The sequence below is a fragment of the Papio anubis genome, chromosome 11, assembly GCF_008728515.1.
Source record: "Papio anubis isolate 15944 chromosome 11, Panubis1.0, whole genome shotgun sequence".
NCBI classification, from domain to species: domain Eukaryota; kingdom Metazoa; phylum Chordata; class Mammalia; order Primates; family Cercopithecidae; genus Papio; species Papio anubis.
Genome location: NC_044986.1, coordinates 31,971,710 through 32,236,759, shown reverse-complemented (window position 1 = coordinate 32,236,759; position 265,050 = coordinate 31,971,710). Strand labels below are relative to the sequence as shown.

Here is a 265,050-nt window from a genome sequence, read left to right as displayed (position 1 = left end):
AGGCTTTCCGGGAGGGTGAGGAGCAGGGAGGCGACTCTGCTCCTTCCCTTCTCTCTCCCTCTTTCCTTAGGTACCAGGAGGGCTCTCTGCTAGGATTCCCACCAAGAATGCCAAAGCCAGAGGCTTAGGGACCAAAGGACCCAGAAGGGAGATCTGAAAAAATTCCTGCTTAGGGGCGGGTCCTGGAGGCTCTGATTTTTCTGAGTATTGAGGGACCTAAATTCAACCAGATTCCAAATGCCAGAAGATTGTGAGTAGATACAGCTGGTGAGAGGGTGCTCTGGAGACGCCTGCAGAAAAGAGAGGAAACTGGCCCAGCGTCCTAGGGACACTTCTGAGTACCGCTCGGTCCTGAGCCTGAGGGCAGTCCAGACTGGAACTGCCTTTGTCAGGACATGTAAAGGCCCGCAGATCCTTGATCAAGGTGTCAGCCACTTTGTTGGAGCTCCTGGAAAGGGCTTCTCTTTCCTTCATGGACATTCTCCAGGTTGGTAGTGGTGCTGGCGGGGGAATTTTCTGTGCCTTTGGTCATTCATGTATCTATGCCCCCTGAGTTTGTATGCCAGTTCTTTTAAACTAGCATTGGGATCGTGGACAGTGCTCTTAACTTCTCTAAGCCTCAGTGTCCTCTTCTATAAAACGGGCATAATAATATACCTACTGAACAAAATAATGTATGTCACAGTGCTCAGCACATTGTTAAATGTTCAATAACTGTTAGCAATTATTACTATCAGCAATTATTGAATAATCATCTGCTATGTCTGTGACACAGGGCACCATGGAGGTTAGGAGCCTGGGGTTTGGAGACAGATGATCTGAGTTTGAATCCTGCTTAGCGCTTATTAGCTTTGTGGTCTTGGAAAAGTCACAGCCTCTCTGAGACTCAGTTTCCTCATCTGTAACAGGAATAATAATAGTCCCTACTTCATAGGGTTGTTGTGAGGGTTACTCAGGCACATCTGATGCTTGGCACGGTGTTGATATGTGACACGAGCTCTCGAATATTTCCAATTAAGAGTCAGTCACTGTGGATCCAGCCATGAGTAAGGCCAACACTGTCCTGGCTGTCCTGGAGACCACACTCTCTCTGTGGGTTATAGTCTGGGCCCCTGGCATTTTCTAAGGCAAGTGTCCACTAATGGCCTTGTCTTTTCACTCCTGTGGAGGATGAGGACTTGCTTCAATTTCCCTGGCTATAAGAACTGCAACCTTTTCAGTTGCCCTCCTTTCTGAGGTTGGAGCTAGGACTCCTGCCCAGCCCCTTTCCTGGATGACGAGAGAAGGTGACCCTTGAATGTGCTCTCTTAGGCAGGGGAGACAAATTAGAATCACATCCTCATTCTGTCCATTTCTGTAGCTCTAAGTGTTTGGGGGTCAGTTTGCTTGCTTACTTTTAGTTTCTCTTGGTTTCTCTCTGAAGGCTCCTTTGGAGCCATTCCAAGCTCATTTCATGTGAAAGAAGAGAAAGAAGACTCTACTCACCTCAGCTGGGCCAGGAGGGGCCTCGGGAGTGTGGCAGTGAGAGCTCGCAGCTCTGGGGCCTAGAGAGCCAGTATCACTGAGGCGGACTCAGGGAGGAAGCTAGGGGTAGCATGGCTGGCAAGTGGCAGGTTTGGGTCTCTTCCCTAATACTTAGCCTCTCTCCCCTGGCTCCAGGAGGAAAGAAGCTACCCTTCAAAATCCAGAGCCATAAGCCAACATTTTTTTTTTTTTTTAAGACAGATTCTCGCTCTGTCACCCAGCCTGGAGTACAGTGGTACGATCTCAGCTCACTGCAACCTCCACCTCCCAGGTTCAAGTGATTCTCCTGCCTCAGCTACACGAGGGACTACAGGCTTGTGCCACTATGTCCAGCTAATTTTTGTATTTTTAGTAGAGACCATGTTTCGCCATGTTGGCCGGGCTGGTCTCAAACTCCTGACCTCAGGTGATCCACCCGCCTGGGCCCCCAAAAATGCTGGGATTACAGGCATAAGCCACCGTACCCAGCCAACCAACACATTATTAACCAAGTGCTATAGCTAAGGGAACTGAATCGCCTGTAAACTCATGACAGAATGCGGAGTCTGGTCTCCTCCCTATGCCTAACTCCACTGCTCACAGACAGGGTCCATGCCTTCCAGGTGATCATTGCCCAATATTGGGGGACAGGCATGAGAACATGGAAGTGAAGCAGAGTGAGAGACACTTATAGAGGTAACTACAGGCTGCAGCAGCGCAGAAAAAGAGTGGTCATTTCAGTCTGAAGAGCCAGGTGACACTTCATAGAGGAGATGGCGCTCCAGTTAACATAAATATGGGCAAAATGGGATGGGCAAAGAAAAGGAAAGGCATTCAAGCAGGGGGAATAGCATGTTCAAAAGCCTTGAGGTGTGGAACAGCCTGGCACATCTGGAGAACTCCACTGAAGTACAGAGGAGGGCATAGGGAGGGTACATTGGGAGAGAGGCCAGCAGAAGGAGAAAGAGAGTAAAGGGCTGTGCCAAGGAGTTAGGCTGTCACCCTGTGAGCTGGGGGCCACTGAAGGGCTTTCACATGGAGTGAGCTGCATTTCAGAAAAATAGCTCTGAGGATGATACAGAGAATGGGGGAAGGGTGCAACCGGAAACATTGGAGACCAGGAGACCAGGGAGGAGGTTTTTTTTTCCCCAGGCTGGAGTGCAATGGTAGGATCTCAGCTCACTGCAACTTCCGCCTCCTGGATTCAAGATATTCTCCTCTCTCAGCCTCCTGAGTAGCTGGAATTACAGGCGTCCACCACCAGGCCTGGCTAATTTTTTGTATTTTTGGTAGAAACAGGGTTTCACCATGTTGGCCAGGCTGGTCTTGAACTCCTGACCTCAGATGATCCACCTGCCTCAGCCTCCCAGAGTGCTGGGATTACAGATGTAAGCCACTGTGCCTGACCTTTTTTTTTTTTTTTGATGTGGAGTCTTGCTCTTTGGCCCAGGCTGGAGTGCAATGACACGATCTTGGCTCACTGCAACCTCTGCCTCCTAGGTTCAAGCGATTCTCCTGCCTCAGCCTCCTGAGTAGCTGGGATTACAGGCATGCACCACCATGCCTGGCTAATTTTTGTATTTTTAGTAGAGACAGGGTTTCACCATGTTGGCCAGACTGGTCTCAAACTTCTGACCTCAGGTGATCCACCCCCCTTAGCCTCCCAAAGTGTTGGAATTACAGGTATAAGTCACCACACCCAGCCAAGGGAGACGGTTCTTACAACTGTGCAGGCAAGAGACATGGAGGACCCGAGTTATGGCAATGGTGGTGGGAACACCGAGGAGTGACAGACTAGATAAGGCCTCTGAAAGAATGGACAGGATTTTGTGCTTGATTGGATGTGGGAGCTGACTGAGGAGAAGACTCCTGGATGGCCACCAGGTTCTTGCCTTGGACGAACGGTGAGATGATGACAGAGATGGAGAATAGAAGTGGTGGAATAGATTTGGGGAGAGTGCAGAAATACTAAGATCTGATTGAGACACGTACTTTAAGAGTCTGGGGTATATCTCAATAAAGATATCCAGGAGATTAAGAGAATTGAAGAACTTTATCTCCGTACACCTGAAGTCTGGTAGGGAGTTGGAAATACATGTGTGGCCTTCAAAAGAGTTTTGGGCTGGGTGCAGTGGCTCATGCCTGTAATCCCAACACTTTGGGAGACCAAGGCGAGTGGATCACTTGAAGTCAGGAGCTCGAGACTAGCCTGGCCAACATAGTGAAACTCTGTCTCTATTAAAAATACAAAAAAAAATTAGCCCAGTGTGGTGGTGCGTGCCTGTAGTTCCAGCTACTGGGGAAGCTGAGGCAGGAGAATTGCTTGAATCCGGGAGGCAGAGGTTGCAGTGAGCGGAGATCCCGCCACTGCACTCCAGCCTGGGTGACAGAGTGAAACTCTGTCTCAAAAAAAAAAAAAAAAAGAGTTTAGTCAGGGTATGTGGATTTGAGGGTTACTAGCAGATAGATGGTAATTAAGGCCATGGGAAGGAGGTTGTTTACTTGGGAAAGACAAGTTTGAAGAGGCTTAAGAGTAGAGGTCTTAGGGAATGTCCACATTTAAAGGAGTGATTCTCAACCTTAGTAGCACATTTGGATGAAATGGGGAGCTTGAAAAACACCAGTGTTGGCAGGGGACAGTGGCTCACACCTGTAATCCCAGCACTTTGGGAGGTGAGGCGGGTGGATCACGAGGTCAGGAGCTCGAGACCATCTTGGCTAACAGGGTGAAACCCTGTCTCTACTAAAAATACCAAAAAATTAGCCAGGTGTGGTGGCGGGCACTTATAGTCCCAGCTACTCAGGAGGTGGAGGCAGGAGAATGGCGTGAACTCGGGAGGTGGAGCTTGCAGTGAGCCGAGATTGCGCCACTGCACTCCAGCCTGGGCGACAGAGCTAGACTCCGTCTCAAAAAAAAAAAAAAAAGGAAAAAGAAAAACACTGGTGTCTGGGCCCCTCCCCAGGCCAACTAAATCTGAATCTCTGGGAGTGAGCTGTAAAAGTCCTCATGCCTGTAATCCCAGCACTTTGTGAGGCTGAGGCGGGTGGATCACAAGGTCAGGAGATCTAGACCATCCTGGCTAACATGGTGAAACCCCATCTCTACTAAAAATACAAAAAAAAAAAAAAATATCTGGGCTTGGTGACGGGCGCCTGAGGCAGGAGGATAGTGTGAGCCTGGGAGGCGGAGCTTGCAGTGAGCCGAGATCACACCACTGTACTCCAGCCTGGGTGACAGCACGAGACTCCGTCTAAATAAATAAATAAGCCCTTCAGGTGATTCTAACATGGCATTGGGGTTGAGAATCAAAGACTTGCAGGGAAGCAGGGCACGGTGGCTCATGCCTATAATCCCAACACTTTGGGAAGCCAAGGCGGGCAGATCACTTGAGCCCAGGAGACCAGCCTGGGCAACATGGTGAAACTCCATCTCTACCAAAAATACAAAAAAAAAAAAAAAAAAAAAGAAAAAAGAAAGAAAGAAAAAACTAAGGCAGCTTTCTTCACCTCCCTGGCCTTCTCCTGGTGACTGGGCTAAGTGGAGCTGGTTCTCCTCCCTTGCTCTTGGAGAGACAACAAAGTCCACCCTTAGGAGGTGGCCACAAGTGAGCCTGCATTCATCAGCCTGAGTGAGCAAGCACCCTTTGAAGACTCCAGAGTCTAGGAGGGTGGGGAGTTGGGAGGGGGGTGCAGAGGGAAAAGGATCTGATCCTCCTGGGAAGTTAAGTCTCCTGAGAAGTGATGCAGGGAGACTTTGAGGAGGAAAGAGACTGGAATCCACATTCACAGTAGAGGTAATGTGAGTGTGGCCTCCAGGCCCCGGAGCAGTGGTTCTCAACCAGCCTGCCTGTTAGAATTAAGGAGAGAGGAGTGTTAAAAATATACCAAAAGTGCCACCTCCAGAATAATTGGATCAGAATCTCTGGGAGTGGAGCCCAGGCACTGATGGTTTTTAAAAGTTCCCCAGCTGATTCTAATGTGTAGCCAGTGCTGAGAACAGCAGCCTGGAGAAAAAAGCTCTGAATAAGTATAAAAAGACCCCAGTTCTACACTCCAGCTTTGTCACTTCCTAGCTGGGTGGTCTTGGGCAACTCTCATGCAGACGTCTTAGTGACATGCACTCTCGTTACGTCAGTTTTAGCTGTAAAATGGGCATTGTAGCCTTCCAATGTCCCAGCTCATACTTATCTTAAACAAATTATTCTGATGCTGAGGTAGACTTGGATGTGATGTATTTTGTTAATTATGAGGGTACTGGGCCGGGCGCGGTGGCTCAAGCCTGTAATCCCAGCACTTTGGGAGGCCGAGGCGGGTGGATCACGAGGTCAGGAGATCGAGACCATCCTGGCTAACATGGTGAAACCCCGTCTCTACTAAAAATACAAAAAACTAGCCGGGCGTGGTGGCGGGCGCCTGTAGTCCCAGCTACTCGGAGGCTGAGGCAGGAGAATGGCGTGAACCTGGGAGGCGGAGCTTGCAGTGAGCCGAGATCGCGCCACTGCACTCCAGCCTGGGTGACACAGCGCGAGACTCCGTCTCAAAAAAAAAAAAAAAAAAAAAAAAAAAAAAAATTATGAGGGTACTATGTGAAAGTAAGGTGGAATTAACTCATACAGACAAAAGGACAAATAAGCACATGTGTTCATTTTGCACAGGTAGACGCACTTGAGTGAGTACACACACACCTCACACAGAGAGCTGCTGGTTGGATTTTGAAAGCAGAACTGTGGCTTTCTAGTCATGGTCCTTTATGTTTTTAGCCTTCAGAATATGCCATTAAAATATGGAAAGATGGTGTGTGTGTGTGTGTGTGTGTGTGTGTGTGTTTAAATGATTGTTAAAGTGCAGCATCCTTTGAGTCCGCCTGTCAGCCTATCAGAAACGTCATCTACAACCTTCACTGTTTGCAGTTTAATCTCCCCTGCCTCCCCGTGGGCCCTGTTCTGACATTTTAAACCCCATAAATGACAGTAGTGCTCTAAGCCATTTTGAAAAAAGCCAAGCATTTGGAAAAAAACATACATAGAGACATCCCCCTAAATTCCCCTTTCCCTGAACACATGCTCACTCATGCTCATAAGTCGAATCGCACACACGTTCACACCCCTGCACTGGCCAATTTGAGAGAAGTCACAGATACCGCTGCTAGCCAACAAAGTGCACATGTGATGGCAGGACACAGATGCTTGGAAGCATGGCTGTGTTTCTGGCCCATGCATAAACTTCAGTGGACACACAGCAGGGATACCTTTCTTCTTTCATTCTCAAGTTCCAACCATTCTTCTGCTCCTTGGCTTTGAAAGGGAAGGAAAGAATCCAGCATCCCTGGAAGGCTGTCACGGGGAGCTGTTTACTGTAATTTGGACTTAGAAACCAATAGGAGCTGGGCACGGTGGCTCATGCCCGTAATCCCAGCACTTTGGGAGGCGGAAGTGGGTGGATCATTTGAGGTCAGGAGTTTGAGACCAGCCTGACCAAGATGGTGAAACCCCGTCTCCACTAAAAATACAAAAATTAGCCAGGAGGTAGTGGTGCGCACCTGTAATCCCAGCTACTCAGGAGGCTGAGGCAGGAGAATTGCTTGAGCCTGGGAGGTGCAGGTTGCGGTGAGCCGAGATTGTGCCACTGTACTCCAGTCTGGGCAGCAGAGTGAGAAGACCCTGTCTCAAAAAAAAAAAAAAAAAAAAAAGAAAGAAAGAAAGAAAAAAGAAAAAAAGAAACCAATGGGGTGACAAGGGAGCTTGAAGAGCCCCAAATCTTGGGGTTTAGTGCCAAGAAAGGATGTACATTAACAGGATCAAGGTTCTCAACCCTTGGAAAGCCCATGAGTAGAAGGGATAACATGCAAGTTGCACCCCACCTACCAAACCAGTGAGCTCTCAACGTTTGGAGACCCAGAATGAAAGAAGAAAATTCAGAGATACTTAGTCACAGGATGAACATGTGAGTGTAGAAGAAGGTGGTATAAGATGTTAATTGTGAGCTCTGTAAGAACAGGGCTCTCCCAACTCCTGGATGTATCCCTGGAGTCTGGCACAGGGTCTACAACATAGCAAAGGCTTACAAGTACTTGCTGAATGAATGACAAAGAATCTGAAGCTCTTGATGGCAGGGCTGGTTCCTGTGGCTCTCCCTCCCACCACCTCAAGTCATCATGTACTTTAAGGAACTTGTTTCCAAGGCAACCAATTAGAGTCGGAAAGTGAGGGCTGTGACGTCAGGCAAGGATAGGGGGTGGGTGGATAAACTGCCATCCCCCGTATCCCTAGCTCCCAGCTCAGTCTCTGCAGCCTTGAAGGGAACACTTCTGAAAAGAGGAAAAGACACAGGGCATTGCCCTCCTGAGAGTACACTTCTGGGTCAGGGCCCAGGAATAGGGACTGTGTTGGAGATCTGATTCATCTGGCAGTGCCCCTACCTGCCACCCCATTCCAAACTGCTGACAAGCCTGTGGGTCCAGCGGTGAGACAGTGTAGGCACACTGGAAGGGTAACAGTAGTTGGGGACCACTGCCCATGCTCCTCACTATCGCCTAGGAGGGAGAGATCTTAGGCTCTCGTTATTTGGGGGACCTGTAAACAAGGCCCAGAATGAAGGAAGTCTTGGATCAAAGAGGAGGAGATGCTGCTCTCAGGCCTCACTTGAGACCTTTCTGTCTGCCCCCTGGAAAGGATGTATGTTTTGGTTTATGAGAGGAAAGTATACACTTTAAATAAGAGTAGGAAGCCAACAAAGAATGCATTTGGAGAGTGTAGCAGAGACAATCCAATGGGTGGTAGCTCACAGATTCTTTCTTGGAGCAGAGAATGAGATGTGGGTAACAAAACTGCAGCAATTTGAACCCCTAGATCCTTGAGATCATGTTAGGCTTCCCAAGGGAAAAGTCTGGCCAATTTGGGAAGGTCATTCTAATCAGAAGATAAAAAGCAGAATGCAAAGGACCTTGTCCTTAGGGTACAATGAGAATACGAGGCATTCACTTGTTGAACTTCCTGGCCAAACTATGATAAGCCCCCACACCAGCTGGGTAGGCCCTGCTGTGAAGATGATGAAAATGATGATGCTGACAATGATAAATAGCTGCAGCTATATTTTTCATGGCACTGTACTTTACCAAATACCTTTATCATTGTGGTAGCCCTGTTGATAAGTAGGGCAGGAATTGTCCCCAGGTGTGGTTCTGGAAGCAGACTTGGAGATGGCAAGTACTGTGCAGGAGCTTCACTGGAGAGTGCTCTGGGAAGGTGCTAGAAGTGCAGGACTGGGCAAGGGAGAAGTGGGGTTGTGCTGCAGTCTCAAAAAAGGCCTTGACTGACCACAGGGGGCTCTGAAGCTGGATGGCCCTTCAGAACCGTCCTGAGTTGGAGAGAGGCAACTGGGCCTTCACATACCCCTGGTGACCAGTCACTGGATACAAGCTGCCCCAGAAAAAGGACACGATCTCAGGTGGGGTAGCACTCTTCAGCAGAGGCAAATCCAAGGAAGGCTGACAGGCAAGGGTGGCAGCTGAGGGGACCATCCTTCAGTATGGAAGGGGAATACGGCGTGACACCATGGCACCCACTATAGCAATTACCACTCTCATATTGGAGGTGAGAAAACTGAAGTTCAGAGAGATGTAATGATCTGCCATATCATACAGCTATTATACTGGCAAGGTTAGAGTGTGGCTGTAGCAACAAGAAGGGCTTTCAGTGTAAAACTCCTTCAGTATAAACACAGGAGTCAACTGCTGAGGAAACGCCCTCTCCCTGAGCTGCATGCAGGACAGGCAGTTGGAGCTGAGGGTGCCCTGAGTGAGGGGATGGGAGAAGGAACTCAGAGTGCTTTCCCCCAGACAGAAGAGTCAGGGTGCAGAGACCCTGTGCCAGGCCTCCAGAGGGCCTGCTGAGCTCTGCTGAGGTCCAGGGAGCCTCCTCCCCCACTGGAAAGTGGAGACTGTGACCTTAATCCTTCCCATCACAGAGGCCGCAGTGCTGGCTGCTCCAGGCCATGGGAGAAGCTTTCCTGACAGATGTGTCGGATTGACCAAAAGACCAAAAAGGGCTTTGCGGAGATTATGCTGTCTGCTCGATACTTGGCCCCTAAGCCTCAAGAAATGGAAGCTCAGAGGGCCTCCTTGGTGGCTTCTAGAAAGGGCCAGAGCTTCAACCATTGCTGGGCTCAGGGGCCCAGCAATGGTCAGCTTCTCTGGCCAGCCCCTGGCTGCTTCCAAAAGGCCTGGCAGAAGGCATTTGCCGAGGGGTCAGCAGAGGTGAGGGAGGGAGTGGACAAGGTGACAGAAGGCGAGAGTCAGTGAGACAGAGGCCAAGGAACAGGAGGGGCCTGACCCCCTCAGGACCAGCCACCGCCACAGAAACTGACCTGGGGGAGAGAGGCTCTTGTCTCCTTGTCTGGGCTTGTTTTCAGGATGCTGGGGCCAGGCATCTGGGTCTATGAAGGATTTGGAAAGTCACTGAAGAGCAGGGTGTGTGTGTGTGTGTGTGTGTGTGTGTGTGTGTGTGTGTGTGAGTGATGGGGCTGGGGTGGAGGCGGTGCTGCCATCAGATGTGTGTGGGGAATGGAGTGAAGGGAACCGCCTGCCTCTACTGCCTTCACACTGGAACCATTGGGTCCACAGCACAGGCTAGGAGCGACCGCCATTCCTGCTTTTTTTTTTTTTTTTGAGACGGAGTTTCGCTCCTGTTGCCCAGGCTGGAGTGCAATGGCACGATCTCGGCTCACCGCAACCTCCGCCTCCCGGGTTCAAGTGATTCTCCTGTCTCAGCCTCCTGAGTAGCTAGGATTACAGACATGTGCCACCATGCCCGGCTAATTTTGTATTTTTAGTAGAGACGGGGTTTCTCCATGTTGGTCAGGCTGGTCTCGAGCTCCCGACCTCAGGTGATCGGCCCGCCTTAGCCTCCCAAAGTGCTGGGATTACAGGCATAAGCCACCGTGCCCGGCCTCCTGCTCTTTTTATTCTCAACTCTTGCTGACTAGGAGGTGAGAAAGGAAGCCTGAGCTGTCACAAGGAAAGGACCCAGACATGCAAGAGGCAAAGGAACAGGAACATCAGAGCTCTGGAGTCTCTCTGCAGGGAGAGTCACAGGAATAGACCAGCCCCTGCTCACAGGAACACAGGGTCCTTCTTGCCCTTTTCTGGGGCAAAAGAGTGAGTGGCCACAGCCTCTGTCCTGGAGACCCCTATCAGAAAGGGATTGCTTTGGGTGGTGTTTTTTTCACTCTGCTACCTTCCTCCCCACCCCACCCCATTTCCCTTCATGACCTTGTGACTCCATTAGGTCTCCTTTCTTCTTGCTTCAAGAAAAAGCCAGGCGGGGAGGGCTGGGGACCAGGGAGGGAGGCAAGGCGGGCAGAGAGGCTGAGCCAATTGCGGCGTCTGCAAGGTGCAAAGCAATCAGCGGAGCCGCTGGTGAGCGGGGTCACTCAGTAGTGTGCACATCAGGGTGAAATCCTTTCAGCTCTTCGCCAAACCCCTAGTGAAAGACAATCAGGCTCGCTGTCACCGAGCTAATTCTGTCTATATAAAAGCAGTAATGAAATTCACGGCAGGATTACCCTCTCCATCCAATGGGCCAGCGTCGTGGTGACATATCTCTCTTATTGCCCGAATGTAACACACCATCTAATTTACGTCGTGTAGCGAGCAGGAATGAAATGTTCATAAAGAATTGCTGCATCTCGTCACCTTAACTGCGGCCCGGGGCTCTGAGGCATCTGTCAGGGAGAGGAGCAGGAGGAGGGAGGGCAGGCGGGGCTCAGGGAGTAGCAGCCGGGGGCAGGGGTTTCTGTGGGGTTGTTGTTTCTTAATAGGGTGAAGTGGAGGCAGAGGGAGGTAGGGGCTGGGCGGGGGTCAGGAAGAGAGAGGGTGAGGGGAGGGGCACAGAGCACTTTGGGGAGGTGAGGATGAATAAGGGTAGGTTGAAGTGGTCTGGAGGGAATGTTTGGAAGTCTGCGGGTTTGGGTGAGTTTGGGAGGATGAATATGAGTGCCTAAGTGTCCAGGGGTTGGTTGGGGAAATGACCCTCTGGGTGCATCCCAGTTACTGCAGGGCCCCTGACCATCTCTTCCATCCTCTGCAAGTGGAAACCCAGCCACCTGTGAAGACTATCAGAACAAAACTCTCCAGTGAACAAGAAAGAAGCCCTTTTATAAAAGTGAATAAGGAGCAGACAGACACGAGGAGCAAGTTTCATAAACCTAGGAGTTCTCCATGGCTACTCCCCCACCCTCAGCAATTGTGGGACCCAACTGGCCATCTGCAAGCCCTTTCAACACCACTCAAAAATGTTCTTCTCTTCCACTCTTTCCTCTCCACCCATCAGCACCCTGCCCCCAAACCCAGTCCAAAGTCATTGCCATCTGTTGCCTAGATACCTCAGTACCCTCCTGACCCATCTCTCCATGAGCCCTCCTGTCCCCTCTGGCCTCTCTTGCTTCCTCAACTCAGCCAGGTAGTGATCATGTCATCATTACCTCTCTCAACTTAAAACCCTGCAATGGTGCCCCCTTGCTCTTAGGGGATACCATTGCAGGGTGTCCCCTAAGACCCTACCTCTCCAGCTTCTTTGTCCCACGCTCCCAGTCACAACTGTGCTCCAGCCGTATTGGTCTTTTCCCGTAGTCTGAATAAGGTGCCGTGTTCTAAGAAGCCATGGGGGCTGTGCACGTGCCTTTCCTTCTCGTTAGAAGACTCCCCTTGGCAGCGGCAGCATCACCAGACCCTGTCCAGCATGGTCTTAACTTCTACTCCCACTTCAGACGCCAGCTGAAGCCCTGCATCTCAGGGGAAGCCTTCTGTGACTACTCACTCGCGTAGCTCTCTCCTCTTTTATACACTTTCTTGGCATCATTTACTTCTTTTGGTAACTGTTTCTTTATAGCCTGGATTCTCCCACTGGACTCTGCACTCCATGAGGGGAGGGACCATACTTGTTTTACTCACCATTATATCCCCAGCCCCTGGCACAGTACCTGGGGACATTCTAGGTGCTACATAAATACTTGTTGATGCCATGTGGAAGCAGCTGATGGAAAAAAATATGTTGAATGAACAAATTAGGGGCATGCACAACCATTACAAGGTGAGAACCAACCAACCTCCCTCCCTTCCTTCCTTCCTCCCTTCCTTCCTTCCTTCCTTCCTTCCTTCCTTCCTTCCTTCCTTCCACAAACATCTACTGAATGCCTTCTGAGTGCTAGGCACTGTCGGAGGCACTGTGGCCGCAGTGCTAAACAAGTGAAGACACAGTCCCTGCCCACGAGGAGCTCATGAGGGGAGGGAGAAAGACAGCCATGGGGCTAAACCTGTCCTGTGCTGCCTTACTCCAGAGAAGAGCCACATCCTTGCCCACTGGCACAGTCACCTACAAAATGTGGCTGATTCTCTGGGGCCGTAGAGAATTCTCCTTGAACTTCCCCAATACATAGCTTAGCTACTTGTGGGGTAAAAATACCAATAGATAAAAGAAACTTTATTGAAGAGTGATAACTAGATTTCTCTTCCTAGTGATAATAATAGCAAGAAGCATTTAGTGAGTATCTGCTATGTGCTGAACACCTCATCTCATGTCATTCTCACAACAACTGTGACATCTAGTATATTATTTTTGTTTTAGTGATGAGGAAACTGAAGCTGAGTTTAAAGAGTTTGCCACCCAAAAGGTCACACCTGGCATACAATGGATGCTTGTTAAATATTTATTGAGTGAATGAATGAATGAGAAGCTAATAAGCCAGGACTGAAACCTAGATTTCTGGCTCCAAAGCCCTTGTCTCTTTCTACTCTTTATTCCAAGCAATTAGTTTTGAACTCTCAGAGTCAGTATTAGAAACATAATCTGATGTTGGGCTCTGGATCTGTGCTTTCTCTGATCTGGGATCCACAGCCTTCCCACAGCTGCACATGGCACCTTAGACACCAGGCCTGGCCAGGGCAGGAAGTTTAGGTCTAGAGAAGACCAGATCTTAAGCCCTCTGGAAGATGTCCATAAGATGAACCCTTCCCCATCCTGCCCAGTCTTCCTTCAATGCCCCAAACTTGGGTTAACTTATCAAAAGGACTGAGCCAAGACACTCGTCTGAGAGATGGAACATCACTCCTGCATGGGTAGAATCAACCCATGTCCCTTGTACCCAAGCTATGTGACCGTTTCTCATTAACTCAGAGATGTTTACTCACCAGACGATACATAGTTGTGTGTGCATGTTGTCTGTAGACATGTATGTATACATATGTGTTAGTGAATCCATCCTTTCATTAGTTCTCCTGTAGTTCAGTGGTATCTACTATCTGTGTATGCAGATCCCACGTCTGCACCCTGAGGTTCCCTCTCCACAGACATCTGTGGACAGGTGTTCCTGGACCTGTCTTTTCCATACCTGGAAATTCCATACCTGGAAATGCCTCGCTTGTATCCTCCACTCCTAGAAACTGAATGTGACCTTCTAGCTAATGCTTACGGGCCATAGAGTGGGATACATTGCTATTTGCTTCCTCTTATTTTGAGGAAAGTTCTACACCCTGGCAGTGGTTAACTTTTTTTTTTTTTAATCAAAATGCTAATGCATAGATATATCATCAAAGAAATAATATATGCCTGGCACACAGTAACCTCTCCATTCACGTTAGCTATTAACATTATTATAGCTCATTTGTCCTCCCTGACCAGAGGGCATCCCTTCTTCTATCATAGCCCTGCTATGTCTGAAAGTACAACTACCCATAGTTACACCTGCCGGGGAGCTGTGTGAGGCTTGGTGCGCTTGTAAAGGTCTCCTCTGGTTAGATTGCTCCCAGCCATTGTCATCCATATCTCTCAGCAGGATGAAAATCTCACACATCCCTGGCAGGCAGGACTCACTCGTATTTTTTAAAGTCTCTAGAAAATAATTCTCAGGGGTTTCTGTAGACATTACATCCAAAACCTTAAATTTCTAAGACACAAATTGTTTCCTAAACTCCTCCGTCTGCAGCTGACATTTTTTTCTAGGCAAGACCTGAGACCAGACACACTGGCCAATGCCTACCAGAGAAGTATAGTTTTAGTCATGACACTTTGATATGGTTTGGCTGTGTCCTCATTCAAATCTCAACTTGATTTATATCTCCCAGAATTCCTACATGTTGTGGGAGGGACCCAGGCGGAGGTAATTGCATCACGGGGCCGGTCTTTCCCATACTATTCTCGTGATAGTGAATAAGCCTCACGAGATCTGATGGGTTTATCAGGGATTTCTGTTTTTGCTTCCTCCTCATTTTCTCTTGCTATCACCATGTAAGAAGTGCCTTTTGCCTTTACAATAATTCCCCCAGCCATGTGGAACTGTAAGTCCAATTAAACCTCCTTTTCTTCCCAGTCTCAGGTATGTCTTTATCAGCAGCATGAAAACGGACTAATATAGTATATTGGTACCAGTAGAATGGGGCATTGCTGAAAAGATACCCAAAAATGTGGAAGCAACTTTGGAACTGGGTATCAGGCAGAGGTTGGAAGAGTTTGGAGGGCTCAGAAGAAGACAGGAAAATGTGGGAAAGTTTGGAACCTCCTAGAGACTTGTTGAATGGGTTTGACAAAAATTCTGATAGTGATATGAACAATAAGGTCCAGTCTGATGTGGTCTCAGGTGGAGATGAGGAACTTGTCGGGAACTGGAGCAAAGGTACTCTTGTTGTGTTTTATCAAAGAGACTAGTGGCATTTTGCCCCTGCCCTGGAGATTTGTAGAACTTTGAACTTGAGAAAGATGATTTAGGGTAGCTGGTAAAAGAAATTTCTAAGCAGCAAAGCATTCAAAAGGTGACTTGGGTGCTGTTAAAAGCATTCCATTTTAAAAGGGAAATGGAGCATAAAAGTTCAGAAAATTTGCAGCATGATGATGCAGTAGAAAAGAAAAACCCATTTTCTGGGGAGAAATTCAAGCCAGCTGCACACATTTGCATAAGTAGCAAGGAACCTAATGTTAATCCTCACGAGAAAAATGTCTCCAAGCAATGTCAGAGACTTTCATGGCAGCCCCTCCCATCACAGGCTAGGAGGCCCAGGAGGAAAAAGTGATTTTGTGGTCTGGGCTATGTGTAGACTAGGGACTTGGTGCCCTGTGTCCCATCTGCTCCAGCCATGGCTCAAAGGGGCCAATGTACAGCTTAGGCTATGGCTTCAGAGGGTGGCAACCCCAAGCCTTGGCAACTTCCACGTGGTGTTGAGCCTGTAGGTGCACAGAAGTCAAGAATTTGAGAACCTCTGCCTAGATTTCAGAAGATGTATGGAAATGCCTGGATGCCCAGGCAAAAGTTTGCTGCAGGGGTGGGGCCCTCATGGAAAACGTCTGCTAAGGCAGTGCAGAAGGGTTGGAGCCCCCACACAGAATCCCTACTGGGGCACTGCCTAGTGGAGCTGTGAGAAGAGGGCCACCATCTTCCAGACCCCAGAATGGTAAGATCCACCAACAGCTTGCACTGTGCTCCCAGAAAAGCCACAGATACTCAATGCCAGCCCATGAAAGCAGCTGGAAGAGAGGCTGTACCCTGCAAAGCTACAGGGGTGGAGCTGCCCAAGACCTTGGGAACCCACCTTGTACATCAGCGTGGATGTGAGACCTGGAGTCAAAGGAGATCATTTTGGAGCTTTAAAATTTGACTGCCCTGCTGGATTTTGGACTTGCATAGGCCCTGTAACCCCTTCGTTTTGGCCAATTTATCCCATGTGGAATGGCTGTATTTACCCAATACCTGTACCCCCATTGTATCTAGGAAGTAACTAGCTTGCTTTTGATTTTACAGGCTCATAGGCAGAAGGGACTTGCCTTATCTCAGATGAGACTTTGGACTGTGGACTTTTGGGTTAATACTGAAATGAGTTAAGACTTTGGGGGACTGTTGGGAAGGCATGATTGATTTTGAAATGTAAGGACATGAAATTTGGAGGGGCTGGGGCAGAATGATATGGTTTGTCTGTGTCCCCATTCAAATCTCAACTTGAATTGTATCTCCCAGGATTCCCATGTGCTGTGGGAGGGACCCATCGGGAGGTAATTGAATCATGGGGGCCAGTCTTTCTTGTGCTATTCTCATGATAGTGAATAAGTCTCATGAGATCTGATGGGCTTATCAGGGGTTTTCACTTTTGCTTCCTCCTCATTTTCTTGCTGCCACCATGTAAGAAGTGCCTTTTTTTTTTTTTTTTTTTTTTTTTGAGACGGAGTCTTGCTCTGTCGCCCAGGCTGGAGTGCAGTGGCCAGATCTCAGCTCACTGCAAGCTCTGCCTCCCGGGTTCATGCCTCAGCCTCCTGAGTAGCTGGGACTACAGGTGCCCGCCACCTCGCCCAGCTAGTTTTTTGTATTTTTTAGTAGAGACGGGGTTTTACCGTGTTAGCCAGGATGGTCTCGATCTCCTGACCTCGTGATCCACCCATCTCGGCCTCCCAAAGTGCTGGGATTAAGGCTTGAGCCACTGCACCTGGCCAAGAAGTGCCTTTCATCTCCTGCCATGATTCTGAGGCCTCCCAAGCCATATAGAACTGGAAGTCCAATTAAGCCTCTTTTTCTTCCCAGTCTCGGATATGTCTTTATTAGCAGTGTGAAAATGGACTAATACACACTTAATAATCCGAACTCCTTTCCTTTGGCCCAAATGGCCTATCCTCCTAGCTAATGATAGGTTCTTTGGCTCTACTAGGAGCTGACATTCCAAACCAAACCTGCTTCTTCGGGTGAAGCAAGATATCATTCAAGTTGGACAGATACAGAGCATTCAGTAAGCAAGTACCGGGGAGAGGGGAAAGAAGAGAGAGAACACAACCAACCGTCGCAAAAAATTGTAATTCTCCAGACAGTATCTGTCCTGAAATTGGCATAAGACAATTTTTTTTTTTTTTTTGGCAGGATCTGCATGAACCCAGGGGTCTGTGCCTAGAAGTGTATTAAGATTAAGTTTTATTTGATTGTCTTTGGACAGGCAAGAGGGTTAAGGAAGATTATATGGAATGAATAAAATAGAAGAGGTTGGTGATGGATTAGAAATTGGAATCCAACCCTGTTGATGTGTTTATTTGATTTTCACATTTTCCTACCCTCTTTATTCCCACTCCCCTTTCCCCATGCCCAGACTGACATAAATGATACCTTGATGGCTATTTCAGTTGCAACCCTATATATCTAGGGAAGCCTGAGCTCCCCAGCTGCCAGCCAACTCTGATCCCCTAATCCCAAAGAGACCAGCTGGTCAGAGTTCTCAGGGATGGCAGACCCCAGTGCAGATTGGGCCTCTACTACCAACAGTCTCTGGTCATGGTCAGATGGCTTAACTTCTCTGTGTATTGGCCTTAATATCTGCCTCCTGCTCACCTTCCACACACACTACCCCAGATGATAGCAAGAAGCATTCTAAACTTCTTGGAATACTATTCTAGAAATTCACCTTTCTATTTCTCACTATCATTACCAGATCAGAATATAGTCCTTAAGAGGATTAACATGATCTTGGGTGGGCCAGTCGCTTTACTGCTGGCCTGGGCAGCTGTTTAGTCATCGGTCACCAGGAGAAAGTGAGGATGGATCAGTGCAGCTCAGCCCTGCCACTCAGTGCATAAGAGCAAAGATTATTTTCCGGGATCCTGGGCTGTCTGCAGATTTTGGGAGTACCTACAGATACCGCATGGTTTAAAACTCCATTGGTGAAAAGCAACAACCAGCATCCACCCTGGTTGGAGTTCAGTATGATGGTGAGGGGGTGTCTAGAATATAGATAAAACTGAAAGGCCCCTCAAAATGGTGACTAATTGATGATTTGAAGAAATAGGCATAAATTTCTGTTAAGTGTGGGTCAAATCCCTTGCTCTCCAGGCCCTCCTAAAGCTCAATTTAGTGGTCATTGCCTGCTCGATGCCACTAAATTTTCTGGTAATCTGCAGGGATATGTAATTATGCTGTAGTTAGTGATTGTTCACTCAGTAAACCCTTGGTGTAGTTACCATGTAAGTCAACGGTATTTACAGGATACTTTTTCTGCCTGTAACTCAAAGCCTTACCGAAACAAATTGGAATTGCCTTCTGGAGGCCGTTGTTATAAATTACAGACCCAACATCTGTCCACATCTGCAATGTCTAGACAGCCTGTCTCAGCTACAAGAGAGAAGAGAGACGAACAAGGGAAAGGGAGGAAGACTTTAAGAGTGGCAGAGAAGTCTCAGATTCATACAATTTTTCTCTTCAGAGGTTTTCCCAAAGGCTTGCTGTGCTGGCTTCTAAAATTGACCTGAATTATCAGCAGCCCAATGCCAGGCTCTGGAGGATTTGGGGCCTGGTCATCACCCCTGGATGTGATGGCAATGCATCCTCTTCTCTTGGGCCCTATCTCTGCCCCGACAGATTCTCAGAGGTCACAGTAGGGCCTAGAAGATGGAGTTATAAATACAGAAATTGACTATGGCCAGATCGGGAGAATCAGCTGTATCTCCAAACATCCCCCCTTTTCTCTGTCTCCTGCTCCCTGACTCTCACCACCACCTGGCTCGGCTTTTCAGAGTGGGGTGAAGCATTCATTTGCCTACCTTTCCTGCGGTCCCTCTCCTGTACCCACGATAAGGAGCCTGCCCGTCAGCTGAGTGATTGTATTTTTTTACAGTTCCTAGCACAAACCTTCTCATTTATATGTAAAGCAGCCATTAGTCATAGCTCCGTTCCCACACACTGCCTGATGTACAATCACATTTTGCAGCGGATGAATCTTTCCACACAGCTGCTCTGCTATGAATAATCCGTCTCTAGGCCCATAAATCAGAAAAAAATCATGCACCTCGTTCGCCTGATCCTTACACAAAGTCATATATTTTACATGAGGACGAGCTAAATATTCATGAGTCTTAAAGGCTTTTTTCATAGGCACTTGTTGGGGTTGTTTTCTACTGTTGGGGGGATACCAAGGTTGTATTTAGGAGAACCAGGGATTTTAAAGAGGAAAAAGAGGCAGGAGAGAATCTCTCTCTCTCTCTCTCTCTCTCTCTCTCTCTCTCTGTGTATGTATGTGTGCGTGCATGTGTGTGTGTGTGTGTGTGTGTGTGTGTGTTTAAGTCGGGGGGAAGAAAGAGAGAGGAGAAAGAGAGAGAAAGAGATAGACTGATTGAGATTGCAAGCTTATGTCTTAGTCATGTGGGACAAAGGATGCTATTGTGAGGTCTTAAAAACATGATAAATACTTGTGTACCTGAGCTTCGATCCTGCCCAGAGTCATGAATATTGCCTCCCTGACCTTCAAGGTCATTTGATGAACCTTTGCCTTCTGACCTGTGGAACAATGAATTTGGTCCTTCTCTGTGTAGGAAGGTGGCTGGGAGAACCCCACCTGGATTTGATAAAAGCAGGATTTGGGGTGAGGGACGGGGGAAGGTGGGAAAATCAGCAGATGCAAAGGAAACTGCTCTGATGCTAGCAAAGCTTCCTACCTACACGTGACTTAAGACCTCCAGCAGCTACCTGGTATTCTGTGTCTGCCCCATTCTTGTTTCAGAAAGCATTTAAGGTGGCATTGCTCATCCCCTGTTTTATCTCCCTCCCTGGTCTGTCTCCTTCCACTCACCCTCTTAGCCTCCCTCATCATCTCGCTTTCTTGTCTCTAGGCATCTTCTCAGATGGCCCCGTGCTCTGCTGGGGCAAGCTCCTCAAACTCTCTCCGTCTACGAAAATGCAAAATCTGACCTCTCCAGAAGCCTCCTTCTACTAAATAGAGAAGGGAGACTTACTTGCCTTGCTGTGCAAGCCCCACACTCTTGCCTTCCCTAACTAACCCACTCATCATACCAGCCCCTCTGCTGGCAGGTGCTTTTTCATTTCATTCTGGCATTCACTCAGCATTTGTCTGTGTGTTCAGTGGCGCTGTCTGACTGACTCATTAATGCCATGGTCTGCAGTGGTGATGATGATGTGTCCTCACTTGTCTCTGAAGGGTAGCAAATTCTGCTTCTTGGATTTCACTGACAACACAGGGAATGCATTTTTAGGGAGAGATTTCTCAGGTTTAGCTCTAGATCTGGAAACACACGTATGCCCTGAGACCCTTTAGCCTTCAGTGGATAATGATAATAGCCTTCAGTGGATAATGATAATACCTTGGGTTTGAGTAGGCTGTCCTTGGATGAAGAACTGTATCAAAAGTGTAATGGCACTCAGGGGGTTACTTCTCTATTTAAAATCACTTCTCTATTTAACAGATGGGCAAACTGAGGTATAATCTTGGGAAATTCCTTTTTAAACTTCAAATCAAGAGGTCATGACAGGCAGCTGCAATTACTTCTGAGTTGACTTTTGTGATCTGGACTCTGGGCATCAAGCTTTTCCACCACCCTCCAGGGTCCAAGGGCCAGGGATCGAAGCCTTGCCCCATTTCTCTCAGTTCCCAGGCTGACCTGTTGTTCTGCTGCCCCTTGCCCCTCCTGCCCTCAACCCACTTTTGCTAATGTTCGGAAAAAATTAAGTCAAAGAGCCTCCAGAGAGGAGGAAAAAGTCCAAAGAATCACAGATGGCAGACTCGCAAATTTAATTTAAAATCATTCTTTATTATCCAAAATATTAAAATTAAAGCTATAATGCCCAAAGGAAAACACAGATGAAAACCCTCAATGTTTCACGGCTCTTCCTCAGGGGGTCCCAAAAACACTGAGTGGTAATACTTTTGAAAAGAAAGCAGGAGTGCATAAGCAAAGAGCCAGCTGTAGATCATTGAGCCAAACACTCAGTGACTGACCCAATCAGCTTCCCTTAAAGCCAAACACCAACTGTTTCATATGCAATTAATGATTGCCCTGGCAAATTAAAGTGCATCAAGTCATCACAGGCATCATTGAATGAGAAGATACACAGCAGTCACAGGTATCTCATCCCTGGCATCTACATAATGATATTACCAGGCTAATCTAGGCTCAGAGATTTAATTCTGCAAAACACCATGCACTAAATATTTATATTCATAAAAGGGCTAAAAAAATGCCCACGTGCTACCTCTAGGCTCCCCATTCATCTACAATAGGCTGCTGGTTTATCTGCTGGGGTCTATGGTTGGGAGTAAAGGGTACAAGTCAAGTGTCAGGAGGATCCCAGTGTTCCTGGCCCCCAACTTCACCTTTCAAAAGGGTCTTGACCGGGTGCAGTGGCTCACGCCTGTAATCCCAGCACTTTGGGAGGCCGAGGTGGGCGGATCACGAGGTCAGGAGATCGAGACCCTCCTGGCTAACACGGTGAAACCCCGTCTCTACTAAAATACAAAAAATTAGCCAGGCGTAGTGGTGGGCACCTGTAGTCCCAGCTACTGGGGAGGCTGAGGCAGGAGAATGGTGTGAACCCAGGAGACAGAGCTTGCAGTGAGCCGAGATAGCGCCACTACATTCCAGCCTGGGTGACAGAGCAAGACTCCGTCTCAAAAAACAAAAAAAAAAAAGGAGGGGTCTCATTCCTGGATTGGGTACTAAGTGGCATCCAAGAGTGGGCAAAACTCCTTCCTTCTCTGGAGATGTCAAAGCAGAAAAGAAAGCCCCTTCATATGTCAGGGTCAAGAAAGGAGTGTTAGAATGGATGACATCTGTTCCCCGTTCTTTGGTGCAGAAAATCAAGGTCCAGAGAAGTATCAGAGACTGTTACAGTCATCCTTTACAGGTTCCAAATTCTTTTTTTTCTTTTTCTTTTTGAGATAGGGTCTCACTCTGTCACCCAGGCTGGAGTGCAGTGGCGCGATCTTGACTCACTGCAACCTCTGCCTCTGGAGCTCAAGTGAGCCTCCCACCTCAGCCTCCCAAGTAGCTGGGACCACAGGTCCCACCACACCTGGCTAATTTTTTGTATTTTTGGTAGAGATGGGGTTTTACCATGTTGCCCAGGCTGGTCTCAAACTCCTGAGCTCAAATGATCTGCCCGCCTCGGCCTCCCAAAATGCTGGGACAAATTCCAGATTCTTTTTTTGTTTTGTTTTGTTTTGTTTTGTTCTGAGACAGAGTCTCCCTTTGTAGTGGAAGTTGGAGTGCAGCAGCCCCATCTCAGCTCACTGTGACCTGTGGCTCCCAGGTTTAAGCGATTCTCCTGCCTTGGCCTCCCCAGTAGCTGGGATTACAGGTGTGAGCCACCACGCCCAGCTAATATTTTTTTTGTTTGTTTGTTTGTTTTTTTTGAGACGGAGTCTCGCTCTGTCGCCCAGGCTGGATTGCAGTGGCCCGATCTCGGCTCACTGCAAGCTCCGCCTCCCGGGTTCACGCCATTCTCCTGCCTCAGCCTCCGGAGTAGCTGGGACTACAGGCGCCCGCCACCACGCCCGGCTAGTTTTTTGTATCTTTTAGTAGAGACGGGGTTTCATCGTGTTAGCCAGGATGGTCTCGATCGCCTGACCTCGTGATCCGCCCGTCTCGGCCTCCCAAAGTGCTGGGATTACAGGCTTGAGCCACCGCGCCCGGCCAATATTTTTTTTTTGAGACGGAGTCTTGCTCTGTCGCCCAGGCTGTAGTGCAGAGACGCCATCTTGGCTCACTGCAGCCTCTGCCTCCTGGTTCAAGTGATTCTCCTGTCTCAGCCTCCCAAGTAGCTGGGACTACAGGCATGTGCCACAACACCTGGCTAATTTTGTATTTTTAGTAGAGATAGGGTTCTACCATGTTGGCCAGGCTGGTCTCAAACTCCTGACCTCAGGTGATCCACCTGCCTCAGCCTCCCACAGTGCTGGCATTACAGGTATGAGCCACCACGTCTGGCCTAATTTTTGTATTTTTACTAGAGATGGGGTTTCACCATGTTGGCCAGTCTGGTCTTGAACTCCTGACCACAAGTGATCCGCCTGCCTCGGCCTCCCAAAATGCTGTGATTACAGGCATGAGCCATTGTGTCTGACCTCCAAATACCAAATTCTAAGGCACAAATATAGTTGTGATTTTGGATGCCACCATGCCTGAACTGAAGAATAGGGTCTCTCCAAATAATCATAAATAAACCAGTGCTGATGGAAAGAAAATGTTTTCTTTGGCCTTTTGGATTTGTCTTGGTTTCCTCTACTAAAACCTAATTCTGAGCTTATGGCCCCTACTCAAACATTCTCATCTGAGCATTCAGCACACTGCTGGGCCTCAGCACCCTTACCACGTAAAGGCATAGAACCTAACCTGGCTTGGCCTACCCCCATCCTCATCAGGTTTCCAGGATCATTTCTATGTCCATCCTGGAGACTGCTCTCCTCTCCCCGCTGGCATTCCAAACCCAATTATTTTTGTTCAGCCCCCTCTGCCCTTTCTCTCTCCCTGGTAGAAAATGCAGATGATGGAGGCTGCCTATTCTCTGTGCATACCATGACTTGGAGCCTTTAGCAACTTTTCCAGGGCTCTGCATATTATAATCAAGATGAGATCAGCTAATAAAAAATTACATTGGTTACAATCCAAAAAGATTAACCAGCCTTAAGGGTTTCATGGCTATGCATTACACTTTTCAATTTTCCTACAATTAAGCTAACAACAAATAATATTGACAAATAACTGCTAGATGTGCTAGTTGAAGCCTGGCCATGGAAGGGAGGGTGGTTCTGCAAGTCTGGCCATTCCCTGCTTATAAGTTCTAGCAGACACTGGGCTGCTGGTACTTGAGCTGCTCCGGTGGAGAAGTGATGAGGAATGGTTGCTGTGCTTGCTCCTAAATAAAGAATTTGGGGCTGGGTGTGGTGGCTCATGCCTGTAATCCCAGCACTTTGGGAGGCCAAGGCGGGCGGGTTGCTTGAGCCCAGATGTTCAAGGCCAGCCTGGGCAACATGGCCAAACCCTGTCTCTACAAAAAATATGAAAATTAGCTGGGCATGGTGGTGTGTGTTTATAGTCTCAGTTACTTGGGAGTCTGAGGAGGGAGGATTGCTTGAGCCTGGGAGGCGGAGGTTGCAGCAAACTGAGATTGCACCACTGTACCCCAGCCTGGGTGACAGCCAGACCCTGTCTCAAACAAACAAACAAAATATTAAAAGATGACAATCCTGACACTTGTTCTCCCACCACCTCTGAAAAATGTTTCTGGTTTCTACTGATTTCTCAACCTCCTGCTGGAAACAATCCAAGATAAGGAGACCTATATTCTCACAAGGCACAACTATATCAATTCATTAATTAACCTGAAGTCACAAATCCAAGACCTAAAATAAATTAGACCTAGCATTAGCAAAATTTGGTACAGATAAGACTAAGAGTCTCATTGAAAACCCTCTCCCACACAGATGCTGATAGAGGTCTGTGGAGGCGAGACTTCCCCCTGACTGGCTGCCCTGGCACTGGGGATGGCACGGAGGAGTGGAGGAAGTAAGGGTGGTTTTTTGTTGTTGTTGTTGTTTGTTTTTTTATACAGGATCTCTCTCTGTTGCCCAGCCTAAAATGCAGTGCTATGATCACAGCTCACTGCAGCCTCAACCTCCTGGGCTCAAGTGATCCTCCCACCTCAACCTTCCAAGTAGCTAGGACATGCCTGGCTAATTTAAAAAAAAAAAAAAAAAAAAAATAATTATATATATATATTAATTTTTATTGTGTGTGTGTGTGTGTGTGTGTGTGTGTGTGGAGATGGGGTCTCAAACTCCTAGACTTAAGCTATCCTCCCACCTTGGCCTCCCAAAGTGTTGGGATTACAGGCATGAGCCACTGTTATTTGGCCCAGCCACCAGTTATTTCTATTACTCAGTGTTGGGGAAGAAGCTAGCAGAGGGAATGGCTAGGAGAGGAAGACTACAAAGGGAAATAATGACACTTGTCATCATTTAATCAGAGTTACCATGTTCCAGGCACTGTGGTAAGTGCTTTCACACATTAATTTATTTAATTTTCGCAATAATAACATGCTCACTCTGATACTATATCTGATGTTCATCAAAACTGACAAATATCTGACAGGATCCCAGAATCCAAGGTTGCAAAGGGGAATGAAAGACTGTTCTGTTTCTCAAATTACAGCCAAAGGACAATCTTTTTTGAGACAGAGTCTCACTCTGTCACCCAGGCTGAAGCGCAGCGGTGCAATCTCAGCTCACTGCAACCTCTGCTCCCCGGGTTCAAGCAATTCTCTGCCTCAGCCTCCCGAGTAGCTGAGATTACAGTCGCTCTGCCACCACCAGCTAATTTTGTATTTTTAGTAGAGATGGGTTTCCCATGTTGGCTAGCTGCCCTTGAACTCCTGACCTAGATTCACACCCACCTCGGCCTCCCAAAGTGCTGGGGATTACAGGAGTGAGCCACCACGCCTGGCCGAGGACAATCTTTAACTAAGTCATTGAGAAGCTTGTTAAAATGCAGATTCGTTCACCCCACCCAGTCTTCTTGTTCAGAATCTCTGAATATGGGGCTGTTTAACAAGCTCTCCAGATGATTCTTAGGCACCCCCCATCAGAACTCCTCTGGTATAAACTATAAACACTGCCCTCAAACAGTTTCTGCCTGTAATCCCAGCACTTTGGGAGGCTGAGGCCGGTGGATTACTTGAGTCCAGGAGTTTGAGACCAGCCTGGGCAACATGAGGAAACCCTGTCTCTACAAAAAATAAAAGAATTAGCCAGGCATCATGGCATGCACTCGTAGTTCCAGCTACTCGGGAGACTGAGGTGGAAGGATCACCTGAGCCCGGGGAGGTGGAAGCTGCAGTGAGCTGTGATCATGCCACTGCATTCCAGCCTGAGTGATAGAGACCCTGTCTCAAAAAAACAAATCAACACAGTTCCTAAGCAAACCCAAACTCCTCACCATGCCATGCAAGCCCTCACTAAGCTGACCCTAGGCAGCCCTCAATTCCACTCTCCTTGCTGTCTTCGTTATTATTATTATTATCATTTTGAGACAGAGTCTCGCTCTGTGGCCCAGGCTGGAGTGCCATGGGGCGATCTCACCTCACTGCAACCTCTGCCTCCTGGGTTCAAGCAATTTTCCTGCCTCCACCACTGCTGGGACTACAGGCCTGCGCCGCCACGCTCAGGTAATTTTTTTATTTTTAGTAGAGACGGGGTTTCACCATGTTGGCCACGCTGGTCTCCAACTCCTGAGCTCAGGCGATCCGCCTCCCAAAGTGCTGGGATTACAGGCGTCAGCCACCATGCCCAGAGCCTGTATTCAGTCTCTCCTACAGGCCCACTCACTGTACTCCTTTCTCCTTCCTTTGTTCTAATTCAGCCTGGTCCCCGCCTTCATATATGCTTTCCCCTCCACTTCCTGCCTATATTTGTGTGTGTGGTTTTTTTGTTTGGTTGGATTTTTTTGTTTGTTTGTTTTTTGTTGTTTTGAGACAGAGTCTTGCTCTGTTGCCCAGGCTGGAGTGCAGTGGTGCGATCTCGGCTCACTGCAACCTCCGCCTCCCATGTTCAAGCGATTCTCCAGCCTCAGCCTCCCAAGTAGCTGGGACTATAGGGGTGCGCCACCGCATCCAGCATTTTTTTTTTTTTTTTTTGTATTTTTAGTAGAGATGGGGTTTCACCATGTTGGCCAGGCTGGTCTGGGACTCCTGACCTCAGGTGATCTGCCCACCTCCGCCTCCCAAAGTGCTGGGATTACGAGTGTGAGCCACTGCGCCTGGCCAGTTGTTTTTTTTTTTGTTGTTGTTGTTGTTTTTATTATTTTATTATTTTTTTATTTTTTTATTTTTTGAGACGGAGTCTCGCTCTGTCGCCCAGGCTGGAGTGCAGTGGCCGGATCTCAGCTCACTGCAAGCTCCACCTCCCGGGTTCACGCCATTCTCCTGCCTCAGCCTCCCGAGTAGCTGGGACTATAGGTGCCCGCCACCTCGCCCGGCTAGTTTTTCGTATTTTTAGTAGAGACGGGGTTTCACCATGTTAGCCAGGATGGTCTCGATCTCCTGACCTCGTGATCCACCCGTCTCGTCCTCCCAAAGTGCTGGGATTACAGGCTTGAGCCACCGCGCCTAGCCTTTTTTTTTTTTAGTTGGAGTCTTGCCCTGTTGCCCAGGCTGGAGTGCAGCGGGCCAATCTCACTGCAACCTCCGCCTCCTGATTCAAGTGATTCTCCTGCCTCAGCCTCCTGAGTACCTGGGATTATAGGCACCTGCCACCATGCCTGGCTAATTCTTCTATTTTAAGTAGAGGCAGAGTTTCACCATGTTGGCCAGGCTGGTCTCGAACTCCTGGCCTCAAGCAATCTACCCGCCTCAGTCTCCCAAAGTGCTGAGATTACAGGGGTGAGCTGCGGTGCCCAGCCTATATTTGTGTTTTACACATCTGGGCCTGGTGTAGGACTCTCTATCTACTCTCGCTCTCTTTTTTTTTTTTTTTTTTTTTTTGAGACAGAGTCTTGCCCTGTTGCCCAGGCTGGAGTACAATGGTGCCATCTCGGCTCACTGCAACCTCTGCCTCCCGGGTTCAAGCGATTCTCTGGCCTTAGCCTGACAGCTGGCTGGGATTACAGGCACCCGCCACCATGCCTGGCTAACTTTTTGGTATTTTTAGTATAGATGGGGTTTCACCTTGTTGGCCAGGCTGGTCTTGAACTCCTGACTTCAGGTGATCCACCCACCTTGGCCTCCCAAAGTGCTGGGATTACAGGCATGAGCCACGGTGTCCAGCCTCTCCCTGTCTTTTATAATGTGATTTTTACTTAAGTAGAATATACAGAAAAGTGCAGAGAATGCATAAAGATATGGCTCAATTGATTTTTAAAAAGCAGATACACCTGTGTAGCCAGTGTGGCATCTCCTCTCAACACAAATTTGAAATCAACCCTCAGTCTATCCTCAACAGAGTTGTCCCTGAACTAAGCCTCTAAGAAGTCTCTGAGCTGCCCTTTTTCTCTGGTTTCTCACGTTTATCACTGGAAGAATCACAAAGGAGCTCTGTTTTGGAGGTTGGAGGTTTAGAATCAAGAGTCTCATTGGTGGTTTTAGCAGTTACACTGCTTTGTTCCTGAAATCGCTAAGATGATGCTCCGGCATTGAAGGGCTTGGTCAGAACAGTCCATGCCCCAAAGAGTTTGCCTGTGAGCCATTCAAGTTCTCACCTAGTACTGATTAACTCAATGCAAATGTTTTGCCTATTTTTTATTTTTAAAAAATTATATATGTTTTTATTTTTTTTTTAAATAGAGACAGGGCCTCACCATGTTTCCCAGGCTGGTTTCGAACTTCTAGGCTCAAGTGATCCACCTGCCCCAGCCTCCCAAAGTGCTGGGATTACAGGCGTGAGCCACCACTCCCAGCCTGTTTTACCTGTTGCAGCCACAAAGAGACCTGAAGATTCAAGAGTGGCTCTTTGGCTCTGTTGTCTGACTTCTCCTCCTGCTCAGTCAGTGTGGGGCTTTTGTGCCCTTGACCCTACTGGGAGGCAGAGCATGACCGTTCACTTGCCTCTTCTCTTCTTTTCCACCTCCACCTTGGTCCATCCTCAGACCCTCTTTTATTCCTGGCTCCCATGGTCTGGCCCTTTCTCTGAAGAACTCCCTCTGTTGGATTCCCTGCCAGGTGATTGAACTGGGGAGAACGTTGGGAGGCAAACTCTCATAACACAATAATTAGTTCTTTAAAAGCCCAACTTGGCTAAGTGTAGTGGTAGGTACCTGTAATCCCAGCTACTCGGGAGGCTGAGGCCAGAGGATCACTTGAGCCCAGGAGTTCAAGACCAGCTTGGGTAACATAGCAAGACCACATTTTTTTTTTTTTTTTTTTTTTTTTTTTGAGATAGAGTCTCACTCTGTCACCCAGGTGGGAGTGCAGTGGCGCGATTTTGGCTTACTGCAACCTCCATCTCCCAGGTTGAAGTGATTCTCCTGCCTCAGCCTCCTGTGTAGCTGGGATTACAGGTGCCCGCCACTACGTCCAGCTAATTTTTTTTTTTTTTTGTATTTTTAGTCAAGATGGGATTTCACCATGTTGGCTAGGCTGGTCTTGAACTTCTGACCTCAGCTAATCTGCCCAACTGGGCCTCCCAAAAAGTTCTGGGATTACAGGCGTGAGCCACCATGCCCAGCTAAGACCACATCTTAAAAAAAAGAAAAAAGAAAAAAAGTTCAAAAGCCCAGCTTTACAATCCTTTGCACATCTCCATATTGGCTAATAGAATGTCTCCTTCCTGTTAAATTCTCTATGTCTGGAGAATTCAAATAAACAAACAAAAATCTACTCTGCTGTACTTAGGTTCAAAGCTGAATTCTGGTAAATTAATCTTTTTTTTTCAAGATGGAGTCTTGCTCTGTTACCCAGGCTGGAGTGCCGTGGCGCAATCTCAGCTCACTGCAACCTCCACCTCCCAGATTCAAACAATTCTCCTGCCTCAGCCTCCTGAATAGCTGGGATTACAGGTGCCCGCCACCGTGCCCAGCTAATTTTTATATTTTTAGTAGAGACAGAGTTTCACCATGTTGGCCAGGTTGCTCTCGAACTCCTGACCTCGTGATCTGCCTGCCTCAGCCTCCCAAAGTGCTGAGATTACAGGCGTGAGCCACCGCACCTGGCCAAATGAAGCTTTATTGTGTCCTTTCTGGGCCCGAGTCCTTGACAGGATTCTTTGTTAGGCCCTTGTCATCATTGTCGTCATCATCATCATCATCATCTCATTACTAGCATCTAATGTTTACTGAGTTCTTACCATGAGCTGGGGCCAGGGCAAACTGCTTTACCTAGATTGTCTTCTCCTGGTCCAGCTAAATCTGGACTGCTAAGTCTAAACCAGAGGGTCTATTCCGGGGCTCTGCTGTGAATGAGGCAGACTCTCAGACCAGCACTGGAACCAGCAGGCAGAAGCCAGGGGTTGGGCATAAAGTTTAGATAGATTGCTCTCTGACAGTTGAGACAGGTTTGGGACAGTTCTCTGACAGAGACTGAAGAGTAGTGTGTTTGGTCATGCGTCCATTTAATAACTATGTAGAAAAGTGCTTGCTAAGGATAAGGGAACTCTATGCTCAGGAAAGCTTTGAGATCAGAAACAGATCAGTACAGAACTTCATGACCTTAATATACTGCAAGCTGCTGATATAGTTATGAAATGATATGATACCCGACATTTGCATCAGTATGAGCCAGAGAAGGGTGAAATAAGTGGGTAAGGGCACACACAAAACAAAAGTGACTATAAGTCAGTATTTTTGAAGCTGGGTAATGAGTATAAGGAAATTTATTATATTATTCTCTTTACCTTTTTATATGTTTCAATGTTAAATTGAAAGTTAAATAGGCCGGGCGCGGTGGCTCAAGCCTGTAATCCCAGCACTTTGGGAGGCCGAGGCGGGTGGATCACGAGGTCAGGAGATCGAGACTATCCTGGCTAACATGGTGAAACCCCGTCTCTACTAAAAATACAAAAAACTAGCCGGGCGTGGTGGCGGGCGCCTGTAGTCTCAGCTACTTGGGAGGCTGAGGCGGGAGAATGGCGTGAACCCGGGAGGCGGAGCTTGCAGTGAGCCGAGATCACGCCACTGCACTCCAGCCTGGGAGCACAGCGACCCGCCTCAAAAAAAAGGCCGGGCGCTGTGCTCAAGCCTGTAATCCCAGCACTTTGGGAGGCCGAGGACGCGGATCACCAGGCCGGGGAGATCGAGACCATCCTGGCTAATGCAATGAAACCCCGCCTCTATTAAGAAATACAAAAACCAGTCGGGTTTAGGTGAAGGGCCTGTGTCCCAGCTACCGGGAGGCTGAGGCCGAGAATGGCGTGAACCTCGGGAGGTGAGCTTGCAGTGAGCTGAGATCCTGCCCCAACACTCCAGCTCAGGACAAAGGGAGACCCTGTCTCCCAAAATGCAATAAATACATAAATACATCCATATTCTTCCATACCTTTTTTCCTTTTCTCTGTGTGTGTGTGTGTGTGTGTGTGTGTGTGTGTGTGTTTAATTCTAGTTGTTTTCTTTTTCCTGGTTGTTTTGTTATTCTGCATTAAGGTGCTTAAAAAACAAAATAGCCAGTTCAGGCAGGCATGGTGGCTCACACCTGTACCCAGCACTTTGGGAGGCCAAGGCAGTTGGATCACTTGAGGTCAGGAGTTCGAGACTAGCCTGGCCAACATGGTGGAACCCCATCTCTACTAAAAATACAAAAAACTAGCTGGGTGTGGTGGTGGGCATCTGTAATCCCAGCTACTCAGGAGGCTGAGGCAGGAAAATCACTTGAACCCAGGAGGTGGAGGTTGCAGTCAGCCGAGATAGCCCCACTGCACTCCAGACTGGGCGACAGAGTAAGACTCAATCTAAAAAAAAAAAAAAAAAAGCCAGTTGGGTGCAGTGGCATAGCTACCTAGGAGACTGAGGTGGGACAATCACTTGAGCCCAGGAGTTCAAGACCAGCCTGGGCAACATAGTGAGACCCTGCCTCTAAAAAGACAGATAGAGATAGAGATAGAGATAGAGAGAGAGACAGAGAGAAAGACAGAGAGAGAGAGAGAGAGAGAAACATACATAATGAATAAACAAGCAATCAATCATTTATTTAAAAATTTTTAAAAATAGCAATAAGGACAAACCAAGTCAAATGGGTTTTTTGGGCCAGTAAGAAAAAGATAGTTATGGGTTCCTAAAATCCAGGTGCCTATAAAAGGAACATTCATAGGAGAGTTCCATGAAGATAAATAGTCCGGGGTGGGAGTCCAGACCTCTTTGGACAGCTGTCCTGGTTCTCTCCTTCCCTTTGCTGCCCCTTCTCAGGGCTGTTCCTCTCAAAATATGTTTCTTGATGCATGAATGACACTGCGTTTAAGAGGCAATTCTCTGATAAGAAAGTCCTGCCTTTTCCCCACTTCCTGCCCCAACCTGCTCCCAGACCTCCTGGGGTTGACAGCCTGGCTATCTGGATTTCTCTCTGTTTGCCTACTAATTTGCTTGTCGTCAAAGATCCTTCCCACTGAAAGCCTCCCCTTGATTTTTGTCCTGGTACCTGCTTCTGGGGCCTCCTTGAATGACCTGCCCTGCCCTGAAGGTCTGTCCAGCAGCCAGCTTTCATCCAGTCAAAAACCAATCCCATACTAAACTCTTCCTTTTTCCTTTCTAGAGGCACTCTCCATCCTTTCCCAGCCCTCCCTGGACCTAGGAGATGAACCCAAATGGACTGCACCAAAGGCTGTCTTGTCCTCTGTCTTCTGTTTGTGTTTAACCAAAAGGAGATACCAGAAGATTAAAGAGCAGGAAGATGCAGGCATATGATTCTTCCAGATCCCTCCCTGCTGGGCTGCCACGAAAGGGCTGCATCCCTTTTCGAATGCCATAACTATGGTCAAGCGACCCTTTCCCCACAGCCACCTTCTCAGGGTCTTGGTAACTATGCCCTTCCCTTGGCCCTTCGGGCCTAGAAGTAGTACGGTTCTCTGCTGTTGCTAGCTGAGGGGTATGCACGGGCCTAGAAGTAGTACGGTTCTCTGCTGTTGCTAGCTGAGGGGTATGCACTAGCCCTTGTTGGTCTCCCTTAACTCTGTCCACACCTTTGCAGATAGGTACTTAATTAAACCCTTCTCAAATTAATCAAGTCTACATATGCCAGTACTGTGACTGATACAAATCCATACTATTGTCAAGAGAGCCCTGGTTAGTATCTATTTTTGTGTCTTATTTCCTTCACATAATAGAAAGCTTCTTGACGGCAAGGCCCATCTCTTATCTGCAGAGTGATAGACACAAGAAAAACAGCGAGTTTTTAACACTGACTCTTAGAAGTAATCCTGACCTCGATCACGTCTTCCTCAAAAGGCATTTTTAGGAGGGAAAGGGTATCCAACGAAATATAGCTGCAGATGATGTAAATGTCTGGGAAATTATAGCAGCCAGATAAAGGAAATCACCAGCTTGAAGACATGGTAGTGGGAGAGTCTGGACAAATGCCAGTTAAAGATAAAACAACCTGTTCAATCTTTGACTAAACTCTACAAAATAAAGTATGTTAAACAATGTTGGTCAAAAAGTGTCTAAGAAATCCAGGCACAGAAAGCATGGGAAAGATAGCTTTGTCAGCACTAAAGATTAAAAACTGATTAATCGCCCAATCTGGGAAACATATGTAGCAAATATATAAAGTATATCTTTATAACCAAGGTGAATACGCTTTTTGTTTGTTTAGACATGAATTCTTGCTTTGGATACATGTGTTAATAAATAAAAGACACTGTCACTGCATTTAAGATCTGGAGTTAGACTACCTTTAGAAGAACCCTGGTTCCATAAGATATTACAGAAATGATGGAAGGTGATGCCCAAGGCTAGGTTATACAAGATATTGTGGCTTCTGCCTTAGTCTGGGAAAAATTAGCCACCATGTTGTGAGATCCAATAAGCGGCCCTATGGAGAGGTTCACATGACAAGGAACTAAAGTATTCTGCCATCAGTCACCCCCGAATTGCCAGCCACATGAGTGAGCCATCTTGGAAGCAGATCCTCCAGCCCCAGTTAAACCTTCAGATGACTAGAGCCCCAGCCAACATTGACACCAATCTTGTGAGACACTGGGTAGAACACTCAGCTAAATTGTTCCTTAATTTCTAATGCATGTGAGGTTTAAAAAGATGTTTATTATTGTTTTAAGCTGTTAAGTTTCAGGGTTATTTGTTATGCAACAATAGATAACTAATACAGATGCATACCCTGGATCTAATGATGAAGAAACATCATGGCAAGGCACAGTGGCTCATGCCTGTAATCCCAGCAATTTGGCAGACCGAGGCAGGCAGATCACCTGAGATCAGGAGGTTGATATCAGCCTGGCCAACATGGTGAAACCTCATCTATACTAAAAATACAAAAATTAGCCAGGCATAGTGGTGGGTGCCTGTAATCTCAGCTACTCAGGAGGCTGAGGCAGGAGAATTGCTTGAACCCGGGAGGTGGAGGTTGCAGTGTGCTAAGATTGGGCCACTGCACTCTAGCCTGGGCAACAAGAGTGAGATTTCATCTTGAAAAAAAGAAAAGAAAAGAAAAGAAAAGAAAACATTACCTAAATCAAAATTAAGGAACATTCTACAAAATAACTGGCCTGTAAACTTCAAAAGTGTCATGGTCATGAAAGTTAAAGAAGAGATTGTTTCATATTGAAGGAGACCAAAGAGATATGACAACCAAATATAATTTGTGATTCTGAACTAAATCCTTCTGCAATAAAGGACATTATTGGGACAACTGGCAAAGCTTGAGTGGAATCTGAAGATTAGATGGCAGGTATGTATCGATGTTAATTTCCTGATTTTGGTGGTTGTATACTAGTAACATAGAATGTATTTGTGTGTAAGAAATACTAAAGTATTGGGCTGTGCGCAGTGGCTCACGCCTGTAATCCCAGCACTTTGGGAGGCCGAGGTGGGTGGATCATGAGGTCAGGAGATCAAGACCATCCTGGCTAACACGGTGAAACCCCATCTCTACTAAACGAATACAAAAGTTAGCCGGGTGTGGTGGTGGGTACCTGTAGTCCCAGATACTCGGGAGGCTGAGGCAGGAGAATGGCGTGCAGTGGTGAGGCGGAGCTTACAGTGAGCCGAGATCCCGCCACTGCACTCCAGCCTGGGCGACAGAGCAATACTCCATCTCGGGGAAAAAAAAAAAGAAAGAAATACTACAGTATTTGAGGATTCTGGGGTTTCAGATTTGCAAATTTGTACTGCACTTGTGAGTTTTCTGGAAGTTTGAAATTATTAAAAAAAAAATACCAAAAATAGAGTTAACTAATACAAATTACATTGGCTACAATCTAAATAAATATTGACTGGCCTCAAGAGTTTCAGAGCTACATACAATACTTTCACAGATCATATCTGAGGTGGGCATTCCAGGCAGACAGATTAGGTTGGAAATGGCCAGAAGAGCAGAGATGGGCAGATGCAGGGAGCATTAAGGGTAAGTAGATGGGTATGACTTGAACATCCAATATAGACAAGGAAGGAAACAAAAAGGAGGGAGAAAGTTTGGAGACTGGGGAGTTTGAACTACATGTAGCTTGATTATATCTGTGTTTAGAAACACTCTATGTTTTTTATGGATATGTATACTTTTTATTAATGTAAAATATGCATATAGAAATGTATAGAAATCAAAAGTGTACAACTGAACAAATTTTTTTTTTTTTTTTTTTAAGCAGAGGCTCACTCTGTGACCCCGGCTGGAGTGCAGTGGTACAATCTTTTTTTTTTTTTTTTTGAGACAGAGTCTCACTCTGTGGCCCAGGCTGGAGTGCAGTGGCGCGATCTCGGCTCACTGCAAGCTCCGCCTCCCGGGTTCACGCCATTCTCCTGCCTCAGCCTCCCGAGTAGCTGGGACTACAGGCGCCCACAACCGCGCCCGGCTAATTTTTTGTATTTTTAGTAGAGACGGGGTTTCACCGTGGTCTCGATCTCCTGACCTTGTGATCCGCCTGCCTCGGCCTCCCAAAGTGCTGGGATTACAGGCGTGAGCCACCGCGCCCGGCCAGTGGTACAATCTTGACTCACTGCTGCTCCACCTCTCAGGTTCAAGCAATTCTTGTGCTTCAGCCTCCCAAGTAGCTGGGTTTACAGGCGCGTGCCATCACGTCCAGCTAATTTTTGTTATTTTTTTTTAAGAGGCAGGGTTTCATCATGTTGGACAGGCTTGTCTCAAACCCCTGGCCTCAAGTGATCCGTCCGCCTTGGCCTCCCAAAATGCTGGGACTACAGGTGTGAGCCACCATGCCCGGCCAATGAATTTTTATTCAATGAACACATCTGTGTAACCATCACCCAGATCAAGAAACGTTATAAATCCAGTTCTCACCGGGCGCTGTGCCTCACGCCTGTAATCCCAGCACTTTGGGAGGCGGAGACGGGCGGATCATGAGGTCAGAAGATCGAGACCTCCCTGGCTAACACGGTGAAATCCTGTCCGCACTAAAAATACAAAAAAAAAAAAAAAAAAAAAAAATTAGCTGGACGTGGTGGCGGGCGCCTGTAGTCCCAGCTACTCGGGAGGCTGAGGTAGGAGAATGGCGTGAACCTGGGAGGCGGAGCTTGCAGTGAGCCGAGATTGCACCACTGCCCTCCAGCCCCGGGCGATAGAGCGAGACTCTGTCTAAAAAAAAAAAAAAAGAAAGAAAGAAATCCAATTCTCTCGATCTCACCCGCCTTCACTTCTTTTTTGAGATGGAGTTTCACTCTTGTTGCCCATGCTGGAGTGCAATGGCGCAATCTTGTCTCACAGCAACCTCCGCCTCCCTGGTCCAAGCGATTCTCCATGTTGGTCAGGCTGGTCTTGAACTCCCGACCTCAGGTGATCCGCCCGCCTCGCCTCTCAAAGTGCTGGGATTACAGTCGTGAGCTCCCACGCCCGGCCCCCTGCCTGCATTTCTTTACCCCATGGAAGGAAATGCAGGTGATGAAGCTTGACTGGCCTCTGTGCACACCTGATGGTACCTTCAGTAACTTCTCATGTACTCGCATTTCTTTCTTTCTTTCTTTTTTTTTTTTTGAGACAGGGTCTCAAAAATCTTATAAATAGATTTCATTCTTAGAGCAACCTTATGAAGAAGTTACTGTGATAATCATTATTTTACAGATAAGGAAAATGACACACATAGAAGTCAGATTTGAACCTAAGTAGTCTGCCTCCAGAGCCCAACGCTGTTAACTACTGTGGTATATTGTACTGTATAAAATAAGTTTGTAGTGAATGGATAAATGAATGATGACTCATAATTACTTGGTTTGTTACTTAAAGTCACCTGGGGCATGAATAGAGTTATATTTGAGTTTCAATATATGATTAATAATTTTTTGGACAGGCTTGGTTTAGAACAGGGTTTCTCAACTTCAGAGTTATTGACATTTTGGGCTGGACAATTCTTTGTGGTGGGGGCTGTCCTGTGCATCATAAGATGTTTGGCAGCATCTCTGGTCTTTACCCACTAGAAGCCAGTAGCAACTCCCATCGTCCCTAGTTGTGACAACCAGAAATATCTCTAGACATTGCTATATGTCTTCCAGGGAACAAAATTGCCCCCAGTTGAGAATTACTAGTCTAGAACAGCATTAATCTAAAGAAAGCTACTTGTCTTTTTTTTGTTGTTTTTTTTTTGAGACAGAGTTTCGCTTTTGTGGCCCACCTAGGCTGGAGTGCAGTGGAGTGATCTTGGTTCACTGCAACCTCCGCCTCCCTGGTTCAGGCGATTCTCCTGCCTCAGCCTCCCAAGTAGCTGGGATTACAGGCGCCCGCCACCATGCCCAGCTAATTTTGGTGTTTTTAGTAGAGATGGGGTTTCACCACATTGGCCAGGCTGGTCTCGAACTCCTGACCTCAGGTGACCCACCCATCTCGGGCCTCTGAAAGTGCTGGGATTACAGGCATGTAAAAAGGAATATCTGCACTCCCATATTCATTACAGTATTATTCATAATAGCCAACATATGAAATCAACCTACGTATCCATCAACAGATGAATGGATAAAGAAAATGTGATATATATACACACATATATACATATATATACATACACACATATATACATATATATTTTATATATATATATATATATATTTTTTTAGATGGAGTCTCGCTCTGTCGCCCAGGCTGGAGTGCAGTGGCATGATCTCGGCTCACTGCAAGCTCCGCCTCCTGGGTTCACACCATTCTCCTGCTTCAGCCTCCTGAGTAGCTGGGACTGCAGGCGCCCGCCACCATGCCCAGCTAATTTTTTGTACTTTTAGTAGAGGCGGGGTTTCATCGCGTTAGCCATGATAGTCTCTATCTCCTGACCTCGTGATCCACCTGCCTCGGCCTCCCAAAGTGCTGGGATTACAGGCGTGAGCCATGCGCCCGGCCTTTTTGTTTGTTTTGTTTGTTTGTTTTTGTTTTGAGATGGAGTCTTGCTCTGTTGCCCAGGCTGGAGTGTAGTGGCACGATCTTGGCTCACTGCAACCTCCGCCTCCGGGGTTCAAGCGATTCTCCTGCCTCAGCCTCCTAAGTGCCGGGGACTACAGGCACGCACCACCATGCCCGGCTGATTTTTTTGTAGTTTTAGTAGAGATGGGGTTTCACCATGTTAGCCAGGATGGTCTCGGTCTCCTGACCTCGTGATCTGCCTGCCTTGGCCTCCCAAAGTGCTGGGATTACAAACAGCAGCCACTGCGCCCAGCCAAATGTGGTATATATACACAATACTATTCAGCCTTTAAAAGAAGGAAATTCTGGCCGGGTTACATAGTAGGGTAACTATAACCAATAGTAATGTATGGTATCTTTCAAAATAAGAGTGAATTTCACATGTCTCATCACAAAAAGGATAAGTAAGTGAGGTACTGGATATGTTAATTAGGTTGATTTAATCATTCCACATTCTATACATATATCAAAGCATCACTTGGCACTTGATCAATGTATACAATTACAATCTGTCAATCTAAAACAATATTAATTTAAAAAGAAAAGAGACTTTTCCAGTATTTGTGCTAATAAAAGAAAAGGGAAAAACATAATCCAGAAGAACAGAAAATGCAAAAATTTCATTTATTTGTGTGGCAGAAATTGTTAGTTGCCTATTGCGACACCTATCAGAAGGGACTACCTCGGCTGGGTGCCGTGGTTCATGCCTGTAATCCCAGAACTTTGGGAGACTGAGGCAGGTAGATCACAAGGTCAGGAGTTCGAGACCAGCCTGACCAACATGGTGAAATCCCGTCTCTACTAAAAATACAAAAATTAGCCATGCCTGGTGGTGCGTTCCTATAATCCCAGCTACTCAGGAGGCTGAGGCAGGAGAATCGCTTGAACCAGGGAGGCGGAGGTTGCAGCGAGCAGAGATTGCGCCACTGCACTCCACTCCAGCCTGGGTGACAAAGCAAGACTCCATCTCAAAAAAAAAAAAAAAAAAAAAGAAGGGACTACTTCATCCTTTCTCCTCCAATTCTAAACTTACCTGCATTTGTCCTCATACGCTCCTCCTCCTGTCTCTCAGAGGAGGCTAATCCCTCCATCTGTTCCTAGATCCCTTTATGTACTGTCTTCTCAGGAACTGTTGCCATCATTATCGTCTTTCTTTTATCCTTAGCATTTCTCTACTGGATCCTTTCTATCAGCATTTAAATATGCTCAAGTCTCTCACTTCATTTTATTTCCCAAATTTAAATTTTGGAAAATTTCAAACTATCAGAAAAGTTGCAAACAGAGTACAACAAATTCTCACCACCCTTCACTTAGATCCACCATTTTTTTTTTTTTTTTTTTTTTGAGACAGAGTCTCTGTGTCACCCAGACTGGAGTGCAGTGATGCAATCTCCGCTCACTGCAACCTCCACCTCCCGGGTTCAAGAGGTTCTCCTGCCTCAGCCTTCCATGTAGCTGGGATTAGAGGCACACACCACCATGCCTGGCTAATTTTTTGTATTTTTAATAGAGATGCCATTTCACCTTGTTGGCCAGGCTGGTCTGGAACTCTTGACCTCAAGTGATCCGCCCACCTTGGCCTCCCAAAGTGCTGGGATTATAAAAGTGAGCAACCACACCCAGCCAGATCCACCAATTCTTAACATTTTGCCACATTTGCTTTAGTTGTCTCTCTTCCCTCCCTTCCTCCTTCCCTCTTTCTCTCTCACTCTACATAGACACCTCTCTTATTTCCTAAACCAATTGAGAGTTAGCTGCAGGTATCATAACATTTCACCCTAAATACTTCAGCATGTATCACCTAAGACATTCTTTGATTTTCTTACTCTCACAGTTATCACACTCAGAAAACTTAACATTGATAAAATACTGTTATCTAATACACAGCCCGTATTCAGTTTTTCCCTGTTTCACTAATGTCTTTATTTATTTTACTATTATTTTTTTTAAGAGCCGGGCATGGGGCATGGTGGCTCACGCCTGTAATCCAGCATTTTGGGAGGTCAAGGCAAGTGGATCACTTGAGGTCAGGAGTTTGAGACCAGCCCGGCCATCATGATGAAACCCTGTCTCTACTAAAAATACAAAAATTAGGCTGGCGCGGTGGCTCACGTCTGTAATCCCAGCACTTTGGGAGGCCAAGGCAGGCGGGTCACGAGGTCAGGAGATCGAGACCATCCTGGCTAACACGGTGAAATCCCGTCTCTACCAAATATACAAAAAAATTAGCTGGGCGAAGTGGCAGGTACCTGTAGTCCCAGCTACTTGGGAGGCTGAGGCGGGAGAATGGCGTGAATCTGAGAGGCAGAGCTTGAGTGAGCCGAGATCGCGCCACTGCACTCCAGCCTGGGCGACAGAGTGAGACTCCATCTCAAAAAAAAAAAAAAAAAAAAAAGAGAGACAAGGTCCTGCCAGGTTGCCAACCTGGTCTTGAACTTCTGGGCTCAAGAGATCACTTTGCTTTGGCTTCCCAAAGTGCTGGGATTACAGGTGTGAGCCACCGCACCCAGTCCTATTAATGCCTTTTGTAGCTGTTTTCTCTGCTGTGTATCAGTGTCAGTGTATGTGTGTTGTTCCAGTGTCCAATCAGGGATCATTCATTGCATTTAGTTGCCATGCCACCTCAATTTCCTTTGAACTAAAATCTTTCTTCTTTCAAACAAACAATGCTTTCCTTAGACTCCCAGCTTCTACATCTAACCCCTGTGCTAGCTTTTCTCTCCTTCCCTTGACAGCCACGTTTTGCAAAGAAGAGACTCAGCAGTCTTCATATCCTCACCTCCCTCTTCAATATGCTGCAGTATGGCATCTGCACCAGCCCCCCGCCAACATGATCCTCACTCATTAGACTTTCCTGCTACCTCTCTGGTCACTTCTTGGGCTCCTTTGTAGCTTTGTAGGCTCCTCTTCCTGTGCTTGTCCTGTAAATCTTACGGTTCTTCAGAATGCTGTCCTAGGCCTGTTGCTCTTTCCACTGTTTATGCTTTCCCTTCCCTTCCTTCCTTCCTTCCCCTTCCTTCCCCCCCCCCTTCTCTCTCTTTCTTTCTCTCCCTTCCTTCCCTTCCTTCCCTTCCTTCCTTCCTTCCTTCCTTCCCTCCCTCCCTCCCTCCCTCCCTCCTTCCTTCCTTCCTTCCTTCCTTCCTTCCTTCCTTCCTTCCCTTCTTTCCTGCTCTTTCAGAACCAGTCTTGCTTGGCTGAGGCAGGTTGTAGTGGGTGTGATCTCAATGCAGCCTCCACCAGGTTCCAGGTGAATAAGCCTCCTGGTGGGCATACATTGTTATGACTAATTTTTGTATTTTTCGTAGAGATGGGGTTTCACCATGTTGGCTAGGCTGGTCTCGAACTCCTGACCTCAGGTGATCCACCCACCTTGGCCTCCCAAAGTGCTGGGATTACCAGCGTGAGTCACCACGCCCGGCTCCCTACGTGATTTCATTCTTTTCAGGGGAAGAAGCGGGAGTGGGGTTTCATTTACCACCCATATGCTGGAATCCCTATTTGTAGCCCAGGTCTTTCTCTCCAACTTCAGTTTCGAATATTCAATGGCCTCCCCAACATCTGAATCCACTTAGAAATCTCACAGGCACCTTGAAGCAATAAGTCCAAAAAGAGAACTGATTATCCTCCTACCACTTGCTCCTTCTACTCTGCTTTCTGTCTTAAAAAAAAAAAAAAAAGGAATCCTTCATTCGTTATCTGAGCCAGATACATAGAAGTCATCTTGGACACATCCTTTTGACATCATCCATAACACATCTAATCACTATACTCAACTGATTCTATCTCCTTAGTATCTCTGGAATCCATCTACTTCTTTCTGTTCTCACCACCACATTCAAGCTGCCATCATCTCTCCCAGGAAGATTTCAGCAACCCCATAATCCTTTCCCCAAGCTTCCAGCTGTGCTCCATTTTAATCTCTCCTCCACCCTGGACTCTGATTTTCTGAAAACGCAAATCTGACCATGTTTAAAATTGTTCAGTTAGTTTCTCACAGCTCTCAGGATACAGTCCAAATGCCTTAACTTGGCCTATAAGCTGGAGTGAAAGTCAAGGTATTTTATAGCTGGTAAGGTACAGGCCCTGATGCCAGTTAGAAAGCATGTCAGCTGATTCATCTGACCAGTTTATGCTGCCTAAATAATGGCTTACCTATAGAGCCCCATACTGCAGTCTCATCTAGGGTCACTCTTCCTCTAAAGTCCCACTGACCTTGTTTTGGTTCTCAGAATCAATCACCAAAATGCAGTTACCTTTGCCCGGAATACTCTTTTCCTGTGGCTGCACCATCATCCCACCTCATCTTTTAGTTTGTTTATTTATTTATGTATTTATTTATTTATTTTTTGTAACTCCATCATGTTACTGCCTTAGTCCTCTGAAAACTTCCAGCTAGTTTTCATACGAATGCGTTTGAAGTCTTCTCCATTTTGCACTTGTGTAGAATTTTTTTTTAAATTCAAGAGCAAAACTTTTTATTAACTGAAAGCCTATTATGTATTAAGTATCATGCTGAGTTTTGTGGACATAGGGGCTAGGACAAAGTATCAACAGAGTGGAAGAGTAAGCTCCACGAAGAAATAACTGGGTCTGTCTTGTTCATCAATGAATCCCCTTTTCTTTTTCTTTTTGTCTAATTAATTTTATTTTTATTTCAATAGTTTTTGGGGTACAAGTGGTTTTGGGTTACACAGATTAATTGTATAGGGGTGAAGTCTGAGATTTTAGCCACCCAAGTAGTGATGAATCCCTACTTCTTGAGATGATGTCTGCACACGGTTATATGCTTACTATTTGTTGGATGACTGAATGAATAAGATGGTTTAAAATGGAGATTTTTCCTATAAGTGAAAAAGTATTTTCCTAGTTCAATTATTTTATAAATTCAGATATTTTGTACAAGGCTGTCACAATCTAACTCATTCCCTTTTTTTTAGACAGAGTCTGGCTCTGTTGCCCAGGCTGGAGTGCAGTAGCGTGATCTCGGCTCACTGCAACCTCCGCCTCCCGGGTTCAAGCAATTCTCATACCTCAGCCTGCCAAGTAGCTTGGATTACAGGCGTGTGCCACCAGGCCCGGCTAATTTTTGTAGTTTTAGTAGAGAAGGGGGTTTCTCCATGTTGGCCAGGCTCGTCTCGAACTCCTGACCTCAGGTGATCTACCCGCCTCGGCCTCGCAAAGTGCTGGGATTACAAGCGTCAGTCACCGTGCCTGGCCCTAAGTCACTTTTAACCGAACCCTAGAGTTTTCTCCTCCTAAGGTAGACCCAATTTACAAAATACACCCATATTGTACCTTTTCAGGCCAAAGAAAATATTTATATGCTTTATTTGCTGGAGGCCATTATATTCCACCGTTGAAGGACTTTTGTAAGTACCTGTTTGACCCTTAGTGCAGGGCTTATATCCCACAGTTAGCAATAGCAAGCTATGCGCTTTTTGAGCTCTCAACACCAAGAATTTCTTGAGCCGAGTTCTACTCGGCCCTGACTTGCTGTAGGGGAGAAAAGATTCCCTGGGAGAAGTGTGGGTGGCGATAGCTTAGGAGGACCTTGAAATTCTGCATTGGTCTGTGAGCTGCTGCCTGGTGCCCATTGGCCCAGCTACTCCGGGTAGCAAACCTGCAGACGCCAGATATATGAAATTTGGGGACGTTCAGCTCCCTAAAACCACAGTTAGGCAGGCCCTAGGACCCCTGATTCTTGCCATAGTTTTTCTTAGTATTTGGGCTACAGGTAAGGCATTGGTCGCCATCTTGATATCAAACGTCAGGCAAGCCGCTACTGGCGTCGCTCGGTAACCACGGAGACACCCGTGCCCCTCCCGTTTTTTAATCCTTAGAGGCTGTAAACTACAATTCCCATCAGCCAATTTCCTATGCTTAATGACAAGTTATCTAAATCTGGCTTGTGGCAACCGCAACGCTGCCGCAGTGAACTGTGGGAGTTGCGGTTCACCGCGTAGCGTCAGTTTTTTTCTGCGGGAAGCTCCAGAACTACAAATCCCGTGAGCCAGTGGGCTTTCGCCTGCGTACTGAGAAAGCCGATTCTCCTTGGCCCCTAAGCCTGTGCCTGAGAGGTAAGAGAGGGCGGGGGGAAGGAAGAGGAGGCGGGATCCGGGCGCTGCGTTGGCTGCGGCCTGGCACCAAAGGGGCGGCCCCGGCGGAGAGCGGACCCAGTGGCCTTGGCGATTATGGACCCGGCCGAGGCGGTGCTGCAAGAGAAAGCACTCAAGTTTATGGTGAGGAGACGGTGGAGGCCGGGGAACGGCGGAGGCGCTGGCGTTGGCGGCGTCGTTGAGCTCGGGCCTGTGCCGCCCGCCCACTGCGGGACCAGGCAGCGGGACCCTGGGCCGAGGCTGGCGGCGGGGCAGCTGGAGGCATGGGATGGGAGCTCCAGAAAGGAGGCTAGGGGTTGCGGAGCGGACCCAGGGTGGGGGCAGCAGCTCCGCCATCTTGTGGATGAGAGGCCAAGTGACAGCGGGAGCTTAATCGAGGAGGGGGCTCCAAGCGGCGCGCGGGGCCCTGGAGGGAAAGGGGCGTGGGGACTGTTACTGAAGAGCGGAGGAAGCTCTGTGGAGAAACGCCGTGAGGCCGCTGGCGGGGCCTTCCCAGTGTCAGGGTTACCGGTAAGGCCCGGGAGAGGAGGTGCATTCAGGACTGGGGAAGGGGAGCGCGGGATAGAGTGAAGACAGGTATGGTAGGTAGAAGGGAACGGGCAGGGCTGGATGCAGATGGATTTAAGGGTGGAGGAGGGAACGCTAGGGCTGGTGAGAGGCTTATAGTTTTGTAGAATGAGGGAGGGAGGATAGCCTTTGCCTTGAGGGTGGAATCCCAGCTTGGCCAAACTACTGTTGACAAACTCTGGAAGGGAAGAGGCCTCAAGGAAGATAAGGACTGGGAATGAGTACCTAGGGCTATAATGACAGTCCCTGGGAGGGGGAAAGGGTGTTGACTGTAAACTAGAATTACAAATGTCAGGGAGAGAGGTACAGAACGCTACTTTGAAAGGAGAAGCTAAATACTATAGTAAGGACAAGGTGATGAAAAGTAAGAGGCAGATTGGTCAGGGAAACATGGGTACAGGAGATTGGGTCAAAATGAGTATCTAATAGGGTAAGCAAAACAAAATTTAAAGGTAAATTGTGGGACTGTAAAATGTGGAGGCCAGGTGCTTTGTATCATTTTCTGGGAAAGGAAAGGCCGCGGAGATGAGAGTTGCAAAGACCCGTAAGAAGTGATGAGATCAGTTGAGAAATTTAGGAGATAAAAAGGGTGGAGGTAGGTAGAGGGAAGTAAGTCAGGAATAAGTCAGTATTTGTGGTTACCCGTCACTTTTAGGTTGAAGCACAGTGTGAGCAAAGATTGGATTTTGTGGGTGTGTTTAAATCCCTTGGAACATATTTCTTTAACTTTGTATCACGCTTTTCTTTTTCCTATGCTTATCTTTGGCAAACTTGTATAGTCTGATATTTGATGCTTTTAATCTGATGCTTTTTGTATTTCCTAGGTGTGAAACCAGACTTTGTGGTTACGACTAAAGAATGATGGAATGCATAGACTTTAAGCTTAACAGGTGGCCTTAGGGACATTGATATTATTTGCAGTCAAGTCTTGCCTTTTCAGAAGTTATTGTGACTTGTCACTCCAAATCTTACTCCTTTGCTTAAAAAAATAGTTATTTTGTATCTTTGCCTAAAATACCGTAACAAATCCAGATAAACGTGGATACTAACGAAATTGAATTTTAGGCTTTAAACTGCCCCATTTATAAGAATAGTTTTTTGGAAACTAATCAAATTCACTAAAACTTTATTTTGCATTAGTGTTTTCAAAAACACCTAAAGTTCAAGGGTATCATTAAAAAAATTTCACTGAGCCTGAAGAAGGTTCTTGGATTTCTGCCCAACATTAAAATTCTAAATATGAAGAAGAGACCTTGAAATTTTACTGGACTTTGGAAGTAAGCGAAAGTTATTAGACTTAAGTCAGAAAACTGTTACTGCTTATTTTTGTTTTCCTAGAGGGTTGAATCCTTTTTTTTTTTTTTTTTCTTTTGAGACGGAGTCTCACTCTTGCCCAGGCTGGAGTGCAGTGGTGCAGCCTCCGCCTCCTGGGTTCAAGCGAGTCTCCTGCCTCAGCCTCCCAAGTAGCTAGAACTACAGGTGCAGGCCACCACGCCCGTCTAATTTTTAGTAGAGATGGGGTTTCACCATGTTGGCCAGGATGGTCTCATTTCCTGACCTCGTGATCCACCCACCTTGGCCTCCCAAAGTGCTGGGATTTCAGATGTGAGCCGCAGCGCCCAGCAGAGGGTTGACTCAATGCTGATCCTGACGCTTGTGTCAGATTTATGGAATAATGTGATTTACAGATCATAAAGAGACATGAGGTCATCCTTTTTACTCTCAGTTAGACTTCAGCCTAGTAGCATTTTCAGCTACTTAATCTGTGCTTTGTACCAGTGAGTTATGTTTTGATAATGGCCTCCTGGTTGAGTTAAAGTGGACTTGGAGATGACCATGTAGTAGTTGCAGCTTTTAGGGCACCACACATTACTAAATCTTGAATTAGTTTCCATAGGGAGGAGCCAGTTTTTTCTTTTAATTTTAGTTACTTTCATTATTGACCTTGCCTGCTGTTTTGGCTGCTGTTTGAGGAAAGGTCAACTAGAATAGGGTCACCAGAATGACACCTTAATAAAAGAAACAGAATGGAGAGTTTGAAATTGGGTATTCTCTTTCAATGCAGTAAGTCTTATGAATCTGAGTAAGTCACAACTTCCTTTTGATGCCATTTACCCTGCTATAACGTGTTGATGTATTCAGAGTCAATTTTAAGAAAGAAATATATTGGCGGGGCACGGTGGCTCATGCTTGTAATTCCTGCACTTTGGGAGGCTGAGGTGGGTGGAACACGAGGTCAGGAGATCGAGACCATCCTGGGCAAGGTGGTGAAACCCCATCTCTACTAAAAATACAAAAATTAGGCGTGGTGGTGCGCACCTGTAGTCCCAGCTACTTGGGAGGCTGAGGCAGGAGAATCCCTTGAACCCAGGAGGCAGAGGTTGCAGTGAGCTGAGATCGTGCCATTGCACTCCAGCCTGGGCAACAGAGCGAGACTCTGTCTCAAAAAAAAAGAAGAAGATATTTGAGCCAGCATCAAATAATTAGTGCACAGTACACGTGGAAGAACTATCCTTTTAATCAAACCGACATTTTTGTTACTATTTGGCTTTGTTCTGGTCTTAACCTTTCCCTCAATTATGAATCACTAGTGACAACTTTTATACAGATACAGATGTCATGATTTAAACAAATGTAAAATTAGTTTAAAATGACAAAATGAAATGGATACTCTCACAGATTTGCTCATTGCTATACTAATGTGCCTTGATAAATAATTTTACAATAAAATCCTATTAATAAGACTGCTGATTCAGAGATGACCATAATTCACCCATGATCGAGACTTAAAGCTCATCTTAAATAGTTTAAGCAGAATGTTTAACTTTTAAAAACAAATAAATGGTGTTGAAAGCAACCGTTTACATTAACTTATGTGCTAATGTCTCTCATTCAGCTTTAGCAGGTCCTCAAGGACCTTTCTTAATACTTTTTTGGTTAACAAAAGTATAAACGGAAACTTGAAGAGAACCTAAGAAGAGAAATGAAAATGATTAAGGGAATATAGGCCCCAAAACACACACACACCTGCACGCGCATTTAAGATAGGGGGTGAAAAGACATGCTGAGGAGGAATTTGAACTTTATTTTTGTTTTCACCTTTGAGACAGGGTTTTGCTGTGTTGCCCAGCCTAGAGTGCAGTCACAGCTTGCTGCAGCCTCAAACTCCCAGGCTCACGTGATCCTCCTGCCTTCGCCTCTCAAGTGGCTACAGACACACGCCACTTTACTGTTTTTTGTTTTTTCTTTTTTCTTTTTGTAGAGAATGAGGGTCTCCCTTTGTTGACAGGGGTGGTTTTGAACTCCTGGGCTCAAGGGATCCTCCTGCCTTGGCCTCCCAGTTTGGGATTACAGGTGTGAGCCACCTTGCTGAGCCATGTTTATTTTTAAAAACAGGATAAATATATTCTTGTCCAGCCAATCCCAGAATCAAGTAGAGTAGCTTGAAATGGATGAAATAATTTTAGAATGTATATAAGTTTTATTTGTAGAGGTGATAGATAAGTGAAACAGTATAAAGGGTAAATGTTCGCTGTTTAATAAACCACCTCAAAACTTAGATTAAAAAAACCAATTTATTTTTCCCTTCAAGTCTGATGGTTTTTCTGCTTCACTTGGTATTGGCTGAGGTGTGGGCGTGATTGAAATGTTCAGAGTGGCCGCATTCACATGGCTAGCCACTGGTTGAGAGTTCAGCTAGGGCTAAAGACCTTCAGTTCTCCTCTATATGGGCCTTTCTCTACGTGGCTGCTTGGATTTCCTTAAAGTGTGGTGGCAAGGTTCTAAGAAAGGACATTCCAGGAGACAGGAAGTAGAGACTGCCAATCTTCTAAATCCTAGATTTGGAAGTCCAAGAATGTCACTGTGGGTCAAAGCCAGTCAAGGCCGACTACAGAGGAAGGAGAAATAATCTCTACCTATTGATAGGAAGGGTGGCATGCATAAACAGGGAAGGGGGAATTGCTGGGGGCCACCTTTTGAGACTTGCTACCATGGGTGCTATGCTAGTTGGATGGTCAGGCTAAAAATAAAAATAGTATCAGCCAAGTTTGTGGGTCATAATGCTAGGAATGTTTAGCAGGCATCTCTTTTTTTGAGGTTAACTTTGGAAGGCACTGACATGATCTCCTGCATGATTTCCCTTAATGATGTCATTGTAGACATAATACTGGGTGAATTAATGTGATTCAGTAAGCTTGCTTAATTACTTCAAAAAACATAGGTATCTAAACACAGACTACATTTTAAAATAAATTGTCAGATGTTTCACTATAATGGAATTTTCTTTACATCAGTGAAATTGATTACCAGGTGGTGGGATGAACATCTGAAACCAGTTCTTAGTTTAAGTTGTCAGAGTTTGTGTGTATACTTTATTCCCAGTTTAAATTAGCTTTCAAACAGTTTCTTTTATGGGTACTCTTATAGGTGTTAGGGTATGAAATTAGTGGTAATTCTTTTTGCTAATTTTCTTTTTTTGTTTTGTCTGAGATACCCTGAGTTTCACTCTGTTGCCCAGACTGGAGTGCGGTGGCACAATTTCGGCTCAATGCAACCTCTGCCTCCCGGGTTCAAGTGATTTGCCTACCTCAGCCTCCCAAGTAGCTGGAATTACAGGCGTGCGCCACCTCACCTGGCTAATTTTATTGTTGTTGTTTTTGTTTTTAGATGGAGTTTCACTCTTGTTGTCCAGGCTGGAGTGCAATGGTGCCATCTCAGCTCACTGTAACCTCTGCCTCCGAGGTTCAAGTGATTCTCCTTCCTTAGCCTCCCCTGTAGCTGGGATTACAGGCATGGACCACCACGCCCCAGCTAATTTTGTATTTTTGGTAGAGACAGGGTTTTTCCATGTTGGTCAGGCTGGTCTCGAACTTCCGACCTCAGGTGATCTGCCCGCCTCGGCTTCCGAAAGTGCTGAGATTACAGGCATGAGCTGCCGTGTCCGGCCTCTTTTTGCTAATTTTCTAAATTTATGTTTATAGTAGATTTTCATAAATTATCAAAAGTGAATTATTAACTGTGGAGTAAAACTCCTACTTTGAGTAGTTTTAGAAATTATTTATTGCTAAATTAGAAAATAAACTTGGAAAAGAGATCTCTTATTTTTTTAAAAAACTTTTAATTGAGACAGGGTCTCACTCTGTCACCCAGGCTGGAGTACAGTGGTGCAATCTCAGCTTACTGCAGCCTTTACCTACTGTTTTCAAGCGATTCTTGTGCCTCAGCCTCCCAGGTAGCTGGGACTACAGGCATACGCCATCACGCGCAGCTAAGTTTTGTGTTTTTAGTAGAGACGGGGTTTCACCGTGTTGCCCAGGCTGGTCTTGAACTCCTTACCTCAGGTGATCTGCCCACCTCAGCCTCCCAAAGTGCTGGGATTACAGGCATGTCACTATGCCCGGCCTAGAGATGGGATCTTTTTTTTTTTTTTTTTTTTGAGATGGAGTCTTGCCTTGTCGCCCAGGCTAGAGTGCAATGGCACAATGTCAACTCACTGCAACCTCCGCTTCCTGGGTTCAGGCGATTCTCCTGTCTCAGCCTCCGGAGTAGCTGGGATTACAGTCACCTGCCATCATGCCTGGCTAATTTTTGTATTTTTGTAGACGGGGTTTCACCATGTTGGCCAGGCTATTGTTCAACTCCTGACCTCAGGTGATCCACCTGCCTTGGCCTCCCAAAGTGCTGAGATTACAGGCATTAGCTACCGTGTCTGGCCTCTAGAGATGGGATCTTGCTTGCTCTGTTGCTCAGGCTGGCCTTGAATACAGGCTGGAGTTAAGTGATTTTTTTGAGACGGAGTCTCGCTCTGTCGCCCAGGCTGGAGTGCAGTGGCCGGATCTCAGCTCACTGCAAGCTCCGCCTCCTGGGTTCACGCCATTCTCCTGCCTCAGCCTCCAGAGTAGCTGGGACTACAGGCGCCCGCCACCTCGCCCGGCTAGTTTTTTGTATTTTTTAGTAGAGACGGGGTTTCACCGGGTTAGCCAGGATGGTCTCGATCTCCTGACCTTGTGATCCGCCCGTCTCGGCCTCCCAAAGTGCAGGGATTACAGGCTTGAGCCACCGCGCCCGGCCATCTCGCCTACTTTCTAGCGTGTATTTTATTTTATTAGGGCGCAGCTCTGCCATCAATAGGTTGAGCTCACTGCAGCCTCAAACTCCTGGGCTGAAGCAATGCTCCTACCTCAGCCTCCTGAGTAGCTGGGACTACAGGTTTGTGCCACCACACCTGGCTAATTTTTTATTTTTTTGTAGAGATGAGGTCTTGCTGTGTTGCCCAGGCTGGTCTGGAACTCCTGGCCTCAAGTGATTCTCCTGCATCAGCCTTCCAAGTTGCTGGGATTACAAGCTTGAGCCACCATACCCAGCTCTAGCATTTTTTTTTTTGAGACGGAGTCTCGCTCTGTTGCCCAAGCTGTAGTGCAGTGGTGTGATCTCGGTTCACCACAACCTCCGCCTCCTGGGTTCAAACAGTTCTCCTGCCTCAGCCTCCTGAATAGCTGGGATTGCAGGCATGTGCCACCACGCCCGGCTGATTTTTTGTATTTTTAGTAGAGACGGGGTTTCACCGTGTTAGCCAGGATGGTCTCAATCTCCTGACCTTGTGATCCACCTGCCTCGGCCTCCGTAAGTGCTGGGATTACAGGCGTGAGCCACCACGCCTGACCAGCAATATTTTAATATAGCACAGAAGTCCTTTCTAAATGTGTATAGTGAGAATCCATTGAGGATGAAATAGAAAATATTTACCAAAGTTTAACAACCTAGTCAATAAAAATAAACTTTCCTTAATAAATCAATCTTAGCATTCTAAAATAGGCAGTGGAGCGGGGGAGAAATCTCTATGGGAAGGGTCCACTGGATCTTAACAGTTTCAACTAGTGTTCCACAATATTTACGCTGTACTTGGGGAGAATTGCTGAATAATTAGAATAGTCTGAGGCTTATTCCTTTTAGTTTCCCATAGCCTGATTGAGATAGAGCTATAAGATCAGTTGTAACATTGTACAGAAGGCTTAGAGATAACCAAGTGAAAAAGATAACTGAGATTACTGTTGAACTAAGAATATGATTGTTCTCTGAGACACTACCTGCTAGTTCCTGGATTACCTTTATATGTGGCCAAGGTGGGGATTGGGAAGCAAGGGAGCAAAAGCCCCAGAGCTAAGGGAGAGAGAATTTCTGCCTGCCTAAGATGAACCTTTTGAGTTGGATTTTTTTTTTCCCCCTGAGATGGAGTCCCGCTCTGTCGCCAGGCTGGAGTGCAGTGGTACAATCTCGGCTCACTGTAACCTCCGACTCCCTGGTTTAAGTGATTTTCCTGCCACAGCCTCTGAGTAGCTGGGATTACAGGCACACGCCACCGCACCCAGCTAATTTTTGTGTTTTTAGTAGGGATGGGGTTTCACCATGTTGGTCAGGCTGATCTCGAACTCCCGACCTTAGGTGATCCTCCTGCCTCTGCCTCCCAAAGTGCTGGGATTATAGGTGTGAGCCGCTGTGGCCGGCCAGAAGAAATTTTTTGTGTTTTGTTAATACAGTCAGCCACGAATAGCTAACAGCTATTACAGTTGGCCCCTCATATTCGTGGGTTCTATATCCACTAACCATTTATTGAAAATATTCAGAGAAAGAGACCACAATAAAAAATAACAATAAACAATAAAAGTGGGAATTAAAAACAGTACGGTATAACAACTACTTATATAACATTTACATTATATTAAGTATTATATGTAACCTAGAGATGATTTAAAATATATGGGAGGATGTGTGTAGGTTATGTGCCATTTAACGCACTATAAGAGATTTGTGAGTATCTGTGAATTTTGGTATCCTGTGGGGAGGATCCTGGAACCAGTTTCCTGCAGCTACGGAAGTTTGACTATATTTATTTAGCATTTACTATTTGCTGTTTTAAATATACTGTTCTAAGCTCTCTATATATTATTTCATTTAGTCCTCCCAATAATCCTGTGAGGTGGATTCGGTATTGTTATTATCCCCATTTTTCATGAAGGAAAATTATTCCAGAGAGGTTAAGTAACTTGCTCAAAGTCATGCTAGCAGGTATCCTGAGATTAAATCCAGGCAGTCTGACTTGAGAGCCTTACTTAGGTACGGTATACTTCCTCTTTGAAGAGCAGGAAAACTGTGGGATATGATGGCATGTTTCCTTAATATTTGTTAAGGCACACTTTGGTAGATGCTAAAATAGAAGCACAAAGTGCTATAGAATTTAAGGGAGGGAAAGTTCGTTTTTTTGTTTTGTTTTGTTTTGAGATGGAGTCTCACTCTGTCACCCAGACTGGAGTGCAGTGGCGCAATCTCGACTCACTGCAACCTCCACCTTTCGGGTTCAAGCAATTCTCCTGCCTCAGCCTCCTGAGTAGCTGGGACTACAGGCGTGTGCCGCCACGCCCGGCTAAGTTTTGTATTTTTTAGTAGAGACGGGGTTTCACTGTATTGGCCAGGCTGGTCTCGAACTCCTGACCTCCTGGCTGGTCTCGAACTCGAATATCCCACAGTTTTCCTGCTCTTCAAAGAGGAAGTATACCGTACCTAAGTAAGGCTCTCAAGTCAGACTGCCTGGATTTAATCTCAGGATACGCCTGCCTCGGCCTCCCCAAGTAGTGGGATTACAAGTGTGAGCCACTGCGCCCGGCTGGGAAGTTTGTTTTAACTGAAGAGCTCTTTAGCAGCTTTGTAGAAAAAAGCTTCATATTAGATCTTGATGAATAGATAGATTTTGACAGATGTCTCTCTGAGGTAGGCAGTCAAGTGGTGTGGCCAGAGTTGAAGATTTACTGTCTGGATTTACATATAGGTTTCCTGATTATTTAAATTACCAAAGAAGTGCAGTAAGACTTTACTGTTGTCATAGTATCGTATCAGTAAGCTATTGGCATTTAGAATCACAAAATACCAGCGTCTTACAACAATAGGTATTTATTCTCTTGAAATTGTGAGTTTGTTGGATAGTAGATGATCTTAAACTTGGCTTACTTAAAGTCAAAAGCCCAAAGTCAAGTAGGGCAGGGAGTAACTTGCACAATACTACAGTGACAGTAATCTACTGCATTGATCTAGTACAGTTGATTTAGAGACGAATGGTAAGATGCTTATTATGACAACTATTGTGCTTTCTTCTTTCTGCTCTCCATTGTTGGCACTGTCCTGATAGCACTTTTTCATATTGGTTGCTAAATACCTGTTGACTGGATGCTCCTAGAATCACAATGTAATACAGCAGATTTCTTCTCTTCATGTTATGTAGAAAAAAAACATGAAGAAATAATCAGAATCTTGACTATTCCACAGTGATGCCCTGAGAAGTTCAGCAATACCACGGTGCTATTCTTCTATCTTTGGGACTGATAAGCTTGATGTCACTGGAATGGCGTTTGTAATAGAATTTGAACTGTAACAGAGTTTGTATCAAGGTCATACATAATAACCCAACAACTCTCTTGCTAGCAATTTTAAGAGCTTTTCCATCTCTTCACTGCAGCCAAACTTAAGGTTGCAAAGATCTGGTGCTAATATATTTAGATGTCTGGAAAACTTTCATGCTTTCGCTGAAAAGTCATAGAGACAGATATCCAGGAATTATAGCATGTGGGTAAATATTTTTGTAGCACAGATTCATAAATCCATGTATATACACCAAACTGTTAATGAGGTTATTTGTGAGTTGCTGTTTTATGGGTAATATTTCAAAATATTTAATGGTATTCTGAAAATATACTAGTAAATACACAGAAAAGCATTACTTAGGTGATATTTCTTTCCTTTAATGCTTTTTTACTTTAAAATTTATTTTTATTTTTATTTTTATTTTTATTTTTCTTGAGACAGAGTTTCGCTCTTGGTGCCCAGGCTGGAGTACAATGGCGTGATCTTGGCTCACCGCAACCTCCTTCTCCTGGGTTCAAGTGATTCTCCTGCCTTAGCCTCCTGAGTAGCTGGGATTACAAGCATGCACCACCACACCCAGCTAATTTTGTAGTTTCAGTAGAGACGGTGTTTTTCCATGTTGGTCAGGCTAGTCTCAAACTCCTGATCTCAGGTGATCCACCCGCCTCGGCCTCCCAAAGTGCTGGGATTACTGGCGCGGGCCACCGCATCTGGCCCTTTTTTTAAAATTTTTTGAGACAGTCTCACTCACTCTGTCACCCAGGCTGGGTGATAGTTCTTTTTTTTTAATTCTTTTTCTTTTTTTTCTTAAAAAATTTTTTTTTTTTTTTTTTTTTTTTTTGAGACGGAGTTTTGCTCTTGTTGCCCAGGCTGGATGCAGTGGTACAATCTCAGCTCACTGCAACCTCTGCCTTCCAGGTTCAAGCAATTCTCCTGCCTTAGCTTCCCAAGTAGTTGGGACTACAGGTGTGCGTCACCACACCTGGCTAATTTTTGTATTTTTATTAGAGACGGGGTTTCACCATGTTGGCCAGGCTAGTCTCATACTCTTGACCTCAAGTGATCCACCTGTCTTGGCCTCCCAAAGTGCTGGGATTACAGGCGTGAGCCACCATGCCCAGCCTTCTTTTTTTTTTTTTTTTTTAATTCTTTAATGTTTTATAGATTTTCTACGGTGAATATATATCATAATCTTAAAAAGTAAAATTTAGTATATTGAGTATATGCATTTATAATACAAAATGATCATGAACTACATTGTAGCAAGTGTACTGGCCAGTGGGCTGACAGTGGCTGCTTGAACAGACTCCTCACTCTGAGCTCCAGTTTTCTTAAGCAGAAAATGGGCTATTGTTAATTTTACCTACTTAAAAAGGGTCTCTCTCTGTTTTTCCTTTCAGTTCATGTTAAATTCTAAATTGCCATGTATAAGTAAGGGGTTAATTGTCAATTTACACCATAAAACCCCTTTATGTATCCAAGGTTTTCATAGGAAATTTAGGATTGTATGATCCTAAGTTGTGCTGGAGTACCACATTTTCTGTTAAGTAGTACTTGGCAATAAAGTATAGGAAAAAAATCAGTGGGTTGACAAAGAGAGGTCATGATAGTGTACCTGTAATGTAATTTGATAAAAAATGTGAGCCTGAACTGATTGCAAAGCATTGTTACATATAGGGGAAGACATTATGGGGGAATAGGGAGGTGAAGATACAAAGTTGAGTAAAACTTCTCTAGAGCTTCACAATCTCATGAGATAGGCATTTATAAATATCTCTTAAGGCACACTTTGTTAAGTGCTAAAATAGTGGCACAAAGTGCTGTAGAATTTAAGAGAGGAAACAGAAAAAGTAAATTGAGTTAAAGGAAGGAGAAATTAGTTTTAACTGGAGAGATATTTAGAAGCTTTATAGAAGAAAGTTTTGTATTGGACCTTGAAGAATAGATAGATTTTGACAGACTTGTGTCTGAGGTGGGCAGCTCCAAGAATAGGAAGTAACTTGGGTAAAGGCCAGGAGATCAGAAGTTGGGCAGGTGTAGTGAGTTATAGGTGGGTAAATAGGTATTATTTGAGCGTAGCAGATAAGAAGGAAAATATAAATTGGAGGCCCAGGGAGTTTGGACTTAATCTAGTTTTATATATACATATATATATATATATATATATATATATATATATATTTTGTTTGTTTGTTTGTTTTGTTTTGTTTTGAGATGGAGTCTCACTCTGTTGCCCAGGCTGGAGTGCAGTGCCACGATCTTGGCTAACTGCATCCTCTGCCTCCCAGGTTCAAGTGATTCTCCTGCCTCAGCCTCCCGAGTATCTGGGACTACATGTGCGCACCACCACGCCCAGCTAATTTTTGTATTTTTAGTAGAGACAGGGTTTCACCATGTTGGCCAGGATGGTCTCTTATCTCTTGACCTCGTGATCCACCCCCCTCAGCTTCCCAAAGTGCTGGGATTACAGGCGTGAGCCACTGCGCCTGGCGTAGATCTATATTTAAGAAGAATGTTCTAGTGTACTTTATGTATGTGTTAATGTGAGCTTTTTTACTAAAGTAAAATATATATACAAATACATATTTTTAATATGTACAAATTATTATGTATAACTCAGTGAGTTTTTACCTAGTGAACACATCTACGTAACCATTATCTAGATCAGGAGTAGAACTTTACCAGCACTCCACAAGTTGCCTTCATGCCTGCTTTGGATACTAACTCCCTATTCCCAAGGGAAATCACTCCCTTATAATATCTATAGATTAGTTTTACTGTTATTGGTATGTAAGCTCATCTAAATGGAATCATTCCAGGGTGTATTCTTTGGTGTCTGGTATCTTTTGTCCCATATTGTTTGTAAGATGATTCACTCAGGTTTTTGTGGGAGGTATGGTGTGTTTATGCTTGTTAATGTATTCCACTGTGATTAATCGTTCAGATTAGTCATTCTATTTTTGATGGACATTTGGGTTATTTCCAGTTTTTGGCTACTTTAAATTGTGCTATTGTAAATAATCTTCTACATGTCTTTCCTTAAACATATGTACATATTTCTGTTGAGTATGTACCTGAGAATGGAATTGCTGGGTCATGGGGTATGAAAATGTTTAGCTTTATGCTATGGTTTGAATATAGCTTGTTTGGCCCCACCAAGTCTCATGTTGAAATTTGATCTCTGGTGTTGGAGGTGGGGCCTGGTGGGAGGTGTTTGGATTATGGAGGTGCATTCCTCATGAAGGGCTTGGTGCCGTCCTTTTGGAAATGAGTGAGTTCTCGCTCCATTAGTTCCTGCCGGAGCTGGTTGCTTAAGAGTCTAGCACCTCCCTCCTCTCTCTTTTGGTTTCTCTCTTGGCATGTGATTTCTGCACATGCAGCTCCTCTTCGCTCTCCACCATGAGTGGAAGCCCCTTGAGACTCTCACCAGGAGCAGATGCTAGCACCTGCTTCTTGTACAGCCTGCAGAACTGTGAGCCAAATAAACCTTTTTTTTATTATTATTAATTACCCACCCTCAGGTATTCCATTATAGCACCATGAATGGACTAAGACACTTTAGTAGAACCTATGCAACTGTTTTTCTTTTTTTTTTTTTAGAGACAGGGTCTCACTCTGTTGCCCAGGCTGGAGTGCAGTGGCATGATCATGGCTCACTGCAACCTCGAACTCCTGGGCTCAAGCTGTCTTCTCATTTTAGCCTCCTGAGTAACTAGGACTACAGGCATGTGCCACCACACTCAGCTAATGTTTTTTATTTTATACTTTCTTTAGCAGTGTATGGGAGTCCCAGTTGCTGAACATTCTTGCAGTGTTCACTTAATATCATCTTTTTTGAGGCCGGATATGGTGGCTCATGCCTCTAATCCCAGCACTTTGGGAAGCTGAGGCAGGCAGATCACTTGAGGTCAGGAGTTTGAGTCTAGTCTGGCTAGCGTGGTGAAACCTCGCTTCTATAAAAGTACAAAAATTAGCTGGGTGTGGTTGTGAGCACCTGTAATCCCAGCTACTCAGGAGGCTAAAGCATGAGAATCGCTTGAACCTGGGAGGCTGAGGTTGCAGTGAGCTGAGATGGTACTACTGGACTCCAGCTGGGCGACAGAGCGAGACTCCATCTCAAAAAAAAAAAAAAAAATTGTCTTTTTCGTTGTAGCCATTCTACTGGATGATGGTACTCTCCCACTGTTTTAATTTGTGTTTCCTTAATGACTATTGTAAACAAGCACCTTTTTAGGCTTATTGACTGTTTAGACATACTCTTTTGTTGAAGTGTTCAAGTCTTGGCCTTTTTTCCCCTATTGGATTATTATTATTGTTATTACTATTATTATTATTATTTTTAAAGAGATGGGATCTTGCCCTCTTGTCCAGGCTCTGGAGTACACTGGTGTTATCACAGCTCACTGCAGCTTCCAACTCCTGGGCTCAAACATCCTCCCAACGTGGTCTCCCAAAGTGCTGAGAGGCATGAGCCTCATTATTTTTTGTGTTCCCAGCTTCATTATTTATTTTGATGCTTGAATTGTTCCCTATTTGGCCAGTGGGAAAGGCATTCAAACTGCGTCCTCTGCTTTTTGATGTCGTTGAGCATTTTCTTATTTACTGAAAGATACTCCAGGCTCTTCTTGTACTTTTTTTGCCCTAGCCCTGGAATTAGTGATTTCTCTGAGAAGCTCTTTTAGTAGTTGCTTTTAGTAGAGAATGACATGTAGAAGTTCAGATCTGGTTAAGTGTGCTTATTGCTATTGGGGTGTCACTGCTCTCAAGCCATCATACTGGACACACCACACACACAGGTGCATATTGCACATTTATGTTGTTATTTTATCTTACGTATTATTTAAAAGCGTGAGTTCACACTGATATCCCCAGTTCCAGTCTAATACCACAGGATTCGTTCAATAATTTCATAATTGTGACTCCGTTTTCTGACAGTGAGTAACTTGGCTTTCATTATCCTCAACGTATTTTCTTAGTCAATCAGCCCCTTTCTATGTGACCACTCTCATGTTGCTGCTGTTCCCCACATCCACTATATAGATGCCATCCTTGACTTATTTAGGCTTCAAAACCCCATGTCAGATTGCTGGCCTACACCCTTGCATGAACACCCTTCTCCGATACCTGTGCTAGATTGCTTTCCACATCACATTTGGACTTCAACATTCTGTGCAGGGCTGCCATGTTACCTGCCATATTTCTGTATGGACATATCCCTTATCCTGTTTTTTTGTTTGTTTTGAGACAGGGTCTCACTCTTTTGCCCAGGCTGCAGTGCAGTGGCACAATCACAGCTCACAGCAGCCTCACTCAACCTCCTGGGCTCAGGTGATCCTCCTGCCTCAGTCTCCTGAGCATCTGGGACAACAGGTGCTTGCCACCACACCTGGCTAATTTTTTGTAGAGACGGGGTTTTGCCATGTTGTCCTGGCTTTTCTCAAACTCCTGGACTCAAGTGATCCACTTGCCTCGGCCTCCCAAAGTGCTAGGATTATAGCTGTGAGCCATCGTGCCTGCCCGTTCCTTATCCTGGTGGTACTCTGTCATCCTGTACTAAGACCTCTGCTGATCCTGCAAATGTCTGTTTTGCCTGGTCCTGACAAAATGAGTAGAGGTTTATTGTAGTCAAAATGTAGTCAAGAGTTTCAATTTTTTTTTTTTTTTTTTTTTTTGAGACGGAGTCTCGCACTGTCGCCCAGGCTGGAGTGCAGTGGCCAGATCTCAGCTCACTGCAAGCTCCGCCTCCCGGGTTTACACCATTCTCCTGCCTCAGCCTCCTGAGTAGCTGGGACTACAGGCGCCCGCCACCTCGCCTGGCTAGTTTTTTTGTATTTTTTAGTAGAGACGGGGTTTCACCGGGTTAGCCAGGATGGTCTCGATCTCCTGACCTCGTGATCCACCCGTCTCGGCCTCCCAAAGTGCTGGGATTACAGGCTTGAGCCACCGTGCCTGGCCAGGAGTTTCAATTTTTTAATTTATGGTTAGCACTTTTTCTCTTCGTTTATCCCAAGATCATACAGATCGATCCTTCCTTCCTTCCTTCCTTCCTTCCTTCCTTCCTTCCTTCCCTCCTTCCCTCCTTCCTTCCTTCCTTCTTCCCTCCCTCCCTCCCTTCCTTTCTCCCATCTAGGATCACTGCAGCCTTGACCTCCTGGGCTCAAGGGATCCTCCCACCTCAGCCTCCCTAGTAGCTGGGACTACAGGCGTGTGCCACCAAATGTTGGCTAATTTTTTTGCATTTTAGTGGAGATGAGGTTTCTCCATGTTGTCCAGGCTGGTCTCGAGCTCCTGGGCTCAAGTGGTCTATCTGCCTCAGCCTCCCAAAGTGCTGGGATGCTGAGGTTATAGGTGTGCGCCACTTCACTGGGCCAAGATGTTGACTTTATTTATCTGCACACACAGACACACACACGGACACGCACATACACATACACATATACATATACACATACACATACAAGTTTTATTTAAATATTTTTTATTGTGGTAAAATACATGTAAATTTTACCATTTTAATTATTTAAAGTGTATAGTTCAGTAGTGTTAAGTATGTTCACACTGTTGTGCATATATAATCTCTAGAACTTTTTTGTCTTGCAAAACTGAAACTCTATACCCATTAGACGAACTATCCATGTCTCCCTTATCCCAGCTACTGGCAACCACTATTCCTTTTGTTTGTTTGTTTGGTGTTTTTTTTTTTTTTCCCCCCTGACATGGAGTCTTGCTCTGTTGCCCAGACTGGAGTGCAATGGCACGATCTTGGCTCACTGCAACCTCCGCCAAGCAATTCTCTTGCCTCAGCCTCCTGAGTAACTGGGACTACAGGTGTGTGCCACCAGCTAATTTTTATGTTTTTAGTAGAGATGAGGTTCACTCTGTTGGCCAGGCTGGTCTTGAACTCCTGATCTCAGGTGATCCACCCGCCTCGGCCTCCCAAAGTGCTGGGATTACAGGCATGAGCCACTGCGCCCAGCCTTCTATTTTTTTTTTCCCTATGAATTTGATTCCTCTAGATACCTCATATAGGTAGAATCATACAGTGTTTGTCTTTTTGTGACTAGCTTATTGTACTTAATGTACTCAGGTTTCATCCATGTTTTTCCCTTTTTAAGACTGAATAATATGTAATTGTATGTATATACCACATTTTATTTATTGTCAACAGACACTTGGGAAGCTTCTACCTTTTGACCTTTGTGAATAATGCTGCTTTCGTATGTGTTACAGATACTTCTTCAAGTCTGTGAGAAATTTTATTTACAATTTGCATTTAGCTCTGCAATCCATCTGGAATTAATTTTTGCATATGGTGTGAGGTAGAGGTCAGCATTCTTTTTTTTTTTTTCTTTCTCTGTGCCAGAAAAGTAATGTGCCTATGTAACAAGGTTTGAGGGAGGCACACCTCACACATGAGGATGAAAACCCAGTCGTCATGCTTACAAACTACAAAAGGATCAGAATTCTTTTTTTCCTTTTCTTTCTATAGCCAACTTATTCAGCACTATTTATTGAAAAGATGGTTCTTTTTCTGTTGCATTGCAGGGTCATTTTTGTCATATTAATATGTATATATACGTGTGTGTGTGTGTGTGTATATATATATATGTGGGCCTCCTTTTGGGATTTTCTCAGTAGCTCCATTGGTCTCTTCTTGTGCCAATACCACACTGTCTTAATTTCTGTATTTTTATATAATAACAATTCTTGATATCTGATAGTATATGCCCCTCAGCTTCCCCTTCCCCCAAGATTGCATTGGCTATCTTGGCCTTTTGCATTTTCTTTTTCTTTCTTTTTTTTTTTTTTAAATGGAGTCTCGCTCTGCTGCTCAGGCTGGAGTGCAGTGGCGCAATCTTGGCTCACTGCAACATCTGCCTCCCGGGTTCTAGCGATTCTCCTGCCTCAGCCTCGAGTAGCTGGGATTATAGGCACACACCACCATGCCTGGCTAATTTTTGTATTTTTAGTAGAGATGGGGTTTCACCATGTTGATCAGGCTGGTCTTGAACTCTCTGACCACGTGATCCACCTGCCTCGGACTCCCAAAGTGTTGGGATTACAGGCGTGAGCCATGGTGCCCTGCCTCCATTTTCATGTGTATTAGAATTAGCTAGGCCGGTCGCAGTGACTTACACCTGTAATCCCAGCACTTTGGGAGGCTGAGGTGGGCGGATCACCTGAGGTCAGGAGTTGGAGACCAGCCTGACCGACACGATGAGACTCCATCTCTACTAAAAATACAAAAATTAGCCTGGAATGGTGGGGCATGCCTGTAATCCCAGGTACTTGAGGCTGAGGCAGAAGAATTGCTTGAACCCAGGAGGCGGAGGTTGAAGTATGTGGAGACTGTGTCACTGCACTGCAGCCTTTTTTTGGAAACTCCGTTTCCAAAAAAAATAAAAAAGAATTAGCTAGTCAGTTTCCACAAAACATACTTTTTTGATTTTTATTGGAATTGCATTGAATCCATATATAAGTTTTGGGAGAGCTGAGATCTTAACACTTTTGAGTTTCATAGTCCACAAAAACGATGTGTCTTTCCATTTATTTAGGTCTCGAATTTCTCTGTATAGAGGTCTTTATATATCTTTTGTTAAATTATTCCTAGGAATTAGATGTTTTTAGGTGTTATTTTAAAAATTTAATTCTCTTTGTTGCTAATAGTACAGAGGTTTTAAATCTAAGGTCTGTGGCCCCTTTACAAGCTATAAACATGTGAATACTTTTTCCTAAAAGATCTGTAATTTACATTTGAATCTGATTCCCACTGGGGGCAGTAACAACAAAGATGAAAGAGCACTGTAGTGCTTTAGAGTGGATTAGATAGGGAGGGGTAACAGAGAGGCAGGGAGGCCATTTAAAGTATGTAATAGTCTAGGCAAGAGACTGGGCTTGAGCTGGGGCAGTAGGTATGGAAAAGGAGGAAAGATATTCACGGATATTCTGGAGACAGAATGAAGAAGGTTGCTGAGAGTAGGGTAGAACAAATGAAGAAAAAGAGCAAAATATAGCTGGCATCAGTCATGTTCAGGGCAATTAGAGGGTTATCAAAGCAGTAGGTAGATAAGGGAAAATGAGTATTTGGTGGGTGAAGATATTGGAATAGTCCCTAACTATAATAAGGAGACTTTACATTTAAGATATAGTCATAAAAATAAGGATGGGCAGGGCCGGGCGTGGTGGCTCACGCCTGTAATCCCAGCACTTTGGGAGGCCAAGGCGGGCAGATCATGAGGTCAGGAGATTGAGACCATCCTGGCTAACACGGTGAAACGCAATCTCTACTAAAAAGTACAAAAAATTAGCTGGGCATGGTGGCGGGCGCCTGTAGTCTCAGCTACTGGGGAGGCTGAGGTGGGAGAATGGCATAAACCCAGGAGGCAGAGCTTGCAGTAAGCTGAGATCGCACCACTGCACTCCAGCCTGGGTGACAGAGCGAGACTGTGTCTCCCCCCAAAAAAAAGATGGGCAAAGTGATAGAATATATGAAATTTGGAAGGTGGAAAGCTGGGTGATGATTAGATAGGGATTGTATATTATTTTGTACTTTTTTTTATATTTAGAAGTATCCATAATAAGAGGTTAAGAAAAGTGTATCCACATAAAAAGTAGGCTGAACGGAAGTTCTCTGGAGCAGCTGTACTCAAATTGTTATATGAGAGAAATATCAGGATTCAGTTTTGAGTAATTTCATAGCCACTGTCTATTACGGACACAATTTTATTGAAATCTGCCAGATAAGGAGGCACAAAGCTACAGAGGCCAGGTGCTGTGGGGTGGCTAAGAGTTGAGGAAAAGAAATTGAGCTAGGTGTCTGTTGGCAACTCAACCAGGTTTGTGGACTCAGGGGAATTTAGCAAGGGAAGGTGATAGGATTTGTCTCTGCACCCACCCAAATCTCATGTCTAATTATAATCCCCAACGTTGGAGGTGGGGCCTGGTGGGAGGTGTTTGGATCATGGGGGCGGATTTCCGCCTTTGGTGATGTTTTCGTGATAGAGTTCTCACAAGTTCTGGTTGTTTAAAAGTGTGTGGCACCTTCTCTGTCCCCCTCTCTTCTTCCTGCTTCGGCCGTATAAGATGTGCCTGCTTCCCCTTTGCCTTCTGCCATGATTTTAAGTTTCCTGAGATCTCCCCAGAAGGAGAAAGCACCAGAAGCAGAATTCGCTATGCTTCTTTTACAGCCCGCAGAATCGTGAGCCAGTTAAACCTCTTTTCTTATAAATTACCCACTCTCAGGCATTTCTTTATAGCAGTGCAAAAAGTAACTCATATACAAGGGTATACGTTCAGCGGGAGAATAATGGCAGAGAGTCTGGGGCAGATATTCTGGGGAGATCAGTAGGCAGAAAGCATTAGTGAGTACTAGAAACAGGTGGCAAAGCATTGCTTCAAGCTTGAACTCACAAGTGGAACTGGGAAACCTAGCAAGGAACTAAATAATTAATTCATTCAGCCTATACTGGTTAGTGTCTATTGTAATAGTTCTACACTTTACCCTGTATAGGAATTATTTGGAATGCATGTTAAAATATAGTACAGATTCTTAGTTCTTTTTCCCCCCTTCCCCTTTACTTGGTATGCCTGAAAAATTGGCATGTTTAACAAGCATATCAGATGTTTCTGATGCTGGTGTTTCTCAGGATCATGCTTTGACAAAATATCTAGTCCACTGTTTGCTGGCCAGTGTATCAACACAGGGGAAGTGGGGGAAATGATGTGGCTAGAACCAGAGTAAAAGGTGAGGCCTTGTACTTGGGAAACATAGCAGGAAGGAGCTGAATTAACTGGAATCAAAAGTGATGGCAGGACAGTTGCGGTGGCTCACGCCTGTAATCCCAGCACTTTGGGAGGCTGAGGCAGGCGGATCTCCTGAGGTCAGGAGCTTGAGACCAGCCTGGCCAACATGATGAAACCCTGCCTCTACTAAAAATAAAAAAATTAGCCGCGTGTGGTGGCCCAGTCCTGTAGTCTCAGCTACTTGGGAGGCTGAAGCCAGAGAATCACTTGAAACCGGGAGGCGAAGGTTTCAGTGAGCCAAGATTATGCCACTGCACTCCAGCATGTGCAACAGAGCGAGACTCCATCTCAACAACAAGTGATGGCAGAATGAGACACATCTCACGGCCAAGGCTTGGACTCTCTGAATTCCAACTAGTTGGTAATAAGTTGGTTTCAGTAAACAATTTACTTCTGTAGGCTGTTTGCAGCTAGAGAAATAGTGAACTATGGGAGTAGAAAAATAAGCAAGCTATGACACTTAGAAGAAGTATATCTAGTGGAAGGACAATAGCAACATCCTAGAATGTGGCCATTGAGGTACTACATTAAAATCACATCACAATAAAACTGGTAGTTCCTCCTAGTACTGTGAACAGATTGTGTATCATCTTCATTTATTTTAAAGATGCTGTGGCTGGTCCCTCAGCTCATAATCACCATCAGCCATGGCATCTTGACATAGAGGAAGAAGATGTAATTCATACAATTAAATAAGGTAAATGTAAAGGTGCTTTGTAGGTCATAAGGATAAGGTGGTGGTGGTGGTGGTGCATTTACAACAACATTCTAACACAAAACAATTCATACAGACTCCCAAAGTTTATTGAATAGGCATTCCACTCTCATTCCATTTTACTCTTTAAATGTGTATTTATTCATGCCTGATGTATGCAAATTTTTGATTCCATTTTTTTTAATGAACGTACAATAAAATGGACTTTTCTTAGTGTATGCAGTTTTAGGAATTCTAATATGTGTAGATTCATGTAAACCACAATCAGGATAAGAACAATTCTGTCACTCCCCACAAAAAATTCTTATACTGTTCCTCCACCTCTAACCCCCTCTTCCTCACTTCATTTTATGTTTTTGAGAATGTCATATAAATGGAACCGTGCAATATGAAATCTTCTGTTACTGACCTCTTCCGTTCAGCATAATGCCTTTGAGCTAGATTAATCCATGTTGTTGCATGTATCGGGAGTTCATGTCTTACTATTGTTGAGTAGTATTTTATTGTGTAGTGTACCGGACTTTGTTTATTCTCTCCTGAAGGACATTTGGGTTGTTTCTGGTTTTGGTGATTATAAATAAAGCTGCTCTAAATAAACACTTGTGTATAGATTTTGTGTGAATGTTTTCATTTCTCTAAATACCCATGAGGGAAAATTGAGTGATAAATGTAGGTTTAACCTTTTTGGAAATGGCTGAACTATTTTCCAGAGTGATTGTACCAGTTGGCATTCCCACAAGCATTGTGTGAGAGTTCTAGTTGATCTGCGTCCATGTCAGCATTTGGAATTGTCAGTATTTTTAATTTTAGCCATTCTAATAGGTGTATAGTGATATCCGACTGTGGTTTCAATTTGCATTTGCCTAATGCATTCCTCAATTCTTGATGCTTGTATTAATGGAGGATCCAATACAAAGATAATGCATGGTCATCAGAACAAAATATTTGATATGCCTAACTTTAACATTCTATGAAGACTTCATGAATATTTTTAAAAAGGAGTTTGTACTATTGAATGTACATGTGATTTGTACTATTGAATATTAATGGTTTTTCAGTGAAGTTTGAGGTACTCTGAAACCTATCTACAAAGTTTTAAGTAAGCCATGTGACAATGTGGATAAAGTGACTTCAGAGAATTTTTTTCTTTTCTGGTGGCCTTTGGTGTGTAGAACACTTGTGGCCTTTAATAAACTGAGATCGATGACCAAAAATTTTTTTTATATGCCTAAACATTTTTTAAATAAAGCAGAAATAAGTGAGAAACACGGACACTGTGATCAAGATCGTGAACAAGATCATGATCTACATTTACTGATTTCATGTTCCTGGTAGCACAGATCAATGGTATGATTTTAATAACTCTTATTCAGGGAAGTAATTTAGATTGAGGCAAGGAAGGCTTTCCCTTGAGTAATTTATTAATTTGGCCCCATCTATCTCTTCTCCCTTTGTAAATCATCCCAAGCAGCAGTCTGTATTATAAGAAGCAAACTAAATGATTGCTAATTAAATGTTGAGTGTTTTTTTGAGTTGGTTATTAGCTTGAGGTTAAATCTGTTTAGTGAGTGAATGTGGAAGAATTATGTTTCTCACATTTGGAATGCACACTTGCTGATCATTGGTATGTTACTCCCATTTTATGAAACTGGAACATCATTTCCTTCTTTTTAATGATTGTGAGTTTTACAGTTATTGAATCTTTGTTTTGGTGGCGTTAGTCATGTCAGTACTTTTATTTGCTACCAAGTTCTCAGGACATAGGTTCCCAATTAAAAATTTTTATTTTTTTGTTTTTTTTGAGACAGATTCTCACCCTGTCACTCAGGCTGGAGTGCAGTGGCATGATCTCTGCGCACTGCAACCCCCACCTCCCAGGTTCAAACGATTCTCCTGTCTCAGCCTCTCAAGTAGCTGGGACTACAGGAATATGCCACCATGCCTGGTTAATTTTTGTATTTTTAGTAGAGATGGGATTTCACCATGTTGGCCAGGCTGGTCTCGAACTCCTGACCTCAAGTGATCCGCCCACTTCGGCCTCCCAAAGTGCTAGGATTACAGGCATGAACCACTGCACCCAGCCCCAATTATAACTTGTTTCCATGGGAAAACATCCGTTTTGAAGCAATATTCAGTAATATATTGAAATTAGAACTAGGCTGTCAAGCAGTGATTCAGGTTTAGTGTTCAGTGTTAATTTAGAAAAGGTGACTTAAGTTGAAGAACGTTGATGTATCTGTTTTTAAATTGCACCTAATTATAATGACAACTTACAAGGTCTATTTCCTTCTCTCTTGGAATGTTGACTATAAATTTCACATGATTTAAAAACAAACAATTTAAAAGGTAGCCAAATGAATTAATTGAAAAGAATCCTGTTTTGTCAGATTTTGCCTGTAATCATATCCAGACATGGCATTTTGAAAATCAGAAAGGATTGCTTCCACTTATATCAGAGTTTGAAAGTGGAAACTCTTTTTATGTAGGTATGGGTCACCTTTGATTATATGGTAGTCTTCTAAATATGGTCCCCTTACCTGACAGATACCCATCTCGTCAATAAACTACATAGAATCCTTAGGTTTATATGTGGTCATCTTACAAAGCATTTCTTAAGTACTCTTAAATGTGTTTTACTAATGTCTTGTGGAAAAATATAATCTTTTGAAAGCATTCATGTTAAAAAGAATTAGACTTGTGATTTATCTCATTTGGACCTCTTCTTTTTCAGTGTGTCTTTAAAATGTAGGTACAGTATATAAGAATTCATACTAAAGGATCAACAGATTTTGATTTAAATATGTTATAAATTATAGTATGGAAGCTTGGATAATATACTGCATATTTTTTTTTCCTAAGAAGCTTCTTTAAATGGTTCTGTTAAGTGTAGGAATGTTCTGATGATTATCTTTTTAATTAAAATGAGATATCTTTGTTTAAAGTGGCACTCGTTTTTTTACGGCCTGTTACAGTCTCTGTGACAATCATTTCTTAAGTCTGAACGTTTTATTTCCAGGAATCCATTTATAGAAAACTATGTTTAGACTTAATTAAGGAACGATTCTTACAAAGCTTGTAAATAGCCAGGAAAAAAGGGACCGAAAATAAAACTGACATTCACATTTAACAAAATGATTGTTACAAGGTATGTAATAAGCTGTAAAAATACAATAAAGCCCTTTTTATAAGAGTTCATATTTTTTGATCCTTGTTTTCAAAGGTATTTAAGAAAAATATCAAAGCTTCGCAGAGTGACATCTGTTTGCTGAATGGACTAGTTATAACTTCTTTTGTTTACAACTGACAATATGGGAGTTCTACCTGTTTTGTTAGTGTGTCTTCTTTGAAATACCTTGTAATCAGTTTAAATTGGTAGGTAAATTTTACATTGTACTATAGTGAAGACAAGACCTGGTTTTCAGGTTCTGCTTCCTAGACGTCATAAGATTTTGGGCATGTTGCTTCATCTCCTTGAGTCTCACTTTCCTCATCTAGAAAGCAAAGATAATACCTACTTTTGTACCTCAAAGAGCCGTTATGAGGAGTAAATGGAATTATTATAAATAGAGCAAATATTTTGGAAATTATAAAGGACTTTAAGCATCCAGATTATGTGTCTCTTAAAGATGAATTAGATTTAACAACCCCCTTTTTTTTTTTTTGAGACGGAGTCTTGCTCTGTCGCCCAGGTTGGAGTGCAGTGGCCAGATCTCAGCTCACTGCAAGCTCCACCTCCCGGGTTTACGCCATTCTCCTGCCTCAGCCTCCCGAGTAGCTGGGACTACAGGCGCCCGCCACCTCGCCCGGCTAAGTTTTCGTATTTTTTAGTAGAGACGGGGTTTCACCGTGTTAGCCAGGATGGTCTCGATCTCCTGACCTCGTGATCCGCCCGTCTCGGCCTCCCAAAGTGCTGGGATTACAGGCTTGAGCCACCGCGCCCGGCCAAGCTCTTTTTTTTTTTTAATTAAAAAGTAAACTTTAATGTCGAAAATGCAAACTTGGGGAGGGCAGAAAGATCACACACAAGGCTGTCACTTCACACTTGGAGGGTTGCACAGCAGCCGGGCAGAGGCGCTCCTCACTTCCCAGACAGGGCAGCGGCCGTTAATAACCGCTTTTAATTAGCAAACTTCCTTCTCCTGTTCATGCACTCTGTCATGTACATAAGTACATCCTTTTTGAAATGACACTTATTTTTCCATTTCCTTGTCTAAGTATAAGTGATTGAAACACTATTGGCATAGTGGAAATTACACAAGAATTGGAGTTAGAAGACCTGGTTTCAAGTCCTGTCTTAACTACAGTCATGCATTGCTTAACAACACATGATACATTATGAGAAATACATAGTTAGGTGATTAAGTGGTTGTGTGAACTTCATAGAGTGTACGTAGACAAACCTAGATAGTATACCTTACTATCTACCTATGCCATGTGGTATAACCTGTTGTTTGTGCAGTTTGTTACTGTACACTGAATCCTGTAAGCCATTGTAACACAATGGTATTTGTGTATCTAAACACAGAAAGGGTATGGTAAAAATACAGTGTCATAATTTTATGAGACCACTGTTGTGTATCTGACCATATTTGACTAAAGTGTCATTAGAGGGCCGCATGACTGTATTTTTACTTATTCTCTGACCTTATTCTTGGGTGGTGATAATAATAATAGTAAAATAACAGTAATAATGGCAGCCAACACTTGTAGCTCAGTATATACCATGCAGGATTCTAGACACTAAGTATATTAACACACTTGGTCCTCTCATCTTATTAGGTGTGTATTATTATTATCATCCTGATTTACAAATGTGGAAACTGAGGCACAGAGAGGTTAAGTTACTTTTTCAAGATCAAACAGTTTGTGAATGGCACAGCTGGTTTTCCAGCTCAGACATTCTAGCTCCAGAGTGAGTGTGGTTAATCATTGTGCTATACTAACCTTGTCCCTTAATTTCCTCTTCTCTAAAATGAGAATAACAATAACTGTTCTATCTACTGGGTTGAAGATTCAGTAAGAGAGTATACATAAAAGCACTTTGACATCACAGTGTACCATAAATATAAGTTATATGTCAACTGTAGAATTAACATGCACCGTAGAGTAGGTATTTTATAGTTTTTTGGTGGGTGAGGGATGTTATCTTTTGATTTATTTTTGAGAAATAAAATTTTGAAGAGAGGTGTGGATGGTGTCATTCTTTTTTCAAATCCTCAGAAAAATTATGAGAAACACACAATGATAACTCATATCCCTCACCTGGGTTATCTAATTGTTAACATTTTGCCACATTTGACTTTTCCTAATATAAGTTATACTTTCTTTCTAAATTATTTGAGAGTTGCAGACATGATATTTCACCTTTACTTCCTCATGTATTTTCTAAGAACAAGAGCATCCTCATTCCTAACCTCAATACAAGATTCCACTCAGGAAATTTAACACTGATCACTGATAACCTTTTATTATTTAATATACAGTTCATATTCAGAATCCCTAGTTGTCCTAAGAATGTCTTTTTTTTGAGATGGAGTCTCGCTCTGTTGCCCAGGCTGGAGTGTAGTGGCGTGATCTCGGCTCACTGCAACCTTCGCCTCCCGGGTTCAAGTGATTCTCCTGCCTTAGCTTCCTGAGTAGCAGTTATTACAGGTGCCTGCCACCATGGCCAGCTAATTTTTGTATTTTCAGTAGAGATGGGGTTTCACCATGCTGGCCAGGCTGATCTCCAACTCCCGACCTCAGGTGATCCGCCTGCCTCAGCCTCCCGAAGTGCTGGGATTACAGGCATGAGCCACCACGCCTGGCCCCTGAGAATGTCTTTTACAGCTCTTTAAAAAAAAATTCAGGATCCAGTCACGTTATATATAATATCTCTTTAGTCTCCTTTAATTTACAGTAGTTTCCTAATGGTTTTTATTCATGATATTGCCATTTTTGAAGAGTTTGAGGTAGTTTTACAGAATGTCCCTCATTTGTTTTTGTCTGTTTTTCCATGATTAGATCAGGGTAAAAAATTTGGCAGGAGTATAATATGCTGTGTTTTTTCTTAGTGCACTACATCAGAAGGCATATAATGTCAGTTTGTTCCATTATTGGAGATGTTGTTTGATCATTTATTAAGGTTGTATTCACTAGATTTCTCTGTTGTAAAGGTATACTTGTAAGTATTCAGAGGAGCAAACTTGGAGACTGTGTAAATATCTTATTTCACAACATTGTTTCACCCAGTAGTTTTACCATCCATTGGTGATTCTTCTGTGGTAGTTGTAAAATCAGGCTATTTATTTTTAGGTAGTTCTGAATAATTTTTTTCTTTTTCAATTTTGAGATGGTGACTGCTTCCTGTTTTGGAAAGACATTGCATGGGCTTTATCATCTTTATTTTGTTTTTGAACTTAGACCAATTAAAGTGTACTTTTTACATTGTAAAAAAGATAAAGGTAACTTATCTTTAGTGGAAAACACTACTAAAGCTGCTTAGAGAATTGGGCTAAGTTTTTAAGGGCTTTTTGTAACAAAAAGTACATCTGAATTGCCTAGAGAGCTTGTTGGGCCTTCCCTGGAGCATTTATTTATTTATTTATTTATTTATTTATTTACTTACTTACTTACTTACTTAACTTACTTACTTACTTACTGAAACAGAGTCTCAGTCTTTCTCTCCCAGGTTGCAGTGCTGTGGTGCTATCACAGCTCACTGCAGCCTTGACCTCCCAGGTTCAAGTGATCCTCCCACCTCAGCCTCCTTAGTAGCTGGGACTACGGCATGCATCACCACCACGCCCGGCTAATTTTTGTATTTTTCAGAGAGACAGGGTTTTGCCCATGCTGAGTTTTCCATTCCTTAGGCCTGGGTTGGGGCCTGAGAATTTGCATTTCTAACTAGTTTCAAGGTGATGCTGCTGGTTCTGGGACGACACTTTGAGAACTGCTGTGGCTTCTGTAAGTCTTCTTTTTTTTTTTTTTTCTTTTTTTTTTTTCAGGCTAGTCAAGTTCTGAAGCAATTAGTCGTAAACACCTGCACTTGCCTTTCGAGCAGATATTTTGCTCATGATTATTTGGGCTGTTTTTCTTTCTTTCCTTCTTTCTTCCTTCCTTTCTTTCCAGGCTGGAGTGCAGTGGTGCTATCATAGCTTATTGCAACTTTGAACACCTAGGCTCAGGGAGCCCTCTTACCTCAGCCTCCCAAAGTGCTGGGGTTACAGGCAAGAGCCATGTGCTGACTTTGGGCTACTTTTCTACTTGTTTGCTTTCTTTAATAGATATTAGAATAATATGGGTATAGTATAGCAGAGTAAGTTGAAGTTTATATTAGGGGATTTTGATGAATGTTGGAAATATTTTGGCAATTGGCTAAATTACTGAGTAGGATCTCATTAACCCAGCTAATTCAAAATTATCTGTGTTGTAATGAAAATGGTTATAGGCTATTTTATCTATCTATTTATTTATTTAGTTTTAAGAGATGGAGTCTTGCTATGTTGCCCAGGCTGGACTCAAACTCTTGGGCTTCAAAGTGATTCTTCTGTCTCAGCCGCCCAAGTAGCTGCTGGACAGGCTTGTATCACTGTGCCCTGTCTAGGCTATTTGTAGCATTTGTATTTGTTGAATTTACTTGGCTCAATGAAGTAACTAAATTAGGTATCCATAGTGATCAGTTTGTGCTCTCAGTATTTTAAGTAATCTCTGATATACTTTAGCAACTGGTTTTGTTAAGTCTGTGCAATTAGTAAAGCAAGTGGCACATTTGTTACGTCATAGAGATTATTTTCACTTTTACAGAAGTTGGCCATCAGCCCTTCTTTGATTCTCCTATTGGAAATACTATAAACATCAGAGAGAAGAGGATGACCTTAATGTTTGCTTCCCAGGCTAAATCATAGCCTTGAAGCAGCTATTTCTTTCCAAATAAAAAGTTTAATTTCACGCCCTGATTAGTGCCAGTATGTGCAGGTAGATACTTATATTATGTAGCTAAACTGATCTGCCTTTGCAAATTACTTGCCAGTCAGCAGAACTGTAATTTCTTATGAGTAGTTTACGGTAAATTATAGTTCTAGTTAGTAAGTTCTGTGTGTTTTTTTAAAGTATGTATTTATGAGGTACGAGTAGGAATCAGTCACTAAATTTTGGCCAGACTAGGAGTTGACTAACAGCTTTTTTCAAAGGCTCAGGTTTGGACTAACAGTCCAGCCAATTAGCAGTAGGAAAGACTGAGATCTTATTTTCAGTTGATTTGAAAATATACACAGGACCTAGAAAGAGTGGTTTCTGATGGAAAAGACCTAAGAAGAGATTATTTTTCTTATTGAGAAGTAAAATACATTGTAGTTAAAAATTGAGACCTTTGAGAGGCTTAAAAAATAGGAAGATCAACTGAGGACAAGACATAGAAGGTTTTGAAATCGTGGGACACTACTTAACTGAATTTTTAATTGCTTAATTGAAGCCATGGAGTTTTAAAAACTTTTAAGATGAAACTGGGGCCAGGTTTGGTGACTGTCACCTGTAATCCCAGCACTTTGGGAGGCTGAGGTGGGAGGATTGCATGAGGCCAGGAGTTTTGAGACCATCCTGGTCAACTTAGCAAGAACCATGTCTCTACAAACAGAACAAAACAAAACTAAATTAGCCCAGCATGGTGGTGCACACCTGTAGTCCCAGCTACTTGCTTTGAGGCTGCAGTGGGCTATGATTCCACCACTGCATTCCAACCTGGGACACAGAGTGAGATCCTGCCTCTAAAAAAAAGAAAAAAAAGTGAAGCTGACTTTTACTGAACTTGGATGAAGGATAGATGAGATGAATTAGAAGGAAGCAAAATACTATTTCCTTAAGAAATGTATCATTTGCCTTATCTAAAATGTCACTAAATTTGCATGGAGTCATAGGATTTAAGAGTCTAGACATACCATCTAATTCAAGGCTTCTTTTTTTAAAATTTAGTTTTTCTATTTTCTTCTGTTCTGTTCTTCTCTCTCTCTCTCTTTCTTTTTCTTTCTTTCTTTTTTTTTTTTTTTTTGGGCACATTCTTCTACTTGATAATTCAAGGCTCTTAACCTTTTTTTGGTTATGGACTTCACTGAAAATCTTGTATCACAGGATCCTTCCTCTTCCCAGACACACCCACGCACATAATGTTTTGTACAAAATGCACCTTAGGTTAAGAACCTAATCCTATGGACCCTAGGTTAAGAACCCTGATCTAGCTTGTTTTTTGATTCTTGCATAGTATGTTTTTATTTAATAGGTTTTGCTGATTATTATTATTTTAATATAACTAAGTTGTGACCTGTTTTAATAAGGGTCTGACTGTAAAACCTGAGCTTCATCATAAAGTGTCATTTTGAGAAGCTAATAAAATATTGAGTATGTTGCCTGGTAGTGTCAGGAAAAATGGTGCAGAGATGACTTGGCTGGTAGTTATCAAAAATCCTCCCAGAACATCCTGTTCTCATTTCCCTAGCTATTCAGGCAAGCAGCCACAATTAATCCCTGTCTATGATGATGTAATTTTACTTTGCAGGATATACGGACAGATACACTTAAATCCTTTGATCATTATTCTACTGATATTTCCAGGACCTTTCTATTTTTATCAGTTTTATTAAAGATGTAGTATGACCAAGCAAATGCCCAGCAAGGTCAGTTTACTCTAGTGAGTACACTCTGCATCTAGAAGCATGTGGAATAAACTCTCTTCTATCAAGGTCAACCTTAAACATTGTCAGCATGTTCACTTATTTATGCTCTGCAGTTCTGGGGAGGCCTGGGAAACATTGATCTTCTTCTCTTTTTCTTCATCCTCTTAAGGTATCAACACTGACAATGCTGTCTATCTAATTAGCTCATTCAGAAAAGAGTTTTTTGTGATAATTTTAGATCAGCAGTACACTTTGGCCAGAAGACCTGGTTTGGATTTTATCTTGTGTATCCCACATGCTGCTTAGAAAAACAGTTTTTATAAGATATCAATAAAAAGTATTGTGGAATACTTTTTCTTTTTAAAAATGAGCACATGAAGAACCAAAGACTTGTTTGACTTGTCAGTGTCACAATTGATGACAGCCTGAATTACAGCCCACATTTCCTAAGTCCAAGTCTAGTTGGCGCTCTTCCAAGTCTTTGCTTTGTTTGTGGTTTAGCTTGTGTTTCTTCTACTGATTGATACCATTGATAGTTGAATTGGTGGGGAGTGTTTTTAATTAGTGCTTTTGTGATTTGTTTAAGAAAGCCCGCCGGCTCAAGCCTGTAATCCCTGCACTTTGGGAGCCCGAGACGGGCGGATCACGAGGTCAGGAGATCGAGACCATCCTGGCTAACACGGTGAAACCCCGTCTCCACTAAAAAATACAAAAAACTAGCCGGGCGTGGTGGCGGGCGCCTGTAGTCCCAGCTACTCGGGAGGCTGAGGCAGGAGAATGGCGTAAACACGGGAGGCGGAGCTTGCAGTGAGCTGAGATCCGGCCACTGCACTCCAGCCTGGGCGACAGAGCGAGACTCCGTCTCAAAAAAAAAAAAAAGGAGAAAGAAAGCCTTCCCTACCTTAAGATCATGAGAATAGCCTCATATTTTCTACTAGAGACTTTTTGAGTTTTGGTTTTTACATTTAGAATTTTAGTCTTTCTAGAATTGAATTTTGGGTTTGATGTGTGGAAGGGACTCCATTTCACTTTTTTCCATATGGATTTACAATGGCCCCCAGTGTCATTTATTGGAAGAACATGCGTTCTCCACCAATCTGCAGTGTATCTCCCTCATAAATCATGTCATTACATGCATTGATCTGTTTTTGGACTCATTCTGTTCTATTGTTCATTTATTTGTATCAGTGCCATACTATCTTATTCACATAGTTTTTTTTTTTGGCAAATCTTTTCTATTTTAAAACATTCATATTAAAAAATTTAACATAATGTGCATATTTATGGGGTATATAGTGATATTATGATACATGTAGTGATCAGTTTAGTAATTAGTATATGTATCTCAATCTTTTTTTTGTATTGGGAACACTAAATATTCTTCTAGCTATTTGAACTATATACTATTTTATTGTTAATTATTGTCATTCTATAGTGCTATAGAACACTAGGACTTATTCCTCCTATATAGCTCACACTGCTTTATAATACACCTTTTTTTATGATAGTTAAGGTCTCATGCCTTATTTTCTTCTTGGCTATTTGTTACTTTTTATACCTTCATGGGAGATTTTTTTTTTTTTTTTTTTTTTGAGACAGCCTCGCTCTGTCGCCCAGGCTGGAGTGCAATGGCATGATCTCAGCTCACTGCAACCTCTGTCTCCTGGGTTCAAGTGATTCTCCTGCCTCACCCTCCCGAGTTGTGGGGATTACAGGCGCCCACTACCATACCTGACTAATTTTTTTTTTTTTTTCTTGAGATGGAGTCTTGCTCTGTCGCCCAGGCTGAAGTGCAGTGGTATGATCTCTGCTCATTGCAACCTCCACCTCCCAGGTTCAAGCGATTCTCCTGCCTCAGCCTCCTGAGTAGCTGGGATTACAGGTGCGTGCTACCACACCCAGCTAATTTTTGTATTTTTAGTAGAGATGGAGCTTCACCATGTTGGTCAGGCTGGTCTCAAACTCCTGACCTCAGGTGATCTGCCTGCCTCGGCCTCCCAAAGTGCTGGGATTTCAGGCGTGAGCCACCACGCCCAGCCTTTGGGAATTTTTATAGATAGCTTGTCAAGTTCAAAAGCAACAAATACCTAAAGGCAAAAATATACCAAGCCTATTGGGATTCAAGTTAGTTCACTCTTGATAGAAACCAAAGTATGGAGTTACTTCAAAATTAAAAACTAAAATTTGAGAACTTTTAGCTAGGAAAGATGGCTTTCTTTTGTTTTGTTTAGAGGAGAGTCTTGCTCTGTTGCCCATGCTAGAGGGTAGTGGTGCGATCATAGCTTATTGGTAACATCAGCCTCCTGGGCTCAAGTGATCCCCCTGCCTCAGCCTTCCAAGTAGCTAGGACTACAGATAATGCCACACCACACCCAACTAATTTTTGTTTTATTTTATTTTATTTTATTTTATTTTATTTTATTTTATTTTATTTTGTAGAGACAGGGTCTCTCTCTGTTGCCCAGCTGTTCTTGAACTCCTGGCCTGACGTGATCTTCCTGCTGTGGCCTCCCAAAGTGCTGGGATTACAGGCATGTGCCACCGCCCAGCCTGTTTTTATTGATTGATTGAGACAGGGTCTCATTCTATTGCCCAGGCTGGAGTGCAGTGGCATGATCCCGGCTCACTGCCGTCTCAACCTTCTGGGTTCAAATGATCCTCCCACCTCAGCCTCCCGAGTAGCTGGGACTATGGGTGCCCACCACCACTCTTGGCTAATTTTTTTGCATTTTTGTAGAGGTGGGGTTTCACTATGTTGCCTAGGCTGGTCTTGAACTCCTGGCCTCAAGCAGTCTGCCCACCTCAGCCTCTCAAAGTGCTGGGATTACAGGCATGAGCCACTACACCCAGCTCAGCCTGTTTTATTCTTTCTTTTTTGTTTTTTTATTTTGTTGTTGTTGTTGAGACGGAGGTTCGCTCTGTCACCCAGGCTGGAGTGCAGTGGCGCAATCTCGGCTCACTGCAAGCTCCACCTCCCGGGTTCACGCCATTCTCCTGCCTCAGCCTCCCCAGTAGGTGGGACTACAGGTACCCACCACCACGCCTGGCTAATTTTGTTTTATATTTTTAGTAGAGACGGGGTTTCACCATGTTAGCCAGTATGGTCTCGATCTCCTGACCTCGTGATTCGCCCGCCTCGGCCTCCCAAAGTGCTGAGATTACAGGCGTGAGCCACCGCGCCCGGCTGCCTGTTTTATTCTTAATTTAAGAGATAGTTGGATGTGATGAAAGAGCACTTTATTGAGCCAGATCACTTAATAAGCATTTGACCTTTATACAAGTCTTTTATTTATGTTAGAGTTTCTTAGCCCTTGGGCCCTGGCCCTCTTCTCTTTCCTGTCTTCACTTTGTTCCTAGATGGTCATCTATTCCTTTTGCTTTGAAATACCATCTGTGGCCTGATGATTTCCAATGGGCTAATAGTCTCTAACCCATCCTTTTACTCTGACTTCTAGGTTTATGTATTCAACTGATTATCCACTTGAATGTTGCATAATTATGATTTTTTGTGTTTTTTTTTTGCTGATCTTCCCATCCTAATAAATGGTACCACCATTTATCCAGTTACTGAAGCCTCAAACCTGGAATCATCCTTGACTCCTCACGTTTTCTTATGCCGATACGCCATTCACAAGATTTTATCTGTTCTGCTTCCAAAATACATCTCAAATTCATCCACTCCTCTCTGCCTCCACTGCTATCAACTTACAGAGAAATCAGATTGTATTCCACATCAAGATATCCTGATTATATACAGTCTAGTTTATTATTATTACAGGATTATTATCATTTCTTTTATGGAAAAATATAACAGTTTTCTAGCTACTCTCCCCTTTAAATCTAGTCTGTCTCTATACAATAGCCAGAGTGATCTTTCAGAGATCTAAAATGTTCTAATATCTTCCTTTTGGACTAAAGCTATGCATGGTAAACTTTATTGTTTTGCCTGGCAGAGCTGGTCCTTTCCCACCTATGTCTGACCATGTTAGGTCATTACTCCTACTCTTCAGTTACAGTCAGGTTACACTGGCCTTTTGCCAAACACTTTTTTTTTTTGTGAGACAGGCTCTTTCTCTGTTGCCCAGGCTGGAGTGCCGTGGAATAAACACATCTCACTGCAGCCTTGACCTCCTGGACTCAAGTGATCCTCCTACCCCAGCCTCCGGATTATCTGAGACCACAGGTGCACGCCACCATGCCTGGCTAATTTTTAAATTTTTTGTAGAGACGGGGTCTCACTATGTTGCCCAGGCTGGTCTTGACCTCTTGGGTGCAAGCAATCTGTCTACCTCAGCCTCCCAAAGTGTTGACATTATAGGTGTGAGCTAAACTTGCCAAACTCTTGCAAGACCACTGGAAAGCCTTTGCATTAACTGTTTTCTCCAATTCTGGCTTTTTGCTTGACTCCTTCATTTATCCTTTATATCTCAGTTCAAATCACCTACTTAGAGCCCACCCTATCTAAAGTTAAATGCCGCTTTTCTTATTTGTCTATTATTTCTACTAGAAAAGAAAATAAAGCCTATGATAGTAAAATTTTGTGTTTTACCCTTGAGTATATCCCAGTGTGTGACATGTGGTAGACAACAAATATTTGTGAAGTCACTCATTTTCTTTTTTTTCATTTTGTAAAATGGAAGCTGATGATAAACTGCCCATCCTCCCTCCTGGAGTCATTGTAGGGAATAAATCAAACAATGTTTATCAGTTTTGATGTCCTGGTATGATAATTTTTGATAAATGAGCTTTAGTTTTTTAAAAGACATTAGAGCAAATTTGAGATAGTAAAAAATAAAAAAAAGCACCCTGCCATCCCATACAACCACTTTTATTTAACTTTGTCTTAAAAAAAAAATGAACTTTTAAAAAGGGTGAATGTACTGTCCAGCACTCTCTTCTAATTTTCCTGTCCCAAGCAGCTTCCAAACACTTTAAGGAGGTGCATCAGTTAAGATAGATTAATTTTATACTCTTTAAGACTTGTAGGGAATTCATTTATGTATTTTGAAACTTGCATGGAAAGAAGTAAATACAAATGGTTCTTTATCATATTTATAAATTTTACTCTTGATAATTAAAGTTTTTGTAAGAATTTTGCCTAAAGAACTTTTCTTGAAACTAGCCTGTGTATAATCAGGATTTCTTTATATGGAATACAATCTGATTTGTCTTTTAAAACAACTTGTACAGGTTACTATTTATCCTGTGTGGTAACTACCGCACCTGCTGTGATTCAAATGTTACAACCCTTAAGCAGTTATATTAGGCTTGGGGAATAGTGTAATTTGAAGTCCTTGGAACATCTTTTTGAATTAGAAAAGCGATTCTCAAAAGAAATATATTCAACTGGGAGATCACTTTTTTGAAATTTATTACTTTGGAATATGTAAAGTTTGGTCATCTTTGGAAGTAGAGATCTAATTTACCAGCAAATGGAGTTTATAATACTAAAATATGGTATTGTTTGCAAATAAAATTCTTTGTTTTTGTGTCTTAGGTTAATAAATTGTCTCTGAGTCAATTGTTATAACAAATACCAAATGGAAAAATTGCTTTCATTTCTTAGCATGGGCACAACCTTCGTAGTTCAGGCTTCCCAAAATGCTCTTTGTTCATCTGGTGTACTTTGGAGCTGATTCAGAGACTCTTTACAAAAATGGCAATGTTGACATGTGCCTTAATTTGCTATGTTCTTTTAAAAATAAATTTGAGAAATTTGCTCTCTAGAACAATAGCCTCCTAACCCATCAGAAAAATTTTAAGGACTCATCCTAAATATTTTTACTTTTTAATTTGCAAATTGCAAATTGTACTCATGCCCTGCCATCGTTAGCTACTGTATCAAGGCACAATATATACACTTAGGATAAATAAATATAAATAAGTAAATATATATGTGTAAATGGTGTCCAAATAGTTGTAATGATAATGTCTTTGGTTTATTCACATACAGTTAGTTCAATATTACTTTTACCTTGTAAAGTGACTAATGAAGGGCTTGTGCAAAGAATTAGAGAAGAATCAATTGACGGTTTCTTTAAAACTGACTAATATTCTTTTTTTTTTTTTTTTTCTTTTTTGAGATGGAGTCTTGCTCTGTCGCCCAGGCTGGAATGCAGTGGTGTGATCTCAGCTCACTGCAACCTCTGCCTCCCGGGTTCAAGTGATTTTCCTGCTTCAGCCTCCCGTGTAGCTGGGATTACTGGCGCGCGCCCCTGTGTCTGGCTAATTTTTGTATTTTTGGTAGAGCCTGGGTTTCACCGTATTGGTCAGGCTGGTCTCGAACTCTTGACCTCATGATCTGCCCACCTTGGCCTCCCAACGTGCTGGGATTACAGGCATGAGCCGCTGCGCCCAGCGAAATATTCTTAAATTCTGAGCACACTTCAGTTTTTACAATATGCCCAAAGAGAATGAGGGAAGAAACCATTGGCACCCCCTTTGTGTTGTGGAATTCCCAATCTTCAGTAAGTGATATTTAACTATCTAACATCAGATTAGGGGAACACGTATCCAAAAAAATTTTAAAGATTATTTTTTAAACTGAAAATTAAAAGTTTGTTGTTATTGTTGTTGTTTTCTTTCTGAGACAGAGTTTTGTTCTTGTTGCCCAGGCTGGAGTGCAGTGGCAGTGCCGTCTTGGCTCACTGTAACCTCCGCCTCCCAGGTTGAAGTGATTCTCGTACCTCAGCCTCCCAAGTAGCTGGGATTACGGGCGCCCACCACCACACCTAGTTAATTTTTTTGTATTTTTAGTAGAGACAGGGTTTCACCATGTTGACCAGGCTGGTCTCAAACTCCTGACCTCAGGTGATCCACCTGCCTTGGCCTCCCAAAGTGCTGGAATTATAGGTGTGAGCCACCACGCCCAGCCAATTAAAAGTTTTAATATTCCCCCTGTGGTGTTATATATGTATACATAGGTTTTCATCCATGGTCCTGGTTCATAACTCCCATATCCCTTGTTATGGTCTTTTGTTAATAATGTTGGTATGTTAGGCCTCAGCGGCAGACCTCAGGAAATAATCTCCTGCCCTTCTTTCATCTGCCCCAGGGCAGGACTCTAATCTTCCCCCAGCTCCTTTCTGATTGTGGATTTTAAGACCCTCCACTGAGAGGGTCCCACCTCATACCCTGGTGGGAGGAAGGAATGCTTCCATAAAAACTCAAGAGGACTGGGTTTGGAAAGCTGCTGGATAGCTGAACACATGGAGGTTCCTGGAGGGTGGTGTGCCCAGAGAGTCATGGCAGCTCTGAGCCCCTTCCCCCGTACCTTGTTCTATGGGTCTCTTCATCTGTATTCTTTGCAATATCCTTTATAATAAACCAGCAGATATAAGTAAGTGTTTCCCTGAGTTCTGTGAGCCACTTCAAATTAATTGAACCCACAGAGGGGATCATGGTAACCCCAACTTGAAACCTGTCAGTCAGAAGCTCCAGAGGCCCAGAGTTGTGACTGATATCTAGGGATATGGGGGACAATATTGGAGCTCTTAAGATGAGGCCCGAGGCTGTCTTTTAGGGGGTATTCTGGATAAGTCATAGCAGTTAACAAGAATGCTAGGGCGTACAGGCACAGATAATTCATCAATCCTGTTAAAGTACATCACAAAAATCCAGTCTCATGATTCCAACAGCATTTCAGACTTGAGGTTAGGGTTGAAGTTAGACAAAACAAAAACAAACAACAAAAACCCACATTTGGTCCCAGAGAAGTCTTCTGTGTTGATGATTATTGTAGTGTGAGAGTAGTGGAAAAACACAAAGTTGGAAAGAGTCTTTCCTTACACACTCCCCCACCCTGGAGGATCATCTTGCCTACCTCCTGGCATATGTACACCCTGCTTTGGAAACCACCTTCCCTCACACAAGGGTTGAAGATGCATTGTGACAGAATTGAGTTCTTTGTCTTTTCTCATTTTCTCTCCAGATTTCATATATCGTTGAAAAGCAGTTGAATGAGAAAATTAATCTTTCAAACAAGCATAACCAGTGTAATGCAGACTTCATAGACTGTAGAGCATGTCCCTCTAAAACTGAATGTATACTTGAGTCTGTACCTAGGACTTCCAGGGCTTTTAGTGATTAAATGATAGATTTTATGAAACACAGACATTGTTTAGCTAAAAAGAGATATTTCCATCTCAATTCTCTTTAGAAGATATTATGGAGCTAGAGGTGGAGATCTATGACCAAAGGTATGTTGAATTTTTTTATGAAAGAAGGGGACTCTGGTAGTTTATTTTTTATGATAATGCATTCTTTCAATTTGGAAATGGATCGAGTGGGAACTCAATTATTTTCAAATATAAATTTTGGAAATGGGATATTTTTAGATCTAATTGCCAATGACTAATACAGTGAATCTTTATAAAAATACTGTTTTGTATCTTGGAGGTTGGAGGACGTATAGATGTCTTTTGTGTACATGGCATATATGTCACTTAAAATCATTGAGTAAGTACTCATTTTGCAACATGCTGCTTGCCTGGCTTGTGGATTTCGCCTTGTTTCTGCTGGGGATATTAGTTTGTTTCTTAAATAAGGATTTTTGTCTATTTAAAGACTCAGTTGTCTAGTTTCAAAGGTAAAGCTTAAAGCAGGTTCTTCTTCTGCTTCCCCACTCCACAAAATACATAGTCACAGACTGACTAGCTGTGAGTAAAACAAAATCAAACTGCCTCTTAATCTAGGAACAGAGAAGAAATAAAGAAGGCTGTATTTCAGAGAGAGTATGGGTTAAAATTCTTACCAGTCCGGGCAGGGTGTAACACTCTGGAGAAGAGTGATAAGGGCTTTCCCAGTGGCCTGCAGTTCCCTGTGGAGTACATGGCTAGACTTGTCAGATCAGGGCAAGAATTGCAGTTTGATCAGTGAGTTCGAGCAGCAAAAGCACAGATTTCTTACACAGACATGTAATGCATGTCTGCTTATAACGACTGACCTTGAGATGAGGCCTGAGGCTCTTTTTTAAGAGATGTTGTGGATGAGTCATAGCAGTATGTCCAAGAATGCTAGGACATAAATGCACAGATAATTCACCAATCCTGTCAAAGTACATCACAAAAATCCAGTCTCACATGATTCCAACAGCAGTAGCACCTAAATTCACGTTATTGCACTGTAACAAAGTTGTATCATCTTGTGTATAGCCTAGAATCTACTGGCTTCAGCTAATGTAGAAGTCATTATCACTAGGTGGCATTTGCTTGGGGAGTTGAGGCCTCACGCAGAGGGATTTTCCTGAGGTTTGCTGCCAATACAGCAAACTAAGGAAAGAAGAAGGCAGGGTTGGAGAGAGATGGGGTTTTGTATATTATTTCAGCCCATTCCGTTGGTTTAATTTTTTTTTTTTTTTGAGACAGAGTCTCGCTCTATCGCCCAGGCTGGAGTGCAGTGGCATGATCTCAGCTCACTGCAAGCTCCGCCTCCTGGGTTCACGCCATTCTTCTGCCTCAGCCTCCTGAGTAGCTGGGACTACAGGCGCCCGCCACCACGCCCAGCTAATTTTTTGTATTTTTAGTAGAGACAGAGTTTCACCATGTTAGCCAGGATGGTCTCGATCTCCTGACTTCATGATCCGCCCGTCTCGGCCTCCTAAAGTGCTGGGATTACAGGCGTGAGCCACCGCGCCCGGCCCGTTGGTTTAGTTTTTGTGTGAGAGTCTAGCCAGGCAGGCTAGGATTGGAATTTATTTTGTCTGACTCTTTGCCCCCCTTTTTCCCCAACACCCTCTGTGCTGCTGTTCTTCCTCCCTTGACTCTACCTGTAAGTAGTGTAACCCTCTCTTTTGCTGCAGCTGCTTTATTTTCATTATCATTGTCTAGGAGTTCCTCATTTTCCTGAGTGTGGAAAAGATTCTAAAGAAAAGATCTTGATCCAGTAATTAATTTTGCTCTTAACATTTACAGACCCTTCCTCTCTTTAATAAAAATGGCTAAAATACAAATTGTTAAATTGTTATTTCAGAATTTGAAATAACAGTGGATTTTTTTCTTTAAAAAATGAACTTAAGAAAATGATCATGCTATGAAAGATCTTAGATTGATTTTTAGTTCTCAGGTTTGGTTAATAAATTATATTTTTCAGTTCATTGCATACTTCAAAATTTATTAAATTATCTCAGCTGTGATTAAAATTAAAATGTGTCTTGTTACATTAGTATGTGAAAATTAGTTCTATCCTGTAAAAATACTACCATATTATGAATAATCTTTTACATGCCTGTAGGGGACTAATGGGAAATTTAGTAATATTTGCATATTTTTTCCTTAAATAGTAGTAATATTTCCATGTTTTGTTTGTAAGCAACAGATATGTATATATATATTCATTGGTATTTTTTATATGATGGGAGAAGGTTTTGTTTTTGTTTTTTGCCTCAGCTTTCTCAGCTGTAGGGAGAGGTTTTTAATATATCTTTGTTCGTTGATCAAAGTTATAAGGGATCTGAACTTGGTGATTTAAGCTATTAAAGATAACGTTTTGCATACACAAAATTCTGTTATATAGCGAATACTGGTACAACAAAGGGTCATAACAGTAGAGTTCTTTAAAAAACATACTGTCTTTGCTCTCATTTCCCAACATGATGGTCCTAGTAATGGATATGGGGATCTAGTAGCCAGAATATTTTAAAATTTTTATATTGCCAATTAGAATAATGCTTTTCTTTAATTTTTGTCGATGAATGTGAGTTTTTATAAATGCTCATTTTATACTGTAAAAGTAGTTGAACTTTATGAATTTCTGCAAGATTCTGCCACCATGGGAAAACTTGAATGGGAGGTGAAGATTTTTTTTTTTTTTTTGGTAGAAACATGTTCTCACTGTGTTGCCCAGGCTGGTCTCCAGCGAGGTAAAGATTTTAAATGGAGTCCCGCTAGTATTAAGCCCACTACTCACTCGTTCTATGGTACTCTTAACAAATAATGTTGGATTACCACAGCAAAATATGTGGTATAGAACTGTTTTCATTCTTGATCTACTTAGGGCAGATATTAATGGACACTTTCCCATAGCTCGTAATCATGATGGTATTGCTGTCTCTTGTTTGTGAAAGTCTGTGGAAACATCAGTCACTACTAACGGTAGGCCGTCTTTGGATTTCAGCAGATATTCAGCAGGGTTTGTTGATGTTTGTTTTTACATGATGAAAAGTCCCTATCAAAGTAATTCTATCTCCAGATTTTTTTTTTTTTTTTTTTTTTTTGAGATGGAGTCTCACTCTGTCACCCAGGCTGGAGTGCAGTGGCATGATCTTGGCTCAACGAAACCTCCACCTCCCGGATTCAAGCAATTCTCCTGCCTCAGCCTCCCAAGTAACTGGGATTACAGGCATCTGCCACCATGCCCGACTGATTTTTGTATTTTTAGTAGAGATGAGGTTTCACCATGTTGTCCGGGTTGGTCTCAAAGTCCTGACTGCAGGTGATCCACCCGCCTCGGCCTCCGAAAGTGCTGAAATTACAGGCATGAGCCCCGCACCCAGCCTCTCCAAAAAATTTTAAAGTTGGGTGTTATATTATTTAAATCAAATTCTTATATAAATTCTCTTATTTACTTTGTTAGTGGGGAAATCCACTATCCTTAAGAATACAATCCTAAAATAAAGTTGTTACATATTGAAGAAAGGCAGAATGATTGTGTTGTTATGGCAACTCAAATGGGAAAATGAAAACAGCACAGATAAGCTGCATCCTGTTGTCATGGCAACTATAGTTGTGGAAATGATTAAAGCTAGTCTAGAAAGGATGTATTGCAGCTTTAGTCCATTGAAAGTAAATAGTGTAAGAAAAGACAGGGAGAATTGGTTTTTGACAAAAGTTAAATCCCTCTGGTACCACAAGTTGCTAGTACCACCGTGTATAGACAGATCTCTGTCCTTTCTAATTGTGTTTCAACTCAATTTTATTGCCTCAGATCGTAATTGTGCTATGAAGGAAAGAAATGTAATAACTATGAAAAGTTTGTGAATAAAGATTTTTTGGTAGCAAATTTAGAAAGCAAAGTTAGGAAATTTAATTATCGAAAATGACTTTTAAAAAATAGTAGGTTGTTTTCCTCTCCTCTTTCCCCCATTTCTCACCCAGTGCTTAATTTTCATTCTTTTTCATACCCTCTTACTGTATCATTTCAGTCTTAAGTATTGAATTGTAATGTAAATATCTAATACCATGGCAATTGGTAAGGCATCACATGCAGCATTATGATTGCATATGAACAGATGAATTTGATGATAAATAATAAGCATGCTGTAAGTGTGAATAAATTTATTTTAGCTCTTTCAAACTTTCTCTGTAATCAAAGCTTCATAAGTATTTTTTAAAATGCCATTATTTCCTTCCCAAATTCCACTTGTTCATCATAGCAAGATTTTTCATCCTAGTGGAGTGGAGACATGTTAGAAATAAACCTGATGAAAGCCGTGGTCTTTGTTCAGCAGCTGACTGCTTGCACAGGTTTTTGTGGTAATGGAATTGGCATCTCTGTGTTAGAGTATTGATCTGCTGCTTGGTAGGTACTGTGTAAAAGAAGTCTTCTAGTAAAGATGTATTAAAGTGGTTTAAGAGCAGTTTATATTACAAATAAGGTGGAAGAAGATGGAGTTCTGTAAGACTGGACACATGCTATAAATATCCATAAAACTAAGTATTTTATCTAAAATTGAGTGTTGAAATTTTCTTTTTTTCTTTTTTTTTTTTGAGACGAAGTCTTGCTCTGTCACTGGAGTACAGTGGCGCGATCTCGGCTTACTGCAGGCTCCACCTCCAGGGTTCACGCCATTCTTCTGCCTCAGCCTCCAGAGTAGCTGGGACTACAGGTGACCACCACCACGCCAGGCTAATGTTTTGTGTTTTTTAGTAGAGACAGGGTTTCACTGTGTTAGCCAGGATAGTCTCCATCTCCTGACCTTGTGATCTGCCCACCTCGGCCTCCCAAAGTGCTGGGATTACAGGTGTGAGCCACCACACCTGGCCCAGATTTTCTTATTTTAATCCATATTTAATTGCACATAGTTGAACATTATCTGAGCATTAGTTGCCTACACTAATACCATCATCCTTTGCCCTTTAGTGGAGGTTTTTATATTTGATGTTCCTGTATTGTGGTTGAAAACCGTGTTGTGAACTCCTCAGTTGTGAGAAATAATACTAACCATAGGAACAGTGTTTTAAAGTGATCCATTGAATATTTTCATGAAAATCCATGTTGATTTTGCCTGCGCATAAGTTGATTTTCATCAATAACCTCTTCACTGTATACATTGCCTGGTTTTGCCTGGCTAACCAAAATCTGGCCTTTCATGTAGGTATAGAGAAGAAACTAACTTTCTTTTTTTTTTTTTGAGATGGAGTCTCACTCTGTTGCCCAGACTGGAATGTAGTGGTGTGATCTCGGCTCACTGCAGTGTCTACCTCCTGGGCTCAAGTGATTCTCCGGCATCAGCCTCCTGAGTAACTGGGACTACAGGCATGTGCCACCATGCCCGGCTAATTTTTTTGTATTTTTAGTAGAGACGGAGTTTCACCGTGTTGGCCAGGCTGGTCTTGAATTCCTGACCTCAAATGATCCACCTGCCTCGGCCTCCCAGAGTGCTGGGATTACAGGCATGAGCCATCGTGCTTGTCCAGAAACCTATTTTTAAAAAGAAGTAAAAGATGGAGGAGGAGAAGGGAGAATTAGAATCACCTTTTTTTTTTTTTTTTTTTTTTTTAAGAATTTTTTAAAAGCTCATTCATTTTTGCTGTTATTTAATGGTAGCAGGTCATGTGTGACTCACGACTTAGGTCATACAACTTAGGCTATTAAATGGTTCAAATACCCAGCAAACAGTTCAAAGATTGCATTAACAAGCTAGCTAACATTTTGTAAAGGAGTTCAAAATGAAAGACTGTCAGTACCTGTATTTCATGTGCCTAGCTATTGTTGCCCCACTGGAATGTAGCAAGGAAAGGATGTGTGGCCAGGCGCGGTGGCTCACGCCTGTAATCCCAGTACTTTGGGAGGCCGAGGCGGGCGGATCACGAGGTCAGGAGATCGAGACCATCCTGGCTAACATGGTGAAACCCTGTCTCTACTAAAAATACAAAAAAATTAGCCAGGCATGGTGGCAGGCACTTGTAGTCCCAGCTACTCGGGAGGCTGAGGCAGGAGAATGGCGTGTACCTGGGAGGCAGAGCTTGCAGTGAACCGAGATTGCGCCACTGCACTGCAGCCTGGGCGATAGAGCGAGACTCCATCTCAAAAAAAAAAAAAAATGATGCAAGGATGTGAATCTCCCTTTCTCCTAACAGAAGTTTTTAAAGCTAATAGACTTTAATAGATTTGCAAACAGAAGTTTGTAAATCTGTTTAAATATTCTACATTAAAATTTGATGCACTGATTTTTAGATTGGTATCTAAAATAGGCAATATCATCAGATTGTGCGTTTGAGATTTACTAGTTTACATCTTGGCTTATGATAAATTGGATTGGAAGATCAGGTACTTTATTTTCTTGGAAGAAAAAAAATTAGGTATACTCATCACTCCCATTTCACAATTTCTTGTCATATCTCACTTGCTTCAGAAATATTCATTTTGGATCCTTCTTGTGAATATGTAACTCTTAATACTAATGTCCTGAGAGAAAGGAGAATTTCTTGTCTAACCTCAGTAATAACCATACCATCACAAAAAAAGGCCTCACAACGTATCAGGCAATCAAATAGCCAATAACCTATTCTCCTGCTAAATTCCATAAGCTGAATGGGGAGGGTAGATAATGTTCATTTTTGTTACTTACCAGGGAACATGACACTTGGTCTTTGAAATGGTTATTTATTTCATATATTGTAGCTGCCAATCAGTCAGTTATTTGCAAATAGCAAAGTAAATACACTGCTGAAAATGAGTTTCTTCTTTGTGCTGATCTGTGGTGCCCGGGAAATCAGATGTAATATGGTTGCATTTATTTATGTAGGCATTTATTCTCTTTCTTAATGAGCAAGTAATTTTCTTTTCTCTACTCCTACACAAAAGTTAAATTAAGGAGTACCCAAGAGGGCTGGGAAACTTGGTTTGCAGTCATTGAAATACTGCTGAATATCAGGGGATCCTTTCATGAGTGGAGTTTCCCTCTCCTTAAGAAGAAAGCTCCACATAGCTCCCTTTTGAACTCATCGTTAGAGCAAACACATCTGTAGAGGAAGATGATCCATAAGTCTAATGCTAACGGTTTGCCTCCTCTCCCTAGCAATGCGAAGGGTTTGCCTCCTCTCCCTACCAAAGGATTTTACTCTGACTTATTTGGCTCTTTTTGCCTGGGAAGTGAGGGGCAAGAGCTCTGATTTTTTCCTATGGCAGCCAGCCTGGCCTTAATATGTAGATTATTAACATGTTACCAGCTTCTGTTGAGTCATAGCAACTGCTATGAACAAACGTGTAAATCCATCTAGGGAGAAAAAAGAGTGTTGCAAATGCCTTTTATCAAAATGGAATACTGCTTCAACTTCTATTTGCTCTTCTTGTTATAACCAAGCTTTCTTTTTCTTTTTCCTCTCCCTTTCCCTCCTTTTTTCTGTCCTTACTATCCTCTATCTCTCAGAAATACCCAAAGCAGAATCTTCCCAATGAACACTGCAGTCATTTGAAATTTGTGTATAGGCCAGCTTCACATCATCAGAAATTGTGTAACCCCATGATTCCCAGGCCTCAGCTGGTGGCCTAGTTATTTCAAATAATATTTAATGCAATAAATTCTATGGCAGTGAAAGAATTTGGACAGTCCCTTCGAACTTATTGCAATGAGATTTGACTTGAATTTAATACAATGAAATTTCAGAATAGCCAAGTAATTTTTTTTGTGGCATGATTTAAAGGGTATATAGGTACAGGTATTGGTGATTGAGTTTGTAAAACCTAATCAGAGGTAATTGCGTTTTCATTCTTATCACGTGAATGAGCATTCAAAAATACAGAAATTCTTTACTTAGCGTAAGGTGATTTTTAACAATGTGGCAAAGAGTGTAAGTCAACATCCTAACTTTTTGTTCTATCAAGGGGAGAATAAAGATACCACCTGGCTGTATGCATAAATTTGCTTACTAAGATGGTTGATTTCCTGTAGGTGAGTATTAAAAATGGCTTTTTGGTATAGAAAACATGTAGCATCAAGGCATTGTTTTGATGCCCTGCTGTCTTCTGCTGTTGAATATTTTATGGGATTAAAAACAGTTGTTTTTATCTTACTCTTTCAAATTCAACAATCTTATAGTAAAAGCAACCATAGACCAAATATTTAGAATTTATTATGTTGATACAAATGAAAGAAACATAAAATACAAATACTGAGTAAATTAAGAAAAAGAGGCTGCATGCAGTGGCTCACGTGTAATTTTTTGAGGCTGAGTTGGGAGGATCGCTTGAGGCCAGGAGTTTGAGGCTGCAGTGAGCTATGATCACGCCACTTTACTCCAGCCTGGGTGACAGAGCAAGACCTCATCTCAAAAAAAATAAAAAAGAAAGAAAAACAATGTTTCTTTCTAGAGTGTTCAGCAGGGCAAAAAAAGAAGGAAAAAAGAAAAACAGAATGTTGATGTTAGGAAAATTTGGTTATTGTCTTATGCTCTGGAGTTCTTACCGCAGGCCACTGACTTTTAAGATCTTTTGTTTTCTGTACTGAAGCGGAATAGTGAAAATGTTTTTATAGGAAGTTATGAAAAAAGTCTATATTAATTTGCTTTGGGTCATTCTAGTCTCTCTGGTAAATTCATAATTAGGAAGGCTTTTTTAAGGCTCTATGCTAGTCTCACAGGTATATAGCTACTTCATATCTGGTAAATCTAAATTCATATGTGAGGAGGTTATGTTTTTTTAAAGCATATTATTTACACAATTCACTGGAATGGCTCCTTTGGAAGTTGGGTGGCTCTCTTATGTAATTATGTACTTAGTAACCCTGCTCTACAAAGCAGTAGAAATTCAAGTAAGAATAATTTACTGCTTATGCATAGTTATTAGAATTTTAAAGCATTTGTTTGTTCAAAATTCTAGTTTATCAGTGTTATATTTGACTAATTGCCTGCTCAATAAATAATAATGAATATAATTTATTTTAGAAGGCACCCACATTTTAACAGTTGTAAATAAACATTAGGAGCCGCTCCCTCTCTTCACTTTCTTGTTTAAAGGGATTCTCGTCCCTTTAGTCCAAGTTTCATGGAGAAAATAATAATTCCTATTTTAAAAATTCTGTATTAGAAGTATTATAGATGGACTTAAATTACAGAATTGTAGAATTTTATTGCTGTAAGGTAGTTAGAAATATCTTATTCTATCCATTTTACCAGCAAAGAAAGTGAAGTGTATAGAAATTAAGTGAACTTCTCAAAGTCATACAATTGGTTTGAGGACAAGTCTGTTCCAGAACCTGACGTGTCATGCCTCCTCAGTTGTCATGATAATTCAGCAGTTCGTTTCACCAGGGATTCCTTAAACACTGCTATGTGTACAACAGTGAGCCAAGCATCCAGAGGTTATAACAATAGTGTGAGTTTATATGGTCTAACAATAATGATATCAAACTAGTAATATTTTACATTTGAATCTCAATTTTATCAGGTGTTATGTTTATAAATGTTAACATGTTGTGGCTAAACCTTTAAATCTCGTTTTTCTCTACTAGATTATAACCTCTTTAAAAGCAGGGACTCATTTAGCTTTCGTAAAGTCAATCCAGTTTCATTTTTAAAGACTTAAACTTTCTTTTCTAAGCATCGATGGCATTGTTGGAATAAGTGTAGCTTCCTAAGGTGTCTTCTCTGGGGACGATACACATTTTAGAATTGTATTTCTATCTTCATCAAGTACTTTTCATTTCAAGTAACAGATTGCTTCATTTCCCCTTTAAGCAAGAAGGGATAGTTATTTTAAGGGTACAGAGCTAGCTCCTGGAACTAAAGGGAAAAAGATGTCCAATCAGGCCCCATAAGGACTTGGAACCAGGCATTAGAATACCTTTAGGGCACAAGGCAGCCACCCTTGCATTCCTAGGATAAATCCTACTTAATCATGGTGTATAATCCTTTTTCTGTATTGCTGGATTTTATTTGCCATTATTTTGTTGAGGATTTTTGCCTATATGGCCATAAGGGATATTGGTCTGTAATCTCCATTTTGCTACTGAGACCATCCAGTGAGTTTACAACTTTTCAGTTTTCCTATTCTCATTTAGTTCTTCCCCTGACCCCCTTTTTTACTTCCCCTCTTTGAGACAGGTCTAGCTCTGTTGCCCAAACCAGAGTGCAGTAGCATGATCATGGCTCACTGCAGCCTCAACCTCTCAGACTCAAGAGATCTTCCCACCTCAGCCCCTCAAGTAGCTGGGACTACAGGAATGTGCCACCAGGCTTGGCTAATTTTGTAAGAAATTTTCTGTAGAGACAAGGTCTTGCCCTGTTGCCCAGGCTGGTCTGGAACTCCTGGGCTGAAGCAGTCCTCCTGCCTTGGCCTCCCAAAGTGCTGGGATTATAGGCATGAGCCACTGCACCTGGCCCATTTAGTTCTTTATATCTATTGCTTCTTTGCTGGTACTCTCTTTCTTTCAAGAGTATTCACCCTTAGTTATTGAAACATTTTAATCCTAGCTTGCTCGCGCGTGCTCTCTCTCTCTCTCTCTATATATATATATAATTTGTTTATTTTTATTTATTTAATTTTTTTTTTTTTTTTGAGACAGAGTCTTGCTCTGTCACCCAGGCTGGAGTACAGTGGTGCAATCTCAGCTCACTGCAAGCTCTGCCTCCCGGGTTCATGCCATTTCATGCCATTTTTCTGCCTCAGCCTCCCGAGTAGCTGGGACTACAGGCACCCGCCACCACACCCAGCTAATTTTTTGTATTTTTAGTAGAGTCGGGGTTTCACTGTGTTAGCCAGGACGGTCTCGATCTCCTTACCTTATGATCCACCCGCCTTTACCTCCTAAAGTGCTGGGATTGCAGGCGTGAGCCACTGTGCCCGGCCAATCCTAGCTATATTAAAGTCTTTGCCTTTAAAGTTAATTTCAACATCTGTGCCGTCTTGATATTGGCATCTGTTGATACCAGTTGAAGTTTTCCCCTTTTTAGTATGCCAAGTAATTTTTGGGTTATATCCTTGGCTTTTTAAATATTATACAACTTTGGGTTTTGTTTAAATCGTATTGAAAATGTTGGTATTTTTCTTTTGTCAGGCATTCAACCCAGTTGGCTTCAGTCTGCAAATTCAGATTTCTGTAGGATTGTGGTTTCAATGTCTGTTACATTTTGAAAGCCTTTGCAGTTCTATTGAGATATGTTACATGTATGTGCCACTTGATGGCCATTGGAATCTGGATGATAGTCCATCTTGTAGTTCAATTCTCAAAGTCTATGCCTGGCCGGGCACGGTGGCTCACGCCTGTAATCCCAGCACTTTGGGAGGCCCAGGTGGGCAGATCACTAGGTCAGGAGATTGAGACCATTTTGGCTGACACAGTGAAACCCCGTCTCCACTAAAAATACAAAAAATCAGCCAGGCATGATGGCGGGCGCCTGTAGTCCCAGCTACTCAGGAGGCTGAGGCAGGAGAATGGCGTGAACCAGGAGGCAGATCTTTCAGTGATCCGAGATGGTGCCACTGCACTCCAGCCTAGGCGACAGAACTAGACTCCGTCTCAAAAAAAAAAACCAAAAAAAAAAAAACCAAAAAAAAAACAGTCTATGCCTTACTGTTTTGGGTTATATCCTATATCCACCCATGTGCAGCGTGGGGGTGAACATAGGAGTTTATTAACCACTTTATGGGGCCATTTTCCTGAGTTCCTCCCTCTGCACAATCTCCCCAGTACTATCTGGTTCCCTGGGGCTCCCTTTTTCAGTCCTCCAGCCAGAAAGCTAGGACTTTATTTAAACCTGCGTCTGTTACTGCATATGGGGCTATGCGATGGGAGGCTAGAGGGAAAAAAAAGCAATGAGGTTTTGCCTCACCCTTTTAGGATCACAACTCCTCTGATCAGAGAGGAGTTTTACTTCAGAGTTTTAGGCTTCTTTGAGTCTTTGCTTCTACTGTGGCTTTCCTCATGGAATTGCTTTGAGAGAATGGTAAGAACTTTAAAGAAAAATGGGAGATTTTTGCCATTCTCTCTGAGTGTTAGTTAGGATACCCCTTCTGCACTCCTTAAGCTAGAACTAGAGGGATTTTCCTAGAGCTCTCTTTACTGACACCAATACCCACTTTTGGGTTTCAGGCAGCAGTCCAGGCTGGTGGATACTGGAGGAATAATAAAAAGATAAATTCCTTGTTGGTTCAGTGCTAGGTAAAAGTCTTCTTCAATTCACCTGCTAGTATTTAATTTTTTGAGTCCTCAGTTGTTCTAAATGTTCTGTCCATTTCTTAGTGGTTGCCTTCAGTGGGAAATACAGGATGGAGTGTACTTACTCCATCTTACATGGAACCAGAACCCCTTCTAGTTAATTATCCTTTTGATACTGATTTATGCTAGTCAACAACATACACTGCAAGTTCAGTCCTTTGAACTTTCTTCATGGCCCATCTTAAGGTCTGTTTTGGTCAAGTGTAGCAAGTGTCCTTGAAAAGAATGTGTGTGCATACTGCAGTTGTTGGGTGAAGTGTTGTAGATAAATCATTACATCAAGTTTATTATTACTGTGCTTGTCACTTCTTTTTTTTTTTTTTTTTTTTTTGAGATGGAGTCTTGCTCATCGCCCAGGCTGGAGTGCAGTGGCACGATCTTGGCTCACTGCAAGCTCCGCCTCCCGGGTTCACGCCATTCTCCTGTCTCAGCCTCCCGAGTAGCTGGGACTACAGGTGCCTGCCACCACGCCCAGCTAATTTTTTGTATTTTTAGCAGAGACGGGGTTTCACCGTGTTAGCCGGGATGGTCTCGATCTCCTGACCTCATGATCCGCCCGCCTCGGCCTCTCAAAGTGATGGGATTACAGGCATGAGTCACTGTGCCCGGCCACTTGTCACTTCTTTGTTGCTTATTCTATCAATAGCTGAGAGAGTTATGTTAGACTCTCAAACTGTGTAGGTTTGTGTATTTTCCCTTTAGTTCGAGCATTTTGCTTATTTTGAAATTTTGTTAGTAGTAGTACATATATACTTTTAGGATTATTCTCGACGAATTAACCTTTTTATAATTATGAAATAGTCCTCTTTATTACTGCTTATACTCTTTGTTCCAAGGTGAACTTTCATGTTAACATAGCCATCTCAGCTTTCTTTCTTTTTTTTTTTTTTTGAGATGTAGTCTTACTCTTTCACCCAGGCTGGAGTACAGTGGTGTGATCTTAGCTCACTTCTCCTCCGCCTCCTGGATTCAAGTGATTCTCCTGCCTCAGCCTCCCAAGTAGCTGGGATTACAGGCGTGTGCCATCACAGCTGGCTAATTTTTGTATTTTTAATAGAGACGGGGTTTCGCCATGTTGGCCAGGCTGGTCTTGAACTCCTGACCTCAGGTGATCCACCCACATCAGCCTCCCAAAGTGCTGGGATTACAGGCGTGAGCCACTGTGCCCGGCCTTAGCTTTCTTACGACTGTTGTTATGATACAGCTTTTTTAAGCTTTTTACCTTTAATTTATTGGTATACATTAATAGATAATTGTGTCTGGTTTTTAAATTAAGCCTGATCATCTGTCTTTATTTAGACTTGCACTGTCTAATAAAAGTGTTTACCACAGATGCCAACCAAGTATATACTTTTAAATTTTCTTGTAGCCACATTGAAAATGTAAAATGAAACTGGGCAAGGTGGCTCATGCTTGTAATCCCAGCGTTTTAGGAGGCCGAGGTGGGAGGATCACTTGAGGCCAGGAGTATGAGACCAGCCTGGGTAACATAGCAAGATCTTGTTTCTACCAAAAAAATATATATATATATTAGGTGTGGTGATATACACCTGTAGTCCCATCTACTTGGAAGGCTGAGGCAGGAGGATCTCTTGAGCCTAGGAGTTTGAGGTTACAGTGAGCTGTGATCATACCACTGCACTCCATCATGGTTGACAGTGAGACCCTGTCTCTTACAAAAAAGTGAAAAGAAAGTTGAAATTTTCATAATGTATTTTATTTAACACACTGTAGTTTTTTATTTTTGTTTTTATTTTTTTGGAGATAGAGTCTCGCTCTGTTGCCCAGGCTGGAGTGAAGTGGTGCGATCTTGGCTCACTGCAACCTCTGCCTCTGGCTTCAAGCGATTCTCGTGCCTCAGCCTCCCAAGTAGTTGGGACTACAGGTATGCACCACTACACCCGGCTAATTTCTGTATTTTTAGTAGAGATGAGGTTTTGCCATATTGCCCAGGCTGGTCTTGAACTCCTGAGCTCTGGCAGTCCGCCCACCTGGGCCTCCCAAAGTGCAGGATTACAGGCCTGAGCCATAGTGTAGTTTAAACACTGTTTCAAAATATAATTCGTATAGAGTTATGAATAACGTATTTTACTTTTTTTGTGTTAAGTTTTTAAAAATCTACGGGTATTTTAAAGTTATAACATTTCAATTTGGACTAGCCACCATTCAAGTGCTCAGTAGCCATATGTGACTAGTGGTTATTGTATTGGAGAGTATATTTAGACCATACATTTAGTGTAGTGATCAGTATGGTTAAATTTAAATTGATCATTTTGCTATTTGTTTGTTTTTTCCCATCTGTTCTTTTTCTCTTTTTTTTAAAATTTACTTTCTTTTTCTGAGACAGGGTATCACTCTGTCACCCAGGCTGAAATGCAGTGATGTGATCTCTGTTCACGGAAGCCTCGACCTCCCAGCCTTAAGTGATCCTCTCATCTCAGCCTCCTGAGTAGCTGGGACTATAGGCATGTGCCACTATGCCTGGCTAATTTTTGTATTTTTTTTTTTTTTTGAGACGGAGTCTCGCTCTGTCACCCAGGCTGGAGTGCAGTGGCCGGATCTCAGCTCTCTGCAAGCTCCGCCTCCCGGGTTCACGCCATTCTCCTGCCTCAGCCTCCCGAGTAGCTGGGGCTACAGGCGCCTGCCACCTTGCCCGGCTAAGTTTTTTTTGTATGTTTTAGTAGAGACGAGGTTTCACTGTGTTAGCCAGGATGGTCTCGATCTCCTGACCTCGTGATCCGCCCGTCTCGGCCTTCCAAAGTGCTGGGATTACAGGCTTGAGCCACTGCGCCCGGCCTAATTTTTGTATTTTTTATAGAGACAGGGTTTTGCCATGTTGCCCAGGCTGGTCTCCAACTCATGGACTCAAGCGATCTGTCCCCCTGGGCCTCCCAAAGTGTTAGAATTACAGTTGTGAGTCACTGGGCCTGGCCCTTTTTGCCTTTAAAAAATTTTCCTGCTTTCTTTTGGATTTATTTTTTGTTGCTATTTTAGTATTCCATTGTGTGCCTTCTGTTGGCTTACTAGGTACCTTTGTTTGGTTTTAATGGTTGCTTTAGAGATGACAGTTTGCATGTTAAAATATTGAGGTTGGCCGGGCGCAGTGGCCCACCCCTGTAATCCCAGCACTTTGGGAGGCTGAGGCAGGTGGATCATCTGAGGTCAGGAGTTGGAGACCAGCCTGGCCAACACAGTGAAACCCTGTGTCTACTAAAAATACAAAAAAATTAGCTGGGCGTGGTGGTGGGCGCATGTAATCCCAGCTATTTGGGAGGCTGAGGCAGGAGAATTGCTTGAACCGGGGAGATTGAGGTTGCAGTGAGCCAAGATTGTGCCACTGCACTCCAGCCTGGGTGACAAGAGCAAAACTCCATCTCAACAACAACAACAACAGCAGCAACAAAAACAAACAAAAACACACACACACACAAAACTGAGGTAAAGTTCACCTAATATAAAATTAACCATTTTAAAGTGAACAATTCTGTGTAATTTAGCAACTACTACCTCTATCTAGTTGCAAGACATTTACATCATTCCAAGTAAAAGCTTTTATCCGCTAAGCAGTTTCTTTCCATTTTCTTCCTTCAGCCCTTGGCAATCACCAATCTGCATTCTGCCCATATGAATTTATCTATTCTGGACATTTCATATAAATGGAAGCATACAGTGTGTGACTTTTTGTGTCTGACTTCTTTCACTTGACATATTTTTGAGGTTCAATCATGTTGTAGCATGTATTAGTACTTTATTTTTATGGCTGAATAATATTCCATTGTATGTACATACAGTCATGTGTCACTTGATGGGGATACATTCTGAGAAATGTATCATTAGCTGATTTCAACATTGTGTGAACTTCATTGAGTGTACTTACACAAACCTAGGTAGTATAGCTTACTATACATCTAGGCTATATGTTACAGCTTGTTGCTCCCAGGCTCCCTGGACAGCATGTTACTGTACTGAATATTGTAGGCAGTTGTTACACAATAGGAAGTATTTGTGTATCTACACATACTTAGACATAGAAAAGATGTAGTTAAAATGTTGGTATTATCATCTGTGGGACCACCATGGTATATGCAGTTCATTGTTGACTAAAAATGTCGTTATGCAGTGCATGAGTTACCAGAATTTGTTTATCTGTTTATTCATTATGGGCTGTTTTCACCTTTTGCCAATTTTGAATAATGCTACTATGAACATGTGTATACATGTATTTGTTTACCTGTTTTTAATTCTTTGGATATATACCTAGAAGTAGGTATATACGAAAATTGCGATGGTAATTCTGTGTTTTATTTTTTGAGACACTGCCAAACTGTTTCCCACAGTTACTGAACTATTTTATATTCCCGCCAGCAATGTATGAAGTTTCCAGTTTCTCCATATCTTGGTCAGCACTTGTTATTTTCCGTTGTGGGTTTTCTTGTTTTAATTGTAACATCAAAAGCTTTTGAGACTGGACAGGAGTTTAATGATAAATCTTCTTCTAGTACATCTGGATTTCCTGGTATGCTTCTCTCCTGATACATCTGGATGGTTGCTTTTTAGCTTTTTTTAGTTCTTTTTTTAAAATTACCACACTAGTGGGTACCACATTATTGTGGTTTTGATTTTCATTTTCCTAATGACTACTGATGTCAAGAAGAGTACCCTGGCTGCGCAGGGTGGTTCACGCCTGTAATTTCAGCATTTTTGGAGGCCAAGGTGGGTGGATCATGAGGTCAGGAGTTGGAGACCAGCCTGGCCAACATGGTGAAACCCTGTCTCTACTAAAAATACAAAAATTAGCCAGGCACAATGGTGCATGTCTGTAATCCTAGCTACTTAGGAGGCTGAGGTAGGAGAATTGCTTGAACCTGGGAGTCAGAGGTTGCAGTGAGCCGAGATTGTGCCACTGCACTCCAGCCTGAGTGACAGAGCAAGACTCTGTCTTGGAAAAAAAAAAGGAAGAGTACTATTTTTATGTGCTGTTGAGAGTAATATCTTTTCAGTTCTTTTGCCCATTTTTTAATTGGGTTGTCTTTTTTTTTTTTTGAGTTGTAAAAGTATATTCTGGATAGTCAACTGTTCTTTGAGATATGATTTACAAAACAATATGCATCTTTAACTTAACACAGCCTGGAAATATTTCACTTCACATATACTGTATTTTCAGTTTTCTACATTCCTATCCTTTGTGTTATTATTGTCATACGTTTTATTTTCACATATATTATGAACACCGTAACTTATTATTTTAGTTTAACTTGCTTGCTTTTTAGAAAAAAGTTTTAAATGAAAACGATTTTTAAAATATTCATGTATTTGTATTTCTGGCACTTTTTTTTTTTTTTTTGAGACAGTCTCACTCTGTTACTCAGGCTAGAGTGTATTGGCGCAGTCTTGGCTCACTGCAACCTCTGCCTCCTGGGTTCGAGCAATTCTCCTGCTTCAGCCTCCTGAGTAGCTGGTATTACAGGTGCAAGCCCCTACACCTGGCTATTTTGTTTTTGCAGTAGAGATGGGGTTTCACCATGTTGGCCAGGCTGAACTCCTGACCTCAAGAGATCTACCCGCCTTGGCCTCCCAAAGTGCTGGGATTATAGCCATGAGCTACTGCACCCGGCCATTTCTGGCACTTTTTATAGTTTTGTTTAGGTTGTGTCTATTATCATTCTTCAGATATAGTTGGAAATATGCATTTTTCCAAATATGTTTTCTGCTTCTGCCCATCCCTTTTCTCTAGTTTTCTTTTGGGACACCAGATACACATATGTTAAACCACTTACAATTTCCTATAGGTCACTGAAGCTTTGTTCAGTTTGTTTCCTCAGTCTTTTTTCTCTTAGTGCTTTATTTTTTCGTCCTCGGGTTCACTGATCTTCTACAGAGTTTAAATCTGCTGCTAATCCAATTTCATGAAATTGTCATTTCAAACATTGTATTTTTAGTTTTGAAACTTTTTATTTCATTCTTTTTTTATACCCTACATCATTATGTTTATCTTACTATAGCTGTTTTAATTTTTAGGTCTGCTAATTTCATTGTCTCTGTCAGTTTTTTTTCTGAGTCTGCTTCCATTGACTGATAGTCCTCGTTATAAACCATATTTTGTGTGTCTTGTCTTGTAATTTTAGGTTTAGTTGTAGACATTGTGATATTACATTGTTGAATATTTGTGTTTTTAAAATCTTTTTAAAAGGATGTTGAGTTTATTTTGGTGCACTTAAGTTTTTTGCAGATCAGCTTGATGCTCTTGTGGCTGATTTTAAGCTTTATTATGATAGTTTTAGTGTAGCTTTTATTCTAGTGTAGTTCATCCCAGCAACTGAGATGTGAGCTTTCTAAGGCTCCTAGTGAATGTCATAAGTATTCATTAGGCTCTTGAAATCTGACCAGTCAGAACAGAAATGTGCCGCAGGTCTGTGTAGTTTCTGGTTGTTAAGCTTATAGCTCTGTTGTAGTTTTTTGCCTAGTGTTGTGGAGTTTCACTGTATGCATACGGGACTTAGTATTCAGGAACTCAGTGAGGGGTGTCTTATTCAGCTATGTGGAACCTTTTTCTACATAACTCATTCTTCAGTGTTCTGCCTCACTGATTCTTTTTAGCCTTCATACATTTTGTTTCCTCAAGTAAGTGGTACCATTGTACTCTGTTTGAGTTCCCCTTTCTTGTGCTGCAGCCTGGACAATACCTTCAGGTAGAAGACTAGGATAATATTAAAGGCCATCTTATTTGTTTCCTGTCATTCAGGAATTACATTCTGGCATTGTTGTTCAGTGTCTTGAAATACATGTTTCACATATTTTTTTTTTTTTTTTTGAGACGGAGTCTCGCTCTGTCGCCCAGGCTGGAGTGCAGTGGCCGGATCTCAGCTCACTGCAAGCTCCGCCTCCTGGGTTCACGCCATTCTCCCGCCTCAGCCTCCCGAGTAGCTGGGACCACAGGCGCCCGCCACCTCGCCCGGCTAATTTTTTTTGTATTTTTTAGTAGAGACGGGGTTTCACCATGTTAGCCAGCATGGTCTTGATCTCCTGACCTCGTGATCTGCCCATCTCGGCCTCCCAAAGTGCTGGGATTACAGGCTTGAGCCACCGCGCCCGGCCCATGTTTCACATATTTTGTTCAGTTTGTTGATGGTAGGAGGATAAGTTTGATACCAATTATTGCCTTATGGTAGAGTCTAAAGTCTAGTGCTTGTTTTTACTTTGAGTTTCTATTTTATTTAAACTTAATGTACTAACAGTCCTCATATTACATATTTCTAATGTGCATAAATTTCAGTTAGCACAGTTTAGTTACATGACACTAGTCACCCAACACCATAGTTCAATTTCCGTTACCATAGTATATTAACTATGAGTAACTATGTAAAGTACAGACTTCATTGCTAGTTCTCCAGTCCACACATGACTATGTCAAAAACAGATACACATCAATCTATTTATTTCAAGGTCTGTTGGCGATTAAGTTTATATACAGACAATAAAGTGTATAGTTGCATTGTCTTTCCCAATGTTAAGCCCACATGATATTTTATAGAAGTAGATAATCAAAAGTGGAAATTGGCCAACAGAGATGAAACAGAGTAACAAAAAAAATGATAACACTTTCATTGAAATTCAAGAGAAATGTCAATGAAGTTACAGAAGAAATAGTTGACCATAGGAAAATTGACACTGTCACCATTAGATTCTAGATATACAGCCAGAGGAACTTATTGAAGGTGAACTTATTAACATAAATGAGGGAAGTGGTTTTTTTGGGTTTTTTTTTGAGATGAAGTCTTGCTTTGTTGCCCAGGCTAGAGTGCAGTGGTGTGATCTCGGCTCACTGCAACCTCTGCCTCAACCTCCCGAGTAGCTGGGATTACAGGCACCCGCCACCACACCTGGCTAATTTTTGTGTTTTTAGTAGAGACGGGGTTTCACCATCTTGTCCAGGCTGGTCTCGAACTCCTGGCCTCAGGTGATCCACCCGCCTCGGCCTCCCAAAGTGCTGGGATTACAGATGTGAGCCACTGTGCCTGGCCTGAGGGAAGTGGTTTTGATGCAAAAGATGAATATGTCCCAGAGGAAATCTTTACATTAAAGGAAAAAAAACTTTACATTAAAAGATTTTGAGATATTTCACAAAATTGAAAGTACAAAGGATAAAACGTTACAATGTGATCTTGCTTTGTTTCTTCCCTTAAACCAATCTAATGAATTCTTAATTTCAACTTTTGTACTTTTTTTATGTATGAGATTTTCATGTTACATATTTTAAATTTTAGATTCCAATTTTCTGGTGCAACTTTTTAATCTGTTTTGTTGAATATCTTCTGTATGGTTTTTTTAAAGTCTGTGATTACTTCTCACATTGGGGGCTGTTGTTTTTAACTGTGTTAATATATACATACCATAAAATTGACCATCTTAACCATTTTTAAGTGTACAATTCAGTAGTTTTAGCACATTCACATTATTGTGCAACCAGTCTTCAGAACTTTTTCCTCTTGCAAAACTGAAATTCTATACTCATTAAATAACAACTTTCCATTACCCCCCACCTCTCAGCTCCTGGCAACCACCATCTTACTTTCTGAATTTGACTACTCTAGGTAACTCATATAAGTGGAATTATACAGTACAGGCATGCACTGTATAATGACATTTCAGTCAGTGATGGACTGTGTACACGATGGTGGTCCCTTGAGATTATAATGGAGCTGAAAAATTCCTGTCACCTAGTGACATTGTAGCCAATGTAACATTACATATAATGCAAGGCATTATTCAGGTGTTTGTGTTGACACGGTGTAAATGAACCTGCTGCACTGCCAGTCATAAAAACGTGTAGTACATAAAATTATGTACAGTACATAATACTTGATAGTAAACAACTATGTTACCAGTTTATGTACTTACTATACTGTATTCTTTATTGTTATTTTAGAGTGGACTACTACTACTTCTTAAAAAAAACTTAACAGTATAACAGCCTCAGGCAGGTCCTTCAGGAGGTATTCCAGAAAAAGACATTGATGTCATAGGAGATGACAGGTCTGTGGATGTTAATTGCCCCCAAAGACCTTCCAGTGCCATAAGCTGTGAAGGTAGAAGACAGTGATATTGATGATCCTTACCCTGTGTAGGCCTAGGCTAATGTGTGTGTTCATGTCTTGGTTTTTAACAAAGATGTTTAAGTTTTTTTTATATATATATATATATAAATGAAACAACTTATAAAGATATAAGGAAAAATATCTTTGTACAGCCATACAATATGTTTGTGTTTTGAGCTAAGTGTTACTACAAGAGTCAAAAAGTTTTTAAAAATTAAAAAAATTTATAAAGTGAAAAAGTCACAGTAAGCTAAGTTTATTACTAAAGAGACAAAAGTATGTTTTAATAAATTTAGTCTAGCCTAAATGCACAGAGTTTATTGGCCATCTTAACCATTATAAAGTCTATAGTAGTATACAGTAATGTCCTAGCCCTCATGTTTATTGACCACTCTTTCGCTGACTCACCCAGAGCAACTTCTAATCCTGCAACCTCCATTCATGGTTAAGTGCCCATTTTTTATCTTTTTGTCTTTTTTTTTTTTTTTTTTTTTTTTTGAGACTGAGTCTGGCTCTGTCGCCCAGGCTGGAGTGCGGTGGCCGGATCTCAGCTCACTGCAAGCTCCGCCTCCCGGGTTCACGCCATTCTCCTGCCTCAGCCTCCCGAGTAGCTGGGACCACAGGCGCCCGCCGCTTCGCCCAGCTAGTTTTTTGTATTTTTTAGTAGAGACGGGGTTTCACCGTGTTAGCCAGGATGGTCTCGATCTCCTGACCTCGTGATCCGCCCGTCTCGGCCTCCCAAAGTGCTGGGATTACAGGCTTGAGCCACCGCGCCCGGCCTTTTTTTTTTTTTTTTAAAGACAGGGTCTTCTGTTGCCCAGGCTGGAGTGCATTGGTGAGATCTCGGCTTACTTCAGCCTCCGCATCCCAGGCTCAAATGATCCTCCTGCTGCAACCTCCCAAGTAGCTGGGACTACAGGCATGTACCACAAGGCCTGGCTAATTTATGTATTTTTTGTAGAGATGGGGTTTCGCCATGTTGCCCAGGCTGGTCTTGAACTCCTGGACTCAAGGGATCTGCCCACCTCAGCCTCCCAAAGCCACGACACCCAGCCGCCATTTGTATTGTGTTTGTATTGTATTGTATTGTATTGAATTGTATTTTGAGACAGTTTTCACTCTTGTTGCCCAGACTGGAGTGAAATGGCACGATCTCTGCTCACTGCAACCTCTGCCTCCTGAGTTCAAGCAATTCTCCTGCCTCAGCCTTCCGAGTAGCTGGGATTACAGGCATGCGCCACCACGCCTGGCTAATTTTGTATTTTTAGTAGAGACTCGGTTTCATCATGTTGGTCAGGCAGGTCTGGAACTCCTGACCTCAGGCGATCTGCCCGCCTCAGCCTCCCAAAGTGTTGGGATTACAGGTGTGAGCCACTGCACCTGGCCCTTTTAATCTTTTATACTGTATTTTTACTGTACATTTTCTGTTTAGATACACAAATACTTTCCACTATCTTGCAGTTGCCTACAATATTTGGTAAAGTAACATGCTGTTCCTGTTTGTAGCGTAGGAGCAATATGCTTTACCTATAGTCTAGGCGTATAGTAGATTATGCCTTCTAGATTTGTGTAAGTACACTGTGATCACACAGCCGAGCTTGACACATTTCTCAGAATGTATCCCCTTTGCGAAGTGTCACATGACTGTATTTGTCTTTTTGTGACTGGCTTATTTCACTCAGCATAATGTCCTCAAGATTCATCCATGTTGCAGCATGTGTCAGATTTTCCATCCTTTATTAGGCTGAATAATATTCCATTGTATGCATATACTAGATTTGAGTTATCTACCCATCTGTTGACAGCCATTTGAATCTATCTACTTTATTGTTTGCCTTTTCCCCTGGTTTTTGTTTGTTTTTTAATTTGGCCATTTGATCTCTTTGCTTTGAATGCTTCATAATTATTCACTGAGAGCTAGATATTTTTTAATGAAAGTGTTAGAGACTCTGAAATCATTCTTCACAGGGTGTTGAATGTTCTTTTCACAGACATATCCCTTTCGTTCAGTTGAGGCATCTCTGTTTTTGGTGCCCTTCATTTTTCTGGTTCATGTAACTCTTCCATGCTGTCAACTGAAAGCCTGAGTGTTTTTTTTTTTAAACCAGGGTACCTTGTCCTATATGCACCCTATACTCCAATCTTTGGCTCCATAGCATCATGAGACTGCTGAAATACACTTCAGACTTGGTTTTTCAGCATCTTACTCTCTGCATGTAAAATTTAGGAGTCAGCAAATGCCGCAGGGGAAAAATTATATACAGAATGTCAGGTTAACCATAATGCATTTCCCTTCTGCCTGGGATCTTCGCCCCTAAAATTTTGGCTGTATTAGTTGTTCTCTCTCTCTCATGCTTTCCGTTTTCTATATTTTATTTAGCTTCTGTGATTTTCTGCATGAAATTTAATCTGATAACAATTACTACATTATGGCCAAAAGCAAAATCCCAGTATGTATTTTAATTAATGTTCCATGTTTTATTTTTAAACATTCTCAAACTACAGAAGAGTTGCAAGTAAAATGCAAATTGTGTTTTTTTTTTCCCATAAGCCATTTCAGAATAAGGTTCTGAGATGATGTCCCATCACCTCTGAATTCTTTGTGTATTTCCTACAAACCAGAACATTCTCCCATATAACCCAATAACAACCATCAGAGTTAAGGAAATTATTATTGGTATATTATTTTGTCATCTAATCCATAGATCCCATTCAGGTTTCTCTAGTAATCTCAATCAATGTCCTTTATATAATAGCATAAAGATCTAGTTCAGGATCACATGTACATTTAGTTGTCATACCTCTTTAGTCTTTTTAGTCTGGGACAGTTCTTCAGTCTTTCCTTGGCTTTCATAACATTGACATTTTTGAGGATTACATGCCAGTTATTTTGCAGAACATTTTTCAAATTGGGTTTTTTTGATGTTTTCTCATGATTAGATCCAGGTTAGGTGTCTTCGACAGGAATATCACAGAGGAGATGTTGTGTTTTTATTGAATACTATGAGGTGACACATAATGTGAATTTGTTCCATTATTGGTGATATTAATGTTGATTACTTGATTAAGATATCAGGGTTTTTTTTCCCCACTGTAGAATTAACTTTATATTTTTCCGATTAAAATGAAGTAGTATTTTGTGGGGAGGTTATTTTGAAATTATTTAAGCATCCTCCTCCTTATCAAACTTCCAGTTTATATTTTGTTTCATTTTATTTTAAATTAGAGATAGGGTCTTGTTCTTTCACTCAGGGTGGAGTGCAGTGGCGTGATCCTCATTGTAACTCCTGGGCTCAAGTGATCTTCCTGCCTCAGTCTCCCAAGTAGCTGGAACTATAGATGCGTGTCACCATGCCTTTTTCCCCCCACTAATTCTTTTTGTAGAGGCAGGATCTCAAAATGTTGCTCTGACTGGTCTCTAATTCCTGGCCTCAAGCAGTCTGCTGGGTTACAGGTGTGACCCACCATGCTTGTCCCCAGTTTAATTTTTATGTCATTAATGGAGTCATAGGTTTCAACTTTATTCAGTGGCTTATTTTATTAGTTATCTATTATTACATAACAAATTATCGCAAATTGAGTGGCTTATAATAACACACACATTTGGGCTGGGTGCAGTGGCTCACACCAGTAATTCCAGCACTTTGAGAGGCCAAGGCAGGTGGGTCATTTGAGGCCAGGAGTTCAAGACCAGCCTGGCCAATATGGTGAAACCCCATCTCTACTAAAAATACAAAAAATTAGCTGGGTGTGGTGGTGGGCGCCTGTAATCCCAGCTACTTGGGAGGCTGAGGCAAGACAATCACTTGAACCCGAGAGGCGGAGGTTGCAGTGAGCCAATATTGTGCCACTGCACTCCAGCCTGAGTGACAGAGCAAGACTGTCTCAAAAACAAAAACACAGACATTTATATTTTTTGGGGGGAGATTTACAAGTGAGTTGTATTTAAACTTTAAGTGGCAAATAGTTATTACGATATTAATTTTTTCAAAAATATATAGAAAAATGAAAACTTAGTACTTATTTTCAATAAATTTTTATGAGCTCCAGTATTTCAGAATGCCACCTCCCAAACTGAGAGCATGATATACGTTGGCAATAGTTTAGACCTCTTCTAGAATTTTCTCATATTTGTGTTTTTTTGCCAAACATACATGTTTATATTTTTTCTCCCTGGCTTTATTGCTGTATAATTGGCAAACAAAAATTATTTTGTATATATTTTTTATATTCTGGGGTACATGTGCAGGATGTGCAGGTTTGTTACGTAGGTAAACATATGCCACAGTGGTTTGCTGCATCTGTCAACCCATCACTTAGGTATTAAGCCCAGCATGCATCAGCTCTTTTCCCTCATGCTCTCCCCCGACCCGCCCTCCTGGCAAACAAAAATTATATTTAAGGCGTACAACATGATATTTTCATATACATATTCATTGTAAAATGCTTGTCACAATCAAGCTAATTAACATATCTGTAACCTAACATACATGTAATACCTCGTAATACCTCACAGTTTCTTTTCTTTTCTTTTTTTTTGATACGGAATCTCGCTCTGTCGCCCAGGCTGGAGTGCAGTGGTGCGATCTCGGCTCTGCAACCTCTGTCTTCCAGGTTCCAGCAATTCTCCTGCCTCAGCCTCCCGAGTAGCTGGGATTACAGGCACATACCACCATGCCTGGCTAATGTTTGTATTTTTAGTAGAGACAGGGTTTCCCCATGTTGACCAGGCTGGTCTTGAATTCCTGACCTCAGGTGATCCACCCGCCTCGGCCTCCCAAAGTGCTGGGATTACAAGTGTGAGCCACCGCGTCTGGCCAGTACCTCACAGTTTCTTTCAGTCAGGAGTCTGGGCACAGCTGACCTGGGTGTTCTGTTTTAGAATCTCTCTCACAAGACCATAATCAAGGTGTTGTCCAGGGTTGAGGTCTCATTTGAAGGTTTTATTTTGAGAAAAAGTCACTTCCAAGCTTACTGTTGTTGCTGGCAGAATTCTTTTCTTCAAAGGCTGTTGGACTGAGAGCCTCAATTCTTAGTTGTTTATTGACTGGATCACCGTCAGGTCTGTGCCATGGGGACATCTACAGTATGACTGCTTATTTCATCAAAGCTTGCAAGCCAAGAAGGCAATAGAGTCTGTTAGCAAGATGGAAGTTGCAGTCTTAACCTGATTAGGAAAATGACATCCTATCACCTTTTCCAAGGGCATGCATACCAAGCAGTGGGAATTATCAGGGGCCATGTTAGAGTTTGCCTGCCACAGTTATCCATTATTATCATTATTTAGTTTGATATTCTAATTTTCCCAGATGTAGCCTGCCTCAGCCTTTCACTTTGGCCCCTGTATTATTTTGACATGTCTCTGTCATTCATTGAACACCTCAAGAAGATACTCCAAGCTCCTCTTAAACTTTCCTGTCCAAGCCCTCACCTTGTTCTAAGGCGCTCTGGTTCCTTTTAGTGGAGAGTGATATTTTGAATCATTAAATGTGTTTGTTGCTATTAGGTTGCTCCTAGGCCCTCTCAGTTGGTAGTCAGTCTGTGTCTGTGGGTATATGTGTCCATATGTATATCATAAATGTATTATTTACCTAGGAATTTCTCTGTGTAATACATTGTAAGCTTTCAGCTTACAACAACATCCTCAATTCCTCAGTTCTAGTTCAGCAATGTAAATATTCTAGTTTTCTTCCTTTCTGTACTTGTAACTTGTTTTTCTGATTATGAGAAACCTAGCTCTTATTATCCTCTGTATTTGATCTGCCACCTTTTTTTGATCAATCTTCCTGTATAATCCATCTCTTGTTGCTGATGTATCTCTCACTCTATTTCTCACCCCATACTTCATATGCATGCCTTCCTAACCCTTTTGGGATCTGACAGCTTGCACTTGGCTGCCCCTTCCACCCTCCTCACTCCACTGGGTCTGAAACTCATTGCTGGACCACTGCCTCTCCCTCTGTTAATGCATGCCTTCTTCTGCTGACATGGGGAACCCTCACTGCCATCCCCCCACCCTCCACTGCCCTGTGTGGATGTGGACATCCTCATCATCCTGCTCACTGCTGTTACGGTTCCTATGTGGAAGCCTTACTTGTTCCATTAGGGCTGTTACCTCATGCTGGGTCCCCCTCCCAGCAGATTTTTTTTCCTATCATTCTGCTTAGGACCTGAAACTATGTGCCCCATCGTTTTCCCTCCGGGGATACCCTTCTCATACCACTTGGACTCCAAAAGCCTGTATTGGGCCACTGTAGTTAACTCTCTGCCACTTAGCTGGATACCTACTTTGCCTGTACTCACCGAATGGCTATTGAACTGTTCAGGTAGGAAAGGAGAAGGGGGAGACGTATCAGTTAAATTTTATTTTGGAAAACTCACTGGTATTTTTACAACAAATGCTTTTAACTTAGTTTGTTATTACTTACACAGAAGTCACTTACTCCCACATCTCTGTAATCGTTACAGGTTTATACTTACATTTTCATGCCATATTTTTCTTACGTACTAGAGGTTTAGTATCACATCAAATTCATGATTTCTGAACTTAGTTACTCCCTGCACCCTCCAAATGAGTTTCAGTTTACCAGTGTCTGTCACTACCACTACTGTTCTAGTCATTCAAGTTTGAACTGTTGACATTATTTCTGACTCATCTCCCATTTTTCATTATAATCAGTCATCCAGTCCTGTTGGTCCTTTTGATGTACGTTATTTTCTCCATGGCCATGACTTTAATGAATATAATAACCTCTTGGGTGCAATTTCTTTCTTTAGTTTGCGTAGTCATTCCTGTGCCCCTAAACTATTTTGGCTTCCCATTTCTTTTTTTTTTTTTAATTAATTAATTAATTAATTTATTTATTTATTTATTTTAAATTTTTATTTTTTATTTTTTATTATTATTGTACTTTAAGTTCTAGGGTACATGTGCATAACGTGCAGGTTTGTTACATATGTATACTTGTGCCATGTTGCTGTGCTGCACCCGTAACTCCATGTTTAACTTTTAAAGTGCCATTTTAATGTAACACTGTTGTAGATAGTCAGGATATCTAGTTTTGAATCCCATCTTTGCTGCTTACTAAATATTCATCAATGTGTAATTTATTTAACCTCCCTGGGTCTCTCTGTTTGTTTTTTTTAACTAAGTTAAATTGTTTTATTTTAAAATTTTTCATAAAAATAGAGATGGGATCTAGCTATGTTGACTATGCTGGTCTTGAACTCCTGGTCAAGCAGACCTCCCACCTTGGCCTCCCAAAGTGGTAGGATTATACACATGAGCCATCTTACCTGACCCTCTCTGGGTCTTATTCACCTTACTAGTTTGTTATACAAGTGAACGAATTGCGGAAGAGCTTGTTCTGCAATTCATTGCAGAACAATGAATTGTTAGACTAACAAAGCTAACTAACAAAGGTTGCTTGTTATACAGATAATGTTATACAGATGCAGCTTGTTAGTTTGTTATACATGTATAGTAACAAGTGCTACAATAAAATTAAAGTCTGTGACTGAGCTTTTCTAAATATTTGAAAATTTACCTAAACTTTTAGTAACTGTTGTCTAACACAATTTAGTACATTGTTAAATTTTTCCTTGTAGTTACTATTTGTTAGTAATTTATTTCCTTGAAATAGAGTGTAAACTACTTGAGAGTAGGTTTTTGTAGTAGTGAGTCTATGGATTTGTGGAGACAAACACGTTTGAGTATTATTTTTCTGCCATTGCCTTTAGGCACTGTAACTTCGCTGAACTTGAGTGTACTCTCTTGTTAAGGTGAAAATACTAATAATTCTTTGACAAGATAGTAATGCTTAAATGAAATAATGTACTTAAGGGATCTAGTACAATGCCTGGCAGGCAGTTTATTCCCAGTAAACTTTTATCCTCTTTTTGTACTCCACCTGTGCCCACTTTGGTAATGAAAAAGTAAGTGGCTTCCCAGAACAGTTTGAAATGCAAGTGGCATTCATGGAAGCCTGTTCCTGGTGATGATGCCATTTATATTTTTTCCTTTTGTACTTAACAACTTTTAGAATCCTTATTTTAACCAGGCGAGGTGGCTTACGCCTGTAATCCCAGCAATTTGGGAGGCCAAGGCCTGAGTTCAGGAGTTTGAGACCAGCCTGGCTAACGTGGAGAAACCCCGTCCGTCTCTACTAAAAATAAAAAATTAGCCAGGCGTGGTGGTGCATGCCGGTAGTCCCAGCTACTCGGGAGGCTGAGTCAGAAGAATCGCTTGAACCCAGGAGGCAGAGGTTGCAGTGAGCCGAGATCACGCCACTGCACTCCAGCCTGGGCAACAAGAGTAAAACTCTGTGTGAAAGAAAAAAAAAAGAATCCTTGTTTTAGTTTTACCACAACCTTGTGCAATAAGGCTGGGTAGATATGATTATCCTATCTGACAGGTGGGAGTTTTGTTTTTGGAGTGAACTAAATTGGGATTCTTAAGAGGCAATCATTGAATCTGTAGGTAAAGTCTGATATATTACATTACTATGGAATACTGTAGTTTTCTGAATTTCTTAGTTGATATAGTAGTGAAAAGGGAATTCTTCTATTCCATGGCTTAAGGATACGTAAACTCTCAGTACAGCAATCTTTTTATTGTTGATTATTATAGCTTCTATTACTCCTAGAAGTTGACCAACAGGGACCTGAATTTAGGAGATTTTGTCATTCTGCTTTCATATAGTAAATGCTGAGGCTAGCCCTTTGCCTGCAGGGCTATCAGTGAAGAGGATCTGTGACATTACTCCAGAGAGCCAAGTGTAGGGGGAAGAGTTGAGATTTTCAGTGTTCTTTGTGTAAATGAATTGAGCCATTGAACCTGATGGGCACTAGATACTATATTCTTCTTGATGCGCTGGAGGCCCTTCGTTGCAATCTTGTTTTTTCAACTTTTATTTTAAAATTGGGGTATATGTGCAGGTTTGTTACAGAGGTATACTGCACGATGCTGAGGTTTGGAGTCCGAGTGAATCTTACCCAGGTAGAGAGTGCAAAGTACCCATAGGTAGTTTTTTCAAGCTTTACCCCTTTTGTCCTGCCACCTTTTATATTCCTCAGTGTCTGTTCCCTTCTTTATGTCCATGTGTACTGAAGGTTTTGTTCCTATGTGTAAGTGAGAATATGTGGTGTTTGGTTTTCTGTTTCTGCATTAGTTCACTTAGGATAATGGCTTCCAGCTGCATCTGTGTTCTGCAAAGGACATGATTTCATTATTTTTTATGGCTACTTAGTATTCCATGGTATATGTATACCACATTTTCTTTATCCAGTCTTCCATTGATGGGTACCTGGGTTGATTCCATGTCTTTACTATCGCATTGCAACATTTCAGTTTTTTTTCTGATTCAGGTAGTAGAAAACATATTCAGTCTTATTTTTTTCTGTGCTGTGTATGCTTTTTTAAAGGCTAGTGAAGTCATTCAGTTGGATAGCAACAATTGTAATACCTTGTTATACTCTTCAACTTTCTTTGATTTTGCAAAGGAGAGTCAATTGGGGTGAGGTTAGGTGGGTGGGAGCTGAGCTGAAGAAACTAATATGTGCTGTGCAGGGCTGGATTTGTGTAGGATGCAGGCATATCTATTAACTTTGTCATAGCTTTTGAGACTGCATTTAAGGAGTAGGTGATTTAGAAGTTATTTAACACTTAACAGAAGTTAAATATTTAAACAAAAGAATGTGTAGTTGCTGCTTAGTTTAGAACCTGCTTTTTTTTTTTTTTTTTAATTAAAAAAAATTTTTTTAGCCAGGTGTGGTGGTGCATGCCTGTAGTCCCAGCTACTGGGCAGACTGAGGCAGGAGGATTGCTTAAGCCCAGGAGGTCAAGGGTGCAGTGAGCTGTGATCATGCCACTGCACTCCAGCTTGGGCAAGAGAGTGAGACTCTGTCTCAGTAAAAGGAAAGACAGGAAAAAAAAATTAAGTATGAAATGAAAAGGTTAGGAATTTAAATATAATTTGCAAGGAAAAACAACAAAAACAGTCCAAACTTTCAGTAGAAAACTATGTGCTTTTCAGGTATTTTAAAGGTAAGTTTTAAAGGGCATTATTTATTAAATGTTGAAGGGCAGAAAACGTCTTACATAGTTGTCAGAAACTGACCAATCAGAATGGCCCTGAAATGTATAGAATTAATAAGGATAGTAACCAAAATGGCAGTCCTTTCCACTGTGTTCCTCATTGCCCAAATTTGCTGTTTTCCCCTTCATTTAGAAAATGCTTCTAAATGTGAAGATAGAAGGGAAAGAGGTAGAGTAAAAATTATAGCCTACTCCATTTATTTTGTAATTATATTTTTTCTCAGTGTTAAGTGGCATTTACCAGTATGGATAAGATTAATTGTTACAGTGCAAACCAATTTGAAGATTAGTTTTTAAATTGAGCTGTAATATATAAAATCTTATGGTAACGTGCAGATTTGAGTATATTCAAGTGCAGTTTTCATACCACACCAATTGTCTTGTAATAATCGGGAATGCATCCTCTGTGTGGTGTTTGCAAGTTAATGCTATTTTGGAAATCACACCAGTATATCTAGTGGCTTTCCTGGGTGTATGTGGCTCATTATTGATTATAATTTTCTTTGGGAATTTTAGTTTAAGGGGATGGGGTAAGCACTTTCAAATTCTTCGTTGTTAGTAGTTTTGATGGAGGATAGGGATAAATGAATGAGGAAGAGTGTTAGAACAAGTAAGTAAACTCAGAGAATTTATTAAGTACGTACTACAAAAATAACACAGATTTTTATGTAAAAAGGAGGAAACAAATCATTCACGAGAGGAAGGCCTTAAAAACTTACCAAGGAACATTCAAAAAATAAATATGTATATTTTAATTTAAAAAAGAGCCCCAAGTCTGTGAATGAAAGAGTTCTGGTTGGTTTCTAGACCCAGCTGTGCTTGTCATGCAGATGGCTTTGGTATGGTTAAAAGTGTATACGTCACCTGCCCTCTTGTGAAGGGAAGTAGGAGAAGTGACATGCTATCTTCCAGTGCCTCCTCAATTTTCTTCCACTGTTTCCTTTGTCATTTTCCTGTGTTTTTCATGCTCTTTTTATTTATACCCACTTCTGACTTCTCTTTTTCTCAAATTCAGTCTTTCTTTCTGAATGACTGTGAGACTTTTTTCTACCCAGCATACACAGAACCTTAACCAATTGCATATGTACAGCGTTTCCATTTCTTTTTTCTTTTTTCTTTTTTTTGAGATGGAGCCTTGTTCTGTCACCAGGCTGGAGTGCAGTGGCACAATCTCAGCTCACTGTAACCTCCGCCTTCTGGGTTTAAGCGATTCTCCTGCCTCAGCCTCCTGAGTAGCTGGGACTACAGGCACGCGCCACCATACCCAGCTAACTTTTGTATTTTTAGTAGAGACGGGGTTTCACCATGTTGGCCAGGATGGTCTTGATCTCTTGATCTTTTGTTCCGCCTGCCTCGGCCTCCCAAAGTGCTGGGATTACAGGCGTGAGCCACCATGCCTGGCCTGTGTACCGCATTTCTTATAATAATGAGTTACTTTTATGTTAAGGAATTTTTTTTTTTTTTAAGACAGGGTCTCACTGTGTTGCCCAGGCTGGAGTGCAGTGGCTTAACCTCGGCTCACTGTAACCTCCGCCTCCCCGGTTTGATCATTTCTCCTGCCTCAGGCTCCTGAGTAGCTGGGATTACAAGCGCCTGCCACCACACCCGGCTAATTTTTGTATTTTTAGTAGAGACAGGGTTTCACCATGTTGGCCAGGCTGGTTTCGAACTCCTGACCTCAAATGATCTGCCTGCCTTGGCCTTCCAAAGTGCTAGGGTTACAGGTGTGAGCCACTGCACCCAGCCAAGGATTTTCAATATAGACCCAGGCTGGAGTGCAGTGGCTTGGTCTTGGCTCACTGCAACCTCCGCCTCCCAGGTTCAAGTGATTCTCCTGTTTCAGCCTTCTGACTAGCTGGGATTATACACATGTGCCACCATGCCCAAATTTAAGGTTGAGAGAAAGTCACTAGAATGTAAGTTCCACAAAGACAGGAATTTTTGTGGGTTTTTTTGTCCATTGTTTAGCCCTAGTGCCCAGGACAGTTTGTTTGTTGGTTTGTTTGTTTGTTTTCTTCCCTCCCTCCCTCCCTCCCTTCCTTCCTTCCCTTTCTTCCCTTTCTTCCTACTGTTTCTTCTTTCTTTCAACAGGGTCTTGCTTTGTTGCCCAGGCTGGTGTGTAATGGCGTGATCACCGCTCATTGATGCCCTGATATCCCTGGCTCAAGCAGTCCTCCCATCTCAGCCTCCCCAAGTAGCTGGGACTACAGGCGTGTGCCACCATGCCCAGCTATATTTTTGATTTTTTGTAGAGATGGGGTCTCCCATGTTGCCAGGGCTGGTCTTTAACTTCTAGGCTCAAGAGATCCACTTGCCTTGCCCTTCCAAAGTACTGGGATTATAGGATTGAGCCACCACATTCAGCCCCAGGACAGTATCTACTACCAGAAAAGCATTTAATAAGTATTTGTTGAATAAATGATTAAAATATTAGCCTTAAGAAAATTTTAATATCATTTACTTGCAAAAATTAGCAAAGCATTCTTAATACTTACAGAGAAGTAATATGAGTAGAATGTGATTCTCAACAGCAAGGAAGCTTTTTTTTTTACCCTATTTTCTCCATTCTTTTTCTGTTGCCTTCTCCTTCCAATATGAGAATCTCTGCTGCTAAGAACCACTGGCAGAGACTGAAATTAGTATACATAATTCTAAGGAGATATTGATGTAAATGGTACATGTGGATTGGCAGGGTGAGAGAGAGAAGGAAATTCTAAGTTTAAAGAAGTAGGGTTAAGATGAGTATTTGAACAAAGTATCAAGGTAGGTAGTTAGCTAGAGTGCCCGGGTCAATTAGAAGATTAGAGAAGGTGAGTTGATGTTGGCGGTGGGGGAAATGTCAGATTGATAGAGTGCTTGCATTTTGTACAGTAGTTATAGGGAGCCCTTATGAATTGTTGATGAGAGTGACATGATAACAAAGTGAAGACAATTATTTATTCTATTTAGCTGCTGTTTATAAAATGGATTGTAGCTCAAGGTGAAGAAACGTTGGAAACAGTGAACAAAGTTCAGAGATTGTTGGAGTAATTCAAAGCAGTTTAGCTGTTTTGCTTGGTATGTTATCTAGTGATTCCTTTAGCAGATACCCTTCTTTTAAAGCCCAATGTCCACTTTGTGACTGAGGGATGGATAGAGGCAGGAGGAAGAGTTCTGCACTAGAAAGCAACAGGCCAAGATTCTAGTCCCTACTTCCTTACTTTGTAAATTCATGATCATGGATAAATACTTAATTTTTCCTGGGCATCAGTCACCTTAACTATAAAATGAGTATAATGTATTAAGCGTAGTCCTATGGGTGGTAAATAAAATGAGGATAATGATCTAAAAGCAGGGGATCTACATAGATCTCCTTTGGATTTATTTGCAGCCCATTATCTATCTTTATTTAGTTAAGAGACAGGATCTTGCTGTGCTACCCAGGCTCGATTTGAACTCCTGGGCTCAAACGATCCACCCATCTCAGTATTCTGAGTAGCGTGGACCATAGGCACAAACCCCTTGCATAGCTCTCATTATCTTTTTATCAATTTTTGATGGTGTAAACAGTGAATACTATATTTTGCTTCCCAATATTAATTTCTACAACTATATTGTTTTAAGGAGAAAAAAAGTCTATGATGATGTAAAGTATTTCAAAGTCTGTAATTTAAGGTTTAATGTTACCTATATTGACTACTATATTTTAAAATATGTATCCCTGTTTTTATGTGTATCGTGATTAGGTATTTAGTTTTTTAGTTATTATTAGACATGTAATAGCACTCAAGTTGATGGATAAAACGTCAGCCTGGGAGACTTTTAGAGAAACATGAAGAATGTAAAAATAGTTTTGAAAGGTATGGTTTCCTTCAAAGCTATAGGTGCAATAATACTAATGTCAATTAGTTAGAGCTACTAGAAATTGTAATTTCTATCTCTTTTGACTACTGAATACACCATTATATATATATATCTACATTCTTATGTATTTTTTGTTTGTTTGTTTAGAAAGTTTTACTACCCAGCTTTCTAGGTGTCCTCTTCTCTTCTCTTCTCCTCTTCCTCTCTCCTTTCTCTCTTTCCTTTCTTTCTCTCTGTGTCCCTGCTCTCTTTCTTTGTTGTTTTTCCCTTCTGTTTGGGTTGTTTCTTCTCCCCTTGTTACGCCCCCCCCCCCCCCCACACCCCTAATCCATCTGGAAAGATGAAGAGGCAGCTGCTATGGTAACTGTGCATTTTGGTTAATGAATAGCAGACTAACAAGACACATAAAATATATGCAAACTGTGCAGAGTTTGTTGCTGTCAAAGCCATAGGGATACAATACTTTTTCTTTTCTTTCAAAAAAAAAACAAAAAACAAAAAACAAACCCTCGTTAGTGTTTTGTTTTCTAATTTACCATTCCTAATATTGTAACGCTTCTGTGAACTTCTCCTCTTTCTGCTTAGTTGCCTCAGTATTACACCCTGTGGTGAGTTTACGGGAACTGAGTTGAGGTGCATAGAGGAAAATAATTGATCAACTGGATTAAGAAGTAGATTTCCTTTAGACTGATACATAGAAGAATAGGGACAAAATTTTTTTGACTAAATGTTTGGTTTTTTGAGCGATAACTTCTTTTACCCCCTTGCCTTTTGGCCACTGCTGCCCCTTTTGGGTTTCTCCCTGGGGTTAGAACCAGTAAGTAGTGTGTTTCTTAAAGATGTTTCTATCATAAAGGTCAGCTGCAACTGGAATATTGTATTCAGGCAAGCCTTAAAAATTCCTGTAATCTGTGCCATCCTGTCTCATACTGTCCCATCTCATAGTTGTCCTCTCTCTGCAGTGCTCTATGCCCAGGTCTCTGTGGCTGGGCTGCTCCAGCCTGGCGGACAGCATGCCTTCGCTGCGATGCCTGTATAACCCAGGGACTGGCGCACTCACAGCTTTCCAGGTACTTTCTCTGTCTCTGTGGGTTATTTGCGGGCATTACTGTGTGTGTCTGATTCATTAGTGTATTCCTCCTCCTTTCCCATGCTTTACTTATATTCATCTTTTCTCCTTCGTATTGCCTGTATCTCATATCACTCAGTACTCCTTTAATGATTAGTTTTTAATGTAGATCCAGACTGATCCACTCTTAAGACATTTTCATCATGATTGGTTACAAAAATTGACATAGTACAGCTTGACTGTTGGCTTTCAGATCAAGAAGAAGTATGATAGTAAATTTTAAAGTAATCTCAATAAATAGCAGTTCAGTATGTAATATTTGCTCTGGACCTACATAAAGCCAATTAGTATAATCAATCAAGTAATTACAATCAGTTTCTTGAACATTTTCTTATTTTTTTAAAATGATTACTCAAAATATAAAGTGCTCTCTTCAGAGTGTCTCCGGGTAATTATACTACTAAATATATATATTTTTATAACAACTGTTTTATTTATGTCTTGATTAATATTTCTAATTTCTAGGTGGAAAGACCTTTGAGACCTTTAGGTACAGTATTCACCTTGAGATAGTCTAGCTAGTGTTTAATGGATTAACAGATTCCAGTTCCCCTCAGCTTTTCTTTTTTCCTCTTTTTTTTTTTTGAGATGGAGTCTTGCTTCATGGCGCAGGCTGGAGTGCAATGGTGCGATCTCAGCTCACTGCAATCTCTGCCTCCCTGGTTCAAGCGATTCTCCTGCCTCAGCCTCCTGAATAGTTGGGATTACAGTTGTGCGCCACCACGCCCGGCTAATTTTTGTATTTTTAGTAGAGACGGGGTTTTACCATGTTGGCCAGGCTGGTCTCAAACTCCTGACCCCAGGTAATCCACCTGCCTCGGCCTCCCAAAGTGCTGGGATTATAGGCAAGAACCACTGCACCCAGACCCCTCAGCCTTTCTTAGAGGGCAGGATGTCAGTTCCAGGATGTGTGAGAAACTTATAGAGGAATAATGTGGAAAATTGTAGAGGAAAATGTAGGAAAGAGCTTGGTGCTCATTGCTTACAGATTAGAGTACCATACATGATTGTTTTCTTGGCTGAGTCTTATCTATCTACCTCAGGTATTTGGAATTTGTGTTTAGCATTTTATAGTAATACACAACAAATTAGTTTTTATATTAATATTTGCCTGCTTTTAACCTATTTAGAAGAATTTCAAAGATAGGCTGTGTCAGAATGCTTGTGACTAAATTTTAGTTAAAAGAGGGGAACTTAGGTTTTCCACATTCCTAACCTATGCTAAGAGTTGTTAATTTTTAGTGATACTATTTAGTGATCATAAAACTGGAGATTTTCATTTTTCCTTTACAAAATTTAATATTTTAAGATTTTCAATTTCCTTTACAAAATTTAATATTAAACTTCCTTGGCTTATACTATGAGATACAATATAGTAAAGCATGCAGATTCTAAAATTAGCGAAATCAAGTCTTGAATACTGTCTTTGTCACTAGTGGTATGATTCTGACCTTATTTCCTTATCTGTAAATGGATAATATAGTAAGGGCGTGCAGTGATGGTTGCTGTTTCTATCATGATCGTTATAAACATTATTGCTATTGTTGGAGAGGGATTGATATCCTGAGACTGCTTATTTATTTCAAAATGAAATATCTTTTTAATTTTTTTTTTGAGATAGTCTTGCTCTGTTGTCCGGACTAGAGTGCAGTGGCACAATCTCGGCTCACAGCAACCTCTGCCTACTGGACTCTAGTTATCCTCCCACCTCAAACTCCCAGGTAGCTGAGACTACAGGCACACGACCACACTTGGCTCATTTTTGTATTTTTTTTTTTTTGGAGAGACAGGGTTTCACCATGTTCTCCAGGCTGGTATCGAACTCCCCAGCTCAAGTAATCTGCCTGTCTCAGCCTCCCAAAGTGCTGAGATTACAGATGTGAGCCACTGAGCTTGGCTGTATCTTATATTTTTAACTACATAACTACATATCACACTGACAAGGTTCTGCCATTGAAGAATCCATAGTCTAGTTTGTTGGGGTTTTTTTTGTTGTTTTTTTTTAACCTTTTTGGGGTTGCAGTTAGTTTAGGCAGTCTGCAACGTCTGAGACAATAGTGGTTCCTAAAAGGCTGCTCCTACTTCAGAAACTAGTTTCCTATTTAGAGGTCCCCACAACCACTCTTAGGTTTGATAACTTGCTAGAAAGAACTTAGAACTCACTGAAAACAATTATACTCACAGTTTATTACAGGGAAAGGACACAGGTTAAAATTAGCCAAAAGAAGAGACACATAGGGCAGAATCTGGGAAGGATCCAATTGTAAAACTTCCTGTTCTACATGAATCACATTTGTCCACTAGCTAAATCTCTAAGGCAAACAGAGATACCAGACAAGAAGTTCCGGGGGCCCAGAGACCGCTTTCCAATAGCCAAGAGCAAAGGCCATTCCTTTCTTTGGTGAAGAGTAATTCTTCACTACACAGGGGTCATGGATCCTTTTGAGAATCTGATGAGAACTATTGATCTTGGGTATTTGGCAAAATTTTATTGAATACTTTACGTAACATATATAGATGTTTGTTATATTTCTATTTTGTGAAATGATTGAGAGCTATTAAATCACATAATTCTAAAAGTGTAATCTCCCAAGCTGATAAATGCTAGGAAGGGAATGTACAAGGAGCTGTAAGAATATATAAAAGGGGGACCCAATCTAACCTGAAGTTTGAGGTAAAGAAAATCAGGTAATCAATGTTTAAGATCTGAAGGATGAATAGGAATTAACTTGATAACAGGGAGGAATGGAGGAGAAGGAGGATGTTTCCAGCCTAAGGAAGAGTCAGTGCAAAGGCCCCAAGAGTCAGTGAGGCTTGGTGCATTTAAGGACCCTACCGAAAACAAGACTGTTGTTTCAGAGAATAAAGAGAAAGGGAGAATAGAGTGAGGAAAGACTGGGGAAGCTTGATCACTCAGGTCTTATGAGCCATTCAAAGTATGTAGTTTAGTCTTGATGCTAAGAATAGTAAGTCACTGAAAGGATTTAAACACAAGTCTTACCTGATCTGATTTGCATTACTCTGGCTATAAGAAGATGCATTTAGATATGTTACGCTGGCTATAAAAAGGATAATTTCAGTAGTTGAAGAGAGAGATGATGGCAGCTTGGTTTTGCATCCAGTATCTTTAAATTCTTAAAAAATTATTGAGGACCCCAAAGTGCTTTCGTTTATATGGCTTATATCTATTGATATCCACATTATTTGTAATAGGAATTAAGAAAAATAAATGTGCTTTAATTCACCTAAAGACTATAATAAACCTGTGGCATATAATGCAAATAACATTTTTATGAAAAATATATTTTTAAAAAAAATTAAGACTAGCGTATTACATTTTTATGAATCTCTTTAATGTCTGGATTAAGAAAAGACAGCTGGATTCTCATGTCTGCTTCTGCACTCAATCTATTGTGGTTTGTTATTTTAGTTGACATGTATGAGTAATACCTGACCTGGCATAGGTATATAGTTTGAAAGGGAAAGATATTTTAATACCTTTTTCAGGTAGTTGTAGTTTCTTGAAGATTAGTTGCAATATAGTATCTGAAGCCTTGTCAATGAACTTCCTCTGTTATTGTATTAAAACCCATTGGTCTCAGTTTTTTTCAACAAATTATACTGGAACAATTGGATATCCTTGTGCAAAACAATGAACCTCAACTGTTATACTGCACTGTATATAAAAATTAATTTGAAATGGATCATAGACTTAAATATGAGTTAAAATGTGTAAAACTAATAGAAAATATGGCAAAAATAATCATTGTGACTTTGGGTTAGGCAGGTATTTCTTAGCTAAGACACAAAAAATATGAACCATAAAATAAATAACTGATAAATTGGACTTCCTCACTGTTTAAAAATTCTGCTTTTCAAAAAACACTTTTAAAAAATGAGCAGGAACCAGGTACTGTAGTGCATGCCTGTAGTCCCAGCTACTCAGGAAGCTGAGGCAAGAGGATTATATAAGCCTAGGAGTTCAGGGCTGTAGTGCCTGTGAAAAACCACTGCTTAAGAACAGCCTGGCCAACATGGCTGAAACTCCGTCTCTACTAAATTTGCATTTTTAGTAGAGATGGGGTTTCAGCCATGTTGGCCAGGCTGTTCTTAACTGTCTTCAGGTGATCTGCCCACCTTGGCCTCCTAAAGTGCTGGGATTACTGGCATGAGTCACTGAACCCCGCCTTAACAAGATTATTATTATGTCTTATGTAGCAAAAATGGGCTTATGTACTGGTTTTATCCTATCAGTTCAATAATTTGTTCTGTGTCAGGTTCAGCACACACAGGTGCTTGATAATGCTGGTTAACTAATAGGCAGAAACTGGATTTGAATCTAATATTTTCTGTGCCCACCTACTGGAATTACAGCAGTCTTAGTGCATTTGCATCCTTCTGGTTTAGATTTTATTTTATTTACTTAGATTTTTATTTAGGTAAATTATTTACTTAGATTTTTATTTAGGCAAAATTTACATACAGTGAGATACATAGATCGTAAGTGTACTCTTAGGTGAGTTTTGACAAATGTATACTTTTGTGTAACCTTCAATTTCAAGATACACAACAGTTTCATAATCTGAGAGAGTTTCCTCATACTCCTTTCCAGTCTGTACCCATCCCCCATATGCAATTACTGTTCTGATTTGTCACCAATAATTAGTGTTGCCTGTTCTTGAACTTACTTCATATAAATGCCGTCATATAGTATACATTCTTTGTGTCTGTTTTCTTTCAATCAGTATGTTAAGATTTATCCATATTGCATATATCAGTAGTTCCCTTTTATTGTTAAATATATTTCATTATGTTAGTACACCACAGTTTGTTTATCCATTCATTTATTGATAGGTATTTGGATTGTTTCCAATTTTGGCCTATTATGAATAAAGCTACTATAAACAGTTTTGATTAAGTTTTTCTTTTTGGCATGTATTTTTATTTCTCTTAGCTACATGCCTAAGAATGGAATTTGCTGAGTCATAGAGTAACTGTATTTTTAACTTTAAAAGAGACAGTCAAGCAATTCTTCAAAGTGGTCGTCACAGTAGGAATACCCATTTTTACTAATATTGACAAATATGTTTAAGGAAATGTCTCAGTAATGTGATGGCTTCATGGCTTTTTTTTTTTTTTTTTTTTTAATCGTTGTTTTCTTTTAGTAAGTTTGAGGCATCTTAAGTCAAAATTCTTACAGCAATAAGGAAGGAAGAGCTATGGAGTCATTGCTGAATTTGCTGGATTATTCCCAGTAGCTTAAATTGAAACCACAGCATTGAGATGGTTTGAAAACTAGTGACCGGGAAGATGCTGAAAAAAGATGTTCAAATAGATTCTATGGGGATATGTTTAGTTTGAAGATATTTTTATTTTCATCATTCCATTGATTTATCCTGGAAAGTGTATGAGTGATTAGATTTCTGTTGATTACCAGTAGATATATTTGGTGGAATCATTTGTTCATCTCCAGCAAATGGTGATCCTATAATCTATAATATTAAACGAGAATGAGCAATAGAGTTAAAGTAATTAAAAATAACTGAGTAATTAAGATTCTTTATTTTGCTTTAGATATTGAAAGAGAAGAGAAATGAAATTCTAACTGTAAGAATATAAATAAGGGGCCAGGCACGGTGATGCATGCTTGTAATCTCAGCACTTTGGAAGGCCAGGGCTGGTAGATCTCTTGAGCCCAGGAGTTTGAGACCAGCCTGGGCAACATAGTGAGACCCTGTCTCTACAAAAAAATTAGCTGGTTGTGGTGGTACTCACCTGTCCCAGCTACCTGGAAGGCCGACGTAGGAGATCAAGGCTGCAGTGAGCCATGATTGCACCACTGCACTCCAGCCTGGTGACAGCGTGAGACCTGTTTCAATTAAAAAAAAAAAAATAATAAATATATATAGATTTATATGGTCCTAGAATACTTTAGGTATCAAGTATAGCTAGTAATTTTAGGAAAATCTTGAGCTAAGTGAAACGTGATATTTTACAATTAGCTAGGGTTCCATGTCAAAGGTTGAAATTGTATTGAATTCAGGAGAGATGTTGTATTTTATTACTTAAGAATGCTGACAAGTGTACTGAATTTTACCATGTACAAAGTGAAATGTTAAAATGGAACAATACTGGGAAAATTAAGCATTATTCATTATATGGAAAACTTAATTTTACATTTGAGATTTTAGAGGAATATGGATTATCAAATTGAATATACATTAACATTCAAATTCTATTACAAAACAATACCATAAGGAAAATTATACTGTGACAGAAATGCTTCTCATTCTGTAGCTGCTACCCTCCCATTGTATATGAATAATTTCAGTATAGTACAATTTCTGTATAATAAATTTAGTTATTTTTTGTGTATATGTTAACATTTGACTTGTATTTATCCCAGCTACACTCCTCACCTTAGGGGTTTGCAGGGAATGACAAATCAAACATGTTTTTATCTGTTTGTTTGTGGGGAAATTGTTTGTTCTCCTAATAAGATGAATTATTGTTTATTATGGAATATACACATTATTTGGTAAATATATAAACAAGAGTATCACCCATATGCCTTCCACTTTAAGATAATTATTGCTAAATTAACATGTTAGTGTCCTTTGATCTGGAATGACTTATCTATCCATGTGTGCCTGTGTGCACACACACGCCCAAATAATAGTTTTGTTTTTAAGTATTTTTATTACCATTTAATTAAATTATGAGATATACAATTTAAACATTTAATATTAATTGTAGAAAATACAGAGAAGTAGAAAGAAGGAAGGATTTTAAATGTCCTCCCAGAGATTGCCATTTCAGTGATACTAATAATTTCTGCATTTCACCTATATCATATTGCTCAAATTCTACATTCATCATCTGGTAATACTGATTTTGGTCACTGTTTATCTCATGGATAGCTGCTCACATGTTTTTGAATTGAACAAAGTTTGAATTTGGCTTGTATCTCACCACCACCTCTCTGTCATGTGATTGTTAGTCATTTCAAATTTTTCAGTTCCCCAAAGGTGCAGTGTTCTTTTATATATCTGTGCCTTTGCATATACTGTTCTGCTTACCTGAAAAAACCCCCTACAAACACCTATTGTCCTTTACCCACTCTCTGCCTTTATCTACCTAGTCTTCAAGATTCAGCTCAAGCTGAGCTAGAATAAAAGTCTTCCCTGATCTTTATCTTCTCTCTCTCAAACTAGTCAGAGGATCTGTACCCAGAGCATCCCCGTCATAGCACTGATAAGCTAGTATAGTTGTTTGTGTATTTGTCCCTCTCTCCCATTAGACTGTGAGTTCCTTGAGGGCAGCACTATGTTTTGTTCATTTCATGTTTCCAGCGTCAAGTATAGTAGTTGATACTTTTGCTGAATTAATGACTGAATAGACAGATAATTTGAAGAAAACTATTAAATAGCATATATGGGGTGGGAGGCGAGAAAGCATTGAATTATTTCTAGTAGTACCTGTGCGTACATACACACATGTTGTGTATTCAGAGAGAAATAATGATAATTAACCGGACCACACATTTACACACACACACACACACACACACACACAGATGCAGAGTCTGATTTGTGAGCAGTCCTCAAATTTTATACATTTGGCTTTTATTCAGTTCAAACTATGATGATCCCCTCGGAAGTGGATCCTGTATGTGAAATTTGGACTCTTGTTGAACAAATGTGCATTTTGAGCTATTATATAGTAGCATTGCCAGCCAGTTAACAGTTCAGTTTCAATGATGTCAACATCTTTATCTTCACAGCAGCATATGTTTGTGCAATTATTTGACTATTTTATTGCATTTTATCCTTATTCTATAAAATAATAGACACTGGTAAAATTAAAATGCTGATAGTGATAAGCAGCAACCTAGAGAAAAGATGGAAATCATTAGGCACACTGAAAATGACCCTTTCTCTTTTTTTTTTTTTTGAGATGGAGTCTCACTCTGTTGCTCAGGCTAGATGGCACGATCTCAGTTCACTGCAACCACCGCCTCCTGGATTCAAGCAGTTCTCCCTGCCTCAGCCTCCCAAATAGCTGGGATTACAGGCATGAGCCACAACACCCAGCTAATTTTGGTATTTTTAGTAGAGATGGGGTTTTGCCATGTTGGCCAGGCTGGTCTCGAACTCCTGACTGCAGGTGATCCACCTGCCTCAGCCTCCCAAAGTACAGGGATTACAGGCATGAGCCACTGCGCCTGGCTGGAAGTGACCCTTTCTTAATTAAGCCTCGATTAGGCTTAGAATTAAAAGTGCATGAACAAAATATTGGAAATATATTAAAGGTTGTTGGGCCGGGCGCGGTGGCTCAAGCCTGTAATCCCAGCACTTTGGGAGGCCGAGGCGGGTGGATCACGAGGTCAGGAGATCGAGACCATCCTGGCTAACATGGTGAAACCCTGTCCCTACTAAAAATACAAAAAACTAGCCGGGCGTGGTGGCGGGCGCCTGTAGTCCCAGCTACTCGGAGGCTGAGGCGGGAGAATGGCGTGAACCCGGGAGGTGGAGCTTGCAGTGAGCAGAGATCGCGCCACCGCACTCCAGCCTGGGCGACAGAGCGAGACTCCGTCTCAAAAAAAAAAAATAAATAAATAAATAAAAAATAAAAAATAAAGGTTGTGTCTTTTACAGGAAGGGGAACATCACACACTGGGGCCTGTTGTGGGGTGGGGGGAGGAGGGAAGGATAGCATAAGGAGATATACCTAATGTAAATGACGAGTTAATGGGTGCAGCACACCAACATGGCACATGTATACCTATGTAACAAACCTGCTCCTTGTGCACATGTACCCTAGAACTTAAAGTATATATATAAAAAAAGATTGTCTTTTAAAAACAGTGTAATTATGGATTTTTAAAATATTTTAGCCAACGTTTAAATCTATTGATCACCTTCTGCCTTTCCAACTTTTATATACATTCAGTGAGAAAAGTAGAGATGACCTGAATTTGCTACATTTTATCTTATTTTGGAAATAGTCTTATTTGGAAATAGTCTGCCTGTAGAAGTGACATCTTAGGCTGATTTGTCTCTCCAGATGCCTGCTTAGTTACTTAAATAATTATTTCAAGTTTTGAAATAACAGGCTCCTTTATTGCTGAGTATTTTGACATGTCTATGATGCGGCTAATGTTCATTCACAGGCGAAAGTGTGGCATTATCTAATATTTAGAGTAAACCAAATTATCTTATTGTGAGACAATCAGATTTCCTTAATTTTTTCTTTAAATTTTTCATGGTGGATCCTAAAAATCAAACTCTTCACTCTAGATAAGGGTTTATTGCTTATTTTGTTTGTTTTGAATAATATTGGATTTTCCTAATTGACTTAACTTCAACAGTACCTCTAATGGCAGAAGGGAGATACAGATACCCTTGGGGGGCCTGGTGTTGCCCCAGTATAAGAAACACAAACTAAAAGGATGGAATTGATGAAAACCTTAAAGAGGTGATGGGAGCTTCTCGGATGACTGTCCTTATGAGACAAATTCTGGCTGTGGGCAGTCAAGACCCACCTGTATTCTCTGGAGCCTGGAGAGATACTGTTACTTTCTTTATACTATGAGATTACCTTCTTGTTATTGCCATCTTTGTTTGTACCGAGTAGAGGCCATTGTACTGCAGGAATTCTTTTTGCACTATTCAGGAATCATTATTTGATGTTTTGTGACTGCCACAACTATTTGTACCTTCTTTCACTATTGTTCTGCTTTATAGGGTAGTGTTTTGTTGTTTGTATGCATTTCTAGACTTGGTATTTTATGTCTGCTGCCAAGCTACAGAATCTTAGTAGACACCATTCAGAAAGCTCTTTCCTTTGTCGTTTTTCATGAAGAGAGAAGCCCAAGTTATTTACAAATGACTCATTGAGAAAAAAAAAAAAAAAAAAAGACCAATCTCTTGACTTTGTGTGGCTGTTTAGCTGTCCAAGAACTGCAATACTTTACCATTGGGAGCTGATACTCATGAGTTTTGTTTTTCCTGGGAGTGGTGTTGAGTAGTTTTGAGCTTTTCTAAGCTTATTCTCATGACCAGTCCTCTGAAGAACAAGTCTATTATATTGAAATAGTTATTTGGGCTTTGGGATGCAGTACATCACATGGAAATGGAATTTTGCAGTGTACCTTCTCCTGCTGGGTTATCTGTCATGTGCCTTTTAAAGTTCTCAGGTACACCATTCTAATCTCCAGACCTTTGTTGCAAACCTATTATCTGTAGCTTGGTATGAATTAAACTAGAATTCTGTGCCCTGTAAAATTGAGATGAAGAAAAGAAGTATTCATTTTCGAACTTGATTCTTTAACAAAAATTCCTGATTGGGTCTAACTTCTTACGTGTGTTGTATTAGATAGTCATATACAGAAGGGAAAGAATAGCAATATAAGTCTTCTCATTAGCAATATAAGTAATCTAATTTTATGTTTTTATGTTTCACATATACACATACATATATACTACATTATGTCAGATTAGTAAGTACAAAGCTTTTGTATAGGAATTTAAGTTTTATATTTAAAAGAAAGTACATGATTAGTTTTACCAAAATATAGTTGCTACTGTTCATTGTAGTTTCTACCCTTTATATGAGCCATTGTTTGGGGTAGTACTTGTTTTGTTACTGGTAATAAACTACAAGGGAAATTTGTAATATAATATTAGTATATTTCCCCTAGATTTTTAAAAAGCAGGTCATTATTTTTTTAAGCATTTCAACTGCAGCACAGTGCAATCTTTTGGGGAGAATTGGTAAAATGAGGATAAAATGAGTACAGGATTCCAGCAGCTTGAAAATAACATAATATTTGACCAAAATCTCTTTTGTATTCCCTACTCTGGTTCAATTCCAGTAGTCCTGGAAATGTGCCTATGGACTATTTACAGTGAGATTATAAAACTGAATCATGATTTTGGTGAATAGAAGCCAGAGCATGTGGCTACAGCACCCCAGCTGGCAGTAAGCTCTCCCTAGGTTTATGAATGTAGTTAGATGGTCCCCAACTGTTTACAAGACAGCAGAGGTGAGATCTTTGATTGACAAGTCAGAAATGCATTAGATCATTCTCTCTGCCAGTCTCTGGTTCACGCTGTTAAAAATGTCAGCCTCCAAGTTTGAATGGCAGCCTGAGGGCCTTAGAAGCTTTTTGTTTTCTGAGATGGAAACACAAATTGGATGTGTGCCTGAGCACTTCATCCTGGGCTGTAATTTCATCTTTTAGCTAAGAACCACAAGGTACACGAGCAAAGCACCCTGTAAACAATAATACTGTGGAAAAAAAATAAACAAGGTCGTGTTTCTGGTACGTTGATCCGATGGTGTCCTGACCTCTATCACGTAGAACATCTCCACTCTGATTGCTGTTCCCTTTGGCATTACAATGAGAGAAAGAGAGACTGACATAGGAAGAAAAGATTTAAAGTTGCAGTGTCGTTGTACATTCCTTGTATTGGCTATGAAATATTGAACTGTCAGAATGTGACACTTGGTTTTTTAAAGCAACCTTTCTTGTTTGAGGTGTTTGCGGTTCATTCCTTTCTCCCCCATTTGTCTGCTTTCATTGATAGGGTTGGAAGTAGTTGCCTTAAATGCATGAAAAGGGACAGTGTTAAAAAGGAGTGATGCTGATCTGGAAAATAAATGCGGGCTGTGGGCAAAGGAGATAAAGTTGGGTTAGTGTATTATTAATAGTGGAATTTATGGAACACCCTATTGTAAGGAAGCATCAAGTTGGGTCCCAGTTCTGTTTTTATGGAGGCAGGAAGTTGGCAAAGTGGTATTGGGTAAAGAGATGCAGTGACATAGTTTGTTAAACTGATAGCGTACTATATGGCAGTATTACCAGGCCAATCAAAATTCACCCAGCTATTTTATTTATTGCTCTGATTATCCAGTGTCTTTAACAAGTGGTCAAATTATAGAAGACTTTAAAATTTTGGAAAGAAAAATAGTTTTTTTAGTGTGGAAAATGTTTATTTATAGTAAGAAAGTTCATTAGGTAATATGAAAGGAACATTATGCTTATGTTAGTCCAGCTTATGCCAAATGAATAGAAAATCTTGCTTGTAAAAGCCACCGTATATTTCTTGGAAAACATTTTGTAGTAATACAATGAGTTTTCGATTATGTTTTAGATTACATCTTTTTTTCAAGCGACGAGTAGGAGTTTATAAATTACAATACATCTTAAAACAACACATGTATTTTTAAAAAACTTTTTTCTTCTAAGGAAGCACTGTTGATGTATGCTTTCATTTTTATCCATTTTGGGGCATAGAATTTACAAGTAAAGTTTTAACTGAGAATGAATGGCCTTTTGCAATTCTTCTGGAGTATGGAAAAGAGTTTGTATTGAAAGTACTTCAATGGCTGGGCACTGTGGCTCATACCTGTAATCTCAATACTTTGAGAAGCTGAGGTGGGTGGATCACTTGAGCTCAGAAGTTCAAGACCAGCCTGGGAAACATGGTGAAACCCTGTCTTTACCAAAAATACAAAAAATTTGCCAGTTGTGGTGGTACCAGTCTGTGGTCCCAGCTACTTGGGAGGCTGAGGTGGGAGGATCGCCTAAGCCTTGGAGGTGGTGGTTGCAGTGAGCCGAGATCATACCACTGCACTCCAACCTGGGTTGACAGAATAAGACTGCGTCTAAAAAAGAAAAAAAAAAAAAGGCAACTATTTAGCTTATCCCTCTCCTCTGAAAATGTGAAAGGCAAGAGCTGTTCTGCATCAGTCCAGTGAAATGAACTGGAAAAATGGTGTTGGTAATTCCTGCTTTGAGGCCATGCTAGAAAGAGAGGAGATAATACTTGTAAAATATAAGTCCTGCTCCTTTGTAGACAGATTTTTGTCCTTACTTAAAAATATTGTGCTCAGAAATTAATACCAAAGGGAGGGATATTAAGAACTAGTTATTGTTGTTTTTAAGTATTGCTCTGAATTTTTAAAGCATAAACGTTGATGTAGATTTGCATTTAAGCTATGAGAACCCACTGTCTTGACTCAGTGGGGAAGTTTTCAAAAATCATTCTTGTAGAAATTGATTTCTCATTGGCTGATTTCTACAGGATGAATGAAAACAAACCATTTTTTGCAGTCTTAGAAGAATAAGAGGAATGCAAGTGTTTAAGAAGTGAGACTGAAATGTGCTTTTATGGAGTTTTCTAAATCTAGTACAAAGAAACTACAAAATTTCTTCTTCTTGGTGTAGTATGCATCAACACAGTGAAAATGCCTCACAGCTTATGGGCTTTTTACAACCACACCTTCACAATTAATGATTAGCTTTATTATTTAAACTCCAGGCTTGCCTTATGAGCAAACGTCAGTGTATTCATAGAACCATAGAGTTTCAGCATTGGGTCAGACATCAGAGGCCATCTAGTCACATACATCTCATAATATAGAAATCCTCTATGATATGTGTTTGGAAGGGAGTCATCTAATCCCTGCCTGATCACCACCATTATTGGTGAATCAGACTTCTTGAAGCATCTTGCTTTCTACTTTGTTGGTTCTATTAGAAAGGTTTTTCTTGGCCGGGCGTGGTGGCTCATGCCTACAGTCCCAGCACTTTGGGAGGCTGAGGCGGGTGGATTGCCTGAGCTCAGGAATTTGAGACCAGCCTGGGCAGCATGGTGAAACCCAGTCTCTACTAAAAATTCAAAAAATTAGCCAGGCGTGGTGGTACATGCCTATAATCACAGGCTACTTGGGAGGCAGAGGCACACGAATCGCTTGAGCCTGGGAGGCGGAGATTGCAGTGAGCCGAGATCACGCCCACTGCACTGTAGCCTGAGCGACAGAGTGAGACTTTGTCTCGAAAAAAAAAGTGTAATAAGTCAAAATACAGTGTAGACATGTCTTGTTTTGAACACAATTTAAATAATGTAATTTAATTACTGCCTAAGATTGCATATACTTCTTTGTTGTTAATGATGGAAAAATTTCTAGGAACTTAGCCTGTTTGTTTCCTCATCTTTTCTTTGACGGCAGAAAAGCATATGTAAGCACTTTGACAAATGACATAATGTAGTGGCATATCAAAGTGGTACAGGTATTTTAAACCTAGCTCCAGTTCCTGAAGATGGTGAACATCTGCTTAGAGGTACTGTAGAGCTCCACAATGCACTAATTGAATTACTCTTTTCTGGAGTTGCCGACTGCACTAATTGAATTAGAATCTGTGTGTGTGTGTGTGTGTGTGTGTATGTGTGTGTGTGTGTAACTGAGATAATTCCAACCTTAACAGGAGAGACTGTGAGAGACATGACTGATGGTGTGTACTGTGCTGCTATCTAATGGCAGCCTATGGAACTACTATGTGGTCTCCAAGGAAGAGAAAATACAGTGTGACCTCAGTCTAACCCCATCCAGTTTAGTTCAAAAGGTCCCAGGATGTATTTCTGTAATTCTAAATTGAAAAGGAAAGAATATGACAAATTTCTTTATTAAAAATTAAGATATATTTTATTAGGCATAAATTTTTTTAAGTACTAAGTTGCAAATGTTCAACTGAATTAAAATTTTTTTTTTTAACTGGTGAAAAAAATATCAAGTTGGTGGGTCATCTTTTTTCGCATTTTGCCCTTCAGTGACATAAACGTAAAAAGGAATTAACGTTTTTGAAATGTCTTAGCATCATAGAAAGGATAAATGATATAGGGCTTGTTCATATTTCTAATACAGTTTTTTTCCTTGTTGTTAGAAATACTGAGGTCAGTCAGTTTAAAGGTGTTACCAGATTTTGCTTTTATATGATTATGCTTATATTACAGCAGTATCAAAGTAAGTTGTACAGATCTCTGTTGTTCTTTTTTTTTTTTGAGATGAAGTCTTGCTCTGTTGCCCAGACTGCTGGCACCACCTCGGCTCACTGCAAGCTCTGCCTCCCGGGTTCGCGCCATTCCCCTGCCTCAGCCTCCCGAGTAGCTGGGACTACAGGCACCCGCCGCCAAGCCCGGCTAATTTTTTTGTATTTTTAGTAGAGACAGGGTTTCACCGTGTTAGCCAGGATGGTCTGGATCTCCTGACCTCGTGATCCGCCTCTCAGCCTCCCAAAGTGCTGGGATTACAGGCATGAGCCACCATGCCTGGCCTCTATTGTAGTTCTACTTAATAGTTTAAAAATTAACTTTACCACAAATTCGGGCAAGTTTTAAACCCTCCTAAGTGAAGTCAGTTATTTTGTTCCTTTAAAAGAAAAAAAGAATCTTAGTCACAATTTACTGATTTTTGTAAAACACCATGCAAATGTAGTCCTGTGCAACATTAAAAGCAGATACACTGAGGACAACTCAACATGAAATATGTTTTGATTCAGTTTAACTTTAGGCATTCTAATTTGTAAAAATGGCCCTTAACAGAAGAATACATATGTATAATCACTTGATTTATAGAATGTGTATGTGTGCATATAAAACCACTTCAGTAATAGAAAAGTGCTATTGGTTACCATTCTGAGCATTTAAAACGATCACTTTCCATTTATCATATTAAAGTTATAGAAACAAGTATATAGCATAGAAGTTTTAATTTCTTCTATGTAATCTTCATTATTAAAATATGTTTGAATATGCCATTATTTTGTAGGCTAATTTGTTTTTCATCGTGAGATTGAGGTACTTAGATTTCTTGTACAAATAACTCTCACTAAAATGACTAACACATACAATTTGTACTTTTTATATTGTCCTTAGGGACATTTTACTGATTTAGAAAATCCTTTTGACACATTTTACTGATTTAGAAAATCCTTTTGACATCAAGTGGATGTAAGGTTTTACAAATAACATGGTCATTCACAACTAGCCACAACTCCATTCGATTCACGTAGAGTACCTTTTATTTGCCAATAACTGTACAAAGTATTGGGCATAAATTAAGATTCAAAACCTATCCTCAAGGAGCTTATAGTTATTTATTATACATGTATTAAGTACTTATATACCAGTCACTATGCCTATAATTACTAGTATTAATATCCATTAGTCATATGTATTTTTTTCCAATTTGTTGAGCTAGAGGTCTGGCTTAGTAACAGTCCTAAGGAAATGGTATACTTATGTTCATATCAGATATATCTCATCTCAGCAAAAAAGTGATAATGTGTATTCCAGACTAGTCTGTGTCTTAAATGGTTTTCTCTCTGCCTTTACATACCTTCTAAGGGAACAGTGATGTTTGTGATAGCTCTACATGTAGTTTAAAAAGAGATGATAATATTTGTTACAATGCCTCCTACTGGTTGGTCATAGATTTTCAATCCTTGTTGTCTTCAGAACTGGTAGTTCACACTGGTGATTTGATAGTTAGTCTGGGGCTTTCATACTGAGGCTATAACTGAGAAAGAGTCTATTGCATACAAGGTATAAAGTGCTTCTTTAAACAGTCTGTTTCTAGAACCTAAATTGTCCTGGGACCAGCTCTTGATATAAAAATTCATAGAAACCTGTTTTTCACAGAGTGTGGTAACTCCTTGCCATAGTGCTGTAGTGTTAAAATTCACATTGGCCAGGTTGTTCTGTAAATTAAACACTGACAGCTACCCTCAGGGGAACAGCCAATGTATTTATGATGATGTGCTGATTACACAAAATACACTGCAAGCAGAAAACAGCTGCAGAGAATAAACCTCTTAAAAAGAATACAATTACAAATAGCACCCTCAGTATTTCTAGTGGTGAGTGTAGAATACAGCATGCTAATGCAGGTTTCTTAGTGTGTCTGAAAACAAAAAATCTGAAGGAGATAAGTTAAATTATTATGGTTGAATGCACATGTGGTGCCAGCATAGCAGTGAACAAATTTCCTTTCTGAAGAGCATGGCTGTAAGTGCACAGATTTCAGGTGTGGAGTAGTCTAACCACCCTCCCCCATTTTGTTAGTAGGTTTTATTAGTGGTTTTCTCGTGTATAGTAGGGCATGGCCTTGAGGTGTTAGGGGTTCTAGACATTTGAAAGATATTACACAATGAATGGAGGCAGAAGGGTAACTAAATTGTGGTTACAAATTTCTGGTAGAAACTCGATATGTCAGGGTTTAGTTATCGATATTTCATTTGAAGATACAACTATATATATTCAGTGTTATTAATGGCATTGAAGATGTGTGCCCTTAGAATTAATAAAAGGAGTCATGACTCTATGGTAAGATCTTTCTGATTTCTTAGATTCTGTTTTTCAAGAATGATGGTGTTTTAGGACATTGGAATAGCTGATTGTGTATCTGTAGGAGTATCAGCTCTCAAATATGTCTCTTTTCATTCCTGCATCTTACTGGTCACATGCATACAGGTAAGAAGATTAGAAAAAATTTTAGTTTTCCCTGTTTGAGATTCTCTCTGTTAGAGCTTAGGGTCAGTATCTATAAAATATATTTCAACTGCTGAGCGTGCTAGCTTCTGTTTAAATCAGTAGAAAATATGTTGATCTTTCAAGACATAAATTTACTCAAGCCAACTGTAAGGTATAGCGCAGGGACATAGTGATTGGAAACAGTTCACTTCACCCGCCTGAAACTAAGAATCAACTCTTCAGTATATGGATCACTGGTATGTAATAATCGACTATTATCGGTCTGTCTGTTGGTCTCTTTTTAAATCAGTTTGGAACCTCCTGGAGTTATTTTCTTGCTCTACTGACATCAATCCCATGTGGCAGAGGAGTTGTGTATAATCGCTTTGGTTTAATCAATAGAATAATTGATAAACCAGATAAGATTTAAACTGATTATAGCCTCAACAGAATTCCCCAGAGGCTTTGGACTCTCTTAATTTTGACATGTGTGTTGTGTACCCTGAGGATGAAGTGCAGTTTGAATTATCTGCTTTTATTTGCTTAATGATGGGGAGGGTGTTAAAGTCAAATGTTTAATTAACCCAGCAATGGGCTGCGTTGTCACTTACACACAGCTGATTGAGATATCTCATGGAGAATACTGAATAGGAATGATAATGTGGCACTGGGACGGAAGATTGCTTTTTCAATCCATTTGCTGGGTCACTGCTTTGAATATCTTATTGGATGAAAGGCATTCAGCCTGGAGAAAAAATTCAGCATTTAAGTACATTTTGTTCTCTTCCCCCTCACCCCCAAACCCCCTCCCTGCTCAGAAGTTAACTAAAACAGATATGTTCTAGGTTTAATAAGCCATCCATGTACTAGTAAGAGATCAGGATAGCCAGTAGCCTCCAGCTATATAATTTCCTGTGGAAACAGAAAAATCGTACTAGCCTGTAAGGTATTCTAAATGTGAGCTCTTTTGTCCCTCACATCCTGTGTCCCTTGCCATTATTGTGAGGTTGTCTTTGGTTACTTGTCTCTTGCCTTTTTCTGTAGTGTTTGCTAGATGTGCAGCTACCTCTAGGGCCAAAGGCAGACCTTTTCCTCCCAAAGAAGCAAATTATCCAGTACATTTTTGCTATTTGATGCACCTGGCTTCTATTTGGTTGTAATTGTGACTAAGAATTATAGTGAGACTGTTGAACTATTCAGAGAGATGAAAATTTGAGGCATTACAGATTCTTGCTTTTTTGGCTACTGCTATTATATAAACAGTTGATGCTGTGTGTATTTCATTTTGTTGAGAGGCACTTTGCTTTCTGTATGGACTGAAAAATTAGCCCAGGAAAGAGTCTAATATTCAACACCATCAAAAATGCAGTTTAGGCAACTGAAGTTTTAATGACTTGCTGCCCACAAAAAATCCCTGACTAGCTTTATAATCGAATGTAAAAATTCATTGAAGGCCTATGAGCAAAACTTTAAAAAAAATTAACCACAACTTTCCTTCTCTGTAGTTCTTATGTTTCTTCCCTCTATCCGCCAAAGATCTAAACAAGGAATTTACTAATTTTTTTCTTTGCTTTAGTCATTTGTATTCCAGAGAGCACAATAGGGAGAAGGACACAAGATTGATTTTTTATGTGTGTCCTCTTGAAAGCCGAGTCTGGGGCATGAATAGGGTGGGGGGGCCGGTTACAAAGCAATAGAAGCATGCAGCTAGTGTTCGGGCGCAGGTTGGACTTTTGCGGGTCAAGGCAGACCAGACGAGTAGCTTATCTTGAGGGACACAAGTAATAGACCAAATATAGAGCAGCTATTTCAGGAATCATGTAGGTCATTTAATTATCCATTATGATTGAGTGGCTAATGCTCTTTTGGCAATTACATGACCTCTGTTATTCTTGAAACCTATCCAGGCCCTCGTGGGTCGAATGACCCACAAGTCAGTGCTCTCAGACTTGATTCCACTCAGGAAGAAAGGAGATGTTGGGAACCACTGGCATTTAGAAATGGCCATGCTTTCTTTACTGACCACTACCCAGAATGTCCTTTGTACAGCAGTGATAGGCACCTGGTTTTGAAGTCAACTATTCCTTCATTGTGTATAGGAGCAAAAGATGCATTATGCATTGGTTTCCACAAGAGGGTATTTTGGCAGGAGATACTTTAATACCACAATTAGCTACTATGGTATTTACTAATTCTGTACTGTAAGAACAACTACTATGATACTAAAATTGATGTTTGATATCTGTCAAACCAATTATCTATTACCAGACTCTGTAGTGGTGTTTTCCATTCCATACTGCAACAAGTGCTATTGATGATAGCTAATAACATATTAGTATATTAGTAATAATTACTAATAGTAATTATAGTAACAGTTATTAGTAATAATAACAAAATGCCATTGATGATAGCTAATAACAGATTTTTAAATATCATTCATTAAAATTAGCCCAATTTGAATTTCGGTGCTATAATGATTATTAAATTAAATTAAATTAAAGTAAAAGGCCACTTTAAAATTAGGTTCTAATCAAAGACAGAATAATTTGGAAACATTTTGATTGTTTATCACTTATTTTTTTCTTCAGTCAACTAAGTATTATTAATATTTCCAAAGAAAACAATTTCTGCTAAATGATAGTAAAATTTTCTATAATTTAGCGACTTGTGGAATAATTTTGAGAAAAGAAGATGTACATTTCTTGTGATTCTTTAAATAGAGGATAGTTACGGTGTGGAAAGTAATGACAACATAATCAAATTAATTGTAGGATTTGTCAGAAATGCACAAAATCCTGTATAGTTAGCAAAATGGTAGATTAGAGGTATACAGCCATTCTCTAGCATTCCAATAACTTAAGATCTTAGGCTTAAGAGAAATAATTTTGGTATTCTTTAAGTAGAAACTATTTACATTGCTATAGAAAAAAGCAGTATCCTTCTACTGGAGAAAAAACATCTTTAAAAAAATTGTTACTTACACATCAAAGAGCATTGCTTTAAAACAACAACAACAACAACAACAACCCAACAAGGTTGTTTATCCCTGGAGCAGTAAAATTAGCCATTTTTCCCATTAAATTTGTTAAATTACCCCTAGTAGAACTCCAGGCTAATCTGTTTTGGTTTTATTTCATTTGTTGTTTGGTGATGTTAACAGATTAAAAATTGAAGACATGAATTGGTGTTTATAACCTTTGACCCTTCAGCAATAGAAGTCTTCTCAAATTTTAAATCCTTAGGCCAATACTACCTTAGGGTCTGGCTACTTAGAGACCCATGAGAATGCAGTTAATCTGAGTTATATTTGCTGTTTTCTGTTTAAAAACATTTTATTTCATTCTAGTTTTTTCATTTCTATAGTGGAGATGAGCAGAAAATGCAAAGCAGGATTTACAGCAAAAGTTACAGATTAAGCTCAAGTATCCCAAATAAGGGGTATAATTAGTCTACTTACCGTTTTAAGAGGAAAGCAAGGGATATAATGTATGGTGTATGATTTTTTTTTTCTCCCTATGTTACTTTTCTTTAAGGTACACCCTTCAAGATCTATGCTGAGACATGTTTTTCAGCCTTGGGAACCAAAAATTTATAGAAATAGGTGAGAGGAATGGTATTTGTAATTTTAATGACCCGAAGAGACATTAAGGCAGTATCATTAGTGGGGAAGGACACAGTATAGTAATAAGCCTATATAATAATTTCTTAATTAGGAAAAATAATAATGATTAAACAAGAGCCAGTCCATATTAGAGATATACACATAAACACAGATCTTAATCTAGCCCAGTCTAGTTTTCAGAAATGTAGTTTATTTACTTGGGATGGTTTCACATCTGGGGATATTAGCTTTTATCAAGTTTAAAGGAATCTTAAATTTCTTCCAAAATATTGTTGTCATAATAACACCAAAGCAAGGGGATGAAAGTCATTTAGCAAAAAGAAACAAAAATCCAGAAACAAGGATGACAGAAAAAAAAAAAATTCATCAGAGACAAAGAATTTTGTCATACATCCTAAGGGTTCCATAGTTCTCAGTCCTATTTTGATTAAAAAAAAATCTACATAAGAAAATCTACAGAGGTCTTTGAGTTACAAAAATAACCAGATGTCCTTATTAGTAGAAGCAAATGTTTGCCTCTTAATTTACTCAAAACTATATGCAGAGGATCTCTGGATGAAATATTTTTGTAAATATGGTGGCAAAGAAAATCATGGCATGAAAAAACCTGTCCAAAACACATAATTGTGAAGGTAACGTCTTAAAGAGGAAAGCAGTTTTTAAAAAGATTCATATAGATTTAAAGGTAAAAGGTAACTTAAGCTAGTTACATTTTTGTTTACCTGATAGGTATGCTTAACTTTTTATTGTGTATGGTTTTCTATCTCAAATCCCCATGGTGAATTTTAATTCATTTGCCTTGCTTATTTCGCTACTTTGTACATTGTTATTGCATTTTGAATAGTGTAAACATATGGGTGAATTGCTTTTTTTCCCCCTGAAAGTTGTCCTTTTAGTTCCATCAAGAAAAAAACAACCTACAGTAGTATAAGATGCCTGCTTTGCAAGCGTGTTTGGGATTTTAAAATATTAACCCACATTTTAATAAATAGATGTAATTTTGTAATTGCATTCATACATTAAGCAGGATAAAATGTAAAAAAAAAAAAAAAATCTACGTGCAAGGGTAAGGTAGGAAGTTTTTTTGTTTGTTTTTAAATCAAGGCTTTAGAACCAAAAAAAAAAAAAAAAAAAAAACTTTACAATTTAAATGGACTATTACTTCTGATGTGGAGCATATTAACATAATTACAAACTTTTATATACTCATAGTCATTGCTAAGTTGATGTTCAAACCTTCGATTAAGAAGTCACAAAGCTGACTGTGTTCAGACAGCTGTGTAATATCGCTCCTATTCACAAAATAGATAACTGTTTTAGCCCCTCTCCCTTTTTTGGTACCCATATTTATTGCTACAAATTTATCTTTCTCCTATAGCTAGACTTTTAATTAATGGTGAAATATTAAAATGTTGTATTGTGATATTTTCGGTGACTTGGAAGTTAACAGAAAGCAACACTGCTCATTCATGTCCTTGCCTTGTCACTCCCTGATGCAGTTCATCTCTTCTATCCTTATCAGAGTATCTCAGTGCTTAGTTGAGCTTGTTTATCTTAAAAGAGCAGGAGGCAGGCTTTTAGGGAGTAAGCTACATGTTCCAGTATAACAGGCACCAATGCTGTTTGACTTGAAAAACATTTGATCTCTTACATTAACAGCCCATGTCACTGTAATAGGTGCTACAGCCGGGTTGTTCAGTTTTCTATTATTTTAGCTTTGAAATAACTGTTAGTGCTGCCCCAAAATCTTCGTGTATAAAATTGTATATTGGCCGTCCCCCCAGGACTCGTAAGTAAACAAGGTGATATGTGTGGCCAGAGAGGGGATATTTGTTGGCTTTGTTTTAGATCATAACTGATCCTATCTAAAGATGTTTTCTGTCTGATCCCTGATATTGGGTGCTGCATGACATTGTGTAAATTCACAGACTAGCAATATTTTACGGCAGATTTCTGTTTGTTACTAATGCTCAGTAACTATTATGAACTTTCATTTTTTCTGATAATGCAACATTTAGTTTTTATGAAGCTTAATGTTAAAGATCCTGCACAATTTTCCTAAGTATAGCAGTTTGCACAGCAGTTGTTGAAAATGGGCAAGCAAGAATTTAAAGGGAATGTTTGTTAGACTTAAAATATACTTTATTTTAAAATAATTCAGTTGTGGGTATAATTTCTGTGCCAGGAATAGTTTGACAGTTGCAATTAGGCAGCAGTATTAAAAGAACAGAAAACAAAATTCGTATAATCAGGTTGATGTTTTCTTCCTCTTTAAGAGTACTTTTCCTTTTAATAGTGGTAGAATGGCAGCAAATAATTTTAATCCTTCCTTTCTTCCTTCCTCTATTGTCAAGAATCTAATTTTTCTCATTCTTATTTTTTTCTGATACGACATTACCAGGCCACCCAGTTACTGTCTTTGAATTTAACCTGAATTAGACACATCAGCCAGAACAAGCATAATTGGTTGAAAGGCAGCCATCTATCTAGGGAGTTCTTCTAAATACTGAATGTGTCATGCGCTTTGACATGACTTATCTGTAATCTCTGAATACAGAAAGCACTTTCTGTGTTAGCTGTAGGTGTTAAAGCAGTAGTGTGTTTTAAGAATGTGTGCTGTGCAAATTCTGGCTTGTGAGGTAATGACAAGTGTTTGCCTGCATAGACAATATATTTTTTCCCCCCGAGGTCCCCACACACCTAGTTTCCCTCAAGCTCATCATCTCTGTCAGGTTAATCAATAGGCACCGTATGGCAGAGGGTCAGTAATCAGTGTCATCGTGCCTTTAAATCGTGTTGAAAATTTGCTTAAAGCCTGGGCCAATTAACATCGAGATGATGAATGGATGGGAAGATGGGAAGAGCCTGCCGCTCAGGGGCTTTGTGAGGAGGAGATGCTCAGCTGTTGAGCAGCAGACACCAGCGAATAAAATCAGCCATTCATGTGAGCTCAGTCCACCCACTCTTAATGATAATGTCAATCTAGCAAAATATATACACATTGGAGTTGTCACGAGTTCATAAATCAAAGGAGTTTGTCAAAGGCATTCAGATTAACGAGGCAGCAGCAATAACAAGTCAAATTTGCATAGAGAATTGCTCGAATCTCAGTAAATTATGATCCTGTTTTTCATTTGATTATTTGCTAATGTCTCAAGAGGGAGAATGATTATATTAGCATGCAAAATCTACTCCAGAAGTAGAAATCTGAGGTATAGAAGACCAGTGCACTATGACAATTAATCAGTTTCTGCATACTAGCATAAATGCACAAGGCCCAGAAATGAACTTCTTTTTTATTATTATTTCTCCTTGCTACTGATCCAAATGGTTCAGCTTGACAGAGACTTTATATTGCTTTAACAGTGTTCTGAATTGTGCCTGCAGGCAAGACATAGTTATGTAGCTATAACCAACCTATCCATCTGCCAACCAGATTGGAATTCTCCTATCCAAGGCTTCCATTAACCCCCACTGACAGCTCCAAACAGGATTAAGAATTTGGAAGCATAGAAAATAGTTGTTCTTTGCAAATACACACAATCCCTCTGCATTTTGAGAAAGGATGCATCTGTAGTGTTTTATGATTAGTGTCGAACAGTGTGGCGGGGAAAAAGCCTGCTTGGCAGTTTTTTGACTTCTGTCACAGGGAGTAAGGCGGTGCTAATGGAAGTCCTCTTTGGTTGTCCCAGAGAATGTTGTCCATTCTATCTACTCGTTAGCACTGTGCTTGGAATTGGTATATTACTAGAAAAGAGCACTCTTTGAAAGCCTTAACTGGTGGATCCGTTGAGTTTAGCAGCATAGGGAGGCCTTGATGTGGTTGTGGTTTAATAGAGTATGTCAAATGATAAACATGCTGGAGAAGCAGTGTGCATGAAAACATGCCAGAGAATATCTTAGGAGGACACTTTCGGTCCTCCCTAAAACGGGTCCTTGAATAGGATATTCCGATTAGCTTCTGAACTTAAATGACCTAAGTTTTTCGCCATTGTATCCTAAAAGGATTAATTAAAATTTGTTTAAACACACACACAGTGTTTTTTTTTTTTAATGACACCTTTCATTGAAGAGTTTGAGTGATTTTGTCCATGTAACTAAAATATCTGTTAACCTTGTAGAATAGTAATTTCTGTTTTTGTAAATTGTAAATGTATATTTGGAGGCTATTATTAACTTCAAGTCACATAACAAGTTAATGGGAAAAAGTACTAATCCAATTACTAATTTACCATTGAAGCTCACTATGTTTGCAATTAGTTACTAGAAATTGGTCTCAATATTTTTTCCTTCATGTGGGTTGTCATTCTACACGATGATAAGCAGATGATTTCATTTTTAAAATGGGTTCAAAGTCAGAATTATAATCCACCACAATTTACCTGCTTTGCTAAAATGATATAATTATCCCAGTTACAGTGTCCTTTGAATCCTCCCAGTGAAGTATGTGGCGTTGGTGGGAAATGTTAGCTTGTAGCTTTGGAGCTGATTATTTTATTTATAACAGATGTCTCTTCAAACAGGCTCAGGCTCTATTGCACCATCCAACCTTGAGCAAGATGCTTACTCAAAGATTATTATAAGTCATTATGGGTGGCTTGACTTTTCATCACTGTGTAAATTAGTTCAATTTTTATTTGATTATATAATAAACTCTTAATTATCCATTTTATCAGGAGTTGTGTGTTCAAATAGATAACTGAAAATAGTAAATAAGCCACTTACTAGGTCATGGAGAATGTCGCCCCAGCTATGAACCTGCTGTGTGCTACCATCAGAACATCTTTACTTCCTGAATTGGGCAGTCAAAAATACAAACAACCCTCAAAGTTAGGAATGCTTTGGTTAAGGGTTGTCAAACTTTGTCTGTAAAGGGCCAGATAATAAACATTTGAGGCTTTGTAGGACATAGCGTCTTTCTTGTGGCCACTTACCTCTTCCATTATGTGAAAGCAGCCACAGACAAATCCTAAATGGATGGGCATGGCTATGGGTCAGTTAAACTTTATTTACAAAAGTATGTGTCAGGCCAGAGCTTGTAACTGCTAGTTCTAACTGATCATACTGGCATTATAAGTAGTGGGACAGTAGGACTGCAGTTGGGCTGCCACTGAAGTTCCTCTATTAAAAACAAAACAAACAAAAAACAAAAAACTTTTTTTTAAGCTAGCTGTACAGTGTGGGTTTAGGGTTTCAGTTATTCATTGAGCATCTGTTATCTGTGTACTTATGTAATGTGTTAGTTGGTAGAGGGAGCTACAAAGACTTTACCCAGTAATCTTTCAGTCTTACTGGTTAGTTGAAAGTAACAGTGCAAACATTTATCTAATTAAGTGCCAGTTGTGTGGATCAAGATTAAAATTTAGTTAAAGAATTTCGGCCGGGCGCGGTGGCTCAAGCCTGTAATCCTAGCACTTTGGGAGGCCGAGACGGGCGGATCACGAGGTCAGGAGATCGAGACCATCCTGGCTAACACGGTGAAACCCTGTCTCTACTAAAAAATACAAAAAACTAGCCGGGCAAGGTGGCGGGCGCCTGTAGTCCCAGCTACTCGGGAGGCTGAGGCAGGAGAATGGCGTAAACCCGGGAGGCGGAGCTTGCAGTGAGCTGAGATCCGGCCACTGCACTCCAGCCCGGGCGACAGAGCCAGACTCCGTCTCAAAAAAAAAAAAAAAAAAAAAAAAAAAAAGAATTTCCAGTAGAGTAAGGTGGAGTAGTTGTATGGTTTCATAGAGAAGATGACAGTTGAACCTCATTTTAAGAATGTGTAAGACTTGAATAGATGAGATAATCTTCTTGTGTTTATCATTGTTGAGTGAACTAGACTGGAGTTAAAAATCCTTCCAGGCCAGGTGCTGTGGCTTATGCCTCTAATCCCAGCACTTTGGGAGACTGAGGTGGGAGGATTGCTTGAGGCCGTGAGTTTGAGACCAACTGGGTAATATAGTGAGAACTCCTGTCTACAAAAAATAGAAAAATTAGCCTGGTGTAGTGGCGTACACCTGTAGTCCTAGCTAGTAAGGAGCCTGAGGCAGGAGGATTACTTGAGCCCAGGAGTTGGAGGTTACAAAGAGCTATGATCATGTCACTGCAATCTAGCCTGATGTGACAGAGCAAGACCCTGTCTTTAAAAAAGAATCAGTCCCAGAATTTCAAGATCCTATCACCTGTTGGTGAGACTATGAAGAAACTTGCTTAACTGGGGCAGAAAAGATGTGTTGTGGAAAATAACTTGGTGTAATATAGTAGGGAATTCTGGATGGTCCTGAAAACCAGGCCTAGAACTTCATGTTTGATTTCATAGAAATAAAGAGCCACTAAAAATACTTTAGAGAAAGACCATTATGACAGTAGCAGTGTTTAAGAAAGATTAACCTGGCAATAGTATTCAATCCAAGAAACTTTTTTTTTTCCTCTTTGAGACAGGGTCTCACTCTGTCACCCAGGCTAGAGCACAATGGCATGATTATACCCCAAACTCCTGGGTTCAAGTGGTCCTCCTGCCTTAGCCTCCTGAGTAGCTAGGACTACAAGCATGTGCCACTATGCCCAGCTAATTTTTTTTTTTTTTTTTTTTTTTGTAGAGGTAGGGTCTTGCTGTGTTACCCAGGCTGGTCTTGAACTCCTGGCCCCAAGCAATCCTCCTGCCTCTACCTCCTAACAAAAAAACGTTTTAAAATTCACATTATATTCTCTAGCTTTGTGCTGAACCTCTGAAATATAAGATGAAACAGAAACTGGCCCTGCCTTGAAGGAATTTACAGGGTAGTGTAGGGTGGGACGCATGTTCATGTAGAGATATAAAGAGATATAAAGAATTAAGTGCCAATTGGAAGTGAAGTTTTTCTTCGGAGTAATTAATTCTAACTGCGGGTTGGACATAAGGGGATAAACAAAGGCTTCTCAAAGAAGGTATCATTTTAGCTGACTCTTGAATCGGGATTTTTAATAGATGAAGAGATTGGGAAAGAAGTCTGTTAAATGTTGAGGGACTAGAATTAACAAAAACACAGAGATGAAAGAGTGGTTTTCTTATTTTGGTGAATGATAAATAATGTCATGTAAATGGTACAGAGACTTTGATGGAGAGTTAAGTTGGCTGTCTTATGGATGCTGTACTAAGAAGTTTGGGTTTATTCTGTTATTTCCAAAAAGCTATAAAAGACTTTTGAGCAGGAAAGAAACCTTTTCAGAATGATGATTTTAATGGCCGGGCAGCCCATTAAAGTGCTTTGGGAGGCCGAGGTGGGTGGATCACTTGAGGTCAGGAGTTCAAGGCTAGCCTGGCCAACATGGTGAAACCCCGTCTCTACTAAAAATACAAAAAAAAAAAAAAATTAGCTGGGCGTGGTGGCGCATGCCTGTAATCCCAGCTACTCGGGAGGCTGAGGCAGGAGAATCGCTTGAACCCAGGAGGCGGAGGTTGTAGTGAGCTGAGGTCACCACTGCACTCCAGCCTGGGTGACAGAATGAGACTCTGTCTCAAAAAAAAAAAAAAAAAAGATTCTAACTCTAGTGTATACAATATATCAGATATAGATTTAGGCAAGGATGTCAGAAGGCTTTCTCAATAGTAATATCACTGGTAAGAGGTGTTGTGGGTCTGGACTAGAGTAGAAGCAGTGGAAACACAAAAGTAGGGTCAGATGTATTAAAATAGATGATTCAAAGGAAAAGTTTATAGACCGGAAATTAGCTAGATATGTTCAAAGGAAAAAAAAAAAGGAATGAGTAAAAACTGAGGATTTAAGTCTAGGATAAAAAGAAAAGTTGGGAGGAAAAGGGCTGACCTAGAAATGAGTGAGGATGGTAAAAGAGTGCTTTAAATTTAGATATGTTGATTTTGAGACTGTTTAAGCATATCACCTGAATACTTTAATATAATTACTCTATCTTTTTTATTCACCCAAGTTGGTTGTGGAAACATTTTATCCAAAATGCATCCCTGAGGTCTAATGCATGAGTTTTAGCAGTATTTCCTTTATTGACCTTTTCCTACCCAAACCTCTGTTACTGTGTCTGCAGGTGTTACAGCCCAAATGCATCTAGTTTGAAGTTAAATTCAAAGTTGACAGGGAGACTTTTATCCTGCCCTTTCAATTCTAAGCTAGTAAGCACTGAGCTAATAAATAAATATTTGAGTTAATATAAAAGGTAGCAAGTTGTGCACTGGGCTAAGAAATAAATATTTGAGTTAATATAAAAGGTAACAAGTTGTGTAGCAACTTTTACAGAAATATTTTAATATACTATAGCCCCCACTTATTCATAGGGGGTATGTTCCCCAGTGGATGCCTAAACCACAGATAGTTCTGAACTCCATGTATATTATGTTTTTTCCTATGGACACATACCTATGATAAAGTTTAATTTATAAATTAGGCATAGTAATAAAAGTTACATGAATGTGCTCTCTCAAAATATCTTACTGTACTGTACTCACCCTTCTTATGATGATGTGAGACAATAAAATGCCTGTGTGATGAGATGAAGTGAGGTAAATGACCTAGGCATTGTGACACAGTATTAGGTTACTACTGACCCTTTGACAGTATGCCACCTGCTTCAGGTGATCCTGGATTATTGAGCCATGAAGATGGTGGTGGTGGGATGTCAGGAGCAGACAATGTCAATGACTCATGGTCGAGTAGCATGTACAGTGTGGGTACATTGGACAAACGGATAATTCACATCCTGGGCAGGACAGAGCTACTCAGAAAGGTGCACAATTGAAAACTATTTCTAGAATTTTCCATTCAATATTTTAGGACCTCGGTTGACCGTAGTAACTGAAATTACATGAGTAAAACTGTGGATAAGAGGAGACTACTGTAATGCTGCTATTCGTAGAGTATTATTACTCAAGGACTACAAACACATTCTGCAATTTATTTACTGTAATGAAACTTTCCATCTGAGTATTGGGAATCTGTTGTTCTGAGCAGTCAGGTTTGCTTAGGGTTGGTTTAAAGTTAAGCAGTAGAGTATAACATTAATTACATTTGATGGAATTTTCCCCCTAAAATGTATTTTTCACTTATCTAACTTTTCTCCCCTTTCTTAACATTTTATTATGGATTTAATTAATTTTTATTTTGACATAACTTCAGATTTATAGACAAATGAAAAGAGTAGCACAAAGAATCTCCTTACACCCTTTCACATAGATTTACCTAATGTTAACATGTTCCCACATTTGTATTATAGCTGTTTATAAATACACATACACACTCATATACGTCCATTTATGTATTGTTTTTTCTGAACCATTTGAAAGTTACAGATGTAATGTTCCATCCCCCCTAATTGTTTCAGTGCATGTTTCCAAAAAAAACCAAAGATATTTTAATAAAAATAATCACAGTACAGATTATCAAAGTCAGGAAATTGAATGGATAAACAAAACTGTGGCATATCCATACAGTAGATAATACTACTTGGCAATAAAAGGAAAAGAAATACTGGTATTTGCAACAACATAAGTAGATCTCAGATATTTTATGCTAAGTGATAAAAGCCAGATTCAAAGGTTACATATGATATAATTCCATTTATGTGACATTCTGAAGACGGCAAAAATTATTGAGTCAACAAATCAGTGATTTTCAGTGGGGAGTGGGTTGACTATTAAGGAGAATTTCGAGGGAATTTTAGGAGCGATGGAATTTTTCATTTTTTAATGGTGGTGTTATACAACTATATGTTTTTGTTAAAACTTACAGAACTATGTACCAAAAAGGGTGAATTTTTCTGTATGTAAATTTTAATGGTGGGGAAACAATCAGGAAATTAATATTGATACAGTGTTATTAGTTCATCTGCAGAACTTACTAAAAATTTTCCAATTGCCTCAACAGTGTGTGCGGTACCTCTTTAGTTTCCTTTAATCTGAAACAATTCCTTAGTCTATTTCATGGCCTTGACATTTCTTAGGTACAGACTAGTAACTTTATGGAATAAAATACTCATTTTTGGGTTAGCCTGAAGTTTTCTTATAAGTAGATTTAAGTTTTGTGGTTTTGACAAGAATACCTCACAAGTGATGTGCCGTTTTCAGTACATCATATCAAAAGGCACATAATGTTAAGGTGGCATCTGCTGGATTTCTCCACTGTGAGGTTACTCTTTTTTCATCGTAACTATTAAGTATCTTACAGAAAAAATATTTTGAGATTATGTGACTATCCTGTTACTTGTCAAACTTTCACTCATTTATTCTAGTTTTAAATTTTACTTACGTTTTTGAGATGGTGTGTTGCTGTGATGCCCAGGCTGTTCTCAAACTCCTGGGCTCAAGCAGTCCCTCTGCCTCCACCTCCTGAGCAGCTGGGATTACAGGCACATGCCACAGTACTGGGCTCACTTGCTAATTTTAGCACCTATTGATGATTCTTGCTTATATTAATCACTTATCCTTAAATAGAATTTATTGGACATAATTTAGCTTGATGACCTAGGAAAATCATGCACATAGCTTATTGGGAATCCTCATAGATAAAGATGCAAGAAATAACTGTTGCTGAGAAATAACTGTCCTGGGTGATGTTGGACAGGCTTTGAGAACTATTGAGGTGACTACTTAGGTATAAATGGCTATTTCATCATTACCCCTTACCCTCAAGACTGTAGACCTAGTCATCTCATTCACTGGCATTCTGCTTCTACTCTTTAGTATTAGGAGGGTACCTAATCCTTGTTCCTAATATCATGACTGTTTAATGTCCCTACCTCTATTTTTTTGTAACAACATTGTAAGTTGGATTTTTTGTTTGATTTGATTTCTCATGATGGATGGCCCAGAGTAAAAGTGTTGGGTTAATCTGTATTAAAAGAACATACCAATGTTTATGGGTTTTCCCCCTTTAAGAGTTATTTTTAACAATACCACTTAAATATTCTTTGCCCTAGTGGGATAGAAAGGGGAAAGGAACTCCTAAGGAACTCTGTGTTCTATGTTATGTTAGTAACACCCTTTAAGCTCCCTTTGTGTTTTCATTCTTTAGACATTTTAATAATACCCACCCAGTGGTTCCATCTAAATCTGATAAAATAGAGGGTCAGGAAGAAGAAAATTGTGAATATGGGCTAGTCACTACTCAGACTGTTAGGTTGAGATGACTGTTTTTCACTTTATAATTCAGTATGGAGGAGTTTGCCAGCAATTGTGTATCAGCCCAAGTACCTGTAGAATAAAAATGTGATTTATAGTATCTTTGGTACAACAAACTTCCAGCAAAAAATAATTAGGCTTCCAAGTTATATGATAACATTTCAAAAAACATAATTAATTTTGAAAAACAAGATCTTACACTGAATTAAACAGGTTTAGATTATCTGGTATTTTTCTTGTTTAAAGGAGGGTAGAATTTCATGCCCTGAAAGAGAGTTACTTGCAAATTATAAGTTTATAATTGGATACTGGCTTAAGCTTTTATTATAAACGGCATTTAATTTTGGTGTTTAAAACATTGATCTTTACATTAAAAAAAAAAAAGCAAAGTTAAATATACAACTTGATGTTATGGGTTAAATGTTGACCTTTCCCTTTCTTTGTTTGATATTCTTACTTAGCGTGTATTGCCAGTTGCCTCATTTGTCAAGCTTTGCAGTCATTAATTCAATTATATCCTTCCTCCATTTTTTGGTAGATGATCTCCATTCTTTTTTTTCCAAATAGGGAGGAAAAAAAGTTAGAACTCTGAAGTTGTTGAGTCTCTGTCCTTTTCTTTGTAATATAGCATGCTTTTTCTTTAATTTTAGGGACTTTTACAAGGGATCATCACAAATGTAAAATATCAAGTTAAACCTCATAAGATATTTCTGCCCAAAAGAAACACATTAGGGTACTGGCCTGTCAGGCTTACTAAAGGTGACACACAGGTGTTAGTCATAGAGGTGAAAGGGCCTCAGAATGACACAGTACATTTTTTCTCTTTCAGTGTCTTTCAAAATGTATCTAATACAAACCAAAAAAGTGAAACTTACATGTAGGTTTAGAACACAGTAATGTTTGTATAATAATAATTTCATGCTTGTATGCAAATTTTCAGATAAACTCTCGTGTTAGAAATAGTTTCTGAACCTACAAATAAACTAACTCTCCAGTTAGAATGTTATGACTATATGTAATGTAAAGAATATATTAACTGCAAGTTTTTTGTTGTTGTTATTGTTTTGAGACGGAGCCTTGCTCTGTCACTCAGGCTGGAGTGCAGTGGTGTGATCTTGGCTCACTGCAACCTTCGCCTCCTGGGTTCAAGCGATTCTCCTGCCTCAGACTCCCGAGTAGCTGGGATTACAGGCACCCACCACCACACCCAGCTAATTTTGTATTTTGAGTAGAGACAGAGTTTCACCATGTTGGCCAGGCTAGTCTCAAACTCCTGACCTCAGGTGATCTGCCCGCATTGGCTTCCCAAAATGCTGGGATTACAAGTGTGAGCCACCGCACCCGGCACAACTGCAAGGTTTTAAATATTGATGTTACTAATGTCGTTGCCGAAAATGGAACTCACATAATATGTAATTTGGATTTTCTGTATTTTGCCTTGTAGATAGTGATTTACATATGTTGACTAGCAGATTTTTAGTACTTATGAACTCGTTTTCAATTGGATTGTTGTTTTTTCCCCCTCCTACATATATAAAAACCTCACTGACATTTTAGGGTCCTCTAGCTGCTGTTTGAGGTGATAGTGCCAAGGAATGGACTCTAATCCTAAACTGCCAACTAAACTTTTTTAAGTCCTATGCTACTTTTATCAAAGAAAATAAAATCAAATCTGAGAAGAGGGGGAAGAGAAATAACTATTTTTAGGACCCAGACTTGGAGATCTGTGCCAACCAAACATTTACTATAATCAAGCGAAGGTAATAATCATGGTTTTAGTTGTCATCAGCTAAGTGTAGGCTGGAACTTTCTTGTATCCAGTGTCAACCTGTGTCAAAATGCAAGCTAGAGATCTAATGAATATGATCTCCTACACAGTGCTTAAAGATACATGAAATACTTCCCATGTAAATCCTTACATAGTTTATTTATATACATGGGCATATGTTTTATTTTACATATGTGTATATCTGTATGTATATATATCTTCAAGTGAATAATTGTATAAATATATGTATGTTCTAACTTACAGAATTAGAAATGTAATTCAGTTTACTCACACAGAATAAGATCAAAGACAATGAGAACTGAATTAAAGCTTACTTTCTTTCACAGAATTCCTCAGAGAGAGAAGACTGTAATAATGGCGAACCCCCTAGGAAGATAATACCAGAGAAGAATTCACTTAGACAGGTATGAAATTCAGCCTTACTTAAAATAAAAAGCTACCAGTAACAAAACAAAAGACAGCAAACCCGTGATGTGCCATTCTTTAAGCCCTGGAGCTTATATTAAGAGTACTCTGATGTTGGCCTGGCCATAGCCATCACTCTCAATCAGGTGACATTGTTTTCCCAGTTATTTAAAAAACATTCTAGGTATACATGTACAGGACAGCTGGTTACATGCAGTGAATACAAAAATCAAGAGTTCTTAGGAAAAGTAACTTCAAATGCTTCTTAACTGTAGATGGTAGAATAGTTGACTTTAACTCCTATTTTCCTGTTAAGATTCTTCAGGCATTTTTTAAAAAGTATAAAAACAGATCTGCCTGTAATAAAGTTAGCCCTTTTAGTATGAGCAATATTTTGTTTGCTTTTTCTAGAAGGAAAGGCCATTATTAATAATAACTTAAAAAAAAACAGTGGCCAGGCAAGGTGGCTCATGCCTGTAATCCCACCACTTTGGAAGACTGAGGCAGGCGAATACTTGAGGTCGGGAGTTCGAGACCAGCCTGACCAACATGGATAAACCCAATGTCTACTAAAAATACAAAAAATTTGCTGGGCGTGGTGGTGCATGCCTGTAATCCCAGCTACTCTGAAGGCTGAGGCAAGAGAATCGCTTGAACCCCAGAGGCGGAGGTTGTGGTGAGCCGAGATTATGCCATTGCACTCCAGCCTGGGTAACAAGAGCAAAACTTGCATCTCAAAAAAAAAAAAAAAAAAAAAAAATTTGCTCACCAGCGTGCCCCAATAGAAGGTAACATTTTACTTGTGAAAGTTCAATACCATTGTGTTCTTGTAAAAATTAGAATGTCCTTGGCAAAAACAAAAAACACAAGTTCTTATGATGTTGCAGAGAATAAGTGTGCCATCCATTCATTTTTATTTTATTTTATTTTATTTTATTTTATTTTATTTTATTTTATTTTATTTTATTTTATTTTATTTTATTTTATTTTTGAGACAGAGTCTCACTCTGTCACCCAGGCTGGAGTGCAGTAGCATGATCTCGGCTCACTGCAACTTCCGCCTTCTGGGTTCAAGTGATTCTCCTACCTCAGCCTCCTGAGTAGCTGGAATTACAGGCACCTGCCACCGTGCCCGGCTAATTTTTGTATTTTTTTTTCTTCTTTGGAGACAGTCACTCTCTGTTGCCCAGGCTGGAGTGCAGTGGTGCGATCTTGGCTCACTGCAACCTCCACCTCCAGGGTTCAAGCGACTCTTCTGCCTCAGCCTCCTAACTGGGACTACAGGTGCCCGCCACCATGCCCGGCTAATTTTTGTATTTTTAGTAGAGACCGGGTTTCACCATGTTGGCCAGGCTGGTCGCAAACTCCTGACCTTGTGATCCACCCACCTCAGCCTCCCAAAGTGCTGGGATTACAGGCATGAGCCACCGCTTCCGACCTAATTTTTGTATTTTTAGTAGAGACAGGGTTTCACCATGTTGGCCAGGCTGTTCTCAGCCTCCTGACCTCAGGTGATCCGTCCAACTTCGCCTCCCAAAGTACTGGGATTACAGGCATGAGTCACTGTGCCTGGCCCCCTATTCATTTTTAATATAAAATTGGATATAATGAGCCTGAGCAGCAGTAAAAATAATTCTAATTTACTTGCATTTATGGCATTGTTCTAGGAAATAGGAGATCTAATATTTGTTGAGCACCGACCGTGAACATGATGCTTATTTGATTTAACCCTCACAATAACTCTGTACAGTTTTTAGATATGATGTGATTTCCAATTTATAGATGAAGAAAATGGAGGGTTAGAGAGGTTAGATGACTTGTCTAGCTAATTAGTGATTTGATACTCAGATCTCAGTGTTTCCAAAGTGTTTCTACTTGTGCCTTCTGACTTCAGTTTATATATAGTGTTTAGAGGGAAAGTACTTGACACTGTGACACATTCGTTTTTAAATTTATTATGTGTTAAATGTTTTTTGGATGAACACTTCTTTTTTTTAATAAAAATAATTGTTTAGTAAATAGAATTGAATCATCCAGGAAGCTTTTTAAAAAAACAAACAAAAATCCACAAATGATCAGTAATTGATGTTGAGACAGTTACAATTTTAACTGTTTGGAGAATCAACACCTGATCTGTTCATCTAAATCAATAGGACAATACTGAATAAGATAAATTGGGAAGTAGAAACACTTTGCCCACTATACAGAAACAACTGTCAGAAAACAATGACACAACGAAAAGTTTTGGCAACTTTATTTAAGCTAACAAACGAATTTTCACTCTGCAAAGTTATAAATTAATTTTAATAGGCTGATCCAGATGGTCCATTTGGAAAATGGATAGGCTGATCTGTTGAAAATTAAACTAAATTTATCTCTCTCATACTTCAAACTGAAGCAAGAGAGAGAATCGTGCCTATTAAGTCCAGCACATACAGATGGACCAGCAGGTCACACATGGGACTAATCTGATTCATTTTAAAAATAAATGCATACGTTATTGAATCATTTTCTACTTGCGAGATCTGTGGTGTGCAGTATTCGAAAGAGATTTAATGTTGTTTTTTTCATTGCTGTTTTAGCAGGTTCTCTTCCTCCCCCCCGCCCACTTTAACAGCCTTTCCCCCCCCCCTTATGGTGTTCTAAAATGATTTTTCTAATATCTGTCATTCAGTGTTGAGATCCAAGCTCTGAGATTAATTAGGTCATGAGGCTTTTTCTCCTCCCTTCTTTGTAAAGGGTTTTACCTCCATTCTCTTTGTGAAGAGCATGAACTCAAATGTTCTTGGAAAGAGAAATGGCCTTTAGAAACAGGGAAGTAGGAGATCCTCCTGGGGCCCTCAGAGTCTTTTAGCTTCTGGGTGTTTTAACAGCCCCATGAATGCAGATTTGTAAATTTATTGCAGTGCCATCTGGTTTTTTGCTCGAACCAGATTACTGTTGGCTTGTGTCTATCTATTGTGGTGGTCACTCCCTAGGAGCTTGCCCCCTCTATCTTAGGGAAGAGTGATGAATAGCAGGGGTCAATAGAAGCGGGTCACAGGGCAGCTGTCCAGGACTGCCCTGAACTTGATTACCCCATTGCTGATTTTTTTAAGGTAGGACATAGTATATAAGCTGTTTAAACTCCCTCTTTTCTCTATTGCGTATGACAATAATGAAGTGCCATTTGCTAGTTTTGTTTTTTTGTTTTTGTTTTGTTTTGTTTTTCCTGTAGTCAACTTCTGTAAACAAAAAGATGTCAAGGCCTCCTTATACCTAGTATTGATATAAGTAGGATTTGCATCTCATTAACTTGAGATTCTTTTGCAGATATTTCTAATGGGATTTCAGAAACTCATTATTGATTATAAAAAGTTCAGTTATATTCTAGCAATTTAGCATTGTTTTTAACTAATATTGTAGTTGACATATATTATTCAAAAATAGCATTTTGCCATTGTCAATGGGACATAACTGCTACATGTTAATTGGGAGCGCTATCTAAATATTGGAAGAGCAAATAACTTTATGCCAAAAATTTGGCAAGTTTAACAAATTCCTTGAAAAATACAACTTACCAAAACTCTTTAACACATAGTGAAGCAAAATTTGAATAGCCCTATGTCTATTAAGTAAATTTAATTAATTATCAGAAGGAACATGTGGTTTTACTGGTGAATTCAACAACTATTTAAGGAAGAAATGATACGAATTTTATTCCAGACCCTTTCACAGAATAGAGAAGGAAAGAACACTTCTTGACTTATAAATCCACCATAACAATAATTCCAAAACCTGACAAAGATATTACCAGAACAAGAAATAATGAATTTGGAAATTAAGAGACACTGTTCCCTGTGTCTGTCACCAAGTCATTTTGTATACCTGCTTTTTTGTTTCATTTCCAGCATCTGAAGGTGGAAGAGTTTGGGGTAGGGAGAGGAAGTAGAGCAGTATATCCTTAAAGTTAATTTTCTTAGTTTCAGAATAATCTCATTTCTTGGCATTAAATATGAACTTTTATTTAAAGGATGTACAAAATAGCTGCAATTTTTGTTTTACTCCTAAAAATGTGAAGCCAAGGAAAGGATAGCCACTCTTTTCCTAGCTTTTATTCCTATCTGCAATCAAGGGCAAAGGCCTGGGAGGATACATGAAAGTACTCATTACTTTTTGAAAATGTGGCATTACAGCGTTCAACCCTTTGCTTCTCATTGGTGCTAACAGGATCTGTCAGCCCTGCCTTTCTCTGTAATTGAGTAAATTGTGACCGTTGTCTAATCCCTCTCCCTTCCCCCATTTCCTTTGTGTATGTGTCCACTTACCATCCTGAGAACGTGGGCAGTGATAAATAAAGCATTGAGTAGAGCTCTCTCAACTCTTTGAAAGCAGCATGATGCCAGCCCTCTAGTTATATTTCTTTAAGTGTTTACGTTTTTCTGTATTCTTTCTCTTGTGTAGCTGGAACCCTGGGGATGCAAAGCCATGAGAGAGGCCAAGAAGCTAACAAAGTAGCTGTCTCCCTTGTTAGCTTGTTCCTTTATTCTTTAAAAACAAGATAAAAACCATCTGGCTCAGGGCATTACATTTTCCTCCCCCATGCACCTCTATAGATGGAGACTTCACCTGCAGTGAGGGTTTACATTGATTAGGGAGGGAGCAGTAATTCAAGCTTCCATCCTCTTCAAGGATACTTTGCAGTCTTTAAAGGTGCTGACCCACTGAGTTAAACTGTCAAGGGAGGATAAAAAAGTATCTTCATCCCAGGAGGTAACAGCTGCCAGGTTTTCAACACCTTGCACGCTGCTGGAAAAATGTCACAATTGTCAGCTGAAAGAAAAATGACTCTGTTGTCATCTTCTGTTAATGACTGGGCCTTATAAAAGGAACTACATAAGTCTTTTAGAGGGAATAAGTAGCTGTTTTCCTTTTCTACCATATTGCCATCCCCTGAAAAAATTCCTACAATCTAAACATTGCCTTGGAGTAGATCCGCAAAAAACAGCAGTGAAGAACTTAAATCAGCCATGGAAGTCTGATAGGCATAGTTCCTTTATACAGTTGGATGAGTAGGAGGAAAAAGCACATCACTGACACAGAAAATGACATTATAGTGTGTATTAACAAAACAACAACAACAACAACAAAAAGTCATTCATAAGCCAGTGAACTGAGAGAAAACATACTGTATTTCTGTTCTTTGGAGGACAATTTATTTTCAAGCAGCATCCAGATGGGTAAATACCAAGACATTTCTTTTTTCAAGCGAGCTCCTTTTCCTCCTTTTAAAAAAAAAACCCGCAGAATTCCCTTCCTTTAATAGCTCTGTAATGTTCATATATGATGGCATTCCCTTCTTTCTGATTTGATTGATGAGGGAAAAAGGTTTAATGAAGTCCCTGATATCAGGCAGGCAGGGGTGTTTTTTTCTATTTGTTTTAGGTTAGTCATTTTAATTGTATTGAGTAATTAGAAGGTACACACAGCCAAGGGAGCTTTGTTCTGATAATTGCTCAAGAAAACCCATTCCCTATCTGCTGTTGCTTTGTGTTAAGACACTTCTCCCTCTAGTGGCAATAGTAAGCACTTTGGCTTGGCAGTAGGCAAGGTGTAATTGCAATATGACAAACTGTGCTTAAGGGACTATCTTGTAAATACTTTAGTTTGGGCTTTGACATTATTTCATTATATATGTGTGGTTGTTTGTTATTGTTGTTGTTTTATTCTGTAAAACTTACTATCTCTTTTTGCCCCCCTAAAGTGCTTTGGGCTTTGGGTAAAAAAAAAAAATTGCCTGAGATGTTTATTAATAAAAAAAAAAATCACAATGCATTCTGGGTAATGTTTTGCAACTTGACTTAATTTTAGTCATCTGTTTTAATTACCTATTTATAAAAATGCTTTTGCATTTGTAGACATTATTTAATACTTTGGAAGAAGCACCTCATTAGAAATAAATAAATAAATTGTACTTATTTTACATAGTCCATGTAAAAGACCTTAAAGGTAATTAATGTAGGTCTCTTAAGTAAGACAAAAGTGATCTTTCCAAATCTGATGAAGTGATTTGTTTATATAACTTCCCACTTCTGTTGAATCCTTTAGAGTCTAATAACTTTTTTTTAAAAACACAGTTTGGCAATTTGTGCCTAGCTACAAAAAGCCTTCTTCAAAAAGAAGCAATTTAATAACCAGCTTTCTTAAAATTACTTTCAGGAAGGAAGACCGTATAGGGGGTTGGTGCTTTGTTTTATTTGTATTTTAATGTAATCATTCTTTGATAAATTGTGTAATCACTGACTTAGTAGAAAAAATATTATTGAACTCCTGGGTTGCAATGACCATAAAGAGTGTATTTTCATATAGAAAGTTGTGATACTGGGAATAAATTATAAAGGAAACAGTTTATATGCTGGTCAAAGTCCATATGGGCCCAATTCATTTTGTTTTCAGTGCTTACTCTGGATGTACCATTAAAAAAGGCGGGGGTTGGGGGAAGCCTGTTGTGCTCAGCTGCATGAGCCCTAAAAAAAGAAATCTGCCCTAAAAACAACATGGAATATCAGATACAGCTTTGCATCTATTGAACAGGATTCAGTAGCATCTGTGTGGCGTTTTTAAAACCCACTTCCAGCATCCTTAGATGTCGCTTTTTGGTTTGCTTTTTCTATACCATATTCTTGTGTGGGACATGATTTGATGTTACTGTATATCTGGAAGTCCCTATCTTCCTATACCCCCACTCCCAGTCACTAGCAATTTTCATTATACTATATCTTGTTATGCTATAGGCTTGCTGAACAGATTTCTTAAGCAGCTTTTTGCAAGGTTAAAAGAATGCAGCCTAGTAACAAGTTTGTGTCATTTTAAATATATACCTTCTAGTAAATAAGGAGAAGTCTGGCAATCAATCCCTTTTAGTGTGTTATATGTTTCACCTGACAACTAAACCTTCTATTGATTAGCCATTACTTTGTTAGATAATCCTGTGTCATTGAATCCATTGTAAAAAATTAAACTCTTTAAAATGTTTTACCCTAGCAGCAGTGTGAAAATTGAAAACTTGTTCAGAATTACAGCCTGCTTTCACAAAGAAGGTAGTTTTCAGCAAGGCATCTTACTAGTTTATGCTTATGTGCTTTATACACGATATAAAAACGTATTAAAGTACTCCAACGCAAGACACTGTCTCTGGTTCAGCAATGAAGCTACCTTTTCAAGTGTTGCTTGGGGACAGAACCTATCTTGCCTGTGCTGTTATATTCACTAGTTGGATTTCAAACTGGAGAGAGTCTTCTAGGAAAATATTGAATGTTTTAGCCTTTTAATTGCAGAGTGGTAAAGGAACTATGACAAATTTTAGTTTATTGATCTGTGTTACTTCCTTGGGAGATAAGCAAAGTCATTTACCCATTTTACAGATGGCATGTCTAGAAAATAAAGTCCTACATATAGCCCTACTCTGGAAACTCCCTCAGGCCTGACACAGAATTTCCGAATCTATCTAATGTTCCCCTGAACATGTTATTACATATTCATTCATGAAGGGAAAAGAGGGTAATTTTGAAGGAAAACAGATTTTCTTTTTATAACTTAGTATTTTCAGAAAAATAGCATGATACGTTTATTGATTGACTGGACAAACCTCTGTAAAAGATTTACTCCTAAGGTACTTTTATTGGAAGTTTTCATACAGTGAATTATACAGATATTGTGTAAGTCTGAACTTTTGATAAATCTAACCACTTGTGTAACCACCACCCTAATTACACTATAGAATATTTTCATTACCCAGGAATGTCTCTTGTTCTCCTTTCTGCTTATTTTTCGCACCACCAATGGATCAAATACTGATCAGCCTACTGTCACTATAGATAATTTTGCCTTTTCTAGAATTTTGTGTAATTGGAATGCTACATTTTTGGGGTCTGACATTCACTTTGCATAATGTTTGTGAGATTCCTCTATGTTGCTGTGTATATCAGTAGTTTATTCTCTTTCATTGAGTTGAATAAATATATTGCAATTTGTTTTCTGTCTCCTTTTGGTGAATATCTGAGCCATTTCCATCATTATAAGTGAAGTTACTATAAATGTTCTTCCATAAAGGTTTTTGGTGAGCAAATGTTAAGTACTTTTTCATGTGCTTATTGTTTATTCAGACATTTTCTTTGTGAAGTATCTTTTAAGTTTTTAGCCATTTTTTAAAATTGCATTGTTTGCCTTTTTATTATTGAGTTGTAGACTCAACTATATTGAATTCTGGATACCATTCATTTGTCGGGTATATGTACTCTGATTATTTTCTCACAGTCTATGGCTCGCATGTTCACGGTGTGTTTTGATGAGAAGTTTCTAATATTTGGATGAAATCCAGTCTACCAATTTTTTCTTTCTTTTCTTTTTTTTTCTTTTTTTTTTTTTTTTTTTTTTGAGACAGAGTCTCACTCTGTCCCCCATGCTGGAGTGCAGTGACATGATCTCGGCTCACTGCAACCTCCATCTCCCGGGTTCAAGCGATTCTTGTGCCTCAGCCTCCTGAGTAGATGGGAATTACAGGCACGCGCCACCCCGTCCAGCTAATTTTTGTATTTTTAGTAGAGACAGGGTTTCACCGTGTTGGCCAGGCTGGTCTCGAACTCCAGACCTCATGTGATCCGACCGCCTCAGCCTCCCAAAGTGCTGGGGTTACAGGCATGAGCCACCGCACCCAGCCGGTTTTTTCTTTTAGATGGGATGCTTCCTTTGGTCCTGAGATATCTTCTTTGTCTACCCCATGATTGTGAAGGATATTCTTCTAAGTTTTCTTCTGGGAGCTTTATAAGTTTAGAATTTATACTTCATTCTGTGATCCATTTCAAATTCTTATACGTGCCGTGAAGTAGAGTTTGGGCTTCATTATTTTTGCAGTAATTTCATGCAGTTGTTTCAGCACCATTGTTGAAAAGATTTTCTTTACCCCCATTGAATTACATGAATTCATTTGTCCAAACCATTTAGTTATGTAAGAGTAGTCTATTCTTGAACCTCCTGAAGAAAACGTTGCTGCTGGACACAGAGCAGTGGGTGACAGTAGCTAAGGCACTGACTCATCCCTATTTTATGTCCTTGTAGACAAGGAGGACAAGAAAAATGACAGGTGTCTATCCTTGCACCAAATACCATAGTGTCTTGATTATTGTAGTTTTATATAATGGGCCATGAAATCAGGTAGTGTGAGTTCTCTAGATTTGTTGTTTTATTTTTTGTTATTCCAGATAGCTTGCATTTCTATATAAGTTTTAGAATCAACCTAGCACTTTCTATTAAAAAGAAGTCTGTGAGGGGCTGGGTGTGGTGGCTCACACCTATAATCCCAGCACTTTGGAGGGCCGAAGTGGGAGGATCGCTGGAGCCCTTTGAGTTGGAGGCTACAGTGAGTTATGATCACACCACTGCACTCCAGCCTGGGCAACCGAGTGAGAACCTATCTCCAAAAATCGACAGACATCTGGGTAACTACTTTTTTTTTTCATCTGAGATATATCATATAGGATTTTGCCCCCTTTATTCTGTTAATATGACAAATTACCTTGATTTTTGTTAAGAATTTTTGTGTCTGTTTCATGTGAGGTACTGGTTTTTAGTTTTCTTTTTTAAGAGTTTGCCAGGTTTTGGTATCACGCTTATGCTGGTCTCATAAAATGAATTGGGAAGTCTTCCTCCCATTCTCCTCTATTTTCTAAAAGCACTTGTGTATAATCCTGGTGGTGTTTCTTCCTTCAGATTTCATAGAATTCATGAGTGAAAGCACTTGGGCCTGGAGTTTTCTTTGTGAAACTTTTTTTTTAACGTATTATTTAAATTTATGTGGCAAGATTTTTTAGAGCATTTTGAGCCTCTTTTAGAGGTTTAGAGCTGTTCAGATTTTCTGTTTCATGTTGTGTCAATTTTGATAATTTGTGTTTTTGAAGAAATGTTTCCTGTTTATTCAACAGATTATAATATGTTAATATCTTTTATTTTAATACTGTGGTTGTTTCATATTGGGCTACTGAAAGCCTCTTTAGGCAGGCTTCCATGCCCCCTTTGACATATCTTCATCGTTGTCTGAGTATTTCTATCTTATAGTTTCCCTGGTCAGTCCTGGAATCAACCATATTTCCATGAATATATGATTCCCTTTAGTGCAGAATGGTATTTAGAAACCAAGATTCAAACACTGACTTTTCTTTTACATCTATATTTATATACTTTGAAAACCATTCGTTCACACTGATAACTTCAATTCTAATTCAACCGCACAGGGTTTGGTCTAGATTTCTCTCTTTCCATATTTTGTTTTCCTTCCTTCTTTTCTGTCATCTTTCTTTTTTATTTTTGGTAGAGGTGGGGTCTCACTATGTTGCCCAGGCTGGTCTTGAACTCCAGGGCGCATTGGCTTCTCAAAATGTTGGAATTATAGGCATGAGCCACCCCACCCTTTTCCTAACACAGGAAGCCTGGTTTGAGATTTTTTTCCTTTCAGCACTTTAAAAATGTTGTTCACAGCTGGGCATGGTGGCTCACGCCTATAATCCCAGCACTTTGGGAGGCCGAGGTTGGGTGGATCACCTGAGGTCAGGAGTTCGAGACCAGCCTGGCCAATATGGTGAAACCCTGTCTCTACTAAAAATACAAAAATTATCTGGGAGTGGTGGTGCATGCTTGTAGTCCCAGCTACTTGGGAGGCTGAGGCAGGAGAATTGCTTGAACCCAGGGGGCAGAGGTTGCAGTGAGCCAAGATCGTGCCCTTGCATTCCAGCCTGGGCCACAGAGTAAGAATCTACCTCAAAAATAAATAAATAAAATAAAATAAAAATATTGTTCCCTTGTCTTCTAGCCTTCATTTTTTATGAAAAGCCTGACGTTATTTATGTCATTACTCCTAGATACATTAACATCCCCTTTTTCCTTGGCTGCATTCAAGGTTTTATCTTTGTCACTGGTTTTCAGCAGTTCTGACTGTGATGGGCCTATGTGTGTTGTTTTCTTTGTATTTTTAATATGACTGGGGTTTGCTGATCTTAAATCAGAAAGCCACTAGTTTTCACAAAATTTGGGGAAGTATTTGATCACTATTTTTGTAACTTCTTTGCTGTACCATTCTCTTCTCTCTCCCTTGGACTCCAGCCATGCATATATTCTAGAAAACCCAGAATTGTCCCACACAGTGACTAAGACCAATCTTTTCTTTTTCCTTTTCTTAATCTCCTTTTTTCCCTCTCTGTTCTTCAGTTTATATGATTTCAGTTTATCTGTCTTTTTTTTTTTTTCAGTTTATCTGTCTTCATTGACCTTTTTTCTACCACTTCCAGTCTGCTTTTTAATCCTCTCCAGTGAATTTTTTTTTTTTTTTTTTTGAGACAGAGTCTCAATCTGTTGCCCAGGCTGGAGTACAGTAGTGTAATCTCGGCTCACTGCAACCTCCATCTCCCGGATTCAAGTGATTCTCTCCCTCTGCCTCTCCCAGTAACTGGGATTACTGGTATGGGCCGCCATGTCCTGCTAATTTTTGTATTTTTAGTAGAGATGGGGTTTCACCAAGTTGGCTAGGCTGGTCTCGAACTCCTGATGTCAGGTGATCTGCCCGCCTCAGCCTCCCAAAGTGCTAGGTGTAAGCCGCTGGGCCTGGCCAATTTTTTTTTATTTTTATTTTTTGTGGAGATAGGGACTCAATACATTGCCCAGGCTGGTCCTGAACTCCTGGACTCAAGCTATCCTGCTGCCTCAGCCTCCTAAAGTGCTGAGATTACAGGCATGAGCCACCACACCCAGCCGGAATTTTTCATTTCAGATAATGCACTTTTCAGTTCTAGAATTTCTATTTAGTTTATTTTTGGTTTTTCATTTTCTGGTAGAATTTTTCATCTGTTTATTCATCGTGATCATATCTTTTATTGCTATGTTCAAGTTTGAACATATCTGTTTTAGCTTCTTTAGAGCTATAATATGCTAACTTCTACAACTAGGTCTTCTCAGGGTTGGTTTTTGGTTCATTTTTCTCTTGACAATGGATCCCATTTATCTCCTTTTTCTCATGGTTAGTAATTTTTTGATTATATAACCGACATTATAAATGGTACATTGCAGAAACTCTGAATTCATTTTTTCTTCCTCTGATTAAATTACTGGCTGATCACTATGGCCTTGTAGAGGCTTGGTTTTATGTTTGTTAAGGTCAGGTGTGTTTTGGTTATGCCCTTAGTCCTAAGACATACTCTTGAATCTAAACTCATGGTCTCTTTGAATTTTCAATGGAAAGCCTAAGATGTTATTAAGTCCCTCTAACTTGGTAAAAGTCAAACTGTAAACTCTTTCTCCCCTCATGAGCAGCAGCTGGAATATCCGCACGGGCCTTTCAACCCTCCAGCTGTTGCTCTCCATTGAAATCCTTGGAATCTCCCCTTCATGTATGTAGTTTGGGGGTTAGCCATAGATATTAGGGAAATTTATATGTAATTTTTTTAGTCTTCCTCCTTCCCCTGTGGTTCTCTTTCATTTCTGGGATTTCTGTTCTCTATTGCCAGCCACTATGGCAGTTTTGAACTCTATCACTTGATATCTCAAGCCAATAGACTGTGGCTTTCAGATTGAATTCTAGTCACTCTGCACCAAGTGGACTCATGAGTGCCTTCGGGGGAAAAGCACATAAACACACATGTCACCCAATGTGGTTCTCTTCTTTTTCTTTCTTTTTTTTTTTTTTTTTTTTTTTTTTGAGACGGAGTCTCGCTCTGTAGCCCAGGCTGGAGTGCAGTGGCTGGATCTCAGCTTACTGCAAGCTCCGCCTCCCAGGTTTACGCCATTCTCGTCTCAGCCTCCCGAGTAACTGGGACTACAGACGCCCGCCACCTCGCCCGGCTTGTTCTTTGTATTTTTTAGTAGAGACGGGGTTTCACCGTGTTAGCCAGGATGGTCTTGATCTCCTGACCTCGTGATCCGCCCGTCTCGGCCTCCCAAAGTGCTGGGATTACAGGCTTGAGCCATCACGCCCGGCCGGTTCTCTTCTTTCAAGATCAGGCCACTCCTTCCCCATTTCTGCCTATTTTAAGTCGATCTCCAGTGCCTTTACATAGCTTTAAAATGTTTTTCCAACATCACACACCGGGGCCTATCATGGGGAGGGGGGAGGGGGGAGGGATTGCATTGGGAGTTATACCTGATGTAAATGACGAGTTGATGGGTGCAGCACACCAACATGGCACAAGTATACATATGTAACAAACCTGCACGTTATGCACATGTACCCTACAACTTAAAGTATAATAATAATAAATAAATTAAAAAATAATAATAATAAATAAATAAATAAATAAATCTTAAAAAAAAAAGTTTTTCCTATCTGCGGGAGGGTTAATCTGATACAAACATTTCTGCCATTATTGGAAGCAGAACTCTTTGAGTCCAGTTATATTTTATTCAGCAAATACTGATTACTTAATAAATTTATCTTTAAAACAGTGAATTTTATTTTAAAAATATTTATGTTGTGTTTGTATGAATAGTAAATGTTTGTGGAATTAGACAATGCAAAAGAAATAACAAATCTAGAGCCCAGAATTTACATGCACCAATATTTAAATCTGTACACTAATTTCTAATGCTCTGTTTTTTCATATATATTTTGAAATAATTTTTGCTTAGATTATAAGAATAAAACAAGTTGGTAAATTTTTTAAGGTTTAGCTTGTTTAAAAGAAAAACAGCTGGGCATGGTGGCTCACACCTGTAATCTCAGCACTTTGGGAGGCCAAGGCAGACAGATCAATTAAGGTCAGGAGTTCAAGACCAGCCTGGCCAACATGGTGAAACCCTGTCTCTACTAAAAATACAAAAAATTAGCCAGGCGTGGTGGCACATGTCTGTAATCCCAGCTACTTGGTAGGCTGAGGCAGGAGAATCACTTGAACCTGGGAGGTGCAGGTTACAGTGAGCTGAGATTGCGCCACTGCACTCCAGCCTGGGAGACAGAGTAAGACTCCGTTTCAAAAAAAAAAACGAAAAACAAAAAACTGACTTTATAGTATCAATGGGGAGTTATATATCTCTACTATTTTCCCCATTTTTTCTTAAATTTTACCTATTTTCTTTCCAAAGAATAATAGTTGATCAAAATCAGATTCTTTAAAATATCTGTTCATGCTCATACAAATAAACAAATGAGTAAATAAACAAATGAGGAGTGAAATCACAGCTTTTCCTTACAGAAGAATTCCAGTTAATAAACGTGGAAGGAAAGACAAAAATAATAAATTCACTATTAGAATACACAGTAAAAATTACCATAGGCATAATTCTCCAATGGATGCTAAAATTAGCAAGCTGAGATTCAAGTAGAAACAGAATATTTGCATAGTCTCAAAGTATTTTGCCATATATATATATGTATTCAGTAATTCCTAAGGGAAAAATAATGTTTATACTGGAGAATCTTGGCAGACATGTACTTAGCTATATAATCAAGGCTAACATCACCAGAAATATCAACATACCTTCTGATTTGATGCAGTGAGAAGGGCACATCACCTCTAAAGTATCTTTCCCCAAAATAACCTCAGTCTGATCATGAGAAAACATCAGACAAACCCAACTTGAGGCACAGTCTGTAGATTAACTGATCAGTGCTGTTTAGCAGTATCAGTCGTGAAAGACAAGGAAAGACTGAGGGATTGTTCAAAATAAGAGGAGCCCTAAGAGACGTGACAAATAAATGCAATGTGGAATCCTAGATTAGATGCTGAACAGAAGAAGGGCATTAGTGGAAAAACGTGAAACCTGAGTAAGTTTTGTACTTTATATAGTACCAAGTTAATTTCTTAGTTTTGATAAATGTTCTGTGATTATGTAAGACATTAACATATGGGTAAACTGGGTGACGAGTATATAAGAAATATTTATATTTTTGGAGCTTGCAGTAAGCTGAGATCCGGCCACTGCACTCCAGCCCGGGTGACAGAGCGAGACTCCGTCTCAAAAAAAAAAAAAAAAAAAAAAATATTTATTTTTTCTTTCTTTCTTTTTTTAAAGAGATGGTATCTTGATTTGTTGCCCAGGCTGGAGTTCAGTGGGATAATCATAGCTCCCTGCAGTCTTCAACTCCCAGGCTCAGTCAATCCTCCCGAGTAGCCAGGACTACAGGCCTGTGCTGCCACCCCCAGTTAATTTTTTTTTTTTTTAATAAAAATGTGGGCTTGTATGGAACTCCTGGTTTCAAGTAACCCTCCTGCCTCTACCTCCCAAAGTGCTGGTATTATAGGCATGAGCCACTGTTCTTGACCTTTACTATTTTTGTACTTGTTCCATAAATCTAAAATTATCTCAAAATGTTAAAAAATTGAATTCTTTCTTACTGTTGGTTTTAAGTGTGTCTTAAGATTTTTCTTCTTAAATCCAACACAAATATTTATAGCGATGGTTCCCGAAGAGTGTTGCTGGATCAGCAGCACTAACGTCAACTGGGGCCTTGTTAAAAATGCAAATATTCAGAAGCTCTGGGGATGAAACCTAGCAATCTATGTTTGTTTTGTTTCATTTTGTTTTGAGACAGAGTCTTGCTCTGTCACCCACGCTGGAGTGCAGTGGCGTGATCTCGGCTTACTGCAGCCTCTGCTTCCCAGGTTCAAATGAGTCTTCTGCCTCAGCCTCCCGAGTAGCTGGATTACAGGCACGTGGCACCATGTCTGGCTAAATTTTTTTTGTGTTTCTTTAGTAGAGACAGAGTTCACCATGTTGGCCAGGCTGGTCTCAAACTTCTGATCTCAAGTGATCCACCTGCCTTTGCCTCCCAAAGTGCTGGGATTACAGGTGTTAGCCACTGGGCCCCACCGAGATCTGTGTTTTAACAAGCCCTCCTTCCAGATGATTCTGATGCACACTAAAGTTTGATAAACATGATTTATACCATCAGTAAAAACTTAAGACTAAAAGGAAACATTTCTATTAATACTTTATCCAGTAATTACTAATAAGTTTGCTTTTCATGAAGTATAACTATAGTATTACCAATGTTTTGTTTTGTTTTGTTTTTAGTAGGGATGGGGCCTCGCTCTGTTGCTCGGGCTGATCTCAAACTCCTAGGCTCAAGTGATTCCCCTGCCTCGGCCTACCAAAATGCTGGGATCACAGGCATGAGCCACCATGCCCAGTTACCACCAATTTTTAAAATCCATTTCCTATGATTTTTTTCTTATTTTATTTGGAGACGGTGTCTTGCTCTGTTGCCCAGGCTGGAGTGCAGTGGCGTGATCTCGACTCACTATAACCTCCATCTCCTGGGCTCAAGCGATTCTCGTGCCTCAGCCTCCTGAGTAGCTGGAACTACAGGTACCCACCACCATGCCCGGCTAATTTTTGTATTTTAGTAGAGACAGGGTTTCACCATGTTGCCCAGGGTGGCCTCAAACTCCTGAGCTCAGGCGATCTTCCCTCCTCGGCTTCCCAAAGTGTTAGGATTACAGGCGTGAGCCACCGCAGCTGGCCTGATTTTTCTATTTTACCTCCTGAACGTTACCAGATGTACTTAAGGGATAACTTCTAAGGTTTAGATAGGCCCAGTGAGGCTGCTTATGCCTGTAATCCCAGCACTTCGGGAGGCCAAGGCGGGTGGGTCACCTGAGGTCAGGAGTTCAAGACCAGCCTGGCCAACGTGATGAAACCCCATCTCTACTAAAAATACAAAAAATTAGCTGGGCATGGTGGCGGGCGCCTGTAAGCCCAGCTACTCGGGAGACTGAGGCAGGAGAATCGCTTGAACCTGGGGAGGCAGAGTTTGTAATGAGCCGAGATTGTGCCACTGCACTCCAGCCTTGGCAACAGGGCAAGACTCCATCTTAAAAAAAAAAAAAAAGAAAGAAAGAAAGATCTAGGTAAATGTTGGTTTATCTTTTTTCAGTGTTCTTTCAATTTTGGTTTCTTTTTTCTTTTTTAAAGCCAAAAGTCAAAGCTTGTACTGATATTCTTTTAAAAATATTTCATGATTTGTTTTAAAATCTTTTTTTTTTTCTGGATAGTTTGAAATTTTTTCATTTATTGTTCTGAATAAGAAACATGTCAGTTGAACACGATGGCTCATCCCTGTAATCCCAGCACATTAGAAGCCTGAGGCAGGAGGATCACTTGAGCTCAGGAGTTCAAGACCAGCTTTGGCAACATGGCAAAACCCCATCCCTACAAAAAATACAAAAAATTACCTGGGCGTGGTGGCATGCACCTATAGTCCCCCACCTACTCCAGAGGATCACTTGAGTCCCAGAGGCGTAGATTGCAGTGAGCCAAGATCTCACTGCTGTACTTCCAGCTGGTGTGACAGAGTAAGACCCTATCTCAAAAAAGAAAAAAAAAAAAAGAGAGAGAAAGAAACATGTCCTCTGCGGGAGGCTGAGGCAGGAGAATCGCTTGAACCCCGGAGGCGGAGGTTACAGTGAGCCGAGATCACGCCACTGCACCCCAGCCTGGGCGACAGGGCAAGACTTCATCTCCGGGGGGGGAGGGGACGTGGGGGGAAGAAACATGCCCTCTCACTTCTTTCAGATCTTGATCGTTTTGAGAGTTTAAAAAGAAACACAACAAAAATAGATCTTTTCTTAGAATAGTAACTGTTGTTTTAAACAGAACTAAGCTCTTCAAATTTGCATTTTAAAATGCTATATAATCAGTACCCTCACCTTCCGTTAATCATTAATACATTGAAGCCACTGCTGCTTACATACTTGTTCATGGGCACATCAGTGGCTTTTGTGGGCTCTATCTTTGCCCTCCTCCTTTTCTAACTTACCTCTCAGTTCCCATAAGTCTTAATTTATAGATAAAATCTATTTGTGTTTTGACTTGAGAAATAGAGCAGAATATGAAAACAGTATATGGCAGTATTTCAATATTTTAAAAACCTGTTTCCAACAAATTCTTTTTACAGACGTACAACAGCTGTGCCAGACTCTGCTTAAACCAAGAAACAGTATGTTTAGCAAGCACTGCTATGAAGACTGAGAATTGTGTGGCCAAAGTAAGTAATATTACTCATCAATGTATATTATACCACACCATAACAGTACCGTATCTGTAGACATCTTTACTCGGTATTGCTTAAGGACTATTACAGGATTATATATTTAAGAAAAAAATATAAACAGGCATCATTTTATCTAGAACAGATTACAAGTTAGATTCTCCACCTCTTAATTGCAACAGAATCTTTTGCTTATGAATTCTGGTCACACTTTAGACTGATTCACATTTGTTTCTTGACACTAGTTGTAGATTATCACATATCAGTAGGATTTGTATAAGATAATGTACAATTGTTTTGATAAGTTTATGGTTTTTAAATGCAGTTATGTATAGAGTACATCACATCATTGCAAGGATTGTGAAATATGCTGTAGGCAACCCAATTATTATATCACTATTCTTATTTATTGAGTGGCTAATGTTAGAAATACTGCTTTTGATGATCTTGATCCACACGGACAAGTATGTTTAGTCATGTCTATGGGCTACCTCTTTTTCGTGTATATATGTCATCTCTATAGCCTAGATGTAAAATTTATCTTAAATATTAGAGATCTGATGCTTTTTATATCTATCATAACTTACATTTTCCAAATATCTGTCATTACTAAGGAACTTTGACTTAAATTCAAGTGTCAGATATTTTATTTTAGGAATAAGTACTATTAAGTATGGACTTTGTTTCTTTTACTTGAATTATCTGCAAAAATAATTGCCTTTATATCTATTCATAGATTTGTTACTGTTACAACATTCCCAACTGCAACTATTTTAGTTTAACCTATTTTCTTGTAGACCCAGGCCCTCAGTTCCTTACTGTTATTATTAGAGCCAGGACTGGTATCATGTAGTTGCCATCCTTTGCTACAGAAATCTAAGGACAGTTGTCTTAGTCCATGTGGGCTGCTATAACAAAAATGCTGTAAGCTGGGTGGCTTATAAACAAAACTAATTTTTTTCTTATAGGGGCTGAGAAGTCCAAGATCAGAGCATTAGCAGATTCAGTATCTGGTGAGGGCTTGCTCTCTGCTTCATAGATGGCGCCTTCTCACTGCATCCTCACATGATAGAATAGACTAGCTAGATATATGAGGTCTCTTTTTTAAGGGCACTAATCCCATTTATAAGGGGTCTGCCTTCATGAATTTGGGAGAATACAAACATTCAGAACATAGCAAAAGTAGAGTTTTTGTTTATTTTTTCTTAAAACATTTAATAGTCTCTGGGCCTGCTCTATCAACTGGAAATATATCACACAAAATATAACCATTGAAATCATACATATAAGAAATATCAGAATTTATTTCAAATTACAGTTTAAAAAGGTAGAGTTCATCAGTTAAATGTCTCTTAAATTCAAATATGTTAGTATTTTGCTACAAAATGTAATTATTATAAATTACATTTTTATTTTTTCAGTCATTTAGTCACAACTAACAAGTGCTAATTGACTCTATTTTGTTTTGTTTTATTTTATTTTTAGAGACAGGGTCTTGCTTTGTCACCCAGGGTAGTGTGCAATGGCACAATCCTAGCCCAATGCAGCCTTTACCTCCTGGGCTCAAGCCCTGATCTTCCAGCCTCAGCCTCCCTTGTAGCTGAGGACACGGTCGTGTGCCACCACACCCAGCTAATTTTTGGTTTTTGGTTTTTTAGAGGTGTTTTGTTTTGTTTTGTAGAGATGAGGTGTTGCTGTATTGCCTAGCTGGTCTTGAACTCCCGGCCTCAAGTGATCCCCTAGACCTGCCAAAGAGTTGGGATTACAAGCGTGAGCCACTGCACTCAGCCCGAGTCTCCTTTATATCCTGCTTTTGTGCATGGAAACAGGAGTACACAGTTATTTGGGCCTTTAAAAATAAAAATATTCTTTTTTTTTTTTTTTTTTTTGGCCATGCTGCTCTTAGTTTCATCACAAGTGGGTGACTTCTGGCTAAATAAGGTAAAATTTTAGCATGAGTACCAATCCAAGGACAGGGTGATGATTTTAATGAGTTTCATTGAGAGCTGGCCAAGTGAGCATCTGTTCCTTTTGTTTTCTCCATACTTTGTAAGCCAGGATCTCTAATCTAAATAGGTTGGTATGTGTCTATATGATGTGGAGTTTTTTTGTGTTTTTTTTTTTCTCCCACCCTCTGCTTTGGTGGTACATGGTTAAAAACCTTCCACCCTCTAGCACAATGATGTAATTTCTTCCATGCTCTTGGGTATTGAGTGAGAAAGTAAGTTTGCTCATTGCTGCTCATCAGTCTGTTTTACTTGCTCCCAGGTGGTGACCTTCTCATTGCATTGTTTCTTATTTTAACATTACGACACCCATAACCTTTCGTCGTCCTCTTAAATAATCTACTAATGATGCCTATCATTTCCTATTGGAACCCAGTTAAATCACTGGTTCCTTTTTTTTTTTTTCTGAGATGGAGTCTCACTGTGTTGCCCAGGCTGGAGTACAGTGGTGCCATTTCAGCTCACTACAACCTCCACCTCCTGGGTTCAAGCCATTCGCCTGCCTGAGCCTCCTGAGTGGCTGGGATTACAGGAGCGTGTCACCACACCCAGCTAATTTTTGTATTTTTTAGTAGAGACAGGGTTTCACCACGTTGGCCAGGCTGGTCTCGAGCTTTTGACCTCAGGTGATCTGCCCGCCTTGGCCTCCCAAAGTGCTGGGATTACAGATGTGAACCACTGCGCCCGGCCAAGTTTTTTCTTTTTTATTTACATGTGTTTTGTGTGTCTCATGATCCCTGTTTCTGTTGGCCTCATTTATTGCTTGACCTTTGAATGGAATGACTTGTCATTATTTTGTTAGTCTGCAAGCTTGTCCCTATTTCCTGTTCTTCACCTTTAGTCCTTAACTGAATAGTTTCATCTGCTACATTGATATGGCTGCAGTGTTTTCTCAACTTGGTACAAGTGTCTGTTGTTGATTCAGATTATACTCCATTGTGGCCTGAATCTGTAACCATTTCCATGTGAGAACAACTATAATATAGTGATATCAACCGTTTTTGTTCTCTAGTTCAAAGAGTGACTTTGGCTTGGCTAGAGATACTAAGTATAGTCTGAAACCTTATTATTGAATACGGTTCATGTAAGTTTTAGAGAAGACATTAATACCATTTATTTCCCTAAAAGCACCAATGGTATTATGTTTGGACCCCTATAATACCTTGATTGTAACTCTTTGCCAGAAATATCACAGTCTTACAATAGCTCCTTACGAAGGGTACCCATTAGTCCTCTGTAGAATACAAGAAAACAAAGCTATAAAACAAATTACAACCACCCTAAATTGGCAATAATCTTGTTAATCTTTAATTTGAAGAAACAGGCGTAAGAAAAAATTTAAAACTAAAAATGAAGGAGGGTCTATTTTATCACTATAACTTAATCCAAGTAACATTTGGAGGCATTGAGATATCTTTTTATTTTTTTTCAGAATTCTTTCTCCTGGTTATGGCCCTGTGTTTCATGAGATTTGTGTTTGGAGCATGATGAGCTCTGTTTATTGTAGCTTTAAATGAACAGTCATTATTAACTGTCAACTTAGTCTTTAAAATCCATAATCACATTATGCTTATTAATTGTCAACCTTCATAATTTTTTTTAATTGGTAAAGAAAACTAACTGGAAGGCTGAAAGGCATTACTTTTTTATGTTATCTTGCTATTGGCTTTATTAAACCATTACTGCAAATTTTGGTCTTAGGTTTTTTTCCTAATTTACCCTTACCCACACCCACAAACAGATACACAAACACATGCAGTTAAAATTGAATTGTTTGAATACATCTATCCAGATTCCTGGCCCAGATAAGAGAAGTTTTTCCTCTTTATGTTTGGAAAATGAACCCCTTCAGTAGTCCTTTGTGGATGTTCTGTATTTTAGTTGTTGTTGGTTGTTGTCACTGTTTTTTTATTTGTGACTAATAATCTGTTTGAAACTGACTGAGACAGAAAAATGTGATGTTCCTTTCCACTCACTCCAGATTTTGATAGAAGACTTGTTTTATTTATTTCCAAAATTATATCCGCAGGAAACAAGCTGTTTAAATTCAGATTATGCTGAAGCAAAATGGTCCTGGTATGAGAAGCAACGTGCTGTTTTACGAGCACAGAGTCCCTTTTCTCATAACTGATTGATAGTAAATATTTTCCTGAAGAATTATTGCCAGCCATGAACAGTGCAACTGTTTCACTTTTTTTCTGTGCTACTTGCTGTACCAGCTATTGTCGGTAATTAAGATCTACAATTCACAATGCAGACGTTTGCACTTCCTCTGGGTCTGTGCTATTTATAAGGCATTTCAGCTGTTCAGAGTTTCTTTTGAGTTTTAAACTACATGTTAACAGGCTTCTTTAATATACCGTTCCACAAGTAGCATGTCAGATGGTCCGTTCTTCACACAGGCGCCTCTTGTCAGGTCGAAACATTAGCTTTACGGAGAGCATACTAAAATATAACCATGTCATTGAGGCCGATGTGGTTGGAAAAACTCTGGAGTATAACATGTTACACACTGGGCTTATTGCTCTATCAAAAAGATAGGAATGAACTTCGGATGTAATATTCTTTTTAAAAATCTTAATATTCATATGAGCTTTATGTGTTAATTGGGTTACAGAGAAATACACAGTTAAATGACTTTTCCAAGTTCACTTTGCATTAATAAGAGAAGCCAGGACACCTCTTATAGACAAGAGTTTGTGTGTTTGTCAGATTAAGGATGTAAGAATACATTTTCTTCTAGATGTGCGTGCCGTTTAAGAAGAATACAGACATGGGGCACCAAAACGGATCAGCAGATTGACTGCACATTTGTTGTGTAATCAGCTTCAGGAACCCTAAGTAGCATATGCCATTGGTTGAGGAAAGTGTAAACAGGAATCTTGGTCTAAAGTTGGTAAAATTTAAACCATTTTCAACCAAAAAGAGATTTTAAAAAAGTCCAGACCCCAGCCCAGAGTCTTTATGAATTATGCCCTAAAATGAGAGTAATCGCTTGTGCAGTCTTCTTGCTACCGGCACTCATTGTTGAACATACAAGAAAAAGAAACAAGAAACTGAAAGCTGTCAACAAAATGTGTTTAAAACTTTGCCCCGAGTGGGCATCAGACTGGCTGTTTTTAAGCCTGAAGTCCAGCCACATTGATTATGCACGTTGGCCACCAGCATCTTCCAGCAGAGCAGATCTGCTGAGAAAGGCAGGACCCAGGTTTTAGTGCTGATTCTGGATGGCCCTTTATAGACAGAATATAGACAGCTTATAATAAAGCCATTCCAAGGCAGTTTTATTTTACAAATCTAAAACTTTCTATAGTTCTTTTGAACTACCATGTTTCTGTAAATTTCTTCAGTGAACTCTTTATGAACCTGTTTTTTTTGTTGTTGTTGTTGTTGTTTTTAAATAGCAGCGGTTCAGCTGTTGGGAACCACTGATATATCTGACTGAGGCACTTCAAGATGCTAGAACCTATTCACATTTCTATCTAGCCAGGGAGCTAATAAGCTCAAGCTTGTCTTTGTGGATTGATCTAGATTAGCATGAGATGAGCCCAGTCAGTGTCTTCCTCAGTGAAAAGGGAGAGGTTGGGGAAAAGATTGTTGAAAGAAGAAAGTTCTTCGTCAAGAATTGACTGCAGTGTTGCCTGCTGATGCATGTCGGATCACCCGCACAGAGAGATCACATGGCTTCTCCAAAAGTCAAACGATCAATTCGCCTCGTTTTGGCTCTGTACTTAATGCACAAACAGTGCGATCTGCGGGGCTGTAATTGCATTGTTAGGGCCAAGGAACAAGCCTGTGCCTTTTCAGCAGACAGCTGGCAGGGAGAGAGGCATGTTGTTAGGAAAGAGAGAGGCAAGGCAAATAAAATTACTGCTAACGCTCAGAGATCGGCAGGAGTCCTACTTGCCTAATCTTACCGGTGGGAGCAAGCGGCTGTTGTAATCCAATTATAGCAGCATAAGCAATTTGTTAGACACTCCGCATAATGTAACAATTTCCCAATAAACTCTGACTTGTAATAACGTCGGCAAGAGTCCGCATAAATCTGCCCGAATGGTGGGGGCTGGAGCATTCGGCTGGGGGCTTGTAATTGGCGCCATCAGCACGTTTTGCGGAGTGCAGTATGGTGCAGTCTTTTAGTGCAGGAATTTTAAGGAGAAAAGCGTGGCACACGTTTCTCAGGAAAAAAAAAAAAAAAACTGGCCATTAAAAGGGGAACAGCAAGAAGGGCATACTCTTGCCTTCACATTACCTAGGAATCTTAGTGTAGAAAGCAAGCAGGAGGAAGCCATGTTTCCTCCTAATACTAAAGAGGGGAGGTGGGGGAAAGAGTGTGTGAATTAGTTAAATTCCTTTATTTAAAAGGCATCGGTTTCTGTTATTTATACCTTCATCTCCAGCCCCCTAAAATGCTGTTCAGGCAGCATTTAGCTAACATTTTTATAAAATGTTCATACTCAAGACAAGCCTAGAAATGCCAAGTTTAAATCTGTTTTCTTCTGGAATTAGCATTTTCTTTACAACATGAAAATATATATTCTTTATGACCAGGACAAATCTTTTAAAGATATTATCTCACTGAATATCAGACCTTTCTGTGGAGTTCTGACTTCTGCTTTAAGAAACTGTCACTTACTGAAGGGTTTAAATCTCAGCTTGTTTGCTTAGCTGCACTATTTTCTCATTCTGAAATATATTGTGAGTATCTATGATATACTAGGATTAGTAATCAATCTTACTGAAATGTTACATTTTATAAGAATATAGTATCATTTAAATTTATACTTGTGTGATCATTATAGAAATAATTTTGATTCCTAAGTAATAAAATTTCTGTTTTGGAAAAAATATTTGTTGTTATATGGGGCAAAATAAAATCACCCTTATTAATAGATTAACATTTGTAGTCACAGAATAGGGTTTCTTATTATATAAGGTATAGGAGGTGAAGCATGTTTATGGATTTGAGTTAATAGATTTTCATGCTACTGAATGTTTATTAAATGTTACCTACTTTCTTATGCCAACTCATTTCTTCATTGCTGTATAATTTGTGTCAAAACCAACTATATGAAGAACAGGATTTTTCAAAATGTCCTGTTGTTGTGGGTATTACCACAATAAATACTTACTTGCAGTATAAACATTTCCTTCTGCTGAAGCAAATGCAGCCTTCTTTGACTGGAGCTACATCAATAAACTGCAGTGCCTCTAATAAAGTCACTCAGTGTCTGGGTTTAACTAATGGCTGATTTTCATGGCTTTGACAGTGAGCTGTGTGCGTTATTTTCTCCTGATATTGTAAAAATAATGAGAGCAAATTAGAACAATCAGTTTACACAGATAGCTCCTGATTGGAGGCGATGGGCAATATGGCAGCAGGTAATCCATCTTTGGACTCCTGTCACATTAACTTCAACAGTGTGAAAAGATCAGGTGGAGTAAGCAGGGATCCTGCCCAATCGGAACACTGAAATTAATGAGAAGAACATTGTTCTGTGATCAACCTTTTAATTAGCAAGAGTGGAAACAGAGGGAATGAAGAAGGCAGCGCCGCAGCTGCACAGTGTCAGGCACAGTTTCTGAAAAGGAAAGAAAAAAAAAAATCTGTGTTTTATGTTACTTTTTTCTTGCTGTGTACAGGCATTATCTTCCCATTCTAGAGCTGGTTGCAGGCTTAAGAAATACTGCTTGCTTTCCAAAGTAATGCCAGAAATTTGGTTGATATATTAATATTCTATAGATTGTAATTCTATCAGGGGTCGTTTATGATTTTGATTACCAGCATACTTTCTTTGGCATTGTACTCTGGGTTTTAAGTTTGATTTTTCTAAAAATCAGGTAACCAGAGGAATTACATTTTTTAAAGTTCTGCCTTGTTAGCCTCCCCTCTCCTCATCACTCCAATTTAAAGTTTTCCTTGCAAGTAACATGAGAGTTTTCTGGTTTGGAGCATTTCTGTCACTTTGGGTTATTTAAAAGAGGAGCAAAATCCAGGCAGCCAGCTATGGTATATTTAAATTATATTCCTTTCCTGATTCTGTTTATTAAAAATTTGCTGTTTTGCTTTTCTATTACCTATGCTATTGACTTCTCAGTGTTGGGCTGTGTTATTTCAATTTATGTAACTGAGAACTGAAAATCAAGTAAGGTGTTTATAAGAGGAAGAGGGAGAAAATCTAGACATTAACTGAGACTAAAGGCTGATTCATCCATTCAAAGCTCAGATATACTAAAATTGTAACCTTGTTAATCAAATGGTATAAGGTTATAGAAGACATAAATGAGCAAAATTTTCTGAACCAAGTCAGCTTCTGTTTCCTAGACCTTTTTGGAAGGCTTTGCCTTTGGGAAAGTATATGAGGCCATCATGATTTGCAGTGTGTTAGTCTTTGTATATTAGACTTAGTGACTTACTATAAAAACAAATAATATGTTATAGGCTATGTAAATGAATTCAAATATCTTCCAAAGATACACAAAATATTTTTTTCTTGATATTACTAATTAACTTAGGCATTTATTTTAAGTACTAATATGCAAAAGCTGGTTACCAAGTACCCACCTGAGTACAGAATTGGTAGGAAAGAGCCTAAAGTTAGTGTGAAATATTTAGGTTAGGTATAAGGTGATCTTTTCTCATAGGACTTTTTTCCACAATATTTATAACTAATGTAGATTATATGTATCATAATATGTATAACTCTCTAGGCTTTCGGTGCTAAGATACTGCATTTACAGAAACTTAAGTCTCTAATATTATTCCTCTATGTAAAACTCATTGAACAAAAGTACCTCATTTCCCCCTAGTACCATCTCCCTACCCTCTTCCCTGAAAAAACTCAGGATTCTGTTAGAACAGAAATCTGACTTTTTGTCATTTTTTGTTTTGACTAGATAGTGAGATTTTCCTGAAAACATTCATTTAGACTTGTATGTACCAACATTTTGGAATCAGTGATATAATACCAAATAGTATCTAGGACTCCCCCAGACAACTCTTTTTTTTTCTTTCCCAGAATCCAGAAATAAAAGCAACCCAGATAACTCTTTAATAGACTGATGCTACTGTGTATATTAATATTTAAAGTCCACTTGTTATTATTTTGCAGATCCTTTTCTGCATTCCTTAATCTGAAAGAGAGATTTTTATTCTTAATACTTGTATGGATTTTTGTGGCTTTTTATGGGTTTTTATAGTTTGACAGTTTCAAAAGCCTAGATTCATAAGCTCTCCATGAATAAATATGTTCTTAGTCATATGGTGTAAAAAGATCACTTACAAAGCTTGTGAAACCTGAGCTTTCCTTTTGAACCTTTTACTACCCATGAGCTCAGGAACCATACATGTAAAATTTTATTCTTACGTCGTGACTTCAGCTTATGAGGGAAATGAGCTATGAATTTAAATGACTCTTCTACTCTATACCAAGTATGTTTCTATGAAAATAAAATTGTATTTTTTCCTTTTTCCTAAAAGGAAAGTTCCATCTGACTAGTGTTTCTGCCGGTATTTGTTCCCATTGTTAAAAGATTTATTTCTTAAGATTAGCATTAAAATAGACATCCTGTTTTTGAAGGCATCTCTTTTTGTTTATACTGTAATCCCAAAAATGTCCAACTGGCTGGATGGCCAAGAAACTCCCTTTTAATTTCCTAATAGATCTAAAGTTAACAAGTCACCTTAAAGTCTACTAATTCCAATAAGTTCACCTTGGAGAAATTTTCATTAGTCTAGTCCTTTGGCACTTACCCAGTACAGCCTTAATTAAAGTTCTTATGCATGTGACCAGTTGTATCTATTATAAAGGTTATTATAATTCTAAGTTTTCACTCCCACCCCCATTTTTTGTTTCGGGGTGTGTTTCCATATAAAGATTGAAAAAGTCCATTTTCTTTCTCATGTATCTTCAAGATGGAAGACCTTTTCCCTCCCTGCCTCCCTCCCTTCTTTCCTTCCTTCCTTCCTTTTCAGTTTTATACTACTCAGAAGTTTGAGGAGGGGAGAGAATACATTAAAATGTGTTGAGCCCCAATGTTCGGGCACTATATAGTGCTAGCTATGTGTTACTTATTTGGATTCTCATGTGAACCTGGTGAGATGGACAGGACCCCACTTTACCAACGAGGAACAAAAAGCTTAGATACGTTAAACCTTTTCCAAATTTTCACTTCTTTAAATTATAGAGTGAAGTTTTGAACTAAGATCTGACTTCAGAGTTCTTGCTCACTAGATTGCCTTTCAAGTAATATTTGGAAGCCTGTGCACCTCTCCTACCAGGATACTTCCCCCGTTGCATTGTGTAGCACCTATAGCTTTTCTCCATTTGATTTCTATAGCACTTTGACATCTAGCAAATGTTATTTTCTCGTCTTTCTCCTCTTCCCACCTCTTGCTGCTTGTATATCTTGTTCAGGCTGAACTGAGAGAAGTAGTGTATTCAGAAAACTTAGAACTATCTCTTTTCGGCTGGGTGTGGTGCCTCACACCTGTAATCCCAGCACTTTAGGAGGCCTAGGCGGGTGGATCACTTGAGGTCAAGAGTTCAAGACTAGCCTGGCCAATGTGGTGAAACCCTATCTCTACTAAAAATACAAAAATTAGCTGGATGTGGTGGCTGCACCTGTGGTCCCAGCTACTCAGGAGGCTGAGGTGAGGAGAATCACTTGAACCTGGGAGGTAGAGGTTGCAGTGGGCCAAGATCGTACCACTGCACTCCAGCCTGGGTGAACAAGTGAGACTGTGTCTCAAAAAAAAAAAAAAAAAAAAGACTCTTTTCTGGGTTACCTAGTCAGTAATTCCATGTAGCTTAAATAGTCACCTGCCTTATTAACATAGTATGCAGATCTTTCAAGGATCTAAGATGACTTCATGGCTCCATATTACGTTGTTCTGTATGTAAAATAACTGAGATAATATTAGACAGCTGGTTCAGGGTGGTGACTTACTTTAGTAATTGTTTTAGAAGTTGTTTTAGAATACTGATCTTATCCTGTTGTCTATGTCACAATTTGTAGTGTAAGCATGCACTGGCAGTCCTTTCATACCAACGCATTGTTTTTCTCACTTAAACTTGGTTATTAATTTTGTCAATTAAAAAAATGTCCCTTGGCCTGGGGTGGCTCACACTTGTAATCCCAGTACTTTGGGAGGCTGAGGTGGGAGGAACACCTGAGGTCAGGAGTTCAAGACCAGCCTGGCCAATGTGCTGAAATCCTGTTTCTATTAAAACTACAAAAAAATTAGCTGGGTGTGGTGGCAGGCACCTGTAAGCCCAGCTACTAGGGAGGCTGAGGCAGGAGAATTGCTTGAACCCGGGAGGCGGAGGTTGCAGTGAACCAAGATCATGCCACTGCACTCCAGCCTGGGTGACAGAGTAAGTAAGACTCTATCTCAAAAAAAAAAAGAAAAAGTCTCTTAAGACTTCAGGTCTGTCTGATTACACTTCAGTAAATATTTTCATATTTTGATTCATGCTTCTAGATGGTTCAGTGATTGTGAAGACTTGATGAGGTTATGAGAATTTAGTTGGACCTTGAAATCCTGTGTCTCAGAGAAAAGGCTTGGGACAGGGATGAGTGATTAGAAGAAATAGGTGTTTTTAAAGAAAATGAAAACAAAGCAAACAAACATGAATATTACTGTTTTGTGTGTATGTGTAGTTGGTTTTTTTTTTTTTTTTTTTTTAACTCCCTGGATATTCTCTAATGGAAAGGTTAGAAATGTTTGACAGTTAAGGATGGCATAAATTTTCCACATAGACTCATAAAAGTATGTAAGAAGCACTTGCTCAACATGGAGCACTAAGACCGTGACAAACAGGAACAGTAAAATATTTCTAGAATAATAAACACAAATTTATGTTTTATACCTCAAACATCACTTCTCTAATTTAATCCACATTTTCTAGGAATATCTAAGAGCATAAGAAATTTAATTATACAGTTTTGGGTTTGTTTTTTTTTTTTTTTTTTTTTTAATGTGGGAGCAAGCCAAAAGGGAAATATAGAGAGAAAACCATGCTTAAAAAGAAATGGTTCCTACAGTATTAACTATGGAGTCTGTAGCGTGACTCTGTAATGGAATATCATGGCGGGGGGTATAATACTGTAAATAAGATGAATATGCCACTTGTGGATTAATGGGTAACCTAAAGAGTGCTTTTATTTACATCTATGTGTGACGTTCATTTTCAGTTTGTATATTTTTCTCTTATTTTTGTGATTGTAGTATTTACAAACCTGGCATTTTAATTATGGAACTTTCTACTGATTTTTTAAAAAATCTGTTTCCATGAATCTTGCTCCATATTTCTTTTTGTAGTATTAATATAGTGTCATTTTAGACTTTAAAACTGATAGATTGAAGGCGTTTTCTTTAACCTTTTCTTTAGATAATAAGGAGTCGAGGTAGTTTCTGAAATATATTAAGCTCATAAAATAGAGCTGTTTTTAATTTTTTTCTTATGAAAGATGGAGTATAGATACCATGAGTGTCCAGATTATAGCAGATTCCATTTGCAGTGATAGTTTTTTGGATACGGTATGCTTTTCAAAAGTTTAGGTACTAAGTAATATAAACTTGAATACATCTAGCCTGGGACACTAGAGGAGCCACTATCTCAACATTATAACATTATAACATGCAATAAAGGTAAATACTAAGTAATATTTTATAAAACTGATTTTTTTAGTCAGCAGTTTTGGTTGCTGTTGATTGCAAATTACTAGTATTATTTAGTGCTCTTGAAACTTCTAAAGTTGGAGGTTTCAATTGTTAGTTACTCCCTGCTTTCCTTCAATAGAAAATGTGTAGTAAAGGTTATTTATAAAAGACTAATTATATCCAAAGCTAAATGGTCTTATTATAGAGTTTATGTAGGGTTTATTTTCACTTGCACAGGTAGATTCTCAAAATGTATTTGAATGTGAATGACTTCAAACAAAAAAAGGTGAAAAAATTTTTAAAAAGTACTAAAATCCAAAGATTTTGTCATCAAATTTGACAGCCTTTTTGTACCATTACAGGTATTTATTGAATATTTATGATGTACTAGGCATATACATTTTCTCTGAAATAATCACAATAGTCTCATTGTGTTGAACTCTATTTTACACACAAATGAGGTAGAATTCAGATTAAGTAATTTGCCCAAGGTCATACTGTATGTTGCAGAGCTGGAATTTGAACCCAGACCATCTGGCCCCATGGCCCTGTGCTTTCAAACCATGGTGCTTGTGAATTTTAGTACATAGAAATTAGGATAGATGTAGCAAATGGGGGGATTATCTAAAACATTCCCTGTGGTGTCTATTGAATGTTAACAATTTACTAACAACTAGCCAGGATTTGGAAATCACAGAAGTATGCAAATTGGTTATATAAAATTATGATAGAGTAATACATTTTAGGTTTATTATTATTCTCTTGCACTTACAGTATTTTCCTTTTCAGCATTCCATATGAGATGATAAAAATTAAAAATGCCTCAATTAGCAGCCACAAAAAAGTAAAACTGTTAATTGAACCTTGTAATCTCTTACTGTCTGTTAGGCTTTTCTTTTCAAGCTTTGATTGTGTGTAATAAAACTGTGGCTTAATTAATGCCAGGGTTCTGAAGCCTTTGGATGCCACAAAAGAGAGAAGTGGAGAAACCAAGAGGCAGCATCAAATAGCTTTTCTGTCGTGTTAATTTAGCCCTGTTGTTCTTGTTCTAGTTCATGATGTCCAGCTCCCACCAGATACTCACTTGGTGAATTGAAAGAGGAGCTGTAGTGAATACTGTCTTAGGAAAAACACAACTCTTGATTGAGGCTATCTGCAGGTTAATGAATAACTGTTTTCAGACAACATTTCACCCCTAGTTTGAGCTGCTCTTAGAATGAATGTGGCCAGGTTAATGTGACCAGCAGACATAATGCAAAACCAAACTAAGGTGGTAAATTGGAATCTTGGCTTTGTTGCACATTTAGGAAAGATCCAGGACTCGTGTCAGAGGTATACTGTCTTTGGCAGAAGAGTGCTTGTCCATCACTAGAGTACAAGAGAGGAAGTCATACTGATTTATATTAATCTTCATTTCACATGCTAAAAAACAAAATGGCAACCATTTCTCCAGGAAATTGCTAAAGCTGACTTTAATTATAGACATACTTTTTGAGGGATCCATATGCTTTAAAATAAAGAAGTTGATAGGAAATGTTTGCTGTATTATAACTCAAAAAGTATTTTCTTAATTTTGAGAATGCAAAATATTAAATAAGACATAATTGTCTTCCCTAAAATGAATTTACTTTTAAGATGACTCTGCATTTTCTTCTTTTTCTTTCTCTGATTTTCCCTCTTTGATTCAAGGAACTTATTAATTAGCTGGTTTTATACATGTATCGATTTTAACAAGTGTATAGAAAAGGTGTGTTTCTTTCAGGATGAGAAAGATTTGAAATCCAACCATGAAAAATGAAGCCGCTTGTATTTCTGGCTGCATTCCCAGAATAGTTATGTGTATTATAATTATTGAACTTTTAACACCTGCTCAAATTCTGTCTGGATTGCATAGGATTACAACATCATATCTAAATTGTACTTTCTGATAGTATTCAAATGTGAAATAGACATTGTTGTGTTGAGGCATTGATATCATCATAATTTCCAATGGTTTAAAGTGTCAGTGGTAAAGGGAGTTTACAAGCATAAGTAAAGAATACAGGTTTTACGTTGAAAAAGGTCTCTGTTGTCCAGGGGGTTATTTAATGCTAATAAATACTTGTTTTAGAATGGATGAAACTAGGTTAAGTGTTTACAGCCAAACCTTTCTATTTTCCTCCACCAAAGAGCAGGGTTCTCCTAATACTGACCTACTTTACTCTTAGACGATAGTAGAGGTACAGTGGTTATGCAGCCATGAAGAGAAAAATAAATGAGACTAGAAAGATTTTTTAGTAGGAAGTGTTTGGTAGCATGTTGCTTTGTTGGTGGAACATAATGTTGCCACAAACCATGAATAAATATTCTGAATTGTCTAATATTATAGCAGTTATAACCATTTTTAATCCTCCTTTCTAAGTAGATATTTCTCTCCTGGCTTTCTGTGCTGTGAACTTTACAAAACTGGCATAGGCAGTCTATTAATTATTCATATCATAGCAACAATTAAAGCAAATTAAAAATAAAAATCACCATATTGCATTTAACCGTGGGCAGCACCAAACTGTGTGAGCTCTGTAAGGGCCTGTGTTGTATCCTTAGTTAAAAGTGCTAGAGGGAGCTCTAACCTTGTTCAGAGTGGTGGCATATGGGAACAATAGTCTGTATGTGGCCATAGGTTTGCAAGTGAAGATACAGTCTCAGGCTCTTCTGTGGCAAAAATTTAAATCTTTTTTATTAGAAGTCCCTGTTTCCTTTATATCAGAAAGTAAGGGCTAGGACAGTCTATCTATAGCCAAACAGAACTGTGTTCATCCTTATGAATATAATCGTTCATCACTATGAATATAATCATAGTGAATTTTCATGAAATGAACATACCTTTGTGATTACCATCAGATTTTATTTTTATTTTTTAAAAATTCCAAATTAAGTTCACATCCACCCAGATTTTAAAAGGAAAAGAGAAGTAAAAAGACCATTACCGGAGCCCATTGCTACCGTCTTTAAGTCACTACCCTTCCAAGGGTAACCATTATGCTCACTTCTAACACCATACATTAGTTCTGCCTGGTTTTGAGCCTCATATAAATGGAACCATATAGTATTTTTTTACTGTCTGAATTATTTCACTGTTTTTGAGAGTCATTTATATGGTATATATATATAGTTATAATTTGTTATTGATATGTAATATTTCATTATACATATATGCCATAATTTATCCATTTTACTATATGTGAACATTGGGTTTATTTCAGATTTTCATAACTACAAAAATTATTTTACATATATTTTCATGAATATATACAATGAGTGTATTTGAATGGATGTATTGACCAGCAGAGGAATTGGAATTTCCAAACTAGCACCAATTTTATACAGCAGTAAATAAAAGTTCCATCATTCCTTTTTCTCACCAACCAACACTTGGTGTTGTCTACCTTTTTCATTGTAGCATTCTGGTGATATGTAATAGTAGTATCTATGACATTTTGGATTTTTAAAAAATTTTTTATTTTACAGGCATGGTTTCACTCTGTCACCCAGGCTGGAGTACAGTGATGCAATCATAGCTCACTGTAACCTCGAACTCCTGGCCTCAGGCAGTCCTCTTGCCTCAGCTTCCCAAAGTGCTAGAATTACTAACTTTTTAAAAAATTGCAATTTAAAAAATAATAATAATATAAAATTTACCATCTTACTGTTTTTTTAAGTATACAGTTTATTAGCTTTAAGTATATTCACATTGTTGTCACATTGTTTTTAATTCAAATTTCTCTGAACACTATTAAAATTGAGCATATTTTTATATGTTGATTGGCCATTTGGATGTGAAGTTGTTGTTCAACTCTTTTGCCCATTTTTTTTTATGGGATTTTATGTATTTTTCTTAAAGATTTATAAGAGTTCTTTATAAATTCTGGATACAGGTTATTTGTCTGATGTATGTATTGCATATATTTCTCCTAAACTGTGACTTGCCTTTTCACTTTTTAAATGATGTCTGTGATGAACAGAGGTTCTTAATTTTAAGAGTCCAATTTATGGATCTTCACCTTATACAGTTAGTGTTTTTATATTCTACTTAAGAAATCTGTGCCTATCCCAATGTCTTGCGGATATTGTTTTCTCTAGTTTTTATGGTTTTACATTTCATGTTTAGATCTATAATTCATTTGATTTTTGTGTATCATGTGTGGTAGAGGTGAGAATTCTTTGTTTTCCCGTGTGATACTCAGTTGACCTAGCACCATTTATTGAAATGTGTAGTTCACGTTATACTGGATTGTTTTCTTTGACCGTATGCCTATAGGTCTTTATCAAAATCTTAAACTCTGATAGTAAGTGCCTTAGCTTTGTTGTTACTCTTCAAGATTATCTTGGTTATTCTTGGTCATTATCGTTTCCATATAAATTTTATAATCACCTTGTCAATATTTACCAGCTGTGTGATCCACACCTTGTGTACTATAGCACTTGAACATGGAACAGTCTTCATATATTTGTTTAAATATTAATATATTAAAGCTGGGCATGGTGGTTCATGCCTATAATCCTGGCACTTTGGGATGCCCAGGAGGGAGGATTAAGCCTCGAAGTTTGAGACCAGCCTGGTCAACAAAGTGAGACCCCTGTCTCTACAAATAAAAATTTTTAAAAAAATTTTCCAGGCATGGTGGTGTGCTCCTGTAGTTCCGCCTATTCAGGAGGCTGAGATGAGAAGATCACTTGAGCTTGGGAGGTTGAGGCTGCAGTGAACCGTGATCATGCTACTGCACTCCAGGCTGGGTGACAGAGTGAGACCTTGTCTATCAATCAACCAACCCATAATAAATAAATGAAGTTGGCCGGGTGTGGTGACTCATGCCTGTAATCCCAGCACTTTGGGAGGCCAAGGCGGGCAGGTCACAAGGTCAAGAGATCGAGACCATCTTGGCCAACATGGTGAAACCATGTCTCTACTAAAAATACAAAAATTAGCTGGGCATGGTGGCACACGCCTGTAGTCCCAGCTACTCAGGAGGCTGAGGCAGGAGAATTGCTTGAACCCAGGAGGCAGAGGTTGCAGTGAGCCGAGATCATGCCACTGCACTCCAGCCTGGTGACAGAGCGAGACTCCGTCTCTAAATTAACTAATTAATTAATTAATTAAAGTTAAGCTGTATACTGACATATACAGAGAGAGCGATTACTCCGTACACACAAAAATTCCCTAAGTTGTAGTTTCTTCTGATTTTGCCCAGAGCCTTTTAACCTGGCTTTCCTAAGCTGCCTTATTTATTTATTTATTTATTTATTTATTTATTTATTAGATGGAGTCTCATTCTGTAGCCCAGGCTGGAGTGCGGTGGTGCGATCTCAGATCACTGCAATCTCTGCTTCCTGGGTTCAAGCAATTCTCCTGCTTCAGCCTCCCTAGTAGCTGGGGCCACAGACACGTGCCACCACGCCTGGCTAATTTTTGTATTTTTAGTGGAGATGAGGTTTCACTATTTTGGCCAGGCTGGTCTCAAACTCCTGAACTCAGGTGATCTACCTGCCTTCGCCTCCCAAAGTGCTGGGATTACAGGTGTGAGCCACCACGCCTGGCCTCCTAAGCTGCTGTTACAATCTAAATCACATCATAACTCTTTTTGCTTTTCTTCACAGTTCTGTCCCCAGTTCCATAAGCTAATGGTGGCCACACAAGTTAGCACATTTTTAAAGTATTTTAGTCATAATTCCTCTCCTGGGAATTTGGCATTAAGTTACTATTAAAACTTCAGTTTTAAAGTTTAGTGGGCAGGTCCTAATACAGCCTGAATTGTTGAGATGGTTTCTTGGTGCTAGAAAATAATAGCAGGCCAGGCGCGGTGGCTCACGCCTGTAATCCCAGCACTTTGGGAGGCCAAGGCAGGCAGATCCCCTGAGGTCAGGAGTTCGAGACCAGCCTGGCCAACATGGTGAAACCCCATCTCTACTAAAAATACAAAAAAAGTAGCCAGGCGTAGTGGTGTGCACCTGTAATCCCAGCTACTCGGGAGGCTGAGGCAGGAGAATCGCTTAAACCCAGGAGGCTGAGGTTGCAGTGAGCCGAGATCACGCCATTGCACTCCAGCCTGGACAACAAGAGTGAGACTCCGTCTCAAAAAAAAAAAAAAAAAAGTAAAAGAAAATAATAATAGCTACCTTTAGTAACCATGTACGTGCTACATCCTGTTCCAAGTATTTAATATACATAATCTGTTATTTCATATGACAATCCTAGGAAGTAGGTGGTATTAGTTTCGTTTACGGGGGAAAAAGGGAGGCTTAAAGAAGGCAACTAACTTGCTCAGGTCTACATAGCTTGTACATGGTAGACACTTGGCCTGTACCTGGGCTTGTACTACATTTTTTTTGAGACAGAGTCTAGACAGAGTCTTGTTCTGTCAGGCTGGAGTGCAGTGATGCGATCTGGGCTCACTGCAACCTCCGCCTCCTGGGCTCAAGCAATTCTCATGAGTAGCCAGGATTACAGGCATGCACCACCACGCCCAGCTAATGTTTTTTTTGTAATTTTAGTAGAGGTGGGGTTTTACCATGTTGCCCAGGCTGCTCTCAAACTCCTGGCCTCAAAGTTATCTGCCCACCTTGGCCTCCCAAAGTGCTAGGATTACAGGCATGAGCCACCATGCCTGGCCACTATGCAGTACTGCCTTTTAAATAATTATATATCGTACCACCTCCATAAATAATGCCCTGGGTCCTTCGTATTATATTTAAGAATCTACCCTCCACAATGTCTTGATTCTGTCTTTGTCACACACCTAACCCCCATTCTCACTGCTGCTCTCCTACTTCATGTCTATTCTGGTATCAGCCCACTCTGCCATCCTTACTTACTATGTAGGCCTACCAGATTGCTCACTATCAAAAAATGCTATCACCACAGAAAGATGATGTTACAAATTCTGCTTCTAACTTCCAATGAAAATTCTTTCAAATGGAAATCAAGCCTCAGTGCTTGTCGATATTCATTTAGTTATTACAATAGCTAATATGCCACCTTGATCTTGAGGGCACTTGATGGACTTTGGAATCTGAAAGAAAAAGCTGTCTGCAATACAGCAGGCTATGGACTATAATGCCGAAAATACAACTGACAAAGAACAGTAGCCATCTGATATGAGCACTTATCTTAATAAAGCTTTGAGAGGATTCCAACAGCTTTTTTATATCTAGTTGCAGACTTTTCTTGTGGCCCTGCTGTGGTCGTGCACTGCTTAATGATGGAGATATGTATGAGAAATGTGTCATTAGGCAATTTTGTCATATTGCAAACATTATAGAGTGTACTTCCACAAACCTAAATGGTATAGCCTCCTATACACCTAGGCTATATGGTATACCTATTACTCATAGGCAACAAACCTGTACACCATGTCAGCATACTGAATACTGTAGGCAATTGTAACATGATTGTGTTTGTGTATCTAAACATATCTAAACATAGAAAAGGTATAGTAAGAATACAATACTATAATCTTAGGAACCATAGTTGTGTATGCAGTTATTGACTAAAATGTCATCACATGGTGCATGACTGTACTTTGATTTGGCCCTAAGGGAGACCAGTTGGTATATGTAATTTTTTGCCTTCATATGAAGCAAAGGGATTATTAATAAAGAGGTACATTCATTTATAGACAGTTTTCTAGAAAGCCTTTATTAAGTACTGGAAACTGTGGGGAGGGATAGTGGGGAAATTATCAGAAGAGTTGATGTGAAAGAAATGAGGCATATTGAAACAGAAAACTTCAAGAAAGCATTACTAGGGCTTCAGATCCTAGTGTCAGCCATGAAGGAGGCTAAAACCTTAAGTTTTTAAGGTTTTAAATTATTAATTTTAGAGTTAGCATGTAGAAAAGTCAGAGAATCATAATATTACCTGTGTACCTGTCACTCAGAATGATAGCATTTCTTTACATTAAAAACTCAATTGTTTAAGAAAAGTTTGACCCATTCTTGGGATTATAGAATGTCTTGCTTGCTCAAATAATATTGTGAAAAATGTTTTTTTAAATTCAAGGGCCAGGCACAGTGGCTCAAGTCTGTAATCCTAGCACTTTGGGAGGCCAAGGCAGGTGGATCACCTGAGGTCAGGAGTTCAAGACCAGCCTGGCCAACATGGCAAAACCCCACCTCTACTGAAAATACAAAATAGTTAGCCAGGCATGATGGCACACACCTGTAGTCCCAGCTACTCAGGAGGCTGAGGCAGGAGAATTGCCTGAACCCGGGAGACAGAGGTTGCAGTGATTGGAGTGCACTGCACTCCAGCCTGGGCAAGAGTGAGACTCTGTCTCAAAAAAAAAAGAGATTTATGCTTAAACTCCAATTATGATGGGTTTTAAGTAAGAACATGTGAAGAATGAATCTCTATTTTTAAATTTATGTACGCAATTTTATTTTAACTTACAGTAGAACTGGATTATAGACTCAAAGTATAAGAGCCAGACTGAACTTCAGATAATCCCATCCACTCACTTATGTTACAGATGAGCTCCCATGCCAGTAGATACTTCCCCCAGGTTATATAGCTAATTAGTGATTGAGCCTGGGCCTAAATCTCTTTAGCATCATGTTGCCTCACTTTTGCTTTCAGGCTACATTAAAACATTTATGTCAACTGTAAGAAAACTTTTTCATGAATGGTTTGTTTCCAGAGCATCAAATTTCAGTATGTATTCCTTAAATGGAAAATAGAAATAAACTACAGTGTTTGATACATAGAAAAACTCCATGGGAAAGAGTTATTAGTACCCTTGAGCCTCGTATTTATAGTGCTCCACATGAACTTAAACCACTCCCAGGTAAAATAAAAAGGTTAGGTAGTAGACCAAAAAATGTCTTTATATAAACTATTTCATACTCTAAGAAGAGCCAAGTTCTTCAAAGAAAGGATACAAGTCCTATTTTTAAATCAAGTGCATAAATTTTATGGAGGTGACTGTCTTCCTGATTTTCATTTTCTTATTACAACCCTCTTCCCAGAAAACACCTACACAAAACCCCTGGTGGGAGTTTGTCCCATTCTGGGTTAAACAAACAAACAATTTTTGGTAACCCTCAGAATTCTATGTCTTTTCTCAGAAAGACCAAAATCTTCCATCTCTAGTCTATGAAACCCCATTAAAAATGGTGCCCATGTAGGGGACATATAAATAACCTCCAAAGTTACAGGGTAGTAGGGTTTTTCTGCCTCTTTCTGGGAGAAAGAAAAGTGGATGCTGACAACAGCCAGAATTTTAGTCTGGTTTCTGCCCTGGCTCTGTCTTTGCTGATTCTAAAACAATGCCACAAATCAGAAGGAAGCAAAATGTACTCTGTGCCCTACAGGATGTTAGCTCTTTGGTATAAATTGTTAAAGTGGATTTTAAAAATTAGAGTAACGCACTGAGAGTCTTGTTATCATTCCGATAATTTCCTTACTGTTCTTCCTTCCTTGAAGTTGGGTGTTATGGGAAAACATTGTAGCAATAGCTCTGAAAGATTGAAAGTGATAAAAAAAAAATCAATGTGCAAATGTCTTTTATTCCATATTGTAGAAGATCTTTGAGGGCTTCCTTTTGCTCTTTTCTATCTTCTTCAATTATTAAGTTTCACGAAACATTAACCTGCTGTTAGTCTTCATTCCTTTTGGAAGTTCAATTTTACTGTGGTTCTTAATTTTTTGCATACCAATCTTAGAAAATGGATTAGATTGCCAAATTTGAGTGCCTATGGACATAGCATCAGTATAGTGATAGTAGCATCCTTCTTGGTGAGAGAAGGGGACTCCAAATATGTTTACACCCAAGACATTTTACCGTTGTACTCACAGAAAGCAATACCCACCTCCTCATTCGTTTAGATTAACAGTTCAGTTTATCAAATATTTTTGAGCTGCTGTTATGTAGATACTGAAACTTATGTGATAATCTACTTTAAAGTGAAAGTTTCTGGACATAAAATTATTGTAAAAGCAAAGAAGAATGTATTTAAATACAGTGAAGCATTAAGCTAATTATAATAAGTAACTATGTAGATTACAATCTTTTCTAGTTAAAACTTATCACAACTTATGCCCTTACTATGTGCTAGGTACTCTTTCTGAATACCTTTATATTTATTATTTTATTCTTAACATTAGCCCATCCAGCTAAGTATTGTAACTATCACCATTTTATAGATGAGAAATTTGAAGCCCAGAGAAGTTAATTAATTTGCCTCAAGATTACACTCCAGGTAAATAGTAGAGCTGGGATAGAATCAGTGCCAAATTATGATTTTTTTTTTAAATGATATTCTTTTACATAAACAAACTCCTTCAGAAAGACATTTAAGCTGGCTTCAGTGTGGCACTTTGGGTCTCCAGTGCATATGTAAACCTCTTTTGGTTATAGAAATGCATTTATCCATCTATGCAAAGCAGTCCTGGTCTTCTGCATTTAGTCCTGACTTGAAGCTTCATTGTTGTTGAAAAGACGAAGAGGACCAGAATTTCATTTTAGAAAAACTGTTCAGTTTATATAACAACTGCATTTTGAAATCTGAACTTTACTAACTTGTGTGAATCTGAGCAAGTTATTTTGATCACCTCTGCTGAAAAAACAGATGCTGCATCTAAACTAAGCTTTTCCTGGATAAATTAAGAAAACAATTACCGAAGTATTCCAGAGAGAAATGTCTTTACTCCCTTGATGTTCCCAGGGTTATTAAAGTTTTACCTGAAGATAACCAAGACTTCCAGAAATTACAAGTCGTTTACTTCATTCACTGCAGCTAAGAGAGGCTTGTGCTACTGCCTCATAGGATTATTTCTTGCTGCGTTTAACATGCATTAACAAGCATTTGAAAAGAGTTGAATTTCTTCTAGAAAGCTGAGTTGGCTTCTTGAGATCCTATCCAAAAAACTTTGTATTTTCCTAATCCCGGTTTTAGATAAAGCTTCTCAAAGGCTTTTTTCAGGAGCAAGTTTTACCAAGTTGTTGAGGCCTTTTTATAGAACACAGAAATCGAAGGATTAGAGCACAAAGAGGAGCAGCGTAGTTTTTTCCTTCCTTATTTAAACCCGACTGTATTTTTCCCATGCACTTTTTAATTGTTTTACATGTGCCTCTGTGTTTTCCTCTGACATCTGATGTATTCCCTACTAATATTAGAACTGAATTTTCTGATGCTAACTAAAAGGAGGAAGGTGTTGAGGGGAAGGTGGGCAGAAGACTCTCAGTTTCAACTTTCAGCATCACAGAAATTTTATTCTGGTAATCTTAGCATTATTTGACATCTAAGTGAACAACCTCCACCTAAGGAAGTTATACAGCAAGAACAACCAGATTCCAGACAATTAAACTTTATTACTCTGCCTGAAACATTAAGTAGTGGTTTAAAAAAATAGTTTTTCATCTCCTCTCCCTCTTGATGTTTATTGTGTGGGAGAGGATGTTTGTCCAACAAGCATATTGCTCCTCTTAGAGCAGGTGAGCTTGGTAATACTAAGCTCTTTGCATTTGGTTATATTCATTCTCCCCTTTCCCACATACTTCTTACTTCATCTCTCCTATAGCCATCTCCCTCCATCTCTTCCCCAGCTCATCATCTCTCCCCCTCCCCATCTTTTCCCTAGATCCGCTTATCCCTCTTCCTTCATCCTTTTCCCATCTTTCACCCACCCCACTGCCTAGTCTCCACTGTCCTTTCCCCAATCCTCACTTTTGTCATTCCTCTTCCTCTCCTACCATCTTCTCTAGCCCCAGTCCTTCCTCTCTTCCTTCCTTCTGCTTTCCCATTTTCCCCCTTCCCTTTCCCTTTTCTTTCTCTCCTCACTTCTCCCTCTCCCTTTGGCTCTCCTTCCTTTCTCCTCTTTCCTCCCCTCCTTTCTGCTCCCCTCATCACAATAACCTATAATTCTGTGTCCTCCAGGATCAGATCTTGAATTCTCTAACAGCAAAGATTAATTTTGCTTGCTCTGATCAATTTGATATTATGAACAAAGAATTCTCTAGATGGCATAGATACACTCCCCTCCCCCACATTCCATTCTTCAAATATTTGACTGATAAATTTAAAAAAAAATTTTTTTTTTCTTTTTGAGACGAAGTCCCACTCTGTCACCCAGGCTAGAGTGCAGTGGTACAATCTCAGCTCACTGCAACTTCTACCTCCCGTTTTCAAGCAGTCCTCCTGCCTCAGCCTCCCAAGTAGCTGGGATTACAGGTGCTCACCACCACGTCCGAGTAATTTTTTTTTATTTCTATTTTTAGTAGAGACGAGGTTTCACCATGTTGGCCAGGCTGATCTCAAACTCCTGACCGTAAGTGATCTGCCTGCCTCAGCCTCCCAAAGTGCTGGAATTATAGGCATGAGCCACCATGCCTGGCCCTTGACTAATAAATTTTTAAATAGAAAACAGAAAGATATATAACCCCCAAAATTTGAACATTGTCTCTTTGTTGATAGTTGAAATTATGGGCAATTTCCATGTTTTTTGTATTTCTGAATTTTTCATATTTACCAAAATGCGTCCACTATAAATGCTATTTTTTGAAAATGAATTAAACATTCTTTGCTTGACCTCCCCCCTCTCCATAGATCTGTATTTAATGAAAGTGAAAACAAAATAACTCAGATTTGATCCTTTTTGAAGATGAATTTGGTTTGGTATTTTGATGTTCAATTTTCTGATTTTTTTTTTTTTTTTTTTTGAGACAGAGTCTCGCTCTGTCGGCCAGGCTGGAGTGCAGTGACACTATCTTGACTAACTGCAACTTCCGCCTCCCAGCAATTCTCCTGCCTCAGCCTCCCATGTAGCTGGGACTACAGGTGCCGGCCACCACACACGGCTAATTTTTGTGTTTTTAGTAGGGACAGGGCTTCACCATGTTGGTCAGGCTGGTCTCGAACTCCCGACCTCAGGTGATCCACCCGCCTCAGCCTCCCAAAGTGCTGGGATTACAGGCGTGAGCCACCGCGCCCGGCTAGTTTTCCAAATTTTTTACCTTTCAAAATGAGTGGCCCTTTGAACTGAAGCATGAAGCCATCAGCTCATTGGCGCTATTGCAGCACATGGTGAATGTTAAATACAGTTGCACAAATTAGGCTTCAACTCTAAGTCATATGAGACCTTTCCTGCCTTTCTCTATCCTCCCCAAATTTAGTTCATGTTTTTTTATAATATTTCAATATTAGAGTGTTCAGTCTGATAGACTTGACAATTTTTATACAGATTTGTTTTCAGCCCTGTTATCAGTCTTGGGGGTGGGGAGGACAGGCATTGATGAGCAGCAGTTCTATTGTTGTTATATACCTTGTGTATTGTCCTTGGTAGTGTTGGTTATAAAAAGTGTGACAGTCATGCTGTACCAAGCCAAGATGCCAACTCTGCCTTAGTTAAATGTTAAAATTCCAAGCTCAGATTCAAAATTGACCTAAAGGAAATCTTTGAGCAGACTGTTTCAATCTCAGTTGACTAACCCTAGGTATGGAAGGTGATGGCAAGGCTAGATGAAGTGCTCTAAACAACTGAAGTTTACTTATTTCCTAGCTATAGTGTACTCATTGTTTCACAAAAGGGTTAAATGATGTAGTTAGTGAATGGTTTTCTAGCTGCAGGGGTTTTTGAAAAGAGATCTAGGAATTCTGAAGTTAATTGAATTCTTCAGGCATGGACTCACAGTCTCTGAAAAAATTTGAGTGAGCAAAATTCTTTTGCTTTGCTCCTAGGTATAGTTCATACCATGTCTTAGGAATCCAGAGTTATTTTTTGAAGGATTTTATGCGTATATATGCTGATTGAACATTTAATAAGATAACCATGACATTTTAAAAGATTTTATACAATGTATTTGTTCCCTTGCATTACCCTTCTCCCTGTTTTTTCTTCTCCCACTTCCCCAAGTCTACATCACTGGTGCTTTTTCCCCATTTTTCCCCATCTTGTGAGCAAAGTTTTAACAGTACGTTGAAAGTTAACTGCCTGGAGTCTTTTAAATATAAGTAACACGCAACCAGTAATAAGCTGTCGGTTGATTTTTTGCTGCCTGCAAAGAAACATAAACACAGCGCTCATTTCTGGCAGGTTTTTACTGTCAGAGTTTCTCCTATTATATTTATCTTACAATTTGCCAGGGGGTGAAGTTATTAAGTTTTAGCAGCAGCCATCGATCAAGTTCACAAGTTAACACGATAAAGGCTCTGTGCCGCTCCGATCCGGGGAAATGATGATCCTCACTCGGTAATTAACTAAATGAGAAAGTTAAATCTTACTTGAGAGCTGGGAGAGATGAAAGAGAGGTGTTTGTCAGTTTCTCAGTGGAAATTAGAAGCAGTTTTCTGCAATTCCCTAAGCTGCTGCTCTGTCATATTTTACATAAGCACTGGGAAAACGTCTTGTAATTAGTGCTGTCATGGAAGATTTTTTTTCGCTGAAGGATGTTGGAATAATTCATTAGATTATCAAGAAAGGCTTGTGTCCTGAAATGATTAGCACAGTGAAATTTAAACCATTAACGATAACAAGTTTAGAGCTTGCTGCAGTGCAGGGGCACCCGGGGTATGTCTGTGCCTATTTCAATCATTTCTTATAATTAAACATTATGTCTTTTTTTCCCCCCCACTACTAGGACCCATCCAAAAATCCTTTTAAGGTGGCACTATCTGCATCAGTGGGTTTACCAGCCTTGGAGGTGTGTGTAGTTAGTAGTTATAATAATGCAGCAGTAAATTAAACTGCTGTGAGTTTCTTGGTTTAGAACAAAAGAACCTATCACCCTGGAAGCTATAAAGTTGCATGAGGGGGCCAATAAATAAGCAAGAGTCTCAGTTTTGAAACCTAAAAATGTTAAATGACCATCCTGTCCCTTTAACTATGTCAGAAATTAGAAAATAATGAAAAACTGCTTTGTTATGAATTTGATGAATTTTATATATGACTTTTCCTATAGTTAGTAAATAGCAAAAAAGATTGGCAAGTGTCCAATCATTAAATTATCGTATATACTGGGACAATGTCAGTTCATTTCCTACTGGGTTTTATTTAAAGGAATTGGAATGACTGCAAGCTTTTTCTTGTTGGTTATTAGAAATCATTCAGATTCATAATGTGAACTTTCCCTCTGCTGACAAATCTGCCCCTTCCTGTCTTCCATGTTCACTAATCAGATCTGACATGTTTATGAGTTCACCTAATATGTAATCATATTTAGTAGAGGCTGTTAAAATATTAATACAATAATCCCACTGAGAAATACGATGTTTACTTCTGTTGAAATGTGTGCCCCATTCTATATGTACCATTTTCTTTTCATTTGCACTCCCACTTCCCACCCTACTCCAGAAAAAGGAATGGACTACTCCTTTGATCACTGAGAGTTATACAGTTTAAGAACTAAAAGTAAAATGTTGAAAGTTATCCCACTTTTGAGTATTCATTTCCTTTTTTCTGCATGTTCAATTTGTGACTAAATTTCTTGCAGTTTATCTTGAAATCCACTTGTAAAAGAATGCTCAGGTGCCAGTGGGCTCTATCCCTTCTGGGTTCCTTTTCTTTTCCATTCTAGCTCTTGAGAAATGTAGGTCTCCCTGCTATCACCATCTTCATCACTAGGTGTGCTTATCTCTTTCCATTCTAATAAAAATGTAGGCAATCCTATTTCCTCTCAGTTCAACCATGACAATGGCAATGTGGACTTTTTTTTTTTTTTTTTTTGAGACAAGCTCTGTCTCTGTTGTTCAGGCTGAAGTGCAGTGGCATGACTACTGCTCACTGCAGGCTCAAATAATTCTCCCACCTCAGCCTCCCAAGTAACAGAGACTACAGGCATGCACCACCACACAAAGCTAAATTTTTTTTTTTTTTTTTTGTAGAGATGGAGTCTCACTATGCTGCCAAAGCTGGTCTCAAACTCCTGGGTTCAAGCAGTCTTTCTGCCCTGGCGTCCCAAAGTTCTGGGATTACAGGCATGAACCACCATGCGTGACTGCCTTTTTTTTTTTTTTAAAGATGCTTTTGGCCAGGTGCGATGGCTCATGCCTGTAATCCCAGCACTTTGGGAGGCCGAGATGGGAGGATCACAAGGTCAGGAGTTTGGGACCAACCTGGCCAACATGGTGAAACCCTGCCTCTACTAAAAACACAAAAATTAGCTGTGCGTGGTGATGCACGTCTGTAATCCCAGCTACTTGGGAGTCTGAGGCATGAGAATCGCTTGTACCTGGGAGGCGGAGGTTGCAGTGAGCCGAGATTGCACCATTGCACTCCAGTGCTAGGTGAAAGACAAGACTCTATCTAAAAAAAATAAATAGATAAAAATAAAAATAAAAAAAGATGCTTTTACAAAGAAATCAAAGGAAAATAATTGGAAAAAGATCTTTAAAGTCATTGTTTTTAGATGTTTATTTAACTGAAGCCTGACAACAGTCTCTAGAGAGTATAACGTAGAATTTAAAAATTTCTTCCTTTCCCCCTCAAAATCCTTGTAAGTTTTGCCTTGTTTCTCCTGGCCACAGGAGCAAGAACACTGTTCTATCCCCATCCAGATTAATGTACCAGACTGAATATCTAAAGGATCAGCCTTCATGAGGTAGTAAAGTATTATACTAAAATAAATGTATATTACAACTCAGACTTATAATTCTCAACAGGGCGTTTCTCCTTCTCCTTCATCCTCTGTTGTGAGAGTTAAAATACCTTTCTTTTAAACATTTCCTAATCTGCCTATTCTAATCCTAGCCATAGTCACATTTTGCCTGGATTATTTTATCATCCTTCTAATTGATCTTTCTTCCCCTGCTTTTGCAGCTTGCTCTTATTATCCCCTCCTGACCTTTCCAGCCCCTGTCCATTCGCTGTGTGGCAGCTAGTATAAATATTTGTAAGGCACAAATCAGACGATGCCATACGTGACTATTTCAAAACCTGCAGGGGTTCTCCTTTACACTTCAAATGAAATCTAAACTCTGTAGGATGACGTAGAAGGCCTTATATTATCTTACCTCCAGCCACCTTAATTCCCGCCATTTTTCCTTAATTCCCACCATTTTCATGTTCATTCTGCCCAACCACACTGGCCTTCTATCTTTCACCTGAACATACCATTGCACTAGCTCTTCCTTCTATATAGAAGGATCTTTCCCAAGATCTTCACAAGACTGACGTGTCATTCAAATCTCAGCTCAGGTGTCACCTCCTTTGGAGGCATTTCTTGACCACTCCAATTAAAGTAGGCTGAACTCTTTACTTCTTTTCTTTTTCTTTTCTTTTTTTTTTTTTGGAGAGATGATCTCACTCTGTTGCCCAGTCATTCAAGCAGTTCTTATGCCTCAGCCTCCCAAGTAGCTGGGACCACATGTGCACACCGCCATGCCCAGCTAATTTTTGTATTTGGGTTTTTTGTTTTGTTTTGTTTTTTTGCGACAGAGTCTCACTCTGTTGCCCAAACTGGAGTGCAGTGGGCAATCTCAGCTCACTGTAACCTCTGCCTCCCGGGTTCAAGCAAGGGTTCACACACCATCAAGCCCTGCTAATTTTTGTATTTTTAGTAGAGGCAGGATTTTGCTATGTATGCCTGGCCAGGCTGGCCTTGAACTCCTGACCTCAAGTGATCCACCCACCTTGGCCTCCCAAAGTGCTGGGATTACAGGCTTGAGCCACCATGCCGGCTGTATTTTTAATAGAGACGAAGTTGCACTATGTTGACCAGGCTGGTCTCGAACTACTGGCTTCAAGTGATCTGTCCGCCCCAGCCTCCCAAAGTGCTGGGATTGCAGGCACGAGCCACCATGCCTGGCCCTTTACTCCTTATTTTATCTTTGTTTGTTTTCTTCACAACCCTTACTGGTCTGAAATTAACATATTTATGTACGTTCTTTCTCCACTCCTCCTCAGAGAAGGCAAAGACACTTTGTATGCCTGTTCACAGCAGTTTTCCTATTACCTGGTCAAGTGCCCAGGATAGAGTAGTCACTCAATAAACTGTTGTTGGTTGATTGATACCACTGAAGTTCCAGCTTTAGTCAAAATTCTTGTCCCGCCCCTCCTAGGCTGCAGCCTTATCCCCTACAAAACCCTTGCCTATTTTATTCTTAAATTAATTCAGCATTTAATCATTATATCCCCTTTCCCCACCATAGTTCTCAGAGCCTTTCCTTAAAACCTTTCTCGAAGTCAAATAGAATCCTTAGATATCTTTTATCATTTGCATCTTTCTTGTCATAAATGTTTTCTTCATCTAGTCGTTGCAACCCCAGTTCTAAAGAGTGTCCTATGTCTGGAATGTCTTTCTCTACTTACTACACCCTTCCTTTTGGTTAAAGCAGGTTTTGCATGCAAACTAGAAATATTTGTCATTTCACCATGAAGTTCAGTCAGTCCACTGTGTATTTCCCAACCTATACATAATACACTTAGTAAAGTCAGCGTACTTAGTATTACAGTGATAGTTGATGGTCAAGCCAGTTGGTGTCTGTAAGTGTCTATTTTTCCCTCCTGGCCCAGGCTGCAGCTTCAGAGAAATTCATGGTAATTTTGAAAGTGGTATATGAAATATATTTTCGGAGATGAAACTAGCCCCTAGGCTTTCAGAACTAAGCTGAAGGACAGTTCTAGAAATACTTAACTCCTTTCATTTTGTGTGCTTGTCACCTGACAGCTTCTTTCTTTCTTGTGGCGACAGTTGTTCACTGTAAACAGAAAAGAAGAAGAGGGAGATGTGCAGGGGTGGCAGAAACTTAGTGTTACCATTAAGCTGAGGCTGTTTGTCAGCTTTCCAAGACACTTGAACAGTAGTGGTTGAGTCATTAGGCTTTTGTTGGGAAAGCCAAATCAATTCTACTGCAACCAGTAACCATTATATCTCCCATATCCTCTAATATACAACCTTTTGATTTTTTAATAATTGAACTTTTTCACTGTGTCTTTGTAGATTTTCAGAAGTTCTCAAATTGGAATTTTGCTGCATTTACTTTAGATAATTGTAGAAAAATCTGTATTGGAGAATGGTAGAAGAAAGGGACTTGACAACAAAGACCTTTATCTTTAGATTTCTCTACAAATATAACACCTTAGTTACAAATAAAATTCATCTTACAGTGGATTTATCCGTAGGAATACTCTACCCTTAGAAGTTTTTTTAAATAACTTTATTAAAATATAATTTACATACAATAAAATACACCCATTTTAAGTATATAGTTCAATGAATTTTGGCAACTTGTGTAACAATCAAGTTAGAGAACATTTTCATTGTCCCAAAAACAACCCTTGTACCCTTCCCCAGTTAGTCCCATCTCTACATCCAGCCTCAGGCAACCACTGATCTGTTTTCTAACAATGAGAGTTACTGTTCCTAGAGTTTCATACGAGTAGAATCATAATGGACTCATTTGTACCTGGCTTCTTTGATTCAGCATGTTTTTAAGATTCATCTTTATCATTTTGTGTGTCTGTAATTTATTCTTTTTATTGCCGAGTACTATTCCATTCTAAAGCAACATCACAGTTTGTTTACCAGTTCATCTCTTGATGGACATTTGGATTATTACCATTTTGGGTTTTTATTAATACAGAAGCAAAAAACATTATTGTACCAGTCTTTGTGTTGAACTGTGTTTCATTTTAAGGAGGTAAATACCTAAAGTGGAATTGCTGGGTTATTTGGTAAGTGTATGTTTAAACTTTACAAAAAACTGTCAACTTGTTTTCCAAAGTGATTGTACCATTAAACATGACTGCCAACAATGTATGAGAGACCCAGTTGTTCCTCATTCTTGTCCACACTTAGTATTGTCAGTCTTTTAAATTTTAGCCATTCTAGTAAGTGTGTCGTAATGTCTTGATATTTTAATTTGCGTTTCCCTAATAAGTAATGATGTTGAACATCTTTTCATATGCTTATTGGCATCTGTGGATCTTTTTTTGTGAAGTATCTGTTCAAATCTTTTGCCTATTTAAAAAAACAGAGTTTTTAAAATTATTATTATTGAGTTTTAAGAGTTCTTTATAGATTCTGGATACCAGTCCTTTGTGAAATACATTTATTGCAAATGTTTTCTCCCAGTTTGTGATTTGTCATTTTTATTAACTGTTTCTTTTGGAAATCATGTTTTGAACATTGCCACATGCCAATTTACTGACTTTTTTTTCCCCCTTTATAATGTTTGCCTATTCCAAGAACATCAGGGTTTTCTCCTGTGTTGTCTTTTAGAAGTTTTATAGTTTTAGCTAGTATATATAAATCTAGAATTAAGTTAATTTTTATATATGGTATGAAGTTAGGAACAAACTTCATTTCCTCTATGGATATCCAATTATTGAAAAGAATCCTTTCCCTATTTTTTTTTATTATTATTTTTATGTTTTTGAGAAGGCTCTGTCACTCAATCTAGAGTGGAGTGGCATGATTTAGGCTCACTACAACCTTTTTAGTAGAGACGGGGTTTCACCATGTTGGCCAGGCTGGTCTCGATTTCCTGACCTCAGGTGATCTGCCTGCCTCAACCTCCCAAAGTGCTGGGATTACAGGCGTGAGCCACCGTGCCTGGCCTCCCCATTGAATTATCTTGGCATCTTTCTTGAAAGTCAGTTGGCTGTATGTATTTCTGGACTCACTATTCCGTTCCATCAATCTATACTTTTGTCCTTACACCAAAGCCACACTCTCTTGATTACTATTATATATAATCTTGAAATTCAGTAGTCTGAGTCTTCCATCTTTTTTCAAAGAGTTTTGTTTGTTTTTTGTTTTGTTTTGTTTTGTTTCATTTTGCTTTGTTTGAGACAGTTTTACCCTGCTGCCCAGGCTGGAGTGCAGTGGCACGATCTTGACTCACTACAGCCTCTGCCTCCCGGGTTCAAGCAATGCTCCTGCCTCAGTCTCCAGTGTAGCTGGGATTACAGGCATGCACCACCACACCCAGCTAATTTTTCTGTTTTTAGTAGAGACAGGGTTTCACCCTGTCAGCCAGGCTGGTCTCAAACCGCTGACTTCAAGTGAACCACTCACCTCGGCTTCCCAAAGTGCTGGGGTACAGGTGTGAGCCACCACACCCAACCTTTTTTTACATATTCAGGAATATTTTGGTTAAGTTTAGGTCCTTTGCTTTTCCTTACAGATTTTAGAAGCTGCGAGTTAATTTGCCTGCTGAGACTTTGATATTGCACTAACTCTATAGATTGATTTGGAAAGAATAAACATCTTAATAGATCCAATTTCTGAATATAGTGTATCTCTCCATTTATTTAAGTAAGTTATTTTAAGATTTCCCTCAGTGATGTTTTATAGTTTTCAATTTATAAGTATTACACAACTTTTATCAATTTTTTTTTTTTTTTGAGACCAAGTCTAGCTCTGTCTCCCAGGCTGGAGTGCCGTGGCATGATCTCAGCTCACTGCAACCTCCACCTCCCGGGTTCAAGTGATTCTCCTGCCTCAGCCTCCCGAGTAGTTAGGACTACATGTACCACCATGCCCGGCTAATTTTTTGTACTTTTAGTAGAGATGGGGTTTCACTTTGTTAGCCAGGATGGTCTTGATCTGACCTTGTGATCCACCCACCTCTACCTCCCAAAGTGCTTGGATTACAGGTATGAGCCACCGCGCCCAGCCCTAAATTTTGTATTTATTTTTGAGAATTTTATGTTTTTATGGTACTACAAATTGTATAGGTGGATGGTTTTCAAAAAAAGCATTCTTTTTTAATAAGTATAGGAGTCACTCTCAGGGTGACTAGTGACCTGAAAAGGGACACAAAGGGGGCTAGTGAGTCTCGTGATGTTTCTTGATCTGGGTTTTGGTTATGTGGGTATGTTTACCTTGTGAAAATTAGTTGCGTACGCTTAAGATTAAGCATTTTTATGTATACTTTAATGAAAATTAAAATAGAAAAAATATATAGTGAAAAAGAAGAATGTACTTTCAAAAAGAGAGGGAAAGCTCAGCTCCAACAGTGTTATAAGCTCATTAAGAGTGTTGATGGCGGAACACTTGACTGTATGCTAGGTGGTGTGCTAAGCATGCTTTTCATGAGGGTTTTTTTTTTATTTGTTCCTTACAGAAACCCAATGAAATAGAACCTATTATTATCCCCATTTTATAGATGGGAGAATTAGACTCAGAAAGATCAAGTTATTTATTCCATGTCACACAGCTGCTAAACTGAGGAGCTAGAATTTGAAACCAGGTCTTTTTACTCCAGGGCCAAAGCTTTTAAAACAATACAGTATGGGGTAGCGGTTGAGAGTAACCCATTTGATAATGGATCTCAGGTATGTGTCTTTCTGCCTCATCAAAAAAAATACTCGTTTTGAGGGGTGGTAACTAAAATGTTTACCCGCTAGAATAGCCCAGAACAGTTGATAAATATGTGAAATCTCAGTTTATACTTCATGTCTAATAACCAAATGTTTGATTCCCGCTTATGATTTGATCGTTGAAAGTATCACAAAGTCTTGACTTATCTTTAGCTTCTGCAGTAGGATGCCCAAACTTTTTAAATCCTTAGGCAGTTTTATCTAACAGTCTGATAGCCACTGATCAAAGCATGACTCCTCATGATTATAGCAATATCTCATTTATTTAATGTGTAAGTGGAATAATTTCAGTAAGTTGCTGATTGTTTTTCTGTGTTACTGGCATTCTGGTCTTTATCCAGAAAACTACTCCAGTAGCACCTGACTCATGTCCATTTCCACCTTTTAAAAGACAAAGGGTGCATTTTAAAAGGCAAATATATTTTTTAAAAAAATGATAGAGTTTTGGAGGTTTTCATTGTTGGGATTAGAAGTGGCATTTGGTCAAGCTTATAAGCTTGCCTGTGTGTTAGTTCTCTAAATCTTCACATTTCATGAGTTTTCATTTCTGAGATACAAACAAATACCCTATACAAAAAGCAACCCTAAAGTCCCCCAAGGCCTATGTCCAACAAGCTTCTTAGTAATCATTTTTAGTCTGTATCATAGGCAACAGTGGCATTTATGCTAGAAAACATCCACCTCAACACACCAGGATTACAAGGGTCAGCTCCTTCTGTGTATATAAAATGGCCTAATGCCATTCTTGAAAATATGCTTTCAGCTATGTATCTTTACTTTGTAAAGAGGCCTGTGTTTAGGATTTAACATCTAGAAAATAAGCCTCAAGAGTTCAGGGCTGCAGTGAGCTATGATCACACCACTACACTCTAGCCTGAATGACAGAGCAAGACCCTGTTTCTAAAAATAAAAGTAAATAAATAAAAGAAAATAAGGCAAGCTTGAGCCTTGAAATGAATTAAATTTGGCACAGTTTTATAGCATGTTCCACATTGAGTATGTCTAAGGAGGGATGAACTCTATGGTAACATGGGTCTTCCTGCCACATTTGGGTTGCTTAAGTAAATATGCCAAAGATCCATCAAATTACTTTGAAAAGTACCCAGTTGTACCCATTTGTGATTATCCTTTAAAGAAAATCCTACTTTCTTCAGAGTAGCAAAAGTTTCTATTGATTTCTGAATCTTTTCCCAGTGTCCCCCAGCCTCATACTTGGGTGTGATTTTGTCTCCTCCTTTTTTCTCATACTCATATCCAGTCGATCAGCAAATTCAGCAAGATCTGTCTTCAGAATTATACACTGAATCCCAATTATTTCTCACCACCTCTGTAGCTACCACTGTGGTCCAAGAGATTGTTCTCTCTTCCATGGACTGTTGAAGTAGTGTCTTAATTTACCTACCTCCTTCTATTTCTGTCCCATATAGTTTTGTTTTTGTTTTTGTTTTTGTTTTTTGAGACGGAGTCTCGCTCTGTCGCCCAGGCTGGAGTGCAGTGGCCGGATCTCAGCTCACTGCAAGCTCTGCCTCCCGGTTTACGCCATTCTCCTGCCTCAGCCTCCCGAGTAGCTGGGACTACAGGCGCCCGCCACCTCGCTCATCTAGTTTTTTTTGTATTTTTTTAGTAGAGACGGGGTTTCACCGTGTTAGCCAGGATGGTCTCGATCTCCTGACCTCGTGATCCGCCCGTCTCGGCCTCCCAAAGTGCTGGGATTACAGGCTTGAGCCACCGCGCCTGGCCTATGTCCCATATAGTTTTAAAGGACCACATAGCAGTGGTCTTTTTAAACGGTGTCAGATTGTGTTGCTATTATGCTTCTGAGTGTTTGCCCAGGTGGCACCTCTGTATGGCTTCTCATCCTCCATACCTGTCTCTCTCTCACATTAGCCTGAGTTTCTCACATGGTAGCTCAACGCTCTAAGGAGTAAGCAGAAGTTGCCTGGGCTCGGAAGTCCCAGAATGGAATGCAACTTCCTCCGCATTCTCTTAGTCAAAGCCCAGATTCACAGAATAGGACATAATCTCCACTTCTGATGGGAGGGGTAGCATTGATGTAGAGGGAGGACTGGAGTTGCTGGGGCCAATCTATGGAGATTAGCTACCACCACCGGAATAACCAGGATGATTTGACCCAGGCTACTTCTCCAACCATAACTTTTCCTTGCTCACTCTATTCCAGCCACACCAGACCCTCTTATTCCTTGAACATGCCAGGCCAACTGCCACCTGGGACCTAGGGTCTCAAAATTCCCATTGCCTAGACCATTCTTCCTTGCTGTCTAGTCCTCATTTCCTTCATGTCTGAGTTAAAATGTCACCTTTTTCAGGAAACTATCTCTAACCACTTAGACTTAAATAATCATATTAGTTTTTTGTTAATTGCTGCCTAATAAATCACCACAAACTTAGCAAGTTAAAATAACACTTATTTATTAGTTCTGTGTATAGTTCCAAGGGTCAGAAGTGTGCCACATAGTTCCTGGGTTCTCTGCTCAGAGTATCTCAAGGCTTAAATCAGTCAAGGTGTTGGGCTGGACTGAGTTCTCATCTGGAAGCTCTGAGGGAAAATCCTCTTCTCAGCTCTTTTGTTTTGTTTTGTTTTTGAGATGGAGTTTCGCTCTTGTTGCCCAGGCTGGAGTGCAGTGGCGTTATCTCGGCTCACTGCAACCTCCACCTCCTGGGTTCAAGCGATTCTCCTGTCTCAGCTTCCTGAGTAGCTGGGATTACAGGTGCCTGCCACCACACCTGGCTCATTTTTTGTATTTTTAGTAGAGATAGGGTTTTGCCATGTTGGCCAGGCTGATGTCAAACTGCTGACCTTAGGTGACCCACCCACCTCAGCCTCCCAAAGTGCTTGGATTACAGAAGTGAACCACCACGCCCGGCCCTCAGCTCATTCTTGTTGTTGGCAGAATTCAGTTCCTTGCCATTGTAGAACTGAGGCCCCCATTTTCTTACTGACTGTCAACTGGGGGCTCCTTTCAGCAGCTAGAGACTGACCACATTCCTTGCCAGCTGGCCCCCTTCCTCCTCTGCAACCCGTTGGAGCAAACTCTGCTTTTAAAGCCTCATATGATTAGGTCAGATCCACCAGAGTAATCTCCGTATCTTAAGGTCACCTGATTTGGATCCCTCTTTTAATCACAGCAATAGCTACATTACTGTTTGAACAACTCAGAGAAGGTATGTGTACACCAGGGGCCAAGAATCTTGGGGATCATCCGGGCGCGGTGGCTCATGCCTGTGATCCCAGCACTTTGGGAGGCCGAGGTGGGCGGATCACCTGAGGTTGGGAGTTCGAGAACAGCCTGACCAAAATGGAGAAACCCTGTCTTTACTAAAAATACAGAATTAGCTGGGCGTGGTGGTGTGTGCCTGTAATCCCAGCTACTCGGGAGGCTGAGGCAGGAGAATCACTTGAACCTGGGAGGCAGAGGTTGCAGTGAGCTGAGATCATGCCATTGCACTCCAGCCGGGGCAACAAGACAAACACTGCCTCAAAACAAACAAACAAAAATCTTGGAGACCATCTTAGAATTTTGCCTACGACAGTAACATATACTTTTTTCTTGTTCCTTTATCCTGCTTTATTTTTCTTCATAGCACTACCTACATTATATTTTCTAAGTATTTGCTTGTATTTTGTTTGTTTGTTTGTTTTGGGGGACAGAGTCTCGCCCTGTTGCCCAGGCTGGAGGGAAGTGGTGCAATCTCAGCTCACTGCAACCTCTGCCTCCCGGGTTCAAGCTATTCTCCTGCCTCAGCCTCCTGAGTAGCTGGGATTACAGGTGTAAGCTACTGCGCCTGGCTGCTTGTGTTTTTAATGTGCCTTTTACACTAAGAGTATATGTTAGTGATGTTAGAGACTGTCATTTTTGTTGTTATATTCCTAGTACCAAGGACAGTGTTGGGCACATTGTAGGTGCTCAGTAAATACTTATTGAATGAGTCAATTAATAAAAAAGACTTCATGGGAAATATAGAATATTTTATTTTATGGAAAAGGGTAGATTGAGCATATGAGTGTTATTTTAGCTTTATGTTCAAAAAGGTACCACAGAGTCTCAGAATATTCTTTGGTTTCTCTTTCCATAAAGGACTTCTTATTTAACAATTAAAAACCAAGTTGTTGGCTGGGCACGGTGGCTCTTGCCGTAATCCCAGCACTTTGGGAGGCTGAAGCAGGCAGATCATTTGAGGTCAGGAGTTCAAGACCAGCCTGTCCAACATGGTGAAACCCTGTCTCTACTAAAAATATAAAACTTAGCCAGGCGTGGTGGTGGGCACCTGTAGTCCCAATACTTGGGTGGCTGAGGCAGGAGAATCACTTGATTCTCCACCTAGGAGGTGGAAGTTGCAGTGAGCCAAGATTGTGCCAGTGCACTCCAGCCTGGGCAACAGAGCAAGACTCTGTCTAAAAAAAAAAGCTGTGATGACAGGGCACAATGGCTCACACCTGTAATCCCAGCACTTTGAAAAGCCAAGGCAGGAAAATTGCTTGAAGCCAGGAGTTTGAGACCAGCCTGGGCAACAAAAGAAGACTCCATCTGTACAAAAAAAATTTAAAAATTAGCTGTACATGGTAGTTTGCACCAATATAGTCTCAGCTACTCTGGAGGCTAAGGTGGGAGGATCGCTTGAGCCCAGGAGCTAGAGGCTGCAGTGAGCTATGATCTCACCACTGCACTCCAGCCTGGGTGATAGAGTGAGACCTTGTCTCAAAAAAAAGTTGTGAGCAAGTAATTGTATAACTGTCCAACAACTGTTGTATACAAGAAAAAGCAAATTAGATTTTTGGCTTGCTAGTAATAACATGCTTTCAGCTTTCAGTTTTTATTTGTGTATGTTCAAGTATTAAGAATGTCTTCTGCAAACTTTTGGAAATGGATGCTTAGTCTTCTGGCGTTATAGCTGATTTACCAACTTTGTATGGTGTTTCTGTGGTTTTCCACGTAATTGCTAATAGAATAACAGAGTCGGCTCAATCGTGTAGACATAACATAGCATGCCATACCAGAAAATCGTGTATATTTCCCTGATTTTCAATACTAATCATTTTGTTTCTTTTAACCCCCTTCTATAGACAAAACTTGCCAATGGCACTTCCAGTATGATTGTGCCCAAGCAACGGAAACTCTCGGCAAGCTATGAAAAGGAAAAGGAACTGTGTGTCAAATACTTTGAGCAGTGGTCAGAGTCAGATCAAGTGGAATTTGTGGAACATCTTATATCCCAAATGTGTCATTACCAACATGGGCACATAAACTCGTATCTTAAACCTATGTTGCAGAGAGATTTCATAACTGCTTTGCCAGGTATGTGTACAAGTGTTTGTAAACCATGAATTTGCTGTGATGATAACAGAACTAAATCTCTAGCTATATATCTGTCTTTAGAAGTCTTTATTGGCTTGATTTTTACAAATTAAGTTCCTTAACTGTACTTTTTGGTGTAAAGCTATTTTTTTTTTTTTTTTTTTTTTTTTTTTTGAGACGGATTCTTGCTCTGTAGCCCAGGCTGGAGTGCAGTGGTGTGATCTTGGCTCACTGCAAGCTCCGCCTCCCGGGTTCACGCCATTCTCCTGCCTCAGCCTCCCGAGTAGCTGGGACTACAGGTGCCTGCCACCACGCCCGGCTAATTTTTTGTGTTTTTAGTAGAGACAGGGTTTCACCGTGTTAGCCAGGATGGTCTCGATCTCCTGACCTTGTGATCGTCCCGCCTCGGCCTCCCAGAGTGCTAGGATTACAGGCATGAGCCGCTGCGCTTGGCTGGTATAAAGCTTTTAAAAAAACAAACTCTAGAAATAAAGACTCTTTTTTTTTTTTTTTTTTTGGAGGCAGAGTCTCACTTTGTCACCTAGACTGGAGTGAGTGCAGTGGCGTGATCTTGGCTCATTGCAACCTCTGCCTCCCAGGTTCAGGCAATTCTCCTGCCTCAGCCTCCCGAGTAGCTGGGACTACAGGCACCTGACACCATGCCTGGCTAATTTTTGTATTTTTAGTAGAGGCAGGGTTTCACCATATTGACCAGGCTGATCTTGAACTCTTGACCTCCAATGATTCACCCACCTCAGCCTCCCAAAGTGCTAGGATTACAGGCATGAGCCACCGCGCCCAGCCGAGACTCCTTTTATCCTATCTTCTTACTCATGCCCTTCTATTCAACCTATTTTTACCCATACATAGGTCCAAATAAAATCTTTTCTGAGGTGTTACCTGGTGTAAGTTGTGTCTTTTATAATATGTCTTAGTTTCAAGATATGTTTATGTACTTGGATTTGTATTTCTATGAGAATATATCAACAGAATATTGAAATTCTACAGATGAATAAAAAACATTTTTAATTGAACTTTTTAGAAAGAAGGCTATCTCATAAGCCTTGTTGTGGTGTTAAATAAATATAAAATGATATGTAAAATCCTTTTTTTGGAGGGTGCTGTGGTTTTTCTAAATGCTTATTTTTGGAAGGGCTTATTTTCCTGACATAGTATTCCCCCCAAATACTGACACCTAGAACACTTCCAAGGTGTCAGTGTTTGGGGGGAATGCTATGTCAGGAAGATAAGACTCTTGTGTGTTCAAAGTTTATTTTAAGAGGAAAAAATCATACCAACTTGAATGAATCTTATCTTAAATGTCATATCTTGTTAGGGGAGGGGGTGGTGTTGTTTTCCAGTTATAGAAGTTACAGGGAACTTAGAAAATATTTAAAAACATTTCCTAGAACCCCAGCATTCAGAAAGAACTACTGATTTGCTATATTATTAATATTTTGGCAGGTAGCCTTTCTGTTTTGTCTAGGTATGTGTTTTTATTTTCCTATAAAGCTTTGATCATAAATGTTTTGTGACCATTTTTCTGAATACATTCTCTTCATGTATTTTTCTGAATATGTGTTCTTTTCAGTTGTTGCATAATATTCTTTACAATGGTTGAAGCACATATTATTTAACCCCTTTATTGAACATTTAGGTAGTTTCAAAATTTTTTCCTATTATAAACCATGTGATGATGAATTTTTATACATTAATCTTGTGGGAATCCTGCGGAAAAAAATACAGACATGGAATCGCTATATATTAAGGAATATGAACATTTTTAAAGGCTTTTAATACATGGTGCCAAACTATCCCCTGATAAAAATATACCAGCTCATAGCCTCCCAACTATTAATACTACTTTGTTTTATATTTGCTAATTATACCTTTTTAAAATTTTTGTTTTTCTGAACTAGGAATTTAAGTTGCTGTTTAAAACAAAAGAAATACCTATTTATATCTTAGGAATAACCCCTGTAAAAACTGAATTTTACCTATATCTTTTGTTAAATGGAATAGATTTTTGCCCCCTCTTTACTCATTGGATTTTGTTTTAGCCATAGGCAAACAGTTTTCTTTGTACAATCTGTGTGTACCTCATTACTTTGTTCTCCCCAATCACTGAGACATGTTACTATCTCAAGCTTATACCACTAAGAATTGAACAGGAGTTGATTAGACCTGTGTATCCTTTACCTAATATTGATCCCTGGTGTGTATCCGCTGACCACTCTATGAGGTATTAAATCATCAGTCTAATGCTTTATGGCCATTTAAACTTATAAACCTGTACCATCTGGCTATGTTTAGTAAACCAAACTACTTCAAAAAGTGCCTGTAGTCCATTAATGTAATGGGTTTGTTTGGAGTGTTAGGTGAAATTACTTCCAAAGACTTATTAAAGGTACTTGGTGAAATGATCAGGAGCAATTTGATGGCACCCATTAAAAACAGGACAACATTTTGGAAATTTCTGATGGTGTAGAAAGTTTTAATATAAATCATACCATTACTGTATTTTACATGAAGAACTAGTTATTATACCTTTAATTGGCTTTTGTTCATGTTTCTTTAATAAGAATTGGGTAATGCACGTCTCCATCTGCTTATACTTAAATACGAACATGCGATGCCAGCCAAACAAAATCCATTTAATGCTTGCTTTCTCAAGTCTGCTGAAAAGTGTGACTGATATCCATACTATCTTTATATGATATGATTCAGGGGAAAGGCCCAAAATGAAATGCCATGTTCTCTTTCTTGTTAAGTTTGTGCCTACGGGAGTAAGAGTATGAAGGAATTCTTCTGAACTATTTAAGTCTATAGAAAACATGTGATATGTACTTTGTAAACAGAAATAACTTTGAATATTTTTATCTCAATTGTGAATGTAGAACAGCAGGCAAAAGAAGTTTTTTTAGTGAGTTCATCCTATTTTATAGGATCTTTTCTTCTGAGACCTCAATACAGATTTGGGTGTTGGAGAACTTTAATTGGGAAGCCCTTCTGGTTTATACGCCCCAGGATCTATTCTCCACTGTTTTCCTCTGCACCTCCTACAGAATATTCTCTGAAATGCTAACCAAGTTATCCTTTGGTCTGGAATTTTTTCATTTTTACTCAACTGTCATTTAGGTTTTATAGCAGCAGCTACTCTCAAATATAGTTTTGTTTTTTTTTCTAATCTGAAATTAAACTCATTCTTGAACCTAAACATACATCTCTGTCTTTCTCTTGGGATATTTCCATGCCATTCTATATTTCCTTCTTCTCTCCTTTCTGCATGCCCAAAATTCTATAACCCAGCACATTCTGACTTAGTGCCTCTCCCCCAGTACATTTAAAGGATATTTCTTTAACCGAACAGCTTTGGAACTGCAGCAGTAATAGAAACAGAATGAGAAATGGACCTAATATAGAGATTTGGGGGGGTCTGAATCATAGAGTTTGAGATGCCATCCATAGAACATCCCCTAGTGCTGAAATCCATATAGATAGATGTGAATTGTTTTCTGGAATCCTTTTTATTTTTAATGTCTTGGGGGGTTTGCTGGTTGTTAACTTTAACTTCCTTATCTAAAGGAAGATGGAAAATACTGTTCATTTCTGTAACCTTATGGAAAAATTATTGACACTCATTTTACCCAAGCCTCTGTTTGAAAAAGAAACTGGACCACACTAGGGACAATGATGTGCCTTCATAGCAGAACAAATGCTGTTCTGTTTTAAAGGACCTTTTGTAAAAAATCATTCACCACCCTCTGTGTTCTTTTTCTTTGCCTCCTCCCTCTCCTGAAAGCTCGGGGTTTGGATCATATTGCCGAGAACATTCTGTCATACCTGGATGCCAAATCACTATGTGCTGCTGAACTTGTATGCAAGGAATGGTACCGAGTGACCTCTGATGGCATGCTATGGAAGAAGCTCATCGAGAGAATGGTCAGGACAGATTCTCTGTGGAGAGGCCTGGCAGAACGAAGAGGGTGGTGAGCCTTTAACTTTTCTTACTATTACATGGCTTCAGGACCTGTCCAGTCACAGTCACTGAAAGATTTTTGGGGAGCCAGTGAGACCACTTCTCATTTAATATGGTGATTTTGTTGATTTGCAGCTTAAAATGTAACAGAGAACAAGTATTCGTGTACTCAGCAGTTTTTCTTCTTACCTGTCACTCACAAAATGACATGATGTTGTATTAATACTGCTTTGCAAAAAATAATGGAAAGTTTACCAGCCCTCCTGTTTAAAGCATTCTGTTATCTGGGCAGAAGTTGGTATCCTGCGGCTGGGCACAGTGGTTCACGCCTGTAATCCCAGCACTTTGGGAGGCCAAGGTGGGCAGATCACTTGAAGCCAGGAGTTTGAGACCAGCCTGGCCAACATGGCGAAACCCTGTCTCTACTAAAGATTCAAAATGTAGCCGGGTGTGGTGGCATGCACCTGTAATCCCAGCTATTCTAGAGGCTGAGGCAGGAGAATTGTATGAACCCAGGCGGTAGACGTTGCAGTGAGTGGAGATTGAGCCATTACACTCCAGCCTAGGTGACAGAGCGTGACTTTGTCTCAAAAAAAAAAAAAAAAAAAAGTTGGTATCCTCCAAAAGGACTGATGGGCAATTTATGAGCCAAAATAAAGTAGATGACTTTGAATCACATAGAAACCATCCAGTATAGCTTTCCCCTAAAATAATCCAAGACAAATGATTTTCTTTTCTTTCAGAAAATTTATTGCCTTTATCTTATGCGTCTGGTGTTTTGTCACCTTTGTAATCAAAAATTATTTTTATGCTCAAGTGGAATAAGAACTCTAGCCATCAGAAAAAGTGAAAATGAAATTCATTATAAATCATTGTTTCTTCTTAAGACTTCTGTTTTTCAAGATTTTCTGACTTAATTCTGAATTCCCCAAAGCATCATATAGTTAGCAGTCTAAGAGACCTCACTACTTTTTTTGTTGTTCTCTTAACAGTGCCGTTTCATTAGAACTTCTGAAAGATATCTTTCCTTAAATAATTTTCTCTCAGAGTATGTCTCTAGAATGTCACTATAGGAAAGCTACGTAGTAATAAAGGTAACATTAAATATTCTCGTTGACAGAAAACATTATAATAGGCATGTGTGTGCTTAGTGGTGTCCTTCCAAATTAATTTTATCAGTTGTTTATCTTGGATCATAAAGAGGAAAACAGTTAAAAATAGAGAACACTTGTAAAAGGTAAATATTCATGGACCAGCTTTCCTTCGAATTTTCATTAAATATATTTGGCTTTCTTTCTTTTTTTCTGTCTTTGAAATTTATTAACACCTAGTAAATACAATGACCTATATTATACCAAATGCTTCAGAGATTTTTATCATTCTGGCTATTAGGAAGATTGTTTACATTTTTCTCTCAAATTGAATTAAAGGAACAAAAAGCTAGGCAATTTTTAGGCTATGTAGAAAAGAATATTGATGGCCAGGCAGGGTGGCTCACGCCTGTAATCCCAACAGTTTTGGAGGCCAAGGCAAGAGGATTGTTTGAGCCCAGGAGTTTGAGACCAGGCTGAGCAACATAGTGAGACCTCATCTCTACAAAAAAATCAAAAAATTAGCTGGGCCTGGTGGCGCATGCCTGTAATCCCAGCTACTCAGGAGGCTGAGGCGGGAGGATGGCTTCAGCCTGGGAAGTTGAGGCTGCAGTGAACTATGATCATGCCACTGTACTCCAGCCTGGGCAACAGAGCAAGACCCTGTCTCTTTCTCTGTCTCTCTCTCTCTCTCTCTGTCTCTCTCCCTCTCTCTCTCTCTCACACACACACACACTCACACACACACACATATTACTACTTCTCAAATATGTTTTTTAATTCTCACTTATTTCACTACATAGAAAAATAGCAATCTTTCATAACGTACTTCATACTTTGGAAATAAACTCTTTAATAGTACAACAAAGCAAATAAAAATAGAGTTATGGCCGGGCGCGGTGGCTCAAGCCTGTAATCCCAGCACTTTGGGAGGCCGAGACGGGCGGATCACGAGGTCAGGAGATCGAGACCATCCTGGCTAACACAGTGAAACCCCGTCTCTACTAAAAAATACAAAAACTTAGCCGGGCGAGGTGGCAGGCGCCTGTAGTCCCAGCTACTCGGGAGGCTGAGGCAGGAGAATGGCGTGAACCCGGGAGGCGGAGCTTGCAGTGAGCTGAGATCCGGCCACTGCACTCCAGCCTGGGTGACAGAGCGAGACTCTGTCTCAAAAAAAAAAAAAAAAAAAAAAAATAGAGTTATATGGTATTCAGGGTCCATCATTTTGCTGAGTGCTGGGACCAGCCTTGAGGATACAGCAGGCAACTGTTTACATGGGAGAATTTTAGGGCAGCTGAGAAGATTTCTCTGTCCCTCAGAAAAAAAGAATCTCTTCTCCAAATAACTCCTGAAATTTCAATTAAGGGGATTCATTCCTTTAGCTATAAAGGTTCTGCTCCCTGTTAAAATACATTGTGTTCCCATTTGGACATAAATGACAGTAAACCTTCATCAGACATTGGGAGTTTGCTGAGTCCTTTTTTGAAGGCAGAAAAATCAAGAAGTAAGTAGGCAGTTCTTGGCAGATGGATGTGAAAATGCCAAAGGTAGAAGGCTCCACAGTTTTGCTTGGGATTGGCACTAAATGGCAAGATCTGTTATGTTAGTTACAAAGAAAAAACGATCGTTGAGAAGATGGCTTTTGAGCCTTTGTAAAGGGTAGGTGAAATAACCCAGGATCCAGCACTAATTACCACTTTTTCCCCCTATCTCTTTATCCACAGAAACCCATTCCTGCTCTTTTGAGTATCCTTCAGAGTTCTGACTATATCCCCTTGTCTTTGGGCACATTTATCCTCTTAATCCCATGATACACCCCATGAAATTCCAAATATTTATACATCCCGTGTCGACTTCCTCCATTATTCCCTTGACTTTCTTGTTGCTGCTTCTATTTTTACATGTTGCCTTTATTCCTGTGTCAGTTGTCCTCCCTTTTTTAAAAAAAAAATTTACTCCATCAGTTTCTCATTTGCTTCTTTCAAATTGTCTTACCAAGCCTAATACGTCAATAAAGTCTTTCTGTGTTATACCTTTCCCCATATGCTAGCTTTGAAAGGTTCTTCCATTTCTACTAACCAAAAATAGTAAGTAAATACAGTTTTCTAATAAAGCTTTGTATCTCTTAAGTTTTAACTTGGTCTTTGATGTTGTATTTTATGTCTAGATGAATTTGACAGTCTTCCCCTGGGACATGAACTCTGTAGTTTTCTCTTTTGAATAATACCGAATATGCTCTCTGCTCAGTAATGGTAACTCTTAAAAGTATAATAAAAGACCACTTGGGAAAAGTCAATTTTCTTAATCAGCAGATCACATTTTATGATAACATTCTGAATTTAATATTTAACATTTATCATGTACTCACATTCTCGTAGGTACTAGGCATTTCACGTAGAAGTAGTCCCTGTTGTCAGAGATCTTCCATCATAAAAGGTTTTGACTTAAAACATAAAGACAGAAGCCAGTTTTCAATACCTAGCCACCCCTTTCTGTAGCACTTTGATCTGAAGAAATTCAGGTACTTTACCAAGACATGGTAAATGCAGTGAGGTGGAAAACAAGATCAGAAGCTTATATGGGTTCTCTTTCCTTAGAATGTAGAGATAGTATCATTGCATAGGAAGAAAGTCTTGGAGTGCTAGAGATTAAAAGAAGACAGGAATCTCAGAAATGGTGGGCATTGAGAAACAAGTAGTTAAGAATGTGGGTGGGCTGACGAATCAGACTTAAAATCTTCACATTCAGGCCGGGCGCGGTGGCTCAAGCCTGTAATCCCAGCACTTTGGGAGGCCGAGGCGGGTGGATCACAAGGTCAGGAGATCGAGACTATCCTGGCTAACATGGTGAAACCCCGTCTCTACTAAAAATACAAAAAACTAGCCGGGCGCGGTAGCGGGCGCCTGTAGTCCCAGCTACTTGGGAGGCTGAGGCGGGAGAATGGCGTGAACCCGGGGGGCGGAGCTTGCAGTGAGCCGAGATCGCGCCACTGCACTCCAGCCTGGGAGACACAGTGAGACTCCGTCTCAAAAAAAAAAAAAAAAATCTTCACATTCAAAATCTATTATTTGCCTGCAAAGTGTTTGTAGAATAATATTGTACAGAGAAATGTACCATTAATCCGGAATTCTTTCATAACACATCTTGTTTCCCCTTTTGTTTATGCTGGTGTATCATGTTTCATTAATCCCCCTCTTTATAAGTATTATTTTCACTTCTCTTTTTCAGATTTTCTTTTCTGTATTAACACAGAAGTTAGAGCCAGCTACCTTCCTGGACAGGAAATTTTCTCAAATAATTTTCAAGGTGTATAATAGGGAGAGGGAAGGGGAGAAGCACTCCTGGAGACAACAAACAATTAATTATATTGTAATGGAGCTATAGAGGGAGGAGTGGATGACTGGCCCAGAGAAAACATGATTTCTCTGGTGCCAGGATTACACTCAGAGGCATTTCTGCCTATCTCCACTTTGCAAGGCACGGTGCCAGTGAGAACAGCAGTTAGTACACCCATAGTGGGGTTTACTAGCTTCCACACCGTGTTTGGTGGGTTCTTAACTTCAGGATGAGGAATTAAATTTTTTACCCAGCAGGAAGTGATTGCCATTTACTGATTTTTTTTTTGTAGCAAAGATCTAGCTTGGGATACGAGTATTCCAGAGATGTGCTGTCATAAGGAAGGAGATACTAACAAATGTTGCTCACTGGAAACAGGGAAGGCAGTTAAGTACATGTATGTATATACACAGCCAGGAACACACCTGTGAAAGTCAGTTTCATGCCTTAGACTTGATAGCACAATGCTCTTAGGCGTTTCTTTTTTTCTTCTTCCCTAGCTGCTGCTGGACAAACCTGTGATCCTTTTGTTTTCTGTTGAAATGAACTGAATTGCTCCTTTCAAAGCATAGTTGCACTGATTAGCAGCAGCCTGGGTGACTGAACAGCCACCTTACCCACACAGATAAAGACCTAGAAAAAGTGATCTCCATGCCAGAGGCATTGCTGCTGTTTACAATGCTGGGGACCACTACACAGTAAAAGAAAAAAAAAAAAAATTATAAGGCATGTGCTAGTTCAAAGGTAATACTTACCATTACTAACAAAATTTCCAAAAGATGAGGTCAGTGAATCTAAGCAGTAGTCTTAATAGACCAATAGGTGAATTCTGATTATACATATTCCATTTCTTTACTGATATTATAATATTTCCAAAGGCTTGGTACTCTGATGTTCTACACTGGAAATAATCATGTTTTACCCAAAAGCAAATCAGTGTTGATCAGATTCCTTAGAGCCCAGAAGGTTGCTCTTTGACATGGGACTCCTGAAATCCGGCTTACCTTTGCTCCTCCCTAGGCAGCTATGGAGAGTATATGGAATGGTAACTGTGAAAACATTTTGAAAATATATGAAGCTCCTTATAAATACATAATGTCGGCCAGGTGTGATGTTTCACGCCTATAATCGCAGCACTTTGGGAGGCCGAGCAGGCAGGTCATTTGAGGCCAGGAGTTTGAGACCAGCCTGACCAACATGGTGAAACCCCATCTCTACTAAAATACAAAAATTAGCCGGCGTGGTGGCAGATGCCTGTAACCGCAGCTGCTCAGGAGGCTGAGGCAGGAGAATCGCTTGAACCCAGGAGGAGGAGGTTGCAGTGAGCCAACTCACGCCGCTGCACTCCAGCCTGGGCAACAGAGCAAGACTCTGTCTCAAAATGTATATGTATATAAATATATAATGTCATGATTTTCATTGGGAAATATTTGTTATTTTTTTAGGGGACAGTATTTATTCAAAAACAAACCTCCTGACGGGAATGCTCCTCCCAACTCTTTTTATAGAGCACTTTATCCTAAAATTATACAAGACATTGAGGTAAGAATCTATGTATTTTGGGGTATTTGCCCAGTGGCACAGAATTATCAGCATTCTTCAGTCACAATATGGTTACAGCAAGCCCATTAAGGTTTATTGACATGAGTTGCAAGTCAATCTCTTAGCTGGCTGTGGTGGCTCACGCCTGTATTCCCAGCACTTTTGGAGGCTGAGGTCAGGAGTTTGAGACCAGCCTGGCTAACATGATGAGACCCCTTTCTCTACTAAAAATATAAAAATTAGCCAGGCATGGTGGCACACGCCTGTAATTCCAGCTACTCAGGAGCCTGAGGTAGGAGAATTGCTTGAACCTGGGAGGCACGAGTTGCAGTGAGCCGAGATCATGCCACTGCACTCCAGCCTGAACGACAGAGTGAGACTCCATCAAAAAAAAAAAAAAAAAAGAAAAAGAAAAGAAAATCAGTCTCTTTACAGGCAAGTAGGGTAGGTAAAATAAATTGCTAGGCAAAATTTTAAAGCTTTAAAAAATTGTTTACTAATACATAGATGAGAGAGATAAAGAGATTGATCCCTTCATACAATAGCAGTGTGACTGGTAAACTTGTCCTCAAATATCTTCTGAATTGAACCTCCATAGAAGTTCATCAGTAGCAATGGCCATCACATATGTAAGAGCACTGAGTGTATAACCTCACATAGTTTGTAGCTTTTCTCCTGTTGATGAGTAGTCTCTTCCCACTAGATTTATTATTTAATTGAACAAATTATAGGCAGGGGAGTTCTAGGAAACAAACTTTAATTACCTTGCAAAAGGGAAAATATTTTATAAATGTAGATAGTAGCCTTTTAAAGACATTTTTAAGTTTTCCCTAAGTTGTGTATATCCCATAGAGTAAAGCATCGAGCCTTTGATTGTCATTAAAGCCCAAAAAGAATTTGATTCTAGGCGTTTCCTAACACTGCCACTTTCCCATTCCTTCTTCTCAGACAATAGAATCTAATTGGAGATGTGGAAGACATAGTTTACAGAGAATTCACTGCCGAAGTGAAACAAGCAAAGGAGTTTACTGTTTACAGTATGATGATCAGAAAATAGTAAGCGGCCTTCGAGACAACACAATCAAGGTGAGGTCTGTTCAGTTGTAGGAAGGTAGTGGAGGGAGCGAGGCTGACTACATTCTTAGCACAGTCCAAAGCATAAACTCTAAGCATTATTTCTAGAAAGTAAGTGAAGATTTTAGATTGTTTCCAGTTCCAAAGCCAAAATCATTTCCTTAAAGGACAGACATCTGCTTCCCCCCAGAATATTATACAAATAGGTAGTCCTAGGGTTAAATTCTTTTCTTGAAATGCACTGAATGGGCTATTACTCTTTTGGCCCTCACATAATTATAAACTACCCTGTTCCTTAATGAAAAGGATAAAAGTTTGCATAGTACTGAAGCTATATATATATATATATATATGTGGGTGGGTGTGTGTGCGCTTAGCTATACCCATAGGGAAGAATGCTTTCCACACTACTCTGGGCTTTGATTATTTGGGGGATCAAACACATAATAGGACCAACAAGTCTCCACAGCACCCCATCATCACATTGATCAAAAAGATCTTATTTGCCATCCTAGATCTGGGATAAAAACACATTGGAATGCAAGCGAATTCTCACAGGCCATACGGGTTCTGTCCTCTGTCTCCAGTATGATGAGAGAGTGATCATAACTGGATCATCGGATTCCACGGTCAGGTAGAAAATTTCATATGCTCTTTTGAACTCTGAAACATCAGCTGTACTCTGTTCTTCGTCATAGATAGTAATTTTGTATATATCAGCACAGTTCTGAAACTAAAGAAGAATAAACCACCAGGTCCCCATCATTTCTGTCAGTCTAGAACTAGAAAACTTGATTTAGGAATGCTTGAGGTAAGTTTACATTTTCACACATTTAAGAAACTACACGTTCTATATTAATTTGGAGGATCATCTATTACAGAAACTTTTCTTATCCTTATGGTAAACTTTACATTCCTTACAAAAGCCATCCCACAAGGGAATGACATGAATGCAATGAAGCCTTCCTTTCAGGTAGTTGTAACTGTAGTGCAGGTCTGTATTATCTCCTTTGAAACATGTACAGGTGAGCTGTGCTCTCTTTGCCAGCCCCTCCCCTGCCATCCCTGCAGTTTTTAATTGCGAGCTTCACTCAGGGAGGGGCCCTCAATTTCCAGAGGCATTAGTGATTTGATGACACAGCCATTATACTGCTGGAGTCTGGGATAGCTTGAGTTCTGGGTACCAGCAGCACTGCTGGGAACCTCTGTTAGGAATTTTGCCTTAAGCTAAAGGATTTAGCAAACATAATGCATCAAAAGTAACTTAAAAAAAAATAGACGTAGGAAAAAAGCAGTTAACTGCATTGTTAGATACTCTGAAGTTAAATGTTTACCATTCCAAGTTATCCTCTGTGAATAGAAAAGACTGTTCCTGTTTTTTGTCTTTTGACTTAAAGGCATAGCAAACTTGTCCTTGTAGTTACTGACATTTAACATTTATTGGTGCTTGTGGAGTGAGTGCCCCACAGAATCTGAAACACTGTAGATGCTAACATCATTTATAAAGAAAAGATGATTTTCTATAAAAGGGGGCTAAACTGGAAAAAGGAAATAACATGTTATAAAACCCAAAGTAAATAAACAAAAATAGAATAATCAAAATATATCATCACAGAAAATTCTCAAGCTATCCCAGGACCCCACACTCTGCTGTGAAGCCCATATTTACAATGCAGGGGCTGTTTTAAACCCCTGCCTACTTCAAAACACAGAAATGGGGGCTTAGAATTAGAGTCATGATTATCTTGGCCTTTGACCTTTATGATAAAACCTGAGATCCAGGGTAATCAAACTCAAATTCACATTACTAAGTATGTGACAGAAGCATCTTAGCCTATGTCATTTCTGGCTCCTGAGGGCTATCATTGGGATGGGCACTAATGCTACTGTTATTATTCAGATTCCCCATTTAAAATGTATCTTACTAATGGCATCCAATTGAATGTCAGAAGTTTTACAGTCTGGGCCAAATTATTAGGTGACAGTGGCTGCCATCTCATCCTTGCCCTCCACAACTTGCCCATATTTCAAGCAGTATGTCTTAAGGACACACTGGCAGCATCCCATTCCCTTTCTTCTCCCACTCTCCCGGTCCGGCACTCTCTCTAAATATAAGGGGTGGAAGGGTGCATGATGGTCAAATATAGGTAACAGACTGTAGCTTGAGTACCATCTAAATCTCATCTGTCGATTCCAGAGTGTGGGATGTAAATACAGGTGAAATGCTAAACACGTTGATTCACCATTGTGAAGCAGTTCTGCACTTGCGTTTCAATAATGGCATGATGGTGACCTGCTCCAAAGATCGTTCCATTGCTGTATGGGATATGGCCTCCCCAACTGACATTACCCTCCGGAGGGTGCTGGTCGGACACCGAGCTGCTGTCAATGTTGTAGACTTTGATGACAAGTACATCGTTTCTGCATCTGGGGATAGAACTATAAAGGTAATAAGGCATTTTTCAGTAAGTTTCCAACTTAGAATGGGGAAATTCATATGAAAATTTGATCAAGGGCAATTTCATATTTAAACATTGGTGCAGAAAAATGTAATATTTAATTCAGAGACTGTTCTACAAGTGAAAAGGTAATAAGTGAGACGTTGTGTGACAATTTGGCCGAGGTATTTTATTCCTATAAATAATGGTGAGTGTGAGAAGAGACTAACCCTAGGAGAGTAAATCAATTTGAGGAATTCTCATGTGATAACAGCCAACTGCAAATTAGCCTCTGTTACCATGAATTTAAATTGTCCTTTGTTTTATTTGTTTGAGAAGTTGACTTCCCTCTAATGGTTCAGCCCTGTTTTCTGCTTCCCTAAGACTCCAGTTGCCATAGATTTTACCAGTAAAAGCACCAAATCAACTGCTCAATGCCATTTTCTTTTTCAGGTATGGAACACAAGTACTTGTGAATTTGTAAGGACCTTAAATGGACACAAACGAGGCATTGCCTGTTTGCAGTACAGGGACAGGCTGGTAGTGAGTGGCTCATCTGACAACACTATCAGGTGAGCACCTAGTACCTTGTATCATAAGGGATCGATATTATGCTCCCATTCATTACTAATGCACAGATCATACAAGTCTGTAATTTTGTTATGTTTATAATCAATTGTGTTTCCTTTCTGTAGCTTCTTACAGATCAGAAGTTTGCCCCAAGCAGAGAAGCAGCACAGCAAAGCCTTTTGTTGCCCTTCTTTTTAAATTTCTCCTGTCTACAGTTGAAAAGTGCTAATAAACAGCTAAAAGCCTTTTCTTTGCCATTGTTTTCAAGAAATGAAAAGATTTGTTTCCTTACTAGAAATTATGTAATTTTTGTCTTAGCATTACATAATTGGCCAGAGAGTTACCTGTATTTGAAATTATGAAGGTTTCACAGTTGGAAGCTCTTTTTGGGGTGTTCTCTTCACAAAGACGAATGACATAGACATGATTAGAATTTGGAAGATTTATCCATCATTACCCTTCAGTGAAGTACTAAAAGGATGAAAAGGCCATTAAAAAAACAACAGATAGAGCTACTGTTTGTTATATCTAAGGAAATTATTCCTAGAAGTCACTTGAATTGCTCTGAAAACATACAGTTTTTTAAATTAGTACACAAAAGTTTTTGAGAACTGACTTTGCATTTCCATTCTCTGAGAATAACTGTCCTGGACAGTGGTAAAAAAGTGTCCACCATGGCAGAGGGGGAGGTGCTTTGTGAGAACAGGACATCGCTGATAATCTGTATCTCATTCAGTTTGATGACTTCAGGAAACTACTTTCTTAGCTCAGTCATTTCCTGCTCAGGCAACTGTGTGCTTTGAATTCGTTTTTATACCTGGAAGAACCTGTTTACAGAATTATATAAAGCACTGTGCTTTGAAAATACATTTTATGTTTGAACTTAAACCTACATTTTTCTGTGTGAGTTATATAGCAGAAAGGAAATAAATTACATTGAAAGCAGTACATATCTGTGTGGGTGGTGATTGATTTTACTTTGTGAATTTTTAGAAGGCATATAAAGTGTATTATAACATTCCAGGCTTAGAAAAGAATACGTGAAAATTCACTTGACTCAATTTTCTCTTCCAGATTATGGGACATAGAATGTGGTGCATGTTTACGAGTATTAGAAGGCCATGAGGAATTGGTGCGTTGTATTCGATTTGATAACAAGAGGATAGTCAGTGGGGCCTATGATGGGTGAGTGTGCTAACAGAGTGTAAAAAGAGAAAATCTACGTCTTAATCCTTCCTTATGTTTATGGTGTTAAACATTACCATTCCTTGTTTCTAAAGCTTATAGATTTTACACAAAGTGATACCATATTTCTTTAATCTGTATATTTACCTCTCCTTGGTTTAGTGTCCTGAAATATTCTTTCCAATTATTTTATTATACTTGTTTGCACATGGTTGTCATTCATATTTTGGTTATTTGGTTATGTATTTGACTGTTTTGCCCTGTAAAGCAAAACAAGAAAAACCCAGTGTTAACAGGCTACCCGTGTAAAGTGGTAACCTGTTAACAAAACACAAACACTAGAGGGCAGTATTTGGGGACTTAGTGTGGTAAGATCTCCAATTTTGATCTCTTGGATTTTTTATCTCTTTTAGTAATTTTTAAAAGTACAGTTCTCTTGTCATCACTTGTCATCCTAGCATTTCATTTATGAGTTTAGTCATCTTTATTTTCTTCTAATTTCTAGTGGTTATGGAATCCATTAATGTTGTGAATGGACCCCACGTCCACCAATCCTAAACACAGAGTAAATTCAAACAAAAGTAGGCTGGGCACAGTGGCTTGTGCATGTAATCCCAACACTTTGGGAGACCGAGACAGGCGGATACTTGAGGTCAGGAGTTCAAGACCAGCCTGGCCAACATGGCAAAACCCAGTCTCTACTAAAAGTACAAAAATTAGCCAGGTGTGGTTGCAGGTGCCTGTAATCTCAGCTACTCAGGAGACTGAGGCAGGAGAATTGCTTGAACCAGGGAGGCAGAGGTTGCAGTGAGCCAAGATTGCACCACCACGCTCCAGCCTGGGCGACAGAGCAAGACTCCGTCTCCAAAAAAAAAAAAAAAAAAGTTATTCACTTACGAAGGACTCCTTATCATTTCTTTTTGTCAAACTGCCTGATTTTGGGGGTGAAGGGTAGAAGGCTACAGTTCAAATATTGGCAACTTTTTAAATATCAGAAACTAACAACATTATTTTAGTTCATGAGCTAACTATACTGATACATTAATTAGCCAATGCAAGCAGCAAGAAGCTGCTCACTTCTTCTGCTTTGGGTCAGCCATCACTGTTACAACCTTGGGAAATTGTTCAGAGTGTGGTGACATGTTCCAGCTTGGTCAAGACAATATTTTCTTACTGCCCTGGCTTTGATCTGTACCCACCTGTCTTGGAATTTGTCTGTTATGTACCTTGAGGAAACATGGCCTATAAAAGATTTTTGGAAGAGCTACACTTATTTAAATCAAAAGATGAGGGCTTACTTATATAAACTCCATTGCTCTTACATGGACCCCAGTCCCTCAGTACATGTGACCTGGGCCACTCTTAGAAGTGACCAGGAAGAGGATGCCTCAGAGTTGTAGATTTCTAGGTCTATGTAATATCATTAGGAGGTCTAATGTACAAGATCTCCTCTTGATCCCAAAGTGTGGTTTAACTTTACTATTAAATGTCTTCAGTTTGGTTAAAGCTAGCCTGTTTCTCATTTGTAGGTTAATCACGTACATTTCAACTATACTCACCATCCATATTTATTGCCATGAATTTCTGCTGTTCTTCCCTGTGTTCTCTTACTTTTGCTTTTAACTAGCATTTTTGTCCCCTTTTTGATCTTTAGAAAAATTAAAGTGTGGGATCTTGTGGCTGCTTTGGACCCCCGTGCTCCTGCAGGGACACTCTGTCTACGGACCCTTGTGGTAAGAGCCTTGCTGTTAGAGCATTGGAGAGCAGGTGGGGGAAGAAATTAAACATTGATATGCTGTGGAATATGGATTTGAATTTAATAGTTACAACCTCACAAAACCTACAACTAAGTGGTAAGGCAACCAGTACATGACAATAAAATATGTTTATATAATTCCTTTCATCCAAAAATGCTTTAGAGACTATATATGGAGAGAAATGTGGCAGCTGTTTAACAGCCGCACAGAAACTCTACACAACAGTTTAGTGCAGGAAGTGAATAAGAATTCTGTATCCACCAGAAACAGCAGGGGGTACTAAGGGAGAGAGAATATAATTACTCAAATTGGAACCTGTCCAAAATCTGAGGACCTGTACACCTGTGCCTTCAAAAATTACCCTGGGGGCTGGGTGCGGTGGCTCATGCCTATTATCCCAGCACTTTGGGAGGTCAAAGCGGATGGATCAACTGAGGTCAGGAGTTCAAGACCAGCTTGACCAACATGGTGAAACCCTATCTCTACTAAAAATAAAAACAAATTAGCTGAGCATGGTGGTGAGCGCCTGTAATCCCAGCTACTCGGGAGGCTGAAGCAAGAGAATCGCTTGAACCTGAGAGGCGGAGGTTGCAGTGAGCCGAGATCACGCTTGCACTCCAGCCTGGGCAACAAGAGGGGAAACCCCGCCTCAAAAAAAAAAAAAAAAAGTGCTCTGGGAATCTGCATGAACCCCCGCTGGTCAGCCCTTAGTTCTGCAGCCTATTCATGAGCTAGTGCCTCCAGCAACTTGAACCCATCTTTTTTATTCCCCATATACCCACTTTTGACATTTGGGGGAAAAAGTGATTCAGAAGGAGAAATATCACTTTCAGAAGCACTAAATTCTTTATCATGTTGTTAGCCAGGGGCCCAGATTGATAAATACTGCTTCCATTAGAAAATTAGTTGGAGCAACAGGGTGGACAGAATCTTTTGCAGCACTCGGAGAAAAGATGAGAGCAAGCATTTGAAACCCAGTGTACTAAATCCTGACTGTCAACATTTAGGCATTCTTGGCTCTGGAGAAGAGAAAGAGGTTATATTTCTTGTCTTCCTTGTTGGATTTATGTGTGTATGTATAAGACAGGGTCTTCCTCTGTCACCCAGGCTATAGTGAAGTGGCACAATCATAGCTCACTGCAACCTCCAACTCCTGGACTGAAGCAGTACTCCTGCCTTAGCCCTCGAGTATAGCTGGCATTACAGGCTCTAACCACAGCACCGTTTTAATTTTTGTGGAGACAAGGTCTCACTATGTTGCCCAGGCTGGTCTTAAACTCCTGGCCTCAAGCGATCCTCCTGCCTTAGCCTCCCAAAGTGCTGAGATTACAAGTGTGAGCCTCTGTACCCCGCCCATTGTGGTATTTAAAGCACATTCTTACCATACCAAACATGCTTTACCTACATGTTTCACACATATCTTTTAAAATGTATACTTTTCCTTTTTAAGAAAGTTTTTCTTTTTAAGAGAACCTGTCTCTTAAAAAATGACTGTGCTTTAAATACAAGGGGCAGGGCACAGTTGCCCAGGCTGGAGTGCAGTGGCTATTCACAGGCATGAACATAGCTCACTGTAGCCTCAAACTGCTGAACCCAAGTGATCCTTCTGCTTCTGCCTCCCTGTGCCAGGCCTAAAATGTGTATTTTCTTTCATCTATAATTAATCTAAGTCTGGTTTTTAGGCATAATTTATATGCAGCAAAATTCACTCTTTAAGACATTTTTCTGTTAATTTTGCAGTTGTGTAACCGTCACCACATCAACATGTACAACATTTCCATCATCCTGAAGAGTTCTTTATGCCCCTTCATGTCAATTTACTCCCCTTACCCACTAGCAACTGTTATCGACTATTCATCTGATTTTTATTCCTATAGTTTGCTTTCTCATGAACATCTGATAAATCATGGAGTATGTAGCCTTTTGTGTTTGGCTTTTTTAAGTTCATTGGAGATTCATCTATGTGGTTGTATGTATAAATACTTTGTTGCTTTTTATTGCTGAGTAGTATTCCATTGTATGAATTAGCCAGTTTGTTTATTCATTCACCAATATAAGGACATTTGGAATGCTTCCAGTTTTTGTTGATTCTTAGTAAAGCCACTGAAAACATTTCCATATAGTCTTTTCTATGTCCATACTGTTTTCATTTCTCTTGGGTAGATATAGGAGTGTGATTTCTGGATTTTATGAAAGTATATTCTTAAATTTAAAAGAAACTGCCAAGCTATTTCCCAAAGTGGCGTGGGATTTTGCAAATTGAGAGCAGTCTGGGCAACATAGCAATACCTCATCCTTATTTATTTATTAAAAATTTTTTTTTAATTTAAGCATTTTACATTTTCACCAACAATGTATAAGAGTTCAATTTTTCTATATCCTTGCCAGCACTTGGTATTGTCAGTATTTTTTTAAATTAGACCCATTTGTGGGGGTGTGTAGCGATATATCATTGTTAGTTTAATTTGTCTTTCTGTAGCTAATAATACCAAACATCTTTTTGTGAATGCTTATCTTCTTTTGTCACCGTTCAGATCTTGCAACCATTTTATTTATTGAGTTGTTTACTAAAATAGATTCATATAGGTATAATGGACATATTATAAATGGACATATTGAAAGTGTACAACTTGGACAGGCATAGTGGCTCATGCCTGTAATCTCAGCCCTTTGTGGGGCTGAGGCAGGCAGATCGCTTGAGCTCAGGAGTTAAAGAGCAGCCTGGGCAACATATTGAGACTTCATCTCTATAAAAACTAAACAAAAAATTAGCCAGGTATGGTGGCAAGCACCTGTACTCCCAGCTACTTGGGAGGCTGAGGTGGGAGGATTGCTTGAGCCAGTGCACTCCAGCCTGGGCAACAGAGTGAGACCCTGTCTCAAAAAAAAAGGAAGTGTACAAGTTAATAAATTTTGACATATGTATATACCAGTGAAACCACAAATAATGAAGATATGCTCATGCCCCTTGGTTAGTCCCTCCTTCCTTTTCCATCAGAGCCCATCTCACCTCCCCCTGCCCCAATCTCCAGGCAACCACGGATCTGCTTTCTGTCAATGTTGATTAGTTTGCATTTTCTGGGGCTGTATAAAAATGGAATCATATATTAAATACTTTTTTGCCTGTCTCTTTTCATTAAGCACTCTTTTTTTTTTTTTTTTTTTTTTTTTTGAGACAGAGTCTCACTCTGTCGCCAGGCTGGAGTGCCGTGGCATGATCTCGGCTTACTGCAACCTCTGCCTCCTGGGTTCAAGCGATTCTCCTGCCTCGCCTCCCGAGTAGCTGGGACTACAGGTGTGTGCCACCACGCCCAGCTAATTTTTGTGTTTTTTTAGTAGAGATGGGGTTTCACCATGTTGGCCAAGATGATCTCAATCTCTTGACTTCGTGATCTGCCCACCTCGGTCTCCCAAAATGCTGGGATTACAGGCATGAGCCACCATGCCCAGCCTCTAAGCACAATTATTTTTGAGATTCACCCATGTTGTTGATGTATATCAATATTTCATTTCCTTTGAAAATTTGCTGAGTAGTATTCTATTGTATGATTATACCCATTCACTATATTGTTTCTCATTTTTGGCTGTTAACAAAGTTTCTGTAAACATTTATGTAGAAGTCTTGGGATGAATATATGCTTTTTGCTTTTATTTCTCTGAGGTAAATACCTAGGAGCAGATGACTAGGTCATATGGTAAGTGTATGTTTAAAATTTTTTTAGAAACTGCCAAACTGTTTTTCAAAGTGGTTTACCATTTTATATTATAGTATAGCAGTGTATGAGAGTTCCAGTTACTCCACATTCTTGCCAGTACTGAGCACAGTCTTTAATTTAGTCATTCTCATTGTGGTTTAATTCGTGTATCTCTAATGATTAATAATGTCGAACATCTATTCTTGCCATCTGTATGTCTACTTTGGTGAAGTGTGTTCAAATCTATTCCATTTTTTAATTGAGTGGTTATTGAGTTTTGAGATTCTTTTATGTATTCTAAGTTACAAATGCTTTATCAGATGTCATTCACAAATATTTTCTTCACATTCATATTTTGTTTCTTTGTTTTCTTAAAAGCGTCTTTCAAAAAGCAGTTCTTAATTTTAAGTCCACTGTATTGACTTTTTCTATTATGGCGTATGTTACTTGCTATTGTATCTCAAAAAAACCTTTGACTAATCCAAAGTCACAAGGATTTTTCCCTGTGTTTTCTTCTCTAAGTTTTATAGTTTTCAGTTTATATGTTTGTCTATGATCCATTTTGAGTTAATCTCTGCATATAGTACAAGGTATAGATCAAAGGGTTGGGCTTTTTTACACATGAATATCCAGTTGTTCCAGCACCATTTATTCAAAAGACTGTCCTTTCGAAATGCTTTTGCAGCTTTGTCAAAAATGAATTGACCATATATGTGTGACTCTACTTTGGGAATCTGTTCTGTTCCATTGATTTTTGTCTGTCTTGATTCCAGTATAATTTTATTTTGATTACTGCAGCTTTTTACCAACTCTTGAAGTCAAGTAATACGAGTCTTTCAGCTTTGTCTTTTTCAGAGGTTTTTGGGGCCTTTGATTTTTCATGTTAATTTTAAAATCAGTTTGCTAATTTCAACCAAAAAAAAGTCTACTGGGAATGTTTTTAAATTTTTAATAAAGTAGGTATGGGGTCTCAGTGTGTTGCCCAGACTGGTCTCAAACTCCTGGCCTCAAATAGTACTCCTACCTCAGACTCCCAAAGTGCTTGGATTATAGGCCTGAGCCACTCCACCTGCTGGGATTTTTGTTGGACTTGTTTTGACTCTAGATCCGTTTGGAGAATATTGACTTTTGAACAATATTGAGTCTTTATCTCTCCATTTGTTTAGGTCTTTTTAAATTTCTCATCCATGTTGTAGCTTTCAGTGTAAAGGTTTTGCACATCTTTTGTCACATTTATCCCTAAATATTTTGTATTTTTAATGCTATTGGAAAAGGTATTTTTAAATCTTGGTTTCTGATTGTTCATTGCAAATACATAGAAATATACTTTTACTTATTTCCCAATCTGTGTATCTTTTATTTCTCTCTCTCTTTTTTTTTAAATTGCACTGGCTAAGACCTCCAGTACAATGTTAAAAACAATTGGTAAGAGTGAATGTCCCTTTCTTGTTCATGATCTTAGGCGAAAGGCATTCAGTCTTTCACCATTTCACATATATGTATATATAGATGTATGTCAGCTATAGGTTTTTCATAATGACCCCATTATCAGGGGAATAAGCAGTTCCCTTCTGTTCCTAGATTGCTGAGAGTTTTTGTGAGGAATGCATGTTGGATTTTGTGAAATGCTTTATCTGATCCATTGAGATAATCATATGGTTTTTCACTTTTATTCTGTTAATTGGTGTATTGCATTGAATTTTTTAAGCTTTAAATCCTTTGCATTGCTGGTATAAACCCCACTTGTTCATGAGGTATAATCCTTTTTATGTGTTGTTGGATTCACTTTGCTAATATCTTTTTAAGGATTTTTGTGTGTGGTGTATATCTGTGTTTGTAAGGGATATTGGTTTGTTGCTTTATTTTCTATGTCTCTGGTTGACTGTCATGATAATGTTGGCTTTATAAAATAATTTTTGAAGTGTTCCCTCATCCATTTTCTAAGAGTTTGCATACATGATATTATGCTTCTTTAAATGCTTGATATAATTCACTAGTGAAGCATCTAGACCTGGAATTTTCTTTGTGGAAAGTTTTAATTACAACTTCAGTTTCTTTAATAAATACAGCACTCTTCAGATTTAATATTTCTTCTGAAGTCAACTTTAATACTTTCTCTTCCAAGAAGTTTGGCCGTTTTATCTAAATTATCAAATTTATTGAAATAAAGTTATTCATCATATTCCCTTATTATCCTTTTAATGCCTTTAGGAGCACAGTCATATTTCCTTTTTCGGTTTCATTGATTTTTTTTTTCTTTTTCTAGCTTCTTAAGGTAGAAACTAAGATCATTGACTTTGAAACTTTTTTTAATATAATCAGTTGAAGCTATAAATGTTATTAGAAGTAATTTTAATCACTATTTTAGCTACGTCCCAAAAAATGTCAATTTACTTGGTTTATAATATTCAGGTCTTCTGTATCCTTAGTGATTTTTCTATTTGTCCTTACCAATTATTGAGAGGAATTTTTATGTCTCCCTGAATTTGTCTATTTCTCCTTACAGTTGTGACAGCTTTTGCTTCATGGTTTTTGTTTGTTTGAGACAAGGTATCACTATGTCGCCCAGGCTGGAGTGCAGTGGCACACCTATGACTCACTGCAGCCTCAACCTCCCAGGTTCTATCAGTCCACCCGCCTCAGCCTCCCGAGTAGCTGGGACCACAGGCGAGTGCCACCACGTCTGGCTAATTATTTTGTATTTTTTTGTAGAGATGGAGTTTTGCCACATTGCCCAGGCTGGTCTGGAACTGCTGGGCTCAACCTCAACAAAGTACTGGGATCACAGGCATGAGCCATGGCACCTGGCCTGATTCATGGTTTGTTGTTGTTGTTTTTGTTGTTTTTGAGATGAAGTTTCTCTCTTGTCATCCAGGCTGGAGTGCAGTGGCACGATCTCGGCTTACTGCAACCTCCACCTCCTGGATTCAAGCGATTCTCCTGCCTCAGCCTCTCAAGTAGCTGGGATTACAGGTGCCTGCCACCACACCCAGCTAATTTTTTGTATTTTTAATAGAGACGGGATTTCACTGTGTTAGCCAGGATGGTCTTCATCTCCTGACCTTGTGATCCACCCGCCTCAGCCTCCCAAAATGCTGGGATTACAGGCATGAGCCACCAACTTCTGGCCTTTTAAAGAAATTTTTTAATGGAAAAAAGAGAGTTTATTTTTACCCACATGTTTACCTTTTCTGTTGCCTCCCATTCCTTTGTATAAATTGTATTTCCATCTGATATCATTTTCCTTCTGCTTAAAGAACTTACTTTAACATTTCATATATGCAGGTACACTGGCGACAAATACTTTCACTTGTTGTTTACTTGGGAAAGTTTTTTTTTTTTTTTTAAGGGATGGGATCTCATTCTATAGCCCAGGTTGGAGTACAGTGGCATGATCATAGCTCACTTCAGCCTTGGACTCCTAGTCTCAAGTAATCCTCCTGACAGCCTCCCACATAGCTGACTACAGGCTTGTGCCACCATATCTGGCTAATTTTCTTTATTTTTTTAGAGATAGGGTCTCATTGTGTTACCCAGACTGGTCTCGAACTCCTGGCCTTACATAATCCTCTTGCTTCACAACCTCCTGAGTAGCTGAGATTATTACAGGTGCAAGCCACTGCGCCTGGCTCTGAAAAAGTTTTCATTTTGCCTTCATTTTTGAAAGATATTTTTGCTGGCTAAATAATTCTATATAGGCCAGGCATGGTGTCTCACACCTGTAATCCCAGCACTTTGGGAGTCTGAGGCGGGTGGATCACTTGAGCTCAGGAGTTCAAGACCAGCCTATCAACATGGCGACCCCTTCTCTTCAAAAATACAAAGATAAGCTGGGCATGGTGGCACGTGCCTGTAGTCCCAACAACTTTTGGGAGGCTGAGGTATGAGGATCCTATGAGTCTGGGAGATTGAGGCTGCAGTAAGCCATGAATGTGCCACTGCACTCCAGCTTGGGTGAGAATGAGACCCTGTCTCAAAAAAAAAAAAAGAATTCTAGATTGACAGTGTCTTTCAGCACTTTAATGATGTCATTCCATTTTCTTCTGGCTTGGTTTCTGACTAGAATTTGGAAGTCACTCGTCTAAATTATGTATCTTTTTCCTCTGACTGCCTTTAAGATTTTATCTTTATGATTAGTTTTCAGCAATTTGCTTATGATGTGTCTTGGCGTGGTTTTCTTTGTGTTTTTCCTACTTCACATTAAAAAATAGAATTGACAGCGATTTGAAGAAGAAGGCTAAACTATATGTTGTCTACAAGAAAGCTACTTTAACTATAAAGACACATACCCCTTAAAAGTAAATGGTTAGCGAAAGATATAACACATGTTATAGACTGAATTGTGTTCCCCTAAAATTTATATGATGTCTTAACCACCGGTACCTCAGAATGTGACTGTATTTGGAGTTATAGGAGCTTTCAAGAGGTAAATAAGGTTAAATGAAGTCATTGGAGTAGGCCCTAACCCGATATGACTGGTGTCCTTATAACAAGAGGAGACTGGGACACACAGAGACCATGTGAAGATAAAGGGAGAAGATGACCATCTACAAGTCAAAGGAAGAAGCATCAGAATGAAACCAACCCTGCTAACACTTTGATCTTGGAATTCTAGTCTCCAGACTGTAGGGAAATTAATTTCTATTTTTTGAGCCCCCTAGTGTATGCCATACTTTGTTATGGCACCCCTAGCCCTGATGGACCATTCTAACACTAGTCAGAAGAAAGTTGGGGTAGCTGTATTAATTACAGAGAGAGCAAACCTCAGAGCAAGGAATATTATCAGGGATAAAGAGAAGTGTTGTATAATGATAAAGGGGCCAGTTCTTCAAGAAGACCTAACAATCCTTAACATGTACACACCTAATAACAGAGCATCAAAACATGAGGCAAAAAACCATAGAACTGCAAGGAAAGAATAGATGCATCCACTATTATAGTTGGAGACTTCAGCACCCCCATCAGTAATGGACAGATCTGGCAGGCAGCCAATTCAGTAAGAACATAGTTGAATTTAGCAGTACCATCAATCAAGTGTATATAATTGACGTCTATAGAATGCTTCATCCAACAGCAGCAGAATGCACATTCTTCTCAAGCTCCCAAGGAAATTACACCAAGGCAGACCACAGTCAGGGCCATAGAATGCACCTTAAAAAATTTACAAGAATAGAAATCATACTGCATATGCTGCCAGATTACAGTGGCATTCAGTAATGGAAAGATAGCTGGAAAATCCCAAAATATGTGGAGATTAAACAATACACTTCTAAATAACACGTAGGTCAAGAAGAAATCGCAAGAGAAATTGAAATGTATTTTTTTTTAATTTTTACTTTTAATTTTTGTGGGTACATAGTAGGTTTATATATTTTGGGGAACATGTGATGTTTTGAAAAGTATTTTGAAGTAAACAAAAATGAAAACAGCTATCAAAATGTGTGGGATGCAGTGAAAGCAGTGCTTAGAGGGAAATTTATAGCAATGAATGCATATCTTAGAAAATACCTAAAATCAATAGTCTAAGCTTCTAGTAGAGCCAACTAAGAGAAGAGCAAATTAAATTCAAAGTAAGTAGAGGAAAAGAAATAATAAAAACTAGACCAGAAATCAATGAAATTGAAAACAGGAAATCAATGGAGTACATCAAGACCAAAAGCTACTTCTTTGAAAGGATCAATAAAATGGGTGAGCCTCTAGCCAGACTACGAAAAACACAGAAGACATACTTTACTAATATTAGAAAACGATCCCAGATCTTCACAGAATCAATACTTAATAATCTTTCCAAACAGAGAAACTAAGCCCAGGTAGATTCACTGGTGAATTCTACCAAACATTTGAATAAGTTATATCAATTTTCTATCATTTTTTTCTACAAGATAAAAACAGAATGAATAACTTGCTAACTCATCCTATGAAGCATTACCCTAAAACCAAAACCAGACAAATACAATATAGGAAAAGAAAAATACAGACTAATAATGGCTAAGCTATGAAGTTCAATAGGTTAGGCAGATCAAATGCATTTTCAGCTTAGGATAGTTTCATTTACAACAGGTTCATCAGGATATAACCTATTGTAATTTGAGGAGCATCTGTATTAAACTATTTGATTCGTGCTTGAACCCGGGAGGCGAAGGTTGCAGTGAGCCAAGATCGCATCACTTCTAGCCTAGGCAACAAGAACGAAACTCTGTCTCAAAATAAATAAATAAATATTTGATTCAGACATATGTATGGTTTTTCTTTTTCTTTTTCTTTTTCTTTTTTTTTTTTTTTTTTTTTTGAGACAGAGTTTCACTCTTGTTGCCCAGGCTGGAGTGCAGTGACACAATCTCGGCTCACTGCAACCTCCACCTCCTGGATGCAAGCTATTCTCCTGCCTTAGCCTCCCGAGTAGCTAGGATTACAGGTGCCCGCCACCACACTTGGCTGATTTTTGTATTTTTAGTAGATACTGGGTTTCTCCATGTTGGCCAGGCTGGTCTCGAACTCCTGACCTCATGATCTGCCTGCCTTGGCCTCCCAAAGATCTGGGATTACAGGCGTGAGCCACTGCACCCGGCCATGTATGGTCTTATTATTGCCCTTATGTTTAGCAATTTCATGATTTCTAAATTTTTTTTGGGGGGGGGGGGGGACAGAGTCTTGCTGTGTCCCCCAGACTGGAGTGCAGTGGCTCGATCTCAGCTCACTGCAAGCTCCGTCTCCTGGGTTCACGCCATTCTCCTGCCTCAGCCTCCGAAGTAGCTGGGACTACAGGCGCCCACCACCACGCCCGGCTAATTTTTTGTATTTTCAGTAGAAACGGGGTTTTGCTGTGTTCGCCAGGATGGTCTCGATCTCCTGACCTCGTGATCCGCCCATCTCGGCCTCCCAAAGTGCTGGGATTACAGGCATCAGTCACCGCACCGGCCTCTAAAATATTATGAAATGTAATAATGTGCCAATAAAATGTAACTCTTAAATTTAAAAAATCCTCGACAAAATATTAGCAAATTAAATCCAACAATGTATGAAAAGAATTATACCCTGTGACCAAGTGAGATTCATGCCAGGTATGCAAGGCTGGTTCAGCATTCAGAAATCAATTAATGTAATCCATCACATCAGGGGACTATAGAAGACAAATCACATGCTTATATCAATAGATGCAGTAAAAGCATTTGACAAAATCCAACACCCATTCATGATAAAAATTCTCAACACCCAAGGGATAGAGAGGCTTTTCCTTAACGTCATAAAGAAAAATGCAAATTAAAATTATAATAAAATCTACAAACCTACCAAAATAAGTGTAAAAGATTGGCAATATCAATTTTTGGTGAAGATGTGGAGTAATAAACTCTGATAAACTGTTGGTGTGAGTATAAATTGGCATGACTTTTAAAAAATTGTTTCATAGTATCTTCTAAAGCCAAACATACACCTACCCCATGGCCCAGCAAGTCTACTCCTAGTTGAAATGAGTGCATATATTCAGCAAAAGACACATACATAAATGTTCATAGCAGCTTTGTTGTATAATAGCCATAAACTATAATCAGCCCCTATGTCCACCAACAAGAGAATAGGTGGATTGTATATTCATACAGTAGAATATCAACCAGTAATAAAAAAAGAATGAACTACCATTTTACATGCAGCAACATAGAAGAATCTTATAATGTTGACTGAAAGAAGCCAGGCATGAGCTGTGCTCGGTGGCTCATGCCTGTAATCCCAGCACTTTGGGAGGCTGAGGCCGGCGGATTGCCTGAGTTCAGCAGTTGGAGACCAGCCTGGGCAACATGGTGAAATCCCGTCTTTACTAAAATACAAAAAATTAGCCGGCCGGGCGCGGTGGCTCAAGCCTGTAATCCCAGCACTTTGGGAGGCCGAGATGGGCGGATCACGAGGTCAGGAGATAGAGACCATCCTGGTGAACACGGTGAAACCCCGTCTCTACTAAAAAGTACAAAAAAACTAGCCGGGCGAGGTGGCGGGCGCCTGTAGTCCCAGCTACACGGGAGTCTGTGGCAGGAGAATGGCGTAAACCCGGGAGGCGGAGCTTGCAGTGAGCTGAGATCCGGCCACTGCACTACCGCCTGGGCAACACAGCAAGACTCCGTCTCAAAAAAAAAAAAAAAAAAAAAATTAGCCAAGCATGGCGGGGGGCGCTTGTAGTCCCAGCTACTCGGGAGGCTGAGGCAGGAGAAACGCTTGAACCTGGGAGGCAGAAGTTGCAGTGAGCTGAGATCGCACCACTGCACTCTAGCCTGAGCGACAGAGCAAGACTCCTTCTCCAAAAAAAAAACAGAAGCCAAGCATGGCCGGGCGCAGTGGCTAAAGCCTATAATCCCAACACTTTGGGAGGCCGACATGGGCAGATCACGAGGTCAGGAGATCGAGATCATCCTGGCCAACATGGTGAAACCCTGTCTCTACTAAAAATACAAAAATTATCTGGGTGTGGTGGCACGTGCCTGTAATCCCAGGTACTTGGGAGGCTGAGGCAGGAGAATTGCTTGAACCCAGGAGGCAGAGGTTGCAGTGAGCCAAAATCACACCACTGCACTCCAGCCTTGCCACAGAGTAAGACTCTGTTTCAAAAAAAAAAAGGCAGGCATAAAAGAATACATACTATATGATTATATGAAATTCAGTAAGAGAGTAAACAAATTAATAACAATAACAACATTGGGCCAGGCAAAGTGGCCCACACGTATAATCTCAGAGCTTTGGGAGGCCAAGGCAGAAGGACTGCTTGAGTCCATGAGTTCAAGACCAGCCTGGGCGACAAAAAGACCTGGTCTCTACAAAAAAAAAAAAAGAAAGAAAGAAAACAAAAGCTGGGCGTGGTGGCATGTGCCTGTAGTCCTCACTACTTGGGAGGCTGAAGCAGGAAGATCACTTGAGCCCAGGAGTTTGAGGTTACAGTGAACTATGATCACACTACTGCATTCTTACCTGGGCAATAAAGCGAGACCCTGCATCTAAAAATGACGATCATGATGACGCCTGTAATCCCAGCACTTTGGGAGGCCAAGGTGGATGGATCACGAGGTCAGGAGATTGAGACCATCCTAACACAATGAAACCCCATCTCTACTAAAAATACAAAAAATTAGCCAGGCGTTGTGGCGGGCGCCTGTAGTCCCAGCTACGTCTGAGGCAGGTGAATGGCATGAACCCAGGAGGCAGAGCTTGCGGTGAGTGGAGATCACGCCACTGCACTCTAGCCTGGGCAACAGAGCAAGACTCCGTCTCAAAAAAAAAAAAAAAGATGATGATAAAATTGGAGTGGAGATAACATTGTTTAGTAAGGGGTGTGAGATTGTTTTCCAGTATGCTGGGAACATTCTACATCTTCATCAGGGTAGTGGTAACTGCCAGTGGTATGCTAGAACAGGCTCATACTCACTTATGAGAGCCAACTATTCATGAATTTTGCAAGCTGGTTGACTATTACTAGCTTATAATTGGCCATGGTAGGAGTTTTTAATGCCGTGGAAATCTACCAGTGGTTTTACAAAGTAGCAAAGTTGGTTGATAAACATTTATCAGCATACTGCTTATTGCTCACCAATCCTTGACCTCTGATTATAGAAGGAACTTAGAAGATAAAACCAGGGAGGTAGTAAGGAATGCTGTCATCCACCCTAAGCCAAAAAGGGTTGGCATGAGAAACTATTAATAGCATGCTATTTAGCATGTCTTGGCCAAAGAATATTACTTTGTTTACAGCTGCCTAGTATTTGACTTTTCCATGCTGCCTTTAGCCAAAGTAAATTTTCTTTTTTTTAAATTTATTTATTTATGTATTTATTTAGACAGAGCCTCACTCTGTTACCTAGGCTGGAGTGCAGTGGCATGATCTCAGCTCACTGCAACCTCTGCCTCCCAGGTTCAAGCAATTTTTCTGCCTCAGCTTCCCAAGTAACTGGGACTACAGGCACGTGCCACCATGCCCAGCTAATTTTTTTGTATTTTTAGTAGAGATGGGGTTTCACCGTGTTAGCCAGGATGGTCTAGATCTCCTGACCTCGTGATCCGCCCGCCTTGGGCTCCCAAAGTGCTGGGATTACAGCCGTGAGCCACTGCACCCGGCCTCTCTCTTTTTTAAAAAAAACAACTTCATGGTAGAAAATTAACAGCAAACCATAGCCTTTCTGTAGACTCCTTTTGACATCTTGCTGAATTTGTGTCCTATTGATTTTGAGTAGTTCAAGTTCCTACCCTTTTTGTTTCTACTTCTTTAGGAGCATTCCGGAAGAGTTTTTCGACTCCAGTTTGATGAATTCCAGATTGTCAGTAGTTCACATGATGACACAATCCTCATCTGGGACTTCCTAAATGATCCGGCTGCCCAAGCTGAACCCCCCCGTTCCCCTTCTCGAACATACACCTACATCTCCAGATAAATAACCATATACTGACCTCAAACTTGCCCAGGTATCAAAATCTATTATGTACATAACACTGTGGGTAGGAGACAGGATATTAGCTGTAAGGTATTGCTAGTTCATGGAGCTTTCTCCTGCCATTTGTGTCACCAAGTCCTGTAAAGCCGAGGAAACAGACAATGTGAGACAGGGCTGAAGCTGCCACAGTGCCTTTCACCAAGGTAGCCAGCCTCAGTTCTAGGTGATTGTAGGGTCCTATGTGTGTGGTAAGCCTAGTCATTCCTGCCCTAGTTATCTAGTAGTACTGTTATGAAAATAAAATGAGATTTGAATCAGTTTGAAAACTAAGTAATGACCCAAAGGCCTGTGATGTTTAAGTTCCCAGATCACACAATACCTACAATAGAGACGTTTCAAGCCAAGTAGACACTCTGATGTCTAATGTGTGAATGGAAACATCTCTTGGTGAAAGTTCACACTGACATAGAAATAAAAGGGCAGATTTTAAAAGGAATATAAAAAGTAGCTTTTATATCCCTATCCCCATTCCTCAACCCTCCAAAAAGAGGACCTGTCTTTTGACCTCTGACGTTGGTGAGAACTCCATGTGTCCTCCCACTCAAGTCTCCAAACTCTCTCTCAGGCAGGGGAAGATCCTAAAATACCCAGGTGGTCCATACATATTATGGTATATTCAGATCATACGTGGTGTTCTAACCAGTTTGAATACACTAGGTTGTTGCCAGTTTGAGAAGGCTGCCCTACCTGCTGAGGAGCGTTGCCTCAGTTCTCCTGGCGGAAGTACATGTTCGCTACACGTTTCTGCATCTCTCTTTGCAGTGTTCCACTGAGGGCAGTGATTCACATCCAACTGGGCTTGCCTCAGCACCTCTTTCTCTCACAGAGGACACGGTTCATCGTTCCTCAGCCAAGTCGCACAGGCTATGTGCCCTTGGACAAGTAACTTCCCAGAGCCTGAATCTCCTGATGAGTAACATGAGGGGCACTGCTCACCTCATGGAGCCCTGTGAAGGCTGCATGGAGATACTGTATGGAAAATTCCTAGTGCTTAGCACAGTGCCGAATACATTACAGTATTAATACATGCCCTCAGAAAAAACTGGTCATTAGTATTAATACATGCCCTCAGAAAAAACTGGTCATTAGTATTAATACTGCAATCTCCCTATACCTACCCCCTCCTTTTGCCCAAAATTTTCTCTTCGTTAGACTTCTGTGACACTTTGCTATTTTTAATATTCTTCCTGGCTCTCTGATTATTTGTGCCTCTTTCCCCCTCACTCCTAAGAGTCTGTTTCTGGCTTTTCTTATTATTTTTATTTTATCTTATTTCTTTTTTTTGAGACAGAGTCTCGCTCTTTCGCCCAGGCTGGAGTGCAGTGGCGTGATCTCGGCTCACTGCAAGCTCTGCCACCTGGGTTCACACCATTCTCCTGCCTCAGCCTCCTGAGTAGCTGGAACTACAGGTGCCCGCCACCATGCCAGGCTGATTTTTTGTATTTTTGGTAGAGACGGGGTTCCACCATATTAGCCAGGATGGTCTCGATCTCCTGACCTCATGATTCACCTGCCTCGGCCTCTCAAGGCCAAGCCACCGCGCCCGGCCTATTTTATTTCTTGAGACAGGGCTTCGCTCCTGTCGCCCAAGCTGGAGTGCAGTGGCACAATGTCAGCTCACTGCAACCTCCACCTCCCAGGCTCAAGTGATTCTCCTGCCTCAGCCTCCTGAGTACAACAGGCACACAACACCATACCCAGCTAATTGTTTGTATTTTTTTTGTAGAGATAGGGTTTCACCATGTTGCCCAGGCTGGTCTGGAACACCTGAGCTCAAGTGATCCACCTCCTTTGGCCTCCCAAAGTATTGGGATTACAGGTGTGAGCCACCATGCCCGGCCTCTCTTTCTTCCTTATCTAAGTTCCTTCTTAGGCTGCCTTCTCTCTTCCCAAAGCTTCAGATCTCATCTCAATGTAGAAGACTCAAATTTCTGTCTCCAGTCCAAGCCTCTGCTTTAATCTCCAGGCCACATTTCCAGCTGCCATCCACACAGCTGTCCTTGAAGATAGCAAGAGCACTTCTAGTGCTCACATCCTCAACTACACTGTCCCCTCCTTTACACTGCTGGTACCCTCCAGTCACACAGCCGGGCCAGCTTTCCTTGATTCCCCCACTTCTGTTAGTGGCACCACCATGCTCATGGCCACTCAAAGGCAGGGCCCACAGACCATCCCCGACCCCTGCCCTGCCATTCTACAGGGCAGGTGAAAGCTATGCCAACTGTGGTCACTCTCAGCCTAAAGACATCAGAGTCACTCTGCTTGAACACCACAGCCCTGAGCATGTCAGCAAGCCCTGCCTTTAGTGTAACTTCCCCATCAGTCCAGGTCACCTTTGACAGAAGCTCCTGCATGGCATAGACAGAGAGCAGGCATTAGGAAGGACTCCTAAGCCTTTTCCCCATTGGCAGCTAAGTGAATGCTCCTTTTTCTTCAAGCAAGTAAGAAATATCGAAAAAGGGGCTAATGACTGTTTGCTCTGTTTTCACACAGGACCCATTAAAGTTGCGGTATTTAACGTATCTGCCAATACCAGGACGAGCAACAACAGTAACAATCAAACTACTGCCCAGTTTCCCCGGACTAGCCGAGGAGCAGGGCTTTGAGACTCCTGTTGGGACAGTTGGTTTGCAGTCGGCCCAGGACAGTCTACTCAGCACAGCTGACTGCTTCAGTGCTGCTATCAGAAGATATCTTCTATCTTTTGTGAATGATTGGAACTTTTAAACCTCCCCTCCTCTCCTCCTTTCCCCTCTGCACCTAGTTTTTTCCCATTGGTTCCAGACAAAGATGACTTATAAATATATTTAGTGTTTTGCCAGAATCTCTCTTGCTTTGCCATTAAGCAGAAGAACTAGTTTTCCTGTATAGCCTGCTGGGAGAGACCCAATTCTAGGGGATGGGGGATGCAGCTTCAAGCCAGACAGTACCCAGTGTCTCCCTGTTAACTGCAGGAATGCCAAGCACCTGGCCAGAGCAGCCCAGCCCCAATATGCTTAGGCGGAGACAGAGCTCGCTTTGTTAGCCTCTGGGGCAAGAAAAAGAAAACACAAGAATGTATACACTGGAAGATTTGGGCCTCCTGCCTGCCTTCTCTTTGTTTCTGTTCCTCTTCCCATCTACTTGCCTACTCCTCTTCAACCTTTCTTCTCTGTCTGCTCCACCTGAGAAGAAAGTGTATGAAGAGAGTGTCCTCCTCTAGCATGAGCCAGATCAGCCAGAAAATGCAACACTTGGAAGAGTTAAATGCTGTTCAGTGAAGATTTCAGCCCCAGACCTTTGCTGCAAGTGACCCTGTGGCAGCAGTGGATTCTCGGACATGATATTCTCATCATATTTGCAACTCTTCTCTCTCCTTCCCCACACCCAAAAGGAGGATGGGGGGCGGGGGGCGGGGGGCAGGGAGAAGAAGTTTCCTGGGCTCCATCAATGGCTGCATCTTTTCTGGACTCAGCAGTGTCCTTGATTCCATGTAGAGTGTGGAAAGGAGTTGCTGATTGCATTTCCTCTCATTAACAATTAGGTGTGTAATAAAAAGCATTGTACTTCATCTTAAATCACTGGTAAGGCTCAGCCTACAGAAAGGTTTGAAATGGCCAGAACCAAATGCTTGGTGCATTCTGCATAATGGTTTGCATCTCCGATTTCCTCATCAGGGCCTGTGAGTACCCCACCTGTATCTTTGTGAAGACCCTGATCAAGGTAGCTTGAGAGAGATAGGAGAAAACACTGGTTTTTTTGTTTGTTTGTTTTTTGTTTTTGTTTTTGTTTTTTGGCCAGTTAAATATCATCTCTCAAAAATTGATCTCACCATGTCAACTTTGCACTGCAGAACCTTCCTTCTGCTTCTCCCACACCCAGTATTTGCAGAGGGGCAAAGCTGCCCAAGAGAGAGGATCAGGGTGAAGTATGGCATACAGGGTTTATAAATGGGACAAAAACTGCCTTTTCTTCCTCCTCCTGACCTTATTTTACTCTTCACTCTCCCCAGCCAATAAAATGTCTGTGGCGATTGGCAAACAGCATAAATGGCTGGACCTCGGCAAGGGTCAGGTAAACCTAGCCACTCGGAAGGCAGCTGTGTGAGCTGCCAAAGCTAGTGGGCTTCAGGTGCAAGGGCACCTGTGCCACACCAACCTGGGAGCACACAGAATACTATTAATGTGCACCCAGCTGGTCTCCCCAGGCAAGAAGGTATCCTCTTCCCAAGGTGTACCCAGACTGGATGTTGTGACTACATATTTGAGAGTCTGTTTATGCATATGCACTCTACCTTTCCTGCTTTATGAGTATTTTTAAGCTTTTAGTTCAAGGTTATATTCAGAAAATATTTCCAGTGTAATGATACGTCATAGCCTAGGAAATATTTTCTCAATGTAATTCCCTTCCCAGCTACCCAAATGCTACAGAGAAATGTTTTCTACTTGGCCACTATCAGGGTTCGTCATCTATTGTGTTGACTATTAATGGCTTTTTGATTGGGTAAGGATTTTGCTATAGATGAAGATAGAGGGCTGTCAGCCCTGAAAAACACACAGGTCAGACATTTAAAAGGCATGGGTTTCAAGCTTTCTCAAAATATTGTCCAATAGCCATAATTTTACCAGCCCTTCTGTCATATGCTGCTATTACAAAGTGGAAGCTGTTGAATGTTTATTGGTGCCCAGGGTTTTGCTCTCCAATCTAGGTTCAGTTGAAGGAATATTGTTTCTAAGACTGTTTTGAAACATGTCCAGTACATCACAAAGGAGATCAGGTCGAATCCTACAGATGTGGAGCCATTCCCTGAGTTCAGGATATTCTCCAAGTTGTCCTCTCTGCTGCTGATGGAAATGGGAATGAAGTTAAGTGGTCTGAAAAACTTGAATCGTTCACATTTCTCAGCCCTGGGGGTCATTTACCAGTTCATTGTAGAAGAAATAATCAGGTAAGTAAAAGTTCATTTCCAGAGAAGGTAAACCCCACTTACCATCTCTGCATGATTTCAGTGGGAATTGATTATCACTAATCCCCAGCTGGGCTAGAATAAATGTAAAGTTTGACCTTTTTAAAACAAAAAGAGAGACAAAGTCTCAGCACATTCCAAGGAGTGATAGAAACAGAGCTGAAGGTGTCCTCATGGTAGATTAGTCTCTTCTCACTAAAATTTATTTTCCAACGTAGGGCCTAAAGGAAACCTTTTTTAAAGACAGGCTGAAACCCCTTCGAAGGCAGAGGAAGAGGTACAGACATGTGACCTTTTGGTGCACACTGGGGCTACTTGGACAAGACCAACATGCCTTGCTGCACGTGTGTGTATTTCACTGCTGAGAACATCCTTTAACTTTGTGTGCAATTTGAAAGGATGTGAATCATGGATGGAAGGCCGTTTGTACATGTCCCTTGGCAAAATTCTTTCTGGTGTCTCCTAACTTCAGAGACAGGGACTCTTTTGGATCTCTATTGACAGGTAATAAAGTCTGGCCCTCATAACTTGTTTCCGAACTAGAAAAGACTGTGAGACCCCTACATCATTCTTGTTTTTCTGCTTGAGTAAGAACAATCCTTTTTTATTTTTCTTCTGTATAGTCTAAAGCTACAGAGGGAAAAAATGCACTCTTCCCTTGCTGGCTGCTGGGACCATTGGTCTAAACAGCTGTAGTTGGTCTACTCATTACTTAGCACTTGATTGTGTGGGGGAAAAAAGGTGGGAGGGGTGGGGAATACTGGAAATAATCAGGGCAATTTTTTTTTCTTTCCTATAATTGGATTAGATACCTTGGTACTGTTAACCTTCTCAGCATCTCCCTTTTGCCTTAGATGGCAACACCCTCCAGCCTGAAGCAGAGCAGTCCAACCCAGATTAGTGCAGCCCTGAGACTTAGGGTACAGCCTCCCTGGGCTTCCTCCACACAGCTGATCACCAACAGACCAGACCTCCTTTAACCACAGTGTCAACATAGTGTTGGAAAGAGAGCCATCTCTTAGAAAACTGAGTTTCACTTCTTTACCTGTAGCTCATCTGTGGTGTCAAATCCTTTGAGCTGAAGAGAGAAATCAAAAGAGCATGATGATGGCTGCCTGGTTTCAGGTGGAACTTAATGCATTGATCTTTAGAAACCCCTTCTGTTGGAAGTAGAGTAGCTGTGATCTAAAATGTCCTGGAGGCAGATGACATTGAAAATATGTGCTTTCCAACCAGCACAGCTGGCGCACTTAGCTCCTGATTGGATGTGTGTGTGTTTTATTAAGGATCAGTGCAGTAAGTGTTTTAAAGTGTTACCTCCTCTCCTAACCCTTCCCCTTCTTGGACACTGAAGGAAAAGACCAACTAGGATGTTAGCCCTCTGGGCACCAAGGAAACTAACAGCTTTCTCAAAGCGGTGACCACTCAGGCCGGCCCAGACAGATCTGAGGGATGACCAGTGCACTCCAGCGATGGGACAGGCCTAGCAACACATGTGAGCTTCCCCGAGAGCTTTCAACTGGTTCAGCTCTTTGTTCTCTAGACTCCTAAGTACTGACTGCTTTGACTTTTGTGATTATGTTATGGTGATGTGTAGTCAATGTACCAATATGTTCACAACCTAGGATCATGGTAATAGAGTGTGTTTTGGTTTTTTTTAACTGTTCAGAAAAAAAGTAACTTAAATTACAAATATAAGATTAAAGCGAATTTTCTAAGTGTCTTGTCTCCTTGCCCCAACATCAAAAAGGACAGTACACTTTTCAGTATACAGACTGAGGGAGTGCACAGATAGGATACCTTTGCAGATAATCTGACGTGAGAAAACAAGATGAGAGAAAGCAGGACTGGACGCTGTGGGTGAGTGTGGGGTGCCAGCATACACCTACTGTTCCATGTTGAGTTAAATTGAAGCCAAAGTCATGTCTCATTTGTGAATTGGTCACCTTAGCCAACCACAGCCCAACCTGAATGCAGAATTTACATTTTTCTCAGCCCCTCAGTGGTGAAAAGACTTGAGTTTCCCCTACATCCCATTTGATCAGTTTATAGGCAAGCAGGCTCACATCTGGGAGCAGTTTCCAGAAGGACTCTAACAAGCTGTAAGAATGAAGGCACCCTTGACTATCTGGGGTATGACATTGCAGTTCCTGAGTGAAATCCCCATTCCCTCCTTCAGCCAAACCTAGAGAGGTACAAGGTTGCAGGCAGTGGCCGAATGGGACTCTCTCTCCCCGTTGGCCCTGTTCCCCTCCCCTCTCTAGTGTCACAAACAGGATCCTTGTCAAAATTGACCCATCCTTCTTTTAGATCTATGAGCTTTTTGTATTAGTAACCCTTCCACATGACCAAGGCTCCCTGGCCTCCATCAGCCTTGTAGTCTCATTATCTTGTCTGGACTGGCAACCCTTGGCAGATGAGGAAACTGAGGAGCAAGAAAAGGGACCCACATTGCCCAAAACTACACTGAAGAATCCTCCCTAACAACTAAGGGCAGGCAGCACCCAAGAGAGAGAAGGAAGGGAGGGAGGCGTTAGAGGAACCACTCTGGGGCCACTGGTATCTGCTCAGTTAATGTTCCTCGTCAGCTGGGCTCCTGAGCAGAGGCTGAGCCTAAGGATTTGTGGACCTCACCCTCACACCATGTCAGATCTCTTCCCCAGGGAGGGTGGGGTCTAGGGCCTGCCCTGCGAAGACTCAGCCCTATAGCCGTGGTTTCCTACTGCCCGGCGGGGCCAGGAATCCCTCCCCGCTTTCAACCTAGAGCTGTGCCACCATCAGCAGTGACTAAAGGGAGGAGACCTCTCTTCTTCCTGATTGGCTCTTGCCAATTAAGAGCATTTTATTAGGCTGCTAATTAAAGGCACTTCGTTAGCAGCAGGAGAGGCCAAGTGGGTGCCTGGTGAGACGGAGCTGAAGCCAGGAGAAATTGTTTTCCTCCCCCCATGGAAACAGCCTCTCAAGGAACCCTCTCCGTCCCCACCCTCTCCTGCTGCGCCTACTACACCCCTTGCTTTCAATTAGCAACTCTGAGGGGAGCAAGGTCATTACCAAACCCGGGCTGGAGCGCCCACCATCACCAGCACCACCTCAGGCTGCGTGCGATCCTCAGGGACTGGCCAGGCCCCCAAGCACCTCGTGAGCCTGGGCCCAGGGAAGGAGAGGCTGAGCAGCCCAATGGGGAGTGTGCTGTCCCCACTAAGGAATGGAGCGTGACTCCCCAAGCAGCTCAGGTGAATGTCACCTGGTCCTCCTCATCGGGGCCATCCCTAGCAGTCACTGGATGACCAGTCACTTGTTCACATAGTGTAAATCCCCATGCCCCTTTCCTCAACAAACACTCATGATTTCATGGAGGAAATGTGCCCTTCCCACCCGTGAGGGACAGTCCCTGCTCATTTTCCAAGAGCATAGCCCACGTAGACCCTGAATGGGTCCAGGAGGAGAGGGGGCTGACAGTTTTACAGTCCCAGCCATGCAGACCCTTGAGAGACTCCTGGCCCTGAGCTCACGTCGAATGTGAGGCACTTCCCCTGGACGGTCTGATGATCCCCCTGCAAGACAGGAGAGCTTGGCTATGACCTAGCACATGGGGGCTGGCATGCAGGGCCACCCCCTCTCCAGAGCCCTGCCTCTCCCATCTTGTGCCCACCTCACCCCTCAGTTAACTGCAGAATTAGCACCATCCCGGGCTGTGAGGGCAGATTTATGACTAGGCCTGCCTCCCTCCACTTAACCCGAGGCCGGCCCAGGCTCCAGACACTAAATTAGATTTTTGACAATTAGAGAGACTAATGGGCACATAGCCATCCCCAGAGCCAGATATCCAGATCCAGCAAGGCCATTCTTTAATATCCACCACCGGCCAGCCCAACCCTCCCCTGGCCGCCCCCTTCTCCCTCCCGTGGGTGGGCATTTCTCTGCCCCGGGCTCTGCGTGCACTCCCGAGCTGTCTCTGGTTCCTCTTCCCTCTCTCACCTACTCTTGCCTTCCAGCCCCTTGCCCAGTGCCAGCCTGGCTCTAGAACTCTGCCCCTCTCATTGCCTTCAGCCTCCTTTTTGTACTTTGAACGCTTCCGTCTTCAGCCCCCCTTTCCCCAGGGCCCATCTATCTGTAATCTTCCATCTGCCCTGAGGAGATTGCAAGCCCCTTGAGGGCAGGGGCTTAGGCCCTCTCTGGATCCTAAATGCTCTGCACCCAGTCAGTGTTTACTGTCTGTTGTTTCCTGAGACTCCGACTCCTTCCTCTCCCTTCCTCTGAGCTGCTGGGTCTCCAAGGCCCACCCTGGCTCTGGCCTGGCTCTGCTCGGCTTGGGTGGCTCCCCCTTCCCTGCAGCCCCACAGCTCTGGCCAGTCTTGGGTTGGCTGGGTAATGAGACTGCAGTAAGTAGTGGGGGGAGCTGCTCACATTCACTCAGGCGGACTCATAGCTCTGTCAGGCTGATTGGTCCTGAGTGAAGGCACAAATGGCCCCCCATGGACGCACTGCGATTGGTTATAAAATTACAAGCATTTGTCCTGCTGTCAGGGGCCTTCCTCCCGCCCCTCTGCCTCCCTGCCTGGGCTCCCACCATACCCCACCCATTCCTCTCCCCAGTGAGGCTGGACCACAAACCCCGAAGGACCTGGCCAGGGGCCACCACAGCAGGTAGGGCTAAGAGGCTGAGGCCACTAAGCTCCCAATGGGCAGGTTTTCATACCTTGTACCTGGAGTGGTCACAGTGCAGGCTGGCCTCAGAGTGAAGTGACCCTGTGCTCAGGGTTTCCTGGCCCCTGAGGGTAAGTGGGGGTGGGGGCCCCAGGGCAAACAGGCCTTGGGATCCTCAGGAGAGGAAGAGGTGTCCCAAGCCCCAGGCTTCCTAGGGACAACCAGTGCCTATAACTTTAGATGTGGTCCCAAGCTGGAGCTGTGGAGCGAGGGGTGGCTGGAGGCCTGCCCTGCTGAAGGGGAGAGCAGCAGAAGTCCGGTCGGCCACAAGAGCCCATCTCTTCTCCCTCCAGGTGGCCAGACCCTTGCCCTGTATCCTGACCCCCAGCTAAGGACAAATCAGCCCTCAGGAGAGTCCCTGAAGCCTAGGCCAGAACGAAAAGCCAGCATGGCACACCAGAGCCTTGCTATGGTTACTGGTCTGCAGGCTGAATCTTCTAGGCCTGGCTCTTGGACACCCCCACCCTGGGCCTTGGCAGGGGCCGGGTTACCCCTGAGCATGAGTGCCTTGAAATCCCACCTAGTGCTCTCTTATGCTCACACAGAAACACCCACTTCTTCCTGGCTGAGACCCAGGCATCAGCCCAGGCCCTGTCACCCCAGCTGCACGGCCTCCGTCCCACTCTCATTTCTCCAGCCAGGCCCCAGACCCCAGCCCCTGACCAGCTCCCAGCTCCAACCTCGGTCCTTCCTCTCTGGAGGCACCAGGGCACCTTGTAACCTGCTTGGAGGGATGCTGAGGGACGGTTTCCCCAGCTTGGAGAGGGGAGCGTTAGGGAAGCAGCGTCTCCTGGCTGTGGGCCACAAGGTGCCTTCCTGCCATCCGTCACTTATTCGAAGCCCAGAATGTATTTGCTGTAATTACATCTTTAATTAGGGTGGTGACGGCTCATTGTTCACCAACAATGATGGATGGGTCTTCCTGCTTGCCATCCTCCCTGTCCAGCACCCTCCAGGTCAGCTCTCCCCCAGCTTTGGGGCTGGGAAGGATACATGAGCACAGGCTCTTCTCCCACCGAGTCCCAGGCCCTGAGTCCTAGGAGCAACCGTGAGCTCTACCCCAAGGGTGACGATGTCCTTCTGGGCCCCTGGGGGCTCCCAAGGGACTTGACAGATCCCGATACCTTCACCCAGGGCTCCCTGCAGCAAGGCTGCAGATCTCCTCATAGCCACCAGATGTCTCCTTGGTCCAAACTGGCCAGGCTGGGGTGTGGCCTGACATTGCCCCATTCCCAGCCGCCACACGCATGCCACATCACCACGCCCAGACTGGTCCCTGGGCCACATGCTCCTCATCACAGGAGCTGACAGGTGCAGAAAGAAAGACTCACGGTTCACAAGCTGGAGGGTGAGTGGGCAGCCTTAACTCCAAGCTCCCTGTGAATGAACTGGGGTCTCTGACCAAGGCGAGGCTTCCCTTCCCCCACACACCTACACGCACCCAGGCCGTATGCCCAGGCCCCAAGCTGCAGGTGGTGGATGTTTGGTGACTCCGAGAGCAAATGGGTCCATCAGTGAGAGGAAATCCCTGCTCCTGTTTGGAGATCACGGGCTGGTTGGGGCCCATGGTGAGCAGAGGGGCCGGGACAGGCCACGGAGGCCCAGGAGCCTCCAGGAGGCTTGTGGAGATAAGAACCCTAATCTGAGTTAAAGCCCCCAGTGGCATGCTCCTGGCTGTATGACCTGGGTGTGTCCCCTAACCTCTAAGTGTTCCCTCATTTATAAAAGGGGAGTGAGAACAGAACCCCACCACAAGAGATGGCTGCCTGGATTTTCACTGCAACACTACTTGCCAAGTGAACAGAGCAGGCCAAGGTGAGAGCCACAAGGGAAGAGGGGTGCGGGGCAGCTGCGGCCATAAGGAGCTGGGAGAGGGACCTCACACCTTGGTATGAAAAAGACCTCAACAACTCCAAGCTTTGTTGGGCACGGAATGGGAGGAGGGGGTGGCAGGGCTGTAACAAGGGTGGCATAGGATTGGGTGCACAGTAGTTGCGCAGGACATACTTGTTGATAGGAATTGGGTAGGGGGGCTCCTTTCAGAAGCTGAGGAAGCTCTTCCCAGTGTGGGCATGATCTGATCAGGGCAGGGGCCTGGTGAGGGAGGCTGCCATAGGGATATAGGGATGGTATCTTCTTCATAGGATGGTCGTGAGTACACTGGGAGAGGTGAATGGATTAGAAGTGCTCAGGGGGCTGGGCACAGTGGCTCACGCCTGTAATCCCAACACTTTGGGAGCGCAGATCACCTGAGGTCAGGAGTTCAAGACCAGCCTAGCCAACATGGTGAAACCCTGTCTCTACTAAAAATACAAAAAAATTAGCTGGGCGTGGTGGCACATACCTGTAATCCCAGCTACCTGGGAGGCTGAGGCAGGAGAATCTCTTGAACCCAGGAGTCGGAGGTTTCGGTGAGCCAAGATCATGCCACTGCACTCCAGCCTGGGCAACAGAGTGAGATACTCTCTCTCAAAAACAACAACAACAACAACAACAAAACTCATTAGGGGACTGGGAGCGGTGGCTCATCCTTGCAATCCCAGCATGTTGGGAGGCCCGGGAGGGCGGATCGCTTGAGTCCAGGAGTTCCAGCCTGGCACAGGGGAAAGGGTGTTGGAGAGACACCTTTGAATGCCAGCAAGGGCATGGAGCCCGTGGACTGCATCTCTTTTGTGTCAATGTTTATGGATACGTGGTCGTTGTAGTACCTCATCTTTAAGGTACTGGCCTTGGAGACAGCAGGGCAGGCGAGCACAAGTGGCTTCAGGAAGGGTAGCCAGCAGGAGGGGAGGCAGATGGGGTGTGCCCTCTGCCCTTTCTACTTTCAGCTTTACAGTTCTGAGACTCCCATCCCTCCATGGGGCCTGTCATTTCCCATGGAGCCGCCCTACTCCCGGGGATGGCCTTTCAGCATCCCCACTCTTCCCCAGCGACCCTCTCCACCCTGCAGGGACCCCCTCCCCAGGATGGAAGCCCAGGCTGGAAGGAAGAGTTGTACCTAGCGGTAAGTATGCGCAACATTACATATGTATATTGGAGAGTAAATAACCGCAAAAAGCGCCTTGTAAATAGACTCCGAGTTTATCCTTTATTAATGAGGCACCGAGTGCCCCGCTGTTTTAGAGCAGCGAGACTTTCATAATATCAAAACCTAAATTACACTTGCATCTCTCATCCCACGGACGAGCATCTTTCAGCCCCATTTGCAGAGTGAGTAAGCAGGAATCCCTCCTTGCCTGGCTGGGAGTTGGTGGCACCTTTCTTCTGACTGGAGTGAGGGTGGATGTGGACACACACACCCCAAGTCCCTGGAGAGCCCCGAGTCTAAGGCCTCAGGGTCCCATGGATGAGGGCTGCCTGGGATCCTGGCCTCCGTTCCTTGCACGGAGTTTACCAGATCCAGGGGCTGCCCCAGGCTCTGAGGTTTACTCTTTCAATGTAAGGCAGTGGACACTTACAAGCTTTGTGATCAAGTTACTCCCCATCTCTCAGCTTCAGTTTATACATGTGTAAAACAGGGATAATATCTTCATAGGATGGCCACGGGGACACTGGGAGAGGTGAATGGATTAGAAGTGCTGGGGGGTGAGGGGGGGCTGGGCACAGTGGCTCATGCCTTGCAATCCCAGCACATTGGAGGCCAAGGCAGACAGATTGCTTGAGCCCAGGAGTTCCAGACCAGCGTGGTCAACAAAATAAGAACCTGTCTCTACAAAAAATACAAAAATTAGCTGGGTCTGGTAGCTTGTGCCTGTAGTCCTGGCTACTCAGGAGGCTGAGATGGGATGATCACCTGAGCCCAGGAAGGTGGAGGCTGCAGTGAGCTGTGATCGTGCCACTGCACTCCAGCCTGGGCAACAGAGTGAGATCCTGTCTCAAAAAAAAAAAGTGCTTGGGGGTGGTGCTTGACAAATGTGAGCGGTGATGATGATATTGATGGTGACAACAATGACTAATTCCCCTCTTTGGGATGGGACATCAGTGTCTTCTATTCAATTTCTGGAATGGACCATGTGGCGGGGGGGCCCCAAACTCCAGCCCCATCCTGGCACCAAGGCGCTGCGCTGAGGATGGGATGCCAGGGCCCCTCTCACTCCAGCACGTTCAGGATCTGACCTTGCTGTGTCCCCCAACTCTGGGGCAGAACCCAGACCCTCTGGGCCCCCTCGATTCCCCAGGTCCAAGACCCCTCTCAGGCTCCCTGGGGATTGCATCTGTTCTGCTCTGGGCCTGGGCCAGACTGGCTAGGCAGGCAGGTAGGCAGGCGGGTGCAGTGTGGGCAGGATTTACAGCTTGGCCAGCCAGGTTCCTGGTGCTCCGGTGGGCGTCATGTCGCGTCTGTCCCATTATATGGACAGTTGAGTTTAATAGTCATTGTGTGCTCACTCGGAGCCCAGCAAACATCGCGGGGCGACACCCCCTCCACGTAAGCCACTCGCTCCCCAGCCACACGGCCCATCCGTACAGTAAATTAAAAATATGAATCACTTCTCCCCACTGCCTCCCCAAACGCTCATCTTGTCAGCCTCTATGTTGCCTTCATTTGTATTACCTTAATTTAATGTTAATTATGGTCTTCATTTACAAGGAACAAGCGAGCCCTGCTCTGCCAGGGGAACTTCCCCCCAGCCCTCCCCCTCAGCCCAGGAGGGAAGGGCTGGGGGAGAAGGGGAATTTGGGGGACTGCAGGAGTGAAAAGGGGAGTTAGGGAGAGGGCATGAGATGAGATCTTAGCCATCAGTGGCTAGTGGCCATTCTGGGAGGGACTAGGAGGACCTCCCATCTCCCCCATACACTCTGTCTTCAATCCTTTACTCATTCCACAGCTATGTACTGAACACATAATATGTGCCAAACAATCAGGAACCAGAGAGGTGGGGGTGGGTGTCTCTCTAGTAAACACGAATGGAGTCCCCTCTGGGATCCTGCAGTGAATGTGGATCAGAAAGACATATCCATACCCCAAGTGGGCTGGCCCCTGACCCAGCCTAGAGGGCATAGGACACAGACAAGTTGGGGAGGTTCCTCCCCTTCCCTGGACTTCCAGTGTTACCCTGCCCCAATCTGCCTCACACCCCTTCCAGGCAGGAAGTTCTTTCTGGAGTCTTTCCTAAGTCCCTCTTGTTGCAGATCAGACTAGGCTCAGAGCCTGAATGGGGCCAGGAGTGGAAGAGTGACTCCCACGCCACACTGTCTCTGGAGGGTTGGGAGGAAGGCATTGTGGGGATCAGTCATCCCACCACCCAGCACCCAGTACCCATCACCTCCCCCCCAGCCAGCCATGCAGACTCCACCAACATCCTTGTGTCTGAGAATCCTGGGAGCCCTGATTGTGACTTTCTTTTTCTGATACGGAGTCTCGCCCTGTCGCCCAGGCTGGAGCGCAATGGTGCAATCTCGGTTCACTGCAATCTCCACCTCCCAGGTTCATGCGATTCTCCTGCCTCAGCCCCCCAAGTACCTGGGATTATAGGCGCACACCACCATGTCCAGCTAATTTTTTTTGTATTTTTAGTAGAGACAGGGTTTCACTCTGTTGGCCAGGCTGGTCTTAAACTCCTGACCTCGTGATCTGCCTGCCTCGGCCTCCCAAAGTGCTGGGATTACAGGCGTGAGCCACCGCACCCAGCTTGATTGTGACTCTTTGGCTGTCCCTGTGCTGCCAATGAAACGCACAGTCACATTCAGGCCTGTACAGCCTGTGGGGAGCACAGTAAATGTTGGTGGCTGATGTCACACGTGTGCACACGGAGCTGGCAGAAGGCCACCTGCCCACGAGCTGCCATTAACCAGGAACATCCTCCCCCCTGCCTCCCCTACATACAGCTCTTCCACTGGGGAAGAGGATCTCCAGCTGGGAATATCTTCTCGACAGATGAGGCTGCTGTGAGTGTGTTCTCTCCAGGGAACCTTGATTCCTGCATAGGGACATGTGTCCCCCAGGATCGGCGTGCCTCTCAGGTTCCGCGTGCATATGTGTGTGTGCGCGAGCATCTGTCCAGCAGGCCCATGTGCATGTGCGCGCGCCTGTGCTCATGCACGCCCCCCCCCCCCGCTGTCAGCCGCGCTGTTGACATTGGCGCAGAGGAAAGTGATGACAAATGCCCGTTATCAGCGAACGAGGCCGATGACAAATGGGCGGGCGCCCGAGCAGCCCCATTACGCTGTAATAACAGAAGATGGATGGCCTGGCGCCCCCCCACCCCCACCCCGTGCCGGTAACGGGAGCCGATCCTGCTCCGCTAGCCCGGGAGGGAGCCCAGCCTCTGCCGCCGGGCCGCCAATCACGGTGGGGCCCAAGACGCCCAGACCGAGAAGCCGCGAAACCACGCGGCCCTCCTCGGCGGAGGAACAAAGCCCTGCGCTCAGCGGCCACAGGGTGCTCACCGGGCATCTGGCCTGCCTGCCGCCAGGACATGCAGCTGTGCACACACATGGCCTGCACATGCGCCAGGCGCCTATGTCCTTGTAGGGTGCACCTGCAGCACTTGTCCAGGCACAACCCTGACCTCATGGGACCATGCACACATCCTTTTGTGTTATGCACACACATACATCTGCCACCAGACATGGATATACACCCGCCAATATAAATCCATGCACACACCGCCGTACACACCCGTGTACCTTCAGTTCCTACACAGGCCTACAGAAACCACTATGTCCATATACATGTATGTGCCTAACATGATTGCTCATGTAGATATGGAAATATGTACACATATAAGCAGAAATGCTTGCACATGAATACAAGCCCTACACACTGCTCTGTGCACAAAATTCAGGGTGTCTGAACACCCACACACATGTAAAAGGTGCCCGCCCACAGCTGCATCAACAAGTATTGACTGAGGCCCTACCATGTGCCTGTCAGTTAGGTGCTGGGGCAGTTATAATGAGACGCCATCCCTGTCTTCTAGAATCTTAAGTTTATGGGAGGGGGCAGACAAATGGCTATGAGTGAAGGCAGAAAGTTGCTATGTGCTTTGACCCAAATAGTTTGTGATATAAGATTTACAACTGTTAAATCAAGATAGTCTTCCTGGAGGAGGTGGCGAAAGGAAGAAGTTTTTAGAGGAACTGAATTCTGAACAAAAGGTATGGAAACCGGGAGATATAGGGAGTGTTTGAGGACAAGAAGTCTAAGAGGACAGGAGTCCAGGTGAATGGCACTGGGTGAGTGTGGTGGGAATGAGACTTCTCAGACAAACTGGGACTGGGAGGCTGGAAGCCAGGAGGCAATCCAGGAGGGTGGAGCTGGTCCACCTGAGAGACCTATGAGGCCTGGGCTAGCCTAAGACATAGAAAGGAAAGAAAAGGATCAGGAAGTCAATGAAGGGGAGAGTAAGCAGCTGGGAGGCACCAGGCAGGCTGACTTAACAGGGCCCTGCACTTACACAAGCTCCATGCCTGATTGTACATTCTGCTGTCTCTGTCTTGAAATTCCGCTTTTTTATTAAGAAGCTCCGTGTTTTCATTTTGCACCAGGTCTTGAAGATTATGTTGCCCGTCCTGGATCCTGAGGTTTCCAGAGCTAGTAAGACAGGCCAGCAGGAGCAGGTTTGGGAGAGGAGCTGGTGAGTTTGGTTTGGGACGGCGGGTACGTGAGAGGCTGGAAGTGGAATGCGGGTTGAGGAGACGGGGAAGATTCTATGTCTCCATCTGCAAAGTGAGAATTGCTGCATCGCATCTGCCAGTGCCCAGGTCCACTTCTATTCTGCAGTGAGTCCACACCCCACCACGAGCCTCAGACATACCTATCCTGTGCGCGCCCCTTGCTAGAATACAGCACTCGCGAGCTCCCAGTGTTGCCCCTACATTCCCAGGGCCTGACACATGGTAGCCACTCAGTACCTGTTTATTGAATGAATAACTGTATTCATGAATACATGTGCACATACAAATCCACATACATACTCACAGGGCTTCCATTGTCCCCACCATGATGGGAACCTGCAGGACCGAATATCTTCCCCTATCCCACTGTCACGGCCCCACACTTCCTCCAAGACTTTTCTGTTACCCTGTGTCTAACCTGGGGGTGGAATGCCCTTGCCTCAGTGGCCCTCTCATTGGGGGTCTCCTTTGCAGGCAGAGTTGGGCCGGAGTTAAGGAGGAGCAGAGAGTTGGAGAAGCCCAGGACCCCGGGGAGGTTGGGACAGGGGAGAGGCTATGACTGAATTCTAGTCTCAGCTCCTCCCTCTGCTGATGGCTTCTCTCAGCTCGAACTTCATCTGCAAAATGGGGACGGCAGACAGAAAGGCTTTCAAACTGGCACCTGGCTGCTGACACCGAGGCAGAGTAAATCGAGGCAGGTTTTGAGAAGGCTGCTTCCCTACTCCCAATTCTGGGTTCCCAGCGGTGTTGAAAGTGGATGAGGGGCCCAGGGGATGACCCAGGTGACCTTAAACAGGGGGAGGGAGGCTGGCACTCCTGAGAGGAGGAGGCTGTGGTCCACTCCCAGTAGAAACCAGATGGTACAGGAACTGAGACCCCAGCCAGTGCCTTGTACAACCCACATATAAGCAGGCACAGAAATGAGATGGCCCCCAAAGACTACAGTAACACTCTGACCTCAGGTAGCTTGGGGTGGAAGGAGGCAGAGGACACCAGAGAGAGGGGCCTGGGGACGGAGCCCGATGGAGGGGGTGGAGGGCACCAGGGTTCCCCTGCAAGACTACCCTGCCTTCCACTGGCAGGGACTGCTCCCTCCCCCCTCAATCAACGCTGGCTTCCCAATATGAGAATGGAAAAGGCGTGTGTTCCCGGGAACCCCCACCACCCCCACCTGTTTCCTTCACCTTCCTGTGACCCATTTTGGGTCTCTCCAATGTGTTCTGGTCCCGCCTCTATCCCAACCCCCACCCCCATTGCAGCGGTGTTAACCATCACCTCTCAGACCTGTCAGGAGGCCCTAGGGAAGCCCCCAGCAAGGGGGCTACAGTGAAAGGCACCAGGATGAGAGGGGAGATCCGGCAGGCAGGGGATGGGCCGGCTAATGGGCCTCATCCCTCCTCCCTTCACCAGTTCACTTTTTCTGTAGCGTTATTGACCCGTCATTAGTTATCCGTCCAAGGTCGACGGGCCTGGCCCAGCCATAAATCACGGCGGCTGGAGGTGGGCTACAGGCGGAGCGATGGTCCCTGGGATGCAGTCCAGAGCTCAGCTCCCAGCTCAGCCCGGGAGGAGGCACAGACAACAACAGTCTCGGAAGACAGCAACAGTCTCGGAAGAGCTTCCCCCGGGAAGCTGGGCCCGCCTTCGTCTCCACGCATCCCGGCCCTCCTCCATGAACCTTCTCAACTTCCCCACGCTGCTCCAGGCAGCCCCTCCCTCCGTCTCTCACGCCTTTCTCCTCTCCCCATCTCTTTCTTCTCTCAGGCTCTGCGTTCAAGGTGGGCGGGGAAAGAGGGATGGGGTGGGGACCTGGGGAGGTGCTGGTTCCCGCCCACTCGGTGTTCTCACCCCACCTGGTCTCCCAGTTTAGAACATCCAGGATCAAGGACAGAACACACCCAGGGGGAAACTGAGTCCTGACCAGGGTTGAGTGTGGGGAAGGGGGTCCCACCGCATTCAGCACCAAAATCACCAGTCCCAGATCCGCGGTCTCAGCTCCCGGCGGGGTGACGGGGAGGCTCTATCCCCCTCGAAGGGCACGTCAGGCCCACAGGCATCGGGCCGCCTCCTGCAGAGAAGAGCGGGGGCTCGCGCTGCAGCAGCGCAGTAGGGACCCTTCCGCCCCACCCCACTCCACCCCACTCCACCCCACTCCACTCCCACGCCCGAGATCGGAGAGAAGCCCGGCCGCGGGTCTCCTGCCCCGCACCCACCGCACCCTTAACTACACCCTACCCGGGCCTTCCCGCGCGGCCTGGCCTCTTCGCCGGTCCTCGCGCGCCCTCTGCTGGCGGCTTCCGGGAAGCGCGCCGGTGGCTTCCAATATCCGCCCCCCAGCGCGGCCCCCAGCGCGGCCCCCAGCGCGGCCCCGCAGCCCGGCAGGCCCCGCACCCGTCCCTGAGGACGCCCCACGAAGCACTCCCCATCCCGCCATCCCCGTTTCTGGGCGGCCGCTCCCATTCGGATCCCAGAGGCCCGTTTATTCCCAGAGGGTAGAGAGTGTTAGGATCAGAAAGGCAGAGCCTGAAGCTGGAGTGGCGAGTGAGGCTCCTCCCTGCGGAGCCCGAGGGGCATCTGCAGCCCAAATTTACTCTTCGCAGGGAGGTAGGGAGGGGGCATCTCCTTGCAGACCGCCCCTCCGCTTGGTGGTCCTGCGGCTCCCATGGGCACGGGGTAAGGGAGGGTCAAGGAGGCCCTCAGGTGGGTGGACCCTGGTTCTCAGAGGCTCTGAGGTGGGAAGCTGGCGCTCAGGACTGTTGCCGGCAGGAAAAGGAAGAGCGTGGCCTCTGGGTTCTCCTGTGGTGCCACGCCCGAGGGTCCTCGGCTCCCTCCCCTTTAGGCAGCTCGGGAGGAAGGGGAACAGGCGGGGGGTGGGGGGGTCGGGGGGTGATCCCCTTGCAAGATGCTGTCTGGCTGGCAGGTAGGGAGGGTAGCTCGACCAGAGGCTCTGCTCAAACTGGCCCCAAAGGGCTCCACACAATGCTGGGTTCCAGGCCAGGATGATGAGGGAGGATTCCTCAGCAGACGCCTGGAGCTGTGGGGAGGGGACGTCTCAGGCCAGGTGAGGCCCCCATCAGGCCCTGTGGTGGAGTTGGCATGGGGACAAGTGATGCATGTGTGGGCTCTGGGGCCGCGCCCAGTGTGTGCAGGGACATGAGGCCAAGGGCTGAGGGGAAAGGGTCAGGTGTGTGCAGGCCTGCTGGGGCCATGGGGGACAGGGTGGGCACATAGGGATGTCTCTGAGCTACAGAGCCCAGACACCCGCCTCCAGCAGGGCTGGAGCTCAGGAGTGCTCAGGCATTGGAGCCTCGGACACCACTAATTCCCAAATGGAGGTGGAGGGGTCAGGAGACCCCACCTCAGGGCAAGCGGGCGACTGCTGATTCCAAACCCTAGGTTTCAGGACCGGGGACTGTGTCCTTCAACATCAGCAAGTGAACCCTCCACAGACTAAAACGCTCAGGCTCCTTGCTTCAGATAAGGGGGAAGGAGGGAAAGAGGTTAGGACAGAAAGCCCAGTTCGATCTGGGCTCGAACCACTCCCAGAGAGGAGCCAGGGAAACCAGCTGGGCTTCCCGGGTCACACAGATCTGAGCTGAAACCCAGCTCTGTTCCTCATATGGTGTGTGACTTAGGACTAGTAAATAAACCTCTCTGGACCTCACTTTCCTCATCTGCAAAATGGGGATAATACAACTACCAGAGAGCTGTTGGGAAGCCTACATGATATAATCCATGTGCAGAATGGGTTAAGGGTGGACTGGCCAGGCTCAGGAGTCAATAAATGATGGTGAAACTCTGCTGAAACAAACCAGAAATAGAGTACAGCTAACTCGGGTCTCCTCACTGGAGGCTGCTTTCATAACCTGCAAAATGTGCCTCGGTCTTCTCCAACCTCCATAGAAGCTGTTGCCTTCTATCTAGTAGCAATCAAAAACATCTTTGGCCGGTCACAGTGGCTCATGCCTGTAATCCCAGCACTTTGGGAGGCCGAGGCGGGTGGATCATGAAGTCAGGAGTTCGAGACCAGC

General features: G+C 41.3%; 1 protein-coding gene and 1 non-coding gene across 11 annotated transcripts; one reads left to right on the top strand and one right to left on the bottom strand.

Moving 5' to 3' along the window:
* The first annotated feature begins 44,081 nt into the window (after positions 1 to 44,081).
* On the top strand, positions 44,082 to 250,405 carry BTRC (beta-transducin repeat containing E3 ubiquitin protein ligase). 10 transcript variants are annotated; one of them, XM_009215205.4, is made up of 15 exons: positions 44,375 to 44,912; positions 119,919 to 120,026; positions 154,251 to 154,328; positions 172,244 to 172,333; positions 212,386 to 212,617; positions 216,420 to 216,606; positions 222,469 to 222,565; positions 223,514 to 223,651; positions 224,155 to 224,273; positions 225,837 to 226,086; positions 226,531 to 226,649; positions 227,722 to 227,832; positions 229,487 to 229,565; positions 243,529 to 243,721; positions 246,244 to 250,405. In XM_009215205.4, exons 1-14 carry the CDS (start codon positions 44,478 to 44,480, stop codon positions 243,688 to 243,690), a joined length of 2,205 nt encoding a protein of 734 aa, XP_009213469.1. In that variant the 5' UTR covers positions 44,375 to 44,477; the 3' UTR covers positions 243,691 to 243,721; positions 246,244 to 250,405. The 10 variants fall into 10 exon arrangements, with proteins under 10 accessions (XP_017799737.1, XP_017799735.1, XP_017799739.1 ...); XM_003904145.4 differs by having other exon boundaries at positions 44,376 to 44,525; positions 246,244 to 247,307; XM_017944248.3 differs by lacking the exons at positions 44,375 to 44,912; positions 243,529 to 243,721; positions 246,244 to 250,405 and adding exons at positions 44,082 to 44,363; positions 231,330 to 232,306.
* Positions 61,741 to 61,841, bottom strand: LOC116269616. The gene has a single exon (XR_004177235.1). It is a non-coding gene; the product is annotated as a small nucleolar RNA U13 (small nucleolar RNA).
* Positions 250,406 to 265,050: the final 14,645 nt, after the last annotated feature.

Bases quoted from the DNA above. Each gene is read 5' to 3' on its own strand.
- BTRC (XM_017944244.3), top strand. From the start codon at position 44,478: ATGGACCCGGCCGAGGCGGTGCTGCAAGAGAAAGCACTCAAGTTTATG. The intron at 226,650-227,721 runs GTGAGCACCTAG...TTTCTCTTCCAG, and splicing joins TCATCTGACAACACTATCAG to ATTATGGGACATAGAATGTG. The intron at 227,833-229,486 runs GTGAGTGTGCTA...TTTGATCTTTAG, and splicing joins GTCAGTGGGGCCTATGATGG to AAAAATTAAAGTGTGGGATC.